The 288,358-nt window shown below is 42.6% G+C and overlaps 11 protein-coding genes and 1 pseudogene across 24 annotated transcripts in view; 5 read left to right on the top strand and 7 right to left on the bottom strand.

Annotated features, from left to right (window-relative positions):
• LOC135528229 (FERM domain-containing protein 4B-like) overlaps positions 1-1,640 on the bottom strand; it is a 42,088-nt gene extending 40,448 nt beyond the window's left edge. For both annotated transcript variants that reach the window (XM_064957175.1, XM_064957176.1), the window contains exon 1: positions 1,390-1,640. The gene's annotated coding sequence lies outside the window, so the exon portion shown is untranslated. The remainder of the gene's footprint in view (positions 1-1,389) is intronic.
• A 4,968-nt stretch (positions 1,641-6,608) lies between these two features.
• LOC135528228 (microphthalmia-associated transcription factor-like) lies at positions 6,609-46,261 on the top strand. 3 transcript variants are annotated; one of them, XM_064957174.1, is made up of 10 exons: positions 6,609-6,836; positions 28,601-28,871; positions 38,314-38,517; positions 39,555-39,650; positions 39,914-39,986; positions 40,197-40,286; positions 40,500-40,556; positions 40,776-40,851; positions 41,080-41,227; positions 41,756-46,261. In XM_064957174.1, the coding sequence occupies exons 1-10, from the start codon at positions 6,730-6,732 to the stop codon at positions 42,134-42,136; spliced, it is 1,503 nt and encodes a 500-aa protein (XP_064813246.1). In that variant the 5' UTR covers positions 6,609-6,729; the 3' UTR covers positions 42,137-46,261. The 3 variants fall into 3 exon arrangements, with proteins under 3 accessions (XP_064813246.1, XP_064813245.1, XP_064813244.1); XM_064957173.1 differs by having other exon boundaries at positions 39,872-39,986; positions 40,503-40,556; XM_064957172.1 differs by having other exon boundaries at positions 39,872-39,986.
• Positions 46,262-46,652: 391 nt separating this feature from the next.
• Positions 46,653-60,384, bottom strand: LOC135527461 (2-epi-5-epi-valiolone synthase-like). The gene is made up of 5 exons (XM_064955980.1): positions 60,320-60,384; positions 48,566-49,199; positions 47,590-47,832; positions 47,144-47,396; positions 46,653-46,997 (listed from the first exon to the last, which is right to left on the bottom strand). The coding sequence occupies exons 1-5, from the start codon at positions 60,382-60,384 to the stop codon at positions 46,921-46,923; spliced, it is 1,272 nt and encodes a 423-aa protein (XP_064812052.1). The 3' UTR covers positions 46,653-46,920.
• A 4,805-nt stretch (positions 60,385-65,189) lies between these two features.
• Positions 65,190-66,352, bottom strand: LOC135527459 (myoD family inhibitor domain-containing protein 2-like). The gene is made up of 2 exons (XM_064955979.1): positions 66,139-66,352; positions 65,190-65,449 (listed from the first exon to the last, which is right to left on the bottom strand). The coding sequence occupies exons 1-2, from the start codon at positions 66,350-66,352 to the stop codon at positions 65,190-65,192; spliced, it is 474 nt and encodes a 157-aa protein (XP_064812051.1).
• A 2,587-nt stretch (positions 66,353-68,939) lies between these two features.
• LOC135528227 (forkhead box protein P1-B-like) lies at positions 68,940-92,602 on the bottom strand. Of its 8 annotated transcripts, none has more exons than XM_064957164.1 (16): positions 92,463-92,602; positions 76,980-77,140; positions 74,922-75,047; positions 74,612-74,701; positions 74,002-74,128; positions 73,687-73,828; positions 73,490-73,597; positions 73,153-73,240; positions 72,982-73,065; positions 72,612-72,816; positions 72,391-72,467; positions 72,146-72,247; positions 71,645-71,772; positions 71,380-71,437; positions 71,115-71,197; positions 68,940-71,000 (listed from the first exon to the last, which is right to left on the bottom strand). In XM_064957164.1, exons 2-16 carry the CDS (start codon positions 77,124-77,126, stop codon positions 70,838-70,840), a joined length of 1,728 nt encoding a protein of 575 aa, XP_064813236.1. In that variant the 5' UTR covers positions 77,127-77,140; positions 92,463-92,602; the 3' UTR covers positions 68,940-70,837. The 8 variants fall into 8 exon arrangements, with proteins under 8 accessions (XP_064813236.1, XP_064813235.1, XP_064813238.1 ...); XM_064957163.1 differs by having other exon boundaries at positions 92,474-92,602; XM_064957166.1 differs by having other exon boundaries at positions 71,115-71,194; positions 92,474-92,602.
• A 109-nt stretch (positions 92,603-92,711) lies between these two features.
• Positions 92,712-107,202, bottom strand: LOC135528225 (eukaryotic translation initiation factor 4E type 3-like). Its single transcript, XM_064957162.1, has 9 exons — positions 106,979-107,202; positions 106,724-106,837; positions 106,476-106,642; positions 96,501-96,573; positions 96,249-96,343; positions 96,072-96,132; positions 95,895-95,961; positions 94,263-94,418; positions 92,712-94,087 (listed from the first exon to the last, which is right to left on the bottom strand). The coding sequence occupies exons 3-9, from the start codon at positions 106,637-106,639 to the stop codon at positions 94,041-94,043; spliced, it is 663 nt and encodes a 220-aa protein (XP_064813234.1). The 5' UTR covers positions 106,640-106,642; positions 106,724-106,837; positions 106,979-107,202; the 3' UTR covers positions 92,712-94,040.
• Positions 107,203-107,337: 135 nt separating this feature from the next.
• LOC135528224 (serine/threonine-protein phosphatase 4 regulatory subunit 2-A-like) lies at positions 107,338-117,020 on the top strand. Its single transcript, XM_064957161.1, has 9 exons — positions 107,338-107,526; positions 108,106-108,187; positions 110,356-110,526; positions 110,665-110,758; positions 112,569-112,606; positions 112,755-112,832; positions 114,481-114,618; positions 114,720-114,982; positions 115,304-117,020. The coding sequence occupies exons 1-9, from the start codon at positions 107,493-107,495 to the stop codon at positions 115,645-115,647; spliced, it is 1,242 nt and encodes a 413-aa protein (XP_064813233.1). The 5' UTR covers positions 107,338-107,492; the 3' UTR covers positions 115,648-117,020.
• Positions 117,021-124,687: 7,667 nt separating this feature from the next.
• LOC135527560 (guanylyl cyclase-activating protein 2-like) lies at positions 124,688-125,896 on the top strand. The gene is made up of 4 exons (XM_064956054.1): positions 124,688-124,894; positions 125,052-125,201; positions 125,323-125,437; positions 125,745-125,896. The coding sequence occupies exons 1-4, from the start codon at positions 124,691-124,693 to the stop codon at positions 125,894-125,896; spliced, it is 621 nt and encodes a 206-aa protein (XP_064812126.1). The 5' UTR covers positions 124,688-124,690.
• A 1,743-nt stretch (positions 125,897-127,639) lies between these two features.
• Positions 127,640-129,916, top strand: LOC135527559 (ADP-ribose glycohydrolase OARD1-like; annotated as a pseudogene).
• Positions 129,917-131,357: 1,441 nt separating this feature from the next.
• LOC135528222 (synaptotagmin-2-like) lies at positions 131,358-204,390 on the top strand. Of its 3 annotated transcripts, none has more exons than XM_064957158.1 (9): positions 131,358-131,544; positions 187,221-187,437; positions 187,845-188,005; positions 191,779-191,916; positions 192,561-192,728; positions 195,134-195,301; positions 195,524-195,641; positions 196,783-196,916; positions 197,757-204,390. In XM_064957158.1, exons 2-9 carry the CDS (start codon positions 187,248-187,250, stop codon positions 197,970-197,972), a joined length of 1,293 nt encoding a protein of 430 aa, XP_064813230.1. In that variant the 5' UTR covers positions 131,358-131,544; positions 187,221-187,247; the 3' UTR covers positions 197,973-204,390. The 3 variants fall into 3 exon arrangements, with proteins under 3 accessions (XP_064813230.1, XP_064813231.1, XP_064813229.1); XM_064957159.1 differs by lacking the exon at positions 131,358-131,544 and adding an exon at positions 176,423-176,647 and having other exon boundaries at positions 191,785-191,916; XM_064957157.1 differs by lacking the exon at positions 131,358-131,544 and adding an exon at positions 176,423-176,647.
• A 154-nt stretch (positions 204,391-204,544) lies between these two features.
• On the bottom strand, positions 204,545-228,157 carry LOC135528223 (protein phosphatase 1 regulatory subunit 12B-like). The gene is made up of 7 exons (XM_064957160.1): positions 227,507-228,157; positions 216,889-216,905; positions 214,994-215,123; positions 214,491-214,595; positions 214,161-214,211; positions 209,711-209,761; positions 204,545-205,619 (listed from the first exon to the last, which is right to left on the bottom strand). Exons 1-7 carry the CDS (start codon positions 227,606-227,608, stop codon positions 205,533-205,535), a joined length of 543 nt encoding a protein of 180 aa, XP_064813232.1. The 5' UTR covers positions 227,609-228,157; the 3' UTR covers positions 204,545-205,532.
• A 20,598-nt stretch (positions 228,158-248,755) lies between these two features.
• On the bottom strand, positions 248,756-256,997 carry LOC135528221 (uncharacterized). 2 transcript variants are annotated; one of them, XM_064957155.1, is made up of 5 exons: positions 256,347-256,997; positions 251,343-251,830; positions 250,984-251,146; positions 249,973-250,465; positions 248,756-249,581 (listed from the first exon to the last, which is right to left on the bottom strand). In XM_064957155.1, the coding sequence occupies exons 1-5, from the start codon at positions 256,623-256,625 to the stop codon at positions 249,577-249,579; spliced, it is 1,428 nt and encodes a 475-aa protein (XP_064813227.1). In that variant the 5' UTR covers positions 256,626-256,997; the 3' UTR covers positions 248,756-249,576. The 2 variants fall into 2 exon arrangements, with proteins under 2 accessions (XP_064813227.1, XP_064813228.1); XM_064957156.1 differs by having other exon boundaries at positions 250,993-251,146.
• Positions 256,998-288,358: the final 31,361 nt, after the last annotated feature.

The following is a 288,358-nucleotide window of genomic DNA, read 5'->3' as shown; positions in this document are numbered from 1 at the left end:
TTTTTTGTAAAGGGAAAATAAGGTCAGACATTTCTAAGTGGAAATTACAAACTTCAGAAGCCATTTTAAACCTCCAAGCTTTAAATTTCCTGCATTGCAGGAAAGTTCTCCTCAAACAGGGTGATCAAATTAAGATCCTACATTTGCACTGCTTCAACCACTAGCTACTGGCACTGCCACCTGTACAACAAGGACCTCCCACTGTGTCCTGCTGTTGCTTTGGCTGCTAGTACACAGGTGACATTTTTTCATGGAAATTATGGAGTGAACCAGCTGCTTTAGAGCAGCCACTAACAACATACAATGCAAAAAATGGCCAGCAGATAGCCTAGCAGTTAAAAGTGTTAGGCCAGTAACCAAAAGGTTGCTGCTTCAAACCCCTGAGCTAACTAGGTGAAAAAAATCTGTTGATGTGCCCTTGAGCAAGGCACTTAACCCAAATTGCTCCTATAAGTCTGGAAGAGCTCTGCTAAATGTAAAATAAATTATGCAAATCATCCACAACTCTTCATCACTATCTTATTTACATGTAGCCTAAGTACTCAGCATGGACAAAAACAGATCAGCAAAACGGAGAGACTTTATACTTGCAGAGTAAATGGATGTTTCTATGAATTAATCAACTGAACTGAGGCCCCAGAGTTTCTGATGCTAACAGATGAATTGTAAACGCTTACTGTATTTACTACTTACAACAGGCCTAATCCTGAACACAACCTTTCTACATCAATAAATCTAGATAATCATTGCCTATTTACTTTAGGTCTACCCAGCACAATTACTGTAAGGATGCCTTCTTTTTGTACTGTATCCTTCCTTCCTCACTGACCAAACCCAGGTCCCTATCCCTCCCTATCTCTATATACATTGCTGTTCAGTGCAGACGAGACTGGATATAGCAACCAAGGTGTGTCAGGCAGAACGCAAATGTATTGTGTTTATTATCTGATCATCTATAAACTCGTTTTTGTTTTCTTCCATTCACATAAAGAATGGTATTTACCATTTTGATACAGTAGGATAATGATAAATTAAAACGTTGTATGCTATTAGTTACACGTTTTTCAAAATGAGGGAGGAACAATGAACATGTATGGCTAATGGTGGTTTATTTTCTGTTAAATGACAAACCTGAGTCCCCAATTAGAGCAAAAAAAGCCCATGGATGGATGGAATCCGTACGATATTTTGTTGAAAGAAAAAACACTGATGCCGATATTGATAATAAAACAACAATGGCACAACCAAGCCTAAAACAACGATATGATAAAGCCGGTTAATGTATCACTCCCAAAAGATGCGTGAATGAACCCGTCTACTTTCCCCCCCGCACAGTTCAAAGAATACTCCCATATCGATTATTGTCACATCGTAACCTGACAATCTTACCTTCGGTTTGGGCGTTTCCTTGTATTTCAGCTGGTTGGTTTCTTGATTCTAAAATAGGTCTCCCCTGGCATATTGGAACCCCATTCAATGCATGCCTCTTTCGTTTTCAGCAGAGGAGAGAGTCGGTGAGCTGTATCGCTGTCCACTATTCGTAGCCTTCTCCAGTATTCGTGCACGCTTGCATTCATCCACGCTCACCACGCCTTCGCCCCGCGGGCATTTACGTGAAAGGGGCTTCTAGCGCTCGCTCTCCTCTTAGCTACTGCCACTGTACTGAACTGTACACACAATGGGTCACAATCTGCTCATTGCTGGTGATAAACGTTCGTGTTTTAGACATGATGCAGACCTATTCGTAATACATATTTTGTGTTTTACCCTGGTATTATTATGGAAACCTATCAGGCCTATCAGGGTGTTAAAAATTATAATTGTAAGCAATGGACATTGTGTAAATTAATGCATTTCCATGTGACATGTACCGCACCTCCCCACCACCTTTAAAAAAAGTGATACGTCAGAAATTAATAAGATTGAACAAAAGTGATGTACAAAAGCTTCTCAATATTGCAGAAAATATCACATTTAAGTGTGAACCTAAGGTCGTTTGTGAAGTGGTATTGATATAAGATGCTGTCAAGAAAAAACTGATATAATCTATTAATCTCACTGTCTATTTTGAACAAATGCAACTGAACATTTGAGAGCTTAACTGGATTGAATCCTATGACTGACATTTACAATAAGGTCAATGGGGAAGATTATTGGTGTATATTTCATATGATCAGCACTGCTCCTGCTACTGAAATATTTATTGTTGCCTTAACACAGGCAAAACACATGCAGCTACTGTATGGTATATAACCAAGCTACAGGGAAGGATTCATGATTCATAAGGACACAGGGAAAGAAACAATGGCCTGTAACTTCGTTGTTTATGAATGATAACACAATTGACATTTTCTCCTAAATAATATTTACAAACGGTTGTCTTGTTTGAAAATGTTGTGCTGAACATATTCTGCAAGTTAATTGTAACTAGCCTAGATACATTTTCAAGCTGCTGATTGATGAACCAAGACGCTGGTTTGTTACCATTCTCTCCCAGCCTACTGTAAACGATTTACCCTGGGGACACCCATCCCCTAGTGCCCCTCCAACCCTCATCCCCCCCCCCCCTAGGGTCTCTGTCATCAGACAAGAATAAGCATCTCATTAGCATTCCCCAAAACCATCTGTCCTCTGGATATCTCCTTCTCACTGCCAAGATCCAACCATCTGAGTTGTTTAGATATTTATGCTGCATAAACTATACAAACAGATTGCAGTTTAGTTTATGTTTTTTGGGGGGATAGCCCTATAAACACCCTGTGAATGGCCCTGTGCAGTTTCCTGTGTTTTATATACAGTACCAGTCAAAAGTTTGGACACACCTACTCATTCAAGGGTTTTTTTGTTGTTGTTTTTTTACTATTTTCTATATTGTAGAACAAGACATCACAATTATAAAATAGCACATATGGAATCATGTGGTAACCAAAAAAGTGTTAAACAAATCAATATATATTTTATATTTGAGATTCTTCAAAGTAGCCACCTTTTGCCTTGATGACAGCTTTGCACACTCTTGGCATTCTCTCAACCAGCTTCATGATGTAGTCACCTGGAATTCATTTCAACTAACAGGTGTGCCTTGTTAAAAGTTAATGTGCTGGATTTCTTTCCTTCTTAATATGTTTGAGCCATTCAGTTGTGTTGTGACAAGGTAGGGGTGGTATACAGAAGTTAGCCTAATTTGGTAAAAGACCAAGTCCATATTATGGCAAGAACAGCTCAAATAAGCAAAGATAAATGACAGTCCATCATTACTTTAAGACATGAAGGTCAGTCAATACGGAACATTTCAAGAACTTTGAACATTTCTTCAAGTGCATTCACAAAAACCTTCAAGTGCTATGATGAAACTGGGTCTCATGAGGACTGCCACAGAAAAGGAAGACCCAGAGTTACTTCTGCTGCAGAGGATAAGGTCATTAGTTACCAATCTCAGAAATTGCAGCCCAAATAAATGCTTCACAGAGTTCAAGTAACAGACACATCTCAACATCAACTGTTCAGAGGAGACTGTGTGAATCAGGCCTTCATTGGCAAATTGCTGCACAGAAACCACTACTAAAGTACACCAATAATAAGAGGAGACTTGCTTGGGCCAAGAAACACAAGCAATGGACATTAGACGAGTGGAAATCTGTCCTTTGGTGTGATGAGTCCAAACTTAAGATTTTTGGTTCCAACCACTGTGTCTTTGTGAGACGCAGAGAAGGTGAACGGATAATCTCTGCATGTGTGGTTCACATTGTGAAGCATGGAAGAGGTGGTGTGATGGTGTGGGGTTGCTTTGCTGGTGACACTGTCAGTGATGTATCTAGAATTCAAGGCACACTTAACCAGCATGGCTATCACAGCATTCTGCAGCAATACACCATCCCCTCTGGTTTACGCTTAGTGGGACTATCATTTGTTTTTCAACAGGACAATGACCCAACACACCTCTAGGCTGTGTAAGGGCTATTTGACCAATAAGGAGAGTGATGGAGTGCTGCATCAGTTGACCTGGCCTCCACAATCACCCGACCTCAACCCCAAATATATGTTGATTTGTTTTAATACTTTTTTTGTGGTTTTTACATAATTCGATATGTGCTATTTCATAGTTTTGATATCTTCACTATTATTCTACAATGTATAAAATAGTAAAAATAAAAACCCTTGAATGAGTAGATGTGTCCAAACTTTTGACTGGTACTGTATTTATTTGACAGTTTTAATTGAAAACAATCACAGTAAGGTAAACACGTATGCAATGGACTTTTGACTGCATTAGTAGGGTTGTTCCACGAAATGAGTCCCTTTTGGTGGTGCAACTTGCCGAACAAGTTCACCTTATTTTAACATTCTGTCATGAAGAGCACACGTTCAACTTAATAAAAAAGCACGTTTTCCCATCTCAAGAGGTGAAATAAAAACAAATACTATAGTAAGTGCCTATTAAGTGCCAAACAAAGACAGAGTTGACCATAACAAGGTTGACTATAACAGTGTTGATGATTTCATCTTAAATCAGCCATGAATCCCCGCATCTCAGGTGGAATGGAAACGTGTTGTGTGCAACAGGGTGGATTACAATGGAACGCAAGCTTGACAAAAATGCTTTATTGTTAAAACATTTCTGACCTGTCTATCTATGGGTAACAGTGTTGACGTGTTATGCTCAAACCACACAGTTTTCCGCCACAAAACATTAGACAATGTTCAATGTTTCTTTTGGAAACATTAATTAAAAATGATTTATTTCACCATATTAAATGAGATTTCAGCTCACATAACATGATTGGTTTTTATTACAGGTTGTTATGACCTTCAAATTGATCACTAATCACATAAAATAAATATTAATCTTCAGAAATGACTTTGTCAAAGCAACAAAATAACTCGGGCTTTAAAATGATGGTGAAAACGGGACATGTCAAAATGCAGCATTTTGACACCTTGGCAAGTCTTTATTTATGTAAGAAATCTGATTTACTTAATTGTCCATGTGATCTATATTAAATGGTACTTCGTTTAATATAACAGGATTTTAAAATTCAATATTGGTGCACAATTTCTAGTTACAATGTCAAAAGGATGCAAAAGGGACCAATTTTGTATAATTACCCAGTACCTTAGTGAAATGGTTTATCCAATAAGAATATAGGCAAGACTATAGGAACCTTTAGGAAAAATCAACAAAGTACTTTACTGACTTAGACCAATGCATCAATAGAGCTTGCATCAATTTAGGGTGGTTACACTGAAATTGTTGGAGCATGACACATCCTTGAACTGAATGTGTTTATGTAGTGTAGTAGTCTGCCACAGATACTGTGACAGTATCCAGGCTGCATAGGAAATTGTCATAGAAAGCACCTATAAGGTAGTGCAAAGGTAGGTCAAGGAGGACAGCATTCCCACAAAGACCTGAGCATGTGCACGAGACAGTGAGCAGAACGTAATTCATTAGAGATTACATGATTTTATAGAAATAGAATAGAAAGGAATAGAAAATAACAGTGTAGAATATATTTATTATAATGATACATACGCAGAGGCTTATTAGAGAAGGTTCAATGTTGACAGGTGTGCCTTGCTTCCTTTCCTAGAAGCATTTGTTTTTATCTGTATTTGCATGGTGAAATGTAGGTCTTTTCGCCAGGTGAGCAGGATGACACAAATGCAAATATTGAACTTGCAATTATTGCATGCGCTGTCACGAATGGTGTCGCCTGCAGGCTCAATGAGGATGTTGATTTTCCTTGCTTTACACTGCCGCCCAGTGGAGAAGAAATGATTTTAAAAGGGACAGGGGCAGATTGCAAGTCACAAATAGGAGAGACCCATGTGGTGATCATGGCTATTACTTTCACGGTACGGTATGTAATGTAATGTAACACTAGGCTATCGTAAATCCGAACTGGTTGTAAATTAAAGATCATGTTCACAGCTATTGCTAGTGTGCGGTAGGGTGATAGCTCAGAGGATAAGAACAAATATCTACCGAATAAATATCCTACCTACATTTGTAGATAGAAGAGATTTTCTCAATGTTATTCTACTACGACTATCAAAAAACAGGAGATAAAAATTAAATTAAATGAAAACATGATCAACATTGGATACGTGCTATTAACATGGCTGTGTTGTATCTTATATTTAGGAATAGTCCACTCATCTGATGGTTTTCAATGTGATTTGTACATGGCAGTTGTGTAATTACAGTGTGGGTACACAATGCTGCACAATAGGCTTTATATTGTGTTGTAACACTGTAGCCTAGCTGCCTATTGTAGTGAGAAAAGTAGGCTTTGTGTAGAAATGTTGTTTAGGATATTATTTTATGAACAGATATTGATATTTGTAAATGTAAACAATGCATATAGAAAGCTATATGGCCTGCTCCGGCATTTGACCTATTCAGCAGAATTGAGGGTAAAATGTGGTAAAAGCCCATCAGATGTTGGACCAATGAAAAAGCTGCTGACATTGACAGATCAAAACACAAACTTGCGGGCTATGGTATCATGGTGCTTGTAGTTCTCTATTCCATACACTACTATTTCTACGGCCACTATTCCCTACTCTACAGAACTACATGTTTTTTTGCGCTGTTTGCTCGCTGGCTCTCGGAGCAAGACGGGTTTGCGATTTCAGTGGCTTGTACTGCGAGTGTTTTAGAGAGGTGGCCATACCATCGTTCGTTTCTTTATAATTTGTTATTGTCAAGAGTTGACAGTGGCAAGTATGCAAGCAGAATCCGGAATAGTTCCTGACTTCGAGGTTGGGGAAGAGTTTCAAGAGGAACCAAAAACGTATTACGAATTGAAGAGTCAGCCCTTGAAAAAAAACAGGTCAGTGCTTTGGCTGTGTGCACAGTTATTTCCTCCGGTAAAGAGGAATTTGTTTTCCCAGCGTTGTTTTCAAAAGTTTTAAATAGTCAATAATTGAAATATGTTTTTGGGGTTGTTATAATAATTACGTTATTTCCAATTGACGCGCTTTCAAGGATGTCATCCTATATGCAGTCGGTCCTATCCTGTTGAGTACAGTCTAGGAGGGATTTGTTTGCCTCCCATTCCTTATGGCTCTTTTATTGCACAGTTAGTTATGCAACACTTGGGTGTTGTCTTGTCAACATGCAACTTCAAATATTAGCCTGTGAAGAATAGCCTCCTATACAGTTTGTTCATGGATTTTGAACAGTCTGACTAGGGATTAGACTATGATGTCTTCTTCATACTGGTGTTGAGCTTGGTGATATCACTTCCATCGTTATTTACAACATCAATATTAGGCTACTATATGTATAGTCTAAATGCATATATTTAATGCATTGTAAATGTAGTTACAATGTCAAGGTAGAATGGCATCTTAAATGGTGTTGTACAGTATTTCACACATGTTAAAATATGTGTCACATTTCACTGGTGCATCACTCATCAGTTTGTGCATCAGCTGTAGGCCTATTAGGAGAGAATTATGAACATGATAAATATCAATAGAGACCTAGTAAGAAAACTTCTTATAGATTCTAAAAGATCCTAAAATATTGTAGCCATGTTACTTCCCAATAAAGCTTGTGTAACTACATAAGGGAAAATGGATAGATACTTCCCTAAGCAGTTGACAAATAATTTATTAGAGCGCTATTTGTATCCATATTGTGTCCTCTGTCCCCAGCGCCGAACAGGGAGCTGAGTCAGGTCTGTTCTCTGGACATGACCTTATACCCCTCTGCTGCCTGGGGTCCAGGCCTCAGCTGAATTGTTGTCACTTTGGTTATGTCTCTCTTTGTAAGATCAGACGGAACAAATAACTGGAACTTTTCTATTCTCAAGACTTCTACATTTAACGTAAGTCTTCATACCATAATCTTGCCTTCTGTGTAATGGCATAGTGTATGGGAATGCCTTACATTCAGCAGTGGTCTAAAACGCCTGTCAATGCATGCCTATTGCCAGGAAGTTGTTTAAAGCAATATTGTCTCTTTGCGTCTGGTAATTCTGCATCATTTCCTTATTGTCCTAAGTGGTAGAGACATGTGACCTTTCTGCTAAACAGAGGTTCCCCAGATAGAAGGGTGGTGTATGTCTGAAACACTGTCTGAACATGACAGTGCTCTTCTGTGTCTAGAGTTCTTATAGCATTCTTGTGGTGGACCCAATCTATTTTTTGCATTCTGGATCTTGGCATTTTGTCAGCAATTTGTTGGATATTTTTCCAGTTTCATTGTTGTGGAGTTTTTTCTTTTTCCAAAACTTCTGTGTAGAGAGAGAGACTAACCTAATTCATAATTTTAAACTAGTTTCTTCATTAGTAAATTTCATTACATTGTTATAAGCTGAATGGTATTTTTGTGCCCTCATTGCAGCAGTTGCATTCTTAGTATAACTAAACAGGTCTAGCTTTGAGTTGTGATTTAATGTCAGTTTTTGTGACTTTTCTGTGTCTCCAAAATTACCTGACATGCATGAATTCATTTCATTTTATTATTTTCCTGTGGGAATGCCCTACTAAAAGCAGTGCATGGCTTTGCAGCAATGACAGAAAGTCAAACATTGTGTATAGTAATTTTGACCATGCTTATCCTCACATACACTTGTGGTTATGACACTCACAGCCCACTGTGGTTCATTCGTTTGACTGATGTGGTATACCCTAACAACTACAGTAAAGCAAGGACAAAGCTTAGGCATAGATTTACTGGCATGAGAGGCCTAAAGTTCAGCGTTTCTAAATTTGAAATCATATGGTGATAACATCATGAATTATCTTGCTTTTATTGACATTTAGTTTGTTTTCTTGCTGTCTCAGAAAGCTTTTGGCACAAGCAGCCGAACAAACCCCTGCAGACTCAAAGCCAGACTGTGTGTGCTTGATATAGACTTGAGACAGACTGTGAAACTTGTCTTCTATGCAGTGTAAATTAGCGATGTAAATTTAGCAATGTATATGACACCTTCAATGCAAAGCGGGCCGGGTGTTGTTTGTAGCTGAGATATTTAGCAGGGCAACCCATGGAGCCAGCTGCACATGTTAGAGATTATAATTAGACTGTAATTATTCTGCAAATTTCTTGAAAGGATTTGTTCATGTCTCAGTTTTCATTTGCAGCATAACTTCTGCTAGGCCCAAAGTCAGGACTACACAATTTGTTGGGCCCCAGCACTAAATAATGAAATGGACATATGAAAATAAAATTGAGATACATTTTGTAGAGATATTTCATGTCATGACATTATGAATGGAATAGTATGTAACTGGTGTCCAATCGTCACCTACTGTACCTGTCGCACTGTCTTTCATCTGTCGCAGATGTGGGGAAGAGGTGAGGTGTCAATGCAGCATTAAACCTCTGTCAAAGCATCTGTCAAAGTCACATTGTCAATGTTTTTCCATTCTGGATCTTCCCGTTTGTGTGATATGATGACTACAGTAATTGAGCGGTTAAGGATGCACCATTCATGCACTCAAACACTACCTACATGACTATATGACGCTTTCAAGGAGCAGAGATGTCCCTAAGAGTTGTCCTCCAATGGTCATGCACTCAAACTCAAAGGCTCCCTCCAAGCCTCATTACATAAACAGAAAATGCTTTTAGTGTAAAAGTTCCATCAAGGGCATCAAATGGCAAAAGCAGAGAAATGTATAGAAAGTACATACTGTATTGCATTATGATGTATGTTTTTTCATGAGCATCCAGTAACCATTGCTGGTTTCAATGTGGCCTCTATAAGAAGGGGATTGTGGCTCAGAGTCTCAGGAAGCTTTCTGTTCTGTGGAGTCCGAACCAGAGATGCCAGATGCTCACATAAACTACATACTGCATTGCATTGCTTTTAGGTTCTATTTTTTTACATGAGCATCGGCATCCAGTGCGGGCGTCAATGCAGCCTCTGAAACATGGTGATTAAGGGACAGTCAAGGTCTCAGGGAGCGCTCTGTTCTGTTCCATATCGTGCCAAAGAGGGCAGGCTAGGACCAGGGTGTCCCTCTCCTGATCCAGGATGGGGATCCGATTGCGTCTGAGTGACAGACCGGTGCTGGAGTGGAGTGAGATACTACCCAACCCAATGGTTATGTAATCACTCTGACTGCATCCTTACTCCCACTTTGGCTCTAAACAAATTCACTGGAAAACGACCATGTTCATTTAATTTCTCTATCATTCCAGTTGAATCTGACAGTCAGAATAAACAGATGTACTCCTCTTCCAGGACACAGGGATAAACCCATGCCCTTCTGTATCCTTTCATGACAATAGATAATCAAAGGAGTAAAACCACAATGTTCCAGTCTGCATCATCTATATTTGTGGCCATCAGGCTCAGGCAGATGTGGTCCGTTATTTTTCCTCAAGAGTGGGGGGGGGGGGATGGAGTCATATTTTCAGGCAGCTGTCTGTGTACAGGAACTGCGAGTCATTTTTCACCATTCACCCATTTCCAAATGAAGACATACTTTACAGTATGGTAGCTAACATATTTTAGAATAGAGAACACTTTGATGCTGTCAGGATCATTTGAAGAGTGTCTATAATAAGGCGTGACTTATCGCACATTATAAACTGAGTGGTTTGAGCCCTGAATTCTGATTGGCTGAAAGCCATGGTATATCAGATCGTATACCACGGCTATGACAGCAAATTTAGTTTTACTGCTCTAATTACATTGGTAACCAGTTTATAATAGTAACAAGGCCCCTTGGGGGTGTGTGGTATATGGCCAAAATACCACGGCTATATTGGCCAGGCACTCCGTGTTGTGTCGCACAAAAGAACAGCACTTAGCTGTGGCATATTGGCCATATACCACATCTCCCCGGGCCTTATTGCTTATTTATAGCCACCCACCATTCTGTACACAGCAGCAGTAACATTAAAGTAATACAATGATCATCTGAATGTAGTTGTTGTTTTCTGTTGTCCTTGAGAGTGCCGTCCTAGTCATAGCACCCAGAGAGGGGAAGGCGAGCAGGACTAGAGTAGGGTAGTAGGCCATACTACTGTAAACAAGTGACAAGACTCATGAAAGGCATGAAACCTAATTACAGACATAGGACCCGGCAAGTTTAAATGATCCCAACTTGCCCTTCCTGTCCCATAACTACGACAACAAAGAACCCCATTATCAGTAGTAATATTTGTCAACTCGCTGTTTTGTTTTCCTGACAATTTGTACATCAACTTTATTTATCTGTAACTGTAGTACTCTTTTGACTTGTCTTACTTAACCAAAGCACTGTATACAAGTGCATAGACTTTCCTTTGCTGTGAGTGTTCTTCACAGTTATGTCAAGGTCAGTTTTATCAGTTTTGAATATGTAGTCAGTGTTTTTGTGTACAGTACCCTTTAGCCAGTCTGTACATTGGAACTGCAGACCTTGTAATTTATAATGTCAGAGATTTGTATAGTAGTGGTATGGATTCCACAAACAGAGAAATATGTACTGGCTAGAGGCAGCAGGCGGCAGTATTTGGTATTTTATTAGGATCCCCCATTAGCTGTTTCGAAAGCAGCAGCTACTCTTCCTGGGGTCCACACAAAACATGAAGCATTACATAATACAGAACATTAAAAGACTAGAACAGCTCAAGGATAGCGCTACATCAGTGTTCTGAACAGTGGGCAGGCTTGGGGAGTAACGGATTACACATAACTGTTTACAAAAAAACTGTAATCTGTTACCAGCTTAAAAAATACTTTGACACCTTTTCTGTTTTCTCAAATACATTCAAATCAAAACTGAAAAAAGGAGCAAATGTACATTTTGTTTCCGTCTGACCACAAGTCCGAGACCATTATGATGACTCACCAAATGCGTTTTATGGGTTGCTGTAAAAGAGCAGGAATATGTTTTTGTATACTGCAGTCAAAGCTACGGTATGTCTTCCAATGGTGCGACTGTAACAGTATAATTTTAGACCGCCCCCTCGCCCATACCCAGGCGCAAACCAGGGACCCTCTGCACACATCAACAACAGTCCCCCTCGAAGCGTCGTTACCCATCGCTTCACAACAGCCGCGGCACTTGCAGAGCAAGGGGAACTACTACTTCAAGGTCTCAGAGCAAGTGACGTCAAGCTAGCCGTTTCACATCCGTTACACGACTGCTGTCGGTGTCAAAGATTATACAACCAACCTAAATAAACGCTTAGAGGTGAGGACGACAGCTGTGGTGTAGCCTACTAGTGATACTGATATAATTTAGGTCCATTATTGATATCTGCATAGCAATTATGTGAATCACGCTGCTGCTCTCTCAATTATTCACTCCTTACGGATTGTGATTGTTTGTGGATGGCTGTTCACCAATGTATAGGTGTATTTTAACCCAATAATGGTTGAATTGAGGAAGTTTAGGCTAAGCTGCCTGTCAATCATTGTTTTTGCAACCTGTGCACAGCCAGAGAAAAATGTGGTCCTGCAACAGCTGCATAGTGTGGATCACAGCCTAGATAATACAAGTTTGAGGGAGCACCTCCCTTGTAAACTCTTCCATGGTAATGTACTTCACGTACATGTATAAAAAAAAAAAACAGAAATATCACATTTACATAAGTATTCAGACCCTTTACTCAGTACTTTGTTGAAGCACCTTTGGCAGCGATCCATGATGCCTTTTGGCAAACTCAAAGCGGGCTGTCATGTGACTTTTACTGAGGAGCAGCTTCCGTCTGGCCACTTTACCATAAAGGCCTGATTGGTGAAATGCTGCAGAACCTTCTGGAAGGTTTTCCCGTCTCCACAGTGGAATTCTCAAGCTCTGTTAGAGTGATCATCGGGTTCTTGGTGTCACAAACCGGCTCAAAGCCCGTAACAAAAGGGAGACAACGTGGAGATAAGGAGTAACAAAATATATATTTATTAAATAAGTAACTAAGTATAATATACAATGGTGTGTGTAATCAGTAATCAGTAGTGTAAGTGAGTGTTTTGCATGCATGAATGTGATAATGCAGGGTGTTGAAAGATGCTAAAGCAAACAACCAAAAAACCACCAAGAAACACAACAAAATCTATAAAGGTGTCTGCATGGAGAGAGTCTCCTCCATGAATGTGGAAGAGGTCTATTTATCCTGGGACACACCTGGCCCAGGTGTTTCCCATGTAGCTGACGACCCTCCTAACTCCGCCCACCAGCATCCTAATAAGGAAACAACAAAGAGAGAATACAGCAGACAGAGTGGGAGGGTCGTCACATTGGTCACTTCCCTGACGAAGGCCCTTCTCCCCCGATTGCTCAGTTTGGCCGGGCTGGAAGCTCTAGGAAGTTTCTTGGTGGTTCCAAACTTCTTCCACTTAAGAATGATGGAGGCCACTGTGTTCTTGGGGACTTTCAATGCTGCAGACATTTTTCGGTACCCTTCCCCAGATCTGTGCCTCAACACAATCCTGTCTCAGAGCTCTACGGACAATTCCTTCAAACTCATGGCTTTGTTTTTGCTCTGACATGCACTGTCAACTATGGGACCTTATATAGGCAATTTCGAGTCTCATAGCAAAGGGTATGAATACTTATGTAAATAAGGTATTTCTGTTTTTTATTTTGTATACATTTGCAAAAACTGTTTTCGCTTTGTCATTAGGGGGTATTGGGTGTAGATTGCTGAGGATTTTCTATTTATTTAATCCATTTTAGAATAAGACTGTAACGTAAAAAGTCAAGGGTTCTGAATACTTTCCGAAGGCACTGTACAGTCAAAAACAAGTTTCATTTAAGAAGACCTACTTAATTGTAATTCGTTCTGATTTATGAAATATAAAAATAAAAAATAAAAATGCTTAATGGACACAAACTTGCACACTTTAGACTTCAACAGCTGCAAATGATTGAGATATAAAAGTGTCACCCATAGAGATCCTATTCAATGAATTAAGTATTTTAACTGCCACTTCTATGGTGTCACTAACAAGCAAATAGCACTTTTCGGCAGGTAGTGCTCAAAGCGATGCCATTCCATGAGACCAGATTTTTTTGAAACCATGTTTTGAAGCAATGAGCTCAGCCAGTCCTCCATGACAAAAACATAAACAACAGAGTAGACCTGAGCCATGTATTTAGAAATATAAAAACACTACCGTTCAAAAGTTTGGGGTCACTTAGAAATGTCCTTGTTTTTTAAATAAAAGCAAACTTTTCTCTCCATTAAAATAACATCAAATTGATCAGAAGTACATTGTCGACATTGTTAATGTTGTTCATGACTATTGTAGCTGGAAATGGCAGATTGTTTATGGAATATCTACATCGACTTACAGAGGCCCATTATCAGCAACCATCACTCCTGTGTTTCAATCGCACATTTCGTTAGCTAATCCAAGTTTATCATTTTAAAATGCTAATTAATCATTAGAAAACCCTTTTGCAATTATGTTGGCACAGCTGAAAACTTTTGTTCTGATTAAAGAAGCAATTAAACTGACCTTCTTTAGACTAGTTGAGTATCTGGAGCATCAGTATTTGTGGGTTCGATTACAGGCTCAAAATGTCCAAAAACTTGTCAGTATATTCTTGTTCTGAGAAATGAAGGCTATTCCATGCAAGAAATGCCAAGAAACTGAAGATCTGGTACAACGCTGTGTACTACTCCCTTCACAGAACAGTGCAAACTGGCTCTAACCAGAATAGAAAGAGGAGTGGGAGGCCCCGGTGCACAACTGAGCAAGAGGACAAGTACATTAGAGTGTCTAGTTTGAGAAACAGACACCTTACAAGTCCTCAACTGGCAGCTTCATTAAATAGTACCTGCAAAACACCAGTCTCAACATCAACATTGAAGAGGTGACTATTTTGCCCATCTGAATCTTTTCTTTTTATTGGCCAGTCTGAGGTATGGCTTTTTCTTTGCAACTCTGCCTAGAAGGCCAGCATCCTGGAGTCGCCTCTTCACTGTTGACGTTGAGACTGGTGTTTTGGGGGGTACTATTTGATGAATCTGCCAGTTGAGGACTTGTGAGGCGTCTGTTCAGGGTCCTGTTGGTTAGACTTGGTGCACTGGTACCGCTTGCCGTGCGGTAGCAGGGAGAACAGTCTATGGCTTGGGTGGCTGGAGTCTGACAACTTTTGTTTTCCTCTGACACTGCCTGATATATTCCATATATGGCCTGCGACGTAAACTCTATCATTGATTTATCTTGCAGTAGATGTCATTCAATTGGTAATATTCATTTTTGTCGTCTTCTAATGCCTCTTAAGGGGAAACAAATCTAAACGTAACTGAAAGTCATCACATTACTGAGTTTGGGTCATCCAAAAGTGATGTTACTGATTACAGTAACATTACATTTAGAAGGTAACCTACCCATCCCTGGCAGTGGGGGTTGGGTAGGTGGAGGTTCTGAGCAGAACAGTGTGCAGTAGTGCAGCCAAGCATGTCATTAGTGCTGCTCTACCTTCACCTCCAGCAGGGAGACTGTGTATAAGACCTGATCCCAACCAGGAACCAAGGCACCTGCATACTGCAGACACTGGGCTCTGTGTGTCTCAGAAGATGATTCCATACACACTTACACATAGACACACATTAACACTTCACAAATACTGTTGCTACTCTATTTATTATATATCCTGATTACCTAGTAACTTTTATCCCTACACTAACCACCTCCATGCTGTTATGTGCATTTGTGTGTGTGTGTGTGTGTGTGTGTGTGTGTGTGTGTGTGTGTGTGTGTGTGTGTGTGTGTGTGTGTGTGTGTGTGTGTGTGTGTGTGTGTGTGTGTGTGTGTGTGTGTGTGTGTTAGGAAGAGTGAGAAGGTATATGCGTGTACAGGGTGAAGCGTGCATTTGCACTATAAATATAACATGTCTATGGATATTTAATAGTACTCTCTTCAGGCAGTTACAATAACTTTATATGATTGGTTGTTTGTTTCTCTGGGTGTTCTTTGGATGGATTTGATTTTGGACAGATAGGTTGGAAGCTTTTGCATTGGAATTCAAGGAATGTATGTGCAATTTAGAAAAAAGTAGCACTGCACCAAATACCCTATTTTCAGACTCCTAATTATCCTTACACCTCTGAAGACTCTAGCCACTTCCATACCAGACGGAAGAACTTGGTGTTTTATCTCTGCCGACAGTTGGAGAAGGGGAACCATGGGGTGCTAACGACACTCAGTGGAGACTAGAGATCCTGACTGCCAAACACCCAGTAAAAAGTCATGAAAAAAACAAACAGAAGAATTGCACGCTCTAACAGCGCAATACACATTGATGAAAAACAAAACAATGTGAAGACTTTAATCAAAATAAATAAGTCATAAAGGGTAGTAAAAATAAGAGGGTAAAATGTTCTTTGAGTTTGTGTCTGTATTTAACAGTGGGTGAGTGAATACAATTGTATTTGACACATGCTTCGTAAACAACAGGTGTAGACTAGCAGTGAAATGCTTTGTTACAGGTCCTTTTCCAACAATGCAGAGTTAAAGAAATTGTGACAGGAGTAAATACACAGTGAACAACAATAATATGTAAAAATAACATGCCTATAGACAGGGAGTGCCAATAACGAGTCAATGTGCAGGTGTATGAGGTAATTGAGGTAGCTATGCACATATACACTACACGGCCAAAGGTATGTGGACACCTGCTAGTCGAACATCCCATTTCCAAAATCATAGGCATTAATATGGAGTTGGTCCCCCCATTTGCGGCTATAACAGCCACCACTCTTCTGGGAAGGATTTCCACTAGATGTTGGAACATTGCTGCGGTGACTTGCTTCCATTCAGCCACAAGAGCATTAGTAAGATCGGGCACAGGTGTTGGGGGATTAGGCCTGGCTCGCAGTCGGCGTTACAATTCATCCCAAAGATGTTCAATGGGATTGAGGTCAGGGCTCTGTGCAGACTAGTCAAGTTCTTCCACACTGATCTCAACAAATAATTTCTGTATGGACCTCGCTCTGTGCATGGGCAATTGTTATGCTGAAACAGGAAAGGGCCTTCCCCACAACGTTGGAAGCATAAAATTGTTTAGAATGTCATTGTATGCTGTAGCGTTAAGATTTCCCTTCACTGGAACTAAGGGGCCTAGCCCGAACAATGAAAAACAGCCCCAGACCATTATTCCTCCTCCACAAAATGTTTCAGTTGGCACTCTGAGTTTGGGCAGGTAGCGTTGTCCTGGAATCCACCAAACCCAGATTCGTCCGTCGGACTGCCAGATGGTGAAGCGTGATTCATTACTCCAGAGAACACCTTTATAGGGCTCCAGAGTCCAATGGTGGCGAGCTTTACACCCCTCCAGCCGACTCTAGGCATTGCGCATGGTGATCTTAGACTTGTGTGCGGCTGCTCGTTTGTGGAAACCCATTTCATGAAGCTCCCGACGAACAGTTCTTGTGCTGACGTTGCTTCCAGAGGCAGTTTGGAAACCGGTAGTGAGTGTTGCAACTGAGGACATTTTTTCACGTGCTTCAGCACTCGGCGGTTCTGTTCTGTGAACTTCGGTGGCCTACCACTTTGCCGCTGAGCCGTTGTTTCTCCTAGACGTTTCCACTCCACAAGAACAGCACTTACAGTTGACCAGGGTGGCTCTAGCAGGGCAACAATTTCAACAACTGTCCTGTTGGAAAGGTGGCATTCTATGACAGTGCCACGTTGAAAGTCACAGAGCTCTTCAGTAAGGCCATTCTACTGCCAATGTTTGTCTATGGAGGTCGCATGGCTGTGTGCTTGATTTTATACACCTGTCAGCAACGGGTGTGGCTGAAATAGACGAAATCCACTAATTTGAAGGGATGTCCACATACTTTTGGCCATGTAGTGTAGGGGTAAGGTAACTAGGCAACAAGATAGATAATAGACAGCAGCAGCAGCAGCGTGTGTGAGTGGCTTCAGTATGCATGTGTGTTGCTGGTGTTGGTGTGCATAGAGTCAGTGCAAGAGAGTTAGTGCAAAAAAGGGTCAATTCAGGTAGTCTGGGTAGCCATTTGATAAGCTATTTAGCAGTCTTGTCCAGTAATCTTATGGCTGTTCCGGGTCCTGTTGGTTCTAGACTTGGTGCACTGGTACCGCTGGTCGTGCGGTAGCAGACAGAACAGTCTATGACTTGGGTGGCTGGAGTCTGACAACGTTTTGGGCCTTCCTCTGACACTGCCTGATATAGTCCTGGATGGCAGGGAGCTCGGCCCCAGTGATGTACTGTGTGCCTTACCAAAAGGTGATGCAGCCAGTCAAGATGCTCTCAATTGTGCCGCTGTAGGCCTGCATCCCACTGCTGGCTTGCCTCTAAAGCTAAGCAGTGTTGGTCCTGATCTGTCCCTGGATGGGAGACTAGATGCTGCTGAAAGTGGTGTTGGAGGGCCAGTAGGAGGCACTCTTTCCTCTGGTCTAAAAAAATATTCCAATGTGCCAGGGCAGTGATTGGGGACATTGCCCTGTGTATGGTGCTGTCTTTTAGATGGGACGTTAAACGGGTGTCCTGACACTCTATGGTCACTAAAGATCACAGGTCACTTATTGTTAGAGTAGGGGTGTTAACCCCGGTGGCCTGGCTAAATTCCCAATCTGGCCCTCATACTATCATGGCCACCTAATCATCTTCAGCTTCCAATTGGCTCATTCATCCCCCCTCCTCACTCCTGCAATTATATCCCAGGTTGTTGCTGTAAATGAGAATGTTTTCTCTGTCAACTTATCTGGTAAAATACATTTTAAAAGACATTTGAAGATCTGAGGGCCCATGCCAAATCTTTTCAGCCTCCTGAGGTAGAAGAGGTGTTGTCGTGCCCTCTTCACAACTGTGAGGGTGTGTGTGGACCATGTTAATTCCTTATTGATTTCGACACAAGGAACTTTGCAGGTGATTGTCTGTGGTCTATTGCACATTCAGTTGTTTTGGGTAGGTCTGCAGTGGAGGTGGACGGCTGCTCTGGTTTTTGTTCTGACGGAGCATTTTCTCCCCATATTCACGCTGGCATGACCTTCCAGAGCCGACTAATCAAGACGAGTCAAGCTCTGTTTTAATTCTGACTTCTCAGTGCTGAGCTTCTACTTCTTATCATTTAAAGATATTCTGACTTAAAGTACATGTACACACTCGGAAACAGGCCATTTTACACAGTGTATGCTACTGTTGCCAGAATGCACTAAATGTTTTGGTGTATTGTCCTTTGTTTGGAACTCATGTGTTATTATACTGATATGCAAATACAACGTTTGAAAGATATTCATTCAGGCACGATTGAAGGACAATTAGAAGTTGACTCGAGAAATACTTTTGTATATGAAAACCAAACGTGTTTTGGCTAATAGCATTGTTTATTATGTTTGCAGACAATGTTTGCCATTGTCCATCAAGGTGTGCGAGGGTGGGCTGCAACCTCCTCCTCCCCTAGCCATTGAACCACCTCTAGTCCAGGATCTCTCTCTCTCTCTCTCTCTCTCTCTCTCTCTCTCTCTCTCTCTCTCTCGCTCTCTCTCTCTGGGGGTGTGGCTATACAAGACTGTGCAGCCATTGTGTTTCCTGATACACATGCACAGAGAGGAGGTGTGTGCACACAATAGTGGAAAGTTAAACCAGACAACGGGTCTTTTTATGGGTTTCAGTATTCTGCTTAGAAACAACTGGGCAAAAAGCCATCTGGCAGTCGGTTAATGTGTTAGTGGGGGCAGACCCTACACACACAGTGGTCACTGGTTGTAATCTTGAGCCTGCCTCAATACAACTATGTAAGATGGTAAGACTCCTGGTTATAAAACTTTTTATTGGGATGCAGTGCAAGAGTTGAGAATCAAGTTTTACTGATCTTTGTGTCTTAATGCTTGTTAGGGTATTTCCAACATTCACTTGATAAAGGGGCATAGCAGCGCCACAGATCACGATCATTTAGAGATCCCAAAATATAATGTGCGGATGAAAAGCATCCACCACTGGAAACATTTGGGTCTTGTTTAAGTCAGTCATGAGGTCTCCCGGTCACAGTTTTTCAAGAAGATGATTCGCTTGCCCCAGACATGCCATAATCAGTTTGTAAAAATGGGGAACAGACACAGACTGTATTTCCTCCATGTCTGAGACCTCAGATGTAGATACTGCATTAACCTCTCTCAGTGTAGTTACAGTGTAGTTACAGTGTAGAAAATGGGGAACAGACACAGACTGTATTTCCTCCATGTCTGAGACCTCAGATGTAGATACTGCATTAACCTCTCTCAGTGTAGTTACAGTGTAGTTACAGTGTAGAAAATGGGGAACAGACACAGACTGTATTTCCTCCATGTCTGTGACCTCAGATGTAGATACTGCATTAACCTCTCTCAGTGTAGGTACAGTGTAGTTACAGTGTAGAAAATGGCTTTTTGTAGCAGGCTTCTTCAGGTCTATTAACCTTTTTGGGCCTAACATTATTGCATTCTTTGGTGTGTGTGATCCAATTCAAATTTAAATAAAATGTGTATTTGTAATACACTTCAGTTGTAAGAAAATTGGTCAGATATAAAAAACACCTATGAATGTATCTTTCAGTTTACGAGGGGTGGACATGTTAGCTTATACAAAGTAAAGAGGAATGGTGGTATGTCGAGAGCGCAGTGCGGAGGGATGGCTTTGACCAAGGCTGCGTTTTTTATTTTTGTATTTATTTAATTTCACCTTTATTTAACCAGGTAGGCCAGTTGAGAACAAGTTCTCATTTACAATTGCGACCTGGCCAAGATAAAGCAAAGCAGTTCGACACATACAACGACACAGAGTTACACATGGAGTAAAACAAACATACAGTCAGTTTGACTGGACTGGCTAATTAGCCCGATTACTGCACAGCTGGATTGGCAAGACTTTTTGCTGAGGTTTTCATCAAAAGGATCACTCACTTTGGGAAGGCTCCATCCCGGCAGCTTCTGCTCCAGCACACCCTCTCTAATTTTTGCCTGCAGCAGGATTCTGTCTGGAGAACAGCAAGTGTCTAAATTTGAAAACACATTGAGAACTGAAACTGTGTGTGAAGAAAAGTTCCCCTTTCTGTGATAGTCATTGTTTTAATCCAAGTATAGGATTTTGGCTACATTTAGACACTATTCAGAGTAGGATTTAGGCTTTAGCCTACACATACAGTATGTGTCATTTGTTATGCTCCAGGGACATGTGTGTCACAGTCACTTGTTTAGTGGGGAGGGAGGGTGGCTGTTAATGAAGGAGGGCTATGATCAGTGATGTAGAAGGGTGAGATAATCAGTTAACACATTGACAAGAAGAGGAAGAAATGACACCTGCAGCTCAGCAGATGTTCCATCCATTATCACTACCTTGCTCCTCGGCCCTACAACACAACACAGAATACACTACTAGTCCACATCTGTTTATGACATGAGATGCCTTCTACTGTGTGTGTGTGTGTGTGTGTGTGTGTGTGTGTGTGTGTGTGTGTGTGTGTGTGTGTGTGTGTGTGTGTGTGTGTGTGTGTGTGTGTGTGTGTGTGTGTGTGTGTGTGTGTGTGTGTGTGTGTGTGTGTGTGTGTGTGTGTGTGTGTGTGTGTGTGTGTGTGTGTGTGTGTGTGTGAGAGAGAGAGTTAACATGGTGTCCTTTCAGCCTGTGAGATGGTGAGATGCTAACCTGTTCAGGGATCTAGCTGTCTGCGTGACATGTGATACGGTAGGCCTAGGATGAGCATGATCCATTGAAAGGTAGTCAAATCTCATAATTGGTTAGCATGCACGTAGATGGATACTAATACATAGGAGAGAGGGAGATGAGACCAGCAGCACATGCCAGAGAAAAGAATGAAGTCAATGTGAAGAGGGTATCGGTGCAGTTCAGTTGAGAGAGCGAACGAGAGAGAGCGAACGAGAGAGAGAGAACGAGAGACAAGAAAGAGAGAGAGTTGGAGAGAGTGAAAAAAGCAGCGCTGGCCAAGTGTTTGAAGTGTATAACTGTAGGCCGAACATCTGAAGAGGACAAGATTGCAAACATGGCACTGTATTGCCTGCTTGAACTTAACAACAGATGTTAGGTCTCTCTAGGCATGCTAATGGGTCCATACTCAGGTTTGCCTGACCTGATGAATGAATAATGTGCTGCGCAAAAAAAATGGAAACTGTAAGAAGTAGAGGTCGGCGGATTTATAATTTTTCAACGCCGATACCGATTATTGGAGGGCCCCCCCAAAAAAACCTGATACCGATTAATTGGCCAATTTTTTTTGTTTGTTTATTTATTTATTTGTAATAATGATAATTACAACAATACTGAATGAACACTTATTTGAACTTAATATAATACATCAATAAAATCAATTTAGCCTCAAATAAATAATGAAACATGTTCAATTTGGTTTAAATAATGCAAAAACAAAGTGTTGGAGAAGAAAGTAGAAGTGCAATATGTGCCATGTAAGAAAGCAAACGTTTAAGTTCCTTGCTCAGAACATGAGAACAAATGAAACCTGGTGGTTCCTTTTAACATGAGTCTTCAATATTCCCAGGTAAGACGTTTTAGGTTGTAGTTATTATAGGAATTATAGGACTATTTCTCTCTAAACCATTTGTATTTCATTAACCTTTGACTATTGGCTGTTCTTATAGGCACTTTAGTATTGCCAGTGTAACAGTATATATTCCATCCCTCTCCTCGCTCCCACCTGTGCTTGAAGCAGCGTTACCCATGCAGAGCAAGGGGAACAACCACTCCAAGTCTCAGAGCGAGTGACGTTTGAAATGCTATTAGCGCACACCCCGCTAACTAGCTAGCCATTTCACATCGTTTACACCAGCCTAATCTCGGGAGTTGCTAGGCTTGAAGTCATAAACAGCTAATGGCAAACGCAGTAAAGTGCTGTTTGAATGAATGCTTACGAGCCTGCTGGTGCCTACCACCGCTCAGTCAGATTGCTCTATCAAATCATTGACTTAATTATAATATAGTAACACACAGAAATACGAGCCTTAGGTCATTAATATGGTCAAATCTGGAAACTATCATCTCGAAAACAAGACGTTTATTCTTTCAGTGAAATACGGAACCGTTGCGTATTTTATCTAATGGGTGGCATCCATAAGTCTAAATATTGCTGTTACATTGCACAACCTTCAATGTTATGTCATAATTGCGTAAAATCCTGTTAAATTAGGCGGCCCAAACTGTTGCATATACACTGACTCTGCGTGCAATGAACGCAAGAGAAGTGACACAATTTCAACTGGTTAATATTGCCTGCTAACCTGGATTTATTTTAGCTAAATATGCAAGTTTAAAAATATATACTTCTGTGTATTGATTTTAAGAAAGGCATTGATGTTTATGGTTAGGTACTAGAGGTCGATCGATTATGATTTTTCATCGCATATACTGATTTATTGGAGGACAAAAAAAGCTGATACCGATTAATCGGCCAATTTTTTTGAAATGTATATATACTGTATAGACACACATTTTTGTAATAATGACAATTGCAACAATACTGAATGGACAATGAACACTTTTATTTTAACTTAATATAATACATATGGGCTATTGGATGGGTGATTCCACAGGTTGGTGGTATGTTTTGATTTAGCCGTTGCTGACCCCATGCTTACATCTTTATGACAAATAAGACACCTTGCTTTCCCTGGTGCCAATTCCATGTAACAGTCCCACACTGGTGCTCTGCTTTTCTCTGCCATCTGTAAAACACACACAGCTCTGAAGTGACAATGATACTGAAGAGTCTTCTTAGGGGACAAATACTCTCAACTGTTTGAATAAAAATAGAGTTTAAGTTACCTGTGACGAATGTTGAAAACAAAAACTGTAATTTCTATATGCAGTAAATCCTATTTTAATAATGGACATGGTATGAATTGACTACCAAAGTGCGAGTCATAATTCCCATGACACCTTCGAGCAAAATCTGAAAAGCGGTTCCTTCATTAATTTATTCCATAAGATATTTTTAGATTCACTTAAAATAAGGTCTGTGTTTCATGTGGGCTTACACCACCTTGCCAATTTTATAACTGTGTAGATATCCATAGGATAAGGTAACTCTGATCAATATTGGCTAAATATAAGCGAAGAGTGGATTTATGAAAATATTTTGACAAACGTTACCTTATCCTGTGAGATTTACACGGGTATCAAAACGCCGAGGCGGTTTAAGCATGCACGAAACAGACCTTATTTGAAGTAGATCAAGACATTCTGTTTGGAAGACATGAATGGTAAAATAACAAAGGAACCCCTTTCAAGTTCAGTCCCAGGTTATTACAGGAATTATAACGCGTCGACTATTTCTCTCTAAACCATATACCTTTGACTATTACGAGCCTGCTGCTGCCTACCACTCCTCAGTCAGACTGCTCTATCAAATATCAAATCATAGACTTAGCTATAATAAACACACAGAAATTCGAGCCTTCGGTCAAATCCGGAAACGTTTATTCCGTTACGTATTTTATCTAACGGGTGGCATCCATGAGTCTAAATAGTCCTGTTACATTGCACAACCTTCAATGTTATGTCATAATTACGTACAATTCTGGCAAATTAGTTCGCAAAGAGCCAGGTGGCCTAAAGTGTTGCATATACCCTGACTCTGCTTGCAATGAACGCAAGAGAAATGACACAATTTCACTTGGTTAATATTGCCTGCTAACCTGGATTTCTTTTAGCTAAACATGCAGGTTTAAAAATATATACTTGTGTATTGATAATAAGAAAGGCATTGATGTTTATGGTTAAGTACACATTGGTGCAATGACAGTCGTTGATTGATTGTTTTTTATAAGATACGTTTAATGCTAGCTAGAAACTTACCTTGGCTTACTGCTTTCACGTAACAGGCGGGCTCCTCTTGAGGCAGGTGGTTAGAGCGTTGGACTAGTTAACTGTAAGGTTTCAAGATTGGATCCCCCGAGCTGACAAGGTAAAGATCTGTCGTTCTGCCTCGTTTCTAGGCCGTCATTGAAAATAAGAATCTATTCTTAACTGACTTGCCTAGTTAAATAAAGATTAAATAAAGGTGTAAAAAAAAAAAAAAACGATTTCCGATTGTTATGAAAACTTGAAATCGGCCCTAATTAATCGGCCATTCCGATTAATCGGCTGACCTCTATTAGGTACACATTTGAGCAACGATACGCACCGCATCAATTATATGCAACACAGGACACACTAGATAAACTAGTAATATCATCAACCATGTGTAGTTAACTAGTGATTGATTGATTGTTTCTTATAAGATACGTTTAATGCTAGCTAGCAACTTACCTTGGCTTACTGCATTCGCATAACAGGCAGGCTCCTCGTGGAGTGCAATGAGAGGCAGGTGGTTAGAGCATTGGACTAGTTAACTGTAAGGTTGCAAGATTTGAATCCCTAAGCTGACAAGGTAAAAATCTGTTTTTCTGCCCCTGAACAAGGCAGTTAACCCACCGTTCCAAGGCCGTTCTTAACTGACTTGCCTAGTTAAATAAAGATTAAATAAAGGTGTAAAAAAAACATGTTCAAACCTGGTCAAGAACTACAGGAAACGTATGATCTCTTTAATGCAAACAAAGGTTTCTGTACCAAATATTAAGTTCTGCTTTTCTGATGTATCAAATACTTATGTCATGCAATAAAATGCAAATGAATTACTTAAAAATCATACAATATGATTTTCGGGAGTTTTGTTTTAGATTCCGTCTCTCACAGTTGAAGTGTACCTATGATCAAAAAATTGCAGACCTTTACATGCTTAGTAAGTAGGAAAACCTGCAAAATCGGCAGTGTATCAAATACTTGTTCTCCCCACTGTATATGTTTTAAATCTGTGTCCAAAAATACCGATTTCCGATTGTTATGAAAACTTGAAATCGGCCCTAATTAATCGGCCATTCCCATTAATCGGTCGACCTCTAGTAACAAGCACATATCACCGATCGCAAATCTTTCGCTCTCTTCCTCTTTCACCTCCCCTATTCCCTCCGTTCTCACCCCCACTCCTCCGCTTCTCCGCTACTTCCCTCATTGCAGAATGCCCATCCACGCTTCCCGTTTAGTGTGTAATTACTTTGAAGGTGACGGAAGCCCATACATTCTCCCCACATAACGGCATCGAGGCAATTTAGCTCCTAATATATGGGCGAGGGGTTCAAAGTCTTAATAATATTTGTCTAATATCATGGCAGGCCCTGTCTGCGCTGCTGTGATAAATGGAGGCAAGATCAAGCCATTGTGATTCTGAGCATGGCGAGATATTGGCATCAAACAACTTTATACCCCCACAACACAGTCCCTTATAGGGCTGGCCCCCACAACACAGTCCCTTATAGGGCTGGCCCCCATAAACACAGTCCCTTATAGAGCTGGCCCCCACAACACAGTCCCTTATAGGGCTGGCCCCCACAACACAGTCCCTTATAGGGCTGGCCCCCACAACACAGTCCCTTATAGGGCTGGCCCCCACAACACAGTCCCTTATAGGGCTGGCCCCCACAACACAGCCCCTTATAGGGCTGGCCCCCACAACACAGTCCCTTATAGGGCTGGCCCCCACAACACAGTCCCTTATAGGGCTGGCCGTGGCTGACCCGAGGTTGGACATGGCGTGGGAGAGCAGGCAGGCGGGAGGGAGGGGGGGGGGGGTCATATAAAATTGAAGTCAGAAGTTTACATACACTTTGGATGGAGTCATTGAAACTCGTTTTTCAACCCCTCCATACATTTCTTGTTAACAAACTATAGTATTGGCAAGTCGGTTAGGACATCTACTTTGTGCATGATGCAAGTAATTTTTCCAACAATTGTTTACAGACGGATTATTTAATTTATAATTCACTGTATCACAATTCCAGTGGGTAAGACATTTACATACACTAAGTTGACTGTGCCTTTAAACAGCTTGGAAAATTCCAGAACATGATGTCATGGCTTTAGAAGCTTCTGATAGGCTAATTGACATAATTTGAGTCAATTGGAGGTGTACCTGTGGATGTATTTCAAGGCCTACCTTCAAACTCAGTGCCTCTTTGCTTGACATCATGGAAAAATCAAAAGAAATCAGCCAAGACCTCAGAAAGACCTGGTTCATCCTTGGGAGCAATTTACAAAGGCCTGAAGGTACCATGTTCATCTCTACAAACAATAGTGTGTGGCTCAGTCGGTAGAGCATGGCGCTTGCAACGCCAAGCGTCGTGGGTTCGATTCCCGCTGGGGCCACCCATATGTAAAAGTAGTGGCCCCAGCCGACTTGTAAGTCGCTTTGGACAAAAGCGTCTGCTAAATGGGATATATTATTATTATTATTATAATAGTACGCAAGTATAAACACCATGGGATCAAGCAGCCATCACATTGCTCAGGAAGGAGACGCGTTCTGTCTCCTAGAGATGAACGTACTTTGGTGTGTAAAGTGCAAATTAATCCCAGAACAACAGCAAAGGACCTTGTGAAGATGCTGGAGGAAACCTGTACAAAAGTATCTATATCCACAGTAAAACGAGTCCTATATCGACATAACCTGAAAGGCCGCTCAGTAAGGAAGAAGCCACTCTCCAAAACCGCCATAAAAAACCCAGACTACGGTTTGCAACTGCACATGGGGACAAAGATTGTACTTTTTGGAGAAATGTCCTCTGGTCTGATGAAACAATAATAGAACTGTTTGGCCATAATGACCATCATTATGTTTGGAGGAAAAAGGGGGAGGCTTGCAAGCCGAAGAACACCATCCCAACTGTGAAGCACGGGTGTGGCAGCATCATGTTGTGGGGGTGCTTTGCTGCAGAGGAGGGACTGGTGCACTTCACAAAATAGATGGCATGATGAGGAAGGAAAATTACGTGGATATATTGAAGCTACATCTCAAGACATCGGTCAGCAAGTTAAAGCTTGGTCGTACTACCAAAGTTGTGGCAAATGTCTTAAGGACAACAAAGTCAAGGTATTGGAGTGTCCATCACAAAGCCCTGACCTCAATCCAACAGAACATTTGTGAGCAGAACTGAAAAAGTGTGTGCGAGCAAGGAGGCCGACAAACCTGACTCAGTTTCACCAGCACTGTCAGGAGGAATGGGCCAAAATTCACCCAACTTATTGTGGAAAGCTTCCCAAAACGTTTGAACCAAGTTAAACAATTTAAAGGCAATGCTACCAAATACTAATTGAGTGTATGTAAATGTCTGACCCACTGGGAATGTGATGAAAGAAATCAAATCTGAAATAAATCCTTCTCCCTACTATTACTCTGGCATTTCACATTCTTAAAATAAAGTGGTGAACCTAACTGACCTAAAACAGGGAATTTTTACTTGGATAATATGTCAGAATGTTTTTTAAACTGAGTTTAAATATTTGGCTAAGGTGTATGTAAACCTCCGACTTCAATTGTATATGACTGAGTGATTGGGGCTAAAATTCCTCCTCAGTAAGGAGGGAGGGTGTGCAGTATTCTGCTGCAGAAAGGACACTCCAACTTGCAGACCAGCAGTTCTGTGTAACATCTAGGACACATTTAGAAGACATTTGTATCTTTTCTCACTGTGATGTGGCTTCTTCCTGATCCCAGTACTGTAGATCATAATGGTTCAATGCACCTCTCTTTTCTCTAACCTTTCTTCCACTCCTTACCCCTCATTGTCTTACCCCCCTCCTCACCCTCTTCTTTCCTGATGCCCTGCCTGGCGTCTGTCTCGCCGTCCTGCAGTAATCCTTCAGACCAGCCATGCTCATCTTCCAAGCCCCCATTGGGCTCCTCGACCACGACATCACGGATCCTGCTGCGGCAGCAGTTGATGCGAGAGCAGCTCCAGGAGCAGGAGCGGCGGGAGCAGCAGAGGCGCCAGGCCTCCTCCACCTCGCAGTACCCCAACATCACCGCTGCCCACAATCGCACGCACGGCCAAACACCGGCCATCAATGTCAGCGCTCCTCCCAGCCTGCCCCCCGCATCCCAGCTGCCCATGGAGGTGCTGAAGGTAAGCAATTAGTATCATCCTCACACCTAATGACACAGATGACACACCCACTTCCTGACTGGCTTCTCTGTGATCTGACAACTGTGACAACAATGCCACTCCTCACTCTGACTTCCAGAGCTCTCACTGTCGCCTATAGATGCAGGCATACATCATCAGATGTTTTGTTTGTCGAAGGTACTGTGGGTTTGCTGACTCTATATTGGCAACTTGATCATAAGTCTTCTGGACAGTCGATCAAACATGGTTTACTATGATAGGGTGTAAAAACGTGGGGATGAGTGAAGTGAGTTAAAACGCACATGGGGATTATCTTTCCTGAAAGAATTCCTCTGTAATGCATGCTGTGCTTCCAGCCATTTGGACATAGCCATCTTTAATCCTATTTGCTGAGCTAAATTCACATATTTTCATAGCTTTGATTCATTGTTAGTCTGCTCTTGGGGACTCGAGACTTGTACATTTTCTGAACTAATGGAGACAGTGTGATAACTACCACAACGCACTACTATACAATACTTAATGAGAGTACACCCAGCAAAATAAAGATCATTTGGTAAGTGTTTTAGATTGCATTACATTTATTTATCTTTCTTTAGAAATAGTATTATTAATATCAAAACGTGCATATTCTAAAAAATAAATAAAAACCGTTCCAGATGTAAATGGAAAGTGTTCTATATTGAAGAACTATCCGAAACATCATATGTCAAGCAGTTTGCATGACTGGATAGATATTTCTCCGTTGTCTTTTCCTTAAAACATGAACATTTTCCTGTTGTTTCCAACATTGTCACTACAATCGTCTTGATTGAGTGATTGTTATCACTGTACAATATATACCATTTTCATTTCTGAAGTGAAATTGATTTGAGAATAAGAATCATAAAGGATAAAGATATGAACACAATGATGTAGTACATTATAGCATGAACTACCTGAACTACCTGACATGCTTTTCTAAAGGCCATACTGCCACCCATTAACAGTGAAAACAGGGAATTATTTTACAATTGTTTTACCAATGTGTTCACACTTTTCTGAGGCAGAACCTCATTCTAAGGAGATCAGGCGAGACTGATTCATGGTGACTGATTTGGCTCTGGATTATCTGTGAACGCTCTGAAAATGAAGATTTACTGGAAGCGTTGTAATAATTTTGCAGTAGAATAAGCCCTAGTCCACGTTGTACTGGAATCCGTGTGGTTGTTGTGATTGAAGTCTACGCATGTAGGATTTTGCCATCTGGGAAGTCAACCGTTTCTGTTTGTGAAAGTTAGTTGTATCTGTGCAAGTGTTTCATATCACTGTAAAATGTGATTATGTCAATAACACTTGTTTTGATTGCGACAGCTGTTTGTGGAAATCTGGCAGCTTATATAGATTATTCATAGAGAATTGATTCTTTGAACGAAAATGTGTTACCTTCCTAATGTGATAAAGCTTTAATCCCATTATGTAAAATAACATTTAATACAGTTTTAAAGTAGTTGAGTAGTTCAAATAGTACAAAGAGCAGTGGGTATAGAAGTAGTGCTCCCCTCTTGTCCTCATACTGAACGTGTGGCATGGGTCCACACTTGCAAGATAATACAACCATTGAAGGCATTGCCCTCCACATACAACATAAACATTGCTTAGCCTATACTCTGTATAATATTTAGCTCTTTGAGAGGTTTAGGATATCCCCCATTAAAGTGTTTGACATGACAAGCTGGAAGATGATTCTGTGATTCTGGGGTCTGAGTTTACGGCATTCTTCATTGACTGAAATTCCACAAATGAAAGGCCTGTTCCTGCCTAGCACTATGCACTGCAGAGCAAGGTTAACCTGCTTGCATGTCTGTGACTAGATTAGCACAGTCTACACAAAGCTACACAAAATTATCTTAGGGGTACCAGGTGGAGCAGCTGGACCTTAAAAGGGAAAACATTAACCTCAGATAGGTTTGTCTAAAGTCCGATTTGGGCCCTTAATTAACCAAGTGACCCCTGACCTTTGGAGGAATAAGTACGGGATCAGGACAAAGGCAAGCAGAGTCTTACCAAACACCCCAATGCTAATTCAGCTAAGAATGCTCGTAATTAGCCCCACTGCTTTCATTCCATGGCATATTTAAGGTGAAAAAAACACTAGCTTTGAAATTTATGTAGGATCATTTCCTAAAAGGGTTCAACATGATTTCCAGATTTATTGAAAATGAATGGCATATTAAGAGAGAACAAAGTATTGTGCATAGTGTTCATCTCTGAAAATGACAGGATGTGTTCTTTTAGATCAAAGTTATAGATTTAATGAAGCATTATGTATTTATCCATGGATGTCACATTCTGTAATTCTTGTATTTACTAGTTTACAGCCGGTCACTTTGGTCCATTTTAAAGCAACAGTTAATTCATCCAATGCAATATTATTAAACCTTTTGAGACAAATTTATAATAGATATAATTTTAAAAAGGAAATGTTGTTAAGAATTATAAAGCTCAGGAAATGATTTAATTTAGGTTTGCTCTCATTGATAAGATTGTCATAAGGTCACCTTCTCTATCTCTTACAACAAGGACTTGCACAGACCATCAGCTTCATAGGGAACCATTGTGTGTTGTACAATCTGGTACACTATTGGATGAGGAAAGACACATTCCTTGTTTTTGCTTGAACAAGTACACACTCGAGGTCAGTGGTTCCCAACCAGGGGTACTATGACTGCTGGGGGTACCAGGCCTTTCCACGGTGGGTACGTGAGAAGACTCATGAGACCATAGGCCTACTGGTAAAATGCACATGAAGGGGCAATTCTGGAGTATTGCGGGCAGAGCAGAATTCAGTTGGTGGCAATGGCGTGTATTCTTGGATGCCAAGGGAAGCCAGGCTTCCCCCCAAAATTGACCAATAAAAATAATTTCTCTTTCGTCTCTGTGTTTCAGAATTTTCCTTCAATTCGCAAGAGGCTGAATGTACTGTATCTCACAGGAGAAAGCATCCGAGTGAGCGAAACAGCACTTGAATTGTTGCATCTCGTTGTGTTGTTGTCCTCCTGTGGCTATGTAGCTAAAACTGTCCCTTTCCTAAATTAGCTATGGATGGAAATAGGGATTTAGACTTGTGGTTTTACGTAATTTTCCATACTGGCCAATGATTATAATGGCGATTCTGATCCAACCATTAATTCATACATTGTTGCGCCCCTGGCCAGAGAGGATGGAAGTTCAATATATAGCTAGATGTAGAAGGCTAATGTTAACTAGCTAACATTGCCCATAAATGGAAGTTAGGTTAGTGAGCAAGCATTTTAGCCAGGTAGCCTAGGACAGCAAAATATAAAAGTGTGTACTGAGTGATAGATGTTTTGTTAACATGGAAGAGAGGAGGATGGCATTGGCATTTCTCTACAAGTAGGGCGAATTAACATGTTTTTCTACTTGCATGAAAGCACACATGCTCACAGAAATGAGAACCATGGACAGCCACATCATATTTAGCTTACGTTGATTGGACTAAATCGTTTTTAGTATCTTTAAGTTGTCACTTTATTACACTAAGCATAGGGGATTTGATAATGTTGAAGTATACATGGTGCTGGAATAGTGGAGGCAGCTCCTGTTTTCTTTGCGACTTGCGGTAACTCTGTGGTTCTAAATCAATAGTTGTTTAGTGGTCCAAAAAGGTCGGAAACATGAACTTGCTTGACCATGCTATCTGGCATGTAACTGTCTGTTACTGTACATGAAATATGCTTTGTGGACTTCACTGGACGCGGTTGCTCGCCCGGTTTTGTGATGAAACAGGTGTGGTTGAATTTATTCTGCCCCTGTGTCTTCTTATTGTCTCGGTTTGGACACACCTACTCATTCCAGGGTTTAGAACTTTTTTGGTTACTACATGATTCCATATGTGTTATTTCATCATTTTGATGTCTTCACTATTATTCTACAATGTAGAAAATAGTAAAATAAAGAAAATCTTTTTTTTTAAATGGGGGAGGCTTCTCCCCAATTTCATGGTATCCAATTGTTAGTAGTTACTATCTTGTCTCATCGCTACAACTCCCATACGGGCTCGGGAGAGACGAAGGTCAAAAGCCATGCGTCCTCCGAAACGCAACCCAACCAAGCCGCACTGCTTCTTAACACAGTGCTCATCCAACCCTGAAGCACCAATGTGTCGGAGGAAACACCGTGCACCTGGCACCCTGGTTAGCGTGCACTGTGTCCGGCCTGCCACAGGGGTCGCTAGTGTGCGATGAGACAAGGATATCCCTACCGGCCAAACCCTCCCTAACCCGGACGACGCTAGGCCAATTGTGCATCGCCCCATGGACCTCCCGGTCGCTGCCGACTGTGACAGAGCCTGGGCTCGAACCCAGAGTCTCTGGTGGCACAGCAAGCACTGTGATGCAGTGCCTTAGACCACTGCGCCACCCGGGAGGCAGCCCCAGTGATTTTTAATCACGCACCGCTCCTGGTTGGTGGTACAGTAACCGAAAAAGGTTGGGAACCACTGCTCTAGGTGATGGTTTTATGGTTTCATATAGAGTTACAACTGCATGCATGGATAATGCTGTGTCACTGTACTCATCCGTAGGAAAGAAAGCATCCTGGACCAGAATTGTTTTAGTACGATGTCTGTTTTTAAAAACTAACATTGGCAAAAAGGGTGTTTTTTTCGATGTTTTATTTAACAGTATGCTTTAGCTAGCTTTTCTTTGGACCCGTCAGTTTGTCTATGGCTAAAGCTACAACGTCAACACGACTCTTTGGTCATGAACAAACATTAAGACCTCATCATAGCTCCCTAAAGGCCCCCCAAGTGATGCATGCTCCTCATCACACAAATAGTTGTACAAAGTGACCTTTTTTATTGACTTTTACTGGGGAGGAGCTGCTTGTGGCCTGAGGACTGTATTGATGGCTGCAGCACATGGGCTGCAGAACAGAGCCATGTCTTGTTTTGGTGGATAGATTATTTCATGTGTCTTTTATTCTATTAATGTTCCTGTTAATCAAGTTTGATCTAAGACAACGTTAGTAGTGTTTATTTCGTGGAAGTTATATTTTATGACATCAAATAAGAACCATAAGGCAAAGACCACAAAGTGTGATTTCAAATAGCTTATGGTGTGATTTCAAGTTCAGTTACCGGAGACTTAATGTTCAATCTGTATCTAGAGTGAAATCCATTTTTATCACGCCTGCATTCTGCCATTCCGGCCAATACTAATACATGTTTTAGGTCATGTAGAAATAGTGCAGATTTTTGTTACCTGCGTCTTGGTTTACTATTTTTGGGATATCCAGTGTTATAATCTACATTATTATTTCAATGCCAATCAATATGTATGTATGTATGTGTGTGTGTGTGTGTGTGTGTGTGTGTGTGTGTGTGTGTGTGTGTGTGTGTGTGTGTGTGTGTGTGTGTGTAAGAAAATTATTTACATTCATTGCTGGCCTTGTTCCATTGTCTCAATTGCACCCTGGTAAATAGATGTTGCTATATCAACTCAATGCAATTCATCATGACAAAAGCGGTATTTACACCCCCTCCCCTCCACTGTGGAGATATTCAACATTAGCAGAAGGAATTTGACCAGGTCAAGAAAATACTGAGGGAGATTGGCTTGGAGTATGAATTGGTATTCCCTGGTGGGAACAGATGTAGGACTGCAGTGGGAACGATGTCAGAAAGATTGCCGTATTATGAAGAAACTCTGAAATGTAGAAAATGTATTGTATTCATAGTGTAACTTCATGTCAGATTTGCAATAACATTTGCCTGGTCACTCACTACCTTGTAGAATGATATTACCATGAGATGTAGTAAGTACATGCATGTAGTAGTCATACTAGTACAATAATAGGAGTGTTGAACCGCATGTGATGAAGTAAAGAGACTCTAAATGACCTTGTTATCAGATTGTTCAGCATGTTGTTATGATCCAAGATGATGTGTGAGTGGCACTTTCGAAGAGAATCTTAATGCTAGTGAACTGCACAAATTCATTAAAACATTAAAACACAAGTGCACAAACACATAAACATACACACTTGGCAAGTAGCCTAGCGGTTAGAGCGTTGGCCCAATAACTGAACAGTTGCTAGTTCGAATCTCAGACGAGGTGAACAATTGGTCGATGTGCCCTTGAGCAAGGCACTTTACCATAATTGTTCCAGGGTCGCCGTTGATATTATCAGACACTGGCCATGATCCCAGTCTCAGAGGGTGTCTCAGGGAAAGTTGGGATATGCCAAAAACACATTTCTAATTCGCATGTGTATAATACTTGTACATACAGTACCAGTCAAACATTTGGACACGCCTACGGATTCAAGGGTTTTTCTTTATTTTTACTATTTTCTACATTGTAGAATAATAGTGAAGACATCAAAACTATGAAATAACACATATGGAGTCATGTAGTAACCAAAAAAGTGTTAAACAAATCACCAGTCACATTCTGTTAAAGGTCCCCAAAGCACACACATCCCTGGGTCGCTCCTCTTTTCAGTTCGCTGCAGCTAGCGACTGGAGCTGCAACAGACACTCAAACTGAACAGTTTTATCTTAAAGACTCAATCATGGACACTCTTACTGACAGTTGTGGCTGCTTTGTATGGTGTATTGTTGTCTCTACCTTCTTGACCTTTGTGTTGTTGACTTTGCCCAATAATGTTTGTACCATGTTTTTGTGCTGCTACCATGTTGTAACGGCTGTCGTAGGTGGAAGTGGAGAGGACCAAGGTGCAGCGTGGAATGTGTCCATATTTATTTAATGAACACAGCAATAACAAAAATAACAAAGAGAACGACCGAAACAGTTCTGGCTGGTGCAGACACACAACAGAAAACAACTACCCACAAATCATAGTGGGAACACAGGCTACCTAAGTATGGTTCTCAATCAGAGACAACGATTGACAGCTGCCTGCAGAAATACAAAACATAGAACAAAAATAGAGAATGCCCACCCCAATTCACACCCTTACCAAATTAAAATAGAGACATAAAAAAGGAACTAAGGTCATGACGTGACACGTTGTGTTGCTACCATGCTGTGTTGTCATGTTTTGCTGTTATGTTGTTGTATTAGGTCTCTCTTTATGTTGTGTTGTGTCTCTCTTGTTGTGATATATGTTTTGTCCTATATTTATATTGTATTTATTTTTATATTTCTTTAATCCCAGGCCCCCATCCCTGCAGGAGGCCTTTTGGTAGGCCGTCATTTTAAATAAGAATTTGTTCTTAACAGACTTGCCTAGTTAAATAAAGGTTAAATAAAGGTTAAATAAAAACAGTTTAAAAAGTTGCTGGATATTGGTGGGAACTGGAACATGCTGTCGTTCACGTCGATCCAGAGCATCCCAAACAGCCTCAACCGGTGACGTCTGTTGAATATGCAGGCCAAGGAAGAACTGGGACATTTTCAGCTTCTAGGAATTGTGTACAGATCCTTGCGACATGGGGCAGAGCATTATCATGTTGAAACATTAGGTGATGGCGGTGGATGAATGGCGTGACAATGGGCCTCTAGTCTCTGATTCTCTGTGCATTAACATTTCCATGGTAAAAAGCTGTTGTGTTCGTTGTCGGTAGCTTATGCCTGCCCATACCATAACCCCACCGCCACCATGGGGCACTCTGTTCACAACGTTGAAATCCGCAAACCACTTGCCCACACGACACCATACATGCTGTCTGCCTTCTGCGCGGTATAGTTGAAACCAGAATTCATCCATGAAGAGCACACTTCTCCAGCGTGCCGGTAGCCATTGAAGGTGAGCATTTGCCCACAGAATTCGGTTACAACGCTGACCTGTAGTCAGGTCAAGACCCTGGTGAGGACGACAAGCACACAGATGAGCTTCCCTGAGACAGTTTCTGACAATTTGTGCAAAAATTCTTCAGTTGTACAAACCCACCGTTTCATCAGCTGTCCAGATGGCTGGTCTCAGACGATCCCGCAGGTGACGATCCCTTGAATGTATTGAGTGAACTGTCGAAGGATATCCTTTGGTAGCAACTTGATGTTAGAGAGATTGTTACAGATTGCTGTAGGCTCATGTTAAGAAACTGTGACATCTTATCATGTTAGTACAGTTAGTAGAACATCAGGCTCCTGTGCGTAACAGATGAATGAAGTAGACCTTCCTTTTAGCTTTATTTTCATACAAATATTTGTATTTGTATTTTATTCTGTTTTAATTCATTTTGACAAAAAATGAATATACTATGTAGCCTGTAGTTTCCATGAAACGTTTTAGCTTTTTGAACGATTATTTGACCATCCAAAGAGATGACAGAAGAACCGACCAGTAGCCATGCATGGTGTTTAAAAAAGAGATGAGTTATCTGGCCCAGGGCAAGTGTCAGTAGACAGGGTGGCCTGGCTGTAGAAAGATCCTCTTTGTAACACTCCCATTCTGACGTCAAACAAGCGACATAAAGGCATGCATTAATAATTTACATAAAACAACACAAACTTAAAAAGGTTCATTGTATCTTACTCAGATGTGTTAACATGTGTAGCTAATGACTTTTTCTCCACCTTTTATAAGCTGAGCTGAACGTGTTCCTCCCCATACTATCAGTATCGAAGGTGGAGCATCACAGGCACAGTCTCTGGTCCTGCTGCATAGACAACGGGAATATAAATATAGAGGTTTTAAGCATCTAATTTGGAGTTTGAATATCAATTGTGCAATATGTTGGAGATGCTTGAATACCATAATTATCAGGTAGGTGCAATAATATCCTTATTGTAATTTGTCTTTTGGGACAGGTTGTATTATAAGCACTTGAGAAGTCCCTTCTGTCCATTTGTGTCGCTTTTAAGTTTGAGGGTTTAAAAGGAAAGAGTAGTGTGAAATGTTATTCATGTATTTATAACAAGGGATCTTTTACTAAGCAATAGAGAGGATGCAATGACGCAGATCCAAATTGTACAGCAAAAATATGAATAAAAGTACAAATCTGATCACTATTTTGTTGATCAATAAAGGGATCTTCATAGTGATACTTTATAACATTTCAACCCATAGTTGACTTCCCCTGGTCAAGTCAACTACAGTATCACTAGTTGAGCTGACATTTTATTTTATTTTCATATTTTATTCAGTAACCCAGGTCCACTGCCTTTGTCAAAGGAGAAGATACTGTCACTCGACTCCTTTTATTTGAACTAATTGCTCTGCTTCTTTATTCTTTTACTATGCAATTTCTTGATGATCGTTATTATCTCTGTATGGGAAAATGTGTTCAAGACTGTTTATTATTAATCAGTGAGATATAATGCTTGAAGGCTCCTTTATTGACTACACGGCACAACTGAAACATAACCCACGATCATCAACCCACTATCATTAACCCATCGTATCAGAGTTTAAGGATTCTGACTCTCACACTTACATCTCTCCCTCTCCTCTCTTCACTCTCTCCCTCTTCCAGGTGCAAACTCACCTGGAGAACCCCACCAAGTACCACATCCAGCAGGCCCAGCAGCAGCAGGTGAAGCGCTACCTGGGCAAGATTGGCTCCCTGCCCTGCCCTAACCAGCCCGCTGACCACGGGGGCATGCCTCGGGGGCTGGGCAACAGTGCCCCCAACAGCCCCATGGCCTTACTCACCCTCAACATCAACTGTGAGAAAGAGGTAAAGCTTCTTTCTCTCACAGACCTGGCTGCAACATGGCCATAGACACCAAGCTACAATGCAGTGTGTGTAAATTCTGTGAGCTTTTCACTCCATGATCTATGCCAATTTTCCATGAATTCTGCTTCATAGCAATGTGTATTCAACTAATGAATGGTTGTAACACCCATGAATGTAGTAACACCATGGATATTCATTGAGAAGTAAATGTGATTGTCTGTTGAGTAGCCCTTTACACTCGTACCTATATATATTTGGACACTGATAAGCACCTAAATTGGAATGCTGTGGCTGTACAGTAACATGCTATAAATGGTTTCAGAGCTCAGGCTCTGCGCTTCACAGCTCTTTATGGCAGCCGTTCTGAACTTGAGCACAGCACATGACAAGAAGTTGCCACCATCCCTCCCGCTAATTTAAAATGATTTTTGTTGTCTGAGTGAGGGAAATGCTGTAAATTACGAGTGGGAATGCAGGGCTGTGTTCCAACCAAACAAGTACAAGTGTGCTCACTCTAGTTCCTCAGAGCTCTAAAAAGCACCTTATAGTTGAAGACTCTTCTTTGAGTCATTGAAATGCATTGAAATTACTTTGAAACAGTGCACACTTTGGAGAGGTGTTTGGCCACTTGGAAACACCAGTTAGACCTCTCACTCAAACCCTTGTATTTTTTTTGCCTTATGTTGCACCTACCCCAAATTGTCCAAGAATATTCATAAAATGTTACTGATTTCATCTAGAGAATTTTCAGATTTTGTAATCAACAAATGCGGCGAAAAGTACAGTAAATGTAAAATGCACATTAAACCAACAGTGTAATGTTTTGGATTCAGTCTTGGTGGTGAGCTGTTGTGTCCACACCTTTAGTTTCCTATAACCTCCAAACTGTACCCTTTTAATTGCTATCATGTTTATGCATATGCTTTCCATATTTCTTATGTAAGAAACATTTCAATTTCGCCCTATCCATACAGGCCAATTCCTACAAGTGTAAGAAAATGTTTCATCTTGAATTTAACATAGTTTTTTTATTCTAGATGGATGATGTCATTGATGACATAATTAGTCTGGAATCTAGTTATAACGATGATATCCTTGGATTAATGGACCCGCGGCTTCAGATGGCCAGTACGGTATGATTGTCTTCATTTCCTGTCTGCGTACCTGCTCATAGAAAACCCAGATAGCCTTTTCACAGTAGATGGGTCCACAAAGACAGCAGTGTTTGCTTACAGATCATGGTGTAAACACGTTTTCTTTTTAAGGGTTACCTACTCATGTTTAAGCACCACCTGTGCCTGGTTTATGTGACATGCTAATGTTAATCATTTCTATGGTTATCTTGTCTAATCAGATCACTGTCAACACTAACCTCTTGGATCTGTATGGTAACCAGGGCATGCCCCCTCCAGGACTGGCCATCAACTCCTGCCCCGCCATCTTGCCCAACATCAAAAGAGAATACTCAGGTGAGCAAAACCCCATGGCATGAAAAACATCCAGATTCATACATGATGTTACAAATGATTCTACAGGCACCGTTGTGATTGAGAAATATGCTAAAAGGGTCAGAAACCTTTCTGTGCTTTGCATTACTATTGTGTTTGATTATTGTAAACTTGGGTATTTTGTCATTCAAAACAAGGAGAAATACATTGAACATTTTATGTGCCAAATAGTTTCCCAATCTCCGGCCGTTATGCACATGGACAAGTCAGAATCATTTGGCAAGTTTGACAACTATCAGAGGCCTGAAGGGTATCCTGTAGGTACGTCTGCGTATTCACATTTACCTTAGTTAACTCACTTGAGTTAGGTTACACTGGTGCACTTTGCTAAGCCTGTACTGTTCTCAGCACAGTTTCATTTATTTTCTTCCCGACTAACTAAAATATTTCTGGCATAACTGTTTTGTTGTGTGTCAACATCAATGTTTTGCCATTTGTTTTGATGAATCATTAACGCTAACTGCTTTGTTTCAGAAGCAGAGGTCAGGGCAATGGCAAAGGAAAGACAGAAGAAGGATAACCATAATTTGAGTGAGTTTTGTTAAACTATAATTCTCAGCTATCTAGTAATATGACTTGCCTAGTTAAATCAAGTTTTTTTTTATGTTTAAATGCAATGTGGGTTATTTAGATATAATCTGTAATATCACATTCCATAACATTTAATGCCGTGACATTAGCTGCTCATTATAAAATGTATCATGATTCATTGTTTCTAATTTGTTCTCTTCTTGCCCCTATTTCCTGTAGTTGAGAGAAGACGGAGGTTTAACATCAATGACCGGATCAAAGAACTGGGAACCATGATTCCAAAATCAAGTGATCCGTAAGTTGCCTAAATGTTGACGTCGATTTGAAGTCTTTCGATCAGATATATATCATGGCTCAGACAGTTCATTGACCCTAGGCTAGACCGGATGATAATCATAGATTCCCAGTACATCCATACCCTTGAGAATTGTGTGAGTGAGAACATTGTCAGTTGACTCCAGAATGCTACCAGTTCAGGCTGATAGAATCTTGCTGGCCTGCCGTGCCCCTCTCTGGTCCTCAGGGATATGCGTTGGAACAAAGGCACCATTCTCAAGGCGTCGGTGGATTACATCAGGAAGCTACAGCGGGAGCAACAGGGGGCCAAAGAGCTGGAGAACAGGCAGAAGAAGCTGGAGCACATCAATAGACACCTGATGATGCGGATACAGGTACAGCACTGTAGGCCGTGGTGCACTGGGAGAGATGGAAAACTACTAGCTATGCCTTCAAAAGGTCACATATTGTATTAGCCAATCAAAGCAGGATAGCAAGATTTGTGACCTGTTGCCACAAGAAAAGGTCAACCAGTGAAGAACAAACACCATTGTAAATACAACCCATATTTATGTTTATTTATTTTCCCTATTGTACTTTAACCATTTGCACATCGTTGCAACACTGTATATATACATAATATGGCATCTGGAATGTCTTTATTCTTTTGGAACTTCTGTGAGTGTAATGTTTACTGTTCATTTTATTGTTTGTTTCACTTTTATATATCATCTACTTCACTTGCTTCGGCAATGTTAACATATGTGTCCCATGCCAATAAAGCCCCTTGAATTGAATTGAATCGAGATGGGCTCTTCTATCATCTGGATGGTTTTAGTTATGCAGCTGACAGACAGACCATGTTGAAAACACTCTCGCTTTCCTTTTGTTTCTATCTTTCTTTCTTTCTTGATGGGGTTCAGGAGTTGGAGATGCAGGCTCGTGCCCATGGTCTGACCACAGACTCGTCTGCCCTCTGCTCAGCGGAGCTTTCAGCCCGAGGCATCAAGCAGGAGCCAGCCCTGGGAGATTTCCACCAGGATCTGTACCCTGTCGACCCTCAGCACCAACACCACCCAGCCTGCAATCCAGACCAGGTTCAGTCCACCACCTTGGAGCTCAATGATGAAGCCTCTCCCTACACCGAGGGCCACGGGGGAATCTCAGGCGACCTCCGGATGGACGACACCTTGTCCCCGGTGGGAGGGGGAGACCCCCTGCTCTCCTCTGTCTCGTCCGGAGCCTCTAAGGACAGCAGCTGCTCAGGCAGCATAAGCATGGAAGAGAACGACCATGGCTGTTAGCACTCACTGCTGCCCACCCACCTGCATCTTTATCTCCATCCCTCCACCCTGTCCTACTTCAGCCAGCTGCTGGTTGGTTTGTTTGTTGGTTGATGGTTTTCAGGTGTTGACAAATATATTTAATTTTTCAGCCCAATATTTTGGTTAGTTTATTTTATGGTATCATTGGGTTCTGAAAGCGTTCAACCTGAATTTAGTTCAGCTTCTCTTATGTATTGATTTTAAATACATTTTTTATAGTTTATTTTAATCGATCATGGTCTGATTTTTATATTACTTTGATGACAATGAGTCAGGGAGCAATATCTGACACGTACCTGTGTATAGTTATCATGGTACTGTATATGACAGGCTTATAAGCAGTTATAAAACCCTGATTGATGAGCTTATTGCTTTTAAATCTTAAACAATGTAATTCCCTCGGAATGAAAGCTAAAAATTGCAGTTAAATATATTTTTGGTGTGATACACACTACTTGCTTTTTAGCAAGTCTGTTCAGAGCAATTTGACAGAAGCGATAATACATTATTTTAATTATTTTTGTGCTTTACCATCATCTTAGATTGAACTTGAATGTGACAATGCCTTAGTCAGAGGATTTGGAAACATTTCACATATAGTACAGAATGTGGTCAGTCTACCAACGTTGTCAGAAATGCAACAGTGATTTCAATACGAGCAGATTTTGCTTTATGAAGATATTTCTGATAATATGATGGAAATGTATTGCAAGAAATACTCACTAAGGGCTGGATTCAACACGTATCGTGGACGTATCAGGGATGTTAAAATGTAAAGGTCATTTCCAATTGAGCAGACATATGCAGTGCTTAACATGAATATAGTGCTTTTAAATTTCAATCAAGCTATAACACGGATTCTCCGCGAAATGGATTGACTTGCTATAACAATCAAGCAGTAACACCACAGACCTTCCGCGATACGGATTGAATTGAGCCCTAAGAAGTGTATCTCCTAGGAAGAAAAATACATTTTGTTTTTAAATGGTCCATTTCCGAAATAATTCTTGTTTTGTTGTACCCTTGTTAGGATTTGCCTGTCCAATATCCATTTTGAGATATTCCAGATCTTTTTTAAGTTATGTGAATGTTTATATTGCCAAGGAATATAAGGACACTGCTGTGGGATAAAAAAAATGTATTACACACTCAACACACTGGAATGACATCCATAAATTGAAAAATGGTTTGGTTGGTAACCATTTTTTTTTATCTATTTTTTTTTTATATGTACTAACAATATTATATTTAGGGTTTTTAAATGCATACAATTTATTGTATGATTGATTGTAGTAATAACTATAAACTGTACTGTTAATGTATATTTCTACTATTTAACAACTTAGCAAAATACTCAAATATGCCTTTGATAATAACTATCTACTGTACATTACACCGCTGTATTGAGAGCATGGTTACAGTGCATCCTCAAGTCTGTGGAACTATGCAATGATCACAGTTGTATCTCAGTATTGTGCCTGTTATGCCCAGAAGACATTAGACACATTAGGCTGGTCATCTATTATGTTGTAATGATTAATAAGAAGCGGCCAGCAGAATGATTTGCATTGAAGTGAAGTGCCTTACAGTTGTTGTTTTTTTCATTTTCCACTGACCTATGAGGACTACTATACACTGGGATGTTGTTGTTGTTTCTGGTGTTTGGTGCTTCATGTATGAAGTGTTGAACTGCAAGGTCCCGAAGGGAAGCAGTAGGAAAAGGCATTTTGTCAGACAGTAGAAGACCATGTTATGGGCCCCCCGTGACCAGATGGCCTCTAACACTGGACTGTAAGAATGTCTCTCCAGGCCATCCGTTTTGTTTGGGATGTTTTTGATGCTAGATTTATTTATATATTTTTTTATGTCAGAATTCCACTCAGAGGGCAATAATCAAAATGTAGTTTTACTGAATTATCAGCTTCTTTTTTACGACCTATAATTGTTCTGAATGTAATGTACCTCAGTGTTGACTGCCAAAATGTGTTTCCAAATTCAAAGTCTAAAATATGTAAAGAAAGAAATAACATTTGTTTTTTGACAGCTTAGCTGATGTAGCTTTATGTATGGATGTTTCTTCCTTATTTATAGAACGATAACTTAAGAAGAATGGCAATCAGGCAGAAGGTTAAGCTAAGCACAAAGTAGCCCATGCACTTAAAGGGGCATTCTCTGTAGTAACAATCCACTGCAGAATGGCCCTCATGGTCAAACTGACCCCAGGTCTGTCTGCTGATATCTAGACACAGGCCTGTCATTCACTCACTGCCCTTTGACTGAACCCAGGTCAGCATGTCACTGAATGCATAGAACTACCATGTCCGATAAAAGCAATGGTGATAGATGATTTGAAGCTTATTATTTGTAAATACACATTTTCATTTTGATCGGGCCCACTACCATGGCAGTTTGGGTATGCCACTAACATTTCAAAGAGCCATGTTTGTTCACACATTGAGCAAACTGTCAGCTCTACTCATTCTATTTCTATAGTTCAGATCGACGCCTCTGCTGAGATTGCCACTGTAATCTGATGACGGCTCTGTTGCCGGGAGAGATGGAGGTAGTGATGGTCATAAACTGGTTAGGGATGGATCAGTGATGTCACGATTAAGCTCATTCATTGGAACTGAGTGTGAAAACTAGTGACAAATATGAAAGTCAATAAAATATTGTTACCGGTCTTTCTATGTTTGCTTTCTATTTAAGTATTTCCCTAATTGTCTCTAAACACGAATGATGGGGAAATTACACTGTATACAATGAGGTTAATGAGAATACAGTATATAATGTTCAAAGACACACCAATATAATTAATATATATAGTGCTTTCAGAAAATATTCACACCCCTTGACTTTTTCCACATTTTATTGTGTTACAAAGTGGGATTAAAATTGATTGAATTGTAATTTTTGGTCAACGATATACACAAAATACTCTAATGTCAAAGTGGATGTGTTTTTTTAAACATTTGTAATGGGAAGAAAACACTAATATACACTGAGTGTAAAAAACATTATGGACACCTTCCTAATATTGCGTTGCACCCCCTTTTGTCTTTAGAACAGCCTCAATTTGTTGGGAAATTGACTCTAAGGTGTCAAAAGTGCTCCACAGGGATGCTGGCCCATGTTGACGTCAATGCTTCCCACAGTTGTGTCAAGTTGGTTGGATGTCCTTTGGGTGGTGGACCATTATGGATACACACAGGAAACTGTTGACCATGAAAAACCCAGCAGCGTTGCAGTTCTTTACACACTTAAACCGGTGCACCAAACCCCGTTCAAAGGCACTTAAATCTTTTGTCTTGCCCATTCACTCTCTGAATGGCACACATATACAATCCATGTCTCAATTGTCTCAAGGCTTAAAAATCCTTCTTTAAGTCTTTAAGAGCTTTCCACACATGGATTGTGCAACATCTGGCCATTATTCTTTAAAGAAATATTCAACTCTATCAAATTGGTAATTGATCATTGCTAGACAACCATTTTCAGGGTTTGCCATAGATTTTCAAGAATATTTAAGTCTAAACTGTAACTCGGCCACTCAGGAACATTCACTGTCTTTTTGGTAAGCATCTCCACTGTAGATGTGGCTTTGTGTTTTAGGTTGTTGTCCTGCTGAAAGGTGAATTTATCTCCCAGTGTCTTGTAGAAAGCAGATTGAACCAGGTTTTCCTCTAGGAATTTGCCTGTGCTTAGCACCACTGCATGTATTTTCTATCCTGAAAAGCGGGAGGCTTAACGATTACAAGCATACCCAAAACATGATGCAGCAACCACTATACTTGAAAATATGGAAAGTAGTACTCAGTAATGTGTTTTGCCTCAAACATAACACTTTGTATTCAGGACATGTTTTGCAATATTTTTTATTCTGTACAGGCTTCCTTTATTTCACTCTGTCAATTAGGTTAGTATTGTGGAGTAAGTACAATGTTGTTGATCCATCCTCCGTTTTCTCCTGTCACAGCCATTAAACTCTGTAACTGTTTTAATGTCACCATTGGCCTTATGGTGGAATCCCTGAGCAGTTTCCTTCCTTTCTGGCAACTGAGTTATGAAGGACGCCTGTATCTTTGTAGTGACTGGGTGCATTGATACACCATCCAAAGTGCAATTAATAACTTCACCATGCTCAAGAGGATATTCAGTGTCTGCTTTTTTACCAATAGGTGCCCTTCTTTGTGAAGCATTGGAAAACCTCCCTGGTCTTTGTGGTTGAATCTGTGTTTGAAATTCGCTTTTCGACTGAAGGACCTTTAGATGATTGTATCTGTGTGGTACAGAGATGAGGTAGTCATTCAGAAATCATGTTAAACACTTATTGCACACAGTGAGTCCATGGAACTTATGTGACATGTTACGCACATTTTTACTCCTGAACTTATTTAGGCTTGCCATAACAAAAAGGTTGAAAGCTTAGTGACTCAAGACATTTCAGCTTTTCATTTTTTATTAATTTGTAAACATTTCGAAAAACTTAATTCCATTTTGACATTATGGGGTATTGTGCGTAGGCCAGTTACCAAAGAAATCTCAATTGAATCTATTTTAAATTCGGCCAGTAACACAACAAAATTAGGAAAAAGTCAACGGATGTGAACACTTTCTGAAGGCACTGTATATTATTCATATTTAGACTTCAAGTAAATGTGTGTTTGACTGAAACATATTGAATATGAAACACAGTATTTCATCTTCACCAGCTCGTCATGGCGTCACTGTATTCAGTGTGGATATTGTTATCTCCAGATATCTCAAGAAGAACCAAGTTCATCACACCAGATCTTGAAAGCCTGGCACAGGATTTCATCACTGATTTCATGGAAGATTTCTGTAGAGATGAGACAGAATCTACAGTATAGTTAATGAGCTTGCTTGTTTAGGTTATTACAAAACATGGATGGAATATCTAGGAATGTTTTGAGACTGACATAAAAAGGCAGCCTGATGGTGTTCCTAAAGGAAAGATGTCCAGACCTGCATATCCCAGTCCTGTGGGAAGAGGCATCCTCAGGGACCCTGCAGAGTGCTTCAGTCGTTCGCTCAGAGACTTCTGCACCAGGGCCAGAGTGCAGTCCTGGTGCCACACAGGCAGCTCCAAACCCACCATGCAGTGGCTGATCCGGGCCTTCTCCTCTCCTGTCAGAAGCCCTTTCTGGTGGGCCACGTACACCATGAAGGACATGTCAATGTTCACCGCCTCCCCGTGGAGCAGCGCAGGCAGCACTTTCTGCAAAGGAGCATAAAAAGGTTCATTCCAAAGGTAAAGTTATACTGTATGCACATTTGTCGAATTATCTTCACTTGTCAAAAATATCTCGTCATTCACACCTTCCCTGATATCTTTCTCCCCATCCTTTCATATCCCCTCCATACACCTTTTTTATCATTCACTAGTATCAGCTCAGTGATCAAATCTTTACCATCTCTAGCTCAGGGCTGACTAGATGGCCAAAGTCCACCAGTCTGTCCAGGTCATCCTCCCACAGATTGGGAGCCAACTCCTCTAGCATGGTTTCTATGGCAATCCGTGTGGACGAAGAGGCAGCATCTTCCAGGTCACAGCAGCCACTGATCTTGTCATGGGATTGGAAACTGGAGTCCAATAGGTACTTGCCTTTAGTCTCCAGGAGCTCAAACAGGCCCCTGTGTTTCATCAGAGCCATCTAGAACACAACGAATGATGGCTGATTTATTAGCTCCATACAGAGTTTGGAAGTAAGCCACTATCAATGGGGTGATTTAGGCATGTAAAAAGTGCTTAACTTTCTTCCTTCATTAGTAATAGTGATTAGTATAGTGTATTAGACATGTAATAGACAGCAAAAAAATACAACCACACCTTGCTGTTAAGACAGCAAATAAATACAACCACACCTTGCTGTTAAGACAGCAAACAAATACAACCACACCTTGCTGTTAAGACAGAAAACAAATACAACCACACCTTGCTGTTAAGACAGCAAACAAATACAACCACACCTTGCTGTTAAGACAGCAAACAAATACAACCACACCTTGCTGTTAAGACAGCAAAAAAATACAACCACACCTTGCTGTTAAGACAGCAAACAAATACAACCACACCTTGCTGTTAAGACAGCAAACAAATACAACCACACCTTGCTGTTAAGACAGCAAACAAATACAACCACACCTTGCTGTTAAGACAGAAAACAAATACAACCACACCTTGCTGTTAAGACAGAAAACAAATACAACCACACCTTGCTCTTAAGGGATGTTTGTCCAAAAGAACTGTTGTCCAGATATGCCTCAAATGCACAGCAACAGTCTCAGTCCTTTTAGAAAGATGACATGCTCAGTTTGTCATGTGTTAGGGTGCTTTCACGTATTCAACCCACATGCATACTGTACCCATGCTGCAATGATGAGTACCTTTAACATTTCTGCCATTCCATTAGAAACCTGCCTGCGAGGAACAGTTCGGATGAAGGTCCGGTCTAAAAATGTTGCGACCGGAGGTATGTAACTCCCCAGCTTGTTCTTACCATTGGCAAAGTTGACTCCAGTTTTGGCCCCCACACTGGCATCAATGTAGGAAAGCAGGGTGGTCGGGACACGGATATAGGGGGTTCGCCTCCGGTAGAGAGAAGCAGCTAGGCCCACCACATCCAGACACACCCCGCCTCCAATAGCAATGATGGGCTCAGAGCGCCTGTCTATGCCAAACTTGTGGACCTCCTCCAGAATCCTGGTCACAAGCTCCATGGACTTGTTCTCCTCTGTAGTGGGCAGTGGGAGGATCCTATAAAGAACATTTCTGGCCTCAAAATACCTGGTGACCTGGGGGCCATAGAGCTGATTGATTGTCTCATCAATGATAATGAAGCGTTTGATGGGCTTGGTGTTGCTTCTGAAGGCCTTGAGCTCATCCTGGTCCTCTATATGACCACATAGCAGTGTGTCATTCCCAACATCCAGCAGGTTGTGGCATTGGATCACTCTGTAGGTGAACACAATAGGGCTGACCACTGTCCAGGAGAGGCCATGTTCTGAGGTGCTCTGGAAACTGCATGAGGAGCCAGCAGAAATGGTAAGTGATCACAACAACTGTCATAGTGGCAGGTTTGAATGGCTTGACTATAAATACTGTACATACTAACCCTGCTTTGATGTTGAGTCCCTGTATACAAACGTCCCCCACCAGGGAGGCCTAGGAGCTATGGGCACACTATCTTAGTTAACAACCAACTGGTACACTCCCTAGCACTAAATGTATTGTTGAACTGACAGATTGTTCTAAGAACTTTTTCATGTTTGAAATTTACATGTTCATTCAATAGAAGGGAACTGCTATGGGCAGGAAAATTACACCGAATTATGCTAATCTGTATGCGGGGGTTGTTTGAGAATAATGTGATTTTCAGCCCTAACAATCCATTATTTCGCCATATCAAGCTCTGGAAATGCTTCATTGATGCTGTATTCCTTCTATTCCAGGGCACAGCAGAGGAACGTCATCAATTCCATTCCATCAATACAAGCAGTGAACATCTGCAATTCACCTTCACCTTTGATGCGAATTAAACACGTTTTCGTGACATTTTGATAAAGAGGGAGTGTGGTGGCTTTAGCACAGACCTATACAGAAAGACAACGGACAGGAATTCACTGTTACGCGGAGATTGCTTGCACCCTACACCCCTGATAAAGAGCCTCCTTATCAGCTAATACAGTCACATACGCAGGATCTGTAGTACACAGAGTGACTGACAAACAAGCCGCTTGTCTGGATGAGCGTTTCAGACAACAGAGTTACCCAGAGGAATAGCTGCATGATGCAAGGGACCTTTACAAAATTACCACATTTTCGCAAAGGAAAGTGGGTGTAGTCCGTGAGTGGTGGAAATTAACCTGTTAGCTTAGTCAGTGAAATAGGCTACTTTTGCTCCTCTAACATTAGTTACTTAATTAATATCTTCACAGAAAATTGTTTACATTTCGCTCCTCTTTTAGCCGACATTTAATCAATGCAGGCAAACTTTTAGCAAGCTATTTATACTAAATCAGTTGTCCCTGCCCCTGCCTGGAGCCAGGCCCAACAGATGCAGCTTCAGGCTCAGCAGCCCGGTCTCCCCATCCCCATACCCCGGAACCAGCCCTGTCTCCCCATCCCCATACCCCTAAACCAGCCCTGTCTCCCCATCCCCATACCCCGGAACCAGCCCTGTCTCCCCATCCCCATACCCCTAAACCAGCCCTGTCTAACCAACCCCATACCCCGGAACCAGCCCTGTCTCCCCATCCCCATACCCCTAAACCAGCCCTGTCTCCCCATCCCCATACCGCTAAACCAGCCCTGTCTCCCCATCCCCATACCCCGGAACCAGCCCGGTCTCCCCATCCCCATACCCCGGAACCAGCCCTGTCTCCCCGTCCCCATACCCCTAAACCAGCCCTGTCTCCCCATCCCCATACCCCTGAACCAGCCCTGTCTCCCCATCCCCATACCCCTAAACCAGCCCTGTCTCCCCATCCCCATACCCCTAAACCAGCCCTGTCTCCCCATCCCCATACCCCTGAACCAGCCCTGTCACCCCATCCCCATACCCCTGAACCAGCCCTGTCTCCCCATCCCCATACCCCTAAACCAGCCCTGTCTCCCATACCCCTGAACCAGCCCTGTCTCCCCATCCCCACCCCCCTAAACCAGCCCTGTCTCCCCATCCCCATACCCCTGAACCAGCCCTGTCTCCCCATCCCCATACCCCTGAACCAGCCCTGTCTCCCATCCCCATACCCCTGAACCAGCCCTGTCACCCCATCCCCACCCCCCTAAACCAGCCCTGTCTCCCATACCCCTGAACCAGCCCTGTCTCCCCATCCCCATACCCCTGAACCAGCCCTGTCTCCCCATCCCCATACCCCTAAACCAGCCCTGTCTCCCCATCCCCATACCCCGGAACCAGCCCTGTCTCCCCATCCCCCGGAACCAGCCCTGTCTCCCCGTCCCCATACCCCTAAACCAGCCCTGTCTCCCCATCCCCATACCCCTGAACCAGCCCTGTCACCCCATCCCCACCCCCCTAAACCAGCCCTGTCTCCCATACCCCTGAACCAGCCCTGTCTCCCCATCCCCACCCCCCTAAACCAGCCCTGTCTCCCCATCCCCATCCCCCTGAACCAGCCCTGTCTCCCCATCCCCATACCCCTAAACCAGCCCTGTCTAACCAACCCCATACCCCTGAACCAGCCCTGTCACCCCATCCCCACCCCCCTAAACCAGCCCTGTCTCCCATACCCCTGAACCAGCCCTGTCACCCCATCCCCATACCCCTGAACCAGCCCTGTCTCCCCATCCCCATCCCCCTGAACCAGCCCTGTCTCCCCATCCCCATACCCCTAAACCAGCCCTGTCTAACCAACCCCATACCCCTGAACCAGCCCTGTCTCCTCATCCCCACCCCCATAAACCAGCCCTGTCTCCCATACCCCTGAACCAGCCCTGTCTCCTCATCCCCATACCCCTGAACCAGCCCTGTCTCCCCGTCCCCATACCCCTGAACCAGCCCTGTCACCCCATCCACATAGACCCTAACCAGCCCTGTCACCCCATCCCCATAGACCCTAACCAGCCCTGTCACCCCATCCCCATAGACCCTAACCAGCCCTGTCACCCCATCCCCATACCCCTGAACCAGCCCTGTCACCCCATCCCCATACCCCTGAACCAGCCCTGTCTCCCCGTCCCCATAGCCCTGAACCAGCCCTGTCTCCCCATCCCCACCCCCTGAACCAGCCCTGTCACCAAATCCCCATAGCCCTGAACCAGCCCTGTCTCCCTATCCCCACCCCCTGAACCAGCCCTGTCACCACATCCCCATAGCCCTGAACCAGCCCTGTCTCCCCGTCCCCATAGCCCTGAACCAGCCCTGTCTCCCCATCCCCACCCCCCTGAACCAGCCCTGTCACCACATCCCCATAGCCCTGAACCAGCCCTGTCTCCCTATCCCCACCCCCCTGAACCAGCCCTGTCACCACATCCCCATACCATTGAACCAGCCATGTCTCCCCATCCCCATCCCCCTGAACCAGCCCTGTCTCACCATCCCCATACCCCTAAACCAGCCCTGTCTCCCATACCCCTGAACCAGCCCTGTCACCCCATCCCCATACCCCTGAACCAGCCCTGTCTCCCCATCCCCATCCCCCTGAACCAGCCCTGTCTCCCCATCCCCATACCCCTAAACCAGCCCTGTCTAACCAACCCCATACCCCTGAACCAGCCCTGTCTCCTCATCCCCACCCCCTAAACCAGCCCTGTCTCCCATACCCCTGAACCAGCCCTGTCTCCACATCCCCATACCCCTGAACCAGCCCTGTCTCCCCGTCCCCATACCCCTGAACCAGCCCGGTCTCCCCATCCCCATACCCCTGAACCAGCCCTGTCACCCCATCCCCACCCCCCTAAACCAGCCCTGTCTCCCATACCCCTGAACCAGCCCTGTCTCCCCATCCCCACCCCCCTAAACCAGCCCTGTCTCCCATACCCCTGAACCAGCCCTGTCACCCCATCCCCATACCCCTGAACCAGCCCTGTCTCCCCATCCCCATCCCCCTGAACCAGCCCTGTCTCCCCATCCCCATACCCCTAAACCAGCCCTGTCTAACCAACCCCATACCCCTGAACCAGCCCTGTCTCCTCATCCCCACCCCCCTAAACCAGCCCTGTCTCCCATACCCCTGAACCAGCCCTGTCTCCTCATCCCCATACCCCTGAACCAGCCCTGTCTCCCCGTCCCCATACCCCTGAACCAGCCCTGTCACCCCATCCACATAGACCCTAACCAGCCCTGTCACCCCATCCCCATAGACCCTAACCAGCCCTGTCACCCCATCCCCATAGACCCTAACCAGCCCTGTCACCCCATCCCCAAACCCCGGAACCAGCCCTGTCACCCCATCCCCATACCCCTGAACCAGCCCTGTCTCCCCGTCCCCATAGCCCTGAACCAGCCCTGTCTCCCCATCCCCACCCCCTGAACCAGCCCTGTCACCAAATCCCCATAGCCCTGAACCAGCCCTGTCTCCCTATCCCCACCCCCCTGAACCAGCCCTGTCACCACATCCCCATAGCCCTGAACCAGCCCTGTCTCCCCGTCCCCATAGCCCTGAACCAGCCCTGTCTCCCCATCCCCACCCCCTGAACCAGCCCTGTCACCACATCCCCATAGCCCTGAACCAGCCCTGTCTCCCTATCCCCACCCCCTGAACCAGTCCTGTCACCACATCCCCATACCATTGAACCAGCCATGTCTCCCCATCCCCATCCCCCTGAACCAGCCCTGTCTCACCATCCCCATACCCCTAAACCAGCCCTGTCTCCCATACCCCTGAACCAGCCCTGTCACCCCATCCCCATACCCCTGAACCAGCCCTGTCTCCCCATCCCCATCCCCCTGAACCAGCCCTGTCTCCCCATCCCCATACCCCTAAACCAGCCCTGTCTAACCAACCCCATACCCCTGAACCAGCCCTGTCTCCTCATCCCCACCACCCTAAACCAGCCCTGTCTCCCATACCCCTGAACCAGCCCTGTCTCCACATCCCCATACCCCTGAACCAGCCCTGTCTCCCCGTCCCCATACCCCTGAACCAGCCCTGTCACCCCATCCCCATAGACCCTAACCAGCCCTGTCACCCCATCCCCATAGACCCTAACCAGCCCTGTCACCCCATCCCCATAGACCCTAACCAGCCCTGTCACCCCATCCCCATACCCCTGAACCAGCCCTGTCACCCCATCCCCATACCCCTGAACCAGCCCTGTCTCCCCGTCCCCATAGCCCTGAACCAGCCCTGTCTCCCCATCCCCACCCCCCTGAACCAGCCCTGTCACCACATCCCCATAGCCCTGAACCAGCCCTGTCTCCCTATCCCCACCCCCTGAACCAGCCCTGTCTCCCTATCCCCACCCCCCTGAACCAGCCCTGTCACCACATCCCCACCCCCCTGAACCAGCCCTGTCACCACATCCTCATAGCCCTGAACCAGCCCTGTCTCCCTATCCCCACCCCCCTGAACCAGCCATGTCACCCCATCCCACCACCCTGAACCAGCCCTGTCACCACATCCCCATAGCCCTGAACCAGCCCTGTCTCCCTATCCCCACCCCCTGAACCAGCCCTACTCCCAACTGAAGAAGGAGGTGAGCAACATTGTGTTGAATGACATGTCGGTTGGCATAATTACATGTACTGCAATGCATTGAGGACAGGAATGTGATTCTCCAGTCAGGAAAAATCTCACTTGACCCAGAGGCAGCCAATATCAGAGCCTTAAAGGAAGAGATGCAGGCTCTGACAGATGGAAGTCTTTCCTGTCTGAGGCAACACGGATTGCTACGCAAATAGATGTTGCGCCTCCATTTAGCAAGGAACACAGCCGCCAGAGGAAAAGGAAGAGATTCCATGATGAGACATCTCAAGAGGTCAGGACAGTGCAGCAATGGTGTTTCAGAAGACAGTGTTTTTTTACTGCTATGGACAACATCATATTGGACATTAGGTTCCACACCATTGTAAAAATTGTAGAATAATTTTCTGCTGTTCTGAAAGTTGGTCATATTAGTGAGGATAAAGTCTCTTCTGTGTGCCAACCACTGATCATGGAGTATTCCAGAGACCTTACACCTGAGTTTCAACATGAAGTATTCCAGAGATCTGACACCTGAGTTTCAACATGAAGTATTCCAGAGATCTGACACCTGAGTTTCAACATGAAGTATTCCAGAGATCTGACACCTGAGTTTCAACATGAAGTATTCCAGAGATCTGACACCTGAGTTTCAACATGAAGTATTCCAGAGATCTGACACCTGAGTTTCAACATGAAGTATTCCAGAGATCTGACACCTGAGTTTCAACATGAAGTATTCCAGAGATCTGACACCTGAGTTTCAACATGAAGTATTCCAGAGACCTTACACCTGAGTTTCAACATGAAGTAAGACACCTGAACACTGTATATGCTGCCACTCTCCCCTCCTAACTTGTCCCCTCTTGGTCTCCTGAATGCAATTTGTAAGATGCAGCTGCAAAGCATTTTTGGAGAAGTGTGCATTGCTTTACGTAGATTTTGCACACTGCCTGTGACTGTTGCTGGTGGTGAGAGAGCTTTCAGTAAGCTAAAACGGATTCAGAAAAACTATTTGATGTCCACTATGTCCCAGGACAAGCTCTACAGTCTTGCCATACTGTCCATTGAAAGTCAGTTAGCTAGAAAGCTGGACTTTAAAGACTTGATCAGTGACTTTGCTGGTAAGAAGGCTCTTGGTGAGTAAGGCTGAGCAAGGGCCAATGATAACTGTTAAATGGCATGGCTATGGATATTGGATCACTACAAATGATTCCCACAGGCTGAGAACAAGATTGAGAACAGACTGAGAACAAGATATATCTCAAAGTAATGGCTGGATTGCCATAAACTTTGTTGTGCACAATCAAGACCCCAAGTGGAAGAAGCCTATTGATTTGGTGACCCCTTGACCTTTCCTCTAGCGCCACCATCAGACCTTTTCATTTCCACTTTGTTTTCCATTTTCCACTTTTAACAGCTGATTATTTTCTATTTGGTATTTATACTTAGTTCAAAAATCTGCTGCTGATGTAATTATTTTGTTTTTTATATCATTCTATAGATGATAATGTTAATTTATTTTAATTGAGAGGTTCATGTATATTTAAGTTATATTTATTTTAAGTTATTCATTAATATTAAGAGAATTTTCCATTCAAGATTTTTACCATTTAAATTACATCTAGACTGTAAAAGATGGCCTTTAGCACATTTCTTATACAGGGTATCAGTCTTGCATCAAATACTGAATTTCACTGTATGCAGAATGTTGCATGTATGTCTGCACAGTGTTATATGTTCACTGCTCACTGTCAGTCAATATCGAACATTAAATATTGGACTACAAGAGAGTTGCAAGCCTGCAAAGGTGGAGTTATTTAAAGCTTTGAATGGATCAATTGGGTTCTGTTGTTCGGTGGTTACAGCAATTGCGCAGGGTTGATGTGGTGGTGAGGAGTCTTTTCATGTGGCCCAAAATCCCTGGCGGTGCCCCTGCCCCTGACAAACGAGTTCAATGCCTTCTTCAATACTCCCCACTTCGCAAACAGTTTGACCACATCATTAAAAAACACTGGCACATCTTGATCACTGATCCACAACTGGAAAAGACGTTTCAAGAACCCTCACGAATAGGTCTTCAGACGCGCCCCAAACATCAGCCAACTGGTGGTGAGGTCTGATCTTCCAGCACCTTCCGAGACAATGTGCTAGACAGTAATTACATATGTGGTAGATGTAGGCCTACCCACTGTAACTTTACGAACAAATGCACCACGTTCAATCATCCTGTCACGGGCAAGGGCATTAAGATTAAGGGCATCATTACGTCTTCCACAGAATATGTGGTATACCTGATCAAGTGTATTGGTGGTCTGTGCTATGTAGGAAAAATGAAACGAGCTGTCTAAACAAGGAAAGCAGAACACGTGAGTAATATCAGGACTTTTGACCAGAGGAACCCTGTGGCTGCACATTTCATGGAGGCTCGTCACATCATCAGCTCTCTGAGATACAGTGGAATCAATCATGTTAAGACTCAAAGGATGGGGGGGGAGATACCGATAATCTATTACTGAGAAGAGAACTGCATTTGATTCACAGTTTGACCGCCATGTCTCCTAAAGGTCTGAACCAAAACACCGTTCTAAAATGCAAGCGGTTTCATTGACAGAAATGGAAATATTAGTAAGAAAGAGCGGGGATTTAAAGATACAACAACTATCATGGGTTACTAATATAATTAGGATAATGCCTTTGGCTGCTAGACAATGAAAGAAAGTTTAAATAAAACCAATAGAACAGGAGAATGCATATGAGGAAGTCTATAAAATAATTGCCTCCACATTTCTATGTTTGGATTTGAGGTATAGGCTACTTTGAAGCAAGGTAAGCTTGCCTCATATTATGAATTCAAACGTCCAGGTTTCAAACAATTAAGTAACAGGACACATAGTGATGCTAATGACAGGCCTAATCGTCTCAAATCAAATCAAATGTTATTTGTCACATACACATAGTTAGCAGATGTTAATGCGAGTGTAGCGAAATGCTTGTGCTTCTAGTTCCGACAATGCAGTAATATCCAACAAGTAATCTAACTTAACAATTTCACAACAATTACCTTATACACACAAGTGTAAAGTATTCTGGTAGATGGAAAGTCTTTCCTAAAACCTCAATTAAATGTTAACTAGCTACAAAGTAGCCTATGCCTACCTATCAGAATGATATCATGATGATTATTTCCATCAATCCAGTGGCCAAACCTGTGAATTTCTGACTTTATGTTTCAATAGTACTGTAGTAGGCTTACTATTAGCCTACTACACAGCACAGCTTGGGTTGCCCTGAATGAAAGATCAATATGGGATTTATCATTTTAAATCATTCTGACCCTTACAAAAAAGATTGCAGTCAAAGTGCAGGATTACTGCAGTACGCTGTAGTATAACTGTAGTTGGATTGCAGTAATTTTGCAGTATAGCTGCAGTTATACAGCAATAATTCTGCAATTACTGTGTCCAAAATACCCCAGTCGACTGCAGTTACTGCACTTTTACTGCAGTTACTGCACTTTTACTGCAGTTTCAAAACTGCAATCTTTTTGTGTATGTCACTGTTTCTCATAGAATTTTTCAGGTAGGGCGCCTTTCTTCGTGGGTGGGCCGTTCGGGAACATTTTGGCAAAATTAGAGTATTCCCATTTCTCCAGGCACCTCTAAAACACTGGATTTGTCCTGCCATCCAGGCCACCACTTGGTCATTTTGTACATATGTATATATTATATTTTCTGTAACTACTACAGTATATGTACCCATCTCATTGATGTCAAATTATTAGAGGTACATGCAGCTTACCGATCACTGTACCTGTACACAGCTCATCTGTAAATAGCACACCCAACTACTTCATCCCCATATTGTTATTTATCCTCTTGCTCTTTTGCACCCCAGTATCTCTACTTGCAGATCATCATCTGCACATCTATCACTCCAGTGTTAATGCTAAATTGTAATTATTTCGCCTCTATGGCCCATTTATTGCCTTTACCTCCCTAACCTTATTATTTTTGCACACACTGTACATAGATTTTTCTATTGTGTTATTGACTGTACATTTGTTTATCTCATGTGTAACTCTGTGTTGTTGTTTTTGTCGCACTGCTTTGCTTTATCTTGGCCAGGTCACAGTTGTAAATGAGAACATGTTCTCAACTGGCCTACCTGGTTAAATAAAGGTGAAATAAACACTTTTTGTTTTAAACATAAATTGTCTTTGTAATAAGTCTCTGTATCTCCAGCCACTGTGCGTCCTGCATGGGAGGATATTCCAACAGTTTCAACATAATATATATCTTACTTTTTGTTGTTGTACTGTTGCTTAGGTTTGAACTACCAATCTGTATGTATATAATCATTCATGTCTATATGTACCTCTGTGATTATGAATGACTATGCGCAAAAGTAAATGTAATTGTTTCCACAACCACCATGGTCATGTGAGTTGAAATGTGTATATTTTGGGATGTGAGCACTCAGTATGTTTGACCTGACGAAGATTGACAGATTCAGGCTGGATATTCGATGGATAGTTTTCCTTACGTCCAACAACAGCAGTTAAGGACCGTAAACATAGTGACAATTTTATTTTTTAAATTTCAATAACTCTTTAAACATTACTCCTAAAACTTTGAAAACTGGTTCTAGCTAACCCGATGGCATAGACACACATTTTTTTGTTGTAGATTTACATCTCGCACTATTTGAAAATATTTAAATGTTCAAATTTCAATAGCTCCTTTGTCATGTGACCTACTGGACACAAACAAGGTTCAGAATGTACGCTCAGTGGGCCTACACATTGCACACCCTTTAGTTTGTCCATTTTCATCTCACACGTTTTACATTACTTTTTCAAACATTCAAATTTCAATAGCCCCTTAATCATGTGACCTACTGACCTCAAAGATGGTTCAGAATGTCCACTGACTACCCTTCTATAGTGCACACCCTTAAATTTGTCCATTTTCATCTCAGATGTTTTTACATTCATTTTTCAAACTTTCTAATTATAGCTCCTTGGTAATGTGACCTACTGACCTCAAACTACTTTCAGAATTTCCATCGACTGGCGGAAATGAGCGCAGCATGGCATCCAGTGCGGGAATGCGGCCGATCCGGGAGAAGCTGGCGGGAGCCCTGTGAAGAATTCTCTTTTCTTTGTGAAGGGCAGGGCACCCTGGAATGGATTCTCCCCGAGAAAGGGGCCCAAGCCCTGGAAAGCATTGCGGTTTCGGCGCATCCGGTGAGCTACCTGGCCTTTGAAAATCTGGGGGAGAGGGTGTAAATCTCACGCCGGGCTGTACCCATATCCACGGCAGGTCTCCAAGGTGAATAGCATGTTCTAACAATGTAGGTAAGGGAAGTTGGCAAAAAAGATCCGTAACTTCGGGATAAGAATTGGCTCTAAATGCTGGGTCGGTTGGGATGGGGTGCGAAGTGGGGCTCGAGCCGTGGCTGGGGGAGCAGTCGCTCCGCAGCCCTCCTCTCGCCACCATTGGAGGTTTGTTGTGTGGCCCATCTCGCGGTCTCGCAAGGGGCTGCGTGTGGGGATTCGTTGGGGTGGTGTCTGTCAGTGGGCCGAACGCGGACCGCTGGGGGGTTGGGTCCGGCGGTTGGCGGCGGAAACTCTGGATGCGCCCTTCTCGCGGATCTCCCCAACTATGGCGTTCGCCGGCCCCACACATTGTAGATGGGGAGGTCTCCCCTACGCTCACTAGACTTGAGGCGGAGACTAAACCCATTGGCACCACAGTGATAGAGTATTGCATGGATCTGGATCATGCCTTACGAAATGGGGAGAGGTATCTCCAGCTTGTCTGGGGAGGGATTCCTACATCTGATGTGGGTAGTACCATCCACGCTCATTGATTTGCGGAACCATAAAATGGATGGAAGAAGCCTAGGTTCCCACTGGGCACAAATCCCTAAATGTCAACTTGATGAAATTCAAAGGACCGTACCCACCTGTCGCGGTCGCACTCAAATCACCCGTGGGGTGACTGTGACCCCCTCATGTCAAAGTGAGGAATATTGATGAAGCGCTGGTAAAGCATGGTTCCTATGGCTCTGTCCCGGAGGGCTGACTGTGCAAGCAAATGATTGAAAGGGGATGATTATTTTCTGTTGCTTCTTCCGACACCTGGTCGATGGTGCCACTAGATACTGCAATGGGTATTTGGTTCTCAAGCCTATAAATATTGCGCTGGCCCTTGATGTTGATTGGGTGTAAAAACCCAGTTAAAGTCCGCTGAAGGTTAGTAGCGGCAACTGATGTCCAGTTTGTAGGACAGAAAAGCCTCTGATGATACCACCTGGCGTGACTCTAATGGATGTCAATTTGATGATATCTGACCGTAGCATGCTACCCTTTGTGGTCGCACTCAAACCACCTTTAGGGTGGCTGTGACCCCCTCATGTCAAAGTGGGGAAAGTCGGTGAAGCGGGGGTAAACGGCGGGACATAATTAATAGTCTCTTGAGGTATCTTGCACAGATATTTGTAAATTATTTTGTACATAATGTTTCTGCCACCGTATCTTACGACATAAAAGAGCTTCTGGATATCAGGACAGCGATCACTCACCTCGGATTAGACAAAGAGCTTCTGGATATCAGGACAGCGATCACTCACCTCGGATTAGACAAAGAGCTTCTGGATATCAAGACAGCGATCACTCACCTCGGATTAGACAAAGAGATTCTGGATATCAGGACAGCGATCACTCACCTCGAATTAGACAAAGAGCTTCTGGATATCAGGACAGCGATCACTCACCTCGGATTAGACAAAGAGCTTCTGGATATCAGGACAGCGATCACTCACCTCGAATTAGACAAAGAGCTTCTGGATATCAGGACAGCGATCACTCACCTCGGATTAGACAAAGAGCTTCTGGATATCAGGACAGCGATCACTCACCTCGGATTAGACAAAGAGCTTCTGGATATCAGGACAGCGATCACTCACCTCGGATTAGACAAAGAGCTTCTGGATATCAGGACAGCGATCACTCACCTCGGATTAGACAAAGAGATTCTGGATATCAGGACAGCGATCACTCACCTCGGATTAGACAAAGAGCTTCTGGATATCAGGACAGCGATCACTCACCTCGGATTAGACAAAGAGCTTCTGGATATCAGGACAGCGATCACTCACCTCGGATTAGACAAAGATTTTTTTCAACAAAAAGCAAGACACATGATATTCTCCAAACACCCGGCAGGGCCGACATCCCAGTTATTCGCAAGAGGAAGCGACGCAGGTACAGAGGACGGATGCCTCGTCAGGACCCGCACAAAGTGAGCCGGGTGCTTCGTCAGGACCCGCACAAAGTGAGCCGGGTGCTTCGTCAGGACCCGCACAAAGTGAGCCGGGTGCTTCGTCAGGACCCGCACAAAGTGAGCCGGGTGCTTCGTCAGGACCCGCACAAAGTGAGCCGGATGCTTCGTCAGGACCCGCACAAAGTGAGCCGGGTGCTTCGTCAGGACCCGCACAAAGCGAGCCGGGTGCTTCGTCAGGACCCACAGAAGGCGAGCCGGGTGCTACGTCAGGACCCACAGAAGGCGAGCCGGGTGCTTTGTCAGGACCCACAGAAGGCGAGCCGGGTGCTTCGTCAGGACCCTCAGAAGGCGAGCCGGGTGCTTCGTCAGGACCCACAGAAGGCGAGCCGGGTGCTTCGTCAGGACCCACAGAAGGCGAGCCGGGTGCTTCGTCAGGACCCACAGAAGGCGAGCCGGGTGCTTCGTCAGGACCCACAGAAGGCGAGCCGGGTGCTTCGTCAGGACCCTCAGAAGGCGAGCCGGGTGCTTCGTCAGGACCCTCAGAAGGCGAGCTGGGTGCTTCGTCAGGACCCTCAGAAGGCGAGCCGGGTGCTTCGTCAGGACCCTCAGAAGGCGAGCCGGGTGCTTCGCCAACGTGGACAATTGGACAATAAATTAGATGAGGTATGATCACGAATATCCTACCAACAGGAAACATCAATAACTGTAATATCCTATGTTTCACAGAATCATGGCTGATTGACGACACGGATATTCAGCTAGCGGGATATATGCTGCACCGGCAGGATAGAACAGCACACTCTGGTAAGACGAGGGGGGGTGCTCTGTGCATATTTGTAAACAACAGCTGGTGCACAAAATCTAAGGAAGTCTCTAGATATTGTGATGAATTGCAGGCCACACTAGTAGCCTAGAGAGTTCTCAGCTATACTTTTCATGGCTGTTTATTTACCACCACAAACAGATGCTGGCACTAAGACCGCACTCAAGTCAGCTGTATATGGAAATAAGCAAACAGGAAACAACTCACCCAGAGGCGGTGCTCCTGTGTCCGGAGACTTTAATGCAGGCAAACTTAAATCAGTTCTACCAAATCTCTATGTTAAATGTGCAACTAGAGGGAAAAACATCTAGATCACCTGTACTCCACACACAGAGACGCGCACAAAGCTCTCCATCTGGTAAATCCAACCACAACTCTATCCCCCTAAAACCTGCCTAAATGACTACAGACCTGTAGCACTCACGTCCGTAGCCATGAAATGCTTTGAAAGGCTGGTAATGACTTACATCAACACCATTATCCCAGAAACCCTAGACCCACTCCAATTGGCATACCGCCCCAACAGATCCACAGATGATGCGATCTCTATTGCCCTCCACACTGTCCTTTCCCACCTGGACAAAAGGAACACCTATGTGAGAATGCTATTCATTGACTACAGCTCAGCGTTCAACACCATTGTACCCTCAAAGCTCATCATGTAAAAACGTTTGAGATGGAAATGGACAAACTGAAAGGTGCGCAATATAGAAGGGTAGTTAGTGGACATTCTGAACCTTGTTTGGAGTCAGTAGGTCACATGACCAAGGAGCTATTTAAATTGAAAGTTTGAAAAATCCATGTAAAAAAAAGTGTGAGATGGAAATGGACAAACTAAATGGTGTGCAATGTGTAGGCCCAATGAGTGTACATTCTGAACCTTGTTTGAAGTCAGTAGATCCCATGATCAAGGAGCTATTGAAAATTGAAAGTTTGAAAAATGTATGTAAAAAAAAGTGTGAGATGGAAATGGACAAACTAAAGGGTGTGCATTATAGAAGGGTTGTCAGTGGACATTCTGAACCTTGTTTGGATCCAGTAGGTCATATGACTAAGGAGCTATTGAAATTAGAAGGTTTGAAAAATGCATGTAAAATCGTGTGAGATGAAAATTGGACAAGCTAAAGAGCGTACAATGTGTAGGCCCAATGAGTGGACATTCTGAAGTCACATGACCAAGGAGCTATTGAAATTCAAATGTAAAACAAGTTTGTACTTTGTTTATGCTCCCTAACTAATTCAACTAGGAATACAAAATGCTGCTCACATTTCCACATGTTTATTAGCTTTTCCAATCGAATTAATGTCCAAATCGTGAAAATAAGACATGTGCAATGTTGTGCGCAATTTTTCCAACGTCATGACAGTTACTTGGAGTCTGTGGCTCAAGTGGTTTGAAAGCTATTGAGGTTTGAAAGCGCAAATATCTGTTGAATATCCAACCTGAAACTGTCTTTACCTTGGTCGAAGATTGTTGTTAGTAAAGTAGTGAATTGGGGGCATAAACAGTGTGCGGGCCTTCCTTATTCCAGCACCTAAGTTAAGGATGTGCGTATGGCCACCAACTTTTCTATAAATACGCACTTAACATCTAGTCTTTAATGCACACAATATTATAACACTTACACTGTCAACAAGAACATAGACTCCCGGTAGGTTAGTTGGGATGCAAAATAAAGGTGTATGTACAGACAAAATTACAAACTGTTAAACAGCTTTTTTACTGGTGATCTACTAGTCTACTGTACACCGACGAAATGTCAGCTGTGCCCAAAATAGAAAGATATCCCATGTCTTCCAGTCAACCGAGTCATTTATGAAAAGGACCTCTGACTCACATTGAGGCAACAAATATAAAAAAAATCTTGTGAGATTTAAAATATTCCCTCTTCTAAAATAACATATATTGTTTCAATCAACATCAATCAAAAGTATTATCTCAGTTGATTCCTAAGATTTGGAACCAGAAGTAGACTCCCTTTTTCTTTGCACTGCCATTCAGCAAGATGATCTGTCATGCTTAGGAGATGTGTTATATCTTTCCACACAAAAAATATACAAAATGTGAATACAAAGTAGAACATACTACTCACATTTTAGCAGCTGATAACCGTCCCTCCTTCTGAGTCTGTCCGCCAGTCTGTCTGTTCCATGCCCCATTCACTTGCAGCAGGCTGTACTCTGTTTGTTGGCTCGTGTCACTATCAGAGTTTTCATGTGATTGCATGACCTGAGTATTTACTGAGTGGGATACAGTTGGTTCTGTCATTTTGGAAGGATATGCAGTGCGTCCCAATTCTCTACCTTTCTCCTGTAGTGTGCACTCGGTCACTCCTCCCCTTGTAACTAGGGGGGTGGGAATGAAACCAAATATAGACATCAATATTGTTGGCTGTTTATGTGACAGGTTTAAGGCTGAAAAATCAATCATGAAGAAGCAGGTGTTTTTAGGCACAATCTGTTTATTTCTGTTCATGGTTACAGAACTGTAGCGTTTGCGGAATGGAGCATTTTGGTGGTTAATATTTAATGGGGCTCAATAGGGGGATCATTATTAAGCACTCTATACCTCAGTTAACACTCTCTTTAGCCACAGTGTCCATCTTTGTAAACATATTCATGTTCCCTCTGAAACTAAGAAATGGGACAACTCTAGTTATTGATATTTTGATAGAACAAACATTGACAAGGTGCATGTTAGTCCTTTTAGGCCTTCATATCAAAAGGAGTAATTTGATTGAGGGGGATCTTTTCATCGGTAGCAGACTTCAGAGATCTCCATGGCGAGTTCCAGTAACTCGGCTCCCTCTTGACAGGAGTTGCAGCAGCTGCAGTCCAGTTCTACACTGCAGTTGCACCAGCCACTGGCCCGCTCCTGCTCCCTGGACGCGTTGAGGTATTTGCACGAGGGGAAACAGCGGCTTACAGCTCTCTCACATGTGTCTGGCACCATAACTACGATGTCATAGAACCGGCAGTAGAGGCAGGCCAGCAGAATGGCAGCACAATCATCTGGGGACAGGGAGAGAAATATTAAATTGGTGAAATAGTTGCTACCACACGGCAGGCGGTACCGGATCGTTAAGTCTAGGTCCAAAAGGCTCCTTGGCAGCTTCTACCCCCAAGCCTTAAGACTGCTGAACAATTAATCAAATGGCCACCCGGACTATTTACATTGACCCCCCCCAATTTGTTTTTACACTGCATCTACTCGCTGTAGTTACCTATGCATAGTCACTTTACCCCTACCTACTTTACTGTGACTAACCTGCACTCCTGCACATTGACTCGTTACCGGTACCCCCTGTATATAGCCTCCTTATTGTTATTTTATTGTGTTCATTTTTAGTTTTTACTTTAGTTTATCTAGTAAACATTTTCTAAATACTTTTTCTTGAACTGCATTGTGGGTTAAGTGCTTGTATGTAAGCATTTCACAGTAAGGTCCGGTTGTATTCGGCGCATGTGACAAATACAATTTGATTTTATGTTACATCACACTAGAGGAAGGCTGCAGATGTAAGTACTAGTAGAGCCCAAATGTTTGTATGACTATACAGATGATACTGCATTATCAACAATGGCTGTTATATTTCTGGCTTTTCAACTTGTCAGACTTGAAATCATTACGATAATGGAATTACACTCTAGACAAAATTCACCATTGAAGCTTAATTTTCAGAAAGGAGGAGCAACAATACCCCCGGCGTCAGGCTGATGGGATTCGAAGGAGGAGAAGTGATCGCTACTGTTGTTGATGTGCTTGTTGGAACACAGTGAGAAACTGGATCCGCCCCACTCCCGGCCTCCCATGGGATCCTGAGAGCTGAGGTCAGTATCTACCTTGTCTGGGTCGTGCTCAGAGATGGTGCTCAGCCTCCGCACTCCACTCACCACAACCTTGTTGCTGCTCATCACCCCAGAATTTGTGGGCCGAGACACGTCTCCTTTAAATACAGTATAGTACATTAAGTCATCTTCATGATTCCCTACAAATATAGCTCCAAAAACCTTAGGTCACTCTGAAATTAGGGGACTCAACCAGGTTAATCGGCTACTGTAGGCCAATATTGTAGATACGGATATGTAGCTGTAACACCCCGGTATGTGTGCTCATCAGTAGAGATACTTGGTAACATTATCAAAACATTTCTGTTTGTTAATTATTCAACATGCCTCTGAGAGGCGAGACTCACCAAGCAGGGCGTGTATACAGGCTGAAAGTCCCAGTTTAATGAGGGGGAAACTATTGATTTTTTAGCTTTTATTGGGATCCACTTTCCTCCCATGAACATGACCATAAGGAAATGTACAGATAGACCTTTAAATAATACAAGTCTGCAGCAGTCAACGTAGAATGGGACCGCGTTTTCTTAGCTTTAGCACTCTTGCAATTGGGATATACACTGAGTGTGCAAAACATTAGGAACACCTTCCTAATATTGAGTTGCACCTCCTTTTGTCCTCAGAACAGCCTCAATTCGTTGAGGCCATGGACTCTACAAGGTGTCGAAAGCGTTCCACAGGGATGCTGGCCCATGTTGACCCCAATGCTTCCCACAGTTGTATCAAGTTGGCTGGATGTCCTTTGGGTGGTCGACCATTCTTGATACACAGTCTTTCAAATGGGACGGTAAACGGGAGTCCTAACTCTCTGTGGTCACTAAAGATCCCATGGCACTTATCGTAAGAGTAGGGGTGTTAACCCCGGTGTCCTGGCTAAATTCTCAATTTGGCCCTCATACCATCATGGCCACCTAATAATCTGCAGTTTACAATTGGTTCATTCATCCCCCTCCTCTTCCCTGTAACTATTCCCCATGTTGTTGGTGTAAATGAGAATGTGTTCTCAGTCAACTTACCTGGTAAAATAAGGGTTAGAATTTTTTTTAAATAATCAAATAAAAATATAAAAACACAGGAAACTGTTGAGTGTGAAAAACCCAGCAGCGGTGCAGTTCTTGACACACTCAAACTGGTGCACTTGGCACCTACTAACATACCCCGTTCAAAGGCACTTAAATCTTTTTTCTTGCCCATTCACTCTCTAAATGGCACACATACACAATTCATGTCTCATTTGTCTCAAGGTTTAAAAATCCTTCTTTACCCTCTCCTCCCCTTCATCTACACTGACTGAAGTGGATTAAATAGGGATTATAGCTTTCACCTGGATTCACCTGGTCAATCTATGTCATGTAAAGAGCAGGTGTTCCTAATGTTTTATACACTCAGTGTATTCCACTCTATGATACCTGGACACTACCATTACCCAGCAAATACAAAGATGACCCTCACCAGACAAATAGATATTTAAAACCTCTGCTCTTTTTCTATACACAAGCTCTCACAAATAGGTTAGACAGCCCGTAAACAAACACAACTGTTGAAACGACTTACCCTCCAGAAAAGGACTCTGGTCTCTCCCCGCCTTGACATGATCTGGTTCATTGTTAGAGGTCCTTGGTTGTGTGGTCATCTGAAGAGTTTAATACAATTACCACATGCCAATGCAACCTAATAATATAACGTATACGCCTAAATAATATTTGCTAATCATATTCCATGTATGCATAATAGTGGTAAGATAATACTTATTCAAAATGATCAACTTTACCTGAAACAAACTTCTGGAAGGTCGACAAAAAAATGTTTTTCCCTTTTGTTCACAAATAGAAAGAACCATCCAATACTTGTAAAGCCTCTGGACCCTCCTGTGTGGATGAAGCGCAGCTTGCATTTCAGTGCTCTGTAAACTTGCAGGACAAGACACACCCCATATTGATCCGGGCCATAGCCAATCAGGCAGCGCAAAAACGTTTGACAGGATGATCTTTGGTTAAGTATAATCATATTTTATCACTCCAACGACCTCAGTCTAGTGAGCCAGATAGCCTACATAGATGCTATTATAGGATACCAATCTCTGTGCAGTGTTTACACATACAGGCTAGTTGATGATATGGTCTGAACTGAAAGAGGCGAGTACATTGTTATTCAATTATAAAAGATATTCCAGATATATAGCAAAGGGCATGTGTATATAGATTTTGTGTAGGCCTGTCTCACACTTCAATCTTCTCTTTGTGCCAGACCGGGTTCAAACACATTTCAGATTAATTTCTCTGGTTGTATCTGTATTTTTACTTCTCTAGGGTTATTATTGCTTGGATAACCTTATTACTATTATGTATTGATTTGTCTTTATGCAGTGCAGACTTTACAGAACGCTGAAAGAATTATCACTGAATTACAATAATTCACAATGATAAGGTTTGTTTGTGTCAATTAATCCAGTAAGCGATGGGTTTCCAACTGGCAAATTCATTCATTTATACAGTAGACGCTTCTCCTGACAAACAGAGTTGGCTTCTTCTTCACATTGCCTGTCATCCATTAGATATACACATATTGACCACTGAAGTATGGCCATTACCACACTGTAAAAACCAACTCAGGTCATAACTCAAACCTGCACATAAACACAATGATGACTACTACACACTTTAGATACAGCATTTATTACAGACAGCTTTTAGTGCACACATCTGGCAATGTACAATACAATGGTAAATAAGACCAAAAAGCAATGTTTGGGCCAGTGGGAAAAAAATGAGATTAGGAGGCTACACAAATAATTATATCCCAACAGAGGTTATACATACACTACCGTTCAAAAGTTTGGGGCCACTTAGAAATGTCCCGTTTTTTAAAAGAAAAAGCACATTTTTTGTCCATTACAATAACATCAAATTTATCATAAATACAGTGTAGACATTGTCAATGTTGTAAATGACTATTATAGCTGGAAATGGCTGATTTGTAATGGAATATCTACGAAGGTCCATTATCAGCAACCATCACTCCTGTGTTCCAATGGCACGCTGTGTTAACTAATTCAAGTGCATCATTTATCAAGAGGACAAGTACATTAGAGTGTCTATTTTGAGAAACAGACACCTCACAAGTCCTCAACTGGCAGCTTCATTAAATGGTACTCGAATAACACCAGTCTCAAATTCAACAGTGAAGAGGCGACTCTGGGATGCTTTCCTTTTTATTGACCAATCTGAGGTATGGCTTTTTCTTTGCAGCTCTGCCGAGAAGGCTAACATCCCGGTGTCGCCTCTTCACTGTTGACATTGAGACTGGTGTTTTGAGGGTACCATTTAATGAAGCTGCCAGTTGAGGACTTGTGAGGTGTCTGTTTCTCAAACTAGACACTCTAATGTACTTGTCCTCTTGCTCAGTTGTGCATTGGGGCATCCCACTCCTCTTTCTATTCTGGTTAGAGACAGTTTGTGCTGTTATGTGAAGGGAGTAGTACACAGCGTTGTACAAGATCTTTAGTTTCTTGGCAATTTCTCGCATGGAATAGCCTTCATATTGCTGAACAAGAATAGACCGATGAGTTTCAGAAGAAAGTTTTGTTTCTAGCCATTTTGGGCCTGTAATAGAACACACAAATGCTGATGCTCCAGATACTCAACTAGTCTAAAGAAGGCCAGTTGTATTGCTTCTTTACCAGAACAACAGTTTTCAGCTGTGCTAACATAATTGTAAAAAGGGGTTTCTAATGATCAATTAGCCTTTTAAAATGATAAACTTGGATTAGCTAATACAACTTGCCATTGGAACACAGGAGGGATGGTTTCTGATAGTGGGCCTCTGTTTGCCTATGTATATTTTCCATAAAGAATCTGCTGTTTCCAGCCACAATAGTCATTTACAACATTAACAAGGTCTACACTGTATTTCTGATCAATTTGATGTTATTTCAAATGGACAAAAAAAAAGTGCTTTTCCTTCAAAAACAAGGACATTTCTAAGTGACCCCAAACTTTTGAATGGTGGTGTAAATCATATTTTTGGCAGTGTAAAAGTAACCCATTATCAATGATGTCATGTCACAAATGGAACACAGGATTACTATCTGCAGGTTGTCTGGTACTCACATAGGTAAAAAATAAACACGTTTGTGGGAGAAAACAAACATTCATCTTCATGAAGTACTGTCCATAAATATTGCCAATGCTCTGGTTATTAAATATACACATTCATGAAAGAGTGAAACAAAAGACATTGAAGAAAGAACATAACTCTGCATCACTGAACCAGCTCCCCATAGGGCTTCATCATTGGTTGTACTGCCTCACAATAAGCCAATACGAATACATTATTTGAGGACAAGCGGTGTTACAATAATAGGTTCTGTTGTCTTCAGTGTGAGCTTGGGTGGATAATACCCAGTACAAATGATGCCAGTACAACAGAGCATAAAACATCCTCAATAAATAGTCACTTGATATGAAATAGTTCTACCAAGTCATTTGGTATATTTCATAGTTTTCCAATGTGAGAGTGCAGTGGAGATTGACAGTTTGGAATGCATTCTCTCTTTCATTGCGAAGGCACATGAGCCAGCTGCAGGTTGGGTCTTTCTGGGCTACCGCCATCTTCGTCTTGGTCCACATCTGAGCTGTGCTCATCAGAGCTCTCAGTCTCAGAACAGTCATGGGGCACATTCTCATATGCCTCCTCGTCCATTAGCTCTTCTTTTACGCTGAGAAGAAAAGTCATGATGATGAGGAAAAAAAGATACTTATGGTGACTTCTGAAACTGAGAAGCGTTTCTCCTTTACCAGATCTAGTTTTTAAATGGTGATGAAACACTCACAGGGGGTGCATAGGGTACTGCTCTTCACTGCTGTCACTGTAGGATCCATTCCCATACCAGAGAGTTGCATTCATCTCTTCCTGCTGGAACATATAGGGCAGAGAGCTCAGAGAGGGAGCGCCTATGAAAGCTGGGTTGAATGGAGGTATACTACTATCTAGCCATTCAGCCTGAAAAGATACACGCCATAGGTTTATAGCATAACGACAAAAATAAAGGTTGGGCACTCATTTAAAGCAATCTGAAGAGTATTGCGTGTACTTACTTTAGGAGTAAGGGAAGCTGAGCTGTGACCATGGCCAGTGTTCTCTCTTCTGAAAGATCTGCAGTTACACATAAACACACTTTATTTTATTGAACAAAACACACACTGGGAAATAGAGGAAAAACATAATATCCTCACAGGACATTGTTCTATTAATTCAGTGGTTTCTACAAGTATAACACCAACAGAAATGTAGGTAAAAACATGTTAAGAAACAGAGACATACAGGGAGCTATACTGAAGAGACCGAGCATGTTAAACATACCCTTCACCAGCAGGCTTCTGGGGCCTTCTCCTCTGGAACTCCATCTCATCAACTGTCCACACAGCTCCTTTTACATTCTCCACTCGCACAAAACACTTGTGGAGGCTGAGGTTGTGTCTCACTGCATTCTGCAAAGTCACGAAGAAGAACATACAGTATTATCACCACACACAGCTTCAAGGTAAGGACAAGAACATTCTTCCATAAGAGTTGTTCTAATACCATTAAACATTTCTAAAGGCTCATGAATATGGCATACAGTGGAGGCTGCTGAGGGGAGGACAGCTCATAATAATGGCTGTCATGGAGTCAATGGAGTGGTATCAACCACATGGAAACCACATCTTTGATGCGTTTGATACCATTTCATTGACCCCATTCCAGCCATTCTTATGGGTTTTCCTCCCTTCAGCAGCCTCAACTTATGACACAGCAACTAAACATAGCACAAGGATATTCTTATACATGTAAATAACCCCATAAATTGGCATAGCCAAATACCTTCCATGTTGCTGCATTGCGTCTGAAATATGCAAATGTTTGTGTGAACCAATTGTAGATTTCATTTAGTGTCAGCTGCTTATAGGATGATTCAAATATTGCCTAAATTATGCAAACACAAAGAAATACAATTAGCAAATGATAAATCATCACTACATACGGTATTTGAGGAACAAAACAACTGGTATAGCTAACATTTAGTCAGAGGGTAAACCAGGGTGAAATAAAATACACGTATTCCTTACCTGTCTTATTAGGGCTGCGTATGTAAATGGTGGTCTAACTTCCGTACTGATGTAGAACTCTTTATTCTGAACAATATCTGTTAAAAGGAATTAGAAACGTATTTGAATAAAATCAATGCTTAAAGCCAAACAAATAGATAAACCATTAAAGGCATATCAGTAGTTCAAAGAATATGTAGCCCACCACCCTCATTAGATTCATCATCCCACTGCTAACTCACCTTGGTTCATGTTCTTGCTGTACTTGTCTGAGTACCGTCTCCTCCCAGGGCTCACAGTGAGCAGGGTGTTGGGAGTGATGATAGAGGAGGTCGGGGGAGGTGTCAGGGGTGTGGAAGGAGCAGTGGCACTTTGAGACAAGCTCATGGGAGGAAGCACCTTGGGAAATGTCACCTGGGAGAAGGCAACGTTGGGCATAAGATCCACCTGAAAAATCAAAAGCAATGATTAATTTAAACTCAGTACAGAGAACACAGCTGTAGGGAACACAAAATTGAAAGTGATTATTCTACCATTGTGGCTAATACTTGTCTGACTGTTGGTAACCTGATTTGAATTAAATATATGGCCACTAATACTCCACAGACTTACTGTTGGTGTTGCTGGTTTTGACATTTGCTCAGAGGATTTGAGGTGAGACATCATGGCTTGCAGACGCTCTCTGTCTTTTTTCAACTGCATTGGGAAGATATAAAAAAAGATGTAATGTAAAGTCGATCCTGTACAATGAATGGGCTTTATTTAAGCAAACGTCAACTGTACCTGCAGTTCTAGCTGCTGAACAACCTGCATCTGCACTCGACACTGTGCTGTACTCTTGTCATCCAGTGTATGTTCACCGTTCAGATGTCTGGGAGAAACACACATTCCCATGACAAGTCAAGATAACATTCAGAACGGGAAAGGGGGATACCTAGTCAGTTGTACAGCTGAATACATTCAACTGAAATGTGTCTTCCACATTTATCCCAACCCCTTTGAATCAGAGAGGTGCGGAGAGCTGCCTTAATCAAAACCACTACAACGCAGTGTTGTTATTATATTAGGAGACTGACTTTAAATTTGTCTCTCTGACAAAATTAATAGAGGAGTAACTCACTCGAGAAAAGCCTGAAAGTCTCCAAAGACCGCCTCACAGCCAGACCATTTGCACATGCCGTGTCCATAGAGAGGGTGAGTGTTTTGTGAGTGATCATCCAAAGGACCACTGCAGAGAGACACATCTTCAATGTTACCCTTCGGGAAGAGGTTGGTCAGATGATAATGAATAAACACTGTTCAAGAATGGCTAATCACCTGTCTTTCTTCTTTAGGGGCTGTGATTTATGATTCCCATTAGTGGTGGACTGCTGGCTGTGGAGCAGGTTCTTCTGAAAAGTGGCTGGATACTCACCACCAGAGGGCAGGCTTGTACTATACTCACACCCTTTCACTAAACCTTGGAGAAATACACAAGTACATATCATATTAATTAATTCAGCCGAATAAATTAAATATCTTAGCCCAACAACAACAACAACAACAAGTATAGCAGCAAGCAGCCATGGTGGAAGAGAACAACAACAAGCTAAGAATAGATTAAAGGGTGGGGGCTTGGTGGTAGACACTTACCCTGAGCTGTAGAGGGGCTCATGGAGGGCAGGACAGACAGGAGACCCTGTCTCTGGAGGCTGAGGAGGTGCTGCTGTTGGACTTGCAAGAACTGCTGCTGGATGACCATGTGCTGGGCTGTTAGCTGCTGTGATGAGGGGGGTCGATACATATCGAGATATAATTTGACGATACGTTGTATCGTTGACAATATCGCAATATTATTTTGTGCTAGTTGGCTGTATCTGCACCAAAACTACAGTATTTTCCCCATCTTTTTAAATTGGGAGCCAATTTGTTTTCAGCCCTTTTATTTACATGACTGATCAACACTCGTTCTCATGTCTCTCTCTTCCCCTTCTGCAGCACAAATATGGTGAGCAATATGTTTGGACCATGGAATGGTAATTTAATCACAGTATTAAATCGCAAATCACAGTATTGAATCGCAATACATATCGTATCGGCACCCAAGGATCGTGATAATATCGTATCATGAGGTCCCTGGCAATTCCCAGTCCCAAAGAATATACTATAATAATAATAATACATGGATTTGATATAGTGCCTTGGAACATTTGGTTGAAGGCAAAATACAGACATTTGACAAAAAATATGTAGGCCGGCCTACCTCTTGCTCTGACTTCTCAGCATGCTTCTGCTGCAGAAGCTGGGCGTTGAACTGGTCCTGCTGTTTCTGGCAGAGATCCTGTATGTGTTGCTGTAGAAGAAATATCGAGTTAATGGAAGGTCATGAGGAAATACAGCTCTCACTTTCAAGCCATCAGTATCTTACGAAGATCCTCGTGGGAAAAAAATAAATAGGTGACAATACAGAGAAACAAAACTAAAAAGTGCTGCTGATAATATTACAATCAAAGAATGACACAATAAAGCATCTAAATGCAGATTGAGACAGTGTGGTAGAATGATGTGATTACCTGGTGTAACATGAGTGCTTTCTGCTGCTGGAGCAGAGCCTGGATCTGCTGTGGGTTGAGGACCTGCTGCAGTGTCTGCTGAAGAGTCTCCACCGGAGGTGTCATCATAGACACCGAGACTGGAACCTGCCAACAACACAAGTTGAGCACAGATTAGACCTAGTCTAGCCTGACATTAACAGACAAATAATGCCAACAACACAAGTTGAGCACAGATTAGACCTAGTCTAGCCTGACATTAACAGACAAATAATGCCAACAACACAAGTTGAGCACAGATTAGACCTAGTCTAGCCTGACAATAACAGACAAATAATGCCAACAACACAAGTTGAGCACAGATTAGACCTAGTCTAGCCTGACAATAACAGACAAATAATGCCAACAACACCATTAAAAAGTGTTTTTGGAAGACCGGAAAAAATATAGAAACAGCCTCCACCAGGCATCCAGCAATTACCTCTCCCTCTCCGCCTCACACTCACAGCTCTGGGGATGTTTACAGTAACCATAAACAGAATAATTAAAGCTGAATCGATATATAAATAATGAATACAAAGCCAGGGATGCAGGGCAAGTTTTGCAAAAACAGAACTCTGCATTGCATTTTAATTTAGGTCTGAACCACAAACAAACAGTTCCCACTAAGACTGGCTCTGTTTTGGATCCAGTAAACAAACTGCTGGAGGATGTCACAGAGGCTCTAGGCGAACAATAACAGTGGATGGATTGCAGTGGAGAACGCCCTTTCCCACACTGACTAAACGTGCACTGGCACAGGTGCTCAGTGTTTACTAAGGTCCTTATAGACCTATACCATATATGAGACCTATGGCTTTACATAACTTAAAGCAGAAGGTAAAATAATTGCATCAGCTGGACTTGAACTTAAACATCTGCATTACAGAAAAAAACCTTAAAGGGAGCCAGATAGTCGCTGTATATATGGCATGGAAATGGGCCATCTCCTTTTGTATGAACACCATCAACAAAACAAAAGCCTGCGCCTAACCTAATCCTTGTTTCCATGACGGCAGGGCAGACAAGTCCAAACATCTTTTGTTATTGTCGATGACAAACATCTTTTGTTATTGTTATTGTCGAGGACAGAAACCCACATACTCATGAAGGACAGTATAAACACTGGGCTAGTCTTCATATTGAGGTCTGCGTTCTAAGACTACTGTTGCCAAACACAAGATACATGCCTTTCTGAAACCCTGAAAATATGATAATGCTTTTCATACAACGGACCCTTATACTTAATCTTTCTCTGAGCTGAGATGTAACAAACCGTAAGTAACCAAAGGCAACAACCAACACACCCAAACCCCAACCTACAATGCACAAATGGAATATAAACTACAACACCAGAGTATGGAAAATGCTTGAAAGAGGCAATAAAGAGCCAAGGAAATGTTTATATGATTTAGGCAAATAACCTCGGATTACATTGCACAATTACATTATAAATATGTTAGGTCACTGAGTAGTAACACATGCACAATTATTCTGACTAACACAGTCACAATTACTAGCTAGGTCATTAGTTAGCAACATATATAAGTGACGAACAGTGTTGCATTTTAACATTTAATATAGCCGTTTCCACCAAGCAAATTCAACCAATGTACATACCTGTAAACAAAGAAACAAGTATTATCTTTCTAAATGTAGAAATAGACTAGTTGCTGAAATGACAATCAAGCAGACAAACCTGATCAAGTCCATTTACAGTGGTTGTCTTTGGCAGTCAGAGAGACGCAGGATGGAAAGAGACCGAGAGAAGCAAGCCATGCACAACGTTAGGCTGTCTGGCAATCTGACAGAGTGCTTGTGTGCATAAACAAAACTAGCCAATAACAAAGATCCTTCCTCCTTCACCAATCACAAAGTGCCTCTGCAGTCTATCTGCACTGCCGTTGGCTCAGAGCTCAGTTTAGTTAGCTTACCTACCGTACAAACAAAGAAATATGCTAAATGTGCTAATTTGAGAACACACATCCTTTAGTCTGGAAAGTAAGCATGTGCCACACGTTATAAAATAAGTTTGGTAACCTGGTTTTGCTGCTGGCTGTCAGCCCCGGAACCCTCTGGAGTTGGAGTCTGAGTGCTCAGCCAATCGTCCCTTTCAGCACTGTCCCCATTCTCTGTCTGATTGGCTGGACTGGTGCAGGTTGTCTGCTCTGACCCAGACTCATGCATCTGGACTCACTGACCTGAGAAAAGAACAAGAACACCAGAGCTCTAAAATCAGAAGCTGGATATAGGATGAAAAATGGGCTACTTTGTGTAAATTCACAATGTCTCTCCACAACTGATTTTATGCTACATTTATTTTGAACAATTCCATATGCACATGGTACAATTTCTTACTGATCTTATCCAAGAAACATTCACTAAGGTTGCAGATGAGCAGTGAGAGACAAGGTTACAATACAACAGCTTCCCTCTTGCCAAGATAAACCATCTACCCTACCAGAAGGAGTAGGAGATATTTGTTAAGTAGCTGATTGCTACCATGGCTACGGTAAATAAAGGGGCCATGGGTTGGTGTTTATGAGCAAACACGTTGTCCTTCTGGAGCAATTTAACATTAACCAGAAGGTGCGATAAACAGATCTGGCAGGTAGCACAATACTGCATTAAAGGGAGGGCCATGTGTATACAGCTGGGGGAGTGTTCAATACAAAAGCAACACAGCAAACATAAACACCAACAGACAATCTGAAGACAAACAAGCTCTTTGAACTGGGAAGATTCAAATGTCTACAACTGCTAAAAACGGAGATACATTTGCTGAATATATTTAGGCTCGTCTACATACACTACTACATGACCAGAAGTATGTGGACGATTTCTGTTTGGCCCCCGCTTTGTGCACGGAGACATTGTCATGCTTAAACAGGAAAGGGACTTCCCCAAACTGTTACCACAAAGTTGGAAGCACGGAATTGTCTATAATTTAATTGTATGCTGTAGCATTATGATATCCCTTCACTGGAACTAAGGGGCCTAACCCGAACTATGAAAAACAGCCTCAGACCATTATTCCTCCTCCACCAAACTTTACAGTTGGCACTATGCATTGGGGCAGGTAGCGTTCTCCTGGCATCCACCAAACCCGGACTCGTCTGTCGGACTGCCAGATGGTGAAGTGCGATTTATCACTTCAGGGAATGTGCTCCAGAGTCCAATGGTGGCGAGCTTTACACCACTCCAGGCGACGCTTGGTATTGCGCATGGTGATCTTAGGGTTGTGTGCAGCTGCTCAGCCATAGAAACCCATTTCACGGCTTCCAACAAACAGTTATTGTGCTGACGTGGCTTGACGTGATTATTTTTTACGCGCTATGCGCTTTAGCACTTGGCGGTTGCGTTCTGTGAGCTTGTATGGCCTACCACTTGTTGGCTGAGCCGTTGTTGCTCTTAGAGGTTTCCACTTCACAACAACAGGACTTACAGTTGACCGCGGTGGCTCTAGCAGGGCAGAAATTTGACGAACTGACGGTGCCACATGGAAAGTCACTGAGCTCCTCATAAGGCCATTCCACTGCCAATGTTTGTCTATGGGGATTGCATGGCTGTGTGCTCGGTTTTATACACCCGTCAGCAATGGGTGTGACTGAAATAGCCGATTCCATTAATTTGAAGGGGTGTCCACATACTTTTGTATATATAGTGTACTTCTGAATAAAACTGAAACATAGGCTATCCAACTGTAAGATGCATATAAACTGGGTGGTTCCAGCCTTGAATGCTGATTGGCTGACAGCCGTGGTCTATCAGACCGTATACCCACGTCTAAGAGCTGTGTCCATCGTGCATAAGAACAGCCCTTAGCCGTGGTATATTGGCCATATATACCACACCCCTCCTGCCTTGATGCTTAATTATACCATGGCATTGTTTAATACTCCATTGCACGGTAGAATTCAAATGACTACAGTTCATTTTTAACGTTTTATTTGAGCTGCTATTGAAAGCCAAAGTCGAACTGAAAATAGTATTGGTATCGTTGAATTAGATGTTCATAATAGCAAGCTAGGATTTATAGTTTGGTTAGCTAAACTAGCAAATCTGTTTGGCTACCACGGAAACGACTGTAGCTATCTAGCAAACTTTCTAGCTACTTCAGTGGATGTTGAACACATTTCTATTGGCAAATGTGTTCAATTATAGCCGTGGTATATAATGGATAATCAACTGGGCTCTATGCGTTCTCTGAAAAATAATGCAACTCCGTGAAAGGTCAGACCCACTCTGCCAGCGCGTCGTACGTGGATTGGAACACACCTACATCGTTCATTGTTTTCCATAGAACGGATAGCCCCTCATTGACTATCCCCACGTCTTGGATTGTGTATTAATTCGGACTTCTGTACCTATTCGTCTTTTCATTCCACAGCAAGGCTGATTTCTGATTATTTTAGGCAACGGCAGCCATGGGTGTATTTGCGCACAAGTCCTGTTGTGCCCGTCAGCATACCCGATCTGTCGGATCCAGTAAGTTACTGCTAGCACAGCAGACAGCAACACAAACTAGGTTTTTTAGGGTAGACGTGAATCCTCTGAATACCTACTTCAACTTTCAGTACAGACAACATACGCCTAGATACACCAATGAAACAATGCATTTCAACCCTGATTCCTAGATGCAGCCTACAATAGTTCTATAATACAGATTAATGAGAGAAATAAAGAACACTAGCTATAGAAATGTCAAATTATAACAATCACAAACGAGAATGGGTTCCAGCCAAAATATCCAAACAACTAACCTGCACGTCTTTACAATACACTATCCTTACCTTGGAAGAAAAGGCACAGCGCTGTAGGTGTTCAGCTGAGTTCAATGAGTTCAAGGCAGTAGCGAAAAATGTATGTGCACTGTGCACACATGAACAGGTGCTGTGTTTTAACATGCCTGTTTGCATAAACACAAACACTCGGCAAATAGAACAGGGGCAAACCATATACACAAGGAATATCTACATTCTGTTCATTTTATTGAATGCACATTGCACTGTCTAATGTTTTGCTCTTTTTTTTTATTTTTTGGGGATCAACATTTTCCCTCTGGATTTCCTTTGGGAGTCTAAACTTTTTTTAATGACAACTATCATTCAGAGTTACAAACAAAAGGCGTTGTGTGACTGCACCAAGGCATTGGCCATTGTTCCCAAACTGGCGGCAAGTGGGTGGTTTTATTTTGCTATAAAACATTTATATAAAAAAAAAATTGTGTGGAATTTTCATTGTTGGACATAAAATACTCCAAAAACACAAGGAAATCAGCTCCAAGTGATTTTCATTTAACAAATCCGTTCAAGTATTCCCACGTTCCCAAGTATTCCCAAGACACGTGGTCGAATACAAATGTAAGCAAGCTTTGAAATGGTTTTACTCAAACATATCTTGCGGTCAATTTTCAGTCTATAAGTTATTTTGAATTATGTTTCTGGTTGATGATCCCTGCATTAGGCTATCTTTACAAAGTGAAATGTTTTCACCATTCACTTGCATGGTAAGTTTACCACTCTGGGGAACAATAACGGGACAATGCAAATAGAAACAAGCTAATGTGAAATTCAACAGATGGTATTCAGTTAACATTTGCATAGCTGGGCCACAGTAAGTTTTGATTAATTGCCATTTTCATAAACCATGCAGGTGGATGATACTAGACTATATCATCTTTGTTTCTGTGAAAGAGACAAGGATAGTGATTCTCTACCAGGATCCCTTAAAAAATGTTTGACACAAAGCCAACACACTCCATCTAAACTCTATTATAGATTCGCTTGAGCAGCAGTGTAAGATTAAGCATAGGTTATGTCAGCCAGGTTGACTGGTCCCTAAATTATCATAATATGCTGTAGGCCTACATCATCTATCCTAAATAAATACATTGCCACCCTTATGGAAACCATGCAACAAACACACATGCAAAACAGCCTGGGGTGAGTTTCAGCACATTACATACACTGCTCAAAAAAATAAAGGGAACACTAAAATAACACATCCTAGATCTGAATGAATGAAATATTCTTATTAAATACTTTTTTCTTTACATAGTTGAATGTGTTGACAACAAAATCACACAAAAATTATCAATGGAAATCAAATTTATCAACCCATGGAGGTCTGGATTTGGAGTCACACTCAAAATTAACGTGAAAAACCACACTACAGGCTGATCCAACTTTGATGTAATGTCCTTAAAACAAGTTCAAATGAGGCTCAGTAGTGTGTGTGGCCTCCACATGCCTGTATGACCTCCCTACAACGCCTGGGCGTGGCGGATGGTCTCCTGAGGGATCTCCTCCCAGACCTGGACTAAAGCATCTGCCAACTCCTGGACAGTCTGTGGTGCAACGTGGCGTTGGTGGATGGAGCGAAACATGATGTCCCAGATGTGCCCAATTGGATTTAGGTCTGGGGAACGGGCGGTCCAGTCCATAGCATCAATGCCTTCCTCTTGCAGGAACTGCTGACACACTCCAGCCACGTGAGGCATTGTCTTGCATTAGGAGGAACCCAGGGCCAACCGCACCAGCATATGGTCTCACAAGGGGTCTGAGGATCTCATCTCGGTACCTAATGACAGTCAGGCTACCTCTGGCGAGCACATGGAGGACACCCCCCCAAAGAAATGCCACCCCACACCATGACTGACCCACCGCCAAACCGGTTATGCTGGAGGATGTTGCAGGCAGCAGAACGATCTCCACGGCATCTCCAGACTGTCACGTCTGTCACGTGCTCAGTGTGAACCTGCTTTCATCTGTGAAGAGAACAGGGCGCCAGTGGCGTATTTGCCAATCTTGGTGTTCTCTGGGAAATGCCAAACGTCCTGCACGGTGTTGGGCTGTAAGCACAACCCCCACCTGTGGACGTCGGGCCCTCATACTACCCTCATGGAGTCTGTTTCTGACCGTTTGAGCAGACACATGCACATTTGTGGCCTGCTGGAGGTCATTTTGCAGGGCTCTGGCAGTGCACCTCCTGCTCCTCCTCGCACAAAGGCGGAGGTAGCGGTCCTGCTGCTGGGTTGTTGCCCTTCTACGGCCTCCTGCACGTCTCCTGATGTACTGGCCTGTCTCCTGGTCGCGCCTCCATGCTCTGGACACTACGCTGACAGACACAGCAAACCTTCTTGCCACAGCTCGCATCGATGTGCCATCCTGGATGAGCTGCACTACCTGAGCCACTTGTGTGGGTTGTAGACTAATAGGGAACGTGAGCTGGGATTAGACCGTCGTGAGACAGGTTAGTGAGACAGGTTAGTGTCTCATGCTACCACTAGACTGAAAGCACAGCCAGCATTCAAAAGTGACCAAAACATCAGCCAGGAAGCATAAGAACTGAGAAGTGGTCTGTGGTCGCCACCTGCAGAACCACTCCTTTATTGGGGGTGTCTTGCAATTGCCTATAATTTCCATTTGCACAACAGCATGTGAAATGTATTGTCAATCAGTGTTGCTTCCTAAGTGGACAGTTTGATTTCACAGAAGTGTGATTGACTTGGAGTTACATTGTGTTGTTTAAGTGTTCCCTTTATTTTTTTGAGCAGTGTATATTGTTAAAGGGATAGTTCACCCAAATCACATAATGGTTCCCTTACCCTTTGAGCAGTCTATAGACAAAGTATGACAGCATTTATTTAGCCAAGATAGTCCACTCAGTAACAATTGCCACTATTTTCCAGGGAGTCCTGGGTTCCATAGAATCAATAAAAACATATACAGCATACATATAAAATCCCAGCATACATCATATGCAGCAGCATACAAAACCTCACTTGAATTACAGCTATACAGCTCTTTGGTCTTGGCCATAGTGGAGTTTGGAGTGTGACTGTTTGAGGTTCTGGACAGGTGTCTTTTATACTGATAACAAGTTCAAACAGGTGCCATTAATACAGGTAATGAGTGGAGGACAGAGGAGCCTCTTAAAGAAGAAGTTACAGGTCTGTGAGAGCCAGAAATCTTGCTTGTTTGTAGGTGACCAAATACTTATTTCCAACCATAATTTGTAAATAAATTCATAAAAAATCCTACAATGTGATTTTCTGGAGAGGAAAAAAATCTCATTTTGTCTGTCATAGTTGAAGTGTACCTACGATGAAAATTACAGGCCTCTCTCATCTTTTTAAGTGGGAGAACTTGCACAATTGGTGGCTGACTAAATACTTTTTTGCCCCACTGTATGTACTGCTCTTTTGAAGGCGGACATGGAAGCTAGCTGTCATGTGGATAAGTCCAGCTTGTTCTTGAGCAATGGGCCAAAGACCTGCAGACTGCCTTGAAAGGCCATGTTTTAAACTGATGGTTGTGCCAGTAGTTGCAGGTCCCATTGGTCATATGCTTTGACTGCTGCTCCAGAGGATGGGTGGAGACTCCCACCTGAATAGGTCTGACATGTATTCAGGCAGTTTGTACTGTCGCCTTGAAAACTGTCACTAGGGTATTGTAACGGATCCTGACCGCCAGTGGTTCGATTCCAGCTTTTTGCAGAAGAAGCTCTGTCTTTATGTGTCCCCTCTGTCCGGTCATGTTGATGATACGCTGTATCTGGTTATTGCCCTGATGTAAGGTGGGAAGACATACTGTGGCTCTTTAGTCCAGGTGAGTTGTTATCATGGTGTGGTAAAATGTCAGAATGATGTCCTTGGAGACGAAGTACCTTGCCCGTTTTAGAGCGCCAAGCCCAGACGGTAGTTTCCTTGTGACCAGGATGACATGTTCAGTCCAGTGTAGCTGTGGACCCAATTTCAACCCCAGGTACTTTATAGTGTTTACTTGTTCATAAATGTTTTGTCCATCTGTTATTGTGACACACAGGCAAAAGTATCTCAACTTTTGTGGGTTGCCAAACAACATTGCCTTGATCTTCTGAGGGTGTAGGTAGAGCTTGTTGTAGGCGAACCAAGCTGCTGCCCTCTTGATGTCATTTGACACTGACTCCTCACACTCCCTGGTGGTATTAGCTGAGTAATACAGGACTGTGTCATCTGCATATACACTACTGGTCAAAAGTCTTAGAACACCTACTCATTCAAGGGGTTTTCTTTATTTGTACTATTTTCTACATTGTATAATAATAGTGAAGACATCAAACCTATGAAATAACACATATGGAATAATGTAGTAACCAAAGAAGTTTTAAACAAATCAAAGTATATTTCATATTTGAGATTCTTCAAATAGCCACCCTTTGCCTTGAAGGCAGCTTTGCACACTCTTGGCATTCTCTCAACCAGCTTAATGAGGAATTATTTTCCAACAGTCTTGAAGGACTTCCCACATGTGCTGAGCACTTGTTGGCTGCTTTTCCTTCACTCTGCCGTCCGACTTATCCCAAACCATCTCAATTTGGTTGAGGTCGGGTGATTGTGGAGGCCAGGTCATCTGATGCAGCACTCCATCACGCTCCGTCTTGGTAAATAGCCCTTACACAGCCAGGAGGTGTGTTGTGTCAATGTCCCATTGAAAAACAAATTATAGTTCCACTATGCCAAAACCAGATGGGATGGCGTATTGCTGCAGAATGCTGTGGTAGCCATGCTGGTTAAGTGTGCCTTGAATTCTAAATAAATCACAGACAGTGTTACCAGAAAAGTACCCCCACACCATAACACCTCCTCCTCCATGCTTTAAGGTGGGAAATAGACATGCTGAGATCATCCGTTCACCCATATCGAGTCTCACAATGACACTGCAGTTGGAATCAGGTCCACTGGTCTAATGTCCATTGCTCATGTTTCTTGGCCCAAGCAAGTCTCTTTCTTCTTATTATTTGTGTCCTTTAGTAGTGGTTTCTTTGCAGCAATTCAACCATGAAGGCCTGATTCACACAGTCTCCGCTGAATAGTTGATGTTGAGATTAGAGGTCGACCGATTAAATCGGAATGGCCGATTAATTAGGGCCGATTTCAAGTTTTCATAACAATCGGTATATTTAGGCACCGATTTTTTTATACCTTTATTTAACTAGGCAAGTCAGTTAAGAACACATTCTTATTTTCATTGACCGCCTAGGAACGGTGGGTTAACTGCCTTGTTCAGGGGCAGAACAACGGATTTTCACCTTGTCAGCTCGGGGCACCTAATCTTGCAACCTTACAGTTAACTAGTCCAACGCAATAACGACCTGCCTCTCTCTCGTTGCACTCCACAAGGAGACTGCCTGTTGCGCGAATGAAGTAAGCCAAGGTAAGTTGCTAGCTAGCATTAAACTTATCTTATAAAAAACAATCAATCATAATCACTAGTTAACTACACATGGTTGATGATATTACTAGATATAATCTAGCGTGTCCTGCGTTGCACATAATCTGACTGAGCATACAAGTATCTAAGTATCTGACTGAGCGGTGGTAGGCAGAAGCAGGCGCGTAAAACATCCATTCAAACAGCACTTTCGTGCATTTTGCCAGCAGCTCTTCATTGTGCGTCAAGCATTGGGCTGTTTATGACTTCAAACTCCCGAGATGAGGCTGGTGTAACCGAAGTGAAATGGCCAGCTAGTTAGCGCACACTAATAGTAGTTGTTCCCCTTAATAGTAGTTGTTCCCCTTGCTCTGAATGGGTAACGCTGCTTCGATGGTGGCTGTTGTCGATGTGTTGCTGGTTCGAGCCCAGGGAGGAGCGAGGAGAGGGACGGAAGCTATACTGTTACACTGGCAATACTAAAGTGCCTATAAGAACATCCAATAGTCAAAGGTTAATGAAATACAAATGGTATAGAGGGAAATAGTCCTATAATTCCTATAATAACCACAACCTAAAACTTCTTACCTGGAAATATTGAAGACTCACGTTAAAAGGAACCACCAGCTTTCATATGTTCTCATGTTCTGAGCAAGGAACTGAAACATTAGCTTTCTTACATAGCACATGTTGCATTTTTACTTTCTTCTCAAACACTTTGTTTTTGCATTATTTAAACCAAATTGAACATGTTTCATTATTTACTTGAGGCTAAATTGATTTTATTGATGTATTAAGTTATAATAAGTGTTCATTCAGTATTGTTGTAATTTTCATTATTACAAATAAATAAATAAAAATTGGCCGATTAATCAGTATCGGCTTTTTTGGTCCTCCAATAATTGGTATCGGCGTTGAAAAATCATAATCGGTCAACCTCTAGTTGAGATGTGTCTGTTACTTGAACTCTGTGAAGCATTTCGGTGGGCTGCAATTTCGGAGGCTGGTAACTCTAATGAACTTATCCTCTGCAGCAGAGGTCACTCTGGGTCTTCCTTTTCTGTGGCGGTCCTCATGAGAGCCATTTTCATCATAGCACTTGATGGTTTTTGCGACGGCACTTGAAGAAACTTTCAAAGTACTTGAAATGTTCTGGATTGACTGACCTTCGTGACTTAAAGTAATGATGGACTGTCTTTTCTTTTTGCTTATTTGAGCTGTTCTTGCCATAATATGGACTTGGTCTTTTACCAAATAGGGCTAACTTCTGTATACCCCCCCTACCTTGTCACAACACAACTGATTGGCTCAAACACATTAAGAAGGAAAGAAATTCCACATATTTACTTTTAACAAGGCACACCTGTTAATCGAAATGCATTCCAGGTGACTACCTCATGAAGCTGGTTGAGAGAATTCCAAGAATGTGCAAAGCAGTCATCAAGGCAAATGGTGTCTCTTTGAAGAAGCTGAAATATAAAATCTATTTTGATTTGTTTAACACTTTTTTTGGTTATTACATGATTCCAAATTTCCAAATGTGTTATTTCATAGTTTTGATGTCTTCTCTATAATTCTACAATGTAAAAAATAGTAAAAAGAATAGAAAAACCCTTGAATGAGTAGGTGTTCTAAAACTTTTGACCAGCAGTGTATATGTATACACCATTTCTCCAGCACTGATGGAAGTTTATGTAAATACAGAACAGCAGGGTCCAAGCACACTCCTTTGTGGTACTCCATTCACCACAGGTACCTGGCCTGACTGCATGTTTTGCAGTTTAGTGTACTGAGTCCGCCCCTGTATGTATGATGTGAACCACTTGATTGCAATGCTGTCAAAACCTAGTTTCTCAAGCTTCCTCAGGAGTGTGTGGTGGTGAACAGCGTCAAAAGCTTTCTCCAGATCCAAGAAGAGTTCTGCTGTGACCTCCTGGCTGTTACACGCAGACTATGTCCTCTACAACCCTTTGCACTGCTGTAGATGTGCTGTGTATCTTCCTAAAAACCACTATGATAGCTGTAAATATTTTACTAGGCAAGTCAGTTAAGAACAAATTATTTTTTTCAATGACGGCCTAGAAACAGTGGGTTAACTGCCTATTCAGGGGCAGAACAACATATTTGTACCTTGTCAGCTCGGGGATTTGAACTTGCAACCTTTCGGTTACTAGTCCAACGCTCTAACCACTAGGCTACCGTGCCGCCCCAATAGGCTGTTGAGTGAGAAATAGTTAGCAACCTGGGTGTGAACCAGCCTTTCCCTGGTACCTGGAAACAGTGCCAGGGAAACTAAACCAAAGCATGGCTTGCTGTCATACCTTGTCCATAGAATGCTTACAGGGTAAGAAAACCTGTGTATAATTTGGCTGAACTATTCCTTTCATGTTTTTCTGAGTGTACACCTGCCAGATATACACCTGCCCTACTGGAAACTCTGTGCAGAAGTTAGCAATGAACTCAAGGTGTGGCATGTAAAGCAATGGGCATAGTATGTGTGGGAGCCACATCACTCCAATGCACGGGGCCACATATCCATGAATCAGATTGCCGAACAGAACAGGGACAGTCCATTGGTCTAAAGAAGCTGGATACATATTCTTAATGTTGTTGAAGTGGCACCTTTCACAGCGAAAGAACAATAAATACATCATCGTATTTGCTTTGTTAGTTAGATAGCTATCTACAACAACATACAGACCATCATGATTCACCTTGCTAACTAGCTGTTAAAGTTATGCTAACTCCAAATGCTGAAGCTAACGTTTACCAGCTAGTAACGTTAATGTAGCGAACGGCTAGTTGCAGTCGTAGCTAGGTAAGTTATCGATAGGCTGGACAATAGAACGAGTCATAATTCACCCAAGGCTGAAAAACGTCAATAGAACGTTGCCTAAGCTGGAACACTAGCAAGAGCCCATAGCAAATTAATTGAATCGAACGTTAGCAGGGCCTATTTTGACTGGAATTAGTCTTAGAATTCCATTTGGCCTAAATGGCACAAAAAAAACCATATCCCTTCTCATATTACCACTACAATTTGTTATTAAACTGAAGAAAACAATAACTCTTGTAGAAATTAAACATACGCACCTCGATGGTGTCAACTGCGCTTATGTCTACATTATGAGGAAGTAGGAAACAAATTGCAGCTAAGGACTATTTTTGGTCTTGCGATCGATGACAATGAGATACACTGCCCAGCCTTACATAATTAGAAAGAAGAGATTGTCCTGATTAGAATGGTGTCAAACTTGAAAGAAACAAAATATACACATTGAGAGATATTTGGCGAAATAGACATACATACCCGTATTTCCCCAAAACAATGGCAGTCAAAGTTCTAAGAACAGCCTTTTATTTAACCAGTTTACCATTTATCTACTACCATTTGCCATTTTGTGTTTGTAATCTAGCGGTTAAGAGCGTTGGGCAGTAACCAAAACGTGGCTAGTTCGAATCCCCGAACGGACGAGGTGAAAAATCTGTCGATGTACTGTTGAGCAAGGATTTTAGCCTTAGTCACTCTGGATAAGAGCATCTGCTACATGAATAAAATGTTAACTAGTCCTCTATGTGAAAGCGTGGCAATAATTGATTAACTTTTCATTATTCACAGATCTACTCCTCTGATGACATGGCAGGCAGGTTGGCAGACATTCCTGATGGCAGGCAGCACACTCACAAAAACGAACTGCTCAGCAAAGCAAAGGCTCTTGAGAGCTTCCAGATTTAAACTCAAACTGCGTTTATTTTCAGCAAACTTAACATGTGTAAATATTTGTATGACTGTAACAAGATTCAACAACTGAGACATAAACTGAACAGCTTCCCTGAACAACAGATCCAGACATGCTCAATGGGATTGAGATCCGGGCTCTTCGCTTGCCATGGCAGAACGAGCACTATGGCTGGTGGCATTGTCATGCTGGAGGGTCATGTCAAGATGAGCCTGCAGGAAGGGTACCACATGAGGGAGGAGGATGTCTTCCCTGTAACGCACAGCTTTGAGATTGCCTGCAATGACAACAAGCTCAGTCCGATGATGCTGTGACACACCGCTCCAGACCATGACGGACCCTCCACCTGCAAATCGATCACGCTTCAGAGTATAGGCTTTGGTGTAACGCTCATTCATTTGACGATAAACGCGAATCTGACCATTACCCCTGGTGAGACAAAACCGCGACTCGTCAGTGGAAAGCACTTTTGCCAGTCCTGTCTGGTCCAGCAATGGTGGATTTGTGCCCATAGGCGACGTTGTTGCCGGTTATGTCTGGTGAGGACCTGCCTTACAACAGGCCTAAAAGCCCTCAGTCCAGCCCCTCTCAGCCTATTGCAGACAGTCTGAGCACTGATGGAGGGATTGTGCGTTCCTGGTGTAACTCGGGCAGTTGTTGTTGCCATCCTGTACCTGTCCCGCAGGTGTGATGTTCGGATGTACCGATCCTGTGCATGTGTTGTTACATGTGGTCTGCCACTGTGAGGACGATCAGTTGTTCGTCCTGCCTCCCTGTTGTGCGGTCTTAGGTGTCTCACAGTACGGACATTGCAATTTATTGCCCTGGCCACATCTGCAGTCCTCATGCCTCCTTGCAGCATGCTTAAGGCACGTTCACGCAGATGAGCAGAGACCCTGGGCATCTTTCTTTTGGTGTTTTTCAGAGTCAGTAGAAAGGCCTCTTTAGTGTCCTAAGTTTTCATAACTGTGACCTTAATTGTCTACCGTCTGTAAGCTGTTAGTGTCTTAACGACCATTCCACAGGTGCATGTTCATTAATTGTTTATGGTTCATTTAACAAGCATGGGAAACAGTGTTTAAACCCTTCACAATGAAGATCTGTGAAGTTATTTGGATTTTTCCGAATTATCCTTGAAAGACAGGGTCCTGAAAAGGGGACGTTTCTTTTTGTTGCTGAGTTTATCATTTAAAAAAAGCAACTTTTTAGTGTCTGTGTCCAGTGTCTGTGTTTATATGTTAAGAGGGTGTTACTTTCACAGATAATGTCATCCATCCGTCCCTTTCCACACTACTACCTCAAGAGGAAGGGCTGATAAGGCATTTACAGATTACTGTGAAGTAATATAATGATGATTCATGTTTATTATTACGAGTTTTTATGCTCATGTTTTGAAATTATACTTCATTACTGTAACAATTATCAATAAGCCTGAACGTTAATTCAGTCGCCTCTGGTCGAAAAAAACGTAATTTCCTAGTACATCTCCCAAAAGCAACACAGGCCTAATAGATAAAGATAAATAGCTACCTGTAAAGTAATGAGTGACCATTTTAGAAAATCATGGGATATATGGTCTTTGGTTGCATGCTATTTTATGTCAATCATATTGCTGCTATTGTAACAGAATAACTTTAGACCGTCCCATCGCCCATACCCGGGCGCGAACCAGGGACCCTCTGCACACATCAACAACAGTCAACCACGAAGCATCGTTCCCCATCGCTCCACAAAAGCCGAGGCCCATGCAGAGAAAGGGGAACTACACCTTCAAGGTCTCAGAGCACATGACGTCATTGATTGAAGCGCTATTTAGCGCGTACCACCGCTAACTAAGCTAGCCGTTTCACATACGTTACACTCACCCCCCTTTTGACCTCCTCCTTTTTCCGCAGCAACCAGTGATCTGGGTCAACAGCATCAATGTAACAGTATAACTTTAGACCGTCCCCTCGCCCATACCCGGGCGCGAACCAGGGACCCTCTGCACACATCAACAACAGTCACCCTCGAAGCATCGTTACCCATCGCTCCACACTAGTTCAAGGTCTCAGAGCATGTGACGTCACCGATTGAAACGCTATTTAGCGCGTACCACCGCTAACTAAGCTAGCCGTTTCACATCTGTTACACTATAGCCTATAATTGAAGCTTTGTGGTCTTTATGCTTTCATCTTTAAATATTTTGCAATTAAAATGTATTAATTCACATAAAGTAAATTGGTGAAGCAGATGAGAAATACAGTGTATTTGTTTTATTAATTCCTAAAATCAGTCTCAATCCTGCCCCACCTATCCCAGCCAATTGCTGGACTTTCACATTTAGGTTACTAGGTCACATCCAGTTCAAACCACATTTGAAAAATAAAAGGTGGCTTGTTTATCAAGTTTTCTGCCTTGCAATAATAAATATCTGAATAAATAACAAAATTATATTTAGTACTATAATGGTATTTACTAACATAATATAATTACAAAAATAGTTTTTAAGTGTTCTAGGCTACCCTACCCAAGAACTAGGGTTAAAGCTAAAATAGGTTATACCTAGGGTTAGGGTTAAGGCTAAAATAGGTTAAACATAGGGCTAAAATAGGTTTTACCTAGGGTTTTTAAGGCAAAAAAACAGTATCGTTTGTAGCTCTCTTGCTCCTCCCTGTGGCCTTCTGTGGGTACTACATAACTCCTTCGTGACACTTGATAGGCTCAATCTGAGGTAGCAACTGCATCAGATCTATAAATCAATGAGCTATACCTATCCATTTAGTTTCCAACTCCATGAACCTGCGCAGCATTCGATGCCTATTAACAAACAGATTTCGACGCATATCAAATTACCCAGCAGCCATTTAGAAACAACAAATCGTTTAAAAAAAGTTGTTTCTGAATTAAAAATGTCTTTTGGATGTTTAAATCAGTTACATCTTGAAAAAGACGCCAGTGACATGCGTTTTGTTTAGGTTTACACCTTTTTCTGAAAGTAATTATGGTTAACCATGACCAGAAAATGTTTAACGGCTCTGCGCCAGCCATCGTTTAGCACTGTAGGTCACAACAAAGTGTGCCGAGGCGAACATTGAGTTTGCTCACGAAGTAACCGTAACCTTGTTTAACAATAGGCCTTGTGACGTAGAAGAATGGGCTGGGAATAGAACGTTTGGAAGACGAGTTGGTGCCACCGTGCTCAATAGAACTAAAATAAGGCCTGTTTTTCGCGATTACTTCAAAACTACGGCAAGCAGTTGGGACATGTGGTAATTTAAGAAACTGGGCTTCACGGCGGATGCAATGAAGTCGTTTTTAAAAAGCGTTGTTAAAAATGTCATGTGTCTAGCCTATTATCGAACAACATTAGAATTAGTCAGCTATTCAAGAGTACTGCACTTGAGAAATAGTGGTTTGTTAGCTGTTAAAATAAACCCCATCGTTATTTAGCTAGACAGTCATTAGCCAGCTAGTTACAGTAGGTATCTAAACAACAATGGGGTTGTTGTTGTTTACCGCTAATGTTGGCTAGCTAGGCTAACGAGATAAACAAATGTAATTAGCTATCCAAAAGCAAATTAATGTAATTAGGGTAGCAAGCATACATTTAACTTACCAGGGCATCAATTTGTAGCATGTGCTACTATTTGGCACGACTCGTTGAACAAGATAAGAAGCGATTGACAGACTCCCTCAGCCACAAGCTAACGTTTACCCAACTCGGATCAACAGTTCCAGCAGGAGTGGACACTGTCACTAGACAGTGCAGTTGGGCGTTTGTTCATGACGAGACCATGATGACATCACAGTGATTAAAAAACAAACAAAACAAAAACAGCACAAGAGACCATAAATACATGTTTTGCATTTTTATTTTTTCATATATCAAAATCAGCAAAAATATTTTACATTTTGACTGGTTCAATATGTTGAAAATAAACAACATTCAAGAACGAAACCCTAGGGGAACACAAGGCACCATTCCAAAGACTCAGTTGAGATCTCCATCTTACTAAAACAAATACTTTCATTAAAAACAGCAACAATACCCAGCTATACAGTGTGTAATATTATTAGTTTCTCTCTAGGAGACTAATCAATCTTGGTGTTTGAACATGGATGACCTGAGTCACAGGGAAGGACATTGATCAACTACAGAGATGGCATCTGATAACAATTACAAGGTTACAAAACATAAATGCTTGGCAGGGAATATGCACTCTCACACCACTGAAGGTTAAGAAAGGTTTTTGGTAAAGAGATGTACTCATTCAACTCAAAGCACGGTTCATACAGCATACATTTTTATTTATTTTAAGAAGGGTTTATTTTAAAGTTTGTAGGACTTTAATGAGAATAATATTCATGATATAAATGTAATATTTCTTGATCAAATCACTTTCGCGGAGCTTATAATAAACATGTGCACGCACAACTTAGAAATTAGCCTCAGTGAACTGAAGAAACAGTGATAGAGATCCTGTTAATTATAGTAAAAATGAAAAAGGCTTGTGCATTTCAGAAAAAAACAATATTGAGTGTGTTTGTCCATGATCCACCGCTATTACAAAAACACTCTGGGTAAACTACTGCATATATTTTTTTTCTAGTAACATTTTCTGATTTTGTTTTTGTACAAAAGTTGGTGTCACTTTACAAATCCAACAACAAGTAACAGTTAACAGCTTTCTTTCCCCTAACACCAAAAAACAACAAAAACTACCAAACAAAAAAACATTGAGAATGTGCAACATTTTTGCATAAAACCATATGAATATTACTGTCTTGAGGAAAAGACTCTTCATTCATTCTAGAATAAGGTAACAATGTAAATCCCTTGCATACTGAAAATATATTGTGAGATCTGGAACCCGTGATAACAAATAAAAGGCTCTGGTAAAATTGCACTGTTGAGATCAAATCTGGTAAAAACAAATATGTATACATGATCAACTATTGTCCTCTTCAGTTTTAGCTAAATATCTTTGTATAAAAAAACAACAACACTAAAGTACATGTCTATCAGTCATCCTAAAATGAAGCCCCAGCTATTATATTTTCTGTCTGCCCAAACTGAAGTAATTGTATAACACATTTACAAAAGACAGTAGAGCTCAGATTAGGGGACAATTCAGTCCATTTCGAAGACCAAAAACAACAAAGTGTAAAATGTGCAAAGCGTGCTAATGTCTTGGGCGACCTCCTTCAAAGGCATGATGCTCCTCATGTGCTAAAATAGAAATAAACACATTCATCTCATGAGTTATCAATAGGCTCACTCATCAGACGCATGACAACAGTATGTGAAGAGTAAAGTAGTTTTTGATGGAGTGAATTAGCATGTACTCTAGTCTACTTGTTTTTATCATGACATGTGAATGTCATACAAGGTAGAAAGTACTCACGCTTATAAAATACTGCCTTAAAAGTTATCTGTGGAAGAAGTTCATAGATCCGTCCTAGGACGTTTGCTTCATTAGCAAACGAGGCAATTCCATTCCAGATTTGGACAACATCTTCTCTGTCTCGTATGCTGACACTAACACCAACCACCTCATCCTCTGAAACACAACCAGAGAATAAAATATTTCAGATAAATACATCAATACCCTTAAATTTTGAGGTACAACTTTACAAGGGACAGAACATTGTATGTTTTTCTTTATGACAGGATGTTCATGGCATTTCAGACTTCTTCTGTATGGTTGACTCAAATCAAATTGTATTTGTCACATGTAGACTAACAGTGAAATGCCCACTTACAGGTCCTTTTCCAATAATGCAGAGTTAAAGATACCAATTTGGGGGGGAAATAGAGACAAGGAATATATACACAGTGAATAACGAATAACGACTAAAATAACATGGCTATATACAGGGAGTACCAGTACCAAGTCGATGTGCAGGGGTAAGAGGTAATTGAGGTAGCTATGTACATAAAGGTAGGGGTAAAGTGACTAGGCAACAGGATAGATAAGACAGTAGCAGCAGCGTATGTGCTGAGTGTGAAAGCGTGTGTGTGTGTGTATGATGTCAGTGTGCATGTGTGCGCATGTTATGTGTGTATGGCACAGGAGGTTGGTGGCACCTTAATTGGGGAGGACGGGCTCATGGTAATGGCCAGAGCGGAATTAGCGAAATGGTATCAAATGCATCAGCCACATAGTTTCCATGTGTTTAATGCCATTCCAATCGCTCCATTCCAGACATTATTATGAGCCGTCCTCCCCTCAGCAGCCTCCACTGGTGTGTGGGTGAATGTAGTGTGTGTTGGGGTGTCAGTGCAAGAGAGTTGGTGCAAAGAAGGGGGAATGAAAGTAGTCTGGGTAGCAATTTGGTTAGCTGTGGTTTAGCAGTCTTATGGCTTGGGGGTAGAAGCTGTTCTGTTCCTGTTGGTTCCAGACTTGGTGCACTGGTACCACTTGTCATGCGGTAGCAGAGAGCACAGTCTATGGCTTAGGTGGCATGGCCAGGACCTCTCTACCGCCTGGGGTACAGAGGTTCTATGTGGCAGAAACAAAAACAAAAATTGCCTGCAGGCGGCTATATCGGTCCGCTAAAACAGGACTAGTAAAGTCCCAGTGCACTACTTTTGTGAAGAAAAAATATCTATATTTTTTTATTTCCCAGGGGGTGCTGCAGCAGCCCTATGTCCTGAGGGGGTTAGAGGCGCTGTCGTATCCTCTTCATAGCTGTGTGGACCATGTTAATTCCTTAGTGATGTGGACACAGAAAATTTTTAAGCTCTCGACCTGCTCCACTACAGCTCTATTGATGTGGATGGGGGCGTACTCGCTCCTCTGTTTCCTGTAGTCCACGATCAGCTTCTTTGTCTTGCTGACGTTGAGGGAGAGGTTGTTGTCCTGGCACCACGCTGCTAGGTCTCGGACCTCCTCCCTATAGGCTGCCTCATCGTCGTTGGTGATCACTGACTAATCCTTCATGACTGTACAAGCTGACAAAAGACCATGTAGACCAAAACCCACAGTTGGAGTATAAAAGAAACTGTACACGATTCACTCTCTCTTCACACTTACCTGAAGCACAGTAATCAGTGAATTGCTCCCCAATAGTGGCTAACAGTAACTCCTTCCATACAGCAGGCTGGGGAAATGAAGACGCATTGAGTATGTTACCAGTACACACATTTACTCAACAAACATAAATATGGTATGAATGATTAAAACATAACATATGACCTTTATTGTACTTACAGTGCTTTCTTTGGGTACTTTCATTTTCCAAACTCCCCCCTTTGCATTACTCTCTTCTTCCCTGAATGAAATGGAAAATGCATAGCAAGACAGAGACTAAATGAAAGGTAATACCATTTACATATATAATTACGCATAGACCTATGTGTTTGTATTAATTTGATTATTTAGTCTTACCAGAGTGGTCTTCTCTCTCCTCTCATTAAGTGATAGCTACATCTCAGTGGTAAACTGGAAACTCCAGGTATATTGTTGTACACGCTCCAAAAGCTCTATGAAAAAAATGAGGAAAAAATTATATCTTTACCATGATTATCAAAATCCTAGTGTTGCCTTTATTACACCATTATTATTGAGAAACATGTGCATTTATCATGATTTATGATGTGGCAATTATCTTAAACCTATCAACTAACACAGAGAGCTTACCTGAACTGTTTGCACAGTGTAGATTTTTTTCAGACCTGATTCACATTCTGCTGCGGTTGTTCCTGGTAAAGATCTGGAGGAAAGATCCAAACAAAACATCAATATCTAATTTAATCTATATAGAACTCTGCATCTGGCATGATCTAGCAGTCCTAAAATAACCTGTTCTGTTTTTGTATCTATAGCAAGCCTTGATACAGCAGTTCCCCCACTCTGTGAACAGGCTTTACTAGATATCTCAGTGAGCAGAGGTTGTGCTCAAAGCAGCCAAGTCGGAGAAGATCTGGTATCAACCCCCTTTCCACAGGACACTAGCCCAGCAGTAAACATGACTGACTGACCCCTTTAAAGTTGACTGCCTTCTCTCTTGGCCAGAGACGTACACTACATGACCAAAAGTCTGTGGTCACCTGCTCATCAAACATCTCATTCCAAAAATCACGGGCATTAATATGGAGTTTGTCCCCCCTTTGATGCCTCAACAGCCTCCACTCTTCTGGGATGGCTTTCCTTTACCACCAGATGTTGGAACATTGCTGAGGGGACTTGCATCTATTGTCATGCTGAAACAGGAAAGGGCTTTACCTAAACTGTTGCCACAAAGTTTGAAGCACAAAATCGTATAGAATGTCATTGTATGCTGCAGTGTTAAAGATTTCCCTTCACTGGAACTATGGGGCCTATCCCAAACCATGAACAGCCCCAGACCATTATTCTTCCTCCACCAAAATGTACAGTTGGCACTATGCATTTGAGCAGGTAGCGTTCTCTTGGCATCCGCCAAACCCCGATTCGTCCATCAAACTGCCAAATGGTGAATTGTTTTCCACTGAAATGGAAACCCATTTCATGAAGCTACCGACGAACAATTCTTGTACTGACTTTGCTTCCAGGGGCAGTTTGGAACTCAGGAGTAAGAGTTGGACAGGAGCACTCAACGCTCATAATCAATCAAATGTATTTATAAAGCCCCCTTTACATCAGCAGATGTCACAAAGTGCTGTACAGAAACCCAGCCTAAAACCCCAAACAGCAAGCAATGCAGATGTAGGAGCACGGTGGCTGGAAAAAACTCAAAAGGCAGGAACCTAGGAAGAAACCGAGAGAGGAACCAGGTTCTGAGGGGTGGTCCGTCCTCTTCTGGGTGGGCCGGGTGGAGATTATAATAGTACAGTGGCAAGAAAAAGTATGTCAACCCTTTAGAATTACCTGGATTTCTGCATAAATTGGTGATCAAATTTGATCTGATTTTCATCTAAGTCACAACAATAGACAAACATAGTGTGCTTAAACTAATAACACCCAAATGATTGTATTTTTCTTGTCTTTATTGAATACATAATTTAAACATTCACAGTGTAGGTTAGAAAAGTATGTGAACCTCTATGCTAACCTTTCCAAAAGCTAATTGGAGTCAGGAGTCAGCTAACCTGGAGTCCAATCAATGAAACGAGATTGGACACGTTGGTTAGAGCTGCCTTGCGCTATGAAAAACACTCACTGTTATGAACTTGAGTGAAGACCCAAAAGCGGTTTTAACAGAAAACAGAGTTCTTTAATGAAAATACAGGAATGGCATAAATCCTCTTCCAACGTTGTCAGCGGAACAAAAAGAACGTTAGTATAGTGCAGGATGCTCCTGCCAGGCAGACTCCGACAGGACAGGACAAGGTGGAAGCAAACGAGACGACAGCTTGCTTCTGGCATCAAAAAACACAAACAAGAATCAGACACTGAAAGTAGCAGGAACAGAGAGAGAAATAGAGACCTAATCAGAGGGGGAAGAGAGAACAGGTGGGAAAGAGTGGATGAGCTAGTTAGGGGAGATGTAGAACAGCTGAAGAATGAGAGACAGAGAAGGTAACCTAAAAAGACCAGCAGAGAGAGACAGAGTGAAGAGAAAGGACAGGAACAGACATAACAAGACATGACAGTACCCACCCCCACTCACCGAGCGCCTCCTGGCGCACTCGAGGAGGAAACCTGGCGGCAACGGAGGAAATCATCGATCAGCGAACGGTCCAGCACGTCCCGAGAGGGAACCCAACTCCTCTCCTCAGGACCGTACCCCTCCCAATCCACTAGGTACTGATGACCACGGCCCCGAGGGCGCATGTCCAAAATCTTACGAACCCTGTAGATGGGTGCGCCCTCGACAAGGATGGGGGGGGGGAGGGACGAGCGGGGCGTGAAGAACGGGCTTAACACAGGAGACATGGAAGACCGGGTGAACGCGACGAAGATAGCGCGGGAGAAGAAGTCGCACTGCGACAGGATTAATGACCTGGGAAATACGGAACGGACCAATGAACCGTGGGGCCAACTTGCGAGAAGCTGTCTTAAGGGGAAGGTTCTGAGTGGAGAGCCATACTCTCTGACCGCAACAATATCTAGGACTCTTGGTCCTACGCTTATTAGCGGCCCTCACAGTCTGCGCCCTATTACGGCAAAGTGCCGACCTGACCCCCTTCCAGGTGCGCTCGCAACGCTGGACAAAAGCCTGAGCGGAGGGGACGCAGGACTCGGCGAGCTGAGATGAGAACAGCGGAGGCTGGTACCCGAGGCTACACTGAAAAGGGGATAGACCGGTAGCAGACGAGGGAAGCGAGTTGTGGGCGTACTCTGCCCAGGGGAGCTGTTCTGACCAAGACGCAGGGTTACGAAAAGAAAGACTGCGTAAAATGCGACCAACAGTCTGATTGGCCCGTTCGGCTTGACCGTTAGACTGGGGATGAAAGCCGGACGAGAGACTGACGGAAGCCCCAATCAAACGGCAAAACTCCCTCCAAAATTGAGACGTGAACTGCGGGCCTCTGTCGGAAACGACGTCAGACGGAAGGCCATGAATTCGGAAAACATTCTCGATAATGATCTGAGCCGTCTCCTTAGCAGAAGGGAGCTTATCGAGAGGAATGAAATGAGCCGCCTTAGAGAATCTATCGACAACCGTAAGAATAACTGTCTTCCCCGCTGATGAAGGCAGTCCGGTGATAAAATCTAAAGCGATGTGAGACCACGGTCGAGAGGGAATGGGAAGCGGTCTGAGACGGCCGGCAGGAGGAGAGTTCCCAGATTTAGTCTGCGCGCAGACCGAACAAGCGGCGACAAATCGACGCGCGTCACGTTCCCGAGTGGGCCACCAGAAACGCTGGCGAATGGAAGCGAGCGTACCCCGAACGCCGGGGTGGCCGGCTAACTTGGCAGAGTGGGCCCACTGAAGAACGGCCGGACGAGTAGGAACGGGAACGAACAGAAGGTTCCTAGGACAAGCTCGCGGCGACGGAGTGTGAGCGAGTGCTTGCTTTACCTGCCTCTCAATTCCCCAGACAGTCAACCCGACAACACGCCCCTCAGGGAGAATCCCATCGGGGTCGGTGGAGACCTCAGAAGAACTGAAGAGACGAGATAAAGCATCAGGTTTGGTGTTTTTTGAGCCCGGACGATAAGAAATAACAAACTCGAAACGAGCGAAAAACAGAGCCCAACGAGCCTGACGCGCATTAAGTCGTTTGGCTGAACGGATGTACTCAAGGTTCCTATGGTCAGTCCAAACGACAAAAGGAACGGTCGCCCCCTCCAACCACTGTCGCCATTCGCCTAGGGCTAAGCGGATGGCGAGCAGTTCGCGATTACCAACATCATAGTTACGTTCTGACGGCGATAAGCGATGAGAGAAAAACGCGCAAGGATGGACCTTGCCGTCAGAGAGAGAGCGCTGAGAAAGAATGGCTCCCACGCCCACCTCTGACGCGTCAACCTCAACAACAAACTGTCTAGAGATGTCAGGTGTAACAAGAATAGGTGCGGATGTAAAACGATTCTTAAGATCAAAAGCTCCCTGGGCGGAAACGGACCACTTAAAGCACGTCTTAACAGAAGTAAGGGCTGTGAGAGGAGCTGCCACCTGACCGAAATTACGGATGAAACGACGGTAGAAATTAGCGAAGCCCAGAAAGCGCTGCAGCTCGACGCGTGACTTAGGAACGGGCCAATCAATGACAGCCTGGACCTTAGCGGGATCCATCTTAATGCCCTCAGCGGAAATAACGGAACCGAGAAAAGGGACAGAGGCGGCATGAAAAGTGCACTTCTCAGCCTTCACATAAAGACAGTTCTCCAAAAGGCGCTGGAGGACGCGTCGCACGTGCTGAACATGAATCGAGAGAGACGGTGAAAAAAATCAGGAATGGCATAAATCCTCTTCCAACGTTGTCAGCGGAACAAAAAGAACGTTAGTATAGTGCAGGATGCTCCTGCCAGGCAGACTCCGACAGGACAGGACAAGGTGGAAGCAAACGAGACGACAGCTTGCTTCTGGCATCAAAAAACACAAACAAGAATCAGACACTGAAAGTAGCAGGAACAGAGAGAGAAATAGAGACCTAATCAGAGGGGGAAGAGAGAACAGGTGGGAAAGAGTGGATGAGCTAGTTAGGGGAGATGTAGAACAGCTGAAGAATGAGAGACAGAGAAGGTAACCTAAAAAGACCAGCAGAGAGAGACAGAGTGAAGAGAAAGGACAGGAACAGACATAACAAGACATGACACTCACAAACATTTAGTTTAAGAAGAATCCTCGAGAGTCAGCTAAAGACTTACAGAAATCTCTGGAACATGCTGACATCTCTGTTGACGAGTCTATGATATGCAAAACACTAAACAGAATGGTGTTCATGGGAGGACACCACGGAAGAAGCCATTGTTGTCCAAAAAAACATTGCTGCACATCTGAAGTTTGCAAAAGTGCACCTGGATGCTCCACAGCGCTACTGGCAAAATATTCTGTGGACAGACACAACTACAGTTGAGTTGTTTGGAAGGAACACACAACACTATGTGTGGAGAAGAAAAAGGCACAGCACACCAACATCAAAACTTCATCCCAACTGTAAAGTATGATGGACGGAGCATCATGGTTTGGGCTGCTTTGCTGCCTCAGGGCCTGGACAGCTTGCTATCGTTGACGGAAAAATGAATTCCCAAGTTTATCAATACATTTTGCAGGAGAATGTTAGGCTACGTATGTGTCCGCCAATTGAAGCTCAACAGAAGTTGGGGTGATGCAACAGGACAACAACCCAAAACACAGAACTTAATCAACAACAGAATGGCTTCAACAGAAGAAAATACACCTTCTGGAGTGGCCCAGTCCTGACCTCAACCCGATGGAGATGTGTAGCATGACCTCAAGAGAGAGGTTCACACCAGACATCAATAATATTGCTGAACTCAAACAGTTTTGTAAAGAGGAATGGTCCATAATTCCTCCTGACCCTTCAGGTCTGATCTGCAACTGCAGAAAACATTTGGTTGCGGTTATTGCTGCCGAAGGAGGGTCAACCAGTTATTAAATCCAAGGGTTCACATACTTTTCCCACTCTGCACTGTGAATGTTTACACGGTGTGTTCAATAAAGACATGAAAACGTATAATTGTTTGTGTGTTATTAGTTTAAGCAAACTGTGTTTGTCTATTCTATTGTTCTTCCCTCAATGATTTATGCAGAAATCCAGGTATTTCCAAAGTGTTCACATACTTTTCTTGCCACTGTACATGGTCAAGATGTTCAAACGTTCATAGATGACCAGCAGGGTCAAATAATAATAATCAAAGTGGTTGTAGAGGGTGCAACAAGTCAGCACCTCAGGAGTAAATGTCAGTTGTCTTTTCGTAGCCGAGCATTCAGAGTTTGAGATAACAGGTGCGGTAGAGAGAGAGAGTAGAAAATAGTAGGCCTGGGACAAGGTAGCACGTCCGGTGAAGAGGTAAGGGTTCCATAGCCACTGGCAGAACAGTTGAAACTGGAGCAGCAGCACGACCAGGTGGACTGGAGACAGCAAGTAGTCATCAGGCCAGGTAGTCCTGAGGCATGGTCCTAGAGCTCAGGTCCTCTGGGAGGGGAGTGGGAGGGAGCATACTTAAAATTCACACAGGACACCGGATAAGACAGGAGAATTACACCAGATATAACAAACTGACCTTAGACCCCTGACACAAACTATTGCAGCATAGATACTGGAGGCTGAGCCAGGAGGGGTCAGGAGACACTGTGGCCTCGTTCGACGATACCCCTGGACAGGGCCAATCTGGCAGGATATAACCCCACCAACTTTGCCAAAGCACAGCCCCCACACCACTAAAGGGATATCCGCAGACCACCAACCTACTACACTGAGGCAAGTCTGAGTATAGCCCACAAAATTCTCCACCACCGCAGGAGCCCGAGGTGGTGCTAACCCAGACAGTGAATTTCAACGTTGCTTGTGTGACCTGTGAGCTTGTGTGGCCTACCACTTCGCAGCTGAGCCGTTGTTGCTCCTAGATGTTTCCACTTCACAATAACAGCACTTACAGTTGACCCAGGCAGCTCGAGCAGGGCAGAAATTTGACAAACTGACTTGTTGGAAAGGTGGCATCCTATGACGGTGCCACATTGAAAGTCACTGAGCTCTTCAGTAAGGCCATTCTACTTCCAATGTTTGTCTATGGAGATTGCATGCTAGCGTGCTCGATTTTATACACCTGTCAGCAACGGGTGTGGCTGAAATAGCCAAATCTTTTCATTTGAAGGGGTGTCCACATACTATGCTGTAAAAACATATTTGCCCCCTTTCTAATAATCTCTACTTTTGCATATTTTTTAAACTGAATGTTATCAGATCTTCAACCAAAACCTAACATTAGATAAAGGGAACCTGAGTGAACAAATGACACAACAATTACTTACTTATTTCATAAACAAAGTTATGTAACACCCAATGCCAATGTAATTACCCCCTTACATTCAATAACTGGTTTTGCCACCTTTAGCTACAATGACTCCAACCAAAAGCTTCCTGTAGTTGTTAATCAGTCTCTCACATCGCTGTGGAGGAAGTTTGGTCCACTCTTCCATGCAGAACTGCTGTAACTAAGCAACATTTGTGGGTTTTCATGCATGAACTACTCGTTTCAAGTCCTGCCACATCATCTCAATTAGGATTAGGGCTGGACTTTTACTAGGCCATTCTAAAAATGTGTTGCTTTCTAGCCACTTTCATGTGGACTTGATTGTGTGTTTTGGATCATTGACCCAGTTGCGTTTCAGCTTCAGCTCACAGACGGATGGCCTGACATTCTCCTGTAGAAACCTCTGATACAGAGCAAAATTCATGGTTCCGTCTAAAGCAAGTAAACCAGGTTCTGAGTTACAAAGCATCCCCAAACCATCACATTACCACCAACATGCTTGGCCGTTGGTATGAGGTTCTTACTGTGGAATGCAGAGATTGTTTTCTGGTTTTCACCAGACATAGTGTTGGTATCCACAGGTTCCCTTTATCTAGAATGAGGATTTGGTTGAAGATCTGATAACTTTCAGTATGAAAAATATGAAAAAAAATAGAGAAAATCAGAAAAGGTGCAAATACTTTTTCACAGCACAGTACCAGTCAAAAGATTGGACACATACTCATTCCAGGGTTTTTCTTTATTTTTTTACTATTTTCTACATTGTAGAATAATAGTTAAGACATCAGAACTATGAAATAACAGATATGGAATCATGTAGTAACCAAAAAAAGTGTTAAATAAACCAAAATATATTTTAGATTCTTCAAAGTAGCCACCCTTTGCCGTGAGGACAGCTTTACACACTCTTGGCATTCTCTCGACCAGCTTCACGAGGTAGTCACCTGGAATGCATTTCAATTACCGGTGTGCATTTTTAAAAGTGTATTTCCTTCTTAATACATTTGAGCCAATCGGTTGTGTTGTTACAAGGTAGGGGTGGTATACAGACGATTGCACTATTTGGAAAAAGACCAAGTCCATATTATGGCAAGAACAGCTCAAATAAGCTAAGATAAATGACAGTCCATCATTACTTTAAGACAGGGGTGGGAAACTCCAGTCCTCAAGGGCCTGATTGGTTTCACACTTTTTCTCCATCCCTAGCAAACACAGCTGATTAATCAAACTGTATTCTAAACTGAAGATCATGATTAGGTGATTATTGGAGTCATGTGTGTTAGCTGGAGCAAAACTGTGACACCAATCAGGCCCGCGAGGACTGGAATTAGCCACCGCTGCTTTAAGACATGAAGGTCAGTCAATCACTTCAAAAGTTTCTTCAAGTGCAGTCACAAAAAACATCAAGCGCTATGAAACTGGCTCCCATGAGGACCGCCACAGGAAAGGAAGACCCAGAGTTACCTCTGCTGCAGAGGATAAGTTCATTAGAGTTACCAGCCTCAGAAATTGCAGCCCAAATAAATACATCACAGAGTTCAAGTAACAGACACATCTCAACATCAACTGTTTAGAGGAGACTGTGCGAATCAGGCCTTCATGGTCGAATTGCTGCAAAGAAACCACTACTTAGGAACACCAATAATAAGGGGAAAGAAACACAAGCAATGGACATTAGACCGGTGGAAATCTGTACTTTGGTCTGAGGAGCCCAAATTTGAGATTTTGGTTCCAACTGCTGTGTCTTTGTGAGATGCACAGTAGGTGAACAGATGATCTCCCCATGTGTGGTTCCCACCGTGAAGCATGGAGGAGGAGGTGTGATTATGCTTTGCTGGTGACACTGTCTGTGATTCATTTAGAATTCAAGGCACACTTAACCAGCATGGCTACCACAGCATTCTGCAGTGATACTCCATCCCATCTGGCTTGCCCTTAGTGGGACTATCATTTGTTTTTCAACAGGACAATGATCCAAAACACCTCTAGGCTGTGTAAAGGCTATTTGACCAAGAAGGAGAGTGATGGAGTGCTGCATCAGATGACCTGGCCTCCACAATTGCCCGACCTCAAACCAATTGAGATGGTTTGGGATGTGTTGGACCGCAGAGTGAAGGAAAAGCAGCCAAAAAGTGCTCAGCATACATGGGAACTACTTCAAAACTGTTGGAATAGCATTCTAGGTGAAGATGGTGGAGAGAATGACAAGTGTGTGCAAAGCTGTCATCAAGGCAAAGGGTGGCTACTTTGAAGAATCTCATATTGTTTCAAACTTTTTTTGGTTACTACATGATTCCATATGTGTTATTTCATAGTTTTGATGTCTTCACTATTATTCTACAATGTAGAAAATAGTAAAAATATTTTAAAAAACGTTGAATGAGTAGGTGTGTCCAAACCTTTGACTGGTACTATATAGTGTACATTGATATACATAATTTCAATAAGAACACAATGAAAAGAAAGATCTGTATCGGCAAAACCATCGCCACATCCATCATAGTTTTTTATTAAACTGTAAAAAAATTATTAATTAAAAGCTAGGTCTAAATGAAAACCAAGACAGAAAAGGTATCCACATTACAGAGTCAATAGACGGTGGAAGCCTAAACAAAAACAGACTAGCCTATGATTTAACTTTGAGTCTTGAGATTGAAAATAAATACTTTCACCCCTAGGCCTATATTCAGGAAAAACTTTTTGTTGTTGTTGAACAAATCAGTGTTGAGGGCCTCGGGCTTTCTCCAACCCAAGGTCTTAACACCGGTTACATAGCAGAGGTAAACAAACTTTGCCCCATATACAAGTACTCACAGTGTTGATAAAAATAGACAAAGTCCAGTTCCAGCAGGTCACGTGTACACTTCCCATAATAGAATAATATTAGCTAAATGTCGGTGAAGCAGTGAGCAGAAGTTTTACAATGAATAAAATTGCTGATAGCTTGCCTAAGACTGAGATTTTGAGAACATTTTCTAACCAATGGTACATTGCATGGCACCATATCACGCGAGGAATAAGAAACAGTGATTGCGAAAACACAGGTTATAGTGTAATAATAATATACGTTACTATTGTGGCGTTATACCCAAGCACTGTCTGCAACTTGAAAGACTCCTTTGTTTTGGCAAGGCTTCCTAGCTAGCTATTCCAAATGCAGTTGAATTCATACAAACTCATCCCATGAAAACAAATCACATAATTAATCACCACCAAATCCATGAAATGATAAAATGGTGAGCTTACCTATCAAGCCAAAAAGTCCACGGAGAATGTAATGGGAGGGTGCCGTTTCCATCGTTGTTCGTGATGTTCTCCAATTCTCTTTCGTCAATATGGATGTTACGTTCAGCGGAGTTTTGACTTACTGTGTTGTTCAGCTGCAGGGTCGGGACAGCAGGAACGGCCATTTCCTGGGTTGTAAAAATAATCTATTTGATTGTTTTTAAAATATCTCGTTTCACCTTTTGATTAAATAGGTGTAAAGTGCCTACTTTGCTGACTATTTCGTAGCTTCACCGGTCTGGCGCCACAACATCAGTAAAACGACGACGTCTAGCTGTCTGCAGGCCAAACGTTCTTGTCATAAACGGCAGGCGAAATCCACACTAGGAAACAGGACTGCCTTAAATTAGTATTACATGTACCTCAAATTTCCCCTAAAACATACCAAGACCCCTTAAACGAAACAAAAGGCCTCTTAAGTCTCCCTTAATTTTTAAATGCAAAAGGGGACCCATTATACATACCTTAATTTAAATTGTTGGTCAGTACCCTTTATTTTTCAATTTCAGTGCATATGAAGGATATCAATAAACGTGTCCTTAATAATACCTTACTACGGAATGTTTGATTAGCTCCCTTGTTTTTGGGGTTGAAGGATAGGTCAAGGGACATACGGAGCATGCCCTTCATTATTCATTGCTTTAGATTGTTTTTGTTGATCCTTACATGTTCAGATTAGGTGCCGCGCGCGTAGAGTGGATTTTTTTTTTTACAGTCTTCCACCCGTACTGTAGATGGCGGCATGCACTTTAACGATTGTTTGCGGACCGCCAAAGAAGAAGAAGAAGCCCACCACCACCACCACCACCACCACCCCACGGACATGTGCATTTGAGTGGGTAGCTAGCAAGTGTGTTACCTGGATGTGTTGTTGCTAGCTAAGGAAGCTAGTGGTATTTTTTTCTTTCCCCTCTTCTTCTGTTTCCTGTCGCTGTTGTAAGGGATATCAGTTGCCATAGGCTAGTTTACGTTACAACCATGGAAATTGACACACTTTTGGAGGCTTTCACGAGTAAGTCAACTTTACTTTAGCTGTTTTTCAGGATCTGTAACGTTATTGGAATTGACAAGTTTACTGTAGCTGCATATTCTAGTTAGCTTGCTATCTCGTTGGATGGATGGAGAACTTGGCTAGTTGTAACTAGCAGTCGAAATTGTTAGCTGACTAACTTAGCTCGCTAGGCCTATTTTATTTTGATAGCGTAACTACATGTATAATTCAATATTGATGTGTGTGTTGACTTGAAGCTATTTCACCCACTTAGTTACATTTTGTTCCTAGTCTAGTTAACGTTAGCAGGTAGCTTATGTTGACCACAGTTTGCTACCTAGCGTTGTGTACTAGTTTAGTTAGCTCGTTTATTTGCTACTAGCGTTAACTACTGTAGTAAGTTAGTTAGCGTTACTTAGTGGTGAATGTGATAGTTGCAGCCATGGTGATTCTACGAAATTAGTAGCTATCCTTATTCTATGGTTGCAGTTTGCTAGCTATTTAAAGCCTGTGGTTGCCGTGCAGCTAATTCTTCCCGACGGTGTGCCCTGGACTACAACGCTGTACATACTTTAAGTGTTTTCTTATTTCTACGTTCAGACTTTGAGAAGAAAGGGAAGAAAGACACCTGTCCTGCCCTGGATCAACTTTTGTCTCATGTCGCCAAAACGGGAGAAACGATGTGAGTGTCTGAGAAATAAGCCTCAAGTGCCAGTCGATTTTCTATTGAATGGACAATGTGTCCATTCAGTATATAAATGCACAGGCTGGTAAATTACAACTCATGGATAGTCTTATTGCTGACATGAATTTATGGATATGCTACCATGTTGGAGGAGACTGAAGTTAACCCAATATTGGACTAAATTAGCCTTATGCTATTCCTTAGTCCAAGGACCTTACACGTTCTGTTTAAAGGGCGAATTGGCTCTCGAAACCAAAACAGCCAAATACACCATCAAAAAGTGAATAGATTCTCAATTGCGGTACGATTCTAGAAATATAAATGCCTCTACTTTAATTTCACATCAAAATATATTCATAAATCTGAAATGCAGACATACTGTACACTGTTTTAACACAGTTGCAGTCAACACTATTTTTAAGTGACAACACGTTTGTGGCATCTGTCTTCCATTCATACACAGGTGTTCGGAGACTCAGATGGCTAATTAGCACAGATCTTCTGTCCGTTTTCCGTAAACAAGCGATGTAACGTGGAAATATGGCCGTGTGGCAACCCTATTAAAGATGTGCAGTAATTTTAACATTTTTGTTTAAAAATAAAATTCTCGCTAATATGAAAGATTTGTTCCTTATGTTTCCAAAACCATACCGCAAGCAATACATGTTAACATTTTAGAGCAAACGCCGGGGTTCTTAAAAGGTCCCCTTGGAAGAAGATAGGCGCTAAAAGTACTTGGCGTCTATGAATGGGCTAGGCAACCAGCGAGGTATCCCACGAAGCAAGCTAGATCTACTCTGGGTTTTCTAAAGCTAACCAGCTTCAATTAGCTTCACATTCCAGCCAGGTTTCAAGTTTTATTAGTCGTATGTATGGGATACGCATGGTATGCATCGCCCAACTAAATGTTTCCTTGCAGGTTCTTGCAAGTAAATAAAAAACAAAGTAAATGGCACAATATAATCCTTTTTTTGCGTAAGTATAATACAGGAATGCACAATTTATGATACAATATTTACATGTGTATTGGGGATGTATAAATTGAGCAGTATAGTAAGTCTGGTAGCAGCAGTTGTGATGTGCACAGAATCAGAGCAGGTGGTCAGTTCAAGTGTTCATCACTCTGATGGCTTGTAGATACCAATAGGCTCAGAGACAGTATCAGAGCATGAGGTCTGATAGAAACGTTCTGCCTGACAGTTATGGAGAGAACAGCTTGTGGGTGGGGGGGGGGGGTCCTTGATGATGCTGCGTGTCTTCCTCAGGCACCATTTCGAGTGATGTCCTGGATGGATGGCAGCACGGTCCCGGTGATATACTGGAGGGCGATGCGGTTGTGTACGGAGCAATTCCCTTACCAGGCTGTGATGCAACCGGGCTTCATGCAGAATTTCTTCAGCCGTCTTAGGAAGTAGATACTGTAGCACCCTCTTGACAAGAGTAGTAGTGGTGCTGGTCTATGACAAGTCCTCGGCTTCATCCATACTATGACGGTGGATATTGCTTGTCCGCCTGCTGCTAACTCTAGCAGTCTTGTAACTGCGCGTGTATGTCGTACATGGCTAGTCGAACACCAAACTCTTAATTTAGACAATGATGAAACCTCAATCCATGGGCGAGTCAGGTCCTACATTTTTCATGTGTGCCGAAATAAAAATGAACTACCGTAAGTTATCTTGCAAATTCAGCAGGCTGTGGTGTGAAATAGGCTTTTAGAAATGCCATCTTTATTTTATGACTCATAGTTAATGCTGTCTTTGGTGTTACATTGCGTGAAGTTTAAAATGCATTCTGTCATTACTGTGATATATATTATTTTTTTATATACATTTTATTAAAATATTTCGTTAAATCGGTCATCTTCCTCAAATTAATGGGATGATGATGCAATTTTTGCAAGAGGGAGGGAATCTGATTTCATTGGTCCTCAACTTGCGGCTCAGTCATTTCATTCAGAGTAAGTGGAATTAGCCTACCCCAGAGAAGGATTCGTTGTGCCATTTGAATGTGCCTGGCTAAAAGGTGAGCCACTTTCGTATGACCGGCTAACCCAAGTTTAACTCTGTTGACCAAAGTTACCTCGCTAACTCCTCAAACCTGCTTTGTAGGAAACCCCTCCGGTGTCGGACCAAGAGAGGATAACTTTTTGGTCTCTCCTCTTCCAGGATTTCATGGTCGCGGTTCAAAAGTTATTTCCTGTTTAAACTTGAGAAAGTAATGGATGACTTCAGAACCTTGTCGCCAGACCAGCGAGATCCATCCAATCCTAATGTGGAGTACATTCCTTTTGAGGAGATGAAGGAAAGGATTCTCAAAATTGTAGATGGGTACAACGGGTGAGTGTCCTCCTCCACTGTCCAGTGATGAAACATTTAATACAAGTCTCCCTTTAATGCCTGTTTTACCAGTATGCCTTTGTGTAGCCTTGTGTACAGCCTCGTGAGGAAAGTATACCTTTTCACTATCTTTTCCAGTATTCCGTTCACCATCCAGCGTCTGTGTGAGTTACTTACTGACCCTAAGAGGAACTACACTGGAACAGACAAGTTCCTCAGGGGAGTGGAGAAGGTAAGTATTATCACTGTTTCTGAGATTGTTTATCATAATGTGTTTTTGAAATATGAGGTGTGATCTTTAGCCAAAATGGGAGTTTCTATTTGACAAATTCAGGTACATCCTTCCCAGTTTTCGTTCAGTTTGCTTCTGTTTTAATAAACTTTTTGCAACTGAATCGGCGCAATAAATACGCCCCCTGGGTACTTACCCTATTAAGGATACCTACAGTACCAGTCAAAAGTTTGGACACACCTATTCATTCAAAAGTTTTTCTTTATTTTAACTATCTTCTACATTGTAGAATAATCGTGAAGACATCAAAACTATGTAATAACACATATGTAATCATGTAGTAACCAAAAAAGTGTTAAACAATATTTTAGATTCTTCAAAGTAGCCACCCTTTGCCTTGACAGCTTTGCACACTCTTGGCATTCTCTCAACCAGCTTCTTTCATGAATGCTTTTCCAACAGTCTTGCATTTCCCACATATGCTGAGCACTTTGCTGCTTTTCCTTTGCTCTGCGGTCCAACTCATGCCAAACCATCTCAATTGGGTTGAAGTTGGGTGATTGTGGAGGTCAGGTCATCTGATGCAACCCTCATCACCCTCCTTCTTGGTCAAATAGCCATTACACAGCCTGGAGATGTGTTGGATCATTGTCCTGTTCAAAAACAAATGATAGTCTCAGTAAGAGCAAACCAGATGGGATGGCTAATCACTGCAGAATGCTGTGGTAGCCATGCTGTTTAAGTGTGCCTTGAATTATAAATAAATCAGTGTCACCAGCAAAGCACCATCATGCCACCTCCATGTTTCACAGTGGGAACCACACATGCAGAGATCATCCGTTCACCTATTCTGCGTCTCACAAAGACACGGAGGTTGGAAACAAAAATCTCACATTTGGACGCATCAGACCAAAGGACATATTTCGACCAGTCTAATGTCCATTGCTCATTTTAGTAGTGGTTTCTTTGCAGTAATTTCACCAATAAGGCCTGATTCACACAGTCTCCTCTGAACAGTTGATGTTGATGTCTCTTACTTGAACTCTGAAGCATTTATCTGGGCTGCAATTTCTGAGGCTGGTAACTCTAATGAACTTATCCTCTGCAGAAGAGGTACCTCTGGGTCTTCCTTTCCTGTGGTGGTCCTCATGAGAGCCAGTTTCATCATAGCACTTGATGGTTTTTGCGACTGCAAAGTTCTTGTAATTTTCCATATGGACTAACCTTCATGTCTTAACGTAATGGACTGTCGTTTTCTCTTTGCTTATTTGAGCTGTTCTTGCCATAAAATGGACTTAGCCCTATTTGATAAAAGACCATCTTTTGTATACCACACCTACCTTGTCACAACACAACTGATTGGCTCAAAAGCATTAAGGAAAGAAATTCCATAAATTTCCTTTTAAGAAGGCACACCTGTTAATTGAAATGCATTCCTGGTGACTACCTCATGAAGCTGGTTGAGAATGCCAAGAGTGTGCAAAGGGTGGCTACTTTGAAGAATCTCAAATATAAAACATATTTTGATTTGTTGAACAATTTTTGTTTTGTTTTTGGAGTTACTACATGATTCCATATGTGTTCGTAGTTTTGATGTCTTCACTAATATTCTATAAAAATAAAGAAAAACCCTTGAATGAGTAGGCCTGTCAACTTTTGACTGGTATTGTATGTCACAGATACATGTCCTTGTGTTAATTTGAATGAATACTGCATTCTCACATGGCTTATTTTTAACAAGTTTATAATTGCTTGTGTTTGTATACAATATGCATGATTGGAGTTTGATGGTATTGTTTATATTTTGCAGAATGTGATGGTGGTCAGCTGTGTATATCCTACCTCAGAGTAAGTATTATATCATGTTTCTCAACCTACCACTTTTTATAGCAAAACATACTTTAAAGTTGGGGTCAACTTCAAAGCTGTCTATCAAATCATTTTGGGTAGGCTAACAGTCATCTGGATTTGCTGACTCACTCTGCCTCTTTCAAAGGAAACATGGGGCAACCAGTGTAAACAAAATGAATGGAGTGATGTTCCCTGGCAATAATACCTATATGTATTCAGAAAGGTGAGCGCTACCTACTTGTCAATGGTTGATGTTCAGTTATGCAATTTATCTACATTTATAACATAAAATGGGTGGGGAAGCCCAATAAAACCCAGCAGTCTTTCGTTCTAAGCATCCCTGAACATAAGGGGAGAAGTTTTAGTAATTTACTCATACCAAATATTCTGGGTGGCAGTGTAGTTAAATCTCCTTGTTATTACACTGAACAAAAATATAAACGGAACGTGCATCGATTTGACAAATATTTGATTGAAATGCATTCATTAGACCCTAATCTATGGACTTCATATGACTGAGAATACAGATATGCATCTGTTCATCACAGATACCTTCAAAAAAAGGTAGAGGCGTTGATCAGAAAACCAGTCAGTATCTGGTGTGATCACCATTTGCCTCATGCAGCGCGACACATCTCCTTCGCATAGAGTTGATCAGGCTGTTCATTGTGGCCTGTGGAATGTTGTCTTTCTCCTCTTCAGTAGCTGTGCGAAGTTGCTGGATATTGGCGGGAACTGGAACACGCTGTCGATCCAGAGCATCCCAAACATGCTCAATGGGTGACATGTCTGGTGAGTATGCAGGCCATGGAAGAACTGGGACATTTTCAACTTCCAGGAATTGTGTACAAATCCTAGTGACATGGGGCTGTGCGTTATCATGCTGAAACATGAGGTGATCGCGGCAGTGGGCCTCAGGATCTCTTCACGGTATCTCAGTGCATTCAAATTGCCATCGGTAAAATGCAATTGTGTTCATTGTCCGTAGCTTATGCCTGCCCATACCATAACCCCATCACCACGGGGCACTCTGTTAACAAAGTTAACATCAGCAAACCGCTCGCCCACACGACGCCATCTGCCCGGTACAGTTGAAACCGGGATTCATCCGTGAAGGGCACACTTCTCCAGCCTGCCATTGGCCATCGAAGGTGAGCATTTTTCCACTGAAGTCGGTTACGACACTAAACTGCAGACAGGCATCAAACCCTGGTAAGGATGACAAGCACGCAGATGATCTTCACTGACTCTGTTCCTGACAGTTTATGCAGAAATTCTTTGGTTGTCCAAACTCAGTTTCAACAGCTGTCTGAGTGGCTGGTTTCACACGATCCTGCAGGTTAAGAAGCTTGATGTGGAGGTCCTGGGCTGGTGTTGTTACACGTGGTCTGCCTCCAAATTCTCTAAAATGACATTGGAAGCGGCTTATGGTATACAAATGAACATTCAATTCTCTGGCAACAGCTCTAGTGGACATTCATACAGTCAGCATGCCAATTGCACTCTACCTCAACTTGAAACATCTGTGGCGTTGTGTTGCACATTTGGCCTTTTATTGTCCCCAGCACAAGGTGCACCTGTGTAATTATCATGCTGTTTAATCAGCTTAATATGCCACACCTGTCAAGTGGATGGATTATCTTGGCAAAGGAGAAATGCTCACTAACAGGGATGTAAACACTTTTCAGAAAAGCATTCTGTGCGTATGGAAAATTACTGGCTACTTTTTTATTTCAGCACATAGGACCAACACTTTACATGTTACGTTTATATTTTTGTTCAGTATAATTTGATTCAATTGCAACAATATGATTGAATGAAAGCGTATTGGATTTTGCATATAGAGATGATTTCTTCTCTCCTTATGGTAGGAATATAAATGGACCAGGCACCCCAAGGCCACTGAACAGACAAAAGCTATTGCTATCCACCTCTCTGGCTACAAACGGTCTCCCTGACAGCACAGACGATAAGGAGCCACTCACAGAACAAGAGGAGCATGTTGTCAGGTAACTAGCATTGTGTGAAGCCAGGTGACTGTCAGCCAAAATATAACGCTATAAATGTTAAGACTTAGCAACTAGTTCTGATGTTTTGACACTTTCTTTAGTGATTCCTCTGTATCGGAAAGTAATACCACAAAAAGCAGTCTGATGAAGACCAAGCATCCAGAAGAGGATGCGACAGAGGCAGAGAGCCATGAAGTGAAAAGGCTGAAGTTTGACAAAGACATGGATGAAGATGAGGAGGTAGACAAGGAGATGTCCTGTCCTGAACCTGCCCAAAGCTCATCAGACAAGCCAGAATCGTCAACAGACATTGTTGAGGAAGAAAAAGACAAGTCTGCTGATATGCTCACCACAAACGATCATGGTACCTTTTTTTTAACAATGGGGCATTTTCAAACAACACTATATGGCTGTATTAACACAGGCAGCCCAATTCTGATCTTCTTTCCACTAATTAGTATATTGACCAATCACATATTTTCACATCAGATATTTTTCAGCGCTGGTCTGATTTGGTCAAAAGACAAATTTAGTGGGGAAAAAATATCAGAATTGGGCTGCCAGTCTAAACGCAGCCTAAGCTTGTGAAAGGGAAAATTTGACATGGGTCCAAGAATAACATTGTTAAACTGGATGAATTGATTTATGGAAGGATGTAATGGCGTTCTTGCCTTCTGTCCCCCAGAGCCTTCTAGCACTCAGACAGAAGAGCCCTTTGAGGAAGAGACAGCGGAGACATCAGAGAGAGAGGCTGAGTCTGGCCCTACCAACAGTCTAAAAAGTGACAGCACCATGGACCAGTCAGAGGGACAGCTTGCTCAGTCAGGGAAGGATCTACGTTTAGAGGAACAGGGGGAAGGAGATTGCAGTGAGTCAGTCAGTAGCAGCAATGGGGAGGGAGCACCCAGTGAAGAGCCTGTCCCATCTTCCTCTCCCAGAAGTAAAGTTGAGTCGTCGGCAGAAGGCGCTGATGCAGAAAACAGTTTAGAAAGCCCAGAGACCGCAGATGAGCCCATGGAACAGGACTAACCTGAGGGCCACCCAACATTATTTTACACTGTATGATACTGTAACACACCCAGGAGATCTCTGTACCGATGTGGACCTGTAGTCTCCCAGAACAGGGGGTCTTTTTGTGAGGCCTCGGGTCTCCTCACGCCTTATGACCCACCCACCTCCTGACGGCCAGTCTGATTTTAAAAACGTAATTTAAGTTCCCCTCCAGCTAGGTTTTTTTCAAGCCTGTGGCATTCATTTACACATGAAATGCTTTTATCACTGTTATTTTAATATGACCTGCTATTTTAGACGCCAATTCCAAAGCTGCTTGGTTAACATTGTGATGTAGAAGGATCTGTCATTATTCAGTGTTTGTGATCTTCATCTGTGGTGAATGTTTCATGTTTGCCGGCCCAGTTAGGTTCTCTGGATCTGTGGGATGCCTTGGATTTTCCCTGGGTAAAGTGACTTGTTTACAGCTATGTTTTGTTTTTAGTGTGGTAGTTTTTTGCACTTTGAAATGTAAAGTATAGAAAACTGGCCATGACATATGTAGCATAAAACCACTGGGAGCCCTGCTAGTTTGCTAGTCTTGCAAAGTAAACATACAGAAACCATGGATTGCAACCAATCCTCCTCATGTACTATGATTGAACAATAGATATATAGCTGTGAACCAAATGCTTTAAACTGTCCAGTGAAATTTTCACTTTGAAAAGCTAATCTGTTAACTTGTCCTGTTCTTGTATTTGTGGCAAAAGCAGAAATTAAGAGAAACACTTCAAAAACTCAACCTCAAACACTGTTACAAAAATGCTTGCCATTTCCGTTTTGGCTGAGATGGAATTTTTCTGTCAGATTTAAAGTGAAGGTCCAGAACTTTTGTATAATTTGTTTTGAAAGTAGTGCTCATGAGCCAAACTTGATCCCTGCTTTTTGTGTACTCTCTCATCCATTTCGTATGATATGCTACATCCTACTTTTAATGTTTGTATTCCTATGAAATGTTTTTAATCCAAATCGTACAATATGTTACTCATTTGTTGTGCTTAAGATTCTGGACTACATCTTTAATCAAAAGATGTGGAAACATGGCATTTTAATTATCAATCTTTTAATTGAATGGCATCTTAAACTTCAGACATCCATATTCAACTTTAAATCTCAGCACAAAATGATCGCTACTGCTGTCACGTGAAGCTTGTTTTGATTTGATTTGGAGCGTTTACTGGCTGCCATATCTGGTTTCTGCAACTGTCCTTTTTATATATTAGTATTTTAACATTTCTGTAAAGAAGATTTTGTAGATTGTAATACATGTTCACTGCCTTTGAAAGTCTTTGTAGATTGGTCTTTCAACACCGTATTCATATGAAGCAATAAATGCTAACATTAAGTGTGAAGTATGCTTAATTTGTATCAAGGAAGTTATACCTTTTGCCAACTATGAATACATATTTTGAATACATCACATCCTTATTTGTACATTTTCAGAGAAATCATTTAATCTTATGACGGTATCTCCAAATGGCCTTGACACTCATGCATAGTAGGCTAATGACACTTATCCCTGTCCCTATGAAACAGTCAGCACATTACATGAGCCAAGAAGAGCTTGGCTGGGGTAGGTGTTCTGTCAACACATTGTTCTATTATAGGAAACAAGGACAGTCAGTCCTACAGGGGGTTTTCTACCTCACCTTCCTACATCTATAATTTTGATAGTTTCTTATCCCATTACTCATCTTTACAAAGGTGTAACAAAGGGTATTTGGAGACAGTCAACTGGTGAAATATGTTAGGCCTAGTACTGGGCCATGGAATGCGATGTACTTGAGCTAATTTTGGCTCGAGCAGAGCTGATGTGTACACAGGTTATCAAGGAAGGTCCTATAAATAGCATCACCTAATTAGAGGGATTACCAAATGCCTGCCCTCTATGACTAATCGGATTTGCAAACAAAAAGGAGGATTGCATGTAACTAACCTTTAGGTAGACCTAGGGCTCGTTTGAGTGGTAAAGTTGAAGCAACTGACTAGAAAAAAGTGAGTGAAGTCAGAGGAGGTGCATATGTGACAGCCGAAAGTCTGGCACTGTGGTTGTATAAAAGCAAGGCTCAGATCAACACGTCAGTGTTGTCATTGTTTATAAAAGTTTCTTTGTCGAAATAAACATGCCTCCAACCTCACACAAACTGAAATAAAATGAGAACAATCAATTAGTGAGAGCGTCTCAAACGTCACATTAATTTGTCCACTCTAGCCTATACATGAATGGAAGCAAAGTTGGTTGCTGTTTGAGTCACTTTGTTGGTCACATTCATGTAGGACGGAACTAACAAAGATTCAATAACAACCCAAATGAAACAGGTGCTGTTCTAGTAAGCCGTTATGAAAGACACTCATGGTGTTGTCCACTGAAAGTTGACTCGTAACAACTGGGCCCTAAAAGACACCCACTAAATTTGCCCAAGAGGCAAACAAAATAAATCGCACATCAAACTTTGACAGGAAGCAAACCAAAAAGTGGAGCAAAATAAAAAACAGGTAGGAACCAATAAAGGATAGTTAAATAAAAAAATAGGGAGAACCAACTAGAGCACTGGGCCAGCCACATCTCCAGCACAGGTGAAACACCTAACGAGATGACACACTCCTCCGTAAGGAAAGTAGCTATTGGCTGTCCTAAAAGTCCCTAGAAGTTGCTAAATGACATCATCGCCTAATTTGCATAATTTGCCATGCACATGTAATTGTGATGGACGCTGTAGGAGAGAGGAATACCGTCGTGGGAGAGACAAAAAAAGAGTAAAAACTACAAGTAGAACTACAAATGAACTTTCTTCTGTCGATTTTTGTTTTTTTTTAGTGTCACAATTCCAACCCTCCTCCTTTATCCGGGCTTGGGACCTGCAAAAGTGACCCAAAAGAGAAAACTGGCGGAGTTACTTCGTTTAAAATTATTTTTTTAATTTTTTAAAGTCTTTTTAATTTGGTTTGGTTTTGAACCTTAAGGTCCACTTAGGAGTATTACAATAAGTCACAGTAAAACATTTTTAACCATAACATTTTTACATATACAATCTACATTAACAATCTAAATGGATCAAAAAGAGACAATAGAAAAAACTGTCAATGGCAATGTGAGAAAATTATGGTAACTAGTCTGGCCCTAATTCAAGTTAATTGATTTTTTCCCCAGACCCCCCTCCACACACACACAGGCTGTGCTGGCTCACAGAAAGAGTGGGTCATCGTCATTTTGGTCAAGGCTCTTTATGGCAGGTTCAGCAACTGAGGCAGCTGACTTAAATGAGTAAGCAGCTGATGTACCAAAAAGCTGCAAAACATTATCAGGCAGCTGGTGCTCATAGCAAGCCCCACCAGACAGCTTCAGTCCATATCAAATGTAAAGGTTGGAGTTATGGGTCTGCAAGGACATCTGATTTCTAAGTTAGCTTTTTACCACACTCATCTTGCTGAATACTCTCTCGACTTCAGCCTTCAAGTGTGGCAAGGACAACACAGACACAGCAGCCATGGCAAGTTCTTGAAACGGGTTGATATCAGCTGCATCCCTGAACTTCCAAATCTCACTCCAGAAGCCCAGTGTGCTTTTTGTCTCATTCCATTTACTAAGATGGATGGCACGCCATTGCTGGACAATCTTGTCTATCTCTGCAGGGGAGTAGCCAAGGAGCTTGGCTATTTTTTCTATTTCTCCAGGGTACTTATTGTGCTTTAGAGTTTCCTTCACATTGAAAACTGTGGGGCCTCCCGGGTGGCGCAGTGGTTAAGGGCGCTGTACTGCAGCGCCAGCTGTGCTACCAGAGACTCTGGGTTCTCGCCCAGGCTCTGTCGCAGCCGACTGCGACCGAGAGGTCCGTGGGGCGACACACAATTGGCCTAGCGTCGTCCGGGCTAGAGAGGGTTTGGCCGGTAGAGATATCCTTGTCTCATCGCGCACCAGCGACTCGTGTGGTGGGCCGGGCGCAGTGCGTGCCAACCAAGGTTGCCAGGTGCACAGTGTTTCCTCTGACACATTGCTGCCTTCTTGGATGCGCACTGTGTTAAGAAGCAGTGCGGCTTGGTTGGGTTGTGTATCGGAGGACAACCTTCGTCTCTCCCGAGCCCGTACGGGAATTGTAGCAACCCTTGAGACAAGATAGTAGCTACTTAACAATTGGATACCATGAAATTGGGGAGAAAAAGGGGTAAAATAAATACATTTCAAAATGTATGTTGTCCGGCAGTCTCACCCTCAACTCATTAGTGAGGGAGATGTTGAAGGCTACACACCGCTTTTGGACATTATTTTTAAGGTGGACTCAAAAAGGTAACCAAGGTACGGTTGGGACTGATGCATCCATCTAATGGACCTTTGAGTACATCAACATTTGCCAGTGGATTCAGCACCCTGCTGCTCACAGACTTGATCAAGCTGTCAAGTAGGATCTACTTGCTCTCCCTCAAAAGCCTTGATAGCCAACTCTACCTCACCCAGCACTGACTTCAAAAAAGTCAGATACAATATGTTTTGAGGATCACTGTACCAGGAGTATAAAACCTCAGCCATGTAGCAGTGTTCACTGGACTTGGAGACTGCAAAATGCAGCCTAAGCTCCTCCCATTGGTCCAAAATGCGTGAAACTGCGTTTTCAACCAGTTGATGGTCTCATATGGCCTTGTAGGCCTCCCTGCGCTTTGGAGACAGTGAAAACCAGTTATAAGTCTCTCGTACCAAGTACTCCACACTATGGTGGATGGTGTCATTGGAAGTATGACTTACAGCAAGCTGCAGAGTGGCACACACAGCAAATAAGAACCAGATATTTGAGGCCATACTCCTCCTCTAGCACTTTATGGACCCCATTGTTAATCCCCGTCATAACAGAGGCATTGTCAGTCCCTCTTTTTTAATACAACACTTCTCAAGGAAAGCCACAACAGCACGGGCTATAGATTTGGCATCTCCTCCCTCCAACTCAACAAGCCCCAGAAATGTTGATACAATTGTCTGCCTGGTGTCACTAAAGTACCTTATCTCAACCCCCAGGTACTTAGAAACACATCCGTGGACTCATCGAGGAGGAGGCTGAAACGCTGGTCACCCACATCTGCGACCAACTTTTTCAGAAAGTATGGTGCTAGAACACCGTTAATCATTTCTGTGCATTTTGAAGTGGGTAGCAGCTGTAGAGTGAGAAAGCAGCTCAACATGCTTCTCCAATGTGGTCACATGGCAGCTTGTTTTGGGTGGAACTGTTATAAGGCTTTGCCTTTAGAGTATGTTTTTGAGTTGTAATGTGTTTTTTTACATCACTAAGTTTGGCGGAGAAATCAGCCTTACAATACAGGCAGTATGCCCATGTATCATCAATAATGGCTTCAACCAGCCTTTGAATTCAGGGTTTGATTCCCACTCCTTTCTGTATTTTTGAGTGTACAGTTTAGACTGAGACATGATGAGCTAGCTAGCTAGATGTTTAGCTTATGTCACAGAGAGGCACACACCCAGTGGACAAGGTGAGTAAGTGACTGAGGCTGTGTGAGTCAAGTGATTTATTTTTGTGCAGTGATTTATTTTAGACAAAGAACATTTTACATGCGTGATTAATATTTGCAGTCTGGTCGAAGGGTGAACATCTCCTGCTCTGACTGCAGCTGGGAGGGACAGCGGCGCGAGGATTGGGCCGCCTGTGAGCGCTTTGGGACAGGGTGGGGCCCTCGGCAGCACCCGCTGCTAGTTGAGAATTTCACGTCAGAGTCTCCAAAAGTCTCCAATAACACCAGAAAAAGTTGCTAGATTTTTTGAAAATGTGTCGCTAGAGGGGTCTGAATACTCACTAAATAAAGCAACAATGTCACTAATTTGGCAACACTCATACAGTCAACATGTAGGCGCAAATCGATACATTTTTGTCCCCTTAATGTGCTCTAGCACTACACAGCTGATTCAAATAACCAACTCATCAAGTTTTTATTATTTAAGTCAGCTGTGTAGTCAGGGTTGGAGAGTAACGGATTACACAAAAACGGTAACTGTAATACGTTACAAGGAAAAACATTGTAATCAGATTACAGATACTTTTGCAAAACTACATGATTACTTTGAGGATTACTTTTAAATTCAGAAAGGAGGATTGCACATTTTGTTTTGGGACACTTCTCTGTTTTCTAAATTAATTCAAATAAGCATTGACAAAAAGGCGCAAATTTGAATTTGTTCGAACTGAAAGAGTCTGATCAGAAGTCAGAGACCACTATGATGACACACCAAATGGGTTTGATGGATCACGAGAAAAAAGCAGGAATAGGCTTTTGTAGGCTGACCATCCAAGCTATGTCTTTCAATGGTATGGCTACTGTCGGCATCCAAAAATGATCCAATTTGAATAAACACTTGGAGGTAAGGGTGACTGCAGTGGTGTAGTCTACAGAGATACGGATATTACTTATTGTTATCTACATAGCACATTGATGTGAATCACACTGCTGCTCTCTCATTTAGCTATTTACGCCTTACAGGTTGTGGTTGTTGTGGATGGCTGTTCACAAATCTAAATGTGTATTTGAACCCAATAATGTTTGAATTGAACTAGTTTGAGCTGCCTATCAATAATTGTTATTGAAACCAGTGGACAGCCAAGTGAACAATGCGTTCTTGTAACAGCTGCACAGTGCGGATCCCAGCCTATGGAATAAAAGAGGGGCTTTTATTGCTCAATTTAATTCATGCTGATACATTTTTTGAATCCATAGGCTTCATGGACACATGTTCAAAGTCGCATACTTTTGATAGACTTAAAGGGGCAATCTGTAGTTGCTACATCCATTTTTGGATATATATATCCATTGATTCTTGAAGAATATAATTTATAAATGCCTCATGAGCTTAGTTCAACTGTCAAACTCCACGAGAACCCAAAATATAAGCTGGTTTTCCTCCAGTGTTTGTAAACATTGTAAATGTATAGCCTCATAACATGGTTAAAACAACAATGTTGATATCATGGATGACCAGTCCTTGCATCCATAGCTCTGTCTATTAATCTGAGAGTGGTTACAATTTCTCCAGGCCCATCCCTCAGCTTTTTACCAAGAGGCAGGGCAAACGTTTTACTATTGTTTCATCTGTGGATTTGCCCTTTAAACATCTGCACATTATCAATATATCAAAGTGTCACCAACAAAAAGTTGAACAATCGGCCTATAGCAAATGCAGCATGTGGCATTCATTTTTCACATGTAAATAGTACTTTTCAGTAGTGCTCAAAGCATGTAATTCCATGAGCGGAGCGTTTATTTTTCAACTCTAATCAATGAGCCCAATCAGTCCTGTATGACAACAAAATCATAAACAACAGTGTAGGGCTGGCTAATAAGTCCTTTGTTTTGGGGTTATGCTCAGGTAAAACAATTTTGCTGGTCTGTACTTCCATATTTCCAAGTCCTATTCTTGAAGATCAAGGGGTATAACATGTCTGGAATTCTGATAGATTTTGTTTTATAATGTAAAGATATAATTTAAATGTATTATTATATGTCGTAGGAAGCGAAGTTAGAAGAAACCTACATAATCAACCCATAAAGTAAAATGTAACATCCATATATGGCCAGCTATGTAAACTTTAACATTGATTTATCCTGCAATAGATCTGGTTCAATTGGTAACATACATGCTTGTCTTCTTTTAATGCTTTGTAAGGGGAAAGTAATCAAAGTAACTGCATGTTATCAGATTGCGTTACTGAGTTTGGTTTATCCAAAAGTCATGTTACGGATTACAATTTTGGACAAGTAACTGTAACAGATTACATTTAGAAAGTAACCTACCCAACCCTGTGTGTAGTGCTAGGGCAAAAACACTAAACGTGCATCCAGGGGGGGGCCCCAGGACCGACTTTGGGAAACCTTGACCTACTTGACAAAAGTGATCTGCTTAATGATGCTCATGGACTTCATATTTCACCAGGGAATTTACTGGGTCTTGCTTGTATATAACTCAATGTACAGGTAACTGCCAAAACAAAGAAACACTTGAGTAAATTATAGATACAAAGTATAATGAAAGCAGGTGGTACCACACGTGTGGTTCCTGAGTTAATTAAGTAATTAACGTCTCATCAGGCTTAAGGGCATGTGTAAAATGTCCCAGTTGTCCATTATTTTGGCTACCATGGCTAAAATAGGGAAGGGAAAGAGGATATGTACAACTGAATGCATTCAACTGTAATGTGTCTTCTGCATTTAACAATCCCTCTGAATTATGGGCCAGTTTCCTGGACCCAGATTTAACCTTGTCATGGAGGGAGAAAAATCTCAATTGATAGTTTCCATTGAAAGTGCCTTTTAGTCCAGGACTAAACTTAATCTGGGTCTGGGAAACTGGTTCTTTTCCTTTTCTTTTGGTTGATCAATTTCCTCATGTCACACTGTTACCCTGATGTCAAGACAACGGCTCTTCCTTTTAGGTTAATTGTCGTCTACATTACCAGTTCAGTTAGCAGTTTGAAACATCTTTATTCCTATTATTTTGTTCAGCACCTGTCTGTTGCAGTAGTTCTAGCAGCTCACTTGCCTTGGACTGCCAGGATTCCCCATACTGACCCTTGAGCAATATTTAGGAGATGGACAAAGGCAAATCTTCTCATGATCTCACTATGAACTAATTGACCCAGACAGTGGGTATGTATTCCTAATCCCTTGTGTCATGTGATCCACAACAGTCCTTGCCCAGTCTCTACCCTCAGTGCAGCATTGGCAGACCAGGGGTAATACTAACTCACTGTGTCTGTTGCACTATTTTTGTTTATGTATGGAAACATAGCATTTTTCTTTAGTACAGACACAGTGGATGGATTCAAACGTTGCAGTTGTGATGGTAATGGAGACATAGTTGGAAGAATTTTTGTTGTTGTTGTGGAGCGTCCAAAGAGTAGAGCTACACCACTGACTGACAGACAACTTTAAATCATGAGTGACAACCTCTTCAACTAAGGAGTCCAATAAAAAATGAGACGACACCTCCAACTAAAGAGGCTCTTCAAAGTATTTGGCTACTATTTCCGTGATGGGTCAGCGACTGAGTGAGGAGAGTGACTCAGACCAGGAAATTGATGTTGCAGAGCTGCAGGAGTGGTATAAGAAGTTTGTGGTGGAGTGCCCAAGTGGAACACTCTATATGCACGAGTTCAAGAGCTTCTTCGGCGTTACTAATAACAAGGAGGCAGCGGATTATATTGAGAATATGTTCCGCGCCTTCGACAAGAACGGAGTGAGTAGCATACAGTAATCTGATGGGGGGCCTTTGAGGGCCACAGTGTCCACATGTTGTCTTTCAAGTGATAACTGTTGAACACCTTTTCTCTTCATTTCAGTATTTATTGATGAGTATCATTTCAATATGTTATGATTTTTTCCCCCCTTTGCAGGACAACACAATTGATTTTCTAGAGTATGTTGCAGCCCTTAACCTGGTCTTGAGGGGCAAGTTGGAACATAAACTGAAGTGGACTTTTAAAATGTACGACAAAGATGGAAGTGGCTGCATTGACAAGACAGAGCTGCTGGAGATTGTAGAGGTAACAACCAACATTTTCCAGTCGTTGAAAGATTAGTGTATGATTAAATAAAATAGAGTATTTCTATAGACATGTAGAGTATACATATGGGATATAATTCCAAAATGTTATCTTCTCTCAGTCCATCTACCGACTAAAGAAAGCCTGTCATGGAGAACTGGATTCAGAGTGTAACCTCCTGACCCCAGATCAAGTGGTTGACAGAATATTCGAACTGGTGGATGAAAACGGAGATGGTGAGGATGTTTTCTATACCCCCTTACTGTTCTCTGACAGTTTGATCGGTGCTTTTAATAATTTAATGATTTAGCAGGTTCTCACTGTGATTTCCATACCGTTATGACTGTGTGTAACACACACAGACATATACAGTATATGCCATTTAGCAGGCTCTTCTATCCAAAGTGACTTAGTCATTTATGGGTGTAACACATTCCAGAGTATTTAGAAAATTGGACCATGGGTGAGTAATGTTTTTCCTTCGGTGTGTGTGTTTTGGTTTCACTAGTTAATGGGTAATGCTAACTATCTCTCCTCCGTCAGGGGAGCTGTCTCTGGATGAGTTCATTGACGGGGCCAGGAGAGACAAGTGGGTGATGAAGATGCTGCAATTGGACGTCAACCCTGGGGACTGGATCAATGAACGGCGACGTAAGAGCTCTGGAGTGAGCTCTGAAGCTGGACCTCTGCAATAAGTTTCTGGACTACTTTCAATCAAAAGTTGAATCCAGCAGCTTCAGCTGTCCTGTGCCGGCAGACCCTACCACCATGCCCACGTAGACTGTGGACTCTTGTCCAGAGGAGGAAATCACTGCTCTAATAACTCTCCTTCTCTCCCCATAAATAGCAAACACACCATTCTCTTTTTAAATCCCTAATGTGTACATATCAATGTGTTTCTGTTTGCCCTGATGGTTGTGTGTGTTCCACTACTCATGATTGCATTTTGTATGTGCAGGCTACAGTGAAAGGGACCAGTTTTCTCCATCTCATTATGATTGAAAGACATCATGCAGAGGCAGATCGTAGAGCTTATTTTGCACTTATGTTTTGCTGGTAAACAAAAAAAGCATCCATCCGATTTATGGGCTTATACTTGATGAGGTTTTAATAGAGCTGACAATATAGTACACCGGTAGCAGTCTTATTACATTTCTGCCACCATTTTTGCATTATTAGAAATTTAGGGCACCACCTCTCTTTTTGTGTGTGTTGAACTTGAAATCCATATTCATTGAACAGTAAATGTGTATGAAGTTGCATAATAAACACCTAGCTCAATACTGAACTAAAAGAAGTGTAACGTTACTCCTTAGTCCAAGGACCTTACATGTTCTGTTTAAAGGGTGAATTGGCTCTGGAAGCCAAAACAGCCAAATGCACCATCTAAAAGTGAATCGATTCTCAATTGCTGTACGGTTCTAGAAACATAACCCTCTACTTTCCTATCACATTAAAATAATTAAACAAATGCAAAATACACATGCACTTACTGTAAACTGTTTTAACAGTTACAGCCAACAATATTTCAGTGACAACACGTTTGTGGGCTCCCACATAGGTGTTCGGAGATGCAGACAGCTAATTGGCACAGGTAGTCCACACTGTCTTCTATCGGTTTTCCATAAACAAGCACTGTAACATGGAAATATGGCTGTATGGGAACCCTAACCCTATAATTAAAGGTGTGTATCAATTTAACTTTTAAATGATTATTTCTCGCTAATATGAAAGCTATGGTCATTATACTTCCAAAACCATACCACAAGTGATGCGTGTTAATGTCCAGACCGAGTGTTACGGCTATTAACAAAACTTCCCCATACTGAAGACGCCTTCATCCAACGATTTATGTGTAGGCCTAATGTCATGTAACTGAGTGATGATCAAGGGCTAATTATAAACTGGATGATTCGAGCTTTGAATGCTGATTGGCTGACAGCTGTGGTATATCATACCATAAACCATTGTTATGACAAAACATGTATTTTTACTTCTCTAATTACATTGGTAACCAGTTTATAATAGCAATAAGGTAACCTTTGGGGGTTTGCAGTGTTTGGCAAATATACCACTGCTAAGGGCTGTCTCCAGGCACTCTGCATTGTGCATAAGAACAGCCCTTAGCCATGGTATATTGGCCATATACCACAATCCTCAGGCATTACTGATTAAATAAACACCCATGTTGACCTATTGTATGGTATGTAAGCCTATTATATAGCCCTGGCCCCTGACTAAATGCACTATTCATTTCATGCCTCTTTCAAAAAACGAGAATTTCTTCTTAACTGACTTGCCTAGTTAAAATAAAATAAATATTGATGGTGGAGGTACTGGAGCACGAGCATAATGGCACTCTAGCTCCTCCTACCTTTGATATGAAATGATTGGATTGGTTTAAGCAGTTTCGCCTTGGATATGCTGGGACGAAGTCCCATCTGTGACACAAAGAGGAAGTCGATTGCTCGCTGATAATGTCCAGATCTTGGTTAAATTGAAAGAGAAACTGAACGACTTTGACGCTAGCTCAGTAAATTGCTAAATTAAGAAAAATACATCAAAGCTAGCCTTATGCAATAGTCAGCCAAATGTGCTTGTTGTAGTGCTAGCTAATATTGCAGGTTCAAATAATCAAATGTACTTTAATTTAAACAACAATTGCCTATCCCTCCCTCTACCTTGTTGATTAGTTTACCTGTCGTATAATGTCAACTGTATCTGAAGAGCCAGTGAGCTCTATTGACAAATATAAGGTAAGTGACCATCATAAAAACACCTAAATTAGCCAGAATAGATTTCGAGCCTACGCTTTCTTACATCGGCACTGGGTCTGACCGGCTTCTTGTTTAGATTGAAAACCACAGAGCCAGCGCGAGAAATGGCTCGGAAAATGTACCTCAATCCAGGAATGAGAGATGCATTGTACTCTGAATTGGCCTATTATCCCAACTGTTACACCAAGAAGATTGAACGAATTCTAGTGTTTTAGAAGTCGTTCAATCTTATTTGTATAGCAGTTGGGACAATTCGGAGTACAACACATTTGTCTTCCCTGGAGTGAGGTATGTTTTCCTATCGTGCTGGCTCCGCGTTGTCGTCTAAACAGGAAGCCTGTCAGTGCAGCTGTAAGCAAGCGTATGGTCGGAATCTGGCTAGAAACCACCATATTTAGCTGGTAGGTAATGCCGCCATATTGAATGGCATTTAAACAATGCCCATATTATTGTGTACAGTCCTACTTAGCAAGCTAACTACTTACCTGGAGCAAATGTAAAGGACCGAGGTTAGAAAACTCTTTGGTATAGCTATCTATATACTTGATGTCTGGTCCTGTGGTGTAATGCTACCCTCTCTTGGCCAGAATGCAGAAGGCGGCTGGAGGCTGCGTCATGTGAAGGGGGACCTATTCTCCTGTCGTGAAGATGAGGTCCTGGCCCATTGTATCAATTTAGTGGAGTAGATGAGCTGAAGAAACAGTGAGTCCTGTGTATTCATGTTTGTTATTATGCACTCTGCATGCTATGGAAGTCTGTTGCGATGTGCCATTTTCACTTCAAAGTTCGCACTACAGATAGAAGGCATAGTATATATCATAAGCCAATGTCATTGATCAATATCACTGTCTACTGTTTTTTTTCTTCAGAGAAGGTGCCAGGGCAATGTTCTGTACTGAAAAGAAACAAGCGTTTTGTGTACTACCTGGTAAGATGCTTAGCGCTATATACCAACCCACTGAAACATATAACGCCTTTTTATTTTGTGACCTTTTGTGGTGTCTCTCTTACAGATTACAAAAGAAAAATACAGCCACAAACCTACCTATGACAACCTACGGCAGAGCCTCGAGGACATGAAGTTTCATTGCTTACAAAGTGGAGTAACTGGAATATCAATGCCTCGGTTTGTATAAATACATTCTACACTAAAAAAAATCACCATTATGTTGACATTGAATTAATTAGCATATTGTTGGTATGCTGACTCAGCTTCCATTTTTCCTATCCTTCTATTCTACAGCATCGGCTGTGGCCTTAATCGACTGAGTTGGGATAAAGTGGAGGAGATGCTTGTGCAGGTATTCCAGGCCACAGATATAAGTATCACTGTGTATACTCTCCCTGTAAAACCCACAGGGAAACCAAGTTTCCATTGATGTTTTCTGTAAACCAAAGTAAATCATGTTTCAGGGACATTTGTTATGGTTATATTCTCTATCACCTTTTGTCATAGGCTCCAAGCCTGTGTTTTTCAACTCTTATGACAATGGGTTTTGTGTGAAATAAAACTCAGGCCATATTGTGTTGATTGACACAGCGTGTATTTTTAATTGCCATGTTTACTCAGCATACGGATATGCACCTGTGCAAAGTTTGCTGAAATGTTGACTTTCAAAAGTTAATAAATGAAATCACAAAATGTAGCACTTTACTTTAAGAATCATATCCTTTACCGCCTAATCTTTATTTTACCCCTGTGTGTGATGGTTCTCTGAAATTACAAGTGCATATTTTCATGTTAATTATGACCCTTTAGTAGAGCTATTCTCCACCAGATGGGGGCACCAATGATAGTTTTCTCCACATGGCTTCTGTGGTGTGATCTATACAGATTTGTCATATGCTGTAAATACCCTGTAATGTACAAGTACCTTACATGAGCATGACTTATGAAAACTACATTGTTATTTTGCAGTAATAAAATCAAATGTGTTGCATACATTTAGCTGAACCTGTGGTTCTTATAATTTGTATATATGTTTAGATTGACTGTCCAGTGTAAATGGTGTTACGTCATCTATCGATCACGTTCACCTTATGACTAAATGTATCAATATCACCCGTCATACCATACAGGAGGACAGATGATCTGAACAAATACATTTAGTCATTCCTAATACCCATCTCTTCATCGACTGACTAGGGCTGTGCATCAGGCTTTGCTCATGAGTCACAAGCTTGAAGCTGCGGACTCTGAACACTACCTTTCAATGTGATTCTAATGCTATGACCATCACAAAAGACATAGCGGGTTGCAGATGCGGCAGATATGGTCACGGTATTGTATGATGTAATGTTGATCTTGAGTGTACTATACTGTAAAAGCAGCTGAAAGACGACACCAGCGCCAGATGTAAGGGAGGGTGGGGGAAGGGTATAGGGAATCTGACACCACAAAGTCAAACCCACAGAACCATTTTATGTTTAAGCCCTCTAGTACATCAAGCCCTCCTCTACAACATGAAACTTGAGTCGAATGCACACACAACCAGCCATCCTTTCGCTGGATTGCCTGTAGTTACATTACTTGAACGGAATAGCATATTTTGCCATTTACAATGACTATAAACCAAAATATGTTTATGATAACGCAAGCGTACAGTAGTTAGCTAGACCGTGTACAGTCTGACAGGTCTTCTAGTGAAAAGACAGAGCTGCCTGGCTTTGCCCCCACCTACTCCCCATGCCTTCTGGGGCACCTTCAATAATTCATGAGGGAAATGCATTTGTCACTGGGTACGCTGCGGCTACCTTGATTCCTCTATTCCTGGCTGGATGTCTTTCGGGCATCACTGCATTTGACTCCCTCCTCCCATCCCCCTAACACAGCGATTAGACTGTACTCTGCATCGAGCCCTGGGAAGTCTCCCTTTTATCTGGCCTGAACATCACTGTACTGCATAGGTTCATCACACACTGCAGAAATGCAGTGGTCGTCTTTGCTTGTGTCTCAAAAATCCTAACCATGGAAATACACTGAATCCTAGCTCGGCTTGCCTGTGTTTGTCCTATAGCAGCTCACTGATTTGCTACTTTCCTTAGTTCTCCCTCCTAACACTCACTCTGTTTCTCTCATGTCCATCTTCCCATCTTTTTTATGCTCTGTGTATGAATCTGTAGAGCTCGGCACTCTTGTCCACTTTAGAGAAAAGAAGAGCTTGGGGGAGGGGTCCTGATTCACCGTGAAACTGCCCCCTCCCAATTAAAGCACATCGCTTATGTTATTGAAGAGCAGCTCAGCCAATGAGGTAGCGATACAGGCTGATACAGCATTAAAAAAAACAGCAGAACGAGTGAAGAAAAAACTGCTGTGTGTGTGTAGTTTTTATCCCTCCCCGGAGCTGATTTGTATTAATTTACTGTAGTAATCCATTAGGGTGTGTGTGGATGTGAGGCAAGAGTCCACAGTGTTCTAGAACTATGCACTAGTCCATTATTCTAACACTGGAAATAAGAGAAAGTAATTACTGAAGGAATATTCATTCTCTTTTTTTCTATCTATCTCAGTGCCCTGAAGCTGCTAGAGACGTTTGCCCTGAGGAGGAAGAGACCCAGCACACAAGGTAAACTGCTTTTCACATCTGCTGGTGGGATGCTTTTGAAGTTCTTTTTTTTTCCTGATATAATCATAATGCCATATTGGAGCTAATTAATTGATCATTCATTTAGAGATTTTTAATTTTTTTAAATGTTTACATAATTGAGACTTGACAGGGAAGGAGAGAGAAGGCTTGAGCGGGACTCTGATGCTCAAAGCCAAGTTACTCTCCGTTCACACGGTTGTCAAGTGCAGCAGTATCCCATTTCAGTCCATAGATAGTGGAGCTTCCCCAGACCCCAGCATCTTGCTGACATGGGGCAGGGGGACTTAACATTACCATGCAGTTTTCGTGAATTCAGAGCAAACTTGAAGTTTCCTGGGACGAGGCATCAAAAAAAAGTTTTAAAAAACCAATTTTGTTTTGAAGTTTGACGTTGATGGTTCAAATGAGAGGTCAGGTGGACAGGTGCATCAATTCACGGTGAAACAAATGTACTGCATAATGATAATCCCCAAAGGGGACGATGTGCGCACTCGTATGTGTGGACTTTCATTTTGTGTGCAGCTGTATGTGAATAAGGATATAATGTAATAAGGCGCATGCATTTGGGTTGCTTAGATAACACATGCATTAGGAATGGTGTGTAGAGATTGATCTGTCTTAATTCGAAATGGTGTGTAGAGAACTTGATAGTTCACTAGGGCTCAGTCTGTGCCTGCAGCCCCAGTGAACTATCTCACAGAGAGGGTATGCAGGGCTGGAGGAATCTCCTTCCATGGAAAGAGGAGAGTTTTTCTCTCACCCCTCAGTGGTCACACAGTAGGAACCGCAGAGGAAAGTGAAGGCTAAGGGTGTTTTAAAGATTTTATGCAGGGCTACTGGACAGATAACGCAATCTAACAGACAGATGGGGTATTTTCAATATAAAAATATAATTTCTTGCGACTTATTTGAGGTGTATTTACACTTTTCTATTTTGCTCATCGTGATGTCATTTGATGTGATTATGACCTTGGCATTTTTCTGTTTGACTAATCTACAGCGGCCAGCAGTAGGCGCTGTTTCTTTCATCTGTAGCCTATCTAAAAGATTTGCGACGTGAATAAGATAGTACTGTAAAATGAGTGAAGATGATCTTTTAATGATTTTCTGTTTATGTTTAGGGGAAGTTCTGCTCTCCACAGTTGTAGGCTATTTACTCAGTCTGGAAACCCGTTTCAGTATTAGTTCGGGAGAGTAGTGTGAAGAATCTGTGTTTGTAATGGATTTACAGACCATATCCTCTTTCTGTCATTGAAAAGGATACTCCCACTCAGTTGGCAGGACAGGAGGAAAGCTAGGGAGGGTTGGGGACCCATCCTCTCCTGACCAGAGCTGCTGACCCTTAGATCCTTGCTCTGTCGTCTGACCCAATCTCCCAGAGACACGATAGCAGCTTTGTGAGCATATCCACTATACCGTGGCAGTTGTGGACCAGAAAGGGAGAAGCAAAATGTATTATTCATGTCTCTCTTGCCTTTTGTGAGCATGGTGGCTCTTTCTCTGAGAGACTGCAAAGCTATTTTAGTGTCCCATCCTCAATATTTCAAACCAACGTTTTGTTTTACACTACACCACACACACTGTAGCACTGCCATCTAGTACCATGGTGATAGACGATGAGTAGTACTTCCACAATTCTGTGAGCGACTTCAGCAACGATCACATCCGTTCCTGTGCTTGCAAGTGGCCACAATGAATCACACATTAAAACACAGTCAGAACAATCATATTCAAATGGAAACCATGCTGATTCTGGAGTAGGCCTACCACTGCGTAGCCTAGACTCAGTGAGTTTAACATACATTTTTCAAAAATGACCAAACTATTCATAATAGGCTTAGATTTTGCATTCTGGAAAATGAGTAATTCATGAACTAATGTGTATTTTTCAGATGAGGTAAATGATTATGCCAACAACACTTTAATGACCATTGACATCCACGGAATTATGGAGGACTGTTCCTCTTCACATTATCCTGGGGATGAGGTTGAGAGACTCCCAGCAGGGTAGAGACATCACGCCGAGGAAGACACTGAGATAGCACTGCTGAGAAAACCCAGCTGCTAATAGCAACGCTGCAGTGACACCCCTCACTGTGTCCAAGTATTAGCTGCTGTCCTCTATAAGACTGAAATTGTGAGAAGTTGAGAACCACTGAAGTCTGAAGGAGCCCAAAAAGTACTTATCTTGAATTAGCATAGCGGGATTTGAAACAGTGGATATCTCGCTGTTGGCTAAAATCATTTGAGTATTGTAATCAGGATAGAACAGCTAGTGGAAGGACTGGAATCAGTGTGGTCTTCAGTCAGAGGACGAATCACAGCAGCTGAAGGATAGAATCTGACTGTTGAATGAAATAGTATGGCACTTTACTATCCAATCACTCCTATGAAAGAGACAGATCATGAATAAGGTCATGAAATATCAGACATGTCCTGTGATATACGATGCATTCGATTCGGAAGGTATTCAGACCCCTTGACTTTTTCCACATTTTGTTACGTTACAGCCTTTTTCTGAAATTGATGGGGAAAAAAAACATTTCATCTATCTTCACACAATACCCCATAATGACAAAGCAAAAACAGATTTTTAGAAATTTTTGCACATCTATGAAAAAATTTAAACCGAAATATCACATTTACATAAGTATTCCGACCCTTTACACAGTACTTTGTTGAAGCACCTTTTGGCAGTGATTACAGCCTTGAGTCTTCTTAGGTATGACGCTACAAGCTTGGCACACCTGTATTTGGGGAGTTTCTCCTATTCTTCTCTGCAGATCCTCTCAAGCTCTGTCAGGTTGGATGGGGAATGATACCTGCACAGCTTTTTTCAGGTCTCTCTAGAGATGTTCGTTCGGGTTCAAGTCCGTGCTCTGGCTGGGTCACTCAAGGACATTCAGAGACTTGTCCCGAAGCCACCCCTGCGTTGTCTTCCCCAGAGCTGTGCCTCGACACAATCCTGTCTCGGAGCTCTACGGACAATTCTTTCGACCTCATGGCTTAGTTTTTGCTCTGACATGCACTGTCAACTGTGGGACCTTATATAGACATATCATGTCCAATCAATTGAATTTAGCATAGATGGACTCCAATCACGTTGTAGAAACATCTCAAAGATGATCAATGGAAACAGGATGCACCTGAGCTGAATTTCGAGTCTCATTGCAAAGGGTCTGAATACTAATGTAATATTGTGTTTCTGTTTTTTATTTTTAATGCATTTACAAAAATGTCTAAAGCTGTTTTCACTTCCGTCATTATGAGGTATTGTGTGTTGATTGATGACAGGATTTTAAAAAAAATCCATTTTAGAATAAGGCTGTAACGTAACAAAATGTGGAAAAAGGGAAGGGGTCTGAATACTTCCCGAATGCACTGTAACAAAAGAGATTTTAATGTTTTTGTTACCATCAGGTCATTGAAGGTAATGAGAAATAAGTCTCATTTAAAACATTTGAATTCCATTGTTTTGAATTGAGACATTATGCATTCATTCCTTTAGAAGCTTTGGACTTTTGGGTTAATAGATCATTAGGTTCACCTCTGCAGGTATACAATCCATTGTACCCATTGAGTGAATAGCACCTCAGGAAGAGGCAGATCAGCAGAAGTGTCAGGAGTCTTGTCATTGCTCATCCTCTCGGTGTGACACCCCCTGTCCCAGATTATGTGACATGTGGTGTTTAGTGTGCCCCTGTTACTGATGGCGAAGGCGATATAGCGGAGCCAACACTGCTGTCACCCTGACACCACAGTTAGCATAGTGCTTAGCTCCGCATGTCAGCCAATTCTGCACTGTGAGCATTCCACCAAACCAAACTACATTACATTAAAACAACTACAGAGAGGAACTGAATGGACTGAAATGGAGCCAGAGCTTTATAATGAGAAAATATAAGGCTTTGAATGGATAAAATGATATGCAGAAGGGCACAATGATTATTCACAGAAGTTATCCAGCCCTTATGTATTGCTACCACTGAGAAAGAATACAGGAGACAGTAGAGGAAAATAGAGGACATATCAAATGATTAAGGTGAACATTCTCTCCTTGATGAAGTGTCACCCTGAAAAATACAGTTGCGTGCGGGAGGAGAGGAGAGAACAGTACAGTTGTGCATTGCTAGCAACCAAGACCAGGGCACCTCATCACACACCCCGGGGAAATGTGTGCTCAAAGTGAGTATGAGAATAGGATAGAAAGTGAGTGATGGAGGAAAGACAGAAATAGAGGGGATTATTAGGATGAAAAGAAAAAAGATGGGAGAGGAAGGGGACGTGAAAGGAAAGTGAAAAGAGATGGAGAATAAGGGAGACAGATGATGAGAGGAAAGAGCGGAAGTATATGAGGGAGAGAGAGAGCGAGTGGGTGTGCGGTACAAAGCTTGGAGCACTGCAGCACATTGCAGTGCCCAGCCCCCGCTGTGCTCTTGCCATCCGGTTCCATGCACTGAAAAGACCCCTGCAGCAGAGCGACATAGAGGGCTGCTGACGAATAGCACAGCAACCAAAAAAGCAGGAAAACAATTGTTCTTTCCACTTGACCTGATATGTCTTTCTGTTATGCTGATTCTGGGGTACTTGATGTGTGCTATAGAATGTTCAGAGCAAAGAGTTGAATGGACAATACAGGGCAATTAATCTCATGTTAAGGCTTTCCTGCATTATATAAACCTATAAATACTGCACATTCAGTTCTGCCCAATTTGACCTGGTGGGATTGTAATTTATTTCACTGTAGAAGCATACTGTAACCATATCAGACCATGCCAAATGTGGCTAACCCCAGTACCGCTGTATGGTACATAATCTTTCTCCCACCTCCATGTTTCTCCCATTAGGATCATTTGCACACATCACATGCTTTTGTCCCTGGGTAGGCTAGCCTAATGCCCTGGCAAATAAAGCCAGCTCCCTTATGGGACATGTTGAAATGACAACAATGGAAAGGCAAACACATGACCAGAAATCCTTTGTGTTTGTCTCATAGCAGTCTGATGCGTTGTTGATGTGCTTTGTTCATTTGGCTTTTTAGTTCTGTTTACACCGAGCCCAGTGGTCAACTTTCCATTCTAGACACTAATGCATTTTGAATCAAACAGGTTAAGCCTAACTATGGGATGCTTTGTCCAGAAAACTACTAGACACACGGTTGAGATACAGGACAGTGCTAATCTAGGAAATTGAAGATCCAAGTTATTTCTGCTTCCTCAAACAGTTATGTTTCCATCCCACTGTCTGCCTTTGGGGCAGTGGCTGAGGCATGAGAGGCTTATCTGCTGTATTTGATCTTAGTTACTATCATGATGATCTAATGCTGAAGTAGCTGACTGACTGTGTATTTGGTGTTGTTTAGAGTTATTAGTTCCCCTGAGGGGTTTGATGTTCAATCAGTGTTCCTCTATTTGAAGCGGTCTTCAGTCTGCTATGCCCAGCTGGGTGAGTGTTTGGACTCTGAAGTTTGTTTCCCCACAGCACACCATGCTAAACTTCTCATTCAGCCGATTGTTTACCTGTTACCTCAGAGTCACACTGAGTGTACAAATCATTAGGAACACCTTCCTAATATTGAGTTGCACCCCCTTTTGGCCTCAGAGCACTCAATTCGTCATGGCATGGACACTGCAAGGTGTCAAAAGTGTTCCACAGGGATACTGGCCCATGTTGGCTCCAATGCTTCCCACGGTTGTGTCAAGTTGGCTGGTGTCCTTTGGGTGGTGGACCATACTTGATACACACGGGAAACTGTTGAGCATGAAAATCCAGCCGTGTTGCAGTTCTTGACACACTCAAACCGGTGCACCGACTACCATACCCCGTTCAAAGGCACTTAAATCTTTTGTCTTGCCCGTTCACCGTCTGAATGGCACACATACACAATCCACGTCTCAATTGTCTCAAGGCTTAAAAATCCTTCTTTAACCTGTCTTCTCCCCTTCATCTACACTGTTTGAAGTGTATTTAACAAGTAACATCAATAAGGGATCATAGCTTCACCTGGATTCACCTGGTCAGTCTATGTCATGGAAAGAGAAGGTGTTCCTAATATTTTGTACACTCAGTGTTCATTGCAAAGAGCAAACAAGCAGGGCTGAACACATCCTAGGTTGGACATTTGTTTCTGGAAAAGTCTACCCTGTGCTGGAAATGAATGATTTAACTTGGTGAAGTAGTGTAGTTTGTATAACACTTGTTTCATCCCCTGTATATCAAAGGCCTTTCTTTTAATAGAGTGGACTCTCCCCAGTCAGTCCACAAATACATTGGACAGCAAAGAATTAGAATTAGGGTTCTCTTGGTCCAATTATGTTTGGGCTAACCATGTGTGTAATTGCTGCTTTTCTAATCTTTGTGTGTTTAGAGCAGGGATGCACAAATTTGATGGGGGTGGCTCTGAACTCATCATGGGGAGGCGCAGTGGCTCGCGGGTCTGCGTAACCACATCCATACATGTAGTCAGAGCCATTTTGGGGCCCTAACCAACATTTTGAAAATGTTTAGACGTTGTAAATTGATCCGCCATCCGACAAAAGGGCTGCATGCCGTTAGTTGCCAATCCATGGTTTTTAGAGCATCCGCTACAATAAATTCACATGTCTATGACAACACATAACATTAATATGATAAATGCCATGATGCCAGTATCAGAAATGTTCTTATAGTCTGACAAATGAGTGATCGAGATAGCATCAATCTCAGCATGAGTCTTACATAGCATGTCTTGCTACCCGCACAATGGCGCTTAGAGCAAGCACTGATGTGTGTGTTGTGTGCCATCAGTGAGTGTGTGTTGGCATTCTTGCACCGAAGAATGTCCCAGCCTTGGTCACGACGCAAGGAAAAATTCAAGAAAGAAAAAAGAGAGCTAGCGAGATAGAGGCAAACGGAGAGAATGAGAGTGTCTGATAAAGCAAGAGAGTGACAGAGTGTGAGATAGAAAGTGAGAGACAAGAGGACGTAGTATAATGTAGTTGCGGTGTGTAGGGGAGAATGGGGGTGGGGGTGAGCCAACAAGCTGCAGCCGGGACTCAGAGTGCTGCATTGAGCTGCATAATTAATCCAGAGGGGGAGGAGCAAAAGGTGGACCTCCGGTATGAAGAATATAATGAGCGGTAGAGACAGTAATGCTGCTGGAACGGAGCCAGCCTATTCTTGTGTGAAATCTCTGTTCAGAAGGCATGCTGAGCTCTGGACATATTTTCATGCAAAAGCAAATAGGGCACAGGACCCAATGTGTTTCTATTTCTATCAGACATATTCAGTCAGAGAGACGCAAAACTGCTTGGAGTAGGGAGTGAAGGTAAGAGGGAATGCATGAATTCAGAGGAAGCACCCTCAGCTGTTTGGTCCAGCTCTGCTCTGCTCTGTTATTCTCTGTGTTCCTGTCCCATCTGTTCTCTTGGCCCCTATTATCCAATCACCTTCCACTATACTGCATGCCAGAACACACTACTTTTCTTTGCAGGGCCCTCTTTCTCTGACTCAGTCTGTTCATAATCAGCCAATTTGCTGTAAAATGCTTTCTTATTATTTGACCCATCTGGTGATAACATACAAATCCAACGGGGGCATGATACTATGGGTGTTTTACTGATGTGTTGGGACCTTCGTCGAGGCTAATCCTCCCCTTTTAAAATGTTGTTCTTGAGATGGTGACAGGGACCTTGAGTGTTATGTAAGTATACGCAAGACCCTTTTTATGAAGCCTCCTTCCCTTCCTCTCTCTGTGAGGAATGTGCAATAAAAGCTTCCAAAGCCTCCTCTCCTCGGTTTTATTTATAACCACTGTTTCCCTGCAGAGGAGACTTTCTGCCAGATCAGTCATGCATTCCACACTGCAGTTTCACACAAGCAATGTGAGCGGTGCGTGTGTATGCGTGTATATATTTGTGTGGGTGCGTTTGTGTGTGAGAGTAAGAGTGTGCGTGCCTGTGGGGGCATGTGTGTCTGTGCGTGTGTGTGGCAGGTCTTGGCCAAGAAGATGGTGGTGTGTTTTTGGAGTTTACAGTAGGTCACTATCCCAGTCAGAGCTGGCTCCCCACTGTGACTCTGCTGTCACTGGTGATTGTATAATCTGGGCCGTTTCTTCACCCGTGTCATACCACCTGGGAGCACCTCTGTCACCTCACCTACCCATCACTGTGGTTCCCCCCATCTCATCCATTCTAATGCACTGTAACTTGCTAAATCCTCAGTGAGTCGTCACTGCTCTGAGATACTGCATGTGGCTGTGCAGGTGTAGTGTCTCTATAAAACTATAGTTTAATACACTCTGAAATCCAATGTATGTATTTGTTGAATGTTTCCTGTGATTTTGTTGCTCCTTAAAAAAACACAATCAAAGAGCACTTTCATGTCTGTCCAGTTTTCTAATCACAGGTAACATTGTGGTAGAAATTACATTGTGGTAGAAAGTAAGAACTGTCATAGTTTCCTTTAAGATCTGGCTGCCAACGTCTGTTTGTTGGTTGAGGTAAAAAAAAAATCATGGATGCTGAGAAAGAACACAAAGGCATTTGAAAATCACCCCGTGTCGGCCCTGAATCTCCCAAAGCACAGCTGGGGAGCTTGTAATGTTTGCAATCTCATTCCCGTCTCCTGAGAACCACCAGATCAGACTTAAATTACAAAATAAATTACCCTGTATACCCACTGCAGCAGTGCAAAGCTGATATCAAGCACAGAGGTGTGGTCCCTCCAGAAAGGTAAGTGTATATCTCAAATCCATGCTCATGACTTTCCTTTCCATACCTAATGACCAAAATCCTCTCTCCTGCACCTTATGGGTGATTTGTAGGCTGCAACAGGGAGCTTTAAGGCATCCGAAACAGCTCCGATCAGTTTGTGCATATATTATGACATTTTGTGAAGTTTTGGCCTCCCGAAAGGCTATTCGTGTACGCACATTTTTTGCTCGAGACATGCCGAAGTCTAGACCCCTTCATTGGTCAACAGTATTGATTCTTCAATTAAGTGTTTGTTGTCATTCAAAGACAGACAACTCATTTTCATGCACATTTTTTCACTTGGGAAATACCACACCAAACATCTTAGTTAATATAAAATTGTGGAACTAAGATCTCCTCGGCAAAAACTTAAAAATTAATGACAGCTTTCTTGAGTAATCTTAGATTAATTCGGACTATTTTGAGGGAGTGGATGCTGGCTACAGCGTCTCAAGATGGGGAAACAGTACTATTGCTGCATTTTCTCGTCTTTCAAGTGAATGTCTTTTAAGGGACTATGCGAGCACACTAGGCCCCCAGCCGAACCAAAGCACGCGGAAGGCTTTAGGGTGATGGGATCATAAAATTGTCATGCTTCTGGTTTCCCATTCATGTTCTGCATGGATGTTTCTTCAAAAGGGCATTTGGCATACATTCTGATTTTAAGCTCTCTCCATATACACGCTCCTAGCAAGTGTTACACCATTAAACATAAACAGTGTTGATTTACATCTTCTGTCTACCAAAATCAAAAAAACGAAGAGACATATTCTGGCTCAGTTGTAATTCCACTCCCAGGGGCCTTTCTTTACAGTGCCAAAACAGAGTTGCCATCTCCCACAGTACTGGGAAAACTGACCATCTGACATTAAGAATGCGGGAGTGATGTTTTTGCCAGTTCAGACCTAACTAATTCAATATCTTCTCAGAAATATTGTTACTACACTGTATTGACCAAATGATGTTATCACCTCACATTAAAAATCATCCCCTTTATATTATAAATTTCTATTTAGCTAGCTCTAGTACTGTGGTTTACCTATTTGATTGGCCAAACAGATGCTAAAGAAACACAGATTCCAGTGCTGGGAGAAAGTTTGCCAGAGAGAGTGGAATTGGTCCTTTAATGGCTCTGAATGGTTGCTCAACGACAAGGTTGTTTCAATTCATTGAGTTTTGGAGGCCAGTGAGCAGAGGAAGGACACGGCATACAGAGCAGATCCTGTAGGCGCCATCAGTGCTGCTTCCTGCCTGTCACATTCCCCTTGGTTTTAGACCTTACAGAGAGAGACACATAATAATAACAGGATTGAAAACTCCAGAACACAAGAATAAATTATATTTTTGTCGTGCATACAGAGAGAATGGAAATGGCTTTTAATGGAATGGCTTTTCTTGTATTGTGGCATATTCATTTTCAAGAATTTTCTGAGGTAAAACAACCAACACATTTTCCATTGACGTCACCAAACAAACGTTTCCATTTAATAACATTTATTTGTGTTTGAACAGATTTGATGAGTATGAACCTGGATGGACATAGTTAATTAGAGGATACTACTGATACTGTAATGTGTACGAGCTGCCTTACATACAATATACAGTGCCTTCAGAAAGTATTCACGTCCCTTGAATTTGTCCAAATGTTGTTGTGTTATAGCCTGAATTTAAAACGGATCAAATTAATAATGTGTTACTGGCCAGCACACAATACCCCACAAGAAATGTATAAAAAATTAAAAGCTCAAATCTTATGTCACTCGTAGCACGCGCTCCAGCAGGTATATCTCACTGGTCACCCCAAAAGCCAATTCCTCCTTTGGTCGTCTTTCCTTCCAGTTCTCTGCTGCCCATGACTGGAATGAATTGCAAAAATCTCTGAAGCTGGAGACTCACATCTCCCTCACTAGCTTTAAGCACCAGCTGTCAGAGCAGCTTACAGATCACTGCACCTGTACATAGATGGGCTGTTTACAGATGGGCTATCTACCTACCTCATCCCCATACTGGTATTTATTTATGTCACGTTCTGACCATCGTTCATGTGTGTTTTCCTTGTTTTAGTGTTGGTCAGGACGTGAGCTGGGTGGGCATTCTATGTTGTGTGTCTGGTTTGTCTATTTCTATGTTTGGCCTGATATGGTTCTCAATCAGAGGCAGGTGTTAGTCATTGTCTCTGATTGGGAACCATATTTAGTTAGCCTGTTTTGTGTTGGGTTTTGTGGGTGATTGTTCCTGTCTCTGTTGCACCAGATAGGGCTGTTTCGGTTATTTCACAATTCTTGTTTTGTAGATTGTTCATCTTTATTAAAGATGTTTACCAGTAACCACGCTGCGTTTTGGTCCGCCTCTCTTTTCCCAGAAGAAAACCATTACAATTTATTTTGCTCCTTTACACCCCAGTATCTCTACCTGCACATTCATCTTCTGCCGATCTACAATTCCAGTGTTTAATTGCTATATTTTAATTACTTCGCCACCATGGCCTATTTATTTCCTTAACTAACCTCATTTGCACTCACTGTATATAGACGTTTTGTTTTATTTTGTTCTACTGTATTATTGACTATGTTTTGTTTATTCCGTGTGTAACTCTGTGTTGTTGTATGTGTCGAATTGCTACACTTTATCTTGGCCAAAAAAATAAGGATTCAACCACTTTGTTATGGCAAGCCTTAATAAGTTAATGTGTAAAAATATGCTTAACATTAGTTGCATGGACTCACTCTGTGTGCAGATCTAGTGTTTAACATGATTTTTGAATGACTGCCTCATCTCTGTACTCTACACATACAATTATCTGTAAGGTCCCTCAGTCGAGGAGTGGATTTCAAACACAGATTCAACCACAAAGACCAAGGAGATTTTCCAATGTCTCGCAAAGAAGGACACCTATTGGTAAATGGGTTAAAAAAAAGCACACATTGAATATCCCTTTGAGCATGGTGAAGTTATAAATGACACTTTGGATGGTGTATCAATACACCCAGTCACAACAAGGATACAGGCCTCCTTCCTAACTCAGTTGCCGGCAAGGAAGGAAGCCGCTCAGGGATTTTACCATAAGGCCAATGGTAACTTTAAAACAGTTAGAGTTTAATGGCTGTGATAGGAGAAAACTGAAGATGGATCAACAACATTGTAGTTACTCCACAATACTAACCTAATTGGTAGAGTGAAAAGAAGGCAGCCTGTACATAATACAAATATTCCAAAGCATGCATCCTGTAAGCAAAAAAGGCACTAAAGTAATATAGCAAGACATTTGTCCTGAATACAAAGTGTTATGTTTGGGGCAAATCCAATACAACACATTACTGAGTACCACTCTCCATATTTTCAAGCATGGTGGGGGCTGCATCAAATCAAATGTTATTGGTCACTAACATATATTTAGCAGATGTTATTGGTCACTAACACATATTTAGCAGATGTTATTGGTCACTAACACATGTTTAGCAGATGTTATTGGTCACTAACACATGTTTAGCAGATGTTATTGGTCACTAACACATAATTAGCAGATGTTATTGGTCACTAACACATATTTAGCAGATGTTATTGGTCACTAACACATATTTAGCAGATGTTATTGGTCACTAACACATGTTTAGCAGATGTTATTGGTCACTAACACATGTTTAGCAGATGTTATTGGTCACTAACACATATTTAGCAGATGTTATTGCGGGTGTAGCGAAATGCTTGTGTTCCTAGCTCCAACTGCAGTAATATCTAACAATTCACAACAATACACACAAATCTAAAAGTAAAATAAGAGAATTAAGAAATATTTAAATATTAGGACAAGCAATGTCGAAGTGGCATTGACTAAAATACAGTATATACATATGACATGAGTAAAGCATCATGTTATGGGTATGCTTGTAATCGTTAAAGACTGGGGAGTTTTTCAGAATAAGGGAAAATCCTAGAGGGAAACCTGGTTCAGTCTGCTTTCCACCAAACACTGGGAGATTAATTCACCTTTAAGCAAGAAGATTTTGCCCACGCTGCAGGCTGCTATATCGGTCCGCTAATACAGACTATTAAAGACACAATGCAATACTTTAGTGTGAAAAAAATATATAATCCAGGGTTTTTCTGTAATTTGACTATTTTCTACATTGTCGAATAATAGTGAAGACATCACAACTATGAAATAACACATATGGATCATGTAGTTACCGAAAAAAAGTTTTAGACAAATCAAAATATATTTTATATTTGAGATTCCTCAAAGTACCCTTTACTTTGACGGCAGCTTTTTTGAAAAACCCTGGAATGAGTAGGTGTGTCAACTTTTGACTGGTACTGTATATATTTGTATTCTGTTTATTCAGGGGATGCTGAAGCACCCTCAGCACCCCTACCTCCCGCAGCTGTGGAGGGGTGAGAGAAAAAAAAGAATATTGTGACACAACAAAATGTGCAATAAGGGGTATGGGGTATGAATTCTTTCTGAAGGTCACATTCAACCTTGATGTAGAGTTCCCCATTAAAAGTGTTTGAGTGGCAGGTCACGTAAGATTGTTTAGATTAGAAGAGAGAGATGTTGTTTGACCTTCCCCTCTCTGGCCATTGTGCAGATGCCACCCCTAAAGAAATACGACTATTGAATGAGATACGGCGGTGAAGTTCATTTATACTCCTAGGACAACTTGAATTGTGTGTCCCACCATATTGTTAAGAATGCAGGCCTATTACTCTGCAAGCAAGGCAATCAATTGGGTGATTCTGTCATATTGTGGGACTCTCAAGTCCCAAATGAAATAAATCAGTTTTTGTTCAGTTAGCTAACCTTGGACTGCTCAATGAAAGTACAGTATAAAAGAGAATATAATAGAATATAGTTATTTATGACATGGTTTTGTGACATGGTTTTTGTGTGTCCTGCTCCATGGGCTTTTCAATTAAATTCCAAGCAGCTTGCAGAGGCGTTTAGATTTCTCCTGTCCTGACAACAAATTGGTCAGGCTCTAAGGCTCCCAGCCCATCTCTTCCAATACATCAAATCCTATCATATTTAACATACAATATTGGCTTAAATTAATCACACTCTCCTCATTCTCATAATCTTTAAACACATTTGTGAAGAGCTTTCTGAACACATAAACCAGTTGTAAGTTTGTGCTGACCAATTGTCCTTCTTATGGTCACTGTAATCATAGTTGTCAATGCCTGGTACATATGTTGAATATGATGATGGATAATGCTTTGGTATAATTTACTTTACTTTGTGTCAAGTTGTTTATTGAGCCCGAGTGTTGTGTTTATTGCAGCATGTCTCTGAGCCCTTCGCAGTTTAGACTAGTTGTGTAGTGTAATTTCTGACTTCTGCTTAGAATGTAAAAATAGATGTGTTAAATAGAGTGAGGGAACAAAAGAGGAGACCGCTCTGTTTTGTTGTACTATCCAATTTGTACCAAGCACCATTTTAAGACCTGCAGCGATTCATACAAGGTGTATAACAATCTCTGACTGTGTTCCATCGCCTTGTTCTTATCATGAACAAACACATTCACTCATAGCCGCGGGAAGTAGGGGTGCTGAGGGTGCTGTGGCACCACATGTCGACAGTATCCCCACCCCAAAACATCTTCCCATGGACATGCATTCACCTGCCCGCTGAGGAGAAAATAGAGCACATTGCATCGCAGGCTTAAGTTATTATATCATTGATAGCTAGCTCTCAAAGCAACCATACCCCATTGCCAACAAAAGTATATTAGCATTTATACTGAAAATGTGGTCCGAGTGCAATTATCCATTTACACTACTAAAAAGCATAACACACCAGGTAGACTCAAGAACCACAGTCTGTTGATCCACCTGTACATTGTCCAAACGATGTTGCTGCATGAGAATGAGGGAAGAGAGGAAGGCCTATAGTGTCAAAAGGTGGATCGCTCAAAGAAAAGTTGAAGAGCTTGGCCCGACAATCTTTGCCACTGTTCTTGAAGTTCCCGAACAGCAACCCTGACTGACTGTCATAAACGGTCCATCAACGGGCTGCAAGGCTGTCATTTGCTGAGGAAAAGGGTATTAGTGGCTCCTTGCTCTATTCTTACATATCCCTAACAAGGTCTTTCAAGTCAGATTTGATCATTCCTTCTCATCCATCTGGTTTGTGACGGAAACCCTTATAGACATGATGGTGGACAGTTAAGAGAGCAAGGTAAATTATTCATTTGGTCTGTCTCAATCCTTTACGAAATGGTGACAATTCAAGCTGTGGGCTGTTTTGTACTCCATATCCGTATGATATCGCTGTGCATGACACTGTGTTGTAGACTGTGTGTGTGATAGAACTGATGTAACTGTAGCAAGGAAGGAAGGAAGGCACCCTTGTGATTCTTACGAGGCTGAATTGCTTTTAAGGTAGCGGGCAACAACTCTTCTCCTCCCACGTAATTGATGTCCCGCTTTCTTCACATCACACTTTTTCTTGCTCTGTTGATTTGTCATCTGCTTAGATCGCTGAGCAGTGAGTGTTACATTACTTTATATGGTTCTATAAAGCAGGAGATGAATATTCTGCACCAAGGCAACAACAGGGTGTCAAATTGTGGAGAGAGTCCTGAATTGACATGGTTAACATTAAGAACAACCCATTGGTGTGTATCATATTAATATTCCTGTTATAACGAGAAAGAGCTAGGACTCATTTGATTGGTCTCTACTTTGATTGCATTTCCCTATGAAATCGTATAGCCATGAATAGTTCAATTCCTCTCTGCCACTTTCTGCCATTTAAAAATGCAGCGCTGCTTTAATTTCTTATCAAGGCGGCTGGAAATAGTATGACACAAAGCAAGCAGGACGTCAGAGGACAGGAGATAGCGACTCATTTGATTAGGCAACGAAGCCTCTCTCACCTCCCCATTGGCCTTTTGGAAAAGCTGGTTGTTTCTATCCCACAGTGTTCAGTCTAGTTAACTCAGATTTATACAGTGGCTGTTTGGTGCTTCAAGCCCAGAATCCACCTTTTCATTACTGGCCAGCTGCCACTAATCCACTGGTGTCTGAGACAATATTTTGGTGATTTAGCTGTATGCATGTGTTTGTTATTGCCTGTGTATCTGTTTCTCCCCCTCTCTCTCTCTGTGCGTGTGTGTGTGTGTGTGTGTGTGTGTGTGTGTGTGTGTGTGTGTGTGTGTGTGTGTGTGTGTGTGTGTGTGTGTGATGATCCTTTCGGCGGCATATACACCTACATTAATATTTTGTACACATTTCACTGTATGCAATATGCATTTCTGTTCTAGATATTGACTTTCAGTTTCACCTCATGGATGTCAAGTCCCTGAAGAATAGGACAGTAAAGCTGCATAGCAGCACAATTGCACAGGGCCGACAGAAAGTATTCACACCCCTTCACATTTTGATGTTACGGCCTGAATTTATAATGGCTTCAATTGAGTTTAATTCACCACTGACCTACACATAATATCCCATTATGTCAAAGTGAATTATGTTTTTAGATATTTTTACAAATTAATAGAAAACGAAAAGCTGATGGATCAACAACATTGTAATTACTCCACAACCTAAATGACAGAGTGAAAAGAAGGCAGCCTGTACCAAGTAAAAATGTTCAAAAAATGCATCCTGTTTGCAACAAGGCACAAAAGTAGTAATGGCAAAGCAATTCACTTTTTGTCCAGAATACAAAATGTTATGTTTGGGTCAAATCCAATACATCGCATTACTGAGTACCACTCTCCATATTTTCAAGCTGCATGTCTCAGTCATGTTATGGGCAGGAGCACAACCTTTGTTTTAGAAGTAGGGGGGGTCAGTCGGATATCCAGTCGGATAAACACTCCAAACAGCCTACATGACCGCTCGGAGGCGTCTGCATGGTCCTAAAGCACACCGGAGCATTGTTTTGTATCACATTCCAATAATAAAACGGGAGAAGAAAAAAAAGCTATTTCAGAATGTGGGGGGGGGGGCATGTGAAAGTTGCACCCCTGGTTATGGGTATGCTTGTAATCTTTAAGGACTGGGGAGATAAAAAGGAGGAAAAAAAAATTGCTAAACACATGCAAAATCCTAGAGGAAAAAATGGTTCAGTCTGCTTTCCACCAGACACTGGGAGATAAATTCACCTTTCAGCGGGACAATAAGCTAATACACAAGGCCAAATGTACACTGTAGTGGCCGAGTTACACTTTTGACTCAAATCTGCTTGAAAATGTATGGCGAGACCTGAAAATGGTTGGCAACCAAATTTGACAGCTTCAAGAATTGCAAATATGAGTCTAACATGTATTGACTCAGGGTGTTGAATATTTATCTAAACAAGATATATTGGGTGTTTTATCTTTTCATTAATTCTTTACAAATGTTAGAGTTTTTCTTCTACTTTGACACTACAGAGTATTTTGTGTAGATCTTCAACAAAAAAAGACAATTAAATCCACAAAATGTGGAAAAAATCAAGGGGTGTGAATACTTTCTGAAGTCATTGTATGTCCAGGGGAATTGACATTTTCTCCTTATCTATTCTGTGTGCTGCTGCCCTAGTATTACTGTAGGTCTACATGTATTCTGATGCAGCAGTAGAAAGGTCATGAAATGCCATCAACAGAGTGTTGTATACCAATGATTAGATCAGTTGTTAGATCAGTCATTCTCCTGCCCAAGTGAATGACAATAGACAGCATTGAGTATGACAGTCTCAATTGCACATCATCAACAACATAATGAAAGCTGTCCCTGACTGTGTTCTTTTGACATATTTGGCATTTCAGGACATATTAATGCTCACTAACTGAGCCTTCTTCAAGCCCTACCAGTTAATAATGGTTAAAAGTTGATGCCTACCTAGAAAAGAGCCTGTGAACATTAACTTCATTCACAAGGCAGAGGTCAATTGATATTTTGAATTATGAATTCTGAGTATGTTCTTCTTAATGTTTGAAATAACTATAACTATTAATAAAATTGGTTGCGCTTTGAAAACAGTAAATTCATCATAGTTATCAATAATTTAAAACCCTCGAGGGCACATAGTTTCAGTCAGTATTCAGTCGGAGTCTGAGCAGTCGCTCTTATCTAAATACATTAGGATGATTTCAACTCATGGGAATTAGGTAATTGCAGACCTTTGACTAAGGATGTTTTAACCAAAGCAATGGGCTGAAACCCCCATCCTTGTATGCGTGAACATTCAGTTCTACTTAGGATCTCACCAAATCATCTTGATTTTAACCTGGGTAGACAAGGGTTGTCGGCAATGTGTTGCTTTCTTTTTTTCTTTTTTTTTACCCTTTGCAGACAATGAAGTATGACCTGATATTATTCTTACATTTTTTCATAAATAACATCCTGAACTTAATCCTGTGTTTGTCTGCCCTTAGGCAGAGCTTAACAGAATCCCAGCATTACGGGCCTTGAGGTAAACTAATATTTAAGTCTTAACGCAGGACATTTTGTTCCTTCTGTCACTAAAATGGAGGCTGGAAGCTAAGCTCTGGATAAGAACTCAGTAACCCTACAGGAAAGATACCGGATTTGTGGACCAGGGAAACTCACCTTTGCCTGTTTATTAAGCCTGAATATGTTATGAGTTTTGAGGCAGGTGTGTCTTGAATAACTGCCAAGATGAATGTTTCCTCTGGGTGGCTCGTTGACTATATTTCTACATGAGTTGAAATTAGATTTTTTTTTTTACAAACCTCATAAACTGTACACCAATGAAGTATGTACCACGCTGCTCGGGAACACTACCCAGTGCCTTGAAGTCTCAGGAGGGCAATGTCACGGCATGACACTAAATAACCTTGTCTGTGATCTTAAGATTTGTGATAGCTCCCTATACTAATACATAGGCGTTTAGCTCAGTGGGCTAGTGGCCCTTAGGTGTGCAGACACCCAGAATTGGTCACCCATGCCCATATGGACACACATTCACACCTCCAACCAACCGGTCTGAAAGAACTGAATGGCACATTACTCATTTTGACTTCCTGTCAGAATAGACCCTTGCTTTTCCGACACAAGTAGTTTTTGAGGTACAGTGCTCCTCTCTGCTTTCTGATTCACAATGGGTATAAACAGTGTATCTGTGATCAATGTTTCTTCAGTGCTGCTGTGCCCACAGCGACCGTTAGCTTTGACAGGTAGCAGATGGTATGCTGTACACAGATTTACCACAGCATAGCCTTGGGTGCTGTATTTTTGCAAGCATCTCACAATAGGTTTTCCTCCTGAATAATTAATAACATACTGCCAGTTGTATTTTCTGTATGGGCTTGGCCTGATCGTCACAGCAGAGGAGAGGTTTTTTGCACATATTCTGAGATGTTTCCAGACCCCCCCCCCCATCCTTATGATTTGATCATTGTGGTTCATGGTTAGCCCTGTTGACGTGTTGACATGGTGTTTTTGACAGTAAAAGGGAGCTGAGAAACATCGGATGAATGGTGCACTCCTCTCTCCTGAGATGCATGTATGTTGATTGAGTCAACGCTCTATCCTTTACATTAATCTTCCCATAATGGCTGTAGCTGATCAAGTGTTCATGCTACACAATCTACTATAATTTACAACCATCCTGTAGAATACTTTCAACATCACTAACAGAATAGCATATGCACTGGAAAAAGTCTCTAAACCTGTAAACGTATAGATTCTTCTCCCCACCAAAAGAGTCCCTCCTCAACATAACCTCTTGTTGAAGTAATGTCCATACATAATGATTCATGATAACAGGACAGAACATCTGTATCGTTCTGAGAAGATATGTAGGTAAGTATTTCATAATTTACTGTCTCTCATCATGGGCGGCAGGTAGCCTAGCGGTTAGAGTGTCGGGCCATTAACCAAAAGGTTGCTAGTTTGAATCCCCAAGCCAACAAAGTGACAAATCTTTTGATGTACCCTTCAGCAAGGCACTTAACCCTACTTGTTCCAGGTTTGCCGTTGATATTGTCTGACCCTGACCGTGACCCCAGTCTTTGATGGTGTCTCAGGAAGAGTTGGGATATGCAAAAAAACACATTTCCAATTCACACATGCGTATTAATACACACCTGTACATATAATAGGACTAATTATTACCAAATTATTAAGTAATACAGAGAGTTTTTTTAATGTTGCAATTACACGATAGAAACTGCCCAATAACAACAAAATGTGTCACACAGAAGGCAACCATTTTGGACAATGAGAGAGGACAAGGACTTGATCTATCCATCTAGGAGTTAACCATTTTGGACAATGAGAGAGGACAGTGACTTGATCTATCCATCTAGGAGTTAACCATTTTGGACAATGAGAGAGGACAAGGACTTGATCTATCCATCTAGGAGTTAACCCTTTTCAAGGGTGTTTCTGAAAGGGTCATCCAATCTGTGTACCGTATAGTTAACAGCAGTTTGCTGCTGGAAACTGATAACTCCGCAATTACCACAAGGCTCCTAACTGGGCATCGATTGGTCTTGTTTTCTCTCCCCCTGCCCTCAGCTCATCGATTGTTGATGCAGCACCAAGATTACAAGACTGGGTGAGGCCCAGCGGTAATACCCCTATGTCTGGCTGCAGGAACATCTTTGACCTGCGTGTGTACTGTGTGTGTGTGTGTGTGTGTGTGTGTGTGTGTGTAAGTGAGTGAGAAAAAGGAAAAGAAAAGGAAGAATGCCTGAAGTGTACCTACCAGTGTGTGACAGAAAAATGACTGCAAATGTATAGCTGTTTTCAAGTAGAATAAAATAGACTTCTCATTTCTACAGTAACCAGCTGTGCCATATGAAGTGTTGTCAATTACGATTACATTTTCAGTTATGTGTTTGAGTAATTGAACCGAGACAATACACACACCTTATTCTCCTCCAACCATCACCAAGGGAGTTTTGTCACATAACCTATTATTGAACCTAGACAGTGTGGAGCCTGGTGTCTGACGAGATCTCAGAGGGGTATTCATCCATGCCAGACCACTGAGTTCTACGAGCTCTACTGAGGTAATGGTACAATGTGGAACTTATGACCAGCCCCTGATCACCAGCCACTGCTACTATATAGATGTCATAAATATACTATGTTATGTCCTTTATGGAAGCATTCAGTTGATCTCAATGTCATTGATACTGTTTAAACTGTTCATGGACATTGAAATAAAGTGAAAATAAAAATAACCAGATGCTGATGCCGTTTTGATTCTAATCACTCCTAAGATTCTGATTTAAAATGACAATCAGGAAACAATTTTATAATGGCAGGAGAGGCCCTTGAAAGATAACAATGACAGTTGTAATGTTAATTATAAGTGAGTGTGTTAAAGTACTTGTCCTTGGCTTTCCTCCAGTCTTCCCTGTGCTGGTATGCTTGGAAGGTCAGTGCTTAATTTGGTTTGTAATGAGATTAATTGAAAATGACTCCCTTCTACTTTACAATTGATCTCACAGTTAATTATCACTATGCTCTCAGGTCAAAGCATTCACATCACAGAAGGAGACACTGAGCCCTAGAAGACACCATCGAAAACACTTATAAGTCCTGCAAATGGTAACAGCTACTTGAAACAAGTACCTTGAAAAAAATCAATACCTTCTCTATGTACTGGCACTTCAGGATAAGTGCTTATTGTAATCTCTCAAGTGCTTAGAAAAGTAATTTGTCCAAGAGTCAAAAGTTTTTCTAACGCTAGAAGGAGTCATACGTTTTCAGTACTTTGTGCCCACATCAGGTGTCAGCATAATAGGCTCCAAATGAGACGCCATTACTGTTACTGGCTGATATAAACACAAGTGACCTTGGGAGAACCCTGCTGAGTCACTGGCTGCAGTCCTCCTCCAAGCTGCATATTCATTGGTTGTGTCCGAATACCAAAACTAGCTGATGTACTTAAACATTTAGCAGGTACTGTCTAGTAAAAAGTATGCAGAATGCCACAGCCACAATGCAGCAGTGGCTCCTGATTGGCTGATTAGGTGGGGCTCAGCTGAGTGCTGATGGATTTTTCCAAATTCAACAGATATGCATCCATTAACCAGCCTGATAATAGCTCATTTTCAATTTGATTAATTTCTCTAAACTCTGAATAGAATATGAACGGAGGTATACAGTGCATTAGTAAAGTATTCATACCCCTTCCCTTTGTCCACATTTTGTTACATTACAGCCTTATTCTAAAATGGATTAAATAAAATGTTTTCCTCATCAATCTACACACAATAGCCCATAATGACAAAGCGAAAACAGGTTTTTAGAAATGTTTGCAATTTAAAAAAAAACTGAAATACCTTATTTACATTCTGTAAGAATTCAGACCCTTTGCTATGAGACTCGAAATTGAGCTCAATTCAGACCCTTTGCTATGAGACTCGAAATTGAGCTCAGGTGCATCCTGTTTCCATTGATCATCCTTAAGATGTTTCCACAACTTGGAGTCCACCTGGGATAAATTCAATTGATTGGACATGATTTGAAAAGACCTGTCTATATAAGGTCACACAGTTGACCGTGCATGTCTGCGCAAAAACCAAGCCACGAGGTTGAAGGAATTACCTGTAGAGCTCAGAGACAGAATTGTGTCACGGTACAGATCTGGGGAAGGGCACCCAAACATTTCTGCAGCATTGAAGGTCATGCCCAAGAACACAGTGTCCTCCATCATTCAGTTTGGAACCACCAAGACTCTTAGAGCTGGCTGCCCAGCCAAACTGAGCAGTCAGAGTGAAGGACCTTGGTCAAGGAGGTGACCAAGATCCCGATGGCCACTCTGACAGAACTCCAGAGTTCCTCTATTGAGATGGAATAACCTTCCAGAAAGATAACCATTTGCAATGAAAATATACAAACCTGTTTTCGATTTGGCATTATGGGGTATTGTGTGTAGATTGATGAGTAAAACATTTTATTTAATCCATTTTAGAGTAAGGCTGTAACCTAACAAAATGTGAAAAGGGTATTTTTTTTCTTGCCGAATGAGCTGTATAAAAATGTAATCAAATTGCTTAGTACACACACCGAAACTTTTCAAATGTTCAAATCAAAAGACTTGCACAGAAAAACGTGGAGTCGGGTGCATCGCAAATTCAGAACCGCTGGGCAGCAACATAGCTTAGTAAACTATAGCACTGATCACTGGGAACGAGATCAGAATGAGTGCTAAGGCTTGATCCAAAATGTAATAATTGATTAGGTAGCCTAGCCTACAAAAATAAAACAAACCGTTCAAATCAAAAGGCCTGATTAACATGACATCAATAACGCAGCCACATCCCGAGTCCCTAGTAACAACACATTCATAAATCAAAAGATGGTTTAGTATTTAGTTTAAAAGCTCTGATGATGACCAAAAAAAACACTTTTCAGTGAGAAAACAAAAATCAACGAAAAAATACTTATGTTTTCAAAGATACTCGCAATACTCGTGATCATTTTAAGGAGAACTGAAACTACTTCGCCTACATTTGAACACCACCGCAGAAGTTCCGGGCATCTTCCCAATTAAGTAGTCTTGATTTGTTTTTGGCTATTTGAAAAGAACTAGGGCTACCACTCCCAGCCTACCTTTTCCACTGCATTGTGAAGAAGAGCCAAAATGTGTATACATCCTGGCATTTAAACCATACTCGATTATTTAAATGTTGCATACTATTAAACATATTTTCGTGTACTGAGAATGTGTCATACGTGATTGCGTTGTTTCCCGCTATTCGTTGATTTCGTTAGCGCACCCACATATCTTGTAATTGATCAGCTGTTGTCAAAGCCGAAGTGAGTATGATATCCGGGGATTAAAAGTATACTAGATTTTCGAAATGTCGCATACTCAAACGGCCTACTATTTAGGACGCAAGTATGGGTATTCGGACATATCCACTGTCTCAACCCTTACTTTGCTATTCAAGGAGATGCGTCAGGCCAGATTCTAAGTCAATTGCCTGGTTTGTTTTGTCTGAGGACTGTAGTCCGTTTTACATGCCAGTCATGTCTTAATTGCAAAATCATTATGTCACCCTCCCCCTTTAGGTTGCGTGACTAGACGGTTTTCTGAGGTCGATCTGGTTTTCAAAGAGAAGCAGAGTTTTCTTTTTGACCGCTGGCGCCCGTTTCCTAGATTTGGTTCACAGGGAGTGTGAATGTGAATGATACCCGTGAGCAGACACAGACAGCTTGTCTATCTCATGACCTACACTATCTCACTGACCACTCAATAACAGGGTCAGGCAGAAACTGAACCCCCTAGTGTCCAGAGTGGTAATGCCAGGATACAGACCAGCAGGCTCTTGAAGGTGGGTTTCATTCCACATCATGCTCTGGATATAGAAAGACTTGGTACTTGTAATGGGGTTTATATTGCTGGCAGTAGTATAGCTGTTCATAGAGTACAAAATTACTCAAAATTACTTGACAGTTCTGGAACTTTTTAAGTCCCCTTGTCAGTTGCTTTCGGTGCTTTTAGGTTGCCTCTATGACTTCATAGCATTTGAGTCTGGAGGGCTTCAGTCCCTCTTGTTATAGACATACTGTAGCTTAAAAAGAAATCAGATTGATCTATTAATCATCATGAAGAACAAGACATTCTCTATATTTGCGTGCTTTTTTTCATCATCATCATCATCATCATCATCATTTGGTTTTATATTGACTACAGATTTGGAGTGTTCTGGTACATTAGTTGGCAGCCACCACAGAGGGGAGTAATTAATCTTAAACAGTGTGCTCATTTATCCCAGTCTGCAGCTGACTGTTTGTTTCTGTGGCACTGGGTGATGGATGGCCTTATTTCTGTACATAAGCACAGCCTTCCTTGTCTCCCACTGAAGAAGCCAGGTAGCTGGACTAGAGGGAGGCCTGCAGGCTGCCACCGCTGCCCTCCATCCACCAAAGATTTATGGCCTGCTGCTTGGTGAAAAATTGCATTTTGTTCAAAGAAGTGAAATGTGATAATCGGTTTTATACAAGTGTTGAACTTGAACAAAAAGTTATGTATAAATAAAACAAAACAAAGGGGTTTCAGATGATGCAGGCATCGTATGTTTTAGGGTTTGAAGTAGAAGCCATTTTAAATCACTGAACCTCTGTTTTAGAGCACACCGTCCTTGATTCCCCGTCATGGCGCTGTTGGTCTCTGCGTTCTTACTGATAAACTGGGAGGGTTGACAGTTAAGAAGGACAGGAGGGAATAAACTTAGCTCAAGGTCAACAGATTCTCCTAGTTTCTGATGATTCATCACACACAGAGATGAACACTGTGTGTGAGAAAGAGAATAGTTTATTAATTGCTCTTTATAAAACACATTAAATATCCAATCTTTAATCATTACACTTCATGAATATTTTCACATGCATCGTTAACTTCGTAATAGCCTAGCTCTGAATCATTTCACAGTTGAAATAAACTCAGTTGAGGAGTTTGTAAACCCATGATAGGAGTCAAGCTATATGGTCAGTATGCTCACTGAACTGGGCTGCAGCAAGCAGTCAGTGTATCTGATTTGATTGACTGTGTGGTATTCCCCCTCCTCGCTGTACTGATCTGTACTGCCTCTATCAGCAGTGTAACGATTGGAGCCAGAGTGTCATTATGTAGGGTTGTTTCTGCTGACGGTGAAAGACACCCACTGTCAGCAATCTGTCATGTATTGTAGCCTAGCCTACACAACAACCATCATCCCCTCACCGCCCTCCCACTCTGGGTAACTCTATGGATCAACACAGCAGCTCGCAGAAACCTCTGTCTAGTACAGTAAGTGTCTATTTAAAGCCTGATTAGATAAGAGGGAAAATACACTATATAAACAAAAGTATGTGGACACCCTTCAAATTAGTGGATTTGGCTATTTCAATCATGCCTGTTGCTGACATCGAGCAAACAGCCATGCAATCTCCATAGACAAACATTGTCAGCAGAAAGGCCTTAATGAAGAGCTCAGTGACTTTCAACGTGACCCCGTCATAGGATGCCAGCTTTCCAACAAGTCAGTTCATCAAATTTCTGCACTGCTAGAGCTGCCCCAGTCAACTGTAAGTGCTGTTATTGTGAAGTGGAAACGTCTAGGAGCAACAACGGCTTAGCCACATAGTGGTAGGCCACACAAGCTCACAGAATGGGACCGATCAAGTGCTGAAGCGTGTAATGCGTAAAAATCGTCAGTCCTCGGTTGCAACACTCACTACCTAGTTCCAAACACTCTAGAGTGATGAATCACGCTTCATCATCTGGCAGTCCGACAGATGACTGTGGGTTTGGTGGATGCCAGGAGAACGCTACCTGCCCCAAAGCATAGTGCCAACTGTAAAGTTTGGTGGAGGAGGAATGATGTGTGGCTGTTTATCATGGTTCAGGCTAGGCCCCTTAGTTCCAGTGAAGGGATTCTTAATGCTACATTATACAAAGACATTCTCAATGATTCTGTGCTTCTAACTTTGTGGCAACAGTTTGGCAAAGTCCCTTTCCTGTTTCAGCATGACAATGCCCCTGTGCACATGCACAAAGCGAGGTCTATACAGAAATGTTTTGTCAAGATTGGTGTGGAAGAACTTGACAGGACTGCACAGAGCCCTGACCTCAACCCCATTGAACACCTTTGGGATGAATTGTAACGTCGACTGCGAGTCAAGCCTAATCCCCCAACACCGGTGCCCGATCTCACTAATGCTCTTGTGACTAAATGGAAGCAAGTCCCCGCAGCAATGTTCCAACATCTAGTGGAAAGCCTTCCCGAAAAGTGGATGCTGTTGTAGCAGCAAAGGGAGGACCAACTCCGTATTAATGCCAATGATTTTGGAATGAGATGTTCGATGGGCAATTTGTTCATGTAGTGTATGTACGCCTAGGTGCGGATTTGCAAAGGTCATTTTGAATATTAGGATAAACCAATGAAAAAACTCTGGTGGAACAAATACACAGGACGTACTGTTGACTACTGCAGTCACAAAATTATGAAAATGCACTGTTGGAGTTGATTGACAAGTATACATAATCCTTTATATCCTATTTTTATTCAGACCACATATTTTTCTACTCTACCACACTTTATTTATACTGTACCATGATGCCAACTGGGACGACTGATATGGAATAATGTAAAAGGAGAGAAAGCTTAACCAGCCACACACAGTCAACATCATTTTTTATTTATCCCTCTCTCGTCCCTCCTTATTTGCTCTCTCAACCCCTTCTTTCTTTGTTTACAACTCTTTTGTCAGCTGTTATCTAAGCGGCTGACTCTCTCCTCGCAGCACTGAAAGCTTCAGTTCCCTGGCCTATCTGCTGTCTTACTAATCATTTTCCTGGAGAAGACTGCTCTATAAAATGGGCCTGCATCTGCACGTTGGGGTGTCATGCTGCGGTCTTCTACAGGATATAAACCCGGGAAAACACTTAACCTCTGTGAATGAACCTAGCCTGGCCTAAATGGCTTTTATTTTATATGCAGGGGGGACCCTAAGATAGTATTGAATAATTATCTGAAGCATTCAAATTATAGGAATTGCCTGTGTGCAAAACTGAAGCACAGTGCTGAGTCTGTGCAAGGCTTCCAGTTCCACACTCAGTGGTCAGTTTATTAAGTACACCACCCTGTTCACATGAATGGATTGCTCGTACAGACAGTGAGTCACATGGCCGTGGCTTGCTGTATAAAGCAGGCAGACAGGCATCGAGGCATCCAGTTACTGTTTGATTGAATGTTAGAATATGCAATGCGAGTGACCTAAGCAAATTTGACCATGGTATGATTGTCGGTGCCAGGCGAGATGGATCTAGTATCTCAGAAACAACCGCCCTCCTGGGCTTTTCTGACATGACCGTTTCTAGGGTTTACCGAGAATGGTGCGACAAACAAAAAGCATCCAGTCAGCAGCAGTTCTGTGGGCAAAAACAGCTAGTTGATGAGAGAGGTCGAAGGAGAATGGCAAGAATCGTGCAAGCTAACAGGCGGGCCACAAACAGACAAATAATGATGCAGTACAACAGTGGTGTGCAGTATGGCAACTCGGACCACTCAACTCGTCGATCCTTGTCATGGATGGGCTATTGCAGTAGACGGCCAAATCAAATCAAATTTATTTATATAGCCCTTCGTACATCAGCTGATATCTCAAAGCGCTGTACAGAAACCCAGCCTAAAACCCCAAACAGAAAGCAATGCAGGTGTAGAATCACGGTGGTTAGGAAAAACTCCCTAGAAAGGCCAAAACCTAGGAAGAAACCTAGAGAGGAACCAGGCTATGTGGGGTGGCCAGTCCTCTTCTGGCTGTGCCGGGTGGAGATTATAACAGAACATGGCCAAGATGTTCAAATGTTCATAAATGACCAGCATGGTCGAATAATAATAAGGCAGAACAGTTGAAACTGGAGCAGCAGCATGGCCAGGTGTACTGGGGACAGCAAGGAGTCATCATGTCAGGTAATCCTGGGGCATGGTCCTAGGGCTCAGGTCCTCCGAGAGAGAGAAATAAAGAGAATTAGAGAGAGCATATGTGGGGTGGCCAGTCCTCTTCTGGCTGTGCCGGATGGAGATTATAACAGAACATGGCCAAGACGTTCAAATGTTCATAAATGACGAGCATGGTCGAATAATAATAAGGCAGAACAGTTGAAACTGGAGCAGCAGCACGGCCAGGTGGACTGGGCACAGCAAGGAGTCATCATGTCAGGTAGTCCTGGGGCATGGTCCTAGGGCTCAGGTCCTCCGAGACAGAGAAAGAGAGAGAGAAGGAGAGAATTAGAGAACGTACACTTAGATTCACACAGGACACCGAATTGGACAGGAGAAGTACTCCAGATATAACAAACTGACCCAGCCCCCCGACACATAAACTACTGCAGCATAAATACTGGAGGCTGAGACAGGAGGGGTCAGGAGACACTGTGGCCCCATCCGAGGACACCCCCGGACAGGGCCAAACAGGAAGGATATAACCCCACCCACTTTGCCAAAGCACAGCCCCCACACCACTAGAGGGATATCTTCAACCACCAACTTACCATCCTGAGACAAGGCTGAGTATAGCCCACAAAGATCTCCGCCATGGCACAACCCAAGGGGGGGCGCCAACCCAGACAGGATGACCACATCAGTGAATCAACCCACAGGTGACGCACCCTTTCCAGGGACGGCAGCCCCTGTAATAGGGTTAGAGGCAGAGAATCCCAGTGGAAAGAGGGGAACCGGCCAGGCAGAGACAGCAGGGGCGACCACACTGAGTTCCACTCCTATCAGCTAAAAACAAGAAGAAGTGGCTCTACTGGGAACGCGATCACCAACACTGAACAATTGAGGAGTGGAAAAACATTGCCTGGTCCGACGAATCCCGGTGCCTGTTGCGTCATGCCGATGGCAAAGTCACGATTTGATGTAAGCAGTATGAGTCCATGGACCCGTCCTGCCTGGTGTCATCGTTACAGGCTGGTAGAGGTGGTGTACTGCTATGGGGAATGTTTTCATGGTACACGTTAGGTCCCTTGATACCAATTGAGCAACAAACGTTTCCGGCACCTTGTAGAATCCATTTCCCAGAGAATTCAGGCTGGTCTGGAGGCAAAGGGGATTCCGACCCGGTACTAGATGGGAGTACCTAATAAACTAGCTACTGAGTGTATATGTGTAGGCATGTTACTGAAATGTGTTCACGTCTCCATGTTAAACCCCTGCATTGCAGCAGGCAGCCACAGCCCTTTCTTTGACTACAACCATCCACATCACAATAGAGGGATTACATTTGGGCCAGATCTCTCCAGTGTACAACGCTCCACTACACACAAACTCTCTCTCACATATACACACATGCACACACACACACATCTCCCCATGTTCAAAGCTCCAGAGAGCTTGGGGGCAGCTGAGAGCCTTAAAAATCTCTTCGAAGCCACCACTGCCCCGTGTGAATTCACCCTCCTGGTTTGTGTGGAAACGGTGTAGTTGTGGAGAGTCACATGTCTGTGAGGGGGAGAGAGAGAGAGGGAGAGAGGGTTAGTTAGGAGGAACATGGGGGGATGCTGAGGGGCTCAGCGATGCAAGGGGCTGTCTCTGCTGCTGCACAATAATCTTGTTAAAGAATAGAAAGGCTCTGTATACTTTGATGGTGAGCGACATTTTCAGCTGTTTTGCTTGTATGGTCCCCCTCTCTGACACAGTGTTCAGTCAGGGAGAAACGGTATTGGAGTGATAAGTGATTACACAGTAGGCTGCTGATTCAGAACACAGATGTGGTGATGTTATGTATGACTTATTACAGCTCCATGTAATAATCACAGTGCAGCCGTCACCGTTGGCACACAGCAAATAAATTAGAATGGTAGTCTATTTCCCTTGCCTCGACTAACCTTTAAGTAAAAGGAAACGGCAATCGTGTTCGACGATGGAATTTTATATGGTGAGATATGATTCATACAGTTCCATGGCGTAACTGGATTAGTATTGAACATAACTCAGTTTTTGACATTAAGACAACTATGTTGGCCAACTCTAAAGATCAAAGAGAAGTATTACTCCTATTTTGACAGTTCATCAAAAGTAAATCCTTCCTCATTTCTGGCTTGGGCCCTGGGAGTCCACCTCTAAATGGTGGTTAAACCCTCCGGAGGCATCCAGCAACCAAAGCAAAGTGGAATTGTCCCGTTTACCAATAGCCAATTAAAGACAATCTCAGGCTCAGGCCCATCGTTGCTTGTTTTTCTCTGGTTTACTGTTTTCCCCAGAGGCTACAAACAGGAGGGACCGATCCAATTATCCTCAGTGGGAAAGAATGAGAAAGCAATCCCCTTTGAAGTGATTGTCTCACAGATCTGCCACATTAGGATTGATTTTGCCACGATCTGTTGTGGACCAACAACTACCGTAATGTCATCAAGGTGATAGTAGCTGCAAGCATTCGTGGTAACATTGGCCAATGGGTAATATTGTAATGTTTTTATGAGAGAGAGAGAGAGAGAGAGAGAGAATACATCAGCTCCACACATCTTCTCTCGATACTTTGCTCTGCTGCAGCCCATCTTTTCTGTGAAATAATGATTGTTGCCTTTTAGCTAGAAGTCTGAGTATGGTCTGGCCTGAGCAGTGAGCTAATGGTAGGAAATGTTCTTCACCTCTCTGTCACTCAGCACCTGCAGCTAGCCATAAACACCTCAGAGCTCAGACAGTTTCACAGGTGGCTGCGGCACCACCATGGGCCTGGTGTAGAAGGAGGACTGTGTGGCTCAGTCATAACTCACTGTACTGGAACCTGGAGTCCTGAGCAGTCGTCTACAACCCATAAACTCTCTGTCAGCAACAGCACAGTACCGACTGGGGCTGGGCTAGTTGCTTCACTCATACATTTGTGACATCATATTCTGAAAGGTTTTCGTATGTGACTACTGGCCATCTTGTTCTTGATACTTGATATTCTCGCTGCAGTGACAGTGTCCATGTATGCGGGTGACTCAACACTATACACGTCAGCTACTACAGCGACTGAAATGACTGCAACACTCAACAAAGAGCTGCAGTTAGTTTCAGAGTAGGTGGCAAGGAATAAGTTAGCCCTAAATATTTCTAAAACTAAAAGCATTGTCTTTGGAACAAACACTCACTAAACCTCAACTAAAAAATAATGTGTTGAGATGACTAAATTACTTGGAGTAACCCTAGATTGTAAACTGTCATAGTCAAAACATGTTGATGCAGTAGTAGCTAAGATGGGGAGATAATAAAGCGATGCTCTTCCTTCTTAACAACACTATCAACAAGGCAGGTCCTACAGGCTCTAGTTTTGTCTCACCTTAACTACTGTTCAGTCGTGTGGTCGGGTGCCACAAAAAAGGAAATTGCAATTGGCTCAGAACAGGGCAGCACGGCTGGCCTTTGGATGTACACAGAGAGCTAATATTAATGATATGAATGTCAATCTCTCCTGGCTGAAAGTGGAGGAGAGATTGACTTCATCACTACTGTTATTTATGAAAGGTATTGACATGATGAATGCACTGAGCTGCCTGTCTAAACTACTGGCACACAGCTCGGACACCCATGCATACCCCACAAGACATGCCACAAGAAGTCTCTTCACAGTTCCCAAGTCCAGAGCAGACTATGGGAGGCACACAGTACTACATAAAGCCATGACTACATGGAACTCTATTCCACATCAAGTTTCTGACGCAAGCAGTAAAATTTGATTTACAAAACTGAAGAAAAAAAAACACCTTATGGAGCAGCGGGGACTGTGAAGAAACACAAACATTGGCACAGACACATGCATACACACACACACACACACACACACGCACGCACGCACGCACGCACGCACGCACGCACGCACACAACACAACACAACACAACACAACACACAATAAGATACGCACTATACATACATATGGATTTAGTACTGTAGATATGTGTTAGTGGTGGAGGAGGGGACTGAGGGCACACAGTGTGTTGTGAATGTATTGTAATATTTTTCATATTGTATAAACTGCCTGAATTTTGCTGGACCCCAGGAAGAGTAGCTGCTGCTTTGGCATCAGCTAATGGGGATCCATAATAAATACAAATACAAGGAAGAGAGACAATGGAGTGATGACTAAGCAAATATTTAACATAATTATTTTCTCAAGATTGCACAGAATTAGACTGAATAAGATGTCCCTTTGGATGGCTTTATGATGCACCTAGGGCAATTAAATCCTATGAATCATGAAATTAATTGTTAAGCGAAATAGTGGAGGAAAATAGACCTTGAATGAAAGACTCTCCAAGGTCTTTAAAATGCTGATGTGGCTGATTGACTATTCATTCAGACAGATCTTCTGATGGATCTTCTGATGGCTGAAAATGTACACAAAGGGCCAATGCTATGCCACACATATCCTGTGTACAATAGATGTTTCTTTCACTGCATCCTGACGGATTTGACATGATTCTGACACTTTTCCCTTTTCAATGTATGGAACCCACTTACATTAATAACAAAGTGGGTCAGCTTGTGCTTCTTAGGAACTAATCAATCATTCCAAGTGTTCCTGGAATCTTGCATCGACAGTTCCCACAAGTCATAAGAAATATGTGTCTGTGTGAATAGCTCTGGGTTTTTGGGTTTATAATTAAACCCAGGCCCAGAGAACATGCCCATTCAGGTTTACACTCAATGCCAAATATCTGTCCCCTTCTGGCTCTGGAGGGTTGTAGGAGAACCCATTATTAAATGTCAGAGCTCTGTCCAAAAACCTGAGAGCTGGAGAGGCTTTGTTGGGAATCTTCCCCACTTGCCTGTTGTCTCAACTAGATTAGTGGATTAATGGAACAATCACTTACTGTAGCTCTATCCAAAAACCACACAGAGACGTTGAGCATACGTTCAGTACATGCAGTTGAAATAATGTGTGTGCATATGAGTGTGACTGTGCATGCTTGCTTCCGTACATACTTGCTTCAGTGCATTTATTCGTGCGAGTACGTCATCAGCCCACTAAAATATTTATGCATGACTAATGTAGTTAATTCAACAGTGGACAGAAAGGTGTCTCTCACCAGTTGGGATCGTGAAGGGCATAGTAACATGAATAACATTTGAGTGTTTCTTATTAGAAAATGGGTGTTTATTGTTAGAAAAGTCCAGGTAGACCCTCTCTGTTTCAGTCAGCTTTCTTCTGTGTGGTGCCTAATGAAAATGACCCTGCGCCCTCATTTGGTGTGTAGGCTTCTGTTCTGGGCCAGGCTGGGTTCTATTGGGCTGTTGTTGCTGGGTCTGTGGCAAAGGATCTGTGGGGGTGGGGAGGTGGGAGGAATAGCCATAACAGGGATATCTTGGTCCTAACCTGCCAATCACAAGCCTCCTAAGCGATACCACCAGGAAATAATTCTGCATTACATTAATTCAATAAATGCAGAGAGCTGTAATAAGAGGAAGGAGAAGCTTCCAGCAACAGCAAGCACTCATTATTCCGCCTCTTTGTACCAGAGTGGCCTCCAAGCATACATCAGCATGCCCTATGTGGGACTGAGACAAATGTCAGAACCTCTTACAGAGCGTACAAGTTGATTTAGGTTGCTTAACAGTTCCAGAGTGTATGCAGTCCAAAGATGGGGGAGCAATATGTGAAATACACATATTTTTAGGTAACCCTTTTCACTCAGTTGCTACTGTGAGTTGCTACTCAGTTGCACAGTTGCTACTGTGTAGTTATACTGCCATTACTAAAGTAACACCATTTTATTAATTGCTATGGTAATTGCTTTGTGATAAACAGTTGGGCAGTTTTGGGGGAATCTCCATCATATTGTGACAGTAGAATGTGGTGAGGGGGATTGTAATCATCTGATTCAGATATGGACCATACTGAGCAGATAGACACACTGAATGTCCTGCCACTTAGCCTGTCACACACCCAGATACTTCAGAGACTGTTTCATATTTTACCCAGTACCAGAATGCAGCTGTCCAGGGCTGAAACAGACATTTGATGCTTCAATGAGATTTCACTCTGATTGTTAGTCCATCCACACTTTAATACAGGGGTAGGCAACTAGATTCAGCCACGGGACCATTTTTGTCAGAGCAGATGGTCGGGGGGGCGGAACATAGTCAAAAAAGAGATTTGTATTGGAATTTTTTTTTTTTTTCATATCTTGATTACATTGAGACATGATCACATATATTCTTTTATTTTATTTGTGGGAATACTTGGGAACAGATTTCCTGAATTAAACAACATTTTTGCTGGATTTCTGGTGATTCTACTATCAATTATTATAATTTTGTCTACTAAAAACTTTGAGGGGCCCCAAAAAATACTTGCAGTCAGGTTTTGGTCCGCCGGCCGCTTGTTGTTGACCTCTGCTATAATTTAACTGTGTCATTATTTTCATGTTTCATTTCTAGATTTGCTTGAATAAGACAACTCTCATTGTGATCGTGTGGCTACCTATCAAGATTTGGCTGTGAGTATCTGGCTAAGAGGGCAGAATATTGGCATAAAAAGTGTATTTGCAAAGCTGTAAATCTTTAATAAGGGCATATCTGGTGGACTGAACTCACCAGAAGGGTTGCTTAGTGGGAGAGAGAAGAGAGAGTAAAAGAGAAAGGGGATATAGAAGGAGCAAGAGACAGAAATTATTTATTGAGTGCGGTCCTTCCTCAAGATGTAGCCGTCACTTCTATCGCTGTAATTCTTCCTGGCCTCTTTAACCAGAGACAGTTCACTGCACAAACATCGTTACATGCTGCCTTCCCCTCTACTCAAACCTCCCTCAGAAAGATCATCATCTCTGTTAATTTCAGGAAGCCTCCACTAGTCTCTAGTCTTCAGTCTCTGCTGTAGGCTACACTGTGGGCATTGACCAGTCTTTGACTGGCCACAGTGTGCCAACTGCCAATGTCACCTGACATAGCATTCTCATCAAGTCGGGGCAAACCACTGAACTGACTGAACCAGTCGATGTAATTGATTAATTAATGACTTATCTTTACTAGAGAATGACTGATCAATTGGTCTTGACATAGAGTATTAATCAGTTAAACAGTTTCCTACACTGTGTCAATGCAAATGATGATGTTCCCCTTTAGGAGCAACCATATACATTGCATTCGGAAAGTATTCAGACCACTTCACTTTTTCCACATTTGTTACGTTACAGCCTTACTCTAAAACCAATCTACATACAATACCCCATAATGACAAAGCAAAAACAGGTTTTTAGAAATTTTTGCAAATCAAAAATACAAAAATGAAATGTCATTTTTTAAATTATTTTTTATTAGGATCCCCATTAGCTAACGTCATAACGCTAGCTAATCTTCCTGGGGTCCAACACCAATTAACCAGACATTACAAACAACCACAATCAAGACTTCACAAACGTTCAACAAATAGAAAATACAGATAATTAAAATACCTGACAGGAAACACATTTAACATTCAGTTTATGCTTTCCATTTGCTGTCCAGTCATATGGTCTATCACATTAGATGCTCTTTTATTTTTTTATTGAAGGTGGATTTACACTTTACCTGAAAAATATGGATTGGTAAAAAGTTCCATTCAGCTATATGTCTATATAAGACTGTAGATTTAAGGCGATTTGTCCTTGGCTTGAGTTGTTTTAGCTGCCCTGAATTTGCCTGTCTGGTTTGGTGGGTATGCGTGTTGCTAGTATGTACTAATTGGACTGAAAAATCGTTTTTTTTTTAAATATAACATTCCTAAAGAAAATCAGAAGACTAGATAGTAATTTGTTTTTAACGTGAAGCAATGAAAGATTCTGATGCATTTTAATAATATTCATTCGGTTAGAGCAATGAAGAGATATTCTGGTAGCTCTGTTTTGAGCCATTTGGAGCTTTTTCATATCTTTCTTTGCTGCAGATGACTATATAACCAGACAGTACTCTAACAGTGCTAGATGTTACATACTCTGAACAGTAAGAAAATTCCCTTACTCATCTTAATAACAATATTACCTATGACACCCAGTAGTTTTTTTTTTTTCACTTGCTCTACATGTATTCTATTCATTCCCTTAAATTCCCTTACCCATCTTAATAACAATATTATCTATGACACCTAGTAGTTTAGTTTTTTTCACTTGCTCTACATGTATTCTATTCATCGACAAATTAAATTGGGGCTCATCAGCAGGTATATATCTTGAACCAAATACAATACATTTACTTTTAGAAATGTTCATCACCAATTCATCACCAATTTCATATCAACCCACTCAGACACCATTCTTAGTTCACTACTCAGTACATCTGTTAGCTCAGATTCTGATGCTGCACTATACATTGTTGAGTCATCAGCATACATGACCACTCTTGCTTTGTTCATTACTGAAGGTAAATTATTAGTAAAGATCGAGTAGAGCATTGGGCCTAGGTGGCTTCCTTGAGGACCACCACAATGTATATCTTTACTATTTGAAAAGCTACCATTAAAGAACACTTTTTGCCTTCTCCTGGATAGATAGCTTTCCATCCAGGATAGAGCTGCATCCTTAAAACCATAACACAGGCAGCAAGCTTATAGGATGACTATTATGGCCAGTGAATGCAGATTTTTTATCCGAAAGAGACAACAGCATTCTTGCTACCTCTTTCCTTTCTACTTGATGAAATTTGAACCTGTCACGGTCGTCGTTGGAAATATATGGGACCAACGTGCAGCGTGATCTGGGTTCCACATCTTTATTTGTGAAACGTACAAAAACAATAAACAGCAAACAAAACGTGCAGCAAATGCAGTGCTCACAGGCAACTACACAGAAACAAGATCCCACAAAACACAGTGGGGAAATGGCTGCCTAAATATGATCCCCAATCAGAGGCAACGATAAACAGCTGCCTTTGATTGGGAACCATACCAGGCCAACATAGAAATAAATGCACTAGATCACCCACCCCAGTCACACCCCGACCTAACCAAAATAGAGAATAAAAAGGCTCTCTATGCTCAGGGCGTGACAGAACCTGCATTGCCCCTCCTTCATGATACAATATTTTATAAGGGTATATGACATGGAGCCATCAGTTCGAATCATAGCATTCCTCAACTTGTCCACTTTGCCTGTAAAATTAAAGTAGTTTGCGATATCGTGTGGTTTTGTAATAAATATACCCTCTGATTCAACAAAAGAGGCAGACATGTTTGAATTCCTACCAATAATAGTGTTCAACGTTCTCCACAGCTTTTTCCCATCACCCTTCATCAATGTTGTGCTGATAGAATCCCTTCTTTCCTTTGTTTAGCTTGGTCACAAGATTTCTTAATTTACTATAGCTTTGCTTATCAAACAAAGTACCTGATTTATCTGCTACTTAGTGACATTTCAGGATCATCCTCACTACACACTTCTAACCGTTGGCACATTCTTACTCTCATCCACAAATGAGTCCTGATTGAACTCTCTGTAGGACCTGTGGTAGATTATCTTAGGGCCAGCCTTTGGTATTTTAGTTTTCCTAGTGAGTGCAACCAAGTTATGATCACTGTAACCTAGTGCCACTGATACAGCTTTAGAACAATGTTCAGCCATGTTAGTGAAAATGTGATATACAAGTTGATGATGTAATACCAGACCTATTAGTGAACGTTCTGGTTGGTTATGTCATAACTTTGGGTTAGGTTACATATATTGGCAACAGAAATAACTTTCTTTGTCTTTGGACAGTTTGTATTAAAAAAAAATCAATATTCATATCTCCCCCAAAATATATTTCCCTATTTTCATTCAACATTTCGCAAATTACATCAAGATATTTCACATCAGCACTAGGTGGCATATAGCAGCAACCAACTAGTATAGGTTTCACATGTGGTAAATTGTACCTGTACCCATAGTATTCAGACCCTTTACTCAGTACTTTGTTGCAGCACCTTTGGCAGTGAAGTCTTCTTGGGTATGATGCTACAAGCTTGGCACACCTGTATTTTGGAAAGTTTCTCCCATTCTTCTCTGCAGATCCTCTCAAGCTCTGTCAGGTTGGTCTCCCCAGAGATGTTCGATTTGGGTTCAAGTCCGGGCTCTGGCTGGGCCACTCAAGGACATTCAGAGACTTGTCCTGAAGCCACTCCTGCGTTGTCTTGGCTGTGTGCTGGGGTCATCGTCCTGTTTGAAGGTGAACCTTCACCCCGGTCTGAGGTCCAACAAAATTTGAAATGTTTTGTCTGAATAGGGATCTGAATACTTTCCGAATGCACTGTCTTTCACCTGTGATGTGTTGGGAAGGCTATTCTGAAAATATAGTTAACTACACTACCAATTACTTCACACTGCAAGAAGTTAATCTACACTTAAGCTACCCTTAAGAAAAATACAGTTTATTAACTAAAGTTACTTTGAAAATGTAGTTCACTACATCCAAACTACTTTGTGAAAGATTATCATATCTAAATCTGATATGAGGAGGGGGTGCATGGAGGGGGTGTTGTGGGATTATTTAAGATACTCTTTGAAGAGGAAGTGTTTCAGATGTTTTCAGAAGAAGGAGGGCCAAGAGACCAGAGGTGGCAGAACGGAGTACCCGGTTGGGTTTGGGTTTGGGTTTGAGCAGAACCTGAACGTAGGGAGGGGCAGTTCTTCTTGCTGCTCGTTAGGCAAGTACCATGGCCTTGTAGTGGATGCGAACTTCGACTGGACACCAGTGGAGTGTGTTGAGGAGCGGGGAGACATGAGAGAACTTGAAAAGGTTGAACACCAGGCAGGCTGCAGTGTTCTGGATAAATCGCAGGAGTGTGATGACACAAGCGAGAATCCCAGCCAACAGTGAGTTGCGGTAGTCCAGACGGGAGATGACAAGTGCCTGCATTAGGACCTGCGCCGCTTCCTTTGTGAGGTAGGGTAGTACTCTACAGATGTTGCAGAGCATGAACCTGCAGGAGCGAGTCACTGCTTTGATGTTTGCAGAGAACGACAAGGTGTTGTCCAGGGTCACGGCAAGGTTCTTTGCAATCTGGGAGAGGGACACTGTGGTAAGCACAATATAATTCACATCAGTTCCTATCTCACGGGCATAGCATTAGTGTTATCATGTCACTTCATCAACAGATCAGATTTGTATATGGTAGTGTCTAAAGTTACCTCATCATAGTTGGTATTTATAGTATATATTATTTTATCTCGTTAGCATAGCAGGTATTTATATAGGAGTGTTCATGTTACCCCAGAAGCGCAGAGTATCTTGAGGGGTACTTACTTGTAATTAATGTTTACTTAAATAGTACATTACCCATCCTGACAACCTGCCCCTCATTTAATGGCTTCCCGATGTTCCATCCAAGTGGGAGGATAAACTGACTAGTACACCACAGAGTACATGATATATCTGCATTAATGTAATTAGACTCCAGAGACCTTTATTGCAGAGTTGTTTCAGTGTCACGTGGTTTGTGCACGTTACACCTCTGTAATTACATACTGCAATTACTACCAGTTGCATGTAGTTATTACAGGTTAACTATGAATTATTGCAATTATTACAATACTTGTTATAATTACATATGTAATTAGACTGTAATAAGGACCCCTTAAAAGGAAGTGTTACCAAAACTCTGTATGTGCATTGAATATGTATTAGGTCATTTATCATATCTGTAATGTTATTGGTTTTCCAGGCATGTGCCATCACCAATCAATCAGATTGTGTTCTCTCTCGGTCTCGGTCTCTGTCTCTCTCCACTGCACAAAGATTCTGTCCATTCGGCACCCCACCATGTGAATTAGCACTAGTATGCACAGGAATAATGTAACAGTGGCATTTTGGAAATAACAGTGCTTCATGTCATTTAAAAAAAATCTCAGTCGGGCTTTAAACTTACTCTTGAAAGTTGTAATATTAGAATGCACAAGGTGCAATTTTGAAATTGGGTAGTGCATCATCAGCTCCTTTTGTCATGTTAGTCATTACATACCTTAGAGAGTTCCCCAATACTCCCGGGGGCTCCCGAGTGGCGCAGCAGTCCAAGGCACTGCATCTCAGTGTAAGAAGTGTCACTACAGTCCCTGGTTCGAATCCATCCTGAATCGCATCCCGCCTTGATTGGGAATCCCATAGGGCAGCGCACAATTGGCCCAGTGTCGTCTGGGTTTGACCGGGGTTGGCCATCATTGTAAATAAGGAATTGTTCTTAACTGAACTCCTGCTCTAGGTGAAAGTGTTCCCTTCTGTCTCATCATGCCAGATTCAAAGTGGGTCAACCACAGCTGAAGGGCACCTTGTTTTGTTTGGAAGATGGGTATACAGCAGAGAGAGAGAGAGAGAATTACCTAAAAAAAAGAGAGAAAGGGTAACGTGATTATATATCATTCAAAAATCATGTTAAACACTATTTTTGCACACTGTCATGACTTGCCCTGTTGGTTAAGGATTATAGGTGCCAAATGTTCCTTCCCCCCCCTCTCTCTCTCTCTCTCTCTCTCTCTCTCCCCCCACCAGTTTTATGACCGGTCATAAATATAGTCCAAGTGGTTGGAGTGGTCTGTGGGCACTTAAAGAACAATTATGCCAGATCAGTTGTGTTTTGGGATCCCATGAAGGACAGTATAACAACATAACTGTATCTCTGAATGTGTATATCAGATCAGCTTCGTGCAGCGCTAGCTATACATGTTGAAATGGTGAAGGAAACTACAAGACTACACATTCACAGTCTACAGCTTTATATGTAAAATAGTCTAGGAAACTCGACCGAAAACGAGAAAATAACAATTTCCTCTCACCACTATTAGATACCTCTAAAGTATATATTCTAACTAAATGAGCCCGAAAACCACCAGGTGGTACTTTGAAAAGATCCATTCGAAAGAACATTTCCCTTTCCAACGACCATTGGTACGTCTGGATGATCTGTTCAAACAGACACAGCCAGAGACTTTCTGTCAAATTACTCCCCAGACGGACCACCGATTTCAACAGAGAGACAACAAAGGCATACAATCGTAAATATATACATTGCAGTTATTTTCGAATGAGCTGCCGTTCATGTGCAAAGTATTAGCATTTCCATGAGCATAGTTATCAGCTGCGTGTATGTTAGTGAAGGCATTTGTCTTTTCATCTGCTCTTTCTTACATGCCCCTCTCTTTTCATTTTGTGTAACAAGCCATCATATCGGTTTAGTCCACTAGGGACTTTTCATTGCAGTATATAGTAATCAATGAGTAACCTATTCTGTTTGTGTTTATGTAATTCTGTGTGATTATTTAGTTAGTTAGTAAATAAATAATTAAGCCAATTTGAATATCACTGATTCATCATTGACGCTAGGGTTCGTGCAAATATCCAAGGATTTTGCAATTTTCAGAATGAGACTGATAGATGGTAAAAAAACAGTTAATTAATGACTGATTGATGACTGAAATGTAAGGGATATTTATATCTGTAGGAGTTAATTCGGAAAACACTAACTCGTTAAATAAACTTTTTTCGTGGTGCCCCAAGTTTGCTGATGAGTTAATTGTTACATGAGTAATTTAATCATTGTATAATTAAACATAGTTAATCGATTTGATAAAACAATCGTCATCACATTAATGATAGCCAAAGACACGACAACACAGTGAGTCCATGCAACTTATTATGTGACTTGTTAAGCTAGATGTGTACTATTTAGGATTGCCATAACAAAGGGGTTGAATACTTATTGACTCAAGACATTTCAGCTTATGTCTAAAAACATAATTCCACTTTGACATTATGGGGCCAGTGACACAAAATCTGAATTTGATCCATTTTATATTCAGGATGTAACACAACAAAATGTGGAAAAATTCATGGGCTGTGAATACTTTCTGAAGACACTGTATATGTTTAAGATTAAATACTGCGATTTTATTGCAATTTGATGTTCCAAACATATTGCTCAATATATGTCTGTTGCAAAGAGATGAGAGAGCATGAAAATGTTCGTATTGGATCACTCTTTAAAAGTAAGATGGAGAACAAGCTATAGGATGAAAAATCATAGTGTTTTGGGGCACGTACAGCTGACTAGCGGCAGCAAAAAATACATGGATTTAAAGTATTGCGATATGTAACTGTAAAAAAATGTTTTCCCACCCATCACTAGTATTTTCTAATCTGTTCCATTTCAGTCATTCCAGTACATCAGGAGCACATGTGCACATAATTTGAAACATCTAGGTGCACACAAAGAAATGTAGGAGCAAAATTAAAAATATTTGAGAAATTAAAGCTAGAATTTGTACATTTTTCTAGGTGTACTGGTGCTCCTAAATATAAATTCCAGATTGCACAGCAAAATATTTAGGCGCATATGTGAGTAAAATGGTCACACTGTAGAGCCCTGTACATGGCAAATCACTGTGACAGACTCAGTGAATTGACTCATAATTATTGGGTCATTTCCAAGCCTGGCCTAGTAACCATCTATTAAGCATGGAATTGAAATGACTATTGTCAGGTCTTGCAGGAGCAGAGAACAAATTACACTTGCTCTTGTTTCTCCAGGCCTGAGTTGTGAAATTGAGAAAGGCCATCCCTCTCTGTTTCGTTCCCACTGATTGAGGCCTTATTGATTTCATTTTGGAGTGCTCATCGGTGGCCACTTAGGAGGCAGCTTCCCTTATGGGAAGATGATAATTTTCCGTGACACACTATAAAAAGCCCAGAGGGCTCTGAATTGTCTGGCTCAGCAAAGGTCCTACCGTACAGAGGCGCCATCATATACTATTCTAAAAAATGCTGCAAAAGAGGACAAATACATGGACTGCGCCAGTACTAAGACAACCCAAATGAAGGTCTGAAACAGTAAGCTAAGGAAAGAAATCCATGAGAAAGCTAGAGTGTGTTTGCAATGTTTTGGACTGGCTCTGTCTTCAGTGTCCTGTTGGTTTTGATGCACCTATGAAATTACTACTGCTGTTGTGATTGTTATGACTACATCAACCAGTACTGCTACAGTAATACATACATGATATTGTAGGGCTACTGCTGCTGCCACAGTGATTACTGTAATCCATCTTTGCTTTTGTCACAGCAGTTTGGAAAAGGTGTGGCAAGGAAAGGTTTAGTCAGCAAGACCCACTGCTGATTCACAGCTTCTGTCAATCTCTTTATAGCTACTTGTGAGATGCCAGCTGGATTTGAGCCCTTAGAGAAAATATGAACTACAGTTAAGTTAACATTGTTCCATGCATCCATGACTGTTACGAATCCCTTTTGGCCCGACAGTCTAGGGGGGATGGTAATGAGACCCGTAACATAACTCATGCAATTTATAATAGCGACAAAGTAAAAGTGTGAACGAAATAACCACGACAACTGAAATCTACCGTCAAACTCAGGGTTTATTAATAAACACACGGTAATGGGGGGAGCAGGAAAAGGGGCTGAGCTGGACCCAAGGAAAGAAACAATAAGCATCCAAAAACACCCCTAAGCTAGACTAGCCTATTTCAACAACAGCTAACTAACTAACCAAAAATACAGTGGGTGGTCCGCCCAGTTCTAACTAGGGTATTTAACAAAGTTTACCTATGGGTAGTGTATGCCCATGGGCGACTTGTCTTGGTTCCCCCTTTTCCCACCAGCAAACAAACAAACACCATAACCAATACTCACAGGTGATGATAAAGTGCTATGGAGGTGCTCAAACAAAAGATAGCTCAATGCATAAAGAGAGTGAAACAGAGAGATCTACAGACATGGCATTTACAGAGAGATTGAGCTCCAGAGCAAACAACTGACAGGAAAAGGAACTGTGATTGGGTAGGAAACAGGAGGAGGTGTGTCTTCTGATTGATGATTGGTGACTGATTGGGGAGTGATGATTTTCACCTGTGAGGGGAGAAGGAGAGAAAAGAAACACACACACAGGATACACACACAGGATACTTGTATCCGTAACAATGACAGTAACATTTCTGCTGCAAAGACTTTAGTGAGTGAGTGAGTGTGTGTGTGTGTGTCGTTTGTGCGTGTGTGTGCGTGTGCGTGTGTGCGCGCGTGTGACAGTGGACCAACATTAGTCATGTACTGTTGCTGTAGCGTAAACATGCCATACTCCCAGCTTCAAAGAGCCTAGTGAGCATCTGAAAGAGAATCTCTCAGCAGTCACTCATTCAGTGTCAAACTGCCTCTTCTGGCTGCAGTGTGTGTGCCACAGAATGCTTTCTCTATTCTTCCTCTGTTCTCTCACTCTACCTTACATCCATTTTTACAGACTCTTACTCTTCCCATTGGCTCTTTTTTTTACCCCCATCATGTTCTCATGTTGTCTTTTTCCTCCTTTTCCTTTCCTGACAGCTAAACTCTGTATCGTTCCCCGAGCTGCTAGACTCTGTAGAATTCCCAGAGGTCTTGGGTGGGGTTTGTTTCAAATGCCGCTAGGTTCTTGATGTGGGTTTGACAGTATTGCATATTGATTCTCTCAGGTTGCCCTTCAGTGTTGGAGCAGGGCGGCAGAGAGGAGTGCTGCATACAGCACAGGGTGAGCAGCATCTCAAATCAGGAGGCTGAGTGAGTGAGAGAGAGAGAGAGAGAGCGCTGGAGTGGAGGGAGGGGGTGGAAGATGCGTGGGAGAGGAGAGAGGGAAAAGGAGGGGGGATTCACTCAGTGGGGGAAGCAAAAAAAGGCACAGAGAGGAGGGAGAGAGGAGGGAGAAGAGAGAGAGATGAGAGAGAGGAGGAGGGGATTGAGAGAAGGAAGGGTGGGGGTTGTGAGAGAGAGAGAATGTGTGTGTGTGTGTGTGTACGTTAATGTGTGTGTGTGTACAGGAGAGTGAGTACTGCTGCAGCAGGAACAGTGAGAGGAAGACTGCAGTTTCTTGGGCTGATGGGCGAGCGATCGAGGGACGTTATTAAGGCACTGTTACATTAACCCTTAAGTGCCTCTCTGGTGAATGGGTTGGCCCATCCATTGTGGATAATAGGATCAAGGAGATTGCTCTGGTAAGGTGTATTCTAACCTTTCTTCCCAGCCTGGCTTTAATTCTTTATGGGGGAATATTGAAGATTATGCAATGGAAAGGAGTGATATTTGTGAAGTGAAACTAAATGCCGCTGTCCGGTGCTGAAACTGTACTGTAGGGAAACTCAGTTGGTGCTGGAGGTTGCACTGTGACTCGATGGATCTGATCTCTGCTTGCATTACACAGTTGGAAAATATTGGTGAAGGGATGTGTATTCTTTGCTTTGCATGTTCTTTTCTAGTGCATACTGTATACACCTTTATGACAAGCTCGATCTTACATCTTGTGACATTTGTAGATTCTAAAAGATGGTGAAATTATGTAATTTACAAACCTCTTAGCTCCTTGTTTTATCTCAGTTTGTACTGTGACCAATTGCAGTTCTGGCTTGGGATATTTATATATATATATATTTTTTTTTAATATGTTATATTTTGCTTTAGGGACTTTGAATGAACACTATGGTTGTGAATATACAGTAAGTCACTCTCATTGGCCATGGCTCATTTAGCCTGGGTGGTTCTGTGTGTAGTGTAGTGGAGTAGCTACCTATTTTCCTGGAACATTTCCAGGAGGCAGCCCTGCTGACAGCTGCTTTGTTTATCCCACCAGCGTCTATTAACACTTCACCCTGTCCTGCACTGTCAGGAACCAGAACGTGGTGCAGCTACAAACACACGGCACCCCGCCTAACAAACACCAGTCTATTGCACTGTCTGTACCTGTTCTATGCTAGGACAGGAGCCTAGGGTGTAAAATGCACTCAAATAGACTCTGTGTATAGGCTAAGACAGGACAGAGGAGGAGCAGATAAGACAGAGGCTGACAGATATGCTGAGCAGTATTGGAGAGAGGAGACCGAAGAGGGGCCATGGGGGTTTTATGAAGTGCTGTAGGATGCTTCTTTTTTTTTACTATGTGTAATGTGGGATGTGTAGCCAGCGCAGGCAGGCAGAGCTGTGAGGGGACAGTTCCAAGGACAAAGCCCTGGCTATCTGGGGCTGGTCACTTCACACCTCGACAGTGCTGCTGACTTGCATTGTTTGGCTCGGCTCTGCAGCAGCCTGCCCATACATAGTCAGGACAGTAAACTGATGGAGTTCTGCATCAGAACGAAGGATATGGATTATTTCATAAAGCTTTTTCATATGAAAATATCACAAAGTGCCTTTGAATCAGGATACATGTATTTGTTGGTAGTTTTATATGTTATTGAGATGAGAGACACAAATGTTCATTGTTGTTACATGGTAATTTGAATCAAGCGTGTAAGTATTTCCGCCATTCCATCGGAAGTGGAAGTGAAGCGTCTTACGTACTGTAGACTACAGTCTCTGCCCTCCACCAGGCTCTGTGTCCTGAGGTGACTTCCTGAAATGCAAATCAACCAACCACATTGATCCTGTCTCTGGAGACAGAGTCTCAGTCTCTGCTGTTGTACCACTCACACTCAGCTAATCAATTTCAGGGGTCGGAGTGGTCACATGACTATCACAGTATGACACCACAATGCAAAGGGTGCCTAAGAATAATTGAAAATGACTAACTACACAATGATTTATCTAGTGTGTTTTTACGTTCAACTTGTATTTGCAATACATCTCATATGAAAACAAAAAGGCACCCTCATGGCCTGAAATCCATCATTGACTGAAATCCATAGCACCGGTAGAACAACACCCTTCGCTTTCTGATTGGGGCAAAGAATTGCTTTAAAATGATCTAGATTGTGGACTGTTGGATGTTGGAAGATAACGTTCTTCAGCCTCCAACACATTTATATCTCCGCCTGACGAATCCCTTGGTGGCTTTTCAAGTCCACCAGCTTTGGTTTTTGTCAGCCTCCACCATGAATTGACAGCTGGTGTCCCACTAAAATAAACTTAGAATAGAGCCTCATTTGAACTACTCTGTGTGTCCTGTCCTCCTTTCCCACAGTGTACATACAGTGTCCACCGGAGTGTCCATTTTGCTCTCATCTCAAGAGCTCCGGCAGCTGTTTTGTAAAGAAACAGCCCAGTACTGCAAGTGACAGCTTTCAGATACTTGTCGCTTCCCTAATAATTTCCTGGGTGGAATCAATCATGATTATTGTATTCATTCGTGAGTGATTGCCTATTTTGTATGTGGGTTAATGTGTGTAATTCTTGAGTTGTAATGCATACTTCCTCATTCTTCATGATTCCTGTGCTTTACCCAGCACAGTCTTAAAGGCAAATGTAGAGTCGGTTTATTAGGTATGGACTTGTTTGTTACGAGAAACGAGGGATAATACTATTTCTCCCTTCACCACGGCTCTAATATACGAACGACTCGCAACAGCAAGCAGATCATGGGAACTAAAATCTTTGAACTTTATATATTTTAGTTGATACGAGACTAAAGGATGTTTTTCAAAGGCTGAACCCGGAGCATACATTTTTTATTTGTTCTCTACTAACAATCTCTCAAGGTCCAAATTCCGTTTGCAGATTGCAGAGCTACCAGCTATCAGAGGTCAAATGAATGCATATGATTAGTATTTGTGACTCTTTCATCTGATACGTCAACCCAACAATAACAACATTTGTGAATGCTCAGCTGTCCACCTTTTCATGCCAGCCAGGTGAAGGTGAGAGAGTGATAGAGGCGGTCTGGCCTCGTGATGTTGTGCTGCCTGCCAGGCAGATGGGTCAGAGAGAGGCAGAGTGGACGGTCCAGGCCCTGTCATCAATCCCAACCTTCTGCCAACCGCCATGCTGCTGACAAGGCATTTTCAACACTCTTTAATCTGCAGAGGTGAAAGATAAGCAGTATGCCGCTTTTAGATCTGCAGATAGCTTTGGGTTGTTGTTGTTGTCCGGAAGTTACTTGGGCTCGATAATAAGTCGTATATTTACAGAGTAGAAGGGGACTGAATCTCTCTGCCAATGACAACGAGGGTTAGAGATTTCCAATTATTCTCTTGATTAATAATGTGTTATCATTGTGTTTGGACAACATGGTTATTATTCCAGGTCTCTCAAACATGGTCTCATCAGATTTCCTTTATAAAACGTGACTCGGAATGTCATCCAGTAACTGACACAGAAACCTTGGGTTATCGTTGCAGGAGCATCCATTGTGTTTGCCCTCCATTTTGAAACAAGAGGCTGTTGGGATCCCAATAGATGTCGTCCTATCTGCATTGCTGCAGAAGCCCGGCTCTTTCTCTGTTTTCACTACAGCTTCACATGCAGATTGGCTCACTATCTCTGTGGCAGTATGATTAATCGGCCTATCTGGGGACAGGCTGGGGGAGGGGAAGAGGAAGACATGGGACTGTAAATGATCCCAGCCCAGGCCTCATACGGCATTCAAACAGCAACCCTGACCCTGAGTATTCTGAACGACCCCTCAGATAATAGCTGAGTCACAATCAGCTGCAGGTAGGAGTTAGCTACCATTGTTTTATCCACGCCAGACAGTTTGTAAATCCTTCCTGCGGGATTGTCAGGACACAATGTTAAATGTTAGAGAAAGCTTTTCTTTGGTTCAGTTCAAACAGATCATCCACAAGGCTTTTCTTTTACTTGGAAGTGGTTTTGTGACATTTGAAGTTGAAGTGACACAAGGGAATGAAATTATACAAGCTATCGACCGTGAAAAGACTTGGATTGCACTGTACTGCAGGTGGATTGAACTTTAGCCGGACTGCCAGGTGTCCACAATACATTTCACAGCAGGGCTTTGTGTTCATGCGTGCGTGTTTGTTTGTGTGTGCGTGACTCCCATGTCCCTGTAAATGTCCTCTCCTAAGGGACTGCTCAAGCAGAGCTGATGACAAAGTAGTGGTGATCAATGGCTGTATGAATGTGCAAATGTCACCCTCCCTGGTTATATGGCATTAAGCTGGAGAGATTCCTGTCTTTACAGGAATGGGAGAATTGGGGATGGGGAAGAATGTTCTTACCTACTGTAGGCACTGGTGTGGAAACCTGATAAGCTGAACCCTTTCCAGACCTGGTGCATTACTGAAAGTCTTCTTGCTATCAAATATTTGTGCTAATGCCCAGAGATTAGATTCCTCATTTTATATCTTTCAGAGTAAAGATCACAACCCAATGGCATGCCTTATTCCTGATCCTAAACTAATGTACTCTGATGTGGTCTTTGAGACGGGTTAACACTAGTAGACAAGCATGCCTTTGGGTTTGATGAGACAGGGCTAGGGCTGCAATGAGTCAGCTGGATACTGCCGCTCAATGCCTATTCATTTAATTGCAAGCTTTAATTAAAATAGATTACAGTTCCCTAATTGCAGACTAATACACTACTAGACTATTGGGGGCATTCAGTGTGGCACAAGCCCAGAAGGTTCCAGGTCAGAGTCAAACTGCAGGACACTACATTGTCTTTAGCCCTTTGAATGTGGGCACTCCATTTTGTAAGATTTGACCATAGTCTCTTGATATTTTGTAAGATTTGACCATAGTCTCTTGACATTTTGTAAGATTTGACCATAGTCTCTTGACATTTTGTAAGATTTGACCATAGTCTCTTGACATTCTCTGAAAGCACCCCGAAGCAGTGCAAACATGCTTTGCGACTAGTTCCAAACGTATCTGACTCTGTCCTCGTTATAGACTGAGCTAAGAGCTCCATAAACCTGCTGTGAGAATGACTGTTGTTTGCTACATAATGGTTGTTGGCTGTGTTAGTAGAAAAGCTTCTGTCTAAAGTACACAGCTTGATTTAGATCACATTCCCCTAACATTTTGATTATTGGAGACAGAGAAATTGCTGCTGCAGATAATGTGTAGGAGGTTGCAGTGAAAAATACTGTCAAAGTAAATGGGGCAAATGCTCCAAACATTGAGCTAGCGATGTGAGAGGATTGCCTGTGTCTCTCTCTGACTGATAACACTTCAAATACCACCTTTAGTCATCATCCACCAAATACAGTGGACATTAATTAAACATAGCGATTTGTGACATATTCAGCAGCCAGCTGTCTTTGAAAGAAACCCAGATAAGTACCAAAGTGTTTTCCACTGTCTCTTGTACTTATTATACTGTTATATTCAGTCCGAAAATATCTGTAATGACTGCACTCATGAGACATTTGTGGCAATCTCAACAACCAAATATTTGAAATAACTTAGTTCCAGAGCCAGTCAGTCAGTCCAGGTCAGACTCTTCATCTCTTTCTCCATCAGATGATACATAAGCAGAGGCAGCAGCCATTCTAGTAGTTTCACAGTAATCCTATTAAAACTTGTGCTCAAACTAGGCCATTAAGGCTCTGGGAGCCCCCGGTCCATTTCAGCAGGGGTAAATTGCCTTGCCAAGGGAAGTAAAGACTTTAGGAAACAAATCTGCACACAATATCTAATTGAAATGGCACCAGAAGCCTTTTCCGCTCAACTTCTCTCAGAGTCAGTTAAGATGCGTGGAAACTCAAGTTAACCTATTGGCTAGCATTCTAATGCAAAAAAAGAAAATCACGAAACGAATCACCTGAGGTTGGCCTATAAGCCTAGTAAGTATAAGAGTTGTTCTATAGGAGGAGGGGCTCAATATGTTTAGAGTGAAGGCTTGGGTACTCAGTCGAATAAAGAAAAACCACAATAGGCTATATCCAAAAAAGGTGTTCTGTTCAACCTTACGTCTGTCTGTCTGTCTGTCTGGCTCCTAATTGAAGTTATGTCCCTCTGTTCTTATAGGACTGGGATGATCAGCTCAAATAGACTCAGGGGAGGGCATCGTCAGGACTCCAGGAGTGAATCGACGTGACTACAGACTATATTTATTCTATTTCCATTAGCATAACCAAGACGCCGATGTTCGTCTATGATGTCGCCGTGCCGTGTCGTGTCTTGGAGCAATTAAAAAAAAAAAAAATTCTTTGTCAACTTATTGCAATTAATTTGTGCCAAGAGTTGCTCTGTGCAATTTGGATGGATATAATTGCTCTGTGTTAAAATGGAATGGACAAATATGTACACCTCTCTAGAAAATACACAAATCTAAGGCTTATAAAGGACTATCTGAGTAAAAAGGCTGTCTTGACTGTCTTCACTGCTCAGTACAATTTCCATGTAGCAGTAAGATGTCATTCAAATGAATGTATAGAATGCAGGCTGGATCATCTGCAGGTCATACGCACCACCCATACAGTCCCAGATGACAGGCAGAGGCCTGCTGTGCTGCAGGGGGCTAATACCTCCCATTGGGGTCATACTTTAGATCACCCTGTATCTCACAGAGCCCCCGTCAATGCTGTCAAACCTACCCTAACAGCCAACCATCACAACGGCTGACCTTAGCTGAGCTAACAGTCCTTGTGAATATAACAGCCTTTTCACAATGCTCACCGTCCAATACTTAATTTACCGGCCGGCTGCTCCCAGCATCCCAGCAACATTGCCCCCCAGCCACAGCCCACATGCTCGTATGACCAATTTTCCCTTTACATGAAGTGACCATTTTGAGCTGAATATACAGAGGAATATCAGCCAGCTTTGCCATGGTTTAGAATGATGTATTTTCCTTCCAAGTAGAGTAAAGGGGAGTGTATTCAAAATGTTAGCTCACTTCCGGACACAGGCAGGGCACTAGCAAACAGCTGTGCAGGAGTGGGATGGAGGCGAGGTTGTCAGGGACCAGGGGAAAACAGAGGACTTGTCCATCCGTCTGGCTGTAGGAGTGTGTTAATTAATCATAGTCAGGGAACTTGTTGTTGTGTAATGTAGCAGCTGCACTACTACTGCTCAGTGCTTAGTGCTCTCTGTCCTCAGATTATTTTCTGCCAGGACTGACCGGCGTGCTAATCAGCCCTCTGAGAAACAGAGACGCTCTGATGCATATAGATGGAGCTACTAGCAGCTCAGGCAGGAAACTCCCTTCAGCATGGATGATGATGTCACATTGCCAGTGCATGTTAATCACATCCACTTCCTCCTACACCTCATCAGCATACTGTACATGTATGTTTTTAAGTGTAAGTCTTAAGTATGTCATCCACAGACGGCGAAGTATGATCTCTGTAGCTATATGATACACTATGTTTTGGTTTGTTCTATGCCCTTTCTTGACTGTGGTAGGATAATTAGCTAAGCGCCTTGCCCATGGGTACCTTTGAAGGGTTCAGAGGGATCAGTTTGGATTTCTTTGCCATTGACCTGTCTGGCCCATAATTACATTTCACTTTTGTTTAAGCTGGGTAATATGTTAGCTAAGAGAACACCAGAACACACAAGGGAAACACAATGTGGTGTGTTTGCATGCGTGTATGTGTGCGTGTGTGAGAGAAAGATAGATTGATAGATAGATATAGAGAGAACTTTCGATACTGAGGTGTCCATACTGAGGTGTGACTAGAATGTGCCTTATTCATTACTCAAGGGCTTAAAACCCCAAAAGAAAAATGACCTATAAATACTAAAACAAAGTAGTGCAGCAATTAGATTGTAATTACTGTAATGCCTTCTCTCTACCATAGCAAGATACACCCCCATTACTAATGTACATGGTAATGACAATTGAACAGAGTGCCTCTTTATTTAAGTTTTCTGCCTAAGCTAGCTTTGCCATCATTCGTCAGTGAAACAGAGTAAATATTGAACTGAGGATTATACAACGCTCCAACATTGAGTCTACCCAAACATTGTTGATTTGAAAAAGCCACGTTCCTCTCTGCTTACCGACAGTAATTCCCCTAGCATCCACATCTCAGCTGGTAGTTCGCAAAAATACTGCAAACCACAAATGAGCTGTATAATTTCCTACCTTTTGTGGTGTGATTATTTGAAGTCAACAACGGTTTCTGAGAGCTGCTCTTTATTCCAGTCTGTTTTTACGCAGATGAAGAATACAGGCTAAGAGCCCTTGATTGGCATCCAATTCTGAGGCAGTGTGCTTAGTGATGAGGGCCAGATCATACCAGGAGCCATGTTGCTCAGGGATGTGGAGGACAGCCATTTTGTTTGAAGTTATGAGGAGAAGTAGAGGAGTCACTAACTAACCGTGAGAAACACACTGAGAGATGGAGCTCTACAGATAAAGCTGTTTCTTGTCACAGATCTGTAGCTAGTTGTTTAGTTAGTACATTTTTCATTTAAAGCAGTGGAAGTAAGTATTTGCCCATGTTTTGTTCGTCTGATATGCTGCCTCTAAGGACACGTCTAGATGGAGTAAATGTTCCTTTAGAATTGTGACGGCAAGGTTTAGAAAAGCTCTGTCCAGACCAGTTGTATAGTCAAACAAAATGATTCATGGGAGACTGCATTTCATGTAGTATTTAGACAGCATATTCATGATAAGATATTGACCAGACTATTGTACACATATAGTTAGGGCATTAAGGCAGAAGATAGACGTTCTATATATTGATATGTTTGATTGGTTGTTTATTTGGCTTGTGTTGTAAAGGAGGTATTTCTCATTGAATTTAAAGCCTCCTTCAAAGGGAAAACACCATCTATAATGAATTCACCAGCAGTAAGTGGTAAGAGCTGATCATAAAGCAGGGATAATGACTGCCATGAAGCATTGGACTAACCCTGGTCCTCTGAGCCCTTCCGCGGCCTGCCACCTTTCGACTGGAGAAGACATAAAACGCTTCACCGCACCATCTATCCCATTGTTAATTCAGTTCTGCATAGCCTAGTCTGCCCTGAGGGTCAAACAGAAGGATAAATCTACCCGCCTTAGAGCCAGTTGTTGCTCACACAACCCAAACACCCAACACTAAGTCTTCACAGCCAAAAGTTGGACTATGTGTGACACATACCTCATGTTTAACAATTGTCTGCCCCCTGATACAGCCCATCAAACTTTTGGCATGTTTTTTAACAGACATGCCCCACAGCCAATCAGACGCAGCGTGCTATTTGTAAGAATTTGATTGGGTGGGTTTGCCTTACACAGGTGGAGGATCCGCACTGTGATTGCCCCAGTGGCTGGATGTCAGCAATTACTATCAATTCTGGGCAGAGCAAGTACAGACAGGTCACCTCCCCTAACACCCCTGGCTTACAGGCTGGCTGAACATTCAAAGTCTTTGATGTTATTTCACATTTACATTTTAGTCATTTATAGCAGACGCTCTTATCCAGAGCGACTTGCAGTTATTAATCTTAAGATAGCTAGGTGAGAATCACATATCACAGTCGTAGTAAGTACATTCAAGACTGAAATGTATAATCCTGTGTTACTCAGTCGGTAGAGCATGGCGCTTGCTATGCCGGGGTTGTGGGTTAGATTCCCATGGGGGACCATTATGGAAAGTATGAAAATGTATGCACTCAAGAGTAAATTGCTCTGGATTAGAGTGTCTGCTAAATGACTAAAATGTCTTATTTACGATACTCTGTGACCTATCTACTGTATTTCAGCAAAATAGAATGCGTTTAAATGGAAGAGCAATGAAATCCAGACCAGTTTCTGCCTCGAGAGTCTTGAGACAGAGCATTTAGGATGCGCAAGATGGTGGAGAAAGAGGAGAAACTATTAGGCGAGATGTCAGGGAAAACACTGTTTACATGGGGTGTGACACAGATAGCATGATGGTACACTATAGCTCCTGTCTGTAGACTGAAAATCTTCCCCAGAGAGAAAATCTGAATGTAATATGGTCTTCCCCACAATGCAAGTTATTTCTCCAAACATTCTGTAAAAAAAACACTGTAGTGTTTGAATAGAATCCTAACTGACCATTACTGTAATTGCGTGGGTGAATTTCCCTCCTCACTAACATTTTCTTTTAAAATGAAATGTTGCGGAAATGTGTTTTTAATACAACTACGGTTTATGATTCACTTAAAAAATGATTTGTTATCCCCTCATGGTCTTCTTTCGCTTAGCCAATTTAGTAGTTGCAGTCTTTCCACAAGCCATTTGTCTTCTGCAACATCAACTTGCATAACGTCGCGAACATACGTTATTCTAGTGTCATACCACATTCCTAACTAGTTCTAGTCCCTCGGAATAATATACAGGTGATCCTTTCTGTTGTCAACTTCATTCAATTGTTCACCTGCAGCAATTGAGACAGACAGTATCTTCATCAGTGGAGCGGAGGATTGGCGCTTGAGAAATTAGAAATCCTTTTTGTTTGCCAATATCGCCATTGCTTTAATGGAATCAGATAGAGAAGTCTCCTTTCATTAGGTTTGTCATCCTTCACAGCCCCTCTCTGAATCTGATTACAGCTCAATCACTCAATACTTGACACAAATTCTGCTCACACTCCACTGCTGTTTGTCGCAGTTTGACTCCTAGCCTCGATAACAGCTTTGTGACTAAATAACTGTTTTGACCACGCACAGAGCCAGCATCAGAGAATCAAAGCTGTCTTTTGCTGGCTCTGGCACTTAACTTCACACTATTCACACTACTACACTGATTTGGCTCAGGCATTCGTGATGCAAAATGCAAAGATAGATACAATGTGCTGTTAAAAGGAGCCGGTGTAGTATTACAAATGATGCACCTGAATAGCAACAGCCTTGCTCCAAGATTGTCCAGAATGTTAAGGACCTGTGTGTGGCCTTTATGACTCGGTGTTAACAGCCCTCTTTCTCTGTTCATAGGGACTGTGTTTGGTCTAGCTGTCTAGGATGAAGTGGAACCTGTTCAAGAAAAAGCCTGAAGCCATGGTCGGACCTGAGCCCACCGGGGCTGCTGTCTTAACTGTGGCCCCTGGCCCCGTGGCCTCCACCGCAGCTGACAACTCCACAGAGGCTGTCAAGAACGGCGACTTCGACGACATCAAGAATAAGTTCCTCAATGAGATCGACAAGATCCCATGTGAGTGCCTGTCTGGTGAGAGGCTGGGCTGGACGTTGCACAGCAACTAACACTCAGACCTGTCCAGATGAGATTTCATGACTTTTATTGATAATACTCTAAAAACAATGGCTTTGGAATTAGATCTGTTCTTCCCCTGAAGCCATCGACGTGCCCATTATGCCATTATTCAGTATCGATCAGGTGGTGTTGTTCCTAATGGCATTCTCTAAAAATCGAATTTGCACAAAATGTAATTGTTAACTAAGCAAGGGCCTCTATACTATGACTTTGGCCTCTCGTATCAATCAGCGGGGAGAAATCATTGGTTGGTCAAATGTCAAACCGTTCTCTTTTTTTTGTTATGTGTTTGTGTGTGTCTGTGTTTGTTGTGTTTGTGTGTGTGTGCGTTTGGGTGTGTATATCAGTGCCGTCATGGGCCATCATCGCCATCGCTGTGGTAGCTGCTACCCTGATTCTCACCTGCTGCTTCTGCATCGTTAAGAAGTGCTGTTGCAAGAAGAAGAAGAACAAGAAGGGCAAGAAAGGGAAGGGGGAAATGGGAATGAAGAACATGAAAGAAGGAGAGGTATGTTCAAACCTGGGGGGGGGGGGTATTGTCATGAAGGAGGACCCTGCATTTCACACAAACTAACTTTGGCCTACATTGCCTTAAAGCTACAATGACAAGAAAGCTGCAAAGCTTTAAAGATTGTGGATGCTTAACCTGAGGAATATGTACCAAATAATGCATCCCCCAAAATTATTTTTTGGATAATGGATCATTCCGACTTGGAAATAATAAATGTATAGTTATAAAACATAAGAAATAAGATGTCAACAAACACTCAACAAAAAGTTGCTCTTTCAGTAGAATATTTGTCAATAGCAGCATAGAGGAACTATTGTCCCCTAATTAATAACCACATCACTTAGTGGATGGCATGGTGAAAATTGAGCCATGTCTAGACATTTACAATTTATAGCAATTTAAATATTTTGTAGATAATTTAACTCATCATTGAACTGTCAACATCTCGCGAAAACATTCGCCCTTCCTTCTTCATTTCTTGTTGTTAAATATTGTGTATTTGTCAGAAATGTTTAGTCCTGCTTTCTCTTGTGCATTGGGACCTGGATAAAAATGACACAGCTGAGCACTTTTGCATGGGGGAATTATACTATTGTGGATGGAATATAAAGCATACCAATTACATCTAGCACAAAACTGCCACGGCAAAATTAGAATTTTAAATAGTCCATAGTGGTAATGTGGGGCTAAATGTCTAGTGTGCCATAGATCATTTTAGGAAGTACATTTAGAGTCAATTTAACATTCAACAACAACAACAGAAATATCCAAGCACTGATGGAATTAATTAAAACACAGTGCCCCTTTAGAGCTTGGAGGGGAGTATGATTATGTTAATGTCTACAGTTACTGTCTCAGGTGGGTTCTAGAACTGTGTCATTTTCCCTTGGCCCTATAGTGTAGTTGTTGACTCTGCCTCTGCTCTAATTTCCCTCTCTGGTGTCTGCTGTGAGTTCAATATCTTCCTTTCTCTCTGCTCTCCTCTTCCTCCTTCCTGCTTTGTGTCTTATGTGTGCTCCGTGTATCTTGACTGTGGTGGACTTCTCTGCCTACGGTAGGTCTGACGGCACGCGGCGCCCCTCTCTGGCCACTCTGTGTAAGCGCAGACCAGAGCAGGGGGAAAGGTGGTGGTGGGCTGGGCTTGTGGAAGGGGATTGGCAATGATGACAGTGGGTGCTATGGCTTTCTAAGTCTTGCAAGCTTACTGTAGGTGCTGTGGGTGCTTGTGGGTCTAGCTATGGGAGCGATTAAGCTGCTTCGCAAGTCCACTGATTTGATATGTTGCCACACCGACTGCCATGATGATGTCTTGAGTATCCATGGAGAGGTTGCAATTTGGGTAAAATATATATATTTTTAAACGATATGACCTCTGAAGTGGAAATGTTTGAAATGGTTTTGAAATGAACGTGAAACTCATCCTATGGTTGATGAATGATGACGAGTGCACTGAGGCAACCCAGTAGAGATCACTAACATGCATGTGCAAAGGGTGAGGTTGGCTATTTGTCAAATTATGGGTGAAACTTTACCTCATTGAGATCATTAAACATGTTTGCACAATCGTATTATCTAATCAAGCACATTATTGTGCATAGTAATCATCACAGAAGTATTTTACAGTAACTATAATACAAGTATTTTACAGTAACGATAATACAAGTATTTTACAGTAACTATAATACAAGTCTTTTCCCATGCTCTGCTTTGAGTGTGAAATTCATATGTCATTTCTACAACCTAAATTCAGCTGTGCAAATATGCTCAGAGATCAAGGTGAGATAAAGTGGTTTGTATCTCTTGACAAAGACCAACTCAAGCCCTTTCAGAAGGTACCATTGAATGGCCACAACTTGACTTGAGAGTAATTACCCTGGATGACCCATGATGCTGCTGACCCATTAGGTTTTAGTCAACGTGTCCCTTTCTCCCTGGAGCAGTGGTGTTAGTGGGAAAGAATGGTGGGCCAGAAAGTTTGACCACTGGTTAAAACGTGAGCCGCATTTGACTTCTCGTTAGACAGCATTGATTCAAATGTACAACCCAGAGGTAAGTACAGTACACCAATTGACCGCATAGATTTGGATTTCATAACTCCACGAATGAGCTCACGAACCAAAAGTCATCATAGTTATGACAATGGGGGCATACTTTCGGACATACCGTTCGGTATCCTTAAATCCCACTGCATGTATGGTATGATTTAGACTGGAACTCTCCAAAATAGCATGACTTCCCATGGCTGTGCAATTTTCACGTACACAGTTTTTCAGGATTGCAAGGCATGCAATCTTTACCAAGATTATTAGTGTTGTTGATACAATCCTTACATGTACATCAGAAGACTTTAAGAGACTGGGAAGAACTGAGTCATTTCATCTACATTTTGCTCTCTATACGGACTACTGTATTCTCCTGCATTGTGTGGCCTGGCATGCTCGAATGCAAAGCATTTACCACAACACATTTACAGAATGCCACTATAAAGAGATGGAGTGTGTGTGTATGTGTGCATGCGTGTGTTAGAAGAGGGAGTGTATGTGGGCTTGTGTGCTTACGTATGCTTGTTGTTGGTTAAAAGTATGCTCAGTTAATGTGAGGTATATACAGTATGTAAGGCTGTGTATGCAAGGGTGAATACAGTGTCTGTGTGAATGTGTTAGTAATTGGGTGGGTGTTTGTGTCTGTGAATGTGTGTTGTGTGTGGATGGCTGTCTGTGTTTTAGAATACAACGTAGAATGAGCTGCAGACTGCCTCGGTTCCTCTTCCAGGGTAAGCTCTGCGGTGAATAGCATGGCCCTACTCATTTACATATTGAGTAGTTTATGTGTCATGCACAATATTTAAAAATGAATATTCAAAAAGGTATGCAAAAAATACCTTAAATGGGTCAGTAATTCTACCATAAAAAAAAAAATGTATTTCACCTTTATTTAACCAGGTAGGCTAGTTGAGAACAAGTTCTCATTTACCATAGTGTCATGGTTAGCTATTTTGTTAATTGTATGATCATATGAACTGACAATGGGATTTGTAAATGTTGCCAATAACTATAGATACTGTACAATACATCTGTAACAAGCATTGTGTATTAGCAGAAGTTATTAGCTCATATCTGCTGTAGACAAGTGTTGCTTTTTCAGTAATTACGATGATTATGTCAGCGGAGGTGTAATCACTGCAGGACATGTTGTGGTATATTTGACTCTTATCACTCTATTATCACTCTGAGTGTTGCAATGGGATAGATCCTCAACGTTTCAGAAGCATGAGTAGTTACAGAGATCACAATCTCAGATCTGATCCAATCTATAGTACATGTCTGCCTCAGGGATGTTTTTATAAGATCTATAGGGTGCACAGCATTTGTCCTGCCTGGGGCTACCCCTGTTGCAAACTCTGACTACATATTGACTGTTTTACTTCACATTTTCTTATTTTTTTTAACATTCAGTATATCCCTCTATTTCTCTCTTCTGTCATTGACTATACAGTAAATAATGAACGATGAATATAGAGTGCAAAAGCAAATGGTGTCACCCAAGGAATAGTGAAATCAAGTCATGTTGCAACTAAGGTCATGTATGAAAAGATGTGCACACTGCGCTGGTAACATCTGGGTAAACAAGCGGGGGGGACGTGGCAGGTAGATGGCTGCTGTGACTAACCAGACTGCTGAAGAAGAACCTATAGGTGCTTTTTACTCTGTCTGTTCAAATGTCTGACGCCCCCCCCCTGCCCCCCCCCCCCGGCCCCCTTGTCATTCTAGAAACAGGACGATGATGATTATGATGAAGATGACGCTGAGACTGGTATGACTGGAGATGAGAAAGAGGAAGAGGTGAAGGAGAAAGAAAAGCTTGGGAAGCTTCAGTACTCCATAGATTATGACTTCCAGGACAACAAGGTGGGTGTTTTGACTTGAACAGGTGGCTTTCTTACGACCCATTAGCTAAAAAGACTATTTTACTGTGTTGGGAAAAAGTCCAAAAATAAGCTCCAGTGCACAAACGGCCTAAGCTTTTAGTCCAAGTTAGTTTTCAAAGCAATTGATTTATGCCATTTGGTGAGTGTTTTTTAGCCTCCAAAAAAATGCAGCTTTGAATGAATATGTCTTGGTTGGGCAAAAGCCAAGGACAGCAGTAAATGTGACATTTCGGACACTAAAGGATTGATTCAACCCATCATTCTACAGTTATCCTTTCAGGATAAAATCAGTCAAACTTTTACCAAGACTCCATTCCTTGTTTGTGTTATATAAGCAACGTATGAATGGATTTCCTTGACCTGTTACGCAGCGTTTGCTCCGTCCTCTTACTCTTCTGTGGAGAATCTTCTTTGTTCACTGAGACCTTGAGGAGCACACAACAGACTAAAGCTTCGTAACGTGTTATACAAGCATAAAGCAAAGGCTTTCTTTCATCTGTTCAAATAAATATCTGTTCCAAGAACAGAAGGTCGTCTCCGGAACTGTGAGCTGACACTTTCTGGGTACATAGTGCATTGAGGCAGATTGACTGACCCCTTTGACCCTTGACCTCTAACCCCCAGCTCACAGTGGGCCTCCTCCAAGCAGCTGATCTCCTCTCCATGGACAGCGGTGGCACATCGGACCCCTATGTCAAGGTCTACGTCCTCCCAGACAAGAAGAAGCATTTTACCACCAAAGTGCACAAGAAGACACTGAATCCTACCTTCAATGAGACCTTCATCTTCAAGGTAGGCTACTGTACTTTGATCTCTCTCCTATACCGTATATCAGAATTATAAAGATAAATCTAATAGTCCTAAACTATGGTGGATGACCAGACCATAACTCCTGCCAGACAGCCAGTTTCCCAAAGTCTGATGCATCAGCTATGCTTTCTCTCTCATTCGATTCATCTACTGGACTGATGTTTCAGATAACACCTCATAATTATGTCAGCAGCATACCACCCCGCATACCACTGCTGGCTTGCTTTGAAGCTAAGCAGGGTTGGTCCTGGTCAGTTCCTGGATGGGAGACCAGATGCTGCTGGAAGTGGTGTTGGAGGGCCAGTAGGAGGCACTCTTTCCTCTGGTCTAAAAAAATATCTCAATACCCCAGGGCAGTGATTGGGGACACTGCCCTGTGTAGGGTGCCGTCTTTCAGATGGGACATTAAACGGGTGTTCTGACTCTCTGAGGTCATTAAAGATCCCATGGCACTTATCGTAAGAGTAGGGGTGTTAACCCCAGTGTCCTGGCTAAATTCCCAATCTGGCCCTCATACCATCACGGGCACCTAATAATCCCCAGTTTACAATTGGTTTATTCATCCCCCTCCTCTCCCCTGTAACTATTCCCCAGGTCGTTGCTGCAAATGAGAACGTGTTCTCAGTCAACTTACCTGGTAAAATAACGGATAAATAAAATGATGGAGATTCCCCAATCCACTGCAGACTCCCTGCAGTGGATTGGGGAAGGGAGTCACTGGAGGGAGTCACTGCAGACTCCCTGCAGTGGATTGGGGAAGGGAGTCACTGGAGGGAGTCACTGCAGACTCCCTGCAGTGGATTGGGGAAGGGAGTCACTGGAGGGAGTCACTGCAGACTCCCTCCAGCTAGCCTCCACAAGAGTCAGCGCCTTGCATGTGTAGATGCTCAGATGCTTTTACACACATGTATTCTTTATAAGAGTAGTCCTCCTTTAAAACAATCTCTATTTTTCCCTCGTGTTTGTTGAATTAAATTAGGGTAGAAATATATCCCTATCGTATAAAACTATCATAAAAATGCCATATATCTGGTAATATCTGAAGTTCAAAGACATTATTAGATGATTTATCAACCATGACTTACAAGCTATTCTTCAGATATTGTGTAACCACTGTCTAATGTGTACAGTATATATATGACTCTAATTTCAGCAACCAGGAATAGCCTCAAGCGTACCAATGTTAGAATCTAATTAAAGCTACAGTCTGTTCCCAGGTGCTTTCATTAATGTTAGTGGGTGTGTGTGTGTGTGTGTGCGCATCTGTGTGCATATGATGGAGATCAGATGTATAGACTATTCATTAAACTCGATTCTGGCTAGAGAACGTGACTGGAAGAGCTTGGCCAGTGATAAAGCAGAACTTTTGAAGCCTATGAGCTGAGCTGATCTGAACAGGGGATAGGATGGGATTGAGCTGAGCTGATCTGAGCAGGGGATAGGATGGGATTGAGCTGAGCTGATCTGAGCAGGGGATAGGATGGGATTGAGCTGAGCTGATCTGAGCAGGGGATAGGATGGGATTGAGCTGAGCTGATCTGAACAAGGGATAGGATGGGATTGAGCTGAGCTGATCTGAACAGGGGATAGGATGGGATTGAGCTGAGCTGATCTGAGCAGGGGATAGGATGGGATTGAGCTGAGCTGATCTGAGCAGGGGATAGGATGGGATTGAGCTGAGCTGATCTGAGCAGGGGATAGGATGGGATTGAGCTGAGCTGATCTGAGCAGGGATAGGATGGGATTGAGCTGAGCTGATCTGAGCAGGGGATAGGATGGGATTGAGCTGAGCTGATCTGAGCAGGGGATAGGATGGGATTGAGCTGAGCTGATCTGAGCAGGGGATAGGATGGGATTGAGCTGAGCTGATCTGAGCAGGGGATAGGATGGGATTGCAATCCAGTTAAAGGAGAACGCCACCTCCCTTCCTCCCGTTTGACTGCTGACAGGCTGAGGCTTGGTTCTGCTGAGTGAGCAGCACACAATTCAGGCTGGCTCTGGCCCTCTGTTCCTCTTATCCCACTTATCATTCCCATACGCCCATCACTTCTCTGGGGGCAGAGAGAGCATCAGCTCTCATAGCAGGGAAATACAGACCAGACCCATTATAGAGACGACCAAAGATGTCCAAGATACTCTGCCCTCATTTATGCACTTCCATATTGTGAGATTCTTTGGATGCTACATACAGCTATTTGTGCATGTCTGGCTCTCATCATTCAAGGTCAAAGTATGTAGAACAGGTAAAAAATAATAATAATCTAAAATGGCATTGGCAAACCTGTTCTCAAAGACTCGTTAACACTCTCCTCAGCTAAGCAAAGGTGTTCTTGCTTCAGAGGGTAACATTTATAAAAGATGGTGCTAGTAATGTTGATGTTTTTCAGATTCCATTCCAAGAGATGGGTGGCAAGACTTTGGTCATGCAGGTCTTTGACTTTGACCGCTTCTCTAAGCATGACGTCATCGGAGAGGTGAAACTACCCTTGCACAAACTGGACCTGGCCCAGCCACTGGAGGAGTGGAGGGACCTGGACAGTGCAGAGAAAGAAGAGGTAAATGTGGAGTACTATCTCCCCACTTTCATTCAGTCCTTTGAAATATCATGTTCTGAATATCAGTTCAGAGCGATTTTTATCCTCATGGTGTGAATGGTTCCCTTATATAGGTAGTTCTTATGGGTAAGGACATGCATACAATGAACATTGAGGATGAATGTTATTACATTGAATACGTTGTGTTCTCCTCTTCACCCTCTTCTCCCATCCCACACGCAGCAAGAGAAGCTGGGAGATATCTGCATCTCTCTGCGCTACGTGCCCACTGCCGGGAAACTCACCATCTGCATCCTGGAGGCCAAGAACCTCAAGAAGATGGACGTGGGAGGACTGTCAGGTGAAATATGGAAAGATAATCACTGTGAACAACACACTGGAAACAGATGCACTGTGGAGTATAAGCTGTCCCTACCTCCCATATCCTGTTTCCATATGTTCCCCTTGGTCAAGGACAAGGACATTGTGCTGTAAGCACCAGTATTCTACCCATTCACACAGTACGAAATGCAAATCTGTATTCCCATTAGAGAGCTAATAAAAAAAGAATACTGCTATTTTCAGTGTTTCTTTGTGCATTATAATGTGGTCGAGGCTAAATACCAGTCAAACCTTGCTGCTGTAGACTACATTGCAAGCAGCCAATCTCCGGGGCGATTCGGTCTGTGCTCACGTGCTGACTCTGCAGTACCCACCACTCTCCTTTCAGTAGCTCCACTTTCCTTTCAGTACCCACCACTCTCCTTTCAGTAGCTCCACTCTCCTTTCAGTACCCACCACTCTCCTTTCAGTAGCTCCACTTTCCTTTCAGTACCCACCACTCTCCTTTCAGTAGCTCCACTCTCCTTTCAGTACCCACCACTCTCCTTTCAGTAGCTCCACTCTCCTTTCAGTACCCACCACTCTCCTTTCAGTACCCACCACTCTCCTTTCAGTAGCTCCACTTTCCTTTCAGTACCCACCACTCTCCTTTCAGTAGCTCCACTCTCCTTTCAGTACCCACCACTCTCCTTTCAGTAGCTCCACTCTCCTTTCAGTAGCTCCACTCTCCTTTCAGTACCCACCACTCTCCTTTCAGTACCCACCACTCTCCTTTCAGTACCCACCACTCTCCTTTCAGTACCCACCACTCTCCTTTCAGTACCCACCACTCTCCTTTCAGTACCCACCACTCTCCTTTCAGTACCCACCACTCTCCTTTCAGTAGCTCCACTCCCTTCAGCTAAACTGCACTGCAACCATCTGCTGGCGGTTTACTGCATTGCAGCCACTGCAGGGTTCCTTTGTGTTGTTACTAGAGCGCTGATGGTAGTGAAGTATTGTGTTTTAAAGATCAAACTCTGCTGAAACTGTGATAAATGGGCAGGAAGCTAAATCTAGTAAGCTACAAAAGAGCCATGTTTGTTAATTATCCCAATAGTGAGTCTGTGATCAGGCTTGTTTTAATACCTGGCTGTGTGTATCGCTCGCTCTGTGTGCAGATCCCTATGTGAAGATCAACTTGATGCAGAACGGCAAGCGTCTGAAGAAGAAGAAGACCACGGTGAAGAAGAACACTCTGAATCCATACTACAACGAGTCCTTCAGCTTTGAGATCCCTATTGAGCAGATGCAGGTAGAGTGTACAGCTGGGAACAAAGCACAGACAGACAGACAGGCAGGCAGACAGACAGACAGACAGACAGACAGACAGACAGGCAGGCAGGCAGGCAGGCAGGCAGGCAGGCAGGCAGGCAGGCAGGCAGGCAGGCAGACAGACAGACAGACAGACAGACAGACAGACAGACAGACAGACAGACAGACAGACAGACAGACAGACAGACAGACAGACAGACAGACAGACAGACAGACAGACAGAGACAGACAGACAGAGACAGACAGACAGACAGTTAGTTAGTTTATGGAGACTTCCTCTTAATTACACAGAATGGTCAATGGCAAATACATCTCAACTGATCCCTCTGAACCCTTCAAATGTGCCCGCGGGCAAAGGCACTTAGCTAATTATCCTACCACAGTCAAGAAAGGGCATAGAACAAACCAAAACATAGTGTATCATATAGCTACAGAGATCATACTTCGCCGTCTGTGGATGACATACTTAAGACTTACACTTAAAAACATACAGGTACAGTATGCTGATGAGGTGTAGGAGGAAGTGGATGTGATTAACATGCACTGGCAGTGTGACAACATCATCCATGCTGAAGGGAGTTTCCTGCCTGGGCTGCTAGTAGCTCCATCTATATGCATCAGAGCGTCTCTGTTTCTCAGAGGGCTGATTAGCACGCCGTGCTAAAACCAGAATTAAATCACACCCCCTTGTGTATCATTGCTTTAATACCTGTGGAATTGGATGATACACCCTAAATGACAGTAATGTGTACAGCTGGGTGGGAACAAAGTGCCCAAAGGCATACAGTAATGTAACACCTTTCTTTTTCTCATTCCCTAGAAAATCCAAGCTGTGGTCACAGTGCTGGATTATGACAAGATTGGTAAAAACGACGCCATCGGAAAGATCTGGGTGGGCAGCAAGGCGACGGGCACCCAGCTGAAGCACTGGTCCGACATGCTGGCCAACCCTCGCCGCCCCATCGCTCAGTGGCATCCACTGCAGCCCGAGGAGGAGATTGATGCTTCGCTGGCAGCCCTGAACGCCAAGAAGTAAACCTCCTCTACCCCAAACACCCATACCCAAACCTACCTATCCACCTCACCCCTGGTCATACACATCTCCCAATACTACATTCCAAACCAACACACCAACCGATTCTACACCCTTCACCGCAACATATACATGAATATACATATCCTAATTGACGTGATGAAAACATTATAGAATAGAAAAGCGTTGTATTCCCCCTCAGCTGTGCCATTCCACAAGGAGATGTTACAAGACAGATTACTCATTTGATTGCATTGGAAACATACATTTGTATTGGGGTTGCAGTTAGTAACATGTTATCATGAAGATAGAAGCCTAGCGTGTGAAAACAGGAGTCCGATGTGATGGAGGATGAGGAAAGTACAACATGTATTCACTCTTTCTGTACCTTTTCAACCCCCCTCCCCTTAGAGAAAACGTTTGCTTCAATACTGCTTAATACTTAAAATGCTTTATACTGCCATGTAATAGAGGAAAAACACAAGCAGGTTCATTCCTTGGGTGTATTGTTGCACCATGCTCCACACCTGCCAGTTACTTACTGACTAGATTACATTAGTTTGAACTACATTCCTAGAGTTGGGTAAAGAGTAGGGATAGCCAATATCCAGATACCCCACACTGTTAACACACTGCCTTTTTGATCATTAGCTCATCTGCTCACCCACATTCTCAGGTACACTGAGAGAAAACTGAAACGTCATGCCTTTCTTTCTAAACGGGTTGTCATTCAAAATGCTCCGCAACATGATTTGAAAACCTCTGTCTGGTGCTGGATTGGTTTCTTGTTCAATGATCTGAGACTAGTCTAAGTATATCACTGAAATTAACCAGGGGATAGTCTCTCTAGAGTGTCTCTCGATAACACAGTTTGTGGCTGTCAATCAACAGAGTTGAGATGTGAGACGTGTTTAGGATAAAGGGACTATGAGCCACTGTAAGGGTCTAGCTTGGGCTATGCTGGGAAAGCATGCGAGAGACAGAGAGAATATCTATGTGGAAACTCAAAGGACTGAATGGGACCCTGGTTGACACAATGTTGTTTGTCAGGTGTCTATTCTACTGCCTGCAATCTACCACCTTCTCCTCCAATGCCTCTAGTATATATAATCTATCTCCCTGTTCAGTGCTACTGCCATTAGTCATGGATTCACAACAAGGATTTCACTTCTTCAAAGGAATCCCTGTATCCGTCTTACAGTCATAAAGGAGACAAGCCTTCTAAGAAATGAAATAAGCAATTCTCAACTACCAGGGACGCCTTCCAATTAGCTGTGTTGTTTTTTACTCACCCTCTTATTGTCAACTTCAAACACTTTTTTTTTCCTCAAGCACTTTAAATCCAAATGTTCTGTTCTGCTTATCCTACTCTCCAAAAACCAGAGCTTTAACAATTTATTTTATGATGAATAATTCCTGGTAAAAAAAAAAAAAAAAAAACAAGAGCAAGAGAGGGAATTTGAGTGAATCATTGTTTTTGTTTGTTTGGTTTGATCATTTGTAACCTTGCCTGTCTTGTGACTATATTTTGATTGTTCTGAGAACATTTTCTCTTAAGTTTGAATGAAAGGATAAGGTCTGGAAGGGGGTACTGTTGTGTGTATGTTATACACAGATGGCCAAACTGCTGAGTCCAATTGCACTATACTGGATATCACTCTGTTATGTGGTTATAGACGTTGTTCTTTGATCTATGTTGTTTTGGTGACGAGATGTTGTGAGTTTGAGTTGGTTGTGGAGTGTACAGCCACACAAGTCAGGTCTCATATTAGAATGTCTGCTGATTGGGAAAGAGACACGTTTTAGTCAAATGCTGCTCCTCAGATCCTTCACTTGAATGAGTGATTTTTACACTTTGACTTTGACTTTTCTCTTGGGATAAATTTGATTATAAAAGTGGTCATATGACTGAATGAAATGTACAATTTGCTTACCCTCTTAAACATGTAAAAGTCCAAGCAAAATATAATTAGATAAGAGCCACCCTGGTCATTTGATGGAACATGAATTGTTCCTGTGCACCAAAACCATCTTGTTCAAAAAAACTAAATGGTACGAAAAACGACTCGATTGTGTTAAAGAACAAGCAAAGCAATTTAATGTTTTAACAGTTTGATAACTTTTATACTGGAAGATTTTGGGGAATTACAGTAGTGATTGTTGGTTAATGTATTACTTTTCTCTATTGGACAATCATTTCTTCATTTAAATGTCCAGTAGGGGTCAGAGTAGTTATGTTTTACATTTAGTTTCTTCTCAATGTTCAAAAAGCAACACTAAAGAAAAGACAACATGCAAGCAATCAAACAACCCATCGGTGTGTAGTTAGCTATAATACATAGTTCATGCATGTTTCTACAAAATACTGTACATAAGAGCATGTTTTAGAGATAAAGCAATTATATCTTGTGTACGTATGTGGGTGTCATTTGTCATTTTAATACTGTAACAATGGAGGAAAACGATGCACAGTATATTTTCGAAATGAATCAAATGTGTATTATTTTCCATGAATGGGTTATTGGAGAGAATGTCATAATATATTAGAAATACGATCCTGTCCACGCCTGAACTTTTGAGCAAGTGCGTTGTGAAGTACTGTGTGTGAGTTCATGTAGGATGAAAACGTAGCTGCATGCTTGCTATCTAACTCCTTGTGCTATTTCATTTGGACTAATCATCATTTATTTCATATGTATTTATTCATACAATATTTTAGTTTGTGATTATTTAAGTGTATTGTTGTTTTCTTTACAAATATCAAACATTTAGGGGTCTCACAGTTCAAGAAATACATATACCCTGAAGTGGAACTCTCCAATGATCAGTGCCAATGCTGAAATGAGACAGAACTGAATCCACACATCTCCACACTGTGGACAAAAAGCCCCCTATTGTACATTTGTTGGTTTTGTTTCACTTTGCGTTGGTTTAATGACCTGATACCCTTTTGCAATTCTGGATATTTGACAGTGTTTAATAAAGGAATATGTGTATGTGTATACAGATAGTTGAATTAGATCAAAACTAAAGCCATAAGACTCAAGCACCCAGCTCTTTAGAGCTCTGCTGAGTAACTAGAGTTAGAGAAGTGTTTTTGATGACACATCTATATATTCCTCGTTCAGTGTTTCTCTTCTACATTACCTTCAGAACTCTGTACTCATCTAGATTCCAGAAGGCAAAATACTGAGCAGTTGTGAGTTTAGTAGAGTGGATGTGATTTTGTTTTCTACTATGAAGTTGTTGAAGCTGTCTTTATTTTCTAAATGTAGTAGCAGATTTTTCTTCCTGTGATGTCATTTGTATATGCCTTGTTTTGATAGTAGGAATCATGGGTCATGGTCTTCTTATGTCAAAAGATGCTATCGGAAATATTCAAAAGGCGGCATGCAGAACATTTACATGATCTAACTGTGTGTCAGGCTGGTCTGTCGGTGATCCTTGGGCTGAGTGCAATTCATTTAGGACCCTGACTGCGGTCTATGGACCCCTCTATAGGAACTATGCTGTCACGGAACAGCTGAGTTTTCATCTCCAGTGGCTTTACAGACATGACTTATACATATGATATATCGTGATCAACGATATGCCAAACAATCTATATCTAACTTGTAACAATGCCAAGCCTCAGCATAATTGATCAACATGATCAACATCTGGTGCGTTCATGGTAAATGGTAAAGCTAAGATAAATAATCTAGGGCATAATCTTAGCCACTTTGATGGAAACTAGCTGTGTCAAGTCGACATTTCGTCTAATGGCAACACTATTTAAATAATAACAGTGTTGTCTGATGTCCCATTCAACATGTTTGCAACAATGTAATAGCAGGATCATTGATGTTGCTCCTTCACTCAATGTTACAATCGAACCTGTTGGACTGTGACCGAACCGAGGCACATTAATCCAGTTGAAGATTTCAGTGTCTTTCTAAAATACTGCCAGTATATCCATCTATATTTACAATTCTATGAAAATCCTCATCAGTAATCTGTTTGAATCTATTTCAGAGCCAAAATAATTCCACTGATGCGGATGCAGATTAGACGATAAGATAACTTTCATTAAAGGTTAATATACAGCACATTTGTGTCAAAAAGATTGTTTCAATGCGTTTTACACTGCCACGGTCATTGCAATCAAGACCACCAGCTGGACAGTTAGCTCTATGGAGGAAAGAGACTGAGAACTGTGTGTTTGTTTGTATTTATGTATGTGTGTTATAGCAGAGGTTCTCAAACTTTTTGGGGCCGGTGACCCTTTTTGTGATAGCAAATTCATCAGGGACCCCCTCATAACTTGAGTGAGATAAAAAAAAATAATATATATATATATATATAGCATACAGGGAGTTTTACTATTACTTCGGAAGTGCATGGCCAGACTAAGGAACATTTTAAAGGCCCACCTCTTGGCATCTGAGAAAATGTTGCAGTTTTCAAGCAAATATCCTGCAATTCTACACAATTTTGCAATGATGCAGAGAGAAAATGTTTGTTTTAAAGTTGGAAGTGTTTTTTTCCCCCTAACACCATACAGATGATTCAAATGATTAAAGCGTGATGATTATTTGAATCAGCTGTGGAGTACTATGGCAAAAACCAAAAGGTGCACCCCTTGGTGTCCTGAGGACTGAGTATGGGAAACCCCATCTAAATTGAAACAATAACAAAGAACTCTGTAACAACTCTTAAATGCATAGACAGAGCTATGGATACAAGGACTGACCATCCACACAATCCAAATGATAGTTTTAACAATATTTTGAGGCTATGCAGTGTTTGTTTACGTTTACATCGTTTACAAACATTGGAGTAAAACAAGGAAATATTTTGGGTTCTGATAGGGTATGGTATGACAGTTGAACTAAGCCTATGAGGCATTTATAAGTTGTATTATGGTATTCCATACCAAAAATGGATGTAGCAACTAAGGATTCTCGCTTTAAATTACAAAGCATTTACGTGTGGGGGAGGTACAATAATTATTAAGAAGAAAAATGGATAATTGGTGGAGCACTGTAGATACCATCATCCCTGTGAGCCTCCCAGGCCCACGTTGCCCAGGGTTAAGAACATAGATTCTAGATGAATAATATGACATTGTATTACACCCTCTAAACGTATTCCACAGATTCATTGAACCTGAAATATGATTTGAGATATGACCATGGACCCCACTTTGAGAACCCCTGTGTCATAGGAACAAAAAGCATAGGGCCTTTATAAAGTGTGCTGTTGCAGTGCAAAAACACAGTACTACTGCAACTTAATATACCTAAACATATATATCTGCATGCCCAGAATCCATAAACCATGCCTAATTGTACATTTGTGGTGATTAAAATAATTAACAAACATGTTTTTATTTACAATGGTTAATAGAGTTTAAAATGATTGCTATTATAGGATTACAGATTTGTTGATAGCCTAAATTGATAAATTGTATCTACCTTATGCACAACTGCTTCAGAAACTAACTGTAGGCTATATCTCAGCAGGGGAGAAACAACAGATTGAGAGCATGATGATTCACACACTACATACCACAGTTCTTTTGTACTACTGGCTGCTTTGTTTCTATTAAATGACATTTAAGTACATTATAAAAAGGGGTCAATGGGACTTAAAGAGAAACTCTCCAAACTAGAGTCCATCATATTCTCCAACTTCCATGTCCGCAATGTGATAGGGGGTGTCATTGGGCATAGGTCACTCACCACCTATCGATGTGTTCTAATGTCTATGTTTGTGTAGCTCACTTTGTACTGTAATAATCACTAGGTTAGTGTTGTGTTTCTTTGTGTTATATTAAGAATGCGAAACTGCAGTAGGGCCAATTGAAGAGACAATTATTGAACTTTTCCACCATGAAGTCACTGTTTTGTCTTACCATTAATGTGCTGTTGTTGTGGAACTGGGCTCGCGGAGGTCTTTGGATCCAGCATTATAATGACAGATTTTCAGAGGAACGTCGTCCTTCACGTTTACAACATGGATATATATACAGTACTGCCAAAATGCGCAGAATAGTACCAACTCTTTGAACTTTTCCTTCACTCCTCATTCTCCATACTAGGATTGTATTCCGAAAGACTGTTTTCCTTTGTTCTCTCTTCATCCTCTTTTTAAGCCTCAGAGGACCATGAGATTGTGCGTCCTCAGGCTGTGTTTCTCTGTGTCTTAGTGTTGTGGTGCGTGTGTTCATGTCAGTACTTGTGCCTACTGTGGATCGCATGCTTTAGCCCTTGACTGGACACAAAACGTTGCTCAAATACAAACTCCCTACAGCCCGTCAGCGGATGAGCATCGAGGATCCTTGTAAAGTTATCGAGGGAACCAAATAACTCAATACAGATCTATCATAAGTGTTACCAGCTCTGTACGAAACAAATAGGAAATAAAGGCATTTTAATTAGCTTGGATTCATGTGTTGTCTGTGCATCATGACTTGATTTTGTTCTTTACAAGGGGATTTCAACTTCAGCATCAGAGGGCTGGATTATGAGCTACCCATTAATTTCGCAAGATATCTGGAATTTATGGCACATTGGTAGTGAGAACTCAGATGATTTATTATTTAACCATCTATAGTTTATTAAGCAAGTGATCAAACCACAGCTGTGTGTACAAGTAGAATGTCAGTATTTCGGTCTCGTATAACATATACATACATGGTAAAGTTATTTCAACATAAAATACTGTCTTTAAATATACGTACAGTTCATTAGACTGATAGCTGTATTGGTCTTTAAGCAAAGGCACATAAAGAAGGCCCTTGTATGTTGTTCCCTGTGCATTACAAATCATGTACATGTTTCACTTGAAATAAAAAGAGGCTGTCCATCTTCCAACATAAGTTACTATGTGGGCTCCAACGGTACGGTTTAATAGGACACATTAATACTATATCGGTACAAATATAGTTGAGTATAGGTTCAAAGATTCTAAACCAAAAAATGCATAAATAAATTATTAAAATATCTAACAAATGTGACAAGTATGACATCTCAGAGACTATAGTAGACCATACTGATTGATCATAAACAAGTCACAACATCTCACATCAGAAGCATTCATGGCAATGTGTAATGCTATCACTGCAATGAAAGATAATTGAAAGTAATTCCTATGAGTGCTTTTTCAGTAGTTTGAGAAAAATAAAGTTGTTTTGCAGTGCACAATGAAGCACAAAATAAATACAGTATGTTTGTGATGTACAGGTAAAATATGTGGATGTGATATTGTTTAGATTGCTGGTCTGGAGCTTCGCAGTTTACTGTACCCCAGACCAACACTCTCTTTGTGCGGACGCTGTGTGCTCTTCACACCTTTGACCTACTGGTATGAAGTGGGCCTAAGAGCATAGAGGTCAAGGGTCGAGGCAGGGGTCATCCGAATTTGGAAGGTTCCTCACCATGCCTCTGAGAACAGCTGGCAGGTAGGTGTCACTAAGCACCATGGTTCAGTGTCAGGGTGGGAGGGTACCGAATGCTAATGATAGTGACACGTTGCAAGCATCAGGGAAGTGTCTGACTTTTTACAGGGGGCACCACCCTTTTACTTGGACAACTTGCTGATGACACGAATCAGAGCCCCGTTCTCGTCCTTCAGTCTTTGGTTGTCTGATTTGAGCTCTGTCAAGACCTACAGGAACAGAGAGAGCAGCATTAGATTGTCATGGTAGCTTGTTCTCTGTAGGGAACAACGGTGACACATACTGTAGACAGAAATATGTGGAAGGGACACTGCCTTGTCTATGTTGCTTCTGCTGAGGGACATTGACAGACATGATATAAACATTGTTTATCATTTTTAGGCGAATTAGGAATGATATTCAATATTTAAATCACCAAGAACTCATTGCTAGTTTTCAGCAATGAGAGCATGCTGATACAGTATGATAGGGACATTATTTGGGTGTATGGTTCTATTTGCAAACTGCGAACCGAAAGGGAGAGAGATGCAAGGCGATCAACTTCCTCAATCTAGGTCATCTCCCACAGCATGAGTAATGATTAAAAATAGCCACAATCTTTGTCAGAATCTCCCCCATCCCCACAGACAGTGCAGTGAACAATAACATTTTGTGCTTGCATGAAAAAGCCAACACAGACGATGATGCACTCATCTCTTCACCCCTGTCTAGTCCAGTTACCACAATCAAATAGCAACATATTGTTATGTATTATATTTGACGATGCATACTGCCAATGCCCCTGGAGAACAAGGACTGTTTGTTTTTTGGGCCAGTGGAAAAGGATTTAGTGAGTTAATGGATGCCAATGAGATTACACATTCCATTGCCACATGATTGAGACAAAATGTACTAGTTCAAAATGTCAAATTCCCTGTCAGCCACTACATTGGACACTGTAGCAAGAGGCAAACAATGAAATGTTAATCCCTACACAAGGTCCCATTGACTTCGGCACTCGGCCATGCAGCAGTCTCTCAAGCACCGTCCAGACTGTTTCTGGGTTCGTTCAAGCTGTTGATTAAGTGACTCACTTGACTATACTGTAATAATAACCACTGGAGAAACGTCAGGCTGCAACTACTACTATACTGGTCTCTACACAGCCTAGTAATTTGCCTAAGCAGCTATGTAGCTCAAAATAGATTTAAAGGCAGCGGTCACAAGATTATTTAGGGAGAGGGGTTTTAGAGTCAGCAAGAGGTATGCCACATGAGTGAGAGAGGCCAAAGGTGGACGAGTGAGAGGTGGGCGGAACCTGCCTCAGAAGAGTACAGCAGCACAGCAGCAGAGAGGGGAGGAGGTGCAGCGGGAGGAGAACCAGGAGGAGGAAGGCAGAGGAGGATGTGTGGCTGAGGAAGAGGGGGGTAGAGAGGTGGAGGCTTGGGGACGGGGGGACGGGACGGGGGGGGGGTTAGAGGTCCTCTGTCTCAGGCAGGGAGGCCATCTGGGAAAGGTGGGCGAGGACACGCAGCATGGCCCTGTTCTCAGCCAAGAGACGCTCATTGCCGCTCCGCAGTGCCAGAACAGGGAGGGCCTATACACACAGGAAGATGGAGAGACAGAAAGACAGAGCAGGGGGCAGGCCAGTGCATGGGAGGAGACCGAGATATAAACACACACAATCACGCACAGAGGCAGACGTACACCCTGGGGCGGCAGGGTAGCCTAGTGGTTAGAGACTTGGACTAGTTACCGAAAGGTTGCAAGTTCAAATCCCCGAGCTGACAAGGTACAAATCTGTCGTTCTGCCCCTGAACAGGCAGTTAACCCACTGTTCCTAGACCGTCATTGAAAATAAGAATTTGTTCTTAACTGACTTGCCTGGTTAAATAAAGGTAAAATAAATGTAAAAAACACAGAGGAGCTCCTCAACAACATTCACACAAATAGATACTGTAATAGGAAACAATAAAAATCTATGCAAAAGAAAAGCTAAGCACAGCAAGGAGCTATCCTTAGTTCTGCTCTCCACAAACCTGGGCAGTTTTAAAAGGGCAGTGGCTGTGGAGATGCTGTATGGATTACATAGCTTGTCAGTCATGCTGGGGTGAGAAGTGGGCAGGGGACTTTCAATATAACATTACATTTCAGCATAAGTAAGAGAGCCCAATAAATTATAGGAAAATGGAAATTATTAATTTCCCTGGGTTCCCTGGCAAGACTGAGGTAAACATCAGGTCTGGGGATTGACGCCGTTCCTAAGGGAAACCACAGGCACGCAGAGAGGCAGCACACACAGAGAGGCAGCACACACAGAGAGGCAGCACACACAGAGAGGCAGCGCACACAGAGACAGAGGAAAGTCGAGCCCCATGTGGCTCAGAGAGTGGCCTCAGAGGCTTCCCCTCAGCAACCCAGAGAGGAGAAGAAAGGCAGGTAGAACAGGAAGAAGTTAAGATTAGCCTGAAGGGAAGGGAAAAGCTGGGGGAAAAGGAAGAGAGAAGCCCAGTGAGGAGAAGAAGGCTAGAGAGAAAGAGAGAAGACTAGGGAGAAAGAGAGAAGACTAGAGAGAAAGAGAGAAGACTAGGGAGAAAGAGAGAAGACTAGGGAGAAAGAGAGAAGACTAGGGAGAAAGAGAGAAGACTAGAGAGAAAGAGAGAAGACTAGGGAGAAAGAGAGAAGACTAGGGAGAAAGAGAGAAGACTAGGGAGAAAGAGAGAAGACTAGAGAGAAAGAGAGAAGACTAGGGAGAAAGAGAGAAGACTAGAGAGAAAGAGAGAAGACTAGGGAGAAAGAGAGAAGACTAGGGAGAAAGAGAGAAGACTAGGGAGAAAGAGAGAAGACTAGGGAGAAAGAGAGAAGACTAGGGAGAAAGAGAGAAGACTAGAGAGAAAGAGAGAAGACTAGGGAGAAAGAGAGAAGACTAGGGAGAAAGAGAGAAGACTAGGGAGAAAGAGAGAAGACTAGGGAGAAAGAGAGAAGACTAGAGAGAAAGAGAGAAGACTAGGGAGAAAGAGAGGAGATCCAGCTGCTAACACCCCAGGGCACTTTGGAGGAAACCATTTGAAGTCTGCCTTTACTCGGACTGAAAAATTCATGGATATTTAAGACTGTTCCTCTGTGCTGTCTCGGTAAGCCTTTCACAACACACTGTTCTGAAGGACCACCATTGAAAAGTTTATCTTGGAGTGGAGAGAGAGAGTGAGTAGAGAGGAGAGAGCCAGAGGGGTGAGATTGAGAGAGAATGCATAGTTATCCATCATGATGTTTTAACGCTCTTGATCTCTTTGATATCTACCAGAGCTGACTTCACTAAGCCCTGTAGATAAATTCCCAAATGTTGCCAGAGCTGAAGTTTCAGAGGCTGACAGGAATAATCCTAGCCCTTTATTCAAAAGAAGAAAACCAAAGATCAGTGAGCCATAGGGAGTAACCAGAATTTCCACACATTGGACAGACACTGTGGCACAGGGAAAAGTATAGAAACACACCAGAATATGTGAATAGTGGAAAAGCATGTCAGTATAATGTTGCATGTGCATATCTCTATCCCAGTGAGCAAAACTGGTTGCAATGACATACAAGCAACCTGGTTTCTTGTTGTAATGACATCACAGCCAGCCTGCTGGGATATGACTTTACATACGTCTCTGGTGTATGTACTCTAACGTGTGCAATGTGTATGTTTGTGTGCACAGACATGTGTTCATGCCCAGGTCTCTAAAGAGGTGAGGTGACAGGCAGGTGTCAATCTTTTCTCGGTGGTGACCAGACCACTCACCGTCCCGTCCCCCCTCCCTGGCCCTGAGCCAGCCTGCCTCATGCTTGGGGCTCAGGGCTGGTACCCACAGCGGAAATTTCTCACTGGGGCAGCTTCCTGCTGAGGCAACATGGGGTCACAACATGGGGTCAAACATTCTGTTCCCGTCTTCCGTCTCACATCTCTGTGTCACATGCTGAGTAGTCATCATAACCTTTGGATATTGCTAGAAGTGGTTCCAACTTACATTAGGTTCATGTCTACTCAGTCCTGAATGATATCCTGCTGCTGTTTTGCTCTCCCCCTTGCTCTTTGAAATGCTAAATATGTGTAGCCTATAACAGACAGCAGGCTGTGCTGCTGGGTGTGTGACTGTAGCAGCGTGGAGTTTCTCACTCCCTTTCCTGAGCCCTGACCTTGGCAGGGGATACTCAGAATGATGCTGGATAATGAGCCTGAAATTTGGCCTACTCCCCCTCAACCTCACCTGTTTTCCTATAATTACCAAGCAGAGCCTTGTACTGACCTCCGCCCTTCCTGTTACAGTGAAGGCCTTACCTTGAGCTCCTCCTCCATGTCTGTTACCCTCTTCTCCAGAGCCTGTTTTTCCTGAGAAGGGTAAATGTTAGAACAAGTTGTTTGGGTCAGAATCAAAATGGATGTTATAAGATTTCTACTTTTAGGTTAAGAGTTATTTTTCAATTCTCACACATGATAATGAGCCCATAGTGGAATGAACATACAGAAACCAACACACAGTAATATGACATGGAAGAGGTCAGAAGAAAAGAGATTATAAGGGCAACAAGGTGAGACCCAAATGTAGACACAGGAGGCAGATGGTGGAGCTCCGATATTTATTACACCAAAAGAGGTAGGCAAAAGACAGGTCGGGGACAGGCGACAGTTCATAAACCAGGTCAGAGTCCAAACAGTACCAGGGGACAGGCAGGCTCGAGGTCAGAACAGGCAGATTCGGCGCCAGGACAGACAAGGGTCAAAACCAGGAGGGCTAGGAAAAAACAGAGACTGGGAAAAATAGGAGCTAGGAGAAACGCTTGTTGACTTGGCAAAACAAGACGACCTGGCACAGAGAGACAGGAAACGCAGGGATAAATACACCGGGGACTAATGGGGAAAACAGGAGACACCTGGAGGTGGGTGGAGACAATCACCAAGACAGGTGAAACAGATCAGGGCATGACAGTACCACCCCTCCAGGGACGCCACCTGGTGTCCTACCTTGGCGCATAGGCACGTGCTTAATCCTAAACACATGGAAAGTTGGGTGAATACGGAGGGTACGCGGTAAAACAAGATGGACAGCAGGGGAACTAAGGACCCTAGAGATGGGAAAAGGACCCCATGAAATGGGGCAGGTCCCGAGTGGAAAGCCATACCCTCTGCGGTAGTGGGCTAGCTGGAGGCTGGTGGTGGTCCGCTTATCGACGATACCTGGAGTGGGTCTTGAGAAGTGCCGCCCGAGCTCTTCTCCAGGTAATTCAATGGCAGTGGACAAACATCTGGTCCGAGGGTACGTTAACCTCCTGCTCTTGTTCTGGTAAGATTGAAGGTTGATAGCACTCAAAAGGGGAGAGCCCCGTGGCTGAATAGGGAAGGGTGTTCCGGGCATACTCCACCCAGACCAGTTGTTGGCTTCAGGTAGTGGGGTTGGTTGAGACCAGGCATGGACCAGGGATGGAATGGGCAGCCTTGGAGAACCGGTCCAATACCGTCAGAATGACAGTGTTACCATCAGATGGAGGGAGCCCAGTGACAAAGTCCAGAGAGATATAGGACCAGGGACAATGAGGGACCGGTAGTGGCTGAAGGAGGCCAGAAGGAGCCTTGTTCTGAGCACACTGTGCACATGGCGACGATGGCAGAGATGTCAGGACCCATTGTGGGCCACCAGAAACATTGTCGAACAAAAGCTAGGGTACAACGGGAACCTGGATGACAGGTCAGCCTGGAGGAATGAGCCCATTCCAGGACCATATTGAGTTAGGGACAAACAACCGGTTAGCAGGGCCCCATTTAGGTCCAGGCTGGAAATGTTGTGGTTTTCAATACCCCAATCCACTGAAGCCGCAAGGCACGAGGTAGGGAGAATGGTTTCAGAAACTGGGCGTGTGGCAGAGGAACTGTATAGGCGGGAGAGGGCGTCAGGCTTCACATTTTTGGAACCTGGGCGGTAGGAAATGGTGAAGTTGAATCTGGTGCACAATAAAGCCCACCAGGCTTGCCTGGAGTTAAGGCGCTTGGCTGTACGGAGATATTCCAAATTTCTATGGTCGGTCCAAACCAAGAATGGCTGTTTTGCTCCTTCCAGCAAGTGTCTCCACTCTTCCAGCGCCATCTTGACTGGCAGAAGTTCTTGGTTGCCTAGGTTGTAGTTCCCCACTGCAGAATTGAGACGATGGGACAGGAAGGCATAGGGATGGAGCTTCTGATCCTGGGCAGATTGCTGGTGCAGGATGGCCCCAACTCCAATATCAGAAGCATCAACCTCTATCACAAATTGACGGGATAGATCCGGATGGACAAGGATGGATGCTGTGGTGAACCGATGCCTCAGGTCCACAAGGTCTCTGTCAACCGCTGGAGACCATGTGAACTGTACTTTGGGAGAGGTGAGTACAGAGAGGGGTGCTGCCAGGGTGCTGTAGCCCCGAATGAAATGGCTGTGGCGAACCCCAGGAAACATAACTGCACCCTGGACGTAGGTTGAGGCCACTCTACCACCGCTTCACTTTTTCAGGATCCATTTGGACATTTCCATCAGTGATGGCATATCTCAGAAAGGAGATTGTAGAGCGGTGGAACTCACACTTCTCGGCTTTCACCAACAATTGGTTCTCCAGGAGGCGCTGAAGGACTTGTCTGACAGGAAGAACGTGTTTTTGGGCAGACCGGGAAAAAAACAGGATGTTGTCAAGGTAGACGAACACGAAACGGTTTAGCATGTCCCGGAGCACATTGTTTACCAGAGCTTGGAAAAGTGTTAAATGCTGTTAAATGCTGTCTTCCACTCTTCTCCTTCGATTATCCAAACCAGGTGGTAGGCATTCCGAAGCTCCAGTTTGGAAAACATGTTGATCACCTGGAGAGGTTCAAAGGCCGAGGAGAGGAGTGGTAGGGGGGTAACAATTCTTGATCGTTATATCATTCAGACCCCAGTAGTTAATGCATGGACGCAGGTTCTTGTCCTTCTCCACAAAAACAAACCCCGCGCCGGCAGGAGATGCAGACTGACGGATGCCTCCAGTACCTAGAGAATCTTCAATGTACTCTTCCATGGGCTTGGTCTCCGGGCCGGATAGAGAATATAGACGACCACGAGGTGGTGTGGTGCCTGGGAGGAGATCAATGGCACAATCATAGGATGGTACGGGGGAAGAGAAGTAGCCCATGTCTTACTGAAGACCTCCAGGAGGTCATGGTACTCAGTGGGGATGGCAGAGACATCCGTGGATTTGCTTACGTCCTGAGGGAGATGTCTCAAGAACGGCTGTGCCGCTTTTAGGCAATGAGAATGACAAAACGGGCTCCAACCCAGGGTGGAGTTCGTGGTCCAGTCAATAACAAGACTGTGTTTCTGGAGCCAAGAAAATCCCAAAACCACAGGAAGAGAGGAAAAAAAAGATGAGGAACTGAATGGTCTCACTTTGGTTTCCTGATACCCGTATATGAACGGGCACAGTGCTACGGTGACTCTTCCAATAGAGCGGCCGTCCAGTGCCCTTGCATCCATGGGGACAGAGAGAAGTTGAGTGGGAATACTTAATTCAGAAACCATGGTAGCATCCATAAAACTTTCATCAGCCCCAGAGTCAATGAGCACCCGGAGAGACAGACTGGTTTCCCCACAGCAGAATCACAAAAAAAGGTGGACTGGTGATGGAAGTTAGGGGACTCCCAGTCTGGCTCACCAGAGTACTTGTACCCACTAAAAAGGGTTTCTTAGCCGGGCAGGTGGCTATATAATGTCCCGCCCCTCCACTGTACAGACAACAGTTAGAATGCAAACTACGTGAGCGTTCCCCAACCGATAACCTAGCTCTTCCCAGTTGCATGGGCTCAGGAGAATCCAACTCACCCGTTGCCAATGATTCTCTGGGAACTTTGGGTGTTTTCAGCTCTTCTCAGAAATACCAACTTCGGGGATTTCCGGATTCCGGAGGGGTACCAGCATCACCAGACGAATGAGTGTTCTCGAGACCCGACCTCCTCTCACACCGGTGTTCTCGTAGGCGCCCATCAATCCTGATAGCCAGGGCGATGAGGAAATTGAGGTCCCGTGGTATTTCCCAAGCTGCGAGCTTGTCCTTTATCCCCTCCGACAGTCCGTGGAGAAAGGTGTCAAACAGAGCCTCCGGATTCCAGGAACTCTCGGCGGTCAATGTGCAAAAGTCTACTGCGCAGTCTGCCACACTACAGGAGTTCTGATGAACCTGTAGTAGTTTGACCCGCCTCTCTCTCGGGCACGGGAGAATGGAAAACCTTCCTCACTTCTGCCATGAATTCCTCCAAACTATGGCACACAGCGGATTGCTGCTCCTACACAGCCGTTGCCCAGGAGAGCGCCCTTCCGGACATTAGGGCGATAAACTACACTATCTTTGACCAGTCTGATGAGAACGAAGAGGGCTGGAGTTCGAAAATGAGGAGGAGGTAAGCGGGTTCTCGAGGAGCCGGGGAAGGTTGAACAAATCCACTAGTAGTAGAAAGGTAGTAGAAAGGTTACTGGGTGGTTAGGAGGTCTCAGAGGAGGCGGGCTGCCTAGGAGCTAACTCACTGATTTGACAACTCACTGACAATTACTAAGACAGGTGAAACAGATCAGGGAGTGACAGAGAAGAAAAAAAGAGGAGAGTGAAATAAAATGTTAACGTCAAGCTGTCAGGATTGAAAGAGAATTGGAAGTGAAATCAAGTAGATGAGGCAGATGGCTTCGTGAAAAAAAAGAAAAAGAAGCCCTCAAGATTTTAGAATAAGTGATAAATACCCTTTTTTCTGATTCAAGTACAGTGGATCTTTCAGATATTCTGTCCTGTTTCTGTAAGACAGAGTGGCACTGTTATCACAAAGTGAAATAAATAATGCAGTGGGTTGATTTAAAATGGGATAAAACTGAATTTTAAATACAGTATGTTTGAAAACTTTGTGGGGGGTACACTGGTTCATTCTCTAATCATCTTGCGGTTGCTTTGAACAATGTATTGCTAAAATGCAATATGCATGTTGTTGAGACGTGTGAACTAGACTGAACTTAATTAAGATAGTCTACACATGGCTATACAGGACAGTGTCAGTGTTGTGTGCAGTATTAATGTACCTGGTTGACTTTGTCCAGCTGGGAGCGGATCTTGGTCAGCTCGTGTTTGCTGTCATCCAGCCGGGACTTGAGCTTGTCATTCTCTGCCAAGGCGTCTTCATACATCTGAAAGAGGACAAACCAAAGGGTTAATGCTTATGCCACTTGGAGATACCTTATCATATGTAAACATTTGTCCTATGATAGTCCAGCTCTGCACCAGGTGAATCAAAACTGTCATCAAGGCAAAGGGTGGATATCTTGAAGAATCTCAAATCTCAAATATATTTTGATTTGTTTTAAACTTTTTTTTGGTTACTACATGATTCTATATGTGTTAGTTCATAGTTTTGATGTCTACAATGTCAAAAAATAGTAAACAATTTAGAAAAACCCTTGAATGAGTAGGTGTCTCCAAACTTTTGACTGGTACTGTATGTTTTTAAGTTTTGTTTACCAGTTAGTCTAAGATAAAAAATTAAATAAAAATTCTGCTTCCCTTCTGGGTCCGACAGTACGCCTACCTTCTTGTAGTCCCTGGGGCTGGTGTCATCCTCCTGCTTGTTCAATGCTGCCAGTCTGGTCTCCCTCCGTGTGTAGGAGCTGGTTCTGCCCAGGGGTTCAGCCTTGCTGTCCCCACCACCAGAGTCCAACCTGGGAGGAAGACGGAAGCACACCTCATGGAGTGGGTGGTTTACAGCATCCAGCAACACAGCTGACATTGCAACAGTGTTGAAACACTGACATACATTGTTGTTGAAACATTAACATATATATATTTGGAGTGCTGTATGTACAGTACCAGTCAAAGGTCTGGACACAGCTACTCATTCAAAAGGTTTTTCTTTATTTTTACTGTTTTCTACATTGTAGAATAATAAGGAAGACATCAAAACTATGGAATCATGTAGTAACCAAAAAAGTGTTAAATAAATCAAAATATATTTGAGATTCTTCAAAGTAACCAACCTTTGCCTTGATGACAGCTTTGCACACTATTGGCATTCTCTCAACCAGCTTCATGAGGTAGTCACATGGAATGCATTTCAATTAACAGATGTGCCTTGTTAAAATATAATTTGTGTATTTTTTTCTTTCTTAATGCATTTGAGCCAATAAATCAGTTGTGTTGTGACAAGGTAGGGTTGGTATACAGAAGACAGCACTCTTTGGTAAAAGACCAAGTCCATATTATGGCAGGAACAGCACAAATAAGCAAAGAGAAACAACAGTCCATCACTACTTTAAGATATGAAGGTCAGTCAATACAGAACATTTCAAGAACTTTAAAATATTTCTTAAATTGCAGTCAAAAAAAAACAAGCGCTATGATGAAACTGGCTCTCATGAGGACCGCCACAGGAAATAAAGACCCAGAGTTACCTCTGCTGCAGAGGACAAGTACATTAGAGTTACCAGCCTCAGATATTGCAGCCCAAATAAATGCTTCACAGAATTCAAGTAACAGACGCATCTCAACATCAACAGTTCAGAGGAGACTGCATGAATCGGGCCTTCATGGTCGAATTGCTGCAAAGAAACCACTACTAAAGGACACCAATAATACGACTTGCTTGGGCCAAGAAACAGGGGTAATGTACATTAGACCTTTGCAGATCTGTCCTTCGGTCTGATGAGTCCAAATGTGAGATTTTTGGTTCAAAACCCTGTGTCTTTGTGAGATGCAGAGAAGGTGAATGGATGATCTCGGCATGTGTGGTTCCCACCGAGTAGCATAGAGGAGGTGGTGTGATGCTTTGCTGGTGACATTGTTGCTGATTTATTTAGAATTCAAGGCACACTTAACCAGCATGGCTAACACAGCATTTTGCAGCAATACGCCATCCCATCTGATTTGCACTTAGTAGGACTATCATTTGTTTTTGAACAGGGCAATGACCCAACACACCTCCAGGCTGTGTAAGGGCTATTTGACCAAGAAGGAGAATGATGGAGTGCTGCATCAGATGACCTGGCCTCCACAATCACCCAACCCAATTGAGATGGTTTGGGATGAGTTGGACCACATAGTGAAGGTTAAGCAGCCAACAAGTGCTCAGCATATGTGGGAACTCCTGAAAAGCATTCCAGGTGAAGCTGGTTGAGAGGATGCCAAGAGTGTGCAAAGCTGTCATCAAGGCAAAGGGTGGCTACTTTGAAGAATCTAAAATCTAAAATATATTTTGATTTGATTAACACTTTTTTGGTTACTACATGATTCCATATGTGTTATTTCATAGTTTTGATGTCTTCAATATTATTCAACAATGTAGAAAATAGTAAAAATAAGAAAAAATCCTTGAAGGAGTAGATATGTCCAAACTTTTGACTGGTTCTGTATATCTCATGAGCTAAAAAACAAAAATAGCTCTCAAATTTAGAAGAACGCAAGAGAAGGAATATCTAAATCTGTACTTACCTTGATGCCCTGTCATGCTGAAAATGAACAGAGAAAAGTGAAGTCAGAAACGTAATCACAAACAGCTTTTACTGTATGAAATCAATCTGAGACATTTCCATTGTATGAAGTATCAACCAGAGACTAAAATATTTTCCATTAGGACACCATGCAAAGAAAAAGAGAACCTTTGTAACATCCAAGCCACATTGTGTTCAGATGCCTTGTGTCCCAAAGGACAGGGATTGCATAGGCCTACACAAGTGATCTGCTTATGATATATCATTCACGGGACCCTGCATGCTCTTCTCTCCTTCTCTGGCACATCCTTCTCTAGTAAGCCCTGTTAATCTTTAAGTGAGTGTTTGCCATCATGTCTCTAAAGGTCCCAGTTTACTGGGTGACAGACTCCAAGTGATGACCTCAGGGTATCCGCCATATCATAATGGCCGTGTCTCAAATAGCACCCTATTCCCTATTTAGTGCACTGCTTAAACCAGAGCCCTATGGGGATGTAGGGAATAGGATACCATTTGGGACACATTCAGGCTTGGCGTGATCTGGTCCTGACTATATGACTGCATGGCTGCCCAGTCCTGACCGGAGGTGTTTACTGCCTTTCAGTTGGGTAAATTGTGTACGGATATTAGCCATTTACTTGAATAAAGTGTAAAGTCTGGAATATGTCCGGTCCAACATGTTTCTCTTCAGTTTCCATCTGCGCTCTCTGTTCTTAGTGAGGAAGGCATCAAATAAGGTTGTCTGCACTCAGGAATGACTAGGCCTATCAACACTATGTTCAAATTAAATCACGTACACAGTTAGTAGGTGTTATTGCAGATGCAGTGAAATGCTTATGTTCCTAGTTCAAATGTCAAACAAGCACCTAATACATATATATTTTTTTATATACAGTTGAAGTCGGAAGTTTACATACAATTATGTTGGAATCACTAAAACTCGTTTCTCAACCACTCCACAAATGTATTGTTAACCAACTATAGTTTTGGCAAGTCGGTTAGGACATCTACTTTGTGCATGACACAAGTCATTTTCCCAAAAATTGTCTACAGACAGATTATTTCACTTATAATTCACTGTATCACAATTCCAGTGGGTCAGAAGTTTACATACACTATGTTGACTGTGCCTCTAAACAGCTAGTAAAATTCCAGAACATTATAGCATGGCTTAAGAAGCTTCTAGTAGGCTAATTGACATCATTTGAGTCAATTGGAGGTGTACCTGTGGATGTATTTCAAGGCCTACCTTCAAACTCAGTGCCTCTTTGCTTGACATCATGGGAAAATAAAAAGAAATCAGCAAAGACCTCAGAAAAAAATAGACCTCCACAAGTCTGGATCATCCTTGGGAGCAATTTCCGAACGCCTGAAGGTACCACGTTCATCTGTACAAACAATAGTACGCAAGTATAAACACCTTGGGACCATGCAGCCGTCAAACCGCTCAGGAAGGAGACGCGTTCTGTCTCCTAGAGATGAATGTACTTTGGTGTGAAAAGTGCAAATCAATCCCAGAACAACAGCAAAGGACCTTGTGAAGATGCTGGAGGAAACAGGTACAAGATAATCTATATTCACAGTAAAACGAGTCCTATATCGACATAACCTGAATGTCTGCCCACCAAGGAAGAAGTCACTGCTCCAAAACCGCCATAAAAAAAGTGCACATGGGGACAAAGATCGTACTTTTTGGAGATATGTCCTCTGGTCTGATGAAACAAAAATAGAACCGTTTGGCCATAATGACCATCGTTATGTTTGGAGGAAAAAGGGGGAGGCTTGGCAAGCCGAAGAACACCATCCCAACCGTAAAGCACGGGGGTGGCAGCATCATGTTGTGGGGGTGCTTTGCTGCAGGAGGGACTGGTGCACTTCACAAAATAGATGGCATCATGGGGAGGGAAAATGATTTGGATATATTGAAGCAACATTTCAAGACATCGGTCAGGAAGTAAAAGCTTGGTCGCAAATGGGTCTTCCAAATGGACAATGACCGCAAACATACTTCCAAAGTTGTGACAAAATGGCTTATCAACAACAAAGTCAAGGTATTGGAGTGGCCATCACAAAGCCCTGACCTCAATCCTATAGAAAATGTGTGAGCATAACTGAAAAAGCGTGTGCGAGCAAGGATGCCTACAATCCTGACTCAGTTACACCAGCTCTGTCAGGAGGAATGGGCCAAAATTCACCCAACTTATTGTGGGAAGCTTGTGGAAGGCTACCCGAAACGTTTGACTCAAGTTAAAAAATTTAAAGGCAATGCTACCAAATACTAATGGAGCCTATGTAAATATCTGACCCACTGGGAATGTGATGATAGAAATCAAATCTGAAATAAATAATTCTCTCTACTATAATCCGTACATTTCACGTTCTTAAAATAAAGTGGTGATCCTAACTGACCTAAGACAGGAGATTTTTACTAGGATTAAATGTCAGGAATTGTGAAAAACTGAATTTAAATGTATTTGGCTGATGTGTATGTAAACCTCCGACTTCAACTGTATATAAATAGTCTGACAAAATGTTTAAAGTGACCAGTGTTCATGACTATGTACATAGGGCAGCAGTCCTTAAGGTGCAGGGTAGAGTACCTGACAGTGACTAAGGGGCAGGGTAGGGTAGGGTGCTGGACTGAGAGTCAATAGAGAGAGTCAATAGACATGACCCATGGTTGCTGATCCTTGATAAGTGCACATTATGACATGACACTACAGAGAACATTTTGAAATTGTGAAAAAGAGAGAGCAATAAAAAGAGAGAGGGATTAAAAGAGGGAGAAACAGGACAGAGTGTGATATCCTTGTGATGTCTGGACAGATCTCATGTTCTCTTGCATTCTTTGAGATTTGGAGCTGTTCTCCTGCCTGGGAAAGAGAGCCCTTTAAACACTTACAAAGAGATCAGCTTATTCCCTGGATCTATTCTTTGTGGAACCACTCTGGATGACACTCTGGTCTGCCAGTGTTGGGGAAGCTACTCTGAAAATATAGTTTACCAAGCTACCAATTACTTCACACTGGAAGAAGTTGAGCTATAAAGCTACAGAGAAATATAGTTTAGAAAGCTAAAGCTACATTGAAAAAGTAGTTGATTACATCAAAACGAACTGGTGAAGATGCATCATATCTAAATCTGAAACCTTGTTTTATAAGTGCATTGCAGTTCACCATTCAAATACTGCAGCTTCCTTTTGTATGGATAGCTGCATGTGATAATGCACTGTTGTTTATCAGGATCCCCATTAGCTATTGCACATGCACCAGATACTCTTCCTGGGGTCCACAGAAAAACAGAATACATTACAGAGTACAAAACAGTTATAGACAAGAACAAAATAAGACATTACATACTCAATTAAATAAGAGTTATGTATTGTCGAGACAACAAAAATACTATTAACACAATATTAATTTATACATATTAATATAATTTTACACAGTACAGTTAATGAGATCTCTCTGTTATACAATATGTTTTTTTTTAAAGCTACAGTTTGCTGTGAGTCTATGCAGGACAAACCCAAGAGCAGAAGCAGACCTAAGTGCCTGGTCTTTATTTGGAGGCTCATACACTGTAACATCCACATGGAGGGGAGGTCAATTCAAGGCGCATCATGCGAGAGAGAGAGTCCTCTCCTCTGTGAATGTTTATACAGCACTGCCAAAGCTGCCTGGCCTTATGTGGTCATGTCTTCAACTCCATCCAGCCTCATCTCCATCCAGGGACAGAGGGATCCCAGTGACATCTGATGAAGAAGGGCCAAGGATGAGAGGGCCAGGATGACTGCTCTGATGAACTGTACAGGATAAAACACTAACACTGGGTGATCTCATGTCTTTGACAATCTATCTACAGTTTCACAGACAGGCAGCTCACTTGAGTCCCACTTGAGGCAACAGTTAGTATCCAAACAGACATACTTTCTCACATTTGATGTATTTTGATGTACTTAAGAGTGCTAATTTGTACTGAACTAATAGTAAAGGAATTTGGGCTTTGAGCAACAAGTCTCCATAAATATTCTTACACTGTGAATAATGGCACTAGTCATTTCCAGGTACCTCCTGGAGCTGGCTTGGAGATAGCAGGGGTACCCAAACCAGTACCACAGTTTGGGAACCACTAATCTAGGTCATGCAGAAACATCCATTGTGACATTTCTAAATCTCCTTCTATTTTAGCTCCAGTAGCCTTAGAGTGAGCGGGCCAGAGGCTTGGGGATCAGACATGTGGGAGCTATTTCACAGATTAATGAATTACAGAGATGAATTTCCCAGAGCTAATTAAAAATTCTTGCCAAGTTAATTTATTTCTAATTCTTTTACAATGTGTATGCATCCTGAAACATTGTAAATGAACATAGTCAAACAGTGATGTGGGCTTTGATCTCACCTAAAAACATCTGGGTTCCTCAGCATTGGGCCAAAACGCTGCAAGACTTTGTAGTGGGGCCGAGCGGCTATGGAGATGGGCAGTAGGAGTGCCTCAGGATGCAGTTTTGTGATGCAACCTACACTGTGTTCCGAGTTATCTAGCAGAACCTTATAGAATAACAAAGAGATATATGATGGGACCCTGATGGCACTGCGCCTGGTCAGGGCACTGCACACAGTCCTCACTCTCTATTTATATAAAAAGAATCAGAATCGGCATGGGACTGGGACTGGATAAGCCATGTAAGGCCAAACAGATGCCTGGGGAGTCAACAGGTTAGAAATAACAACACAACCTTAGATTGATGAACTGCACTGTGCGTTCAAACACACTGCCAATGGGTTCACAACTCGTCACGACCAACCAGCACACAGAGGGTCTGCTGCTGTACAGGACACTTGCTGGGGGTTGACTGGGCTGCTGTGGAGGGTCTCTCCTTTAGTACACTCAGTCCCTTCAGAACGTATTCACATGCATGCCTGGACTTTCTCCACATTTTCTATTGTTACAAAGTGGGATTTAATAAACAATGATATATGTATATATATAGATCTTTTTTAAATAATGCAAAACTTACACATACAAAACAACAGCATACAAACACACACAAACATCAATGACATCACTCTACATACATGTTAGAATCGCTTTTGACAGCAATTACGGCTCTGAGTCTTTCTGGTTAAGTCTCTAAGAGCCTTGGACACCTGGATTGTACAATATTTGCCCATTATTCTTAAAAAATGTCTTCAAGCTCTGTCAAATTGGTCAAGTCTTGCCATAGATTTTCAAGATTATTTAAGTGAAAGCTGTAACAATGCCACTCAAGAACATTCAATGTTGTCTTGGTAAGCAACTCCAGCGTATATTTATTTGACCTTGTGTTTTAGGTAATGATCCGGCTGAAAGGTGAATTTGTCTTCCAGTGTCTGTTGGAAAGCAGAGTGAACCAAGTTTTCCTCTAGGATTGTGCTTAGCTCTACTGTAGTCCTTGCCGATGTTCAAGCATACCCATAACATGATGCAGCTACCACCATGCTTGAAAATATGAAGAGTTGTACTCAGTGATGTGTTGTGTTTGCCCCAAACATAAGGCTTTGTACTTCTACCATGCGTCTACATCTGCATTGCTTGCTGTTTGGGGTTTTAGGCTGGGTTTCTGAATAGCATTTTGTGACATCAGCTGATGTTAAAAGGGCTTTATAAATACATTTGTTTGATTGAAATGTGATTGTATTTAGGACATAAAGTGTATTTCTTTGCCACATTGTTTGCAGTACTTTAGAGCCTTATTGCAAAAAGGATCCATGTTTTGAATATTTAATTTTGTATTTTTCTCTGTCATTTATGTTAGTATTGTGAGGTAATTACAATGTTGTTGATCCATCCTCAGTTATCTCCTATCACTGCCATTAAACTCCACAACTGTTTTAAAGTCACCATTGGCCTCATGGTGAAATCCCTGAGCGGGTTCCTTCCTCTCCAGCAACTGAGTTAGGAAGGGTGTCTGTGTATTTGTAGTGACTGGGTTTTTGATAGACCATTCGAAGCCTATCAGAGCGAGGCTGTGCTTAATGTTATTGCTCTGCAAAGTGTTTCATTTCTTGAAAGACTGCTTTAATGGTCAGCCCCCTCCTCTCTCTTCTTCTCACCTCTTATCCCCGAGGCTGGCTGCCTGGACTCTTGCCCGTTCACCCGCCTGGAAAATATGAGTGAGTTCCACCCTACCGGAATGACCATAGGCTACTGTACTATACACATAACCATAAAAGCCTATGCTGCTTTTCCAGCTATTCACTGCAGATCTCGCATGTTTCTGGCCATAATTTAGGAAATTACTGATAAGAGTAAACAACTAAAGTACCTCCCCATTTTGGCTTATTATTCTCACTTGGAAGACTTTTCATCGTCTAAGTACTGAGAGGCGTCAGGACTTCTGGCCAAATTTCCGCTCTTGTCCAAAGTTTGACATTAAGCATTTCCTCTGAGGAGGCAGACGTATTTGCTTGTTTACAGTCAAGGCCTGTAGCTTAATGTCTGCTGCTTTGCTGCACACAACAAAACATCTCCCTTGGCAGAGAGAAATGCACCATGTTTTCATCATAAACAATGAGGAGAGTTCTAAACATATCACACCATGCCACTTCCAGTCACTTTTTTACGTGCACTTTTTTCTCCCAGGAAAACATTGCAAATATGTCTTCATTCTGTGCTGACATCATGGAAACTTCATGCCTGAGCTCCAGAGCTTAGGAATTCTCCTGACAGTATTGGGAGACCGTGACACTGTCAGTACTGTGGTAGTGGAGGGCCATGATACTCTGCTGTCAGTACTGTGGTAGTGGAGGGCCATGATACTATACTGTCAGTACTGTGGTAGTGGAGGGCCATGATACTCTGCTGTCAGTACTGTGGTAGTGGAGGGCCATGATACTCTACTGTCAGTACTGTGGTAGTGGAGGGCCATGATACTCTACTGTCAGTACTGTGGTAGTGGAGGGCCATGATACTATACTGTCAGTACTGTGGTAGTGGAGGGCCATGGTACTATACTGTCAGTACTGTGGTAGTGGAGGGCCATGATGCTATACTGTCAGTACTGTGGTAGTAGAGGGCCATGATACTCTGCTGTCAGTACTGTGGTAGTGGAGGGCCATGATACTATACTGTCAGTACTGTGGTAGTGGAGGGCCATGATACTCTACTGTCAGTACTGTGGTAGTGGAGGGCCATGATACTATACTGTCAGTACTGTGGTAGTGGAGGGCCATGGTACTATACTGTCAGTACTGTGGTAGTGGAGGGCCATGATGCTATACTGTCAGTACTGTGGTAGTGGAGGGCCATGATACTCTGCTGTCAGTACTGTGGTAGTGGAGGGCCATGATACTCTACTGTCAGTACTGTGGTAGTGGAGGGCCATGATACTCTACTGTCAGTACTGTGGTAGTGGAGGGCCATGATACTATACTGTCAGTACTGTGGTAGTGGAGGGCCATGGTACTATACTGTCAGTACTGTGGTAGTGGAGGGCCATGATACTATACTGTCAGTACTGTGGTAGTGGAGGGCCATGATACTATACTGTCAGTACTGTGGTAGTGGAGGGCCATGATACTCTACTGTCAGTACTGTGGTAGTGGAGGGCCATGATACTATACTGTCAGTACTGTGGTAGTGGAGGGCCATGGTACTCTACTGTCAGTACTGTGGTAGTGGAGGGCCATGATACTATACTGTCAGTACTGTGGTAGTGGAGGGCCATGATACTATACTGTCAGTACTGTGGTAGTGGAGGGCCATGGTGCTATACTGTCAGTACTGTGGTAGTGAAGGGCCATGGTGCTATCCTGTCAGTACTGTGGTAGTGGAGGGCCATGATACTATACTGTCAGTACTGTGGTAGTGGAGGGCCATGATACTATACTGTCAGTACTGTGGTAGTGGAGGGCCATGATACTCTACTGTCAGTACTGTGGTAGTGGAGGGCCATGGTACTATCCTGTCAGTACTGTGGTAGTGGAGGGCCATGATACTATACTGTCAGTACTGTGGTAGTGGAGGGCCATGATACTATACTGTCAGTACTGTGGTAGTGGAGGGCCATGGTGCTATACTGTCAGTACTGTGGTAGTGGAGGGCCATGGTACTATACTGTCAGTACTGTGGTAGTGGAGGGCCATGGTGCTATACTGTCAGTACTGTGGTAGTGGAGGGCCATGATACTATACTGTCAGTACTGTGGTAGTGGAGGGCCATGATACTATACTGTCAGTACTGTGGTAGTGGAGGGCCATGGTGCTATACTGTCAGTACTGTGGTAGTGGAGGGCCATGATGCTATACTGTCAGTACTGTGGTAGTGGAGGGCCATGGTGCTATACTGTCAGTACTGTGGTAGTGGAGGGCCATGATACTATACTGTCAGTACTGTGGTAGTGGAGGGCCATGATACTATACTGTCAGTACTGTGGTAGTGGAGGGCCATGGTACTATCCTGTCAGTACTGTGGTAGTGGAGGGCCATGATACTATCCTGTCAGTACTGTGGTAGTGGAGGGCCATGATACTATACTGTCAGTACTGTGGTAGTGGAGGGCCATGATACTATACTGTCAGTACTGTGGTAGTGGAGGGCCATGATACTATACTGTCAGTACTGTGGTAGTGGAGGGCCATGATACTATACTGTCAGTACTGTGGTAGTGGAGGGCCATGGTACTATCCTGTCAGTACTGTGGTAGTGGAGGGCCATGATACTATCCTGTCAGTACTGTGGTAGTGGAGGGCCATGATACTATACTGTCAGTACTGTGGTAGTGGAGGGCCATGGTGCTATACTGTCAGTACTGTGGTAGTGGAGGGCCATGGTACTATACTGTCAGTACTGTGGTAGTGGAGGGCCATGGTGCTATACTGTCAGTACTGTGGTAGTGGAGGGCCATGATACTATACTGTCAGTACTGTGGTAGTGGAGGTTCATGATACTATACTGTCAGTACTGTGGTAGTGGAGGGCCATGGTGCTATACTGTCAGTACTGTGGTAGTGGAGGGCCATGATGCTATACTGTCAGTACTGTGGTAGTGGAGGGCCATGGTGCTATACTGTCAGTACTGTGGTAGTGGAGGGCCATGATACTATACTGTCAGTACTGTGGTAGTGGAGGGCCATGATACTATACTGTCAGTACTGTGGTAGTGGAGGGCCATGATACTCTGCTGTCAGCACTGTGGTAGTGGAGGGCCATGATACTATACTGTCAGTACTGTGGTAGTGGAGGGCCATGATACTATACTGTCAGTACTGTGGTAGTGGAGGGCCATGATACTATACTGTCAGTACTGTGGTAGTGGAGGGCCATGATACTATACTGTCAGTACTGTGGTAGTGGAGGGCCATGGTACTATCCTGTCAGTACTGTGGTAGTGGAGGGCCATGAAACTATACTGTCAGTACTGTGGTAGTGGAGGGCCATGATACTATACTGTCAGTACTGTGGTAGTGGAGGGCCATGATACTATACTGTCAGTACTGTGGTAGTGGAGGGCCATGATACTATACTGTCAGTACTGTGGTAGTGGAGGGCCATGGTACTATACTGTCAGTACTGTGGTAGTGGAGGGCCATGATACTATACTGTCAGTACTGTGGTAGTGGAGGGCCATGATACTATACTGTCAGTACTGTGGTAGTGGAGGGCCATGATACTATACTGTCAGTACTGTGGTAGTGGAGGGCCATGATATTATACTGTCAGTACTGTGGTAGTGGAGGGCCATGATACTCTGCTGTCAGTACTGTGGTAGTGGAGGGCCATGGTACTATACTGTCAGTACTGTGGTAGTGGAGGGCCATGATAGTTAAACCCGTCTCCATTACTTCCATTACTTCCATCTGAAAACCAACTTTTATTTATCTTTTCTTCTTGTGCTTTTTAATTATTTAAATGAGCATATTCCGCTATGGCTCTGTGTTACCAAGGCAGAGGCAATACCAAGAGATAATCAGGTAATAAATAACACATCAATAAACGTCAATCATATCAGTTAATAAGACACTGTGAAAACAACAGGAAATCACAAATGGAATGTTTCAATACCTAAATATTTTCCAGACTATGCTGCCAGGTACCCCATGCTTCTGAAGCAGCGCAGATTCTCCCCAGTCCCACCTCTCTCTTTCAAGGGTTGTGCAACAGTCAGGTGGTTGGCACAGTGACATGTCTGGTCATGTGTTAAGGAGCCTCCAGAGCACAGAACTAAATACATCTAATCTACAGAGAAGCCTTTTCTCTCTCTATGAGCAGCAGATCAAATGAGTCGGGATGATATATCAGATACTAACACCCATATAATGTCAGGTGTTTTTTTTAGGCTTAACGTAGAGTGATATTGGATCAGCACACGAGAGGTGACAATTACAGTAAGAGCTGGGAGTAAACCGGCCACAACATAATCATCATTTAAGAGCCTTTGATAGCCAAGGCGCCAGCCCGCCCGCACGCACACACACACACACAATTAGGGACTATCAGTGATATTTAAATAGAATTCGTAGGAATTCAAACTAGTAGAGAACACTCGTTTCTACAGTTCAAATAAGATTCAAACGGAAACAGTGGCTACAGAAACTACTCTGAGGATCCGACAAGAGAGAGGTAACAGTTGGTGTCTTACTCTGAAGTTCTTGGCCGTGGGAGAGGGTGAGGAGGGTGGGGAGTCTGACAGAGACTTCCTAGTCCTGGACAGCTCCTTGGTGCGTGGGTACATAGATGACATCTCCACACTCTACACAGACGCAGGTCCGGTCAAGCCTCGACAGTACCGTCAACAGACAGAGGCTTCCAATCCAGAACAGAGGAACAGATCCACAGACTGTGGCTGCTGCTGCAATTAGCCTCACCGGGATCCTGAGCAACAGGTGTATGCGTGTATGAGGAGTCCGAATCCACAGTCCAGAGGGCTGGAGAGAGAGAGCGCTGCTAACTCTGGAATTATTTCTGCTGATATGAACTCGCCCTCTCTTCCTCCCCAAAGTGTAGACAGCAAAACAATCATTAGACAAGAATGAAAACAACCAAAATAAAGTTCTCCTCTGAACTCGTACAACTCCTACAAACACACGCACCCCTGTTTTACTCAAGAGGTAGACTAATCAACTTAGTTGAGGATTGTTAGACCACAGCGTCAGCACTCAGAGACCCTGTTGTACATCAAAGTCCTCGCACCCAAAGACAAACCCAACCACAGTGAACAGTTTGTTCCAGATGATCTCGCTTCCCATGTTTCTCTAAATATTCACTCTCTCCATCTCCCTCCCTCTCCCATCTCCCCAGTCCCAACTGACTCCCTCACCCTTCACTCACTCCCCTCTCTCCCTGCTCACTCCAGCTCTGGCAGTACTCTCTGGCAGGCTGCCAGAGGCTCTGTTGTGTACAGGCTCTGGGCTAAAACTGTCCATTGATGTGGATGAGGATAAGGAAAGGGGGGAGTAGACAGACAGAAGTAGGGGGGAGTCAAGATCAACAGTGACCGGTCAAGTAACCCTGTCCTCCCATGACGCTTCAGGGAGAAGTGATGTTAGTACGAGTGTTGACATCTGGATGTACGGCCACTGCGTCCGAGCCCTCTCTGTTTTTCACAATCTGTTTCATGGTACTTGCCATGCTGCTGTAACAACCATGACAGTGAGCTGAGCTCATGGGCTAATTTTACACTTGATTTCTTCCTGTGTCGTCGGTTAGCACACACAGAGGCAACAATGACTCAATCTGTGGCAACTGCGTGAGGTTCTAGAAGACAGAAATATGAATAAGTCGCTGCAGGATTTCTCTATCTTACACAACCCCCCAAACCCCTGTTCCCCCATCCCCCAATCCTTCCTCTCAGTCTGCACACACAGGCCATAGTCTCACTGTTACTTTCCTTTTATAGAGTTTTGCAGCGATGTGGCTGTTCCTGAACTCTTTTATCTTCCTCATTCATCTACTGAAAAAGACAGACAGACAAAGCCAGAGAGAGAGAGAGTGAATGAGAGAGAATGAATTCTGGCCTAGCGGTCTAGTTTTGAGCCCTGGCCTGGTGTCCCCTTCCCAACATCTGAGTCATACTGAGGACTGAGGTCCGTCTCTTTGCACAGGGCAAATACAGCCATTCAAATGTAGCAAGGCAACGAGACAAAAAGAGAAAGTAAATCTGTTAACTGAGATCGGAGTACATTTTCAAAGTTTGATCTTTTTCTTTTTAAAGTCTGAACTTTGACGAATGTCTAATGCACATTGGTTTTGCACATTAGACCTGTGTGATTTAAAACCTGGAGTTTTTGACTTGTGCCATGTCATCTCAATGATACATTATCTGTGCTTTATGGCCCATAGATAAGAACCATAGAAGTTTCACATATATCAAATATGAGAATTCAATCTGTCCGTATGAATTGTTCCAGTTCATATTCTACCCAGCCTGCCTCAATGGCCATCTGTGTGCTGGAGAGTCTGTTTGTATCCCAAATGGAACCCTATTCCCTACAACATGCACTACTTTTGGCCAGAGCAGTATGGGCCTTGGTCATAAATAGTGCGCTATATAGGCAATAGGGTGTTGGACAGTCTGCATTTCTACACAGGAAGTCCAATAGCTTCTCTGTGGCAGTGAACTGCACTGGTTCTGGCTGTGGAGATAGGCCTGCCGAGACCTATATAAAGAGTTGATTTCAGCTGGAGTTCCCCACACTGGATCTGGGGCTTAGGTTGAGTAGACTGACTCTTTCCTTCATGACTTTCCATATGGAACATTCTCATACATCACTTGGCTATGGTCTCCTCCTCTCCTTTCCTCTCTCCCCCTCCGACTCAGAATAACTCTGGTCCTTAAACACTTACTTTGAAGTAATCAGGTTAATGTCTTCATATGTTACTCTGGCAGATGTACAATAAATACTAAATAAATACTTTCAAGGAGTGGATAGTGGCTGCTTGACTAGTGTAAAGGGAAAATTCACAATTTTCCAACTTCATATTCATCATTTCCAGCACCACCCCAACATCAACATATGTGAAAGTAGCGCTTTTCTATGTTTTGTAGTAAAAAAGATAGAAGATCAGTGTTTCCAATGACATTATCAGTATGCATCATGTGATTTTAAACAGTTATGAGTGGGCATTGCCTACTAATTGGTTGATGATGTCATTGGAAACACTTATCCTCCTCTATATTTTTCCTTGCAAAACATAGAAATGCACTATTTTGAAATATGTTGATGTTGGGTGTGTTGCTGGAGATGATGAATATGAAGTAGATTTTTTTTTAAATGTCCCTTTAAGTGTTACTGGCAGAGACAGATCCCTGCTGTGGGGTCATTCTACAAGTCTAAGAGAGGCCAAAACCCAAACAGTCACGGGGAGACAGACACACACATAATAACACATACATTCAGACAGTCAGACTCTCTCTCCATCTGTTTTCTTGCCTTCGCTGGTCTGTCAAGATCTTTAGCATCTTTACGGGGGGATGAGCTGTACCTTGGCCTAAGTCACAGCGTAGAGATGAGGAGTTCTGAGAACCTCAGAGTTTACAGATACTCTGGAGTTCTAATACTACTCTCAACCCTCCTAAGCCAACCTGCTCTCTGCAACAACAGAACTGCTGATTCTCTGTAGCACACACAGCTAAGCTCCTTGCCGTGATGGGCTATACAGAACTAGCTCTCCTTACACGGAGAGTAGGCCTATCAAACACTCCTGTGTTTATCTCTGAATAATGGAATAATACATCAGAATAAAGTTGGGAAATGAGGAAAGTAGAGGGAACAGGAAGCTCTCTGATAACATAAGCTCGGCGTCAGGAGCTGAAGAAAGTAAAACTTATGCCTTGGAGCAAAGTCTTTCTCTCGTTCCCTCAGCCTCCACGTTAATTATCCCATTTCAGAGTAGTGAAAGACTGGAGAGGACTCCAGCTGAGATCTACTGCACCTGTCACTGGCCTGGGTTCTGCTAAGATCATTATAGACACAGAGGCAAGCAGAGTTCATTGTTGGTAATGTGGCCTGTGGTCACCTTTCCATCCTTTCCAGATAAAACCTTGATGTCTGGTTAGGGGGGTGATTATCACAGTCAGATTTAGGCCTGGGTTTAAAAGCTGAGGAACGCTCATGTTACGGACTGTCCATGTCTGGGATTCCACCATGGGACAGCCGGACTGCAATAGAGACAGTGAGCTCAAAAAGCAATCACTACCCCTCTCACACTACAGTACACCATCCCCAAGGTAATCTACATTCTTCTCTGGGACTCCCCTCCACTGCACCAGCATCCCCCAAATCGCCTCAGCCCACTCCCTCTCTCTCTTTTCCCCCTGTTAGTATCTATTTCTGGGAATCTCCATTTCACTGTAGGGGAGAGTGGGGTAAGTTGAGAAATGTTTTACATTCAGCATTACTCCATCAAGGGAAATATAGTATTATTTCTAACAAAGATATTTACATATATTTCAGGATGTTGTGTATCCCTGGAAAGAATCAGAATTCATGTATACGTTCCAGTTTGTAAAACATACCGTAGCTTGTAGTCCAAAAAGGTGGTCTCTTGGCACAGATGAGCCTCGGGACAGGGTAAGTTAAGCCACCTACAGATTTCTGTAATGAATTATACATTACCACTACCTTTTTAAAACCATGCCTATCTTCATTTCCCAAACCCAGTTCAACACAATGCAAAAGCTTTTTTGCCTTTAAGTACTTATTTTAACACACCTAACAAACACAGTGTACTTTTTGAACACTTTTAACATAGGCCAGGTTGTTACCTCACATCCCAGCCATAATGCCTTGCATTACGCCTGGGACGAAAACACAGCCCATACAAGGATGCACTTTCACGCTAGGTTTAGGACCTCATATTGAAGCTTCTAGAGACCCCAACTGATTTATAGAACAATCTTAAAAGTATCTGCTTTGGTTTAGATGCAAGCATCATGAAACCTCTAACACAGGGATAGGCAACTTCGATGTAGGTGGGGGCCACCAAAAATCTGAACTCATTATGAGTGGCTTGCGTGTCTGCGTACCCACATAAGCCTTTTATGGGGCCCCAAGTGAGATTTTATTGCGAGCAAAACATTTTAGTCTGCCCCCATCTTGACAGCAGAGAGAACATTTTTACGTTTTAGAGTTAATTTCCTGCAATTCTACACATTTTGCCATGGGGCAGAGAGAAGATTTGTGCAGATGTTTAACCTACAGGTAGAATGAAAACACCATTAAAAAGAGAGAGAGAGAGACCATCGAGACAGAGAGACAGAGAGAGACAGAGAGAGACAGAGAGAGAGACAGAGAGAGAGACAGAGAGAGAGACAGAGAGAGAGACAGAGTGAGAGAGCAGTATGATTCTGGCTGCAGAATTCAAGGCTAAGACGCAGGAGAGAAGCTCCCCGTTTTGCCCAATATGGTATGGAATGTCAAGATACCTGGATTATGTGATGTGGTTGAAGAAGGAAAGGGAAGGAGAGGGTCGCAGTTGTAAATGAGAACTTGTTCTCAACTGGCCTACCTGGTTAAAGAAAGGTTAAATAAAATAAAAATGGGGTGTGTGTGTGGGTGCTGCTCCCTGCCCTGGACTCTCTCCCAGTGTGACACAACAGCTCTATCACAAACATTCAAACTACACTAACATTGCAGTACAGCTCCTCTGGCAATACACAACACTTTCACGGCCTGTGTATGCGACACTACTGATCAGATGTTAATCAATACTTTGTATCAAAGAAAAGCAAGCACATGTAAACACACACGCACACACATACAGTGCCTTCGGAAAATATTCAGACCCCTTGACCTTTTCTACATTTTGTTAGGTTACAGCCTTTTTTCAAAATTAACGTTGTTGTTTTTTCATTAATCTACACACAATACCCCATAATGACAAAGCAAAAACTAAATTTTTTAAATATTACATTTACATGAGTATTCAGACCCTTTACTCAGTACTTTGTTGAAGCATCTTTGGCAGCGATTACAACCTAGAGTCTTCTTGGGTATGACGCTACAAGCTAGGCACACCTGTATTTGGGAAGTTTCTCCCATTCTTCTCTGCAGATCCTCTCAAGCTCTGTCAGATACTACGGGGAGCGTCGTTGCGCAGCTATTTTCAGGTCTCTCCAGAGATGTTCGATCAAGTATAAGTCCAGGCTCTGGATGGGCCAATGAAGGACATTCAGAGTCTTGTCCCGAAGCCACTCCTGCGTTGTCTTGGCTGTGTGCTTAGGGTCGTTGTCCTGTTGGAACGTAAACCTTCACTCCAGTCTGAGGTCCTGAGAGCCCTGGAGCAGGTTTTCATCAAGGATTTCTCTGTACTTTTCTTTTAATCTTTGCTTCAATCCTGACTAGTCTCCCTGTCCCACAACCCCACAGCATGATGTTGCCACCACCATACTTCACCGTAGGGATGGTGCCAGGTTTCCTCCAGACATGATGCTTGGCATTCAGGCCAAATAATCTTGGTTTCATACGACCAGAGAATCTTGAAGAGAAGCAGGCTTTTACTGAGGAATGGCTTCCGTCTGGCCACTCTACCATAAAGGCCTGATTGGTGGAGTGCAGCAGAGATGGTTGTCCTTCTGGAAGGTTTTCCCATCTCCACAGAGGAACTCTAGAGTTCTGTCAGAGTGACCATTGGGTTCTTGGTCACCTCACTGACCAAAGCCCTTCTCCCCTGATTGCTCAGTTTGGCCGGGCGGTCAGCTCTAGGAAGAGTCTTGGTGGTTCTAAACTTCTTCCATTTAAGAATGATGGAGTCCACTGTGTTCTTGCGGATCTTCAATGCAGCAGAAATGTTTTGGTACCCTTCCCCAGATCTGTGACTTGACACAATCCTTCCTGTCTCTGACATTTCCTTCGATCTCATGACTTGATTTTTGCACTGACATGCACTGTCAACTGTGGGACCTGATATAGACAGGTGTGTTCCTTTCCAAATCATGTCCGATAAATTGAATTTACCACAGTTGGACTCCAATCAAGTTGTAGAAACATCTCAAGTATGATTAGTGGAAACAGGATGCACCTGAGCTCAATTTCGAGTCTTATAGCAAAGGGTCTGAACACTTATGTAAACAAGCTATTTCTGTCATAAATTTTGTATACATTTGCAAACATTTCTAAAAACCTGTTTTCGCTTTGTCATTATGGGCTATTGTGTGTAGATTGCTGAGGCTGTAATGTAACATTTGGAAAAAGTCAAGGGGTCTGAATACTTTCCGAAGGCACTGTACACGTATCAGTAATTGCAATAGAATATAATACACTATGTTGGCACCCATTCAAATGAGTGGATTTGGCTATTTCAGCCACACCCGTTACTGACAGGTGTATAAAATCAGGCACACAGCAATGCAATCTTCATAGACAAACTTTGGCAGTATAATGGCCCGTACTGTGGAGATCAGTGGCTTTCAACGTGGCACTGTCATAGGATGCCATAGGATGTTCATCAAATTTCTGCCCGACTAGAGCTTCTCCAATCAACTGTAAGGGCTGTTATTGTTAATTGGAAACGTCTGGGAGCAAAAACAACTCAGCCGCAAAGGTGGTAGGCCAGACAAGATCACAGAACGGGACCGCCAAAGCACATCAAAATCGTTTGTCCTTGGTTGCAACACTCACTCCTGAGTTCCAAACTGCCTCTGGAAGCAACATCAACACAATAACTGCTCGTCGGGAGCTTCATGAAATGGGTTTCCTTTGCCAAACAACCGCACACAAGCCTAAGACCCCCGCGGGCAATGCCAAGCTTCGGCTTGAATGGTGTAAAGCTCGCTGCCATTGGACTGGAGCAGTGGAAATGCGTTATCTGTAGTGATGAATCACGCTTCATTATCTGGCAGTTTGACGAAAAAAACCTGGGTTTGGTGGATGCCAGGAGAACGAAACCTGCCCGAATGCATACCGCCAACTGTAAAGTTTGATGGAAGAAGAATAATGGTTCGGGGCTGCTTTTCATGGTTCGGGCTAGGCCCTTTAGTTCCAGTGAAGGGAAATCTTAATGCTACCGCATACAATGACATTCTAGACGATTCTGTGCTTCCAACTTTTTGGCAATAGTTTGGGGAAGGCCCTTTCCTGTTTCATCAGGACAATGCCCCCGTGCACAAAGCGAGGTCCATACAGAAATGGCTTCTCAAGATTGATGTGGAAGAACTTGACTGGACTGCAAAGGGCCCTGACCTCGACCCCATCGAAGGCCTTTGGGATGAATTGGGATGCCGACTGCGAGCCATGCCTAATCGCCCAACATCAGTGCCCAACCTCACTAATGCTCTTGTGGCTGAATGGAAGCAAGTCCCGCAGCAATGTTCCAACATCTAGTAGAAAGCCTTCCTAGAAGAGTGGAGGCCGTTCTAGCAGCAAAAGAGGGATCAACTCCCTTTTAATGCCCATGATTTTGGAATGAGATGTTTGACGAACAGGTGTCCACATACTTTTGGTCCCGTGTAGCTCAGTTGGCAGAGCATGGCACTTGCAATGCCATGGTTATGGGTTCGATTCCCATAAGGGACCAGTACGAACAAATATGAACATTTCAACGTGGCATTCAACGTCACTACTGAATTCAACGTCACTACTAAGTCGCTCTGAAATTAGAGTCTGCTAAATGACTAGAATGAATGAATGAATGTGAATGTAGTGTATTTCAAGAATCATAGAAATCTCCTGCTATTACTCTGACAATATAGTCAGTGAAGTGTGTAATAGAATATAATACAACTCCCCATTGCAAATGCAACTAATGTTGCTCAACAAATGGCCCATCATCTGGGAGGAGAATGGCACTGTACTGAAATAGTACTTTCTTTTGTCACCACCTAGTGGTAGCTGAAAATGTCACAGATGGAATTTATATTTTTTGTTGTTCAATTCTGAAAAATGTCAAATCTATAAGATCATAGCTTTAACGTTGGTAGAGAATTTGATCAAACCCACATACCTTAAAAGTCTGGTAGGTTTCATCTGCCTCTTGGTCACAGAAGCAAAGATGTTTCTCTCTTGTGGCGAGGCCACGTTTGGAGGGATCCTCAACGGGGTTCTGGTTTTCATCTTTCCATTCAACTTCTACAGTATTCACATGATAAGAGAATCACTAAACAGTTACTGCGCCTAACCAAGTTATTTATCCTATACAGTTCTTACAGTAAAAAATAACAATAAAACAAATTAAAACCGATGGATTGACTGAGAGTCTTATAGGACGAAGGGTGTCAGGTATAACAATTTATTCCTATGGTACATACTGTACATCACATGACAAGGATATATCGATACAGTTACATTTCTGTAGCAAAGCAACTTCCTTAAAACGTGCTTGAGTAAAATACAAACATCTGGATTCAGTCGTTTCTGTGTGACTGTGTACAATGTGTGGTTGCTGACCTTTGGAGAATGTGCGGATGGCCAGGCTGGAGGAGAAAGGCAGGGTATAGAGCCCACTGGCAGAGGGAGATATGGGCCCTGGTCCTGCAGTGGAATACTCTGCCTCCATAGTCTCCAGCCTTGATCTATGATTTCCAAGCTTAAAATGGTAAAAACAGTGCATCAATACTTGGCTCATCTGAACCTTAAACGACACAGCTACTATAGTACAAGATGACCTCTCACAAAATGCCATTCATAGATTATCTATAAACAATAACCAATGACAATAATAAGATCCTGAGGTGAAAGGTCAATGCTAAATGACTCAAGTTTTATCCCCACCTCGTCTAGCTCCCTACTCCATGTAGGACTGTGATCCTCTGTCTCCACATACTGGGCCAGGCTGGACCTGGCCTCTCCTCTTTCCTCCGTAGACCCTCTCCCCGGCAGACAGGACCTGTCAGTCAGTCTACTACATCCATCCTCTGTCTGTCTGTCTCTGTCCAGAGGAGACAGACTGTAGGTCCTCTGAGCCTCCTTCAGTTCAGCCAGGGTCACACCCTGACGAAGATGCAGACAGTACATCCTAGGATCAACAAGATACTATAGATCAGTGGTTCCCAAACTTTTTATGGTCCCGTACACCTTCAAACATTCAACCTCCAGCTGCGTACCCCCTCTAGCACCATGGTCAGTGCACTATCAAATGTTTTTTGCCATCATTGTAAGCCTGCCACACACACAATATACGATACATTTATTAAACATAAGAATGAGTGTGAGTCTTGTCACAACCCGGCTCATGGGAAGTGACAAAGAGCTCTTATAGCACCAGGGCACAAATAATAATACCATAATAATCTTTATTTAGCCATCTTACATATCAAACCTTATTTGTTCATCAAAAATTGTGACTAACTCATCACAGGTTAATGAGAAGGGTGTGCTTGAAAGGATGCACATAACTCTGCAATGTTGGGTTGTATTGGAGAATGCCTCAGTCTTAAATCATTTTCCACACACAGTCTGTGCCTGTATTTAGTTTTCATGGTAGCGAGGGCTGAGAATCCACTCGCACATAGGTACGTGGTTGCAAAGGGCATCAGTGTCAATATAGCAAGGCAAGACACTGAGCACAGCCCAATCCAGAAATCTGGCAGTGGCTTCTGATTAATTTAAATTTTCACAGATCCGCCTGTTGCAATTTCGATGAGGCTCTCTTGTTCAGATATCGGTAAGTGGACTGGAGGCAGGGCATGAAAGGGATAACAAATCCAGTTGTTTGAGTCGTCCGTTTTGGGAAAGTACATGCGTAATTGCGCAACCAGCTCACTCAGGTGCTTCGCTATATCACATTTGACATTGTCCGTAAGCTTGAGTTCATTTGCACACAAAAATAATAATCATACAACGATGTAAAGACCCATGTGTTGTCCTTGTTAATGAAGACATAAAAGAGTTATAACTTCTTAATCATAGCCTCAATTTTGTCCCTCACATTGAATATAGTTGCGGAGAGTCCCTGTAATCCCAGATAGGCCAGTCGTGTGAGAAACTCGTCATCATGCAAGTGGTCAGACAAGTGAAAATTATGGTCAATTCAAAACAATGTGTCAAAACCTTGCCCCTTGATAACCAGCGCACTTCTGTATTTTGTAAAAGCGTTACATGGTCGCTGCCCATATCAATATATAATGCAGAAAATGTTCAGGGGCCCATGTCGTGTCCAAAACGTCTTTCAAGCTGTCAGGCATTCCCTTGACAGCAAGAGCCTCTCGGTGGATGCTGCAGTGTACCCATGTGGCGTCGGGAGCAACTTCTTGCACACACGTTACCACTCCACTATGTCTCCCTGCGATGGCTTTTGCCCCATCAGTACAGACACCAAAGTCCATTTGATGTCACAAAGCTGTCCAGCACTTTAAAAACATCCTTTCATGTTGTCCTGGTTTCCAGTGGTTTGCTGAAGAGGATCTCTTCCTTAATTGACCCCCTATAAACGTAACGGACATATAACAGGAGCTGTGCCAAGCCCGCCACATCTGTTGACTCATCCATCTGTAACACATAATTCACTGGCTTATATGCGAAGCAGTAATTGTTTCAAAACATCTCCTGCCATGTCACTGATGCGTTGTGAAACAGTGTTGTTTGATGAAGGCATTGTCTGTATAGTTTTTTGGTCTTTTCCTCCAGCATTGCCCCAGCCATATCTGCGGCAGCATGAAGAATTAAGTCCTCCACAACAGTATGGGGCTTGCCTGTCCTAGCTCACTATATGGGATCTGTTGCTTTTATACATTTCTTACTACTCGAAAGTCGACTTTATTCATGCTCAAAATACTCGTGGCTAATTTTTCAAATGGTCATGTTTCGTTTCTAAAGGTCTGCGAAAGAGTGAAGGTTTCCCACGAGAGAGTAACGGTTAATGTGATTGGATGTTAATTATTTGTCTAGGCTACCTGTATTTCTCATTGTTGTTCTTTCGCTGAACACTAGATGGTTTAATTAGATTTTTGGCAGTGAAACGAGGCTACTCAGCTGAGAAACAAACCTCACTCAAATTTTTACACATGGAATAAACAAACATACAGTCAGTAAAAAAATAGAAAAAAGTGTGTGCAAATGAGGTAGGATAAGGGAGGTAAGGCAATAAATAGGCCATAGTAGTGAAATAATTACAACATAGCAATTAAACACAGGAGTGATAGATGTGCAGAAGATGAGTGTGCAAGTGGAGATACTGGGGTGCAAAGGAGCAAAATAAAAAATAAAAATAACAGTGTGGGGATGAGGTAGTTGGATGGGCTATTTACAGGTGGGCTATGTACAGGTGCAGTGATCTGTGAGCTACTCTGACAGCTGGTGCTTAAAGTTAGTGAGGGAGATATGAGTCTCCAGCTTCAGTGATTTTTGCAGTTCGTTCCGATCATTGGCAGCAGAGAACTGGAAGGAAAGGTGGCCAAAGGAGGAATTGGCTTTGGGGGTGACCAGTGAAATATACCTGCTGGAGCGCGTGCTACGGGTGGGTGCTGCTATAGTGACCAGTGAGTGGAGATAAGGCGGGGCTTTACCTAGCAAAGACTTAGATGACCTTAGGCCAGTGGGTTTGGCGATGGATATGAAGTGAGGGCCAGCCAACGAGAGCATACAGGTCGCAGTGGTGGGTAGTATATGGGGCTTTGGTGACAAAATGGATGGCACTGTGATAGACTACATCCAATTTGCTGAGTAGAGTGTTGGAAGCTATTTTGTAAATGACATCGCCGAAGTCGAGGATCGGTAGGATGGTCAGTTTTACGAGGGTATGTTTGGCAGCATGAGTGAAGAATGCTTTGTTTGCACAATAGGGAGTCGATTCTAGATTTAATTGTGGATTGGAGATGCTTAATGTAAGTCTGGAAGGATAGTTTATAGTCTCACCAGACACCTAAGTATTTGTCCACATGTTCTAAGTCAGACCCGTTCAGGGTAGTGATAATGGACGGGTGGGCAGGTGTGAGCAGCGATTGGTTGAAGAGCATGCATTTAGTTTTACTTGCATTTAAGAGCAGTTGGAGTCCATGGAAGGAGGGTTGTATGACATTGAAGCTTGTCTGGAGGTTAGTTAACACAGTGTCCAAAGAAGGGCCAGAAGTATACAGAATGGTGTCGTCTGCGTAGAAGTGGATCAGAGAATCACCAGCAGCAAGAGCGGCATCAATGATGTATACAGAGAAGAGAGTCGGCCAGAGGATTGAACTTTGTGGCACCCCCATAGAGACTGCCAGAAGTCCGGACAAAATGTATAGCCCTGTTGAAAATATAAATATACTGTTTGAAAATGTGAAGAATTATTATTATTTTTTTTTTAATTTGGTGTACCCCCAACGGCATTTTGCGTACCCCAGTTTGGAAATACCTGCTATAGATAAATAGTATAATAAAATCACATGAAGAGCATATCTTGGGGTTGGGTTCCCTGACACAGACGAAGCCTTGTCTTGTATTCCTAATGGAGAATTTCCATTGACCATGCATTTTCACTCCAGGACTAGACTTAATCTGTGTCTGGGAAATTAGCCCTTGGGTTGTACCTGTGTGGATCTGCGGGTTTGCCTGGCCTGGCGAGACCTGGCCTTCCTCTGAGACTCTGCCTCCTCATCTCTCACCGGGGTTAGATATGACCTGCAGGGTTGGAAACAGGACAGCTGCACTTTGGAGGACATAGCTGTCATGCCCTATAAATAGTTTCAATGAACTCTGGACACACTGTCACGTAGTACTCGAGCACAGCACGAGGTAACAACGTATCAGGGTGAGTTGACATTAGGCTCAAATGATCATCACAACCTTTAAAAAGAAATAAGAGGGTAGCAGTGCAATCAAACACATCCATAATCTTCATGGGAAGTGATCACTCTGAAAAGTACTACCAAAACAGATATTCAGAGCAGGTTACATGTAATTGTGTCCTCATTATGTTGAAGTGGCTCTTCATTCCATCGCCCAACAACTTAAACAACTTAGTTATTCATATCATGATATACTTAATGAAAGACCACAGACCGCAAATCACAGAAGAACAATGGACTACACAAAGTACACAATAAGTTCACAATAATAACCAAAGGACTGAATCACCTCCTCAATGCTTGGCGCTATAATCAATAGTCCAATTCTCTTAGGACTGTGTGGTATTCCTTTCATGATTATGTTTCATGTCTCAGTAGCCAATCAATGAACCCTGAGTGACAGCCACGTAAGCAGGCATTGAGCTCCAAAGACAGAGAGAGGAAAAGTCGAGTAAGCAGCATTCAGGGTAATGGCTAATGTTGTTCCCACTAGTACCGGCTGCAGGCTGCTCTCCCTCCCTCCCTTTTACTGTACTGAGTATTGCTCGATCAGCCTCTGCTCTGCCAGGGAGGCACCCTCCATCCTGAGAGAAAGCCTAAGTAGGCTGTCTGTCAGGACCTCCGTCTACTGCATTATTTAACACTGATTAAAGGGCTGTGGATGGTTACATTACCAGCAGCTGGGATTCTGTAGCAACATTACAGTCATATTTCTACACAGTAGCAGATTCACAATCACAGAAAAAGACTTTAGGCAAAAGTGATATAGGAGAAATTAACATACTTTTGTATACGTTTCAAAAACACTTGATTTAAGCATGTCAAATTTGAGACCAAATATTTATATAGGATGCATTTGGGGTTGGGGTTGTAATTTAAACATGCTGGTGGGAGGTATTTTAGTTCCAATGCACCAGCAACTACTATTCCATTTATAAGGACCGTATTATTGAACCTGACCAACAAAATGTAATGACCCTAAATTGGGTATGTGAACAGCATACCCCCAAATATGTACAGCACTTTAGCTATACACTCTCACTCCTGGGTTGTGCGCTAACACACACAACCCAGGGGCACCAACTTCCCACACAGTACAATACAAATTCCAGGGAAGGGAATACCTTCCAATACCAAACACCAGTGAGGGGGCCACACCACCATCTCGGATCAAAGTAAAAGAAGTAGCTAGCTTTTTCATTCTGCATGTAAAAACAAACACATGGAAGTCATGCAGATAAGGGGATAGGATAAGGGTCGGGGTGAGTTCCATACCTGGGCAGACAGGCTTGCATGGTCCCAGGCTAGCTGAAGGTCAGAGACTGAGGCCGGTGGAGAGAGACTGCAGTGGGAGAGGTCAGATAGGATCCTGGGAGAGGGAGGAGTGATAACAGGGAGGGGGAGAGAAGGAAAAGGAGAGAGAGACTGTTTCCTCTCCATCAGCTAGGCAAGGCGAGGCACAGCGCAGTCAATACACAGACTCATACAGTAGGCGGGCCGCGAGGCAATCTGAGCCAATTGTGTCTCCAAGAGCCTGATGCAAGAGCTGCAGTTTACACACGACACAAGCGTGAAAGGGGATTGGCCTGAGCAAGCTGCTGCAACGATTCGCTAAACTTGATCACATTACGAGGGTGCAAGATGATTTGTAGATCAGTGATTCAGTGCAGATACACAAAATGGTTGTAGTCTTCACAAATTTAGAAATAATTGTATAACGATACTAATCCATTGTGCATTGTTACAAAGCAATGTCATGTTTGTGTTGTATTTTAGTTTGTTTTACATTGCATCTGATATTGATTCTATTTTGTCTTATGAATTGTACACTGAGTATACAAAACATTAGGAACACCTGCTCTTTCCATGATAGACTGAGCAGGTGAAAGATATGATCCCTTATTGATATCACTTGTTAAATCCACTTCAATCAGTGTAGATGACAGGTTAAAGACACATTTTTAAGCTTTGAGACAATTAACACATGGATTGTGAATGTGTGCCATTTAGAGGGTGAATGGGCAAGACAAAAGATTTAAGTGCCTTTGAACGGGGTATGGTAGTAGGTGCAAGGCGCACCAGATTGATTGTGTCAGGAACAACAACGCTGCTGGGTTTTTCACACTCAACAGCTTCCGGTGTGCATCAAGAATGGTCCACCATCCAAAGGACATCCAGCCAACTTGACACAACCGTGTCAAGCATTGGAGTCAACATGGGTCAGCATCCCTATGGAATGCTTTCGACACCTTGTATAGTCCCATTTCACAACTAATTGAGACTGTTCTGAGGGCAAAGGGGGTGCAACTCAATATTAGGAAGGTGTTCCTAATGTTTTGTGCACTCAGTGTATTTGCAAGGCTCCCCTGTGAAAGAGACCCTGGTCTAAATGGTGACTTCCTGTTCAAATAAATGTAAAGTAAAATAAAACTTCCTGTGACCTTATCCTTTACCATGTAAAAATTTAATAATACACTGAACAAAAATATAAATGCAACACGTAAAGTGTTGGTCCCCTGTTTCTTGAGCTGAAATAAAAGATCCTTCTCACAAAATGTGCACAAATTTGTTTACACCGTTAGTGAGAATTTCTCATTTGATAATCCATGCACCTCACGTGTAGTATACCAATAATCTGATTAAACAGTGTGACCATTACACAGGTGCACCTTGTGCTGGGGACAATAAAAGGCCACCAAAATGTGCATTTTTGTCACATAACACAATGCCACAAATGTTGAGGGAGCATGCAATTGGCATGCTGACTGCAGGAATGTCCACTAAAGCTGTTGTCAGAGAATTTAATGTTCAGCGCTCTACCATAAGGCACCTTCAACATCGTTTTAGAGAATTAGGCAGTTCTTCCAACCGACCTCACAACCACAGACCACATGTAACCACGCAACCATAGGAACCCTACATCCAGCTTCTTCACCTGCAGGATTGTCTGAGACCAGCCACCTGGTCAGCTGATGAAACTGTGGGTTTCTGCACAAACTGTCAGAAAGCGTCTCGTGGAGCGTGTTCGTCATCCTCACCAGGGTCTTGACCTGACTTTAGTTTGGCATCGTAATAGACTTCAGTTGGCAAATGCTCACCTTTGATGGCCAGTGGCACACTGGAGAAGTGTGCTCTTCACAGATGAATCCCAGTTTCAAATGTACCGGGCAGATGGCAGACAACGTACAGTTGAAGTCGGAAGTTTACATACACTTACGAGTCATTAAAACTAGTTTTTCAACCACTCCACAAATGTATTTTTAATAACAAACTATAGTTTTGGCAAGTCGGTTAGGACATCTACTTTGTGCATGACACAAGTAATTTTTCCAACAATTGTTGACAGATTATTTCACTTACAATTCACTGTATCACAATTCCAGTGGGTCAGAAGTTTACATACACTAAGTTGCTTGTGCTTGTAAACAGCTTGGAAAATTCCAGAAAATGTCATGGCTTAAGAAGCTTCTGATAGTGTCAATTAGCCTATTTGAGTCAATTGGAGGTGTACCTGTGGATGTATTTCAAGGCCTACCTTCAAACTCAGTGCCTCTGCTTGACATCATGGGAAAATCAAATCAGCCAACACCCCAGAAAAAAATTGTAGACCTCCACAAGTCTGGTTCATTCTTGGGAGCAATTTTCATATGCTTGAAGGTACCACGTTCAGCTGTACAAACAATAGAACGCAAGTATAAACACCATGTGACCACGCAGCCATCATACAGCTCAGGAAGGAGACGCGTTCTGTCTCCTAGAGATGAACGTACTTTGGTGCGAAAAAGTGCAAATCAATCTCAGAACAGCAGCAAACGACCTTGTGAAGATGGAAGAAAGAGGTACAAAAGTATCTATATCCACAGTAAAACTAGTCCTATATTGACATAACCTGAAAGGCTGCTCAGCAAAGAAGAAGCTACTGCTCCAAAACCACCATAAAAAGCCAGACTACGGTTTGCAACTGCACATGGGGACAAAGATCGTACTTTTTTGAAAAATGTCCTCTGGTCTGATGAAACAAAAATAGAATTGTTTGACCATAATGACCATCGTTATGTTTGGAGGAAAAAAGGGGAGGCTTGCAAGCCGAAGAACACCATTCCAACCGTGTAGCACGGGGGTGGCAGCATTGTGTTGTGGTGGTGCTTTGCTGCAGGAGAGACTGGTGCACTTCACAAAATAGATGGCATCATGAGGAGGACAATTATGTGGATATATTGAAGCACCATCTCAAGACATCAGTCAGGAAGTCAAAGCTTGGTTGCAAATGGGTCTTGCAAATGTACAATGACACGAAGCATACTTCCAAAGTTGTGGCAAAATGGCTTAAGGACAACAAAGTCAAGATATTGGAGTGGCCATCACAAAGCCCTGACCTTGATCCTATAGAACATTTGTAGGCAGAACTGAAAAAGCGTGTGCAAGCATGGAGGCCTACAAACCTGACTCAGTTACACCAGCTCTGTGTAACGGTTTTCTTAACTTGAAGGAGAGGCGGACCAAAATGCAGCGTGGTTTCTATTCATGGTTCTTTAATATAGACACTATACATGAATAAACTAACAAAACAAGAAATGTGAAAAAACCAAAACAGCCCTATCTGGTGCAAACACAGAGACAGGAACAATCACCCACAAACACACAGTGAAACCCAGGCTACCTAAGTATGATTCTCAATCAGAGACAACTAATGACACCTGCCTCTGATTGAGAACCATACTAGGCCGAAACATAGACATACCCAAATCATAGAAAAACAAACAAACTGCCCACCCCAACTCACGCCCTGACCATACTAAATAATGACAAAACAAAGGAAATAAAGGTCAGAACGTGACAGTACCCCCCAAAGGTGCGGACTCCGGCCGCAAAACCTTAACCTATAGGGGAGGGTCTGGGTGGGCGTCTGTCCGCGGTGGCGGCTCTGGCGCAGGACGCGGACCCCACTTCACCAATGTCTTAGTCCGCCTTCTTGTCCGCTTCCGTGGCCTCCTAACCATGGTGACCCTACTAAATTACCCCACTGGACAGAGGGGCGGAAGCTCTGGACAGAAGGGCAGGGGCTCTGGCGCCTCTGGGCTGACTGGCGCCTCTGGGCTGACTGGCGGCACTGGCGCCTCTGGGCTGACTGGCGGCACTGGCCGCCTCTGGGCTGACTGGCGGCACTGGTGGCCCCTGGCAGCCTGGCGGCTACTGGCAGACTGGCGGCCCCTGGCAGACTGGCGGCACTGGCGGCCCCTGGCAGACTGGCGGCCCCTGGCAGACTGGCGGCCCCTGTCAGACTGGTGGCACTGGCGGCCCCTTGCAGACTGGCGGCACTGGCGGCGCTGGGCAGACTGGCGGCGCTGGGCAGACTGGCGGCACTGGGCAGACTGGCGGCACTGGCGGCGCTGGGCAGACTGGCGGCACTGGCGGCGCTGGGCAGACGGGCGGCACTGACGGCGCTGTTCAGATGGGTGCCTCAGGCGGCGCTGGGCAGACGGGTGGCTCAGGCGGCGCTGGGCAGACGGGTGGCTCAGGCGGCACTGGGCAGACGGGTGGCTCAGATGGCGCTGAGCAGACGGGAAGCTCCGGCAACGCTGGAGAGGAAGGCTCTGGCAGCGCTGGACTGAGTAGCTCTGGGGCCTCTGGAATGAGGGGCGGGAGCTCTGGCTGTGCTGGAGAGGAGGAAGGCTCCGACAGCGCTGGACAGGCGGGAGCACCTGTAGGGATGAGACGGAGAGACAGCCTGGTGCTTTGGGCTGCCACCGGAGGGCTGGTGTGTGGAGGTGGTACCGGATAGACCGGACCGTGCAGGCGCACTGGAGCTCTTGAGCACCGAGCCTGCCCAACCTTACCCGGTTGAATGCTCCCAGTCGCCCTACCAGTGCGGCAAGGTGGAATAGCCCGCACTGGGCTATGCAGGCGAACCAGGGACACCGTGCGCAAGGCTGGTGCCATGTAAGTCGGCCCAAGGAGACGCACTGGGGACCAGATGCGTAGAGCCGGCTTCATGGCACTTGGCTCGATGCTCACTCTAGCCCGGCCGATACGCGGAGCTGGTATGTACCGCACTGGGCTATGCAACCCGCACTGGGGACACCATGCGCTCCACCGCATAACACGGTGCCTGCCCGGTCTCTCTCGCCCCCCCCCCGGTAAGCACAGGAAGTTGGCGCAGGTCTCCTACCTGGCTTCGGCACACTTCCTGTGTGCCTCCTCCCAATACATTTTTGGGGCTGACTCTCGGGCTTCCATCCACGCCGCTGTGCTGCCTCCTCATACCAGCGCCTCTCCGCCTTCGCCTCCTCCAGCTCCTATTTGGGGCGGCGATATTCTCCAGGCTGAGCCCAGGGTCCTTTACCATCTAACTCATCCTCCCATGTCCATTCCTCTTCGCGCTGCTCCTGCTTCTCCTGCTGCACCTTGGGACGGCGACACTCCCCTGGTTTTGCCCAGGGTCCTCTCCCGTCGAGGATTTCATCCCAAGTCCAGAAGTTTTTATCGCGCTGCTCCTGCTGCTGCCCGTTACCACGCTGCTTGGTCCTGTTGTGGTGGGTGATTCTGTAACGGTTTTCTTGACTTGAAGGAGAGGCGGACCAAAATGCAGCGTGGTTTCTATTCATGGTTCTTTAATATAGACACTATACATGAATAAACTAACAAAACAAGAAATGTGAAAAAACCAAAACAGCCCTATCTGGTGCAAACACAGAGACAGGAACAATCACCCACAAACACACAGTGAAACCCAGGCTACCTAAGTATGATTCTCAATCAGAGACAACTAATGACACCTGCCTCTGATTGAGAACCATACTAGGCCGAAACATAGAAATAACCAAATCATAGAAAAACAAACATAAACTGCCTACCCCAACTCACGCCCTGACCATACTAAATAATGACAAAACAAAGGAAATAAAGGTCAGAACGTGACACTGTCAGGAGGAATGCGTCATAATTCACCAAACTTATTGTGGGAAGCTTGTGGCAGGCTACCAGAAACATTTGACCCAATTTAAAAAATGTAAAGGCAATGCTACCAAATACTGCCATTCATCCCTCGCCACCAGCTCATGGTTCAGCATGATAACGCATGGCCCAAGGATCTGTACACAATTCCTGGAAGTTGAAAATGTCCCATGTTCTTCCATGGCCTGCATACTCACCAGACATGTCACCAATTGAACATGTTTGGGATGCTCTGGATCAACCTGTGCAACAGCGCGTTCAAGCTGCCACCAAATATCCAGGAACTTCACACAGCCATCAAATAGGAGTGCGACAACATTCTACAGGCCACAATCAGCCTGTTCAACTCTAGGCGAAGGCGATGTGTCGCGCTGCGTGAAGCAGATGGTGATCACACCAGATACTGACTGGTTTTCTGATCCACACTCCTATTCTTTTTTTTAAAGGTAGCTGTGACCAACAGATGCATATCTTCATTCCCAGTCATGTGAAATCCATAGATTAGGGCCTAATTCATTCATTTAAATTGACTGATTTCCTTATAGGAATTGTAACTCACTAAAATCGTAGGAATTGTTGCATTTATATTTTTGTTCAGTGTACATCATAAATTGTTGGGTGTGAACAAGTTTGGCGATATTTCTGATCAATTGAATGATTTTCAGGTATGTATTAGTATTTCAACTCAGCTTAACAGGCATAATAGTAAACCATAGTGGCAGCACCAAACCAGAGTTCAAGTCATTATTCTTAACCAGAGCAAGGATTCTACACAAAAATGCACAAAGGCATGTGCTACCACACACACACACATGCACACACACGTCCTCATGTTTTTCAGCATTTCATCATGAGTCATTCCTCACATGGCATGCACGGACATGTGGAATAAAGTGATTATAGACACTCACCCTTCCACTATATATCTGTGCTGCAATTTAGCACTAAGTGGGACTACTTCACAGCAGTACATCATTAGAAAATGTAAAAATGGCAACACATTAGTTTGACCTTGGTGAAGGTGACTCAGAAGCAGTACAGGGCAAATAAGTGTGTCACTGTGACCACATTTTTTACTCCTTGTAGGGACACAAAGACACCATATTAATCCATGAACAGAAATGAAGGCATTTTCTGCAGCTGTAAAATGACGAGGCCGTAACAAAGACGTTCACTTCAGTTCATATGAGCTACTATTCAATCAACAGTAGAAAAAAATATATGAGGAGACTGAACTTGATGTAAAAAAAAATCCAGAGGATAGCCCAGGGTTTATTTTATAAAAGATACATCACAGAGATCTGAGATGAACGGTACGTTGTGAGAGAAGAAACCAATGCCTGGGCAGTAACAGCGCACTTTGTGTACAGACAAACAGTTTAAAGAAAAAAGTCAATAAAAACAACTAGACTAACAATCTTCAGTAAAACTGTACATAAATGTTAGCATTTCACAGATATGGCCCTTGCTACCCCCATGCTATTCCTTTAGTAGGCTGTTATTTGTTTACACAGGAATTAGGACTCTTGTTCTGTATATCTTATTCTAATTAAAATCCCAACAAGACATTTCAGACAATGACAAAAAAGAAAGCCAATTTCATATCAACAAGATGGGCATATTTTATGGCTTTGTTTGATCGTGTGAGTGAATTAGTGTTTTCCTATTGGCTGTTTAGTTAGTCCTCCTTGTCACTTTGTTTCAACTGAGCTTGCAGAAAAAGTTACATTTTGGTGTACGTAAAATAATCTATAGAAAGAGCTGTGTTAAAATAGATTAAGGCTTTGAGGTTGGTGTTGGCAGGTGAGTCCTGAATATTATTAACCATCGCCTGACCAGTTAGCCCTCTCATACACACGTTCATTGATGTAACAATACTGATTCTAGAGAATTGTGTGAATCCTATTGACCTGATTTTTCCCCTTGGTGAGAAAAAGTTCATGTTTATTGCACCTCAACATCGGCAATGCCTTCCCATTTGTCATGATGCAGACTGAATGTGTCCATTATCCTCTCGGAGTTCGGTGACTGTAGAAGACTTTCCTTGCTGCGTACATTCACCCTGTAAAATATATTACCATTAGTTATCAGAGAGATCAATGGTAATGTTTTTTTACTAAAGGCCCTGGAGCTGACCAAGCAAATCAGAAAAACAACATTTCATACACTATTGCCCACAATAACCTTTAGTGAGGAACACTGCTCAACCAATGAGAGATGATATTGGCGTCGGTAACACATTAAGTTGCTCTTATATCTGTGTAATTACACTGTAATTACATTGCATAGTAACATTACATTAACACATTAATGTTCCTCGCTTGAAACAATTTCAGGCCAAAAGAGGTAACAGAGTAATTGTAAATCTTTGAAATAAAGATGGATACACTCCTTACATAAAATCGGGCTGACGAAGAAATTTGAGTTTGAAATGCATTTTAAGACAGACTTACATTCCTCCTCAGGAGAGGCCTCATCTTCTTCTGTTTTTTCGTCTTCTTCCTCCCCTTGCTCCTCCTCTGCTTCAGAATCTTCCTGGTCTACATTCTCTTCTGCCAACCACTCTTCCGGTCCTGCCTCTGCCAAGTCCTCCTGCTCCTCGACCATCTCCTCCTCTGCAGGAGCAGTCTGTTCCTCTGTGAGAGCAGAGTCCTCCTGCTCCTCGACCATCTCCTCCTCTGCAGGAGCAGTCTGTTCCTCTGTGAGAGCAGAGTCCTCCTGTTCAGCAGGCTCCCCATCCAAGTGAACTGCCTCCTTCTCCACCACCTCCTCCTCTTCTTCCACCTCCTCAGCAGCAGCCAGAGCAGTCTCCTCTGCCACCTCCTCCTCTTCCACCTCCTCAGCAGCAGCCAGAGCAGTCTCCTCTGCCACCTCCTCAGCAGCAGCCAGAGCAGTCTCCTCCGCCACCTCCTCTGAGGGCTCATCTGTTTGAAACCCTCCTTCCAGCTGGAACAGACAGAATTATAGTGAGTTAGTACTTAGGGGAACTACAGGGCCTATGGTGACTTTGTAATCACATTGGTGTAATGCATTTGGCCTACATTGCAGTATATGAATGGGAATATAGCATTTACCCCAAACTCAGAGAATCCACAGCAGGCAATTAGCCACTACATACTAATGGTTTAGTAGCAATCTCATAAAAGTTCCCCATGGACACATGCTGGGTAAAAATAGTTACGAGAATGTATATGCTCCTCTGTACAAAATAGTGCAACATTTTTTGCGGTTACGAACACCAATGTTGAGATGAGAAAATATATATATTTTTTTTAAGTAATAACCTGTGACCGGTCCTGACTAATACTATATTAGTAGGTCTCAGTAAAGTACTATTAGTTAGTAAATTAGTAAGTACTATTAGAAGAATGTAAAACAAACTTTTTTGGCTATATTTGAGGGTGACCCAGTCCACTACCAATCAGATATTCTAAACCATGTGTGAGACTTCCTGTAGGCGTTACCTGGGCAACCTGTTTCTGCACAGCCTCCAGCTGAGTGAGGAGCTCAGAGTGCAGACTGTGGGCCGCTGAGTTCTGCTCCTGCAGATTCTGTTCTACCGTAACCAGCTGCTCCTCCACACTGGCCTGCTGGGCCCTCTGAGACTGCCCCATCTCCATCAGCTCCCTGAAACACAGGTATGCACACACAATGAGACGCACAGTGAAACCACCCAATACAGAAATATAAACCAATATACTTAAAGTTGCAGAAAGTTCCCCCAAAGAACCCAGGTATCCTCCTGCTTCTGGGATAAAAAAATTTTTTTAAGTGAACTTTGGGAAGGTTTCAGGAATTGACCAACCCCAAATACACTACATACTTGACACTTGCGATCTCCACTGTACTGGCCTCAAGTTGAGCCTGGTTGGCAGCCAGCTGTTCCTTAAGCCCTAGGAGCTCTGATGTCTGGCCCTCCAATGTGGCGCTCAGTGTGCCCACCAGCCCTTCCCTCTCCTCCAGCTTGGACTCAGCCTCCGCCAGGCTCCCTGTCAGGTCCTCCACGCTCTGGGCCATCTCCGTGCTCACCCTTGCCAGGCCCTCCACCTGCAGCCGGACAGCCTCAAACTCTTCGCTCTTCCCCTTCAGCATTGCCTGCAGCTGGGTCAGCTGATCCGCGGACACTGTGGCCTGCTGCATCTCTGCCAGCCGGGCCTTCATCTCTGTGTGTAGGGAGAGGACCTGGGTGGGCAGGTCTGAGGTCTTCAGTTGTTCAGCTATGGCCAGGGCCATGCCTACCTGCTTCTGGGCCAGTTCGTATGACTCTTCCAGGGTGTTGAGGCGATGCTCAAAGCCGTCGGTACTGAGCAGCTGCAAGGAAATAAAACTAGATTTAGATCTAAATAACATCTTGAAAGCACCTGCCCAGACACTGGTCTCCAAACAAAGGGCAGCTTCTTTCATGATGAATAGACAATTATGGCAAGCCATCATACTTTCTTATGGCTGCACAATGTACTGTAAGTGAGCAGTCAGAAACAGACACTATTTATAAAGTATTTTACTACTCATGCTATTCATCCTTGGGAGGAAACTATCTATTGGTGAAAACAGTTCCAGTAAGTGGGTGTAAAGAAATGAGAACATATTCACCAGGTACTGCAATTGCTGTAGGATAATCCTATGATTTAAGTAGGACAATTTAATTATGTCAACAGTTTAGTGAATCCACATCCTGACCCCATCAGTGTTGAAGTCCCTCTGTGCGAAGGCTAACCTTATAAATGACGGTGAAAGGGTGGAGATCTTCTTGACCCTAACCAGTCAGGCTTCATGGTGGGTCACTCAACCGAGACTGCTCCTCTATGTCACGGAGGCCCTCTGTAATATATCCTCACATGGTCTATCCTATCATTGCTTTGAGGATGACACTCAACTACTTTTCTCCTTCCCCCCTTCTGACACCCATGTGGCAGCATGCATCTCTGCGTGCCTGGCAGATATCTCAATTTGGATGCCAGCCCACCACCTCAAACTCAACAAGACAGAGCTGCTCTTCCTCCAGGGGAAGGCCTGCCCGCTGAAGGCACTTGTCATCTCCCATCTGGACTACTGCAACTCACTGTTGGCTGAGCGCCCCGCTTGTGCCATCAAACCCCTGCAACTTATCCAGAATGGAAGGTTGAAAACCAGGCAGGCTGCAGCAAAGTTCTCCCATGTTAACCCACACACTCCACTGACTTCCAGTCGAACCTCGCATCCACTACAAAATGGTGCTTGCCTACGGAGCAGCAAGAGGAACTGCCCCTCCCTACCTTCAGGCTATGTTCAAACCCTACACCCCAACCCGAGCACTCCATTCTGCCACCTCTGGTGGTTCCTTGGCCCTCCCAGCTCCCGCTCAGCCCAGTCCAAGCGCTTCTCTGTCCTGGCACCCCAATGGTGGAACCAGCTTCCCCCTGAAGCTGGGGGAGTCAGCAGTCCCATCCCATCTTCTGAAACCATACCACTTCAAAGAGTTTCATTATATGTAGTTGAAGTTGGAAGTTTACATTCACTTAGATTGGAGTCATTAAAACTAATTTTTCAACCACTCCACAAATTTCTTGTTAACAAATTATAGTTTTGGCAAGTCGGTTAGGACATCTAATTTGTGCATGACAAGTCATTTTTCTAACAATTGTTTACTGACAGATTATTTCACTGTATCAGAATTCCAGTGGGTCAGAAGTTTACATACACTAAGTTGACTGTGCCTTTAAACAGCACAGATTCCAGAAAATTATGTCATGGCTTTAGAAGCTATTTGGCTAATTGGCATCATTTGAGTCAATAGGATGTGTACCTGTGGATGTATTTCAAGGCCTTACCTTCAAACTCAGTGCTTCTTTGCTTGACATCATAAAAATATCAAAAGAAATCAGCCAAGACCTCAGAAAAACAAATGTAGACCTCCACAAGTCTGGTTCATCCTTGGGAACAATTTCCAAATGCCTGAAGGTACCACGTTCATCTGTACAAACAATAGTACACAAGTATAAACACCATGGGACCACGCTGCCATCATACCGCTCAGGAAGGAGACATATTCAGTCTCCTAGAGATGAACGTACTTTGGTGCAAAAAGTGCAAATCAATCCCAGAACAACAGCAAAGGACCCTGTGAATATACTAGAGGAAATAGGTCAAAAGTATCTATATCCACAGTAAAATGAGTCCTATGTCGACATAACCTGAAAGGCCGCTCAGCAAGGAAGAAGCCACTGCTCCAAAACCGACATAAAAAAGCCAGACTACAGTTTGCAACTGCACATGTGAACAAAGATCGTACTATCTGGAGAAATGTCCTCTGGTCTGATGAAACAAAAATAGAACTGTTTGGCCATAATGACCATTATGTTTGGAGGAAAGAGGAGGCTTGCAAGCCAAAGAACCCCATCCCAACCGTGAAGCACGGGGGTGGCAGCATCATGTTGTGGGGGTGCTTTGCTGCAGGAGGGACTGGTGCACTTCACAAAATAGATGGCATATTAAAAATAAAAACTACGTGGATATATTGAAGCAACGTCTCAAGACATCATTCAGGAAGTGGGTCTTCCAAACGGACAATGACCCCAAGCATACTTCCAAAGTTGTGGCAAAATGGCTTGAGGACAACAAAGTCAAGGTATTGGAGTGGCCATCACAAAGCCCTGACATCAATCTTATAGAAAATTTGTGGACAGAACTGACAAAGCGCGTGTGAACAAGGAGGCCTAGAAACCTGACTCAGTTACACCAGCTCTGTCAGGAGGATTGGGCCAAAATTCACCAAACTTATTGTGGGAAGCTTGTGGAAGGCTACCCGAAACATTTGACCCAAGTTAAACAATTTAAAGACAATGCTACCAAATACTAATTGACTGTATGTAAACTTCTGACCTACTGGGAACGTGATGAAAGAAATAAAAGCTGAAATAAAAATCATTCTCTCTACTATTATTCTGACATTTCACATTCTTAAAATAAAGTGGTGATCCTAACTGACCGAGAACAGGGAGTTTTTACTTGGATTAAATGTTAGGAATTGTGCAAAACTGAGTTTAAATGCATTTGGCTAAGGTGTATGTAAACTTCCTCCTTCAACTGTATACATGCATGTATATATATTAGTACCAGTCAAAAGTTGACGCCTACTCATTGCAGGGTTTTTCTTCATTTTTACTATTTTCTACATTGTAGAAATATAGTGAAGCCATCAAAACTATGAAATAACACATATGGAATCATGTAATTACCAAGAATGTGTGTTAAAAAAAATCTAAATATATTTAATATTTGAGATTCTTCAATGTAGCCACACTTTGCCTTGATGACAGCTGTATTGCTTGTTGGCAAACTCCACGCGGGCTGTCATGTGCCTTATACTGAGGAGTGGCTTCTGCCTGCCACTCTACCATAAAGGCCTGATTGGTGGAGTGCTGCAGAGATGTTTGTCCTTCTGGAAGGTTCTCCCATCTGCACAGAGGAACTCCAGAGCTCTGTCAGAGTGACCATTGGGTTCTTGGTCACATCCCTGACCAAATACCTTCTCCCCAACTTCTCAGTTTGGCCTTGCAGCCAGCTATAAGAAGAGCCTCGGTGGTTCCAAACTTCTACCAAACTTCTTCCAGAATGATGGAGGCCACCATGTTCTTAGGGACCTTCAATGCTACAGAAATGTTTTGGTACCCTTCCCCAGGTCTGTGCCTCAACTCAATCCTGTATCGGAGCTCTAGTTTTTGCTCTGACATGCACTGTCAACTGACGGTACTTATATAGACAGATGTGTGACTTTCCAAATCATGTCCAATAAATTGAATTTACCACAGGTGGACTCCTATCAAGTGGTAGAAACATTTCAAGGATGATCAATGGAAACAGGATGCATCTGAGCTCAGTTTGAGTCTCATAGCAAAGGGTCTGAATACTTATGTAAATAAGGTATTTCTGTTTAAAAATATATTTACACATTTGAAAAAAAACTGTTTTTGCTTTGTCATTATGGGGTAGTGTGTAGATTGTGGAAAAACGTCAAGGGGTCAGAATACTTCCTGAATGCACTGTACGTACGATTAAAGACCAGCTGGGGAAGCTGGCAAACTAGGAGAACTTGTTACAGGGACTCACAACTATGGTCAATATAGAGCGTTGTAGCAGGCTATTTTTATTCCCATGTAGACAACTGGATTTCTTTTAAAGCAACTGCACAGTGCACACTGAAATCAGCACCATGGCTGTGTCAAGAGCATGGTTACAAGCAGGGTCAATTGCTGTAAAAATGAATTGGAAGTGGAATATTTGTCAAGTGTGTTAATTTCAAAATGTTTGTGAATCTAATTTTAATATGCCTATATTGTAGGGACATTCAGTGGCAGACCCTAACAAACTATTAGGAGTTCATGTTCCCAAATTGTAGGTCATATGCCATTACAAACACCAACAGCTGCGTGACGCCCACCTTGACGGGGGTTAGAAACAGAATAAATTCGACTCACATCAGTTCAATGTCTATGCAGTATGACATTTGATACGATTTCACAACTATCATACATTTCTAGGGAAGGCCTATAAATACCGCCTGCTAGAGTTTTCCATTTAATTAAAATGTGAAGCTCACATTTGGGGGCCTTGGGGCTCTGTCTATCCATAGGAACATAGTAAATATATATGTCACAGAATAAATAAATGTGCAGAATAAATGAGGAAGGTCAGAACAGTATTTCAATGGGTCAACACAGGATTTGACCACAAATTACTTTGTACAAAATGTTCCTTTGGTATTTTTGTTGACGCATGGAAACAGCCTTTGACGTGCCTATTATGTTTGCCCATGTTGTTATTACGCATGGTTAACTAGGCTAATTACCTTTTCATTTGTCTGTATAATTTCTTCCTGGAAGGACTGAAGCTTCACCATCTTCATCTGCATGCCCATGAGGTTGTCTGCTAAGTAGGTTATACTTTGGTGTTGCTGAAAACAGAACCATGCAGCCGTTGCACCTCCGACCACAATCAGAACGAATACAATTAACAAAAGCGTATACTGGTTTCCACCTCGCGCCTCCGGTACCGAAGATTCATGATTAAAATGGTTAAAGTCTTCGTGATTGTGTTTGTTCTTTTTCCCTCGGTGCTTTGCTGTCATTTTAACACAGTAGCGTAGAAGTTAATATAAAGGCCAGAGATGGTAAGTCCGGTTTTCGAAAGATGTTTGCTCGGGTGCTGCGGTGACTTTTCCAGAAGCGTCGGTCTTTTATTCCTTAATTGATATTACACAATGCAATTTGGTCCTCATTCAAAACCGCTCAACAAAGTAGCGAAAAAAGCAAGTTCTCGGTGAAGTGGTGGCTGCAGATGAGAAAAGATAGAGGCGTGTATGTGGTACCCATAGACTTAGATAGACATCGCATTATTATATCTGTCCAACTATGGCGTCTGTGAGCGCAAAGGTAGCGTAATTGAGTCCATCTCCATTGTAAACTAATACATTTTCTTCCACTACATATTTGAGTTGGCAAATCAATTCAACGGGTGCACACTGCCGCCTAGAGAGTGTGTTGTTTGAACAGGTATAAAGCCAAGGTTGGTGATTTACTGCCACCTGCAGTTATGGAATGTTTCCTCACAATTATAATAGATTGGCTGATCCCTCCTGGTGACCTCGGTGGAATTATGTGAACCTTCCTTAAAACTATAGGAGGTCCCACCCAGTTGACTGCTTCAAAATTGTGAATGTCCTCAATGGCGCTACCCCATGCTAAAATGAACTTCTGGCACTAGAGTCCTCCTACCCATCTCTATGATGGTACCCGCTCCAGGAAGAGAAGCATGAGTGAGTAGGCGTTCCTTGCACCATGTGTGCAGCTCTAATGCCTCGTTCACGTTGTCGGAAACTCAGGACATCCGAGTTAAAATGAATGTAAATGATTTATAAAAATAAAAATAATTTGGGGGGTTATATTATTTGTTCGGTTACACACAAGTGTGTCATGGCAATGTTTTTCTTGCATATCCCAACTCCCCCTGAGACACCTGCAGGGTATACGCAGGTGTCTCAGGGGGAGACATATACCCACTTACTTTTCAGTGGGCTTTGGGTATACTCACCTCATAATACCCACCATGCACAGGGCCGGTGCCAGAACGAATCAGTTGAATGGGCATTTGATAGGGGGTGGTATATGGCCAATAGACCACGGCTAAGGACGGTTCTTACGCACAACGCAACGTGGAGTGCCAGGAAACAGCCCTTAGCCCGTATGTTGGCCATATAACACAAACCCCCAAGGTGTCTTATTGCTCTTATAAACTTGTTACCAACTTAATTAGAGCAGTACAAATAAATGTTTTGTCATACACACGGGTGTCAGCCAATCAGCATTCAGGGCTCGAACCACCCAGTTAATAATAAAGACGACAGGCAGCTCGTGAGTTTCACATTTGGGGAAGCTTACAATTATCCTACCAATCTGTGCGCCAGTTTTTATTTTTATACGTGCATTTTCATGGAACAGTTTCATTTCAATAACCGTTTTTGTTTCTCAAAAATGTCACGTGGTTAAACATAAACATCTTAATTTAAATGATAAGAGCACCATATGGACACTTTGATACGTTGGCGGGTAAATACATTAGCGCATGGAACTCAGATATAGCCTTGCCCCGATAGACTAATGCCGCAGTAGGCCTATAACTTCCAATGTCAACTAAGTGAACATATAGGCTAAAGCATACAAATAAAAACAGTAGAAAATATCCTGATTAATGCGATTGAAAGAAGACGAATTTCTCTACTCCGCCTGTCTCCCTCCCTTTTTATCTGTCTTGACTTGAGCTATTGCTTGTGAAGTGCAACATTGTTTCAACTCAGCAGGTTGGCTTGCTCAGGCACGCGTGCTCCATCAACGTTACCAGAACAGAGAAACAACACACATTGCTCATATGAAGCATTCCAAACAAAAAAAAGACTGAAAAAATGGACTAAACTCCTATATCATGATTATGAAACGAACCAAAACGTGTTTCTCACAAGTGTAGCAGGTTGTGAACTCTGTAAACGCTTCCACTCCAAGAGTGAGAAGGGTAAATTAATGTACATGCATTAACATAAATTAATGTAACCAAATTATGGGGATTAACGGTACATTTACTATGCCTACTGGTTATAATGGGGAATTGATACATATAAACAATCAAAGAGCAAACAATTTACACAATGAAACAATGAACAGAGCACATTCTGGAGAGCAGACTGCAGGCATTCTGTAGAGCGACGCATATCTTCGCCACACACCCCATCCCTTCTTCCTGTGTCAACATTTTAAATGAAACTAAATACATTTTTCACACATTTTAGATGCTTTTCACTGACATCCGCAACTTAATAATCAGCTCGATGTATTGCCTCGCGTGCAGCCCCAATAGTTGGCTTCCCAAACAGATGTAATCCTATGTCGTTGTGATTTGAAACAATCCACGTCAAAACCTTTTAAATAAAACCACTCAAAATACTTTACCAGATAGTTTGGATCGTTAGCTTATTTTAGAGAGGGATATTATATAATTTGGCAAAACATCAATTTACTTAAAGGGAAGCCACTATCCGAACAGTGCACTGTGCATCCACCAACTTTCCTTTCTATTTTGCAAGTGACTGAAACCATAATGAGGTGCTCATGTCGCCGCCCTGACAATGGGAGTCGTTGTCCCAAAGGCGGAAATGCAGGCAACAAGCGTAAGTTTGAATATTATGTCCATAGAAACGCATTGGGCTTATTCAGGACATATTTTGTCGAGAGTGAGCTCACCTCTTCCTCTCTACTGAAACAGCGCTCCTCTGTCTAAAATGTGTAGCCCATATATCTGATGCTGTCTGGACAGAATGCCGTATTGACATGCCACATTCCTCCACACACATGGTTTACACATACGGAGACAGAGGACCGTTGTTTCGCTCACTCTGATGCTTTATCTGAGATCGATACATCTATCGACGCACATCTCGGTAAAATACATAATCTTTCAATATTTTATTTGGTCGGGCAAGGAGGTATGGTAGGGTGGGTCAGGCCTCCTATGGCCTGACAATGTGTATCAAAGCACTGTAGTTATAAACTGTATCAATTCATAAGGCTGATGGAACAGATCACAATGTTTGTTAATATGTTGATAAACTTGTATTTCCTCACATTTTCAGTGTTGCAATATGCACATGGAGGTAGGCCTACACATGAATGTACCAAAATGCAATTAGCAGGAAAACACTGTTCTAAAATGCTCATGTGAGGTTTCTTGGATGGAGATTAAATATCATTTAGAAAGAGGGGAGATCTAAAGATGCAATAACTATCATGAGTTGCTAATATGACTACGATAATGCCTTTAGCTGCTAGACAATGAAATAAAGTTGAAAGAAAACCAAAAGGTACGACAAGCCTCATAATAAGTAAAACGTCCAGGTTTCAAACAACTAAGGAACAGGGAAAATATAGATATGTTAATGATAGGCCTAACTGTATTGGAACGGTAGATGGAAAGGTTTTCCCAACTGGTAGATGGAAAGGTTTTCCTAACTAGCTACAAAGTAGCCTATGCCTACTTGGCAGAATGATATCCTGATTATTTGCATCAATCCAGTGGACATTTGTTTTGCAAATGCCATCTCATGTGTTCCAGAAACACCGCTAACCAAACAGTGCACCTAGAGCATAGGGTAATTAAAATAAAATCTACATTTCTTCAATTTTTCTCAGACCTCAAAAGTGGTCTCCTGATGTTGTTTAAGCATTGTTGTGGACTTAGAACATCCAATTGTGTTTTTTTTCTATAAAAGTGTGACATTGAGAGTGAAAAATCAGAAACCTGTAAATTTCTGACTCATTTATCTGTTTCAATAGTAGGCCTACTATTAGCCTACTTGCACAGTACAGCTTGGGTTGGCCTGACTGTGAAAGATCATTATGGGATTCGTCATTTTAGGTCATTCAAAGTGTATGTCTGTCACGACTTCTGCCGAAGTCGTTGCCTCTCCTTGTTTGGACGTCACTGGTCTTCTAGCCATCCTTTTTTCATTTTCCATTGGTTTTGTCTTGTCTTCCCACACACCTGTTTTCAATCCCATGCATTACCTGTTGTGTATATAACCCTCTGTTTCCCCTCATGTCTTTGTCAGAGATTGTTTTATTGTCAGTGTAGTGTGTTTGTTGTATAGGTGCGCGTCGGGTCCTTGTACCCATGTTTTGTTTGTTATGTACTTTTAGTGTTATGGAGCATACTCTGTGGACTTTATTAAAAGACTCCATTTTACACTCCATTTGACTCTCCTGCGCCTGACTTCCCTGCCAACTATTACACGTATGCATGACAATGTCACTGTTTCTCATAGAATTTTTCACACAGGGTGCCTTTCCTATGCCGGGTGGGACATGTGGGATATTTTTGGCAAAATTAGTGTACTCACTTCTCCAGGAGCAATTAAGGTTAAGTGCCTTGCTCGAGGGCACAGCGACAGATGTTTGACCTTGTCGGCTCCAGTATTCAAACCAGTGACCTTTCGGTTTCTGGCCCAATGCTTTAACCTTGAGGCTACCTGCAGCCCCCTTAATTATGAAGAGCTTCCTATTGGTTAATTCTGGTAACCCTTAAGTGGGAAACTCGGGATTCGACTCTTCCGCCTAGGTTAGCAAGTCAGAAATGTCAGAGTTTCCGTCATGACTTGAACGTGACATTACCTAATAGAAAGCCCATACGTACCCCATTAAATGTATATATACTTTTCTATGTATGCCTCAGGCCATATAGATTCTATGTACCCAGCAAGCACATAACATTCTGAGAACCGTATGTTTCTTAGAGCGTGGTTGTCTTATGGTTATATTGCATAAAACCTTCCCACAACTTTCTGGGAATGGTGCAGGACAGTTGCTTTGGAACATTCTCAGCACATTTAAGGAACTTAACATTTTGTTGTAATTTTCTTGGTATTTCATTACTTTAACAGAACATTTACTAAAAGTTCAAACATAGTTGCGTTTAATAAAAATGTTGGTAATGTTGTAGGAACATTCTCCAACTGGTTTGACATTGGGAATGTTCTCAAATAGTTCAGAGAATGTTAAGAAACAGCAGTGAATTTCAATACTTCAGCATAACGTTTGGCTGCAGTTTTACAGGCTTCTAACCAACTGTGCTATTTTTGTTTGTTTTTTGGCATTGTTTATAACTAATGTTGTACATAATGTCGCTGATACCATCTCTTATGCCCGAAAAGAGCTTTTGGACATCAGAACAGGGATTACTCACCTCGAACTGAGGTACATTTTTCCTTTAATGAGTCCGATGCGATGGATATACTGCTTTGTTGAGACAAGGCTCAAATCCCTGTCATCAAGAATTATCCGACGAGTAGGTAAACCACTACTACCCTCCGTATTATTGGCCAATGTAGCCTCCCGAGTGGTCTCAGGCACTGCATCCCAGTTGCTAGTTGTGCCACTAGAGATCCTGGTTCAGCCAGCTGTGACCTTGGAGACCCATGGGGCACTGCACAATTGGCCCAGTGTCGTTCGGTTAGGGGAGGGTTTGGCCGGCAGGGTTGTCCTTGTCCCATCATGCTCTAGTGACTCCTGTGGTGGGCTGAGCACATGCATACTGACACAGTCCCCAATGTTTCCTTTGACACATTGGTGTGGCTGGCTTCCAGGTTAAGCAGGCATTGTGTCAAGAAGCAGTGGAGCTTGGTTGCGTTGTGTTTCGGAGGATGCATGGCTCTCGACCTTCACCTCTCTCGAGTCTGTACGGGAGTTGCAGAGATGAGAGAAGACTACCTACCAATTGGGGGAGAAAAAGGGGTAAAAGTAAAAGAAATGTATAATTGGCCTATGTGCAATAATTTGAAAAGAAACTGGATGATCTACGGGACTGTAAAATCTTTGTTTTACCGAGACGTGGCTAAACGACAAGGTGACTGGCTTCTCCCTGGATCAGCAGGACAGAGCAGCTACATCTGGTAATACGAGAGGGTGTGTCTATTTTTCAATAACTGCTGGTGCGCGATGTCTAATATTAAAGAAGTCTTAAGGTATTGCTCGCCTGAGGTAGAATACCTCATGATAAGCTGTAGACCACACTATCTACTAAGAGAGTTCTCCATATTATTCGTAACCGTCTATTTACCACCACAGACCAATGTTGGCCCTAAGACAGCAACTCAACGAGCTGTGTAAGGCCGTAAGCAAACAAGAAAGTGCTCCTCCATAAGCGGCGCTCCTAGTGGCCGGGGACTTTAATGCAGGCAAACTTAAAACAGTTTAACCTAATTCCTACCAGCATGTCACAACTCTAGACCACCTTTACTCCACACAGAGATGCATACAAAGCTCTCCCTCCATTTGTCAAATCTGACCATAATTATATCCTCCACATTCCTGCTTACAAGCAAAACTAAAGCAGGAAGTACCATTGACATGCTCAATACGGAAGCGGTCAGATGCTTCGGATGCTACGCTACAGGACTGTTTTACTAGCACAGACTGGAATATGTTCTGGATTCATCCAATGGCATGGAGGATAGAGGTCGATCGATTAATCGGAATGGCCAATGAATTAGGGCTGATTTCAAGTTTTCATAACAATCGGAAATCGTTATTTCTGGACACTGATTTCGCCGATTATTTATTTATTTTTACACCTTTATTTAATCTTTATTTAACTAGGCAAGTCAGTTAAGAACACATTGTTATTTTCAATGACGGCCTAGGAACAGTGGGTTAACTGCCTCTTTCTGTGGCAGAACGACAAATTTTCACCTTGTCAGCTCAGGGGATCCGAACTTGCAACCTTACAGTTAACTTGTCCAACGCTATAACCACCTACCTCTCGTTGCACTCCGCAAGGAGCCTGCCTGTTACGCGAATGCAGTAAGCCAAGGTAAGTTGATAGCTAGCATTAAACTTATCTTATAAAAAACAATCAATCAATTATAATCACTAGTTAACTACACATGGTTGATTTCATATGTTCTCATGTTCTGAGCAAGGAACTTAAACGTTAGCTTTCTTACATGGTACATATTGCACTTTTACTTTCTTCTCCAACACTTTGTTTTTGCATTATTTATACCAAATTGAACATGTTTCATTATTTATTTGAGGCTAAATAGATTTTTTTTATTGATGTATTATATTAAGTTAAAATAAGTGTTCATTCAGTATTGTTGTAATTGTCATTATTACAAATAAATAAAAATCGTCCGATTAATCGGTATCGGCTTTTTTGTCCTCCAATAATCGATATCGGTATTGAAAAATTATAAATCGGTTGACCTCTAATGGAGGAGTATACCAGCTCAGTCACCAGCTTCATCAACAGGTGCATCGACGTTGTTGTCCCCACAGTGACCGTACATACATATCCCAACCAGAAGCCATGGATTACAGGCAACATCCGCACCGGTCTAAAGGCTAGAGCTGCTGCTTTCAAGGAGCAGGACACAAATCCTGGTTTATAAGAAATCATGTTATGCCCTTAGACAAACAATCAAACAGGCAAAGCGTCAGTACAGGACTAAGATTGAATCATACTACACCAGCTCGGACGCTCGTTGGATGAGGCAAAGCTTGATAACTATTACGGACTACAAAGGGAAATCCAGCCGCAAGCTGCCCAGTGATGCAAGCCTACGAGATAAGCTAAATGCCTTAAGCTCATTTCGAGGCAAGCAACACTGAAGCATGCATGAGAGCACCAGCTGTTCTGGACGACTGTGATCACGCTCTCCATGGCCGATGTGAGCAAGACCTTTAAACAGGTCAATATTCACAAAGCCCCAGGGCCAGATGGATTACCAGGATGTGTACTCAAAGCATGCTCAGACCAACTGGAAAGTGTCTTCACTAACATTTTCAACCTCTCCCTGACCAAGTGTATAATACCTACAGTTGAAGTTGGAAGTTTACATACACCTTAGCCAAATATATTTAAACTCAGTTTTGCACAATTCCTGACATTTCATCCAAGTAAAAATTCCCTGTTTTAGGTCAGTTAGGATCACCATTTTATTTTAAGAATGTGAAATGTCAGAATTATCGTAGAGAATTATTTATTTCATCTTTTATTTCTTTCATCACATTCCCAGTGGGTCAGAAGTTTACATACACTCAATTAGTATATGGCAGCATTGCCTTTAAATTGTTTAACTTGGGTCAAATGTTTTGGCTAGCCTTTCACAAGCTTCCCACAATAAGTTGGGTGAATTTTGGCCCATTCCTCCTGACAGAGCTGGTGTAACTGAGTCAGGTTTTCTGGCCTCCTTGCTAGCACGCACTTTTTGAGTTCTGCCCACAAATTTTCTATAGGATTGAGGTTAGGGCTTTGTGATGGTCACTCCAATACCTTGACTTTGTTGTCCTTAAGCCATTTTGCCACAACTTTGAAAGTATGCTTTTGGGGTCATTGTCCATTTGCAAGACCCATTTGCAACCAAGCTTTAACTTCCTGACTGATGTCTTGAGATGTTGCTTCAATATATCCACATAATTGTCCTTCCTCATGATGCCATCTATTTTGTGAAGTGCACCAGTCCCTCCTGCAGCAAAGCACCCCCACAACATGCCTGCAGCAAAGCATTTTTCACAACATGATGCTGCCATCCCCGGACTTCACAGTTGGGATGGTGTACGTCAGCTTGCAAGCACCCCCCTTTTTCCTCCAAACATAACAATGGTCATTATCTCCAAACAGTTCTATTTTTGTTTCATCAGACCAGAGGACATTTCTCCAAAAAGTACAATTTTTGTCCCCATGTTCAATGGCAAACTGTAGTCTGGCTTTACGGCGGTTTTGAGCAGTGGCTTCTTTGTTGTTGAGCGGCCATTCAGGTTATGTCGATATAGGAAATTTTGTACTTGTTTCCTCCAGCATCTTCACAAGGTCCATTGCTGTTGTTCTGGGATTGATTTGCACTTTTCGCACCAAAGTACGTTCATCTCTAGGAGACAGAATGTGTCTCCTTCCTGAGTGGTATGATGGCTGCGTGGTCCCATGGTGTTTATACTTGCGTACTATTGTTTGTACAGATGAACGTGGTATGTTCAGGCATTTGGAAATTGGTTCCAAGGATGAACCAGACTTGTGGAGGTCTACAATTTTTTTTCTGAGGTCTTGGTTGATTTCGTTTGATTTTCCCATGACGTCAAGCAAAGAGGCACTGAGTTTGAAGGCAGGCCTTGAAATACATCTACAGTTTCACCTCCAGTTGACTTACATGATGTCAGTTAGACTATCGAAGCTTCTAAAGCCATGACATAATTTTCTGGAATTTTCTAAGCTGTTTAGAGGCACAGTCAACTTAGTGTATGTAAACTTCATACTTCAACTGTACATGTTTCAAATAGACCACCACCGTCCCTGTGCCTAAGAAAGTGAAGGTAACCTGCCTAAATGATTACCACCATGTAGAACTCACGTCGGTAGCCATGAAGCACTTTGAAAGGCTGGTCATGGCTCATGGATCAACTAAGAAGAAAAATAAATGCACACCTATTTATGCAAGGTGCTGGCTAGCAGAGTAGAAAACTTGAAAATAAAGAGAGCCGCACACTCTAGGGAGCTCAGATGCAATTGTTTTAAATTACCAACGTTTCGACAGCCAAGCTGTCTTCATCAGGGTATAAAGAAGACAGCTTGGCTGTCGAAATGTTGGTAATTACATTTTTGCATCTGAGCTCCTTGAGTGTGCGGCTCTCTTTTATTTTCATGGCTCACATCAACACCATCATGCTGGACACCCTCGCATACCGGCCCAACAGATACACAGATGATGCAATCTCAATCACACTCTACACTTCCCTTTCCCACCTGGACAAAAGGAACACATATGTGAGAATGCTGTTCGTTGACTACGGCTCAGCGTTCAACACCGTAGTACCCACAAAGCTCATCACTAAGCTAATGACCCTGGGACTGAACACCTCCCTTTGCAATTGGATCCTGGACTTCCTGATGGGCTGCCCCCAGGTGGTATGGGGAGGTAACAACACATCTGCCACGCTGATTCTCACACTGGGTCCCCTCAGGGGTGTGTGCTTAGTCCCCTCCTTAGTTCCGTCCTGCGTGGCCAACCATGACTCCAATATCCTCATTACGTTTGCTGACAACACAACAGTGGTAGGCCTGATCACCGACCATGTGAAACAGCCTATAGGGAGGAGGTCAGAGTCCTGGCAGTGTGGTGCCAGGAAAACAACTTCTCCCTCAATTTGTGCAAGACAAAGGAATGGATCATGGGACTATTGGAAAAGCATTAACATCAATGGGGCAGAAGTGGAGCAGGTCGAGAGTTTCAAGTTCCTTGGTGTCCACATAACCAACAAACTATCATGGTCCAAACACACCAAGACAGTTGTGAAGAGGGCACGACATTACCGTTTCCCCCTCAGGAGACTGAAAAGATTCGGTTTGGGTCCCCAGATCCTAAAAAGGTTCTACAGCTGCACAATCAAGTGTATGGTATGGAAATTTCCCAGGGTAATGTGTACGTCCCAGTATGTCACTGGGGCCAAGTTTCCTGACATCCAGGACCTATATACCAGGCATTGTCAGAGGAATGCCCCCAAAAATGGTCAAAGACACCAGTCACCCAGGTCATAGACTGTTCTCTCTGCTACCACGTGGCAAGCAGTACCAGAGCACCAATTCTAGGACCAAAAGGCTCCTTAACAGCTTCTACCTGTGATGTGGTGAGGTTGGATCCAGGCACAGAAAAGAGACCAGAAGAGGAATCAGTGGTTAAGGATAAACATAATACTTTACTGAGAAACAAAGGATCATAGTAACACTGGGAAAAAAACAAACACAAAGTCTCGAAAACTCACTCAGGAGACAACTGCACAAGACAAACAATTCAAGCATCTGCAAAGGAAACCAGAAAACACACCTCTTTTAACAGAGAAATCAAAATGAGTAATATTACACAGCTGAGTATCATTAATGTCTCTTGAATGGTCTCTGCAGCCCTCTGGTGACAGGTGGAACCATGACACTACCCCCAAGCCATAAGACTGCTGAACAATTAATCAAATGGCCACTTGGATTATTTACATTTACATGCCCCCCCCCCCCCTGTTTTTACATTGATAGTACTTGATGTGTATTACCTATGCATAGTCACTTTACAAATTACCTCGACTAACCTGTACCCCTGCACAATGACTCAGTACCGGTACTTCCTGTATATAGCCTCGTTATTGTTATGTAATTTTCTTGTGTTACTTTTTGATTTGATTTTTTTACTTTAGATTATGTTGTTAATATTTTCATAACTCTATTTCTTAACTGCATTGTTGGTTATGGGCTTGTAAGTAAGCATTCCATGGTAAGGTCTACACATGTTGTATTCAGCTCAAATAAAATTGGAATCGATTTGATCATGGTTTTATTTAAGTCATGTTCTCAAATTATTCGAAGAATGTTAAGAAAACGTTTTTTTGTGAGAATTTCAGTACTTCAGCATAATGTTTCCTACAGGTTTCCTCATGGTTCTATTTAAATTCATGTTTTCAAATTGTTCAGAGTACATTAACAAAACCTTCAAGAAAACGTTTGTAACATTTAGAGAACGTTTTAAGTAACATGTATACAGGGCAGCAGCCTCTAATGTGCTAATATTTCAGTCTCTCGGTCTCAGCTTTGATGCACCTGTACTGACCTCGCCTTCTGGATGATAGTGGGGTGAACAGGCAGTGGCTCGGGTGGTTGTTGTCCTTGATGATCTTTTTGGCCTTTCTGTGAAATCGGGTGCTGTAGGGGTCTTCGAGGGTAGGTAGATTGCACCTAGTGATACGTTGTGCAGACTGCATCACCCTCTGGAGAGCCCTGCCTTTGTGGGCGGTGCAGTTGCCATACCAGGCGGTAATAAAAGTTTGTGAGGGTTTTTGGTGCCAAGCCAAATTTCTTCAGCCTCCTGAGGTTGAAGAGGCGCTGACGCGCCTTCTTCACCACACTGTCTGTGTGGGTGGACCATTTCATTTTGTAAGTGATATGTACGTTGAGGAACTAGCAGTGTTATTAAAATCACAACCACAACTTCCAAGGAACCAAATAGCCAGCTGTGTAGTGACTGTGTAGGCCAATTATTAGTAAGTATGTAGCCTAAAATATGAAGGGGCTCTATAAACACTTTCACAACAACTGTGGACAGCATAGCTCAGTTATTGTCTGTAGTCATATTTAGTTTTTCATGGGACCTACAGTTGTCACACCCTGATCTGTTTCACCTGTCTTTGTGCTCGTCTCCACCTCCCTCCAGGTGTAGCCCATCTTCCCCATTATCCCCTGTGTATTTATATCTGTGTTCTCTGTTTGTCTGTTGCCAGTTTGTTTTGTTCATGAAACCTACCAGCGTTTGTTCCCCTGCTCCTGTCTGTCTCCCAGGTTGGATCAATGCCATCTCGATTTATGTCCTTTTAGGTTGTGGAGTATCCACATCAAACACAATTATCAAAAACAATAACTCTTGGATTTGTACTTACTATCCCCAACAACCACAGTGCATGTCTTACAAGCAGTACAGCCATGCATATTTGGAAATAACTTATAACTTACCATATAACTTGCCATATAACAAACTTTACATTTTCCACCTTGATAGATAATGCCTCTACATGCTGAAGCACTGTAAAAACACAATGTTTCTCATTCTGTGAGCGAGAGAGAGAAACAATATAACTCTATTTCATGCAACATTCAATGACATTACATTCAATTATATTCCGACTCACACCAAGGTACTACATACATTTGTCAGAGTAGGTCAGTTGAGTTCTCATCTCTGACTGAGTTTGGTGGAGCACTCGGCCCTCCCCTGGGCACTTTCTATTTGGATGGTGTACTCGCCCGAGTCTTTGAGGGTCCCGCAGACTATCAGCAAGGAGCAGACACCACAGATGGTGATTAAGTATTTGGTGTTTGGCAGATGTTGTTGCGGTACCAGGTGACGCGAGGCTTGGGATTTCCCTTCATGGCACATATAACATTCGTAACCTTTGTGAGCTGTGTGCTGTCTGAGTGGCAGAAGGAACGATTGAGCAGTCCGCAAATCACAGGTCTTGTAGGCTGGCATGTTCACCACAAATGTTCCTAGAGAAGAGGCAGGGCAGAGAGGTCAAACGCTCATCTCACATGTCATGTAATGCATACGTTAAAATGGCAGCATTTTATAAAGGGTTAATAGATTGTTTGTAATAAATAGATATATAAATACATATAATAATAAATATAATAATAATAAACAGGTATAACACATTAGTACTTAATGTTGAGCTTAATGACTTAGCTGTTATTGATTATACTGTTATTATTGCCAGTCTATCCATATGAGCTGATTATATGACTTGGCAATGGATCTCTTTACTTGCCTAGTAATAGTGTTCTTCCTTTAACTTCCCCAGGTGGACGACTCAGATGGGGCAGACATGCCCGTGTCCTTCTTAGCATAGACACGGAAGTGGTGAACTTGTTGTTGAAGAAACTGTGCTCCATGAGCCTTTGATGGAGTCTCGTTTAGACACAGAGTAGTGGAGGTGATCGTCACACATCTCATCAGGTGATGGTTCCCAGATCACTGTCATAGTGCCTGGGACGTTCTCCTCAAGTTCTACTGGTCCAGGGGGCTTGGGATCATCTAGTGCCAGAGTCAGAGACATGAGAGTCAGGAGGATGTAACTAACACTTTGGGAGGATATTCTCTCATTATGTGAGAATTGTTGCATCAATCATGGCCGATGTTCATTGTGACTGCTGATATTTAAAATACTTTATTTGTGACTGCTGACACTTGCCATTTTGTTCATCTTGTGCAAGTTCCAATTAGCCTCGCAAGCCACCTGATCTTGCAAGCTTACATTTAGCAAACCATTAACATAGGAGATCAGGTATCTTGTGAGGCTAAGTTCCAATCCCTTCTCAGTCTGAAATAGACTGGGAGAGCTTCATTGTATGTTACTGTACCTGTAACCCTAACCTCCACGCTGAAGGTTTCCTGGTCCACTAGGTTTTTGACCCCTATGGTGTAGATCCCTGAATCAGAGCACTCAGATGAAGTGATCAGAAGCGGAGATGACGATTCAGAGTTGGAGATACTGACCCGCTTCAGCACAGGAACATCATCCTTCAGCCACGTGACTTCTGGCCATGGGGAGGCCTGTTCATAACAAGATGATTGGAACATTATCTGGATTGAAAACACCAAGCATAAGCCAATTCCAGGAATCTACCGGAAAGACCTACCAATGCAATCTGGGGAAACATTGTTTAGAGAAAGATGAGTTACCAGTTTGACCTCTTACCCTCTTACCTCAAAGTTTAAGAGGATCCTGGCAGAATTTCCTGCTCTCACCACCATTAAACTTTTCATCTTATTATTGGTGAATAATGTGTCATGGAAACTCTTACACAGGGACACTCAAAGTCAATCTTAAATGAATAATTATTTATTACCAGTGCGCTGGAGAGGTTCCAACCACTGTCGATTAGGAGCTCCACCTCGGGCAGTCCAATTAATACTCTTATATAGGCCTCCCGGGTGGCGCAGTGGTTAAGGGCGCTGTACTGCACTGCCAGCTGTGCCACCAGAGACTCTGGGTTAGCGCCCAGGCTCTGTCGTAACCGGCCGCGACCGGGAGGTCCGTGGGGCGACACAATTGGCCTAGCGTCTTCCGGGTTAGGGAGGGTTTGGCCGGTAGAGAAATCCTTGTCTCATCGCGCACCAGTGACTCCTGTGGCGGGCCGGGCGCAGTGCGCGCTAACCAAGGTTGCCAGGTGCATGGTGTTTCCTCCGACCCATTGGTGGCTTCCGGGTTGGATGGCGCTGTGTTAAGAAGCAGTGCGGCTTGGTTGGGTTGTGTATCGGAGGACGCATGACTTTTCAAGTTGCAGGCACATGCTCTGGTTGTGGGGAATTATTCTTAGCAACAGTGGCAATGTATTTGAAAAAACATCAGTCATATTATAAGAGTGATCTGGGACAAAAGTACAGCATTCATTACCAATGACTGCACAATTGCCCCCTTGACCTGTCAAAAGATAGAATTGTCTCTGTTTTGCAGAGACAATTCACACAATTCGTTTAGCATTGCCAATTTTCTCTACGTCTCTAGAGATCTCCCGAATTTGGTCTAGGCAATATGCATATTGACGTTCACAGGGAAGAGAGAGAACACATGTGGAGAGAAAAGAATGGATGAGAGGGAGGGAAGTGAAGAGAAAGAGGTTAAAATAATGAGGATGAAATGATAGGAGGAATAGTCAAATGGTGAGTCAAGGGTATTGCCATAATGACTCAAATGTATTTGTCTGGTTACACTCAAATGAATCAGGGCCACCTTTTAGACATTATGAACCCTGAGGTTTACAGTGTTCATGTTGGTTTTCACACGGTCCATGAGCTATATGACCAGAAACAGTACACACAGAAAACATTTAGAACATACTGAATGGTCCCAAGTCTCAAACATTGGCTTGTTCCTCCTCTTGCTCCTTTTTCTTCTCACCGAGTTTCTTCAGCATTTCACGGAAGTCTATGACATCATACTCAGCGTAGCTGCATTCATAGTCCTTCCAGTCTGCACTCATTTCTAGTTCTCAGGAAACTCTGCAGTATTTTGTTTTTTTTATGTATTATTTATTACATTGTTAGCCCAGAAAATGTTATTTGTTATTACATACAGCCGGGAAGAACTATTGGATATCAGAGCGACGGTAACTTACTAGCACTATGACCAGGAATGCGACTTTTCTGAAGCGGATCCTTTGTTCGCACCTCCCAAGGCAATTGAACTGATTCTCGAAGCCCCAAACCCAAAACAATGCCGGCGAAGGAGAGGTACTCGGAGCACACCACCCACCGCTTCCAAGTATATTACTCGCTAATGTTCAGTTCCTGGATAATAAAGTTGACGAGCTCAAGGGCAAGGGTTTCTTTCCAGGGAGACATCAGGGATTGTAACATACTCTGTTTAATGGAAACATGGCTACTGTTGGAGTCGGTCCAGGCATCTGGATTCTCAGTTCATTGTGCTGACAGGAATAAACATCTCTCTGGGAAGAAGGGCGGGGGTGTATGTTTTATGATTAATGACTCATGGTGTAATTATGATAACATATAGGAACTGAAGTCTTTTTGTTCACCCGACCTAGAATACCTGACAATCAAATGCTGACCGTATTATCTCCCAATTAACTTCTGTTATAGTTACGGCCATGTATATCCCCCCTCAAGCCGATACCACGACGGCCCTCAAGGAACTTCACTGGACTTTATGCAAACTGGAAACCATTGTCATGACTTTCCTGGGAGGGCCAAAATATAAGGTTACGGTGGATCAGCTCTACAGATATCTCTCCCTCCCACAGAGGGAAGAGAGATGATTGTGGGGGATAAATGACACCTAGTTTGGTTGTCTGGAATGTATTTTTGCCTTCGGGAGAGTCTACTGTCCAAAACTACAATGTCAAATAAATGGACTCTTGGACAATATATTTCGTCATCCGAATGGCTGGGAAGAATGATGGATGGAATATGAAAATTAATGTCTATTTTATGATGCTATTAAGAGTTAAATTTAGATGTTATAATGAAAACATTGTAACTTGAAGAGTTTTCATAATGTGTATATGTTTACATACTTCACGTTGTGTACACAATATCCAGATTAAAGAGATTTTTGTGATGTTAATACCATGTTTTTAGTTGTCTAAACGAGATCATACTAAATTCTAATACCTTGCCTCGTAACTAGCTATGCCCCAGGGAACCCCGAGAGTGTGTCATAAAGGCGGAAATGCCCTTTTTTACTCAAGGGTAAGAAGCATGCGAATTAAGAATGAACATATCAGACTATGATGACCAGTGCTGCAGACTCCAAATGCAACGAGGTTGAAGAAGACAAAGAAAACCTCTTAAAAAGGATCAGTGTAACGGTTCTCGTCTGGTGAAGGAGAAGCGGACCAAAATGCAGTGTGGTATCTTTGATACATGTTTAATGATGAAGAAAGATTGAACAATACAAAACAACAAACGGAACGTGAAAACCTATACAGCCTATCTGGTGACAACAAACACAGAGACAGGAACAATCATCAATGAAATACTCAAAGAATATGTCTGCCTAAATATGGTTCCCAATCAGAGACAACGATAAACACCTGCCTCTGATTGAGAACCACTCCAGACAGCCATAGACCTAGCTAGATAACCCCACTAAGCCACACACCCAACACCCCACAAAACCCCAAGACAAAACACACCACAATAAACCCATGTCACACCCTGCCCTGACCAAATAAATGAAGACAAACACAATATATACGACCAGGGCGTGACAATCAGACCCTTTTTTTCAAATCTAACTGCCTGTCGCTCAGAACCTGAAGCAAGGAGATGCATATTCTTAATACTATTTGGAAGGAAACACCGAAGTTTGTGGAAATGTGAAACTAATGTAGAAGAATATAACACATTAGATCTGGCAAAAGATAATACAAAGAAAAAAAAATGTTCTTTATATTTTCTTTGTACCATCATCTTAGAAATGCAAGAGAAAAGCCATAATGTATTATTCCAACCCAGCTGATAGTTTGATTTTGGCCTCTAGATGGTAGCAGTGTATGGGAAAAGTGTTAGACCGATCCAATGAACCATTGCATTTCGGTTCAAAATGTTGTATCAAGGCTGCCCAAATGTGCCTAATTTGTTTATTAATAACTTTTCATGTTCAAAACTGTGCACTCTCCTCAAACAATAGAATGGTATTCTTTCACTGTAATAGCTACTGTAAATTGGACAGTGCAGTTAGATTAACATTAATTTAAGCTTTTTGCCAGTATCAGAAATGTCTATGTCCTGGGAAATGTTCTTGTTACTTACAACCTCATGCTAATCACATTAGCCTACATTAGCTCAACTATCCCGTGGACGAGACACCGATCCCGGAGAAGTGCCACATAAAAAGACAGCATCCTTCCCACTAGCCATTAGAAAAGGAGTGGGCTGGACATGCTGAGAGATGAGTTCAGATTGGTCTGCCATATAGAAGGCTTTTGTCTATTTGAGCTGGTCAGTCTGTGTTGGTAATCATGTCGAACGTGGCTATTTTGTTTATGTAGCTGCATTTGTGTTGTTCTCCACTTTCTGGACGGATCGAGTTTTGAAATCGGTGGAATTCGAGTATGATTACTAAAGAGTTGGGAAAACACCTGTTTCCAGATTATGTCTTCAAACTAAGGACATTTGTGGCATGGATCCGTGACAGGGAGACGTGTCCATCATGCATGATGATGTACACGGGTAAGATACATTTTCAGATATTACACGTTTCTAATTTTGACAGAAAGTAGTTTCATTTCAAGCTAAAGTGTACTGTTAGCTAGCGTTAGCTGGCTGGCTTGTTAGCTAATGTGACATGATGTGTGTGATCTTACATGTTGTTTACCTAGCTAGGTTAATTGTTTACCAAGGTACATTAACTAGCTACATGTCCCGTTGAATATGACCGGCGTCAGTAAATGTCAGCAAAAAGGCATAATGAAATTGTTGCAAACAGAGCTGGTTAGGCTGTTTTCATGTTATCCAGAGGTAAACAAATCATCGGCCAGAGCGTTGTGTGCCCACTGAATGCAAGGAGATGGGTGGTGCTAAAGCTTAAGATGTTGTAAACGATGCTGAATGTGTAGACAAAGAACAGCTCTTTCCCCCGAAACACTTAAATGCCATTTTCTCAAAAGTGAGTCTAGAAAGTTTTTCAAAGCAGAATTACTTTCACATTGTTCCTCAAATGCAATGTATGATAAACCATTTTGTAGCCCTGAGTCTCTACTTTTATCCAATATAAAAAACAGAAATTCAAATTAACCAAATCCAGGTGATGAGTCACATTATCATACAGTATGTGCTAATATGCATTTACTGATAAAACACATTTGGATAAAAACATATTTTTTACGTTCAAACTGCTTTCCCGTGAAGTCGTGACTTACAACATACGCCTAGTTTCCTGAATCGGGTCACATATGCTAGAATATGCTAAAATTACTTTGTTTCTTGGGTGGGACATCTGTTTTTGGGAAATGCTGTGTTATCGCAAATGTTCCTTTCTTAGGATACCTAGAGGCAAAGTCATTACTATCCGTCGGGTGATCGGTTGAGGCTTCTTGGGTGCGTGAAGTCACTCCGAACCCTTATGCCACGTTCACGTCATGTCGGAAACTCGGAACGTCCGAGTTAAAATTAACATAGGTTATTTGCTTAGAGCTTCCTATTGGTTGATTCTGATACTTTCCAAGTTGGCTCAGCTAGCTAGCAAAATGCTCATTTGTGATGCTAGCTAGCTAACATATTAGCTAGACTGCGTCTAGACTTGGGAGCTCATGGGGGCTTCAAGAAACAGAGGATTAGATGATTTCATCATAGACAAAAACAACTGGCTACGAGAACTGATCCGATGGACATGGGGTAATGAAATTTGGTATATAAGCCTTATGTATATGTCCTTAGAAGCTTTGTGAATATAAAGTCACTGCAGCCTTAGATGGTTGCATCAGACCAGTTGGTAGCACTATAGATGTCATTGGTACCAGTGGCACCATAGTATACTAGAGCAATAACTAAGTGGACTTTGTCTCATGCAAATTAATGTTAAATTTTAATTATGCAGACAAACAATATGAAATATCCTGATTAGTGTAGCTGTATAATCACATATTTTTGCCCTATTATGTGGTCTGAACGTAGTGTAAATTTGATATTTTATTCTGTAAATTTAGAAAGCGGAAGCTTGCCGCTTGCATATCAGCGATTTTACAGCTGTGAGATTGGAGTATTTTGGAATGCTAATGTTGAGTGTAGCAACTGAGGGTAAAATCAACAAGGTAATTTTTTAATTGATTGCACATAAAGGAAGAAAGCTCCTACATGATAGTGCTTGATTTGTTATCCAACTGATCATGTGTCCTTTCTGTCATCCTGTGAACCCCATTCATTGCTGCTCACAGCTATAAAGATGGATTTTTATAAATAATGTTTCAATGTTACATTTAACTGCTGACAATACTGTTATCTTGGCAATTTCTTTCTAGTTGATGTCAGAGGTCAGCATGTTGGAGAATTCGGAGCTCAGGGATGATAAATGAGTTTCCCACTAGTAATTACGAGTTTGAGTGGCGTTCAAGCGGGTGTTTCCTAGTCGTATGTGGTTAATACCACCTTCCCACTTGGTTATGAAGGCAGAATTAAGCCAGGCCTCAATAATGCCAGATAATTGCCATGTAGCAACACGTCCTCTGTTTGGCTACAACAGAAATGACAGAGTTTGCATTTGTTGTCCCCCAAAATGAATTTCGAGAGGGACGATGGATATATCTTCATCCATTCATCAGTTAATCACTCAATATCTTAGGCACCACTGGCCCAATTTTAACGAAACATGCGTCTTGCCATAAAGGTCAAGCATTTCTAAAATTTCACTGATTGTCCCAAGGGGGGTGCTATAGTAATCAGTTGAAATTCTGAACATTAAACAAACGTATCACCAGTCCTGTTTGATCTCCAGTCATAGCTCAAACGCAACATTTATTTCAGCCCATAAGCAACACGTTTCCCATAAGGACCTATGAGCTACATCTAATTGATTTTCTGCAAATTATACTTTTTGTTCCTCACTAAACTTTGAACACGCATATCTCCTGCCCCATTTGAGCTCCAGTCATGTAATTGTGTACATATATGCATCTCCTCATCAGAAACAAGTTTCCCATAAGGACCTTGATTTAGCCAATTTGACATTACCCAACACAAAGGATGGACGAACACAAGGACGAATGCAGTTCTGGTTGACATCCCTTCCTGAGCACAAAAAAGAAAACATTTAAACTCTTAAATGATGAGGAATCAAAGGTAAGTTCTAACCATTACTTATCATAGAAATCGCAGAGGCCCAATCAAAAGCACCTGTTAGAGACAGACAGGTAGAATGGCGAATGAGTTGACCACCTCACCTCCTTATTTTTTTAATTTCACCTTTATTTAACCATGTAGGCAAGTTGAGAACAAGTTCTCATTTGCAACTGCGACCTGGCCAAGATAAAGCGAAGCAGTTTGACACATACAACAACACTGTCACACTGTTCGTAATAATGATGGTCAGACCAAGGCGCAGCGTACGTAGAGTTCCGTAGAGCTGCCTCTAATTGGGAATCATACAAATCACCAACATAGAAATTCAAACCTAGAACCTCAAATAGAAAATATAAATTAGAACAACCCCCCCAGTCACACCCTGACCTACTCTAGCATAGAAAATTCAAGCTTTCTATGGTCAGGACGTGACAAACACAGAGTTATTCATGGAATAAACAAACATATAATCAATAATACAGAGGCAAAAATCTATATACAGCATGTGCAAAGGATATGAGAGGTAAGGCAATAAATAGGCCATGGTGGAGAAGTAATTACAATATAGCAATTAAACACTGGAATGGTAGAATGTGCAGAAGATGAATGCGCAAGTAGAGATACTGGGGTGCAAAGGAGCAAGATAAATAAATAAATACAGTATGGGGATGAGGTAGATTGGATGGGCTATTTACAGATGAGCTATGTACTGGTACAGTGATCTGTGAGCTGTTCTGGCAGCTGGTGCTTAAAGCTAGTGAGGGAGGTAAGTCTCCAGCTTTAGTGATTTTTGCAGTTCGTTCCAGTCATTGGCAGCAGAAAGCTGGAAATAGATGCGGCCGAAGGAAGGATTGGCTTTGGGGGTGACCAGTGAGATATACCTGCTGGAGCGCGTGCTACGGGTGGGTGCTGCTATGGTGACCAGTGAGCTGAGATAAGGCGGGGCTTTACCTAGAAGAAACTTATAGATCACCTGGAGCCAGTGGGTTTGGCGACGAGTATGAAGCGAGGGCCGGCCAACGAGAGCGTACAGGTCGCATTGGTGGGTGGTACAGTATATGGGGCTTTGGTGACAAAACGGATGACACTGGTAGACTGATTCCACATGGTTGAGAAGAGTATTGGAGGCTATTTTGTAAATGACATCGCCAAAGTCGAGGATCGGAAGGATGTTCAGTTTTACGAGGGTATGTTTGGCAGCATGCGTGAAGGATGCTTTGTTGCGAAATAGGAAGCCGATTCTAGATTTGATTTTGGATTGGAGATGTTTAATGTGAGTCTGGAAGGAGAGTTTACAGTCTAACCAGACACTTAGGTATTTGTAGTTGTCCGCATATTCTAAGTCAGAAACGTCCAGAGTAGTGATGCTGGACGGGTGGGCAGTTGCGGGCAGCAATCGGTTGAAGAGCATGCATTTAGTTTTACTTGTATTTAAGAGCAGTTGGAGGCCGTGGAAGGAGAGTTGTATGGCATTGAAGCTCATCTGGAGGTTACTTAACACAGTGTCCAAAGAATGGCCAGAGGTATACAGAATGGTGTCGACTGCGTAGAGGTGGATCAAAGAATCACCAGCAGCAAGAGCAACATCATTGATGTATACAGAGAAGAGTGTCAGCCCAAGAATTGAACCCTGTGGCACCCCCATAGAGACTGCCAGAGGTCCGGACAACAGGCCCTCCGATTTGACATACTGAACTCTATCAGAGAAGTAGTTGGTGAACCAGGCGAGGGAATTATTTGAGAAACCAAGGCTGTTGAGTCTGCCAATACGAATGCTGTGATTGACAGAGTCGAAAGCCTTAGCCAGGTCGATGAAAACAGCTGCACAATAATGTCTCTTATCGATGGCGGTTATGATATCGTTTAGGACCCTGAGCGTGGCTGAGGTGCACCCATGACCAGCTCTGAAACCAGATTGCATAGCGAAGAAGGTACGGTGGGATTCAAAATGGTCGGTAATCTGTTTGTTAACTTGGCTTTCGAAGACCTTAGAAAGGCATGGTAGAATATATATAGGTCTGAAGCAGATTGGGGCTAGAGTGTCCCCCCCCCTTTGAAGAGGAGGATGACCGCGGCAGCTTTCCAATCTATGTGAATCTCAGACGATAAGAAAGAGAGGTTAATCAGGCTAGTAATAGGGGTTGCAACAATTTCGGCAGAACATTTTAGAAGGAGAGGGTCCAGATTGTAGGGGTCCAGATTTTGCAGCTCTTTCGGAACATCAGCTATCTGGATTTGGGTGAAGGAGAAGTGGGGGAGGTTTGGGCAAGTTGCTGTGGGGAGCGCAGGGCTGTTGACCGGTGTAGGGGTAGCCAGGTGGAAAGCATGGCCAGCCGTTGAAAAATTATTATTGAAATTCTCAATTATAGTGGATTTATCGGTGGTAACAATGATTCCTAGCCTCAGTGCAGTGGGCCGCTGGGAGGAGGTGCTCTTATTCTCCATGGACTTTACAGTGTCCCAGAACATTTTGGAGTTTGTGCTACAGGATGCAAATTTCTGCTTGAGAAAGCTAGCCTTTGCTTTCCTAACTTCCTGTATATATTTGTCCCTAACTTTCCTGAAAAGTTGCATATCACGGGGGCTGTTCGATGTTAATGCAGAACGCCACAGGATGTTTTTGTGCTGGTCATTGACAGTCATGTCTGGAGAGAACCAAGGGCTATATCTGTTCCTGGTTCTACATTTTTTGAAAGGGGCATGCATATTTAAGATGGTGAGGAAAGCACTTTTAAAGAATAGCCAGGCATCCTCTACTGACGGGATGAGGTCAATATCTTTCAAGGATACCCAGGACAGGTCGATTAGAAAGGCCTGCTCGCAGAAGTGTTTTAGGGAGCGTTTGACAGTGATGAGGGGTGGTCATTTGACCGCAGACCCATTAAAGATGCAGGCAATGAGGCAGTGACCGCTGAGATCTTGATTGAAAACAGCAGAGGTGTATTTGGAGGGCAAGTTGGTTAGGATGATATCTATGAGGATGCCCGTGTTTACGGATTTGGGGTTGTACCTGGTGGGTTCATTGATCATTTATGTGAGATTGAGGGCATCAAGCTTAGATTGTAGGATGGCTGGGGTGTTAAGCATGTCACAGTTTAGGTCACCTAGCAGGACGAACTCTGAAGATAGATGGGGGAAATCAATTCACATATGGTGTCCAGGGCACAGCTGGGGGCAGAAGGTGGTCTATAGCAAGCGGCAACAGTGAGAGACTTGTTTCTGGAAAGATGGATTTTTAAAAGTAGAAGTTCGAATTGTTTGGGTACAGACCTGGATAGTAAGCCTGCAGAGTTCTGTCTATCTCTGCAGTAGATTGCAACACCGCCCCCTTTGGCAGTTCTATCTTGTCGGAAAATGTTATAGTTAGGGATGGAAATGTCAGAGTTTTTGGTGGACTTCCTAAGCCAGGATTCAGACACGGCTAGGACATCCGGGTTGGCAGAGTGTGCTAAAGCAGTGAATAAAACAAACTTAGGGAGGAGGCTTCTAATGTTAACATGCATGAAACCAAGGCTTTACAGTTACAGAAGTCAACAAATGAGAGCACCTGGGGAGTAGGAGTGGAGCTAGGCACTGCAGGGCCTGGATTAACCTCTACATCACCAGAGGAACAGAGGAGGAGTAGGATGAAGGTACGACTAAAGGCTAACAGGACTGGTCGTTTAGTGCGTTCAGAGCAGAGAGTAAAAGGAGCAGGTTTCTGGGCATGAGAGAATAGATTCAAGGCATAATGTACAGACAGAGGTATGGTAGGATGTGAGTACATTGGAGGTAAACCTAGGCATTGAGTATTGATGAAAGCGATATTGTCTCGAGAGACGTTTAAACCAGGTGATATCACAGCATATATGGGAGGTGGAACTAAATGGTAGGTTAAGGCATATTGAGCAGGGCTAGAGGCTCTACAGTGAAATCACTAACCAGGACAGTAATGGACAAGGCATAATGGACAAGGCATATTGATATTAGGGAAAGGCATACGTAGCCGGGTCATCAATAGGGGTCTAGTGAGTGGTTGGGCTGGCTGGAGACACAGCGATTCAGACAGCTAGCAGGCCGGGGCTAGCAATCTAACAGACCGGGGCTAGCAAGCTATCAGAAAGGCCTTAGATGGACATGGCGATGGAGGAAAGTCTGTTTTAGCCTCCGCGTGCGGTGACATCGATAGACCAGTCGTGATGGATTATTAGGGTTCCGAGTAGCAGAGGGGTCCAAGTGCAATTGGCAAAATAGGTATGATGGCCCAAGAAATTGGCCGATGGATCTATACAGCTAACAGTCCAATATGCTCTAGACAGCTAGAAGCTAGCGGACCGCGGATAGCGGGCATTCAGGAGTGGTCACGATGTAGTGGCCAGTTGAGTATCCCCTCGAGCAGATTACGTTGTAGTCCAGTCGTGAAGGATCGGCGGGGTTCCGTGCCCCGTATCAGCAGTAGAAAGGGTCCTGGTATTGTAGCCCAGGAGTGGCTGATGGGCCTCTTTAGCTAACCAGGAGAAAGGGCCAAGCTTAGGCTAACTTAAGGCTAATTGATGCTTGCTCCAGGACCAACGTTAGCCAGTACTCGGATAGCAGCTAGCTAGCTGCGTAGATCCAGGTGAAAATGTCCCGAGCTTGCGGTAGGAATCCAGGGATATGGAGAGAATATGGAGGTCCGGTGTGCTCTGGTTTCAGTCACGTTGTACAAACTGGCGAGAGCTTTCCAAGCTAAAGGTTAGCTGATGACTGCTAGCAGAGCTGGCTAGCTTCTGTTGGGGGATTTCGGATTCGAGGTGAATAATACTTTAGAAAACAAGCAGATCCGCACCACATTGGGTGAGGCGGCTTGCAGGAGAGTGTTTTGAAGTTGAGTTTTAGAAAAAAATATATATATAAACACAGGACACGACGAGGACAAAAGACGTCTGACTGCTACGCCATCTTGGAAGGAGTCACTCTCCCACCCTCTCCCATCTGGTCATTCTCGCTTCTCTTCCTCACGAATAGCATTACTCCCGAGCTCTCCTCAGCATGACTGACCTGGCCATGCACAAAATGGAGGAATCCGGGTTTGGCAACCCTCCCATGGTGGAGCCGTCACTGGCTAACCACTTAAACACCTCGTGCCGTGTTACTATCAACACCGGCACCTCACTCCCTAGAAAGAGGGAGCTCTTTATTGCCTCTATTTTCAGAAGATGTACAAAGCCTTAGCCAATTCAGTCAGAGCTCTCAATGTGACCTCTTTATTGTTGGCTTATCAGGTTGAGCTACTGGAGGAGGTGGGGAAGCAACTGGATTTCGGCCACCCTAGATCCAGATGCTTGGGAGGAGATTTGTGTGGTTACAGATCTAAACCTCTGCCTCCCATAGTGTCATTCAAGGCTGTGGTCGTACCATGAGCCTAGCAGTGATGGGAGAAAGGGCACTTTGGCTGAGCTTATCCAGCTTAAAATACAAAGAAAAGGTGGACCTCATGGAAGCCCCAGTGACACCCAAGGAGTTGTTGGGGCCCTCCGTCTCACCATGTGATAGAAGTGTGACATGCACAAGAAAGAAGGTGAAGCCTTCAACTTCTGCTTGCCCCTCAGACCAGAGCACCGTGGCAGCCCGTTGATTCCTGCATCTCACCCCAGCCTCACAGCTGGGAGGGGGCAACATGCTGGCCTTGGGGGACTAAGGTCCCTCGCGATGGAGCAGTTTGACAAGACTCAGGTCGCTAGATCGCTGAACCAGGACAAACCTGTAAGTAATCAGTCCTACAGTAGACTGCAGCAGGGTTCCGCCCTTATAACCCTCCTGGGGGAGGTAAGCTAAGGAGGATAGAGCGCAAAGCCTACGCCTCCCTACCCACTCTCCTTGGGTTTAACTCTTGCCACTCCTTCCCCTCTCCTCTCCACTGGGAAGGCAAGGCTGCATTAGGACAAAACCCCTATTCTCTGTGCAGCAGCTCTCTTAGTGACCGTGCTCACATGAGAAAATAGAGGAGACGCACATTTTGATACACCCGAGTGCCTCCCTCCCTCAGGCTCTCCCTCCAGTGTTTTAGCCAGGGGCAGAAGTCTGCATGTCAGCCCTCCTTCCGGTCTCAAGACACACTGTGGCCCTTTTCCCCTTGCCTATGGCCCTTTTTATTTGCCTCTAACTGTTATTGCACGAGCAGGGCTTGTTTTTTCATCAATAACTAGGGTACTGGCAGAGTTAGTTTATCACTAAATTGATCACTAACATTTTGAAGCTGAGACATTTGTGCATGCTCTGCTGAGTAGTAGTCTGACTAAGATCATACCTTGGTGTCAAAAGTGCTTCAACATAGTCAAATATAAGGCAGGCAGTGGTGTAAAGTACAGTACTTAATAAAAAAATACTTTAAAGTACTATACTTAAGTCGTTTTTAGGGTATTTGTACTTTACATTTTGACAACTTTTACTTTTCTACATTCTTAAAGAAATTAATGTACTTTTTTACAATATTTTCCCTGACACACAAAAGTACTCATTATATTTTGAATGCTTAGCAGAATGCTTGAGAATGACCAGAGGGCGGTAGAGTGGCTTCTTATAAGGAGGTGAGGGGGTGTACCTCATTGGTCCTTCTGAGAGTATTGTTGATCCTAGCCAATCACTATATTTGATACACTCATAATATCAGAGAATCGGAGTATACGATTATGTAATGATCAACGTTACCAGATGACATCATAAGCAAACATATACGCTGAGTGAACGAAACATTAAGAACACCTGCTCTTCACATGAGAGACTGGCCAGGTAAATCCAGGTGAAAGCTATGATCCCTTATTGATGTCACTTGTTAAATCCACTTCAATCCGTGTATATAAAGGGGAGGAGACAGGTTAACGGAGGATTTCTAAGCCTTGAGACAAGTGATACACAATCCATGTATGTGTGCCATTCACAGGGTGAATAGGCAATACAAGAGATATAAGATTTATACAACTCGATGTTAGGAAGGTGTTCTTAATGTTTAGTACACTCAGTTTAAATGAAATTATTAATATGCTTTTCACAATCAATCAATGGTTTCGGACTGACAACTCCATGACTCCAAATACTCTTTTGTTGTTGTATGTTTCTTAGGCTTATGCTATGTTCATAACCAAGTGGGAAGGTGGTAATTACCAGTTGGATGCATTCATGTCCTTTGAACTTGTTGAGAAACGCTGTTTGGCTAATGGCCATCAAGCTGCATCAACTGAAAGTACATATGTCATGCTTGTAAACAAATGATGTTCAAAAACCATAGTTTTTAATAAAAAATGTTTGACTTACATTTAACTGCCGACAATGCTGTTATCGAGGTCATTTCCTTAGTAGGTCACATCAGAGGTCATCATGTGGGAGAAGTCGGAGCTCAGGGATGATAGATGGGTTTCCCACTAGTACGAGTTGGAGGGGCGTTCAAGTGGATTTTTCGAAGTCGTATGTGGTAAATACCACCTTTCCATTTGGTTATAAATCAGCATTGTCATGGATAAATGAAAAGACCGACCTACGTTTTCCAGCTGCTCCAAGGCCCTCTTCTTGAATCCAACTAATGAGAGATGTTAAGGATTAGCACCAAAATACAAAGACACAACTTTTCATGCAAAATTATATGAAGTGTAAGAAAACAAATAATACCAGGCAGGCATTCTCACACTCTATAACATTCAATGCCGCAGTGCAAATAGCCTTGCCATATTCATTTGTAGAATAGCATTTGTAAGTGTCTACCTCCTCTCCAGACACTCTGGGAATCTGGTGAAATAAATCTACTATATAAGGACAACTGACTGGATTCATGTGTTATACACATGCTATTGCACAAGGTTAGATTCACCTCTTAAAGTGTATTCACCAGTAGCTTCTTCACATTTGTTTTTCTGTTGAAATTTCTCTGTGTCTGACATATCCCCCTTGGCTCTTCCCCACGTCACTACCAGTTTGGGATCCCCACACACATGGGCTTTGAAAATGGCTAATTTACCTGTAGGATGTGCAAAAACATGGATTCATGATAAAATACCTCAATCCCAATGTGAATTACACTCGAAAAGCTATTGCACATAGACCAATACTGAGAGGGCACAGGTCTGATACAGATCTCCTAAAACATCCAAGGGGCTCAGCCTCTTGATGCCAGCAGGAGAAAAGATGAGACGCAAAAAGAAAATAAGTCAGATAAAGCCCCAACTAATGTGATACATAAATATAGATCCAGCCAATGTATCAAAATACACTGAGTGCACAAAACTTTAGGAACACCTACTCATTCCATTACCAGGTGAGTCCATGTGAAAGCTATGATCCCTTGAGAAATCCACTTCAATGCGTGTAGATGCATCATTCACCCGTTTAGTCAAAATCGGGCCAGTGATGTGTCAGCTATACGAACAGATGGAGGGAGATCCACAGTCCCTCCCCAATTTCATCATGGGGGAAATTTATTAAATAATGGTATATTTATTAAGTTACAAGTCATTAGTAGAGGCATCCTGTTAACTTAGCAAGCAGTAGACCTGGGTCTAGGCTACAGAAGCTAGTTACAAATGCTTTTAGCAGAAACCCTTATCCAGAGCAACTTACAGTAGTGAGTGTGTATTTTTCCTGCTTTTTCATACTTGTCCCCCATGGGAATCAAACTCACAACCCTGACTTGGCAAGCGCAATGCTCTACCAATTGAGCCACACGGGACCACATACTATGCACCTGCTGCATATCTGTCCCTGAAATGAAGCGGTTCTGTATTTTGTATGACAAATATATTCCTACCAGCAGATGTCAGTCATGGCATGCTTTCCCCCAAGTGAGGTACTGGAAATGGGTTCAAAGTCTTTACTGTGCACATCACAGGACAATAATAATCCAAAGTGCACTGTGCAGCCTGTAACACTTTTTTAAATGATTCTTGTCCTTGAATCTGAATAGCATTTTACATTATCACACAGGAGAATGGCCTGTAGTTTTAGGAAGTGTGTCTTGATAAAAGCGATTGTGTGTATATATATATATATATATCTTAAAAAATGCAATCCAGAAGAATGTGAAGTATGCATGCACATTCTTCTTGAATGCATTTTTCATATACACACACACACACACACACACACACACACACACACACACACACACACACACACACACACACACACACACACGAGATACAATACCGCTGTTTTTTTTTCATCCAAAATAGCTTGAACGTTTTGATTGTTTGTGTTTTTCATATTCAGATCTGCCTTAAAGGCAGCATGACCTAACTGATTTGATTGGTTGTCCAGAATATTTCTAACCTCAGGACAAACAATCAAAATGTACCTCATTGTGTGGAATTTGAAAAACAATATACTGATGAGTGAAAAAGCAAAACCTGTGTTTGATCACTGTCCTACCTTTAAAAAAATTAAAAATCTACTTCATTTTCAGCCTGTCAAGTGCCTGGGCATGCAAAGACAAAGTGATGGAAGCAGATGGGAAAAGAGCCGTTCCTCCTGGTAAGGACTTGGTGAAAGGGAGAGGAGAAGCACCTTTCTGGCAAAGACATGGCTGAGACCTAGTACTTGGTACAGAGACATTAGGACACATAAAGACAGGATAGATTCCAACATGGAGACATACAATAATATGGTAACATTTGACTTAAAGTCGCACATTCTGAATATACAGAGACGTAAAGTATTATAAACCTTATAAAACAACACCATAAAGGATAATAACAGTTTGTTTAAAGTGTGAACAACTCAATAGATGGGGTGAAAGACAAATACAGGTACAAAGGCATTTATTCACATTGAGAATGTTTTGTACATTGTTAAAGACATACCCTTTATGGACTAACATAATGAAGAGGACCAAGTTAGTAGAGAAATACAAGTTCATTCATTTCTTGCAGATGTGGTTCAATCTCAGACAATTTATTGTTGTGGAGATGTTCTTTCTCTTCTGTGTGACATGGTACTAGACCCTGGAGCTGTCCATTTAGTCGTCCTCCCCATCCTCAGGGCGATTCCAATGTTCTTGTGTTGATGGTCACCTCTGATTGAATGGCTATATTTCAGAGAGCTGCCATTGTGTATAAAAGAGACAGCTCTCCTCTTGAGACTCCGGCTCATCTGCATAATTCAATATTCAATGAGACTGAACATTCATCCGAATGTTCATTGTTTTAGGTCTCGCAGTAATCTCTTCTGAAACGGCTGATCACTTGAAACAAGATGTTCTTGTTTTGATGACAAAAACGTGGTGGTTTGTCTTGGGGTTGTTCATCTCATAATAGACTGATCAGGCACCTTGGTACATCCATAGAGCCTGAGGATCACAAGTTGGCAGGAGCTCTGATATTGCCATTCTGTGGTCCTCAGTAGTAACTTCTTACTCATTACCGCAAAGCAAAAATATTTGTGTAATCAGTTGCTTTAATGTAATTTCATAAGATACTACTAGTCTATCACACAAGGGCCCACTAGCCACACTGCATTAAGAAATAACCAAAGTACAATTTTTTCTTACATTGGGTTCTTATCTACACAAGGACAGCCTTTTCGCAATATGAAAAAAGTAAAACATGTTTTCCTGTGTACGATGGGGAAATAATTGGCATGATTAAAGCACTTTTTGTAACCCAGCTATTAGCAAATATTGTTTTACTTGGCCAGTATACTTTGCCATAAAGCCTGCTTTGAACATTGCTATGTACAGTATGCTGCCAATATACTGTGGGCTCCTACAATACCACAGTGAACCACAAGGGCTTCCCAACTTCATTCTCTCTGGCAATCATTGGGGGCCTTGTGAAGATAAAGCTTGATGTTTGATGTCTTCTGTCTTAGGGAGAATCTCAATTGCATACGACTTGCGTCTTCTCTCCCTGCCCAATCAAAACCTATTGGAGGAGAAGGTCAGAGGGGTGGGACCTCATCTCTCATCATCTCACCTAGCTTTCTCATCCAAC

The sequence above is a fragment of the Oncorhynchus masou genome, chromosome 33 (genome assembly GCF_036934945.1).
Source record: "Oncorhynchus masou masou isolate Uvic2021 chromosome 33, UVic_Omas_1.1, whole genome shotgun sequence".
NCBI classification, from domain to species: Eukaryota; Metazoa; Chordata; class Actinopteri; order Salmoniformes; family Salmonidae; genus Oncorhynchus; species Oncorhynchus masou.
The sequence above is the reverse complement of the archived record's forward strand: the minus strand, read 5'-3'. Positions and strand labels throughout refer to the sequence as shown.

Bases quoted from the DNA above. Each gene is read 5' to 3' on its own strand.
- LOC135528224 (XM_064957161.1), top strand. From the start codon at position 107,493: ATGGAAATTGACACACTTTTGGAGGCTTTCACGA. The intron at 107,527-108,105 runs GTAAGTCAACTT...TTCTACGTTCAG, and splicing joins ACTTTTGGAGGCTTTCACGA to ACTTTGAGAAGAAAGGGAAG. The intron at 110,527-110,664 runs GTGAGTGTCCTC...TATCTTTTCCAG, and splicing joins ATTGTAGATGGGTACAACGG to TATTCCGTTCACCATCCAGC.
- LOC135528228 (XM_064957172.1), top strand. From the start codon at position 6,730: ATGCAAGCAGAATCCGGAATAGTTCCTGACTTCGAGGTTGGGGAAGAG. The intron at 40,557-40,775 runs GTGAGTTTTGTT...TATTTCCTGTAG, and splicing joins GAAGGATAACCATAATTTGA to TTGAGAGAAGACGGAGGTTT. The intron at 40,852-41,079 runs GTAAGTTGCCTA...TCTGGTCCTCAG, and splicing joins ATTCCAAAATCAAGTGATCC to GGATATGCGTTGGAACAAAG.
- LOC135528223 (XM_064957160.1), bottom strand. From the start codon at position 227,608: ATGTCATCTATGTACCCACGCACCAAGGAGCTGTCCAGGACTAGGAAG. The intron at 214,596-214,993 runs GTAGGCGTACTG...GTCCTCTTTCAG, and splicing joins GCCCCAGGGACTACAAGAAG to ATGTATGAAGACGCCTTGGC. The intron at 214,212-214,490 runs GTACATTAATAC...TCTGTCTTACAG, and splicing joins AGCTGGACAAAGTCAACCAG to AAACAGGACAGAATATCTGA.
- LOC135527459 (XM_064955979.1), bottom strand. From the start codon at position 66,352: ATGAGCAGCAACAAGGTTGTGGTGAGTGGAGTGCGGAGGCTGAGCACC. The intron at 65,450-66,138 runs GTATTGTTGCTC...CCCTGTCCCCAG, and splicing joins CCATCAGCCTGACGCCGGGG to ATGATTGTGCTGCCATTCTG.
- LOC135527560 (XM_064956054.1), top strand. From the start codon at position 124,691: ATGGGTCAGCGACTGAGTGAGGAGAGTGACTCAGACCAGGAAATTGAT. The intron at 124,895-125,051 runs GTGAGTAGCATA...CCCCCTTTGCAG, and splicing joins GCGCCTTCGACAAGAACGGA to GACAACACAATTGATTTTCT. The intron at 125,202-125,322 runs GTAACAACCAAC...ATCTTCTCTCAG, and splicing joins AGCTGCTGGAGATTGTAGAG to TCCATCTACCGACTAAAGAA.
- LOC135528225 (XM_064957162.1), bottom strand. From the start codon at position 106,639: ATGGCCGTTCCTGCTGTCCCGACCCTGCAGCTGAACAACACAGTAAGT. The intron at 96,574-106,475 runs GTAAGCTCACCA...TCTTTCCTCCAG, and splicing joins TGGACTTTTTGGCTTGATAG to ATCTTTACCAGGAACAACCG. The intron at 94,088-94,262 runs GTGAGTACTTTC...TTTCTATTTTAG, and splicing joins TAAGGCAGTATTTTATAAGC to CACATGAGGAGCATCATGCC.
- LOC135527461 (XM_064955980.1), bottom strand. From the start codon at position 60,384: ATGCTTTACCAGCGCTTCATCAATATTCCTCACTTTGACATGAGGGGG. The intron at 49,200-60,319 runs GTGATTTGAGTG...CTCCTCATGCAG, and splicing joins GGGTCACAGTCACCCCACGG to TTTCCAGAGCACCTCAGAAC. The intron at 46,998-47,143 runs GTCTGGACATCT...TCATCTCTACAG, and splicing joins CACAGGACTGGGATATGCAG to AAATCTTCCATGAAATCAGT.
- LOC135528227 (XM_064957164.1), bottom strand. From the start codon at position 77,126: ATGCATGAGTCTGGGTCAGAGCAGACAACCTGCACCAGTCCAGCCAAT. The intron at 73,829-74,001 runs GTAAGTGTCTAC...TATTTCTCCAAG, and splicing joins GAGCCCCTCTACAGCTCAGG to GTTTAGTGAAAGGGTGTGAG. The intron at 71,198-71,379 runs GTAAGTACACGC...TATATGTTCCAG, and splicing joins CAGCTTCCCTTACTCCTAAA to CAGGAAGAGATGAATGCAAC.
- LOC135528221 (XM_064957155.1), bottom strand. From the start codon at position 256,625: ATGACAGCAAAGCACCGAGGGAAAAAGAACAAACACAATCACGAAGAC. The intron at 251,831-256,346 runs GTAATTAGCCTA...ATTTCCTTGCAG, and splicing joins TTATACAGACAAATGAAAAG to CTGCTCAGTACCGACGGCTT. The intron at 251,147-251,342 runs GTATGTAGTGTA...CCTGTGTTTCAG, and splicing joins GTGGAGATCGCAAGTGTCAA to GGAGCTGATGGAGATGGGGC.
- LOC135528222 (XM_064957158.1), top strand. From the start codon at position 187,248: ATGAAGTGGAACCTGTTCAAGAAAAAGCCTGAAGCCATGGTCGGACCT. The intron at 195,642-196,782 runs GTGAAATATGGA...CTCTGTGTGCAG, and splicing joins GGACGTGGGAGGACTGTCAG to ATCCCTATGTGAAGATCAAC. The intron at 196,917-197,756 runs GTAGAGTGTACA...CTCATTCCCTAG, and splicing joins TCCCTATTGAGCAGATGCAG to AAAATCCAAGCTGTGGTCAC.